Genomic DNA, 229,902 nt, shown 5'->3' on the forward strand with positions numbered 1-229,902 from the left:
CCGCTCAGTTTCCGTTGAAGCGATACACCGCACGTACCTTCGCCCGCTGCGCGGCGTATGCGCTCGCTGCCAGCGTTTTGACAGTCGTTGGCTGCAGTCATTCAGTGTGATCTATTCATGTTTGTTTGTGCGCGCTCACACCACGCTTGTTCATTCAGTTAGTAATAGTCGGGCCACATTTTCCAACGCACGCTACACATGCAATGCTGCCCAGATCGGCAGTGCAGCACTACAGGTGTGTCCCTTCGCACGCGCTGCCCACGGTAAGCGCTTCTCATCAACACCACCGTTTCACACGCGCCTTCTCGTGGTCATCGAGTCTCTCTTCATGTCGGTCTACTTACGCCGCAGCACACCTGCTTACTTAATCAGCTCATGTTTACTACAATTCATATTGCTACCAAGGCCGCTCACCTTACTTCGCATGACATTGCTGTGTTGCTATCGCATTCATTGCTTCGCCCTTAGGGCGAAACTGTGACATCTTTTTTTTTGAGCTAGTTGCTGAGACATACTGGTAAAAGTATCACGGCGTGCAAAAACGAGAATGAACATACATAGAAATAACTTGTTCTTAGATTAGTTGGTTGACACTTGGTGAATCCATTGTAGCGCAAGTAAAACAGACACAAAGAACACAAGACCGTGGTGTCCGGTCTTGTACGTGTTCTTTGTGTCTGTTTTATTTGTGCGACGATGGCTTTACCAAACATACCTAGACTTGACGGACGCCCTAGCTGTCTATGTGTGTTCTTTAGTCATCGTTTTTTTGGGTCATAATACTTCTACCGGTAAGTGCAGCAAACTTATTTGTTTACGTTTGACATCTGAAAACTGTCGTCGGCGTCAGTCACAGTCAGTTTCAGTTTATCGGCGAACTTCATCCCAGCGATAAAGTCTCGCGTGGGGAAATAAAAAAAAAGGTGTTTGTATTCGTTTGTACATGCGTTTCAATCTCTTTGGCGGCGTACGTCATTAAATGCCGTTCTTGCCCCAGGATCTGCGAGTTTATTGCCAGCCATGTGCCGATGATTTGGTTGACCACTGGAACACGAAAACGCGGCTGTTTAGTTGCACTAGCGCGAGAACCTCGGGGATCTCTGTTACCAAGACTCAGTACGGGCATCTTGTAATACAGAGGAGCTTTTCCTTAAAATGTATACATATACTTCTATAGTGGCTGCTTCATTTTGTATGCATCCTTGGTATCCCGCAGCATTGCAAAATAAATCGTGATCCTTTTGCACTGCAGGACGCGAGGGATCCACTTACCGAAAAGTGGAGCGGCTTGACAGAGTGCGTCCGCAACCTACAGCTGGAGCTGGACAAGGCAGGTCAGTGTGAACGGGCTCAAGTTCGAGAGCTCGAGCGTGGATGCAAATAGTGGTTCTTCTAGGTAACCGGGTTCACATGGCTGTTCGCGTGTTCATGGAAGCGATATGTGATTGAACGGGGCCTGGGCTTTGTTCCCTTTGGAGTGCCGGCCAATCGCGATCCGCTGTTTCGTATGTGCGGGTACACGCGGCCAGCGTTAATTGTCAATAACGAGAAAAATCTGATGGCACGCGCGAGCTGAAAGTGAGAACAGTAGACGTTTTCGTTTCCCAGGTAGACCCCGACTACCCGAGACTGTTTTCCTAAGGAATAGAAAGCGAATAAATAAATAAGGGCAGCAGTCCACGGACCGCCCGGGCAGAACGTTTGCGCTAGCTGCTGTGACGCGTTTCTCAGAACGAAGAAAAATGACGCGTCATTCGCGCAACATCGCCAGAGCGTGTCCCAACTAAAGTCCCTATATAAGAAAAGTACCGCCATCCTTTGATAAACGCCGCTTCTCTCTCTCCTGTATCTCCGATTGGACGATGATAGCGCGCGCTTTTCACTTCTTTATATTTTCTTTTTTTCCGCCTCAGAGCCATGTTGAAAGTCCTCTGCGCAGCCGCAGTCGCCGCCGGCGGCGGCGGCGCGCGCCCGGCCTGAAAGCTTCAACGTGGACTTTCTAGGTGCGCCACCGTCGACTTGGCGTTCGCAAGCAAAAAGTAAAAAAAAAAAGCAAGCGCGTTAGGAGAGGAGGCGGCGGAGGAAGATGGCGGTACTTTTCTTATATAAGGATTTTAGTCCCAACGTGTTACTTTCCTTCCTCGTTTCGTTAGTTTTGCTTTCTCCGTGCTTTTCCGTGATTTGTCTGACCTCGAGTGCCCGTTTCCGGCAGCTAGCTCATGTGACCCCGAAGTATGGAGGTCTGTCCCAAAAGTTCGTGTAGTGCGTTAAAAAATAATTTCACAGTGCCAACGTGGGAGCGGCCCGCCTCGGCTTAAAGTCGAGCTTCCGGACCTCTTTAAATAAAGTTTACACACACATTCTTTAGGGTACATCAATGTGGTCACCTTCAAAGCATCGCCCATTCACACTGCACATGGTTCTATACTTCATCTAACATTGCTGGAGTTGAAAGTACCTTTGGAAGTCCTCTTCTGTTAAGCACTTCAGCTGCGATGTCGTTTCCTTTTGAATTATCCTCGCATCCCCGAAATGCCACCCCCGGAGCACCACTTTGTATTTGGGGGGGGGGGGGATGCAGGAGGCTAAATCCGCGGCGAGCAGAGGAGGGGGTGGGGGTCAGCTTAGTGATGGAATTGCACGCCAGAAACTGACGCACTATCAATGCACTGAGTGCCCAAGGGGTCATTATCGTAGTGCAGAATCCAACGCCCCTCTTTCGACAAATTTGGTCGCACGCGGCGCACACGATCCTTCGGGCGATTTAGGACCTCCACGTATTGATACTTTTCGCGGCTATCCCGTGGGCGCTGCCATGTTTGATCACGTGGTGACGCGTCCATTGCTTGCCTCAGCTGCCTCCGTTAATTGTCTCTGCGCACAGGTCGCATGCAACACAGCGATAACAATTACGTGAACTTTATGCAGGTCAAATGCTACGCTTCCGCCCCTTGGTGTACCTGAAGGCTCTTCGCAGTACCATAGGACTATGGCAGTATTGATTTGTCTAAAACCCATGCGATAAGAAAGCAGTGTGTTCATGCTCGCGTGAACGAGCCAAGAGAGAGAGAGAGAGACAAAACTTTATTTTGATGAGGCACGGAGAAGCGTCGATCTCCGTGGTGGGTGGAGCCTTCAGTCCAGGGCCCCAGCGGCGGTGGCAGCACTTTCGGCTCTGGCGATAAGCTTTCGCTGATCCTCCAGTGCCGAGCTGGTCAGCACCATCTCCCACTGCTCGTGCGTTGCGTTTCGATTTGGAGAGTTATTGGGGATATTTTGGCATGCCCATGTGGTGTGGTAGAGGGTAGCTCGCTCTGTACAAAAAGGACAAAGGGGCTGATAAAGGGTGGGGTACATCGCGTGAAGGAGCGTGAGGTGAGGATACGTGTTGGTCTGGAGTTGCCTCCAGGTCGTGGCTTCAGCTCTGGTGAGGGATGGGTGGGGTGGCGGCATCGTTCTTCTCGAAAGGCGGTAGTGCTGCAGTATATCGTAGTAAGTTTGTAGTGTGTCTGGACTTGGGTCTTCTGGCGTCTCTTGCAGTGCCCGGTTGCAGTGACCTCGGGCTATCGTGTGTGCACGATGGTTTCCGCTGACGCCTTCATGTCCCGGTGTCCAAATTATCGTGGTGCGGGGTATTTCGTTGAGGCGATGTAGAATATCGCATGCGATTTTATGTAGATGGCCGTTCGCGTAGGCTCGACATGCTGATTGACAGTCTGTAAGAATATATAGTTCTTCGTTTTGTCTCGATGCCGAGATGGCGAGGGCAATAGCGGCCTCTTCGGCTGCGGCGACGTTCTGCGTACGAACGGAGGCGGATACCAGTTCTTGCTGTCTGTGTCCAGCCACGCTGATTACCATGCCCTCTCCATTCGGGTACATGGCCGCATCTGTCCAGCGAGCAGTGGAGAGAGTGCCGTATCTCCTGTCTATTGTTATCGCTCGTGCTTTTCTCCTGCCCAAGTGATATTCCGGGTGCATGTTACGCGGAACAGGCGCCACCATTATTTGCTCGTGTAGGGACTTGCGGAGTACTTCTTGATTGTTGGTTGTTGCCACGGGGTATTGCAACCTTCGAAGTGTTGCTCTGCCTGTTCTAGTGAGGTTGAGGCGCGTGATTTGCGCATGTCGGTGTGCTTCAATTAGTTCTTCTAAGGTGTTGTGGATGCCTAGGGATAGAAGTTTCGTTGTTCCGGTGCCTGGAGGAAGGCCGAGGGCTTGTTTGTACGCTTTCCGCAGTAACACATTTATTTGGGCTTTTTCTGTTGATGTTAAGTTCAAATAAGGTGTCGCGTACGTGACTCTACTGACGATAAGGGCCTGAGTCAAGCGTAATAAGTCTTCTTCCTTCATGCCATGTCTGCGACTGGCAACTCTATTAATCATGCGAGCTACGCTGTAGGCAGTTTGTTTCAGTGCGTTTACAGTGTGGTTATTGCGACCACTATTTTGCATGGAGACACCTAATATGCGGAGTGTTTGGACTCTGGGTATAGGTTTTTGGTTTAGGTGTATTTCTATGGCCTCTCTCTCTGTGCTTTTTCTTCTTGATTTCTTTTTGAGAACGAGGAGCTCGGATTTTTCTGGGGAGCATTCCAGGTTGCACTCTTTGGCGTATTCGGTGACAGCGTCTGCCGCCGCTTGCAGGGCGTCCTGCTGTTCTCCATCCGAGCCTCGAGTTGTCCAAATGGTAATGTCATCCGCATATATTGCGTGACGAAGGTGCGGAATCTTCTCTAGATGCTCTGGGAGGTTTTTCATGGCGACGTTGAAGAGAAAAGGCGATAAGACTGATCCCTGAGGAGTGCCTCTATTTGGAACCTTTTTCTCTTTTGTTCTGAGGGTATCCACGCCTACCGTTGCCGTGCGGTCCGTTAAGAATGCTCGAATGTAGTTATAGATTCGTTCGCCGCAATTGAGTTGCGATAAGTTTTTTAGGATGGCCTCATGAGCTACGTTATCAAATGCGCCTTTAAGGTCCAGTGCGAGTATGCATTTTACATGTGTGGTGACATGGTCCAGTACTTCTTCCTTCAATTGAAGTAGTATGTCTTGAGTCGACAAATGCGGCCTGAAGCCGTACATCGTGTCAGGTAAGAAACCCGTGTCATCCACGTGAGGCTTCAGGCGATTGAGCACAGCGTTTTCGAAAAGCTTCCCCAGGCACGACGTCAGGGATATGGGTCGCATGTTGGTGAGACCTGGAGGCTTGCCCGGTTTCGGTATTAGTACTATGTGCGCGTGTTTCCATTCATTTGGTAGTGTTCCCGCTTCCCAATGGGTATTAAAGAAAGTCGTTAGGGCTTCTATTGAGTTGTCGTCCAGGTTTCTCAGCATTTTGTTTGTGAGCCCATCTTGTCCGGGTGTTGTGTTTCGAGTTAGGGAGTGAATACGAGCCAAGCCTCTCCTATGTATACGCCTTTCTACAGTCGATTTATCTTATTATTCACCTGCTGCGTTTTAAAACTGATAATAAAATGTGCAAATGTCCACCAATCAAACGTATTTATGGAAAGTGCAGAACCCAGAGGGTTAAGACCCATTAAAATTGCTGTCGCTTTTTTTGGTCGTACAGCAGCGAATGCGAGCTCACGCACTAGGGACCTTTCCTGTGAATTTCAAAGGCGTCGTAGCTTAGTGGTTCTGGCGTTGCGCTGCTGAGCTCGCGGACGCGGGTTCGATCCCGGCCGCATTTCGATGGGGGCGAAATGCAAAAACGCTCGTGCACTTAGATTTACATGCATCTCGAAGAACCCCAGGATGTCAAAAATGATCTGGGGACCCCCACTACGGCGGCGCAAAACCCCATGATATAATTGAACTTTTCTTCGAAGGTGTCCCTAACATATTCAGCTAAGTGATTATTGTATCTACTAACAATGCGTGTTTCATTGAAGGTGGGTTGACACCCGCATGAAGTGCAATGTACGGCCGAATTGCTGCCCGTCCTTGAAGCGAGCAGGTTAGGGTGCTCGCGCTGACGGTTGTTAACACAAAGACCTGTGTGACCTATGCACAAGCGACCACAAGAGAGGGTAACTTCGTAAATAACATTTATTGTACTCCGGCAAAAATACATATAAATATATGCATATATGCTTTGCTGCGGCCTATACCCATCCCAAAAGCGGTACAATGGCGCCTAAAGCTGGTTCGAAACCCATACATATATCTTTGAGAGCGCTTAGGCGCCCGTTCCTGCGCTGAGCGTTGGCTTCCGTCGGCGTCGTACCTCGTAACCGAGCGAACGAGCGCAGCGAAAGATGAAAGTGAACGCGGGGCGCAGCGGGAGATGAAAGAAGAAAGATATGAGGCGGAAAGCGGAGGAGGAGCGAGTGAGGGGCGGAGACGGCCTGCGCGTGCGCTGATTTGCCGGCGGCCAGGGCATCCGCCGCCGCTTGGGCTATCTCATCTGCGCTTCGGAGGGGGGGGGGGGGTGGCAGGGTGGCGTGAGGGTAGGGGGGCTACGCTCGTCTGCTGTGTGTCAACTGCTGAGGTCAGTCCGTGGTACCAGCGTGTGTGCCGGGGATCACTGCTCCTGCAAGGGGCGATGGCGAGCGGCTACGAGTAAGGTTCGATGTGACACTCCTTCGGATGTTGTCGCCGCTGACACTGGTGGCACGATTTCCCCGCGACGAAGAGTCGTTCTCGTCGTTCGTGGAACGAAAGCGCGCGAAGTGTGGTGCCGCGCAACACGGGTTGTACGGCGACGATGGCTACGATATATGGCGCCAGAGTAGATTGCGTCGTCTGTATGGAAACAAAGCGCTGCATTAGCGGAGGTCTGTGTGCGGCGGCTGGCGGGAATCGCACCCACGCGTCACCCATGCGCTGCCTCTCGCGATCTTCCGATTAGCGAGACAGTCGCGCCACACTTCACTCCGTTTGCAATGTGCCGCACGAGACATATTGTCTGCGCCAGCTACGCTACTCACAGCGTTATCTTCCTAATTTAAACGGTGTGCCTATATATAATAATAATACAAAATATTGACACACGAAATGAAAACACGTGTAAAGCTGCGCTCAAATTTCGCATTAGGAAATATCGCAATCGTCGGTGATATTTTTTATTACTGCAACGGCCCGAAATAGTACGCGACAGGAACCTTTACCAACAGCGAAGTACATGGTATATGAGGCATTAAAACAATTCGAGGAGATCTCCGTCGACTCTTCAATGATATACATATCTAAGACAGCGAAGATCCTTCTTGCACGGTCAATTACTGCTGCTGACGATGCTTAGAAACCGCATTGCCAAGAGCTACCATGCAGTACCTTTCAGAAAGGTCAAAATGCTGCGAGAGAGGAGGTTCCGCACATAAATTCGTTTCAGCAATGTTGGCGCAAACAGTGCCATCTGTAGCAGAAGGCGCCTACGGCTATACAAGCCATACGACTATACGACTCTACAGCTCTCCCCCTGCCAGCAGCGTGAGCCGGCTGCTGGCTCCAGACCTGCTGCGGATGCTTTCCAAAGACGGCTCTTCGTGTCTTTGCTATAATGTTAAAAAATATATATATGCAGGTCCAACGCATATGCTGTAGCTTCACATAGCAACAAATCGAGCTTAAATATCTTTTCTGCAAGGAATCTGCGCCTTCAAGCGCACAATTCGAAGCTTTCTTGCCCTTCCTTCACGGGTTGTGGCGCGTCTGCTCGCCGGTGTATCACCAAGTAAGCCGATCCCGGAGACAGTAATCTGTAGTCACGTGGGTCGCGCGGCAGGGTTAGTCACGCGTCTTGCCGTCCTGCCGGACAAGCACATATTCGCTATATGCTGCAAAACGCGGCGCAGAACGCGAACAGCCACATGCGCATTACCGGAAGCAAAATGACCCAAAACTTCTGCGATGGGAAGAAAACGTGAACAGTCTCTTGCACGCACTTGTCGGTTAAATAAAATTGCACGCATCATGCATTATGCGTGTCTTTGAACAGCATTTAATCCAAACGTTTTGATTTCAACATGCGTTGGGTCTGCCGTTATTATGACAGGCGGCAGGTGCGCGCTGCAGCTTCTGGTTCACCTGACCCGACATTGCTTAGCAAGTGTCAGCCATGACATCCCATTCTCGTCGGAAGAGCTCCCCGCTGTCGACGTTGTACTTTTTGAATGTAAAGTTGGTCGCGTGCCCGCAGAGAGCAAGGCCGACGTAGAGCGCATTGCCAGCCGCTGTCGCGAGATCTTGGAGTACCAGTGCAAAGAGCTGCCCGCCAATGACGTCGCCAAGGTGGAGACCCTGCTGCTGGGCTTCCAGTGTGGCACCAGAATGGCCGCGCACGCCGAAGCCATCGGCTTGGCTCTCCAGGCCATGGAGATCATGAGGCGAGTGTCATGCATGGATTCTTCGATGCATCCAGTGCAACGCGGCAGACGTATACACCTTAAAAGGTGTTACAATCTATACCGCTTTGCGATTCCGTTATTACATTTTCGCCCCCACGAATGTAGCACTAGTTTGGAAGCTACAGTTCGCGTCCACAAATCAGAAGCGTGATAATGCGAGTAAATGTTTCGCTGCATGCACCACGTGTAACAAATTTCAGAGCATCGTTTGCTCATTCTTGACATCCTCGAGCGATAGAGCGCACTTTGTGGCTTCCAGTCCAGTGCCGCATCATCATTGAAACAATAACAGAACACTTAGGCTTACCCTCTTCCGAATGAGTAGCGGAGACCATTGTCGGATGGACGGAGGTGCCCGTAACACAGCATGCAGCATAGTATAGTAAAATCTAAGCTCCATCAGATATATCTTTGGTCCTTCTGTTCACTCCATGCCAGCCAGATAAGAAGGTCAAGACAGCTAGGGAGCACGTCATCTGGCAAATGTAATGAATATTGCATGGAAATTTACATGTCTCAGTAAATGTGAAGTCTTATACTGCTTGGAAATGCGGTAAGCCACAGGAATACCAAATTGACGTTATAAAAGTAACACAACTACGAGTACAGACTGTAATCCCTCGCAGTGCACATGTGCTGTGGCTTTAACAATAATTTCATCGTACCATGAACAGAAAACCGCAGTGACCATTCTTGTTTCTGTCAGTGCATGGACACTTATGACTGCTAGACAAAATTTTTAGGCACCAACAAGAGACACGGCACAAAAGGAAGGTCAGACACAGGACACTTATGACTGCTAGGCCCTTCACGCAGAAATTTCATCAGCGATACATGCGCGCAGCGTTACCAAGTTGCTGGCCTCGTTCAATACGATATATGTGAGCATGGTTTAGCAGCTTATATGTGAGAATATCCTAAACAGCATGCCCCCTTGACCATTTAAGGGGCCCTGAACCACCTCTCGGGCTTGGCGAAAAAACTCATTCCGCCAAATTTTGCAGTCGTGCGCGGCGCGTGGAGTTCACAAGTGGAGCGCGAAATTACCTTCTTCTCAAACACCCTCTTTTCAAACGGAGGTCTCCTCACCCGCTTCGAAGCTGCCGGCGACTGGCATGTGTCGTCATATGCAAGATCCCCATAGACGGATCGGCTCCCATTGGCCGAAAGCTGCCAGGGCAGAGCTCATGTTACTCGTGCATCCGGTGAAGATATACGCCTGGGAGGTGCTGTGCTGTCTCCATGGAGCGGCAGTGTCTGGCCAACATCTTCCATGTCAACAGAAAAGGTTGTTGACGCTACGGCTCTCCCGTGACCGCTTCGCTGCCGTTCTCACGCAGTGGCAACGTACAAAACCTGCGACCTCCGTTTCCCGGGGTCAGTTGCAGGAACCCCACGCAATGTTAGGAGGTGGGGTTGTCACTGACAGCTCCAGCAGCTCCGGTACGAAATGTGCAACCTGGAAACCGACGCGGTATCCATCGGCGAGCTGTCGATGTACGCACACGATCGACAACAGGCCGCACACAGACGACATTACAAACCGCGGATCGGGTTATCAGTACGTGTGCGCTGGGCACCGCCATCGGCGCCGCCCCGCTTCGTCGGAACGAAAGACGTTGAGGGGGAATTAAAAAGGTAAATGTGGCGCTCGTAGTATCTACGCCTCCTACTAGGCCTTTCAGAAAAAAAAAAAAAAACTATTTCGGCAATATATTCCTGGGAGGAACAAAACCTGTTACATTGTGTTTTTGAGGCTTTAAAAAAAAGAAAAAGAAAGACGAAGAAGAAAAAAAAACTTGTTTAGTACCCCTATAAATTAAAGCAATAGGAAACTTCGGCTAATTCTTAGCTGCTCCACGTTCGGTACGGCGGCGTCCAACAAAACATCAACAGCGTAATCTGCAAGTAAAAGCGGCTAACTGCTTATCTGTTTTCTTTTTCATGCAGGAGTTGTTATGGAATGTACAGCCCCATTTATGGACATCACCTAGTGAACATCGGAAAACTGTACAATGATTCCGGAGACAATGCCAGTGCAGAGAACTTCCTACAAATGGTATACCCTCAACTTATAGCCTCGCACTGCTGCTGCATGCTTTCCTATGCGAAAATTACCGGTGAAATTAGACTGTGCTTTCCCTGTGTGCAGGGACGGAATTCGAAATAAATAAATAAATAAATAAATAAATAAATAAATAAATAAATAAATAAATAAATAAATAAATAAATAAATAAATAAATAAATAAATAAATAAATAAATAGGTTGCGTCCGAAAACGATTTCACGGGGTGATGAACCGAAGTTACGAATGAACTTATACAGTGGGGAAACCAAGGACAAATTAAAATCATAATTCGTTAAGATTTGGGTACAATAAAATTATTGCATTCTCATAAAGCCCCGCGACAAAGTGCGCACCCGCAAGGCGAGCACGCCAAATAGCATTTCCTGCATTACCCTGGCCTGCCTCACCGTGGCATAATTCCGTAGTTCCTTTATGTGCGACATAAAACAGAGCCGCCAGTCGCCTTTCGTAAGTGTACCGAAAATGGTTTTCCTTTTTAGGACTCATACCCCTGCATACAGTTTTTTTTTCATCTAATTAACTCCCCCGTTCCAAACCTTAAAAAAATCCACGTCTGCGTTACGACAATACTACCGACTTAGTATATTGTTGACTATCCTCTTGAGCAACTCGGAGTACGTTTTACTATGTGCTTAGGTATTTAATTAAGGATAGTTAATTAATCAACATTTAAATTGTTCCTTTAAACGCGACATCTTCAATAGAGAAATTGTAGAGCCTATATTGACAAATATCTCAAGAAATTTTTTTTCCTGATGGTAGCTGCAGTGGTTTTTAATTTTTCGGGGCTGCAAAGAAGGCGCGAGAGATTTTAAAAAGTACCAGGTGACCATAGGTATGTGCGCGGACCGACATTAGGACCCTCAAATATGCGATCAACGAATGGTCGTTGCCGCATGCAGACCGAAGGTATGCCGCATTAAGCAAATATGACAGGCGATGGCCACGCCCGTCGTTTCCGATACATCGCCATCCGCCGCCAAAACTTGCTTGCCCTTTACCCTGTCTGTCTACAGCAAAAACGCTGACAGAGCTCGAAGAATTGCCATGCGTTATTTATCGCTTATCACATGGCTCCATTTGCGTCATTGCTTTAACAGATATCTCGGCAAAAGTGGAAGCCAAGAACATTGTATTCGATGCATCTCCGTAGCTCAAGACCGGTTCATGCCTTTGGTCTGCGCGGATCACCGATCATTCAATCAGGGGTAGCATGATTAAAGGCACTGATGTCGCTGCGCGTGAGTGCCTAGTCACGTGTGGTACTTTTCTAAATCTCGCGCATTATATTAGCAGCCAGGAAAAATTAAAACAACTGCAGATATCAGCATGGAAAGAAATTATTTGAATATTTCTCAACTTCTCCATTGAAGGAGGAGGAGGAGGAGGAGGAGGAGGAGGAATAAACTTTTATTGTGGAACCAGCAGTTTATGATGGCCGGGCCTAAGCCTCCCATGAGGGGGACGTCGAGGGCTTGCCTCGCCGCCGCCTCACGGGCGTGCTGGGTCGCCAAGGTTTGGTACCAACGTCGAGGGCGGAGCTCCGCAGAGCCTCACGCAACCTCGACGAGAGGGTCGTGGTGTTAACTTGTGTGTACTGTGCTGGGCACTCCCACAGCATATGCGGAAGCGTAGCCGGGTGAGTGCCACAGCACCGGCAGTTGGGGGTACTGTAAACTTCAGGGAATATAAGGTGGAGGCGGGCGGGTTAAGGGTACGTATTTGTTTGTAGCAGACGCAGGTGGTAGCCTGCGCCCGGCTGAACTTGGGGTGATCAGGTGGGGGGAAGGTTCGGCGACTAAGGTAAAATGCCTTAACGAGATCGTTATAAGTATTCAGATTGTCCCTGGTGTCCAACTCGTCTCCAGTGTGCGCGGTTGACTAGGCCTCGCGCAATGGAGTGGGTGACCTCGTTGAGCTTGGGGAGGTGTGGGTGGACAGAGCCCGCATGGGCCGGGATCCATGTCAGGAAGATCATGCTGTCTTTAGAGTGTGGTGCCTGGCGGAGGATACGAAGAGCTTGAGGAGAAATACGGCCTTTGCTGAAGTTAGTAATGACTGAGCGAGAGTCACACACGATGGTGTGACAGGTGGGATCTAGAGTGGCCAGGGCGATCTAGAGTGGCCAGGGCACTTCTTCAGCCGTTTCGGCAGTGGGGGTAGTGACGCTGGAGGCGTGGTGTAGGACTCCATCGCGCGTGGCGACGGCCACAAATCGTGTGCCATGGGAATATTGGGCTGCATCAACAAATGGGACGCCAGGTACATGAGCAAGGGCTTTTATGATAGCTCCGGCCCGAGCTTGGCGCCGGGCCCTGTTATATTCAGGGTGCATATTTCTAGGGATAGGGTCTGTGTGGATCCAGCTACGGATGTCAGTCGGGATCGATTGTTTGGGGCCCTGTTGCTGATGGTAAGTGAAGCCAAGCGCGGATAGAATAAAGTGTCCCGTTTCAGTAAGGGTGAGCCGTTCAAGCTGAGAGCGTTGTTGTGCTTCAATGAGTTCGGCAAGGGTGTTGTGAACTCCTAGTTGGTTGAAGAGTTCAGTACTGGTGTAATGCGGGAGGCCAAGTGCTTGCTTGTAGACCCCTCGTATGAGGGTGTCGAGCTTGTTTTGTTCAGCCCGGTACCAGTTGAGGTACGCAGCAACGTAAGTGATGTGGCATATGACAAAGGACTGCACGAGGCGGAGAAGGCTTTCTTCTTTGAGTGCCCCTCGTCGGTTGGAGATGCGTTTAAGAAGGCGTAGGGTGTTTTGAGATTGGGCGCAGATCTTGTTGAGAGCCAAGGCATTGGAGCCGTTGGTAGAGATGGTGAGACCGAGGACCCGGATACTAGGGACATGTGGTATAGGACTGCCATCTTGAAGGCGTAGAGTGATAGAGTCACAGGGTCGGTGATCAGATTGGTGTTTGGGAGGGCGTCCCCGCTGAATGGGCTTGTAGAGAAGAAGCTCTGATTTAGCCGGCGAACAGCGCAGTCCGGTTCCTTGGAGATAGGCTTCAACCGTGTCAATCGCCGTTTGGAGGGCTGATTCCACTTGACCATCGCTGTCTCGGTACGCCCAGATGGTGATGTCATCGGCGTAGATGGTATGATTGATATTGTCGACTCGTTGTAGTTGCTGGGCAAGGCCAACCATGATTAAATTAAAAAGCATGGGTGAGATAACTGAACCTTGCGGGGTGCCTTTGCTGCCAAGGGGAAGCTGGTCTGATCGTAAATCCCCGGCCGAGAGGGTGACCGTGCTATTGCAGAGGAAGTCACGGATATAATTGTAGGATTGAAGATTTTGCGTTTAAATCAATACTTTAAAAAGTTGGTTAAACAATTAATGTTAATTATTTACCCAAGCTCATAGTAAAAAAAAAAATACGTTGAGTTGTTCAAGAGGGCAGTGCCGGAGTATGCAAGCAGGCTGCATACTCGTAATAAACACTTGTATATTTCAAAGCTTGGTCCGAGTTAGCTGAAACACTCTGTATACTCTGTCATCGCAAAGCAGCCCCTCAGTGTAGTGGGATGCTTCCAACATTCAATATTCCACTTCCAAGAGCCTGTAAAACTCAGCCTTCTAATATCATCCAGAAGTTGTCTAAGTAAACTAAACTTTCGAGCTAAACTTTTCTCCTAAGTGGCGGCTTGAAACGGTCTGTGTGCAAGTGTCCGCATCACAGAACTTGTTACAGAAGGTAAAAACTGGCACTAGGAATACCACGAAGTGGGGCACCCGGATACGGGAGTATTTTCTCTTGTAATGCTAGAGGCATCCCGTATGCCACTGTATGTGATCTTGTCAGTCCGAGCCCAGTTATAACGGGGGAATAAAATTGATGAGCTACAAATAGCTCAATATAGCTTGTACTCCGATATACCCGGACTCGCCTATAACGAACTTAAACTAACTTTTTGGATGCGTTCATTATATACGGATATATTAGCTGCAGACTGCAGTGGAGAAAAAAAAAAAGCCAGGGAGCCCTAGAGGAAGACCTCTATAGAGGTATCCCTCTAGGAAGTATTATAGGAAATTTGTGACCTGCACCGATACACTTCGAAAGAGTCATTTAAGTGTACACCAATTTAAGCGTAGTTGTTTAAAGGTCAAGAAAGCGCGGTTTATATTTCCTTCGTTCTTTTTCCTTTCTTTCTTTTTTTCTTTGAACAGGCAAGCTCAAGCATCTCGATCAGCCATGGCACGACCCATGCGACTTATCGTGAACTTCAGCAACTCCGGAAGTTGAACCGCAGAGGCATTCCTGGTGGTTGTAAATGACTGCCTGCGACAGGACAGCGCTCCGCACAGATCGACGTGCATGCACATTAGCAAAACAATTTCTTATTGAGGTAGGTTGATTAAGGAAAAGGGCGGTATACGCCACATGACGTCAGATCTTAGTGTGAAGACGCAGGCTTCACATAAAAATCTCACGTGCGTGGTTTCCACCACGTGTCTACAGCCACTTTGGAAGCCTGGAGGTTCGGTCCCTTTCAATTTTTTTTTTTTTGTGCTACTGAAATAAAAGAAGAAGAAAAGGAGATTTAGACACCTAACAATGGCGACGGCTGCCTATTTTCACACAGCCGTAATAAAAAGAAGTAATTTAAAATTAGAAGAAGCTACCCAAGTTCGTCAAGTCAAGCACAAAGGTGGCTAGTTTGGTCTCTCAGTGTTCTGGTGTGCGATTGTGCGGGGGAGAAGGTGTTTTCGCAATTCTGCTTTGTGTAACCACGAAAATAGAACCAATAAATTCTGAGAATACCCGCTGGGGAACGTCTGCACCAAATAAACCTGTACGTCAGGGACTTATACCTTAGTCCATACATGTGCGACAAGTGCGTCATTGAAGGTGAAACCACGAATGGCAGAGGTTTGCTTGAAATTGAGAACGGAGTAACGTTTATACGGACGCATCGGCAGAAAATATCGGTAAGTTTAGCATGGGTGTGTGCATGATTGACCGCGGACCATGGGCGTTGCCCGTGCTCCACTGCATGGGCCAAATCAACATAATAAGGCCTGAGCGCTCGGAGACAAGCGATGTTGAACTAGTGAGACCCGAGCCCGTTCTACCTCACTCGCCATATCAAGAGGAAAGGATCAAAAAGGAAGGAGAAGAAAGAAGCGGCTTACTTGTGCGGCCTTGCGGAATAACATCCCAAATTCGAGCGAAGCAGAGTTGTCCCCGAAAAAGAGATCGCGGCGCCCATCGCCAGTGTTGCAGCATAAACACTACGAATGAATGAATGAATCATTTCATTCTGGAAGGAATGGCTCGTAGCCTAACTGGATACATTATGGGAGCTGAGTATGAGAGAAGAAGGTATGGGGAACTGGGGATCTGGCAGCAAGAACCTCCTCATCGGAGAATTGGTTTTTCTCTCTTATATATAAGAAATATAATGTCAAGTGATTTAAGAAAATAAAGCTAGAAATAGTACATAAACATATTTAGAGGCACGCCTGTGTCTTCGCGTATGCAGTATTGAATAATCACAAGATAGATCAAGAGAGAGGGTGTTTATTGTGATGGAAAAGCTGAGAAGTCGGCCTGAATCGAAGTTCTAACCAGCTTTACTCTACACTGGGAAAGCGGAATGGTAATAAAAATCACATGCTGATGATGAGGACAAAAAATGGTGGCGTGAATGTGCATGAACAGCAAAGTTTGTTCGAAGTCACAAGACGACTCCCGTACAGGAATTCAACGATGCTCTAAGCAATAAACACGAAAGTTCCAGAGTATAGAATTAAAGCTAGGTATGCTCGAATTGCGAAATATTGTATTCGAGTCGAAGCGGACATTCGAAAAATAAGGACTTGGAATAACGAGTCGAATATTAAACAAGAAACCAGACATTTTTTTTTGTAAACGTAGAAAATAAACATACAGACTAATTACGGTATAGAAATTGCGCTATGTACCTGCCAATATACACGCAATTATATTGGAAGTCGGTCCAAATAGGCAGCTTAATTATGAACGATAAAAATCGAAGAGACACCACATGTGCTATAATTAGTTCACAACGTTTATACAGGATAGCAAGCCGGATATTTACGTCTCAATTAACGTCCCTGGCTTTCGTCTCCCTCAATGGCCGCTTTTCAGAGCAGGAAGGCGCCAACATTATCGCCATCAACCTATTAACTTTCACTGGGGGACCAAGACCACTCATGGCCACTCCTGACCAAGACCACTCCTACCTGTTACCTTGCGTCAGCAGATTTTATGTTGTCGTTTCAAATTTACCAACATCGCCATTCCATGCATCTAATGCTCTGCCGCTCACTATAACATTTTCTGCTTTTTGCATAAACTCTGGTAATTTAATAGATCTGGCTCCAGCTGCACGAGCGAGAAGAGGACTGGCTGGCTCCTTCTCGCTCGTGCAGGTGGAGCCAATCGACGACAGCCGAAATGGACAGTCCACTAGGTGGACTGTTACAGAATACCCCCCTGCTTTACGCACAACGTTACCTGCACAACTCCCGTTCTTCGCAGCGATTCTGTATGTTAAGCCATAATCGAATATTCGAGAAAATAATAATAATAACATTACACTATCGAATCATATGCATCGATTGGAAACAGAGGCGTTCAATTCGTATTCCAAGTTTAAAGTATTCGTACGCCGCTAATTATCATTTCAGCGCAACAGAAAGGCAACATTAATTAAATATAGTGCACCTTCCAAGAACATCCATACCCGCCGCTGTGTCTCAGTGGCTTTGGCGTTATGCTACCAGCCGTGGTTGCTCATGGCTATTGTGTTGGGCTGCAGAGCACGAGGTCGCGGGATCGAATCCCGGCCACGGCGGCCGCATTTCGATGGGAGCGAAATGCGAAAACTTCCGTGTACTTAGATTTAGGTGCACGTTAAAGAACCCCAGGTGGTCCAAATTCCCGGAGTCCCCCACTACGGCGTGCCTCATAATCAGATCGTGGTTTTGGCATGTTAAACCCCATATTTTTTTTTTTTTTTTTTTTTTTTTTTGCGTTATGCTGCTAAACACGAAGTCGGCGGTGCGATTCCCGGCGGTCGCATCTATAGTATATGAGAGGGGGGGGGGGGGGGTTGGAATGAAAAAAAGAAAGTGTCAACCAAGTGTCGACGCTAGAAGACAAAGTCAACTTACATGGTGGTTCAAATGATTCGATGTATAAATGTTGATTATACATCTCTATTCTATCTCTGTCTCATTTTCATGTCCATTATTCACTCAATCCTTATCTTATCCGTATCGTATTTCACGCGCAATTACTTCGAGCATTTCTTTAGCGTCGACACTTGGTTGGTACTTTCTTTTTTTTTTTTTCTTTTTAACCAAGAGGTTGTCAGGTGGGCCGATCCCGGAGAGAGTGCTGTTCATGATACAATGCACGTGGTTAATTTTCGACTATATTAAGCGCTAATTACGCCCGTACCGTTAATTATACCTAGTCTGTGACTGATTCTCGCTTCTTACGGGCATAGGCGAAGCCGCCTACCATACTCTATTGCCTCGTACGTGCGAGCCCTGCTAAGTATAAGCCAACTGGCTTCATTTAGCAAAAATGTGCCGTATGGCGGCTTCGCCTCAACGTGTCTATATACACATACGGCGGCGCAAACGTTACAGGGGTATCGTGCAATGTGGTTAACTTTCGACTATATTGACGCTAATTACCCCCGTACCGTTAATTTTACCCAATCAGTCTGCGACTAATTCTCGCTTCTTGTCTCGTTGCGACCTACATTTTTATAATTTTGCGACTCGCTACGACACTCTGGATGTACGAAAGGGCTGTTTTTTTTTTTTTTTTCCTGGAAATGGTTACAAGATAATGAGATCCCTGATACGCCAACCTATGTCTTCAAAAGAAGAAAAACTGACTCGCAATCCCGGCCCTGCGAAAGTGGATGTCCAGCGAAGCTGTTGAAAACCACCACTATAACGGCTGAGGGGGGTATGCAATGCTTTATTGCTTTAGAGCAGTGGTAGTAATGGCAATTTAGAGTAGTGGGATCGAGTAATGGTAACTTTGGCAGCACGCTGCCGCCATGGTCGTATTGCCATTTTCTTTTCCCTTTGCCGCTCCTCGTATTCACACTGTTCCTCGCAAGTTCTAACTATGCGTTGCCTACCCATAGCGGTGCTGCAACAACAACGAAATCATTTGCTAGGCTGGTTCTTTTTATATATATGAAAGGCTAGTGACGTCACTCCTCGAGTCGCAAGCTGCGGTCGCCGCGGAAGCTCGCACAACAGTAATCTTTACCGGGAAACCTATGCGGGGATCGCTATACGTGCTTCTCATTGTTATCAAGAGCGCCTTATCATCAATGGTGTGGTTTCGATGCTTGTTTCGTTATTGTTCTTTGTTGAAACGAATACTGTGCTGTATGTTGTATGCGTGATACCGTAGAACGTATGCACTTCTCGCTTCAATCGCTGAAGATTTATTTTTAATCTCTGAAGGGGTGTTTTCCCCTCTCTCTCTTTTTACCGTGAGGACGCACCGCGAGAAATCCCGATCAACTATAGAGGCTAACAGCTTTGCTGTAAAATTCTGGTGTATTGTGCTTTCGGTGCGCATTAAAGAACCCTATATGGTCGAATTTAATCCAGAGCCATCCGCTATAGCGCCCCTCATATCTTTGAACGGGGCAGCGCAAAAAAATGGGACAAGGCGAGTGGCAAAGACACATGGAGTGACTCCATCAACGGGACAAGGCACCTTGATCTGTCTTTTGTGCTACTCCGTTAAGAGATGTTGCCTTACCAATTAGCTCGCATTCAGACCTTAGTGCGTCCATCATAGCCCTATTGCAGCTTCCAGACGTTAAACACCGTGGCCGCGATTTTGTAGGGATGCCTTTTTCGTTGCTATTTTTTTTTTTTTTTTTTTTTTTTTTCACGCTTCGTCAGTGGTCAGAGCTACCGCCCACGTACGTTATCAATGGGATCAGCTGGCCGTGAGCGATGGATGAGATCGAGTGGCATAGAATCGATCGAAAAGCATCGCAACAAAATTGCGGTCCATAATTTATTTTAAATCCGGGCAGTTTTCTGAATGGGAGCCGGGTATGTTGCGTGAGAGTGGTGAGGGCTGATCTCCGACTAACGCAAAACTATTTGACTGTCACCAATTTTAAACGCTTACGAGCGTATTACTAACATGTCTACCCCCCGACGCGATACGTCGAAAATCGTACTAATGGTGCTGCTATTTATAAAATCAGAAGAAGGTGGTGTGTATTTACAAATGAGGCAGCATATAGTTGAGCCACATGTGCAGGCAATGCATGAATGAAAAGCTCCAGAAAAGGTGGCCAGCCTGAACCGTAAACCATTATTTTTTATTTTCGGTTTCAATCCACAGCGACAAAAATCGTAACATTCCGGTTCATTTCCGGTTCGAGCGAAAATAACTTTTTTTTTCCGTTTTCCGTTCAGGGTCGACACCCTGATTTGTGCAATGTTAATAAAAGTATGGAGGAAAGTAAAGTTTAAGTAATCAATTACATTTTACTAATCATTCAAATACTTTCGTGGGGTAGTAATTGGCAAATATAATTACAGTTTTTAAAGAAGTAATTGTAATCGGTAATTTTTTTTGTACCGTGTACAAATCGCTTCCGTGCACAAGTAACGTGCATCATCACTTCCCTACCCGGTTATTCTAATATAGCATTAAAGCTGTTTTTCATCCGATTCGTAGCACTTCTTTCTGGAGTTTTACGCGCCAAAACCAGTTCTGATTATGAGGCACGCCGTAGTGGAGGGCTCCGGATTAATTTTGACCACCTGGGGTTCTTTAACGTGAATTACAGCGCAAGTACACGGGCGTTTTTGCATTTCGCCTTCATCGAAATGCGGCCGCCGCAGCCGGGATGCCTGTACAGAAAACATATCCCACGCAGAAGGGGGGCGCAGAGCTGCAAGCCTATTGGCTCTCGCCGCAGGCCACTTCCGCCAGCATGGCGGCGCCCAGCGCAACGTTGGCTTCCGAGACTTGAGGTTTGGTTTACGCGACGCGAGCGTCCGCTCTTGCGCAAGCGGATACTGCTCTCGTTTGCGCCCCGGTGCCGCGGCGGAAGCCGCGGTGCTGAGCGCCGACGCGAAGCGGCGGTCGTTGGAGTGTTGTGGAGCGCAGCGTAGGAACACCCCAAATAAAAAAAATACTGCTCCAGTCAGGTAGACTGCTCCCTCCCTGATAGTGAGATTATATATGGATCATCAAAACAGTGATGCGTTTATTTAGGAATAGCCGAAGGACGGGAAAAGGCAGACCACTGTCACCTGCCAGACTTCTAGGCACAACTGTGGCTGCTGTTAAGGGATCGATGCTATTCCTAAATAAACTCATCGCTGTTTTGATGATCCAAATATAATTTCACTCTCAGGGAAGGAGCAGTCTACCTGACTGGAGCAGTATTTTTTTTTTTTATTTGGGGTGTTCCTACGCTGCGCTCCACAACACTCCAACGCCCGCCGCTTCGCGTCGGCGCCCAGCACCGCGGCACCGGGGCGCAAACGGGAGCAGTATGGTTTTCATAATCTATGAAAACCATATACAGAGGTTGATTGTACTTCGCAGGTTTCTCGATTACCTGATTGATGACGTGGATATGATCCATCGTAGAATATCCCTTCCTGACATAATATCCTATCCCTGACATATGTTAGCGTAAACATATGCGCTATGAAATACATTGGCGTACCATTCAACAGTTTCCCAGAAGCACGTGTCTAACAGTTCGAAAAAGCCTTAACTGGAACACCAAGGCATTTTTGGGGACGGATATCTCGAAAGTGGATTTAGTGTTATTACTGCTAGGCAGGCACAGCTTCAATTTAGCAATTTCATGAGCCCTTAAGTGAATAATTTACTAGTTAATTAGCATATTTTAGGCAATTAGAAAAATATATATCGTCGAATTCTTTTCTTGCTGCTATGATATCCGCTTAGTCACGTAGCGAATTTGCAAAAACGGCAGGGGCCTAGACATGAAGGCTGCTTTTAAAGTAAAGGGTTCCGCATAAAAAGAAACCTGGGCAGCGATTTTATAGCGATGCCTTTTCCGATTAAATTCTTGTTCGCGCTTCGTCAGCGGTCAGAGCGGCGCTCCGCCCGCGCATTATCAAGCGGATTAGCCGGCCGTGCACGGTGGATAACAGTGGCATAGAATCGATCGAGCGGAAGGCATCGCTAAAATCGCGGCCTCGGTATAATATGATGAGATATATCCAAGTTGCGCTGAGCAGTATTTTGCCGCAGTGATAAATGCGGGGCGAGTCACAGCGCCCCTATACCCCCCCCCCCCCCCCCCCCCTGGTTACAGCCCTGCCATGGCCCGTCGCCCCAGAAGGCATCGTCGCGCCATGAAATAATGAAACAAACAGAGAAACTGATCAATCGCCAATGCGCCCCTGTATGTGGCTGTCGCGTACGATAACATATTGCGGTTACATGTAGGCGCAGAGTTGATTAATATTAAGGGTGTTTCTACCTGGTGTTTCTGCGAACACTTTCAAATTATTTTAAAGGTTGCCTGTGGCAGATAGCACAATTCTAGTTCACGACTCGGTCTACTCGAAGAGGCGGACATTACTTGCACCGAATTGAAATGCATAATCGACTAATTAACAAAAAATCACTAATTAAGTTTTTAACTAATTTACCTTATGGCACAAATTGCAATTTACAAATTCCAGCCGTGGAGTTCGCAAGGCGGATCCACTCGGAACGAATTCTCTGGATGACACCAGTTTCAAGATATTAATTCCCGAAATTTGCGGAGAAATGTATTGGCGTTCCAGTTACTTTCCTAACAAAACGTCGTTTTATGCATTCAAGCACAAAAGTAACTGGAAAGCCAATGCATTTCTCCGCCTTCAGTCTATCAGTCCATCAGGTGTAATAAAGTCCATCAGGCGTAATAAAGGCTGTCTTCTCGCGATCCTTCTCATCAACGGCGATCTGCCAGTAGCCCGAGCGGAGGTCAGTCGATGAAAAATATTTCGCCCCATGTTGGCAATCAAGTGCAATATGAACTTACAGCTCACGTAAAATTGTTACAATGTTTACGAGGGTTTCGCAAAAGTCCCACCCACAAATTATTGGTATATATTTAAAATTAAATTATGGGGTGTTACGTGCCAAAACCAGTTCTGATTATGAGGTACGCCGTAGTGGGGGACTACGGAAATTTGGACCACCTGGGGTTCTTTAACGTGCACCTAAATCTAAGTACACGGGTGTTCTCGCATATCGCCCCCATCGAAATGCGACCGCCGTGGCCGGGATTCGATCCCGCGACCTCGTGCTCAGCAGCCCAACACCATAGCCACTGAGCAACCACGGCGGGTAATTGGTATATATTTCAGAGCGGTGTGTATTACATTTATCGTATCCGCTTTAGATGTATTGTTAGTTACAGTTTACAGAAAGATGATTTTATTTTGATTGCCGAGTTAGAGTTGAAAGCTTGGTGCTCAGGTTTGTTAAAATTTTGCAATTTTCAATAATTTGTCTAAAATGTACACGGCATAAGTTAAATATTTACTTCCTGTAGTTACTATAGATTTCAACTTTTCCTTTTAAGTGCAACGAATCTTATTAAAATCAGTGCAGTGGTGGCCGACAAAGATGATTTCTCATTTCACATGCATCTAGATCGGAGGCTCCCGAGCTAATACTATAGCCACGCCGCTTCAAGTTGACCTGGGGGAAATATTCTTCACTTTGTGGTAAGCGAACCAAAAAGTAGTTTGCTCTCACAGCACATGACGATCTCGCCAGTCAGACTTTGTCTGACTGGCGAGATCGCCAGTCAGAAAAAAAAAAAAAAAAAAGCCGGCCGAAGTCATTTCAGGATGACTGTTCACGTTATTGCGATTAGCATTGAAGCAATGTAGTGACGTACCGTACTGCCACCGCCGAAACACGTCATATATGAGGCGAAGGCTGCAGGCGGGCTCCTCTTTCGCGCTTCGGTGATGATTTATCGGCATCATCTTTAAAACGGGGCCGTGACAAGTAGTCACCCAGCCTGCTTGAGCTAATCAAGTAAGCTCTACATGCTTATCGGTAGAGTGCTTATCATGATTATCAGTAGTAGACTACATGCTTGCCTACATCCCCTTAATCTTTTCTCCCTTCCTTAAAACCTATATATCTATACGTTGTATGGTTACCTATGCCTGTAACGAATCCGATCCTATCGATCCCTTCCGTGTTTTTTTCACCACTAAACTCTAAACGTCTCTTGCTTAAATAGACTGCCCTGAAACGCGTCATTTACATCAGCAGCGAAGTAGAACGCACTTGTTTACTGCAATATTAGCTCCGTGTTTGTCTGGTTGAGCTCTGCGCCTGTACCGTGCAGGCCAGGGTGCCTCAATGCGCACCTCCTCCCCCGCTTTGTCCAGAGTGGCTACACTTTATTGCGATAGCAATTATATGGACACTCCAGGCGCATTTCTGCCGTCGCCGTGAGGTTCCGCATAAAGTCCACGGGCGATAAAATCGCCGCCGCGCGCCGTATGCCCTATGTGCGAGCGAATGCGTGCAAGGGTGAGCCGGCGATCGCGGCTCAATCTCGCGCACGCAAGGGCGGGAAGCACGCCGTCTTCCACTCGCGCGCAACGCAATGACTGGGTGCTGCGTCTAGCAGTGCTTTAATAATTCGAGAAATGGCTGGCGATTGTTTTCATTTCCAAGAGATCGAAAAAGAAGGCTTTTATGGACGGTGAAGATTAATCCGGACAAATGGCAGCCTCGTACATACGCCTCGTGTGTGTGCAGTGAGAGCACAGCATGTTCTGCTTTTTTTTTTTTTTTTTTTTTAGTTTTGGATTCACGAACTAAAATTTAGGGAAGCAGTGCATGCACATTAAGGTTTACAATTTGTTAGTGCGAGGGTTGACAGTGTGACAGTGCGAAAAATCGTTGAACTAATAAACATTTCCACAAGCTAGCTGCAGTGAACTTGTGACTTGCAAATTCAACATTAAATAAGCTTAATACATGGTGTCGAGTCACCTCATTAACACCAACAAAACGAAAGCCATTCTATTTAAACCTAAAAATTCCAGGGCTAATATTACTGACTGTATAATTACTGTAAACTCGCCTGTGACTATAGCCTCCTCAGTTAAATGCCTCGGCGTCATTTTTGATCATTTATCTTGTAATAAACATTTCGACATGCTCAGCGGTAAACTTGCAGGCGTCGTGGGTGCCCTTGCAAAGGTACGCTCTTCTCTGCCTACTTCCCCGTCAAATTATTTGTCTATAACTCCCTCTTCCTTTCACACCTGAAATACTTCACCTTGTCTGGGGAAACACTACAGGCTCAAACATTACCAAACTTTCTCTACTACAGAAAAAGGATGTGCGTGCTATTAGCAACTCCACCTATGACGCACACACTGAACTGAAGAATCAATTGGTTCACCGAGTGCAAACATACAAAACAAAAACTTCCTGCTGCCTCCTCCTACATGGGACAATGAGTCTGCATGAAGCCTTAGCTTTCCTTTGAATCAATATCTGTTGACTTCGTGTCTTTGTGTGGTTGCTACTAAAGAATCAAGCTCCTTGCTTCCATATTCTCTTTGCTCAACGCACACAAACTGTAATCAGCTCCACCATAAAGTGGCATGCAATACACAAAGAATCTGGGGCATGCATGCCTTTGCACTGATATTGTTGCCGTATAACGGAGAGATCACCGACAAATTTGGGGTTGAACAAGATATCTTGTAAGGTGAGCTTTGTAGAAAAATTCAACAAAATGTACTTTCCTTAGGATACAACTGTTTTCAAGTTTATAATATAAATGAACACTGTGAATGATAAATGATAACGCTAACAACTTTTAGTCAGTTACACACTTTCTGACGATACTTCACCCACTGTGCCCACCAAGGAACATAAAGCATCTGTACAATTCCAATTTGCATAGCATTTTATATACAGCTAAGAAAAGTTTAACTTGCACAAAATATTAAAGAAAAAATTTTACTTCTAATTTGATATAGTTTCAACTACCATTTATTTGATTTTTTTACACAGGAGCGTTGGTAGCAGGTAAGATTGATTTTCAACAGCATCTGAAAGTAGGACAAATAACTGAGCTTTTTTTGGTAAACATCAACGTGGAAAGGTTGCTAAACAATGTACTATGAACAATATGGTATCAGTTTTCAGAATTATCCTGCAACCAAGTTACATGAGTAACTTTTTTTTTTTAATAAATGCAAAAACAGAAGCATCGGTGCTATAGATAAGAACAGATAAACAAGTCATCAGACTGCACTGAGCTCTCAGAGGCGGACTGTTGTTTACTGGCCAGATCCAACACCTCTCGCTTCAAGCATTCCACGCACATTGGATTCCAAATATAACTAGAAGCCTCAGGTTTCAACGACATATTGCTGCTATCATATCAGTGTACTAGCGCTTAGAGAATAGAAAATGTCAGCTATTTGCTCTTGCAAGATAGTACAGGATACTACGTACAGGAGCAACCTACTTTAGACTAGGTCAGGCTGCACCTTAAGATGCGGGCTTACTGCTTCCAAGCGCTTTATAAGTTCAAAGTAGGCGGGGCTAGGATTGCTTGGGACAGGAAGCAAAAGGTGAACTAAAGCAGGCAGCCAACCGGCTTCGAGGTCGCCTACAATCACTGCAAGGTTGTCCTCCGAGAGTTTGTTCCACGTGAGGTCGAGCGAGCGCAAATTGCTGCCTGAAACCCTCAGCGATTCCCAAAGAACACTAAAGCTGTCGGCTCGCAGTTCGCAGTTGGACAGGTGCATTACTTGCAGGCGTTCTAACACAAACAGTACGTTGATCAGTTCCGCAACCATGTTGAAGAAGTTGTTGTCCGACAGCAACAGGCTGGTCAGGTTGTGAAAGCGGCCAATGACCCTGAGGTCCTGTTGTCGCAGGCCGCAAGCACTCAAGTCCAAGTGAGTGATCTCACGAGAACAGCGCGCTACGAGCGTGTTCAGGTAGCCGCCGATGCGGCAGCTTTTGATGTTGAGTCGCCGTAGGCGTGGCATGACTCGAATGGTGTCCGAAAGGTAGTCGTAGTGCCGTACGTCTCCGCGGCGGACGCCGTTGGACGACAAATCGAGTGCGACGAGTCCACGGAAGCGCCGCAGCTGCTCTGAAATCCGCAACAACCCTTGGTTCTGAAGAGAGTTGTACGCCACACTGAGGCCCGTGAGCGCGTCCGAGTCGAGCATATCGAGGAGCTGCAGCAGCCTCGCTTCACCGACGCCCTCGACTTCCAGGTTGCGAATTTCAAACAGTAGAACTTTCTTGCTCAGCCGGTGTTGCAAAAGGGAAGTGAAGACGTCGAACGAGTGTGGCTCACCAATGAAGAAGTCGCACTGTAGGTAGCGCGGACTGCTCCACGACTCCTTCCTCGAGAACACAGCCATCTTGCGTTCGACAAACTCCAACAGTTCGGGACCCACCTGGAAGCCTGTGACGTTTAGAGAGCACAGGTCATCTTTGTCTCCTTTCAGTGAGAGCTCTACAAACGCCCGCACAATAGCTGTCGTCGCCACAACGCGTTTTGGGTGGTGAATGATAGGGCACGTTCCACCGAGAACGGCAGGCAGATCGAGCGAACTATCAGGCCAAAAAGAGACCAGAAGTTGCGCAGCTCTGTCCCGTCCATCTTCGACGGCTCTCGCAAGAAGATCGGGAATGAAAGTGACTGGCAGGGAGGGCAGGACGCGAAGTAGGACACAGGCGTCTCGAACAAGCGCGTCGCAGCATGCTGTTTTCAAGCTGTGTACTTTGTCGGCGACACTGCGGCACCAGCAGTATCCGTAAAGTGTTTCCTGCGGTGCTCGGTGCGGCGAGTCTCGGTATTCCAGCGTAGACATGGTAATACGTCCCAGCCATAACACTCAGCGGTTGCAAAAGTAATGCTCACGTTGACGCTTCATTCTCCGCTGCTTGGAAGCGCTGCCACACTCGTCGATGGCAATATATAACTGCATTGGACAGTTGGCACTGTCGCTAGGCACAATGCCTTAACAGTTTCTGAACTCAAGATAATAAACGCCTCGAAAATTCATGACGGAGGCGTAGTCACACTGGCGTTAGAAAGGCGCGCTCATGGCGCGCTCCCATGATCGCGGACCGCGGACTTCTTTCGATATCAATGTCTGAAGACTCGCGCCATATTATGCCATGTTTAGCGGTGTACTTATTTTAACTCCTGTGTTTTTATAAGCTTAAAACTGCACGTCTTAAAGATATTATTCAAGTTATTAACCCTGCTCAGACACACAAGAGCAGAGTAATAAGCAAGCGTTCAATTCACGTCCGGGCAATTTTTTTACACGGGCTTCATGTTGCCATGGGTGGTCACGCCCACCCACTTCATTCTTTTCACTAGCTTCGATAAACAAATTTTCCTGGCATTATAGTTGGATCTGTTTTGCGAACGCTCAGCTAGAGTGTACTTAGCTCATCGATGTCAGTCTTCTGCGCTAAATTCCTGCTTTAGATGGCTAACTATCGCTCTAAGCGTACGGCCTTAGCCCTGCCTCAGCCTTTCGGTTTAGCCTTGTGAGCTGTCTAGAGTACCATGTTTCTGCTAATAAAAGTCAATATTATTAAGAGCTTTTAATAGTGGCACTGCGCTTGCTCGCGCGTTTGTCGTCTGCTGCACTAGACCCTAGTCACGCATGGAGCTTAGCCCATCCAGAAGGTGAAGTTGGCGTATTGGTTGTGAGTGACCTAGAATTGGACATGTTCTAGTGCACTCGAGTTGTATTGTAGTTGTATTGTGTCTCATCAACTCTGCGCTACGCAGTTAAACATGCAGGTTGCATCAAGCAACCAGGAATTATAATGATGTACGCCTCAAGGAATGAACGAGGGCTCGGTCACTGTTTGCCACTAATGCATAGAGTAACATACAAGGATGTTACTCTATGAATAATGCTTCACTGATTTTACCATTAAATCGGCACCATGCAGCCATTCTTGTTCCCGATTGGCCGACACACTCATAGCTTTCAAAGCCACTCCAGTTTTTACGTCAGCATTGACACGTGCACACCATTATCATTACGTCCAATGAAGTCCACTGTAGGTCTCTGCCAGAGATCACCATTTGCCCCTCTCTGGCACCAGCTGATGTACCACATGCAACCTAAACCCTAACTTTCCTAACCTTGTATCAATTCATAAAACTATATTTACACAATGAGAAAATTACTGTGCACAGCTGCACAGTCACTCATGCAATTGTTACTCAGTGTCATCCTGAAACTTCATACCACTTTGCAGATCCTTCTGTGGCTGAAAATGTGGACATTTGACGAGCTTCATTCGCCCTGTGCTGTCACCTGGCTATGTGTTGTATTGATGCAGAAGCTCTTGGCAGACATATTGACTAACTTATTTTATATATATGTTGGGTGTTAGTCACTTGGGTACCCATATCGCACAGATTTCACTTAGCGACTTGATGATATATGTGTGCTGATACATAACAAATGTCAGCATTGCCATATTCCTCACTACGGTGTTTGTCTTTCCACAAGTTTTTCCTATATCTCCACTAATATCTACAAGTGACTGTCATAAATTCCAGACTTTGGTGGGTATACTCAAACTCTACAGACCTGTAAGTGGCTCACATATAGCATGGTCCATTCAGAGTGAACACACAAGCTTTATAGCTTGCTCTGCGAGGTGTGCCAGCTGTGGCTGTAGGCAGAAACAGTGCTGCATAATTGTGCAGAGGGGAACCATAACTGCCTCTGGTACGCCCTCTCTTGTGGAGCTAGGCACTTCCAGATCCATAGAGAGAAAGTTACTAATACTGTGTTTATTAGTGTTTTAGTGCAGAATCTACAAAAAGCCACACATAGACACGAATTGGAACAGATGTTAACTTCCAACTAACGTTTAATGCCAGATGTTCTCAATATATACAGCAAAACAGACACAAAGAAAAGAAAGAACATAACTAATCACTTGATTGTACCAACACGTGTGCATTACTAAGCACTTGTTACCAGCTGCCCTCAAGAAAACTTATTTCTTTGGCAGATAACAAAAGAGAGGGTGAACTGACGCACTCATAATCATCACTATTCATTACTGCAGCTTCCACAATCTCGCACGTGCAATGATCTTTGTCTCTGAACAAGACTGCAGTGTTGTCAAGATACGGAGTACACCCACAGTCAAGGCAGTGTAACATCAAGTGTCCCTGTCCTCCCTTTGTCACATTCTTGTTGTGCTTGTTTAGGCATCGTTCAGTCTGCCCTACGTACATTATACCGGACGATAGCGGTATTCGACACACAACACCTTCGGCACATGCAACTAATTTTTTCTTGTGATGATGATTATGAGTGCGTGCGCTCACCGTCTCTTTTGTTATCTGCTAAAAAAAAAAAAAAAAAAAGTTTTCTTGAGGGCAGCTACTAACAAGTGCTTAGTAATGCATAAGTGTTGGTACGATCAAGTGATTAGCTATGTTCTTACTTTTCTTTTTCTCAGTTTTGCTGTATATATTGAGAACATTATGTTATCTGGAAGTGAAAAAAAATTATGGGCCAAAATCGTGCCAAAACCACGATCTGATTATGAGGCACGCCGTAGTGGGGGACTCCGGAAATTTGGACCACCTGGGGTTCTTTAACGTGCACCTAAATCTAAGTACACGGGTGTTTTCGCGTTTCGCCCCCATCGAAATGCGGCCGCTGTGGCCGGGATTCGATCCCGCGACCTCGTGCTTAGCAGCCAAACACCAATCTGGAAGTTAGCACCTGTTCCGTTCCGTGTCTCGGTGTGCCTTTTTGCAGATTCTGAGATAAAACACTAATAAGTATGGATTACCAATTAGCCCGAACTAAAGATTTGCTCATACTGTGTGTTGGCTAAGAATAGCAATGTGGGCAAGTTGGTCAAGTTCATGGCGTGGGTTTTGCAGCGCGAAGCACTGAAGTGCAGAAAGAAAAGAAAAAGGACAAGTTATACAGGTCGAACAGGACGCTGTATAAACAAAATACTGGGGGAACACAAAAACGACTTAGTGAAAGAAAGAACATCTAACTAGTGGTGTACAGCAAAGGCTGCGGTTGTAAGCCTCAGAAGAGGGAAATCTGCTGGATCGCCAGTACAATCCAGGAACGTGGGAAATTTCTGAGGCCTATTATATTAAGAAATATGGTGACACGTGCGTGAGTCAACCAACCATCAGTGGCTTTAGACGATAAGGAGTTTGCGCTTTTGAACCTATGCCAACTCTAATCTTGTTATTGAAAGTTCTTGCCATGTAATGAATTTTTACAAATGTTTAATTACTGCTGGTTTTGACCTACCGATGCAACTAGTGTCTCTGATACAGTGTTTGATAACCCCATCACCTTGTGTATATATATGTGTGTTCTTGACCAATAAATCCAGTTGGTAGTCAGCACTCACGTTTGCCCTTCTTTCGCTAACCCTTTGTTCTTTCTTTTCTTGCCACACTTCAGTGCTTGGCATTGCAACAATTGCGCCATGATCATACTGTGTGAGTGTGTATTCACTCTTAATAATGGAGTGTACTTTACCTGCCATCATAGTGAATGCATCTGGAACCACAAAAAAAACCTCTATCGTGCCTTCACCAAATAAAAATCTTCCAATGCGTTGCTCACTGCTCTTGTTTGGCATACTTTCTATTATAAGGGTGCCACCAACTTGTCAGATTATCTCCCAGATTGCTGTACATGCCAGAAGTGTGCTAAAGCGATAGTTGGGTTGCACAACGTCACTATCTATCTTCCCATATCTGACACACATTGAAGTTGGTCATACACGCAATTCTTAATACAACTTTTTCAGTTTTACACTGAAAAGAGGTTGTACTTTATCAATGTAATCAGAACAAATGTAGATAAGGTTCATTAACTTCCTTTATTGCTTCTACTTTCCGATGTTCACTGCGAGATTCTTGTGTATTGCGTTCTGCTTTTGCTATGCTGCAACATTCACAGCATTCACACATCTGGAAAAAATATATTTCCATAAGCTAACCCACATTTTCCCCAATTAACATAAAGTGAAGTGACCTTTGAATATTTGTACAATATCTGTGAAAATAATTGATAATCTACCACAGCACAAGGTGCACATTTCAGTGATAAATAGTCCTAAAATTTCAGTTTCCTTCGTCTTCTAATTTGCTATCAGCATTACCTCGTGATGGGACATTTCGAGGACGGAGAGTATTCTATAGCAAAATGTGCAAACAGTAGAGGTAATATGTACAAGTGGCACATATTCTAGCATGAAGGCTGGGCCACTGCGATCACCTACAGAGTGAATGCAGACTGCCCAGTTTAACTCTGTGAAAAATCTATTCTAATGCTCAGTGAGTCAATAATTAAATGATGTAAAAGAACATAAAACTGCAGAGCAGCTGCTCGAATACAACAAAGTGTTAGTCCAGTTTGATTTGCACCTTGCTGATGACAATTGGCTCTGTGACATTTTGTTATTAAGCAACTTTTAAATTTATAAAACAAAAGTTATACACCCAAGGGTGCATTGAAATTAAACTCACTGCAAGATTTTAAAAGTGTCTTAGATATAATTCATTTAAAAAAAAATTATTCTGCGCACCATGCGAGGAAGTAAATGCCACACTGTTTGTCTTCTTGCCAAGGTTCAAGAATAGAGACTGGTTTTTAAATGGTGTTGCCAACAATCCTGAACACATTCGGTACTCTGCTATTAATGTACAGTGTAATTAATAGGTACAATGACAACCCTTGCAACAGGCACAAGCTTTCTGGCTGTTAGAAGAAGAAATACTGTCATTACCTATGCTGCATGATCAAAGTTTAGCCTAAATATAAGGTTAAAAAAAGCAATCAAATGTTTTTGTCACTTGCATTGCCATTCATGCACTAAACTTCCTGAGGTTCTACCACTAAGATGATCTTGCAGAAAAAGAAATCATCCGTGCCACATGCAACCTAATCCTATAGCTGTCTGCAATTTTGAAGCCTGCATAACACCAGACCTCGTAATGTAATTCTTTAACTTATGAAATGTTATACAAAATTCACTAAACATAAAGACATGGCCTAACTATGCATTCAAGATACTGTAAACTAGTGCCAAGTTATTCCATAGTTTGTCACCACATGTTTCAGAATCTTAGGTTCAGTGACAATGTAAATTTTTGTACAGGTTATACGTGATCTATGACGATTCACTTGTCTCTCGCAGAATTGAAATAACAATTATGCCCCTTAGGTTCAGCTTTGTTCCAATCCCTTTATGAATCATTCCATACCAACTGGGCTAATGTTGGCGCTAGACCATCTGCGATTTCTTTCTAAAAATTTCAGCCACTTGTGTACAACACAAAAAGTCATTCCTAGAAATATTTTTCCTGAAAAAATTTTTGCACCAGTTCAAGCACCACCGGAACTTTCTCGTAAAGCACGAAAGTACGCGCCATAAAAGGCACTGCCAAAAACTACATTCCAATAATAAATATAAACACTTATTTTTCTCAGGAGACCGATAGGTCTTACACCTAAAATTGCATTCAGTGATTTTTAGCCAATCCTCCATTTTTATACGCCGTTAAAATTGGGAAATTTGGTCTATATTTGGGATTTTTTTCCAATGAACTGGCTTCATATAAAAACCAAAATTTTATACAAGTGTCTAGGAGCTGTACTTTACGCAAAAGATATTTTTAGGCAGATATATGTATCTCTTTTTAAACTGAGAAAGCTTTATCAAATTGCTGTTTGTTTAAGCGAGAACTCTTTTTAAAAAATTGCCTCCCACTGCTTTTAGCCATTTTATTGAAAAAAAATCCCAAATATGGACTAATTTCCCCAAATTTAACGGCTTATAAAAAAATGCAGGAATGGCTGAAAATCGCTTTATATAATTTTAGGTGTCAGATCTATCTTCATTCTCCTGAGAAAATTAAGTGTTTATTATTAGTTTGGAGTTTATGGTAATGCCTTTTATGGTACATACTTTCGTGCCTTACGAGAGAGCTTGAGTGGTGCTCGAGCTGGTGAAAAATGTTGTTCAAGAAAAATATTTTATGAAATGACTTTTCGCGTTATACTTGAAGCACCTAAAATTTTTGTAAAGAAATCACAGATGATCAAGCACCAAGGTTGGTAGAGTTGGTGTGGAATGACCAATATAACGTCAGCCAATAGTCGTAATGCTAACAAGTATTTTAAACAAGATATTTCACCAAGCAATCAGCTAAAACCTTTACGTCCTTAGTAAAGCTAGAATGACAGCATCTGTGACACCCAAGGAGACCTGCACTTTACCATACTTTGTTAGAACAAGGTGCTAATGATGCAATGTATTACAAGGAAAGCACACTTTACACTGAAGTTGCATACTCTGAGATCATTTAAGTAGATTCAGAAAATTTGCACTGTAAATTCACTTTCACTTTTTTTACAGCACTGTTTAACAAAATTTTAAAATTCAACAGCACACTGATGCACGTGCGCACACACTTTTGTTGAGCAGCTAAGATGAAATGTATGAATGCAATGTCTTTTCAAAGTCTTCTGTTGATGCGCGCTATGTGTGCTTTGTTGCCTTTTAGACATATTAACATACAATAGCAAGTCCAGGTCATGAGAATATAATTTCTATGCTACGGACGAATATTTTTGCAGATTTGTGATGATTTGGTTAAGAAGTATAAACAAATGTGTAAAATCTGATGCAAATATTATACCGTGTATAATGGCCTGAACTTTACACAGTGCTATGAGACAGTGTGCTCCTCACAAGACCAAGACCAGAAGAGTACAACCATCATATTAACACAACACAGCAAACTGTAAAAACATGCCTGTCGCTCGTTCCACTGCACCCGTACGTCACGCAATCAGCAGCAAGATTATAATAATTATTTGCTTATGCTGTAGCACAAGTGAATGTAAAGGCGAGCTCTGCCACCGCAGTGTCTTCCGACTTCTAGTGAAATCAGTGTTATTCTGCCCAGTTTGCTTTTAGCAATCAAAAAGTAAAAGTATAAAAAGGAAACATTAAAACACTACACCGTACAATGAAATACACACTTTTTTGGCACTGCAATGCAAATAGCAACACACACAGATAATAGTATGAGACCTCCTCACAACAAAGGCCAGAACTATTCTGACATTGTAAACATGCTGGAAAAAGCATCGCACTAGGAACTGTAGCTGTTTTGAGCCATGACAGAAGCTTAAAAAAAAGGAATAACACTTGCACAGCATATTGCAAAGAAAAACAAATGATTGGAATAACAAGCAAACAGTGAAAACAATACCTACATTGCAGCTAAAGCATTTGCACTGACCCAGCTGAAATGAGATAACATACAGGTTTAACTGTATTCCATGTTAATTGCACAAAATGGAAATGGACAAAAGACACATTGTACATTTCAGAACAAAGGACTGCATCATGTAATCTACAAGCAGTGCAAAAAGTAAACAGCACAGTGATTTGGTGGAACTGCACTTATGAGTAATTCAGTAAAAATCGTAGATATGACATGTTCACATGAGCCCACATGAGTGCTAATGCCACATATGAGCACACCAAATATGTGGTCTGGTTTCCACTGGCTTGAAGGCAAATGCAGTTGGGCAACAAAACTATGCTACTCTAATTTCTGCTCCAGCTGTACATCATGCCAAATAACTTTGATCATTAGAAGTAAAATATACGACAAGAAGGTTGGAAAAAAAGTTCAACTCGGCTTTACTCTGGTCTCACTAAGTGTTCATGCTGAACAGGAAATTGGGAAAGAGTCCCATAATGAATCCTGAAGTCCTTTCTAGATAGGTGATTATAAACAAGCCTGAGCCAGAGCTGAGTGTTGCGCACTAGGCTATAATGCATTGCATACTTGTCACATTAGTGTAGATTGTAAAGATTGTTTCGTCCACATGAATATTAGAGGTAAAAGCTAGGGCCTTGAAAATCATGAGTAAAAAAAGACTTTTTAAATGGTACCTGAAGACAATTGCTGAACAGCCTGAGGTTGCAATGGACTTGAAAAGCATGAACAGTGAGAGTAACATATAGAAAGAAAGAAAGGTTTTCATCATGATGCACTGACAAAAACGGCAAGTTCCTTTTTTCAGGGAAACAAAAGACAGAGAGAATGTTCATTAGTGAACCTTACATTAAAGCACAGTCAACACATATAAATGAAGAGTCCTTTTTCCTTTCCCCTTTTTAAGCCAAGTAAAACAAACTCCAGAGACTTAAATAATGTTATCTCACTAATGCAACACGACCAGGATGGCAGCCAGGTGCTCACTCCAGCAAGAGTAAGGTAAGCCAAAATGATGTTCCTGATTTCAAATGGTGCGCTACACTAATCATAATGAGTGCTCGTAGTTGCAAGAGCACGTGTTAAAGACAATTGCATCATCGCTGTATTCAATGCTGTTGGCTCTGGGCTGCCTGCGCTCGTGATATGGAAGAATGGAAATAGCAGGCAGCATTCTTCGTACTTGATTGTCATATAAGCAAGTTTGCAGAAAGCATGTCAGAACACTTTAGAGCAAGGCTTAAGTACGTATATGTGATGAAAAACCAATACAGAAACAGTAAGCACAATCTCAGTAGAGTAAGTTCATTTCCAAAAAAAAAAAAAAAAAAAAATTAGGTAGGCAGAACCAGTGGTACACATTCACAAGAATTGTATGCCCCCCCCCCCCCCCCCTACAACTTCATGTGCAATGACCCAGCATGAAAGGCAGGTGTACATTAGCATAGCAGTTATCACAGATAGTGACAACAAGTGTTCAAAACAATTCATCAGGAGCTTGATAACCAGCTTGATGTATGCTGTATTTTTCATGCATGGGACAGAGGACACTTGTATTAGCAAAAAAAAATTAAAAAAAATTTCTTGCATCCATTGCTAATTTACTTTGTTTATAGAGACACACTGGACTTGCATAAAAGATTCTTGAAATGGGGAACATCAGATTGGTATACTCAGTATAGGCCAATAGTGCTACAAACCATTCCTCATGGCTCAATCATGAAAATACCAGTTAAATTCGCATAGATTCTAAAGCAGCTTTCATGCACGAGATTGAATTATTGAGCTACAGGGCTAATAAAAGTAAGTGAAAAAAAATATATAATAATTAAATAAATAATAAAAAAATAAAGCGCAAGAATTTGCCGCATTTGCAGTGAAAGATTCCGCTTGCTGACAGCTCTTAGCTTGTTTCCCATGCACTGGTCAAGAATCCGTCCATACCTGATTATCGTGAAGAATGAATGGAATAAGGTTGCAGGGACATCAAATAGGCTACTGCAGGTTAAAGACATGAAAATTTTGGCACCAAACATAGCGTGCAAAACATGGCCAAATATGTTGTGAGGCAACCACTATGCAGTTGTACTTATCTCCCTCTGAAACATTCAGCACAGATGACATTAAGTTCTTGATTACTTATATAACCATTAGAGAAACACGGTGTAATCAAACAAAGTATGCAAAAGCAAAGTTCAATACTTGCGCATGAACTGAGTAATAAAAAAATGATGGCTGGTGAAAGGCCTTTAGGACCTTTCATAAAATAAAGCTTGGTTTTGGAATCTGCCCCAGAAGCTAGTACTACACAGCAGATCACATACAAGTCTAATTAGGGTAAGCTATTGTGAAGTATGCAATTATAAAGTGAGAGGTCGCTGAACACTCAATGCCAGGTAAAATATATATTGAATTAAACTTTTACGACGTTTGTCACTAAAAATTAGAAGAAAATGAATAGATGTGTAAATACATGACATGCATTGTGGCCTGAAGATGCAGGAAGCAATTATAAAACTTAACTAAGATATGGCAAAGAACATGAGCACCTGATTTCTCAAATGCTTGAGGTCAAAGCAGAAGATTGCAGCTGAGGCACTGCTATTGTGACTTTTCATGTCATTGATGAACTGACTAAAATTTTAGATTTGCAACTATGTCTAGTCATGTTTGTTGAGTTAGGCGGACGTATGGTGTGCACGCTACGAGTAAAACATTGTCTTTGTGGCTGGTGAACAGGAACATTTCAAATCTTCAGCAGTGCTGTTGTAGGTGTGCAGTTGATAGTGGCCTTCTAAGACTCGATCCTGCAGATGGGGCCAATAGTACAAAGAAACAAGTGCTAGACTACAAGCCCAAGAGAAAGCACTGCAATTATCTACAGGCAGTCTATGCCCAAAAGCTGCTGCCCCAAATCCAAGATCACCTTTTTAAATACCACTCTCTACAAAAAAGTGTCTTAATAGTCCTCTCAAAGACAAAGCAGGTGTAAGAAAGGGGCTGGCACTGGTCACAACAGCCACAGCACACACTTGAGCTGGATTCAAAGTTCAGGCTGCAACATGGCCTGAACTCACTGCACCACTACTATCCAGCCAAATGAGTTCAGTGCATAACATTCCAATAAAGAACATTACAGCATGTCCAATATCACAAGTTTATGTGGCTTGTCCTCCGTCTCATGGCAGCTCGGATGCCACCTGCTGCACCCCCGCCCCCAGAACGCACAGCCACCAATGCAGAAGCAAGCGCAAGTCGCACTGGCGCACTCAGTCCTCCAGGAAGTTGCACCATTAATGTAGTCACTGCTGCTGCACCATCACCCGTGGGTTCCACAGCAACTGGCCGCACTGATCCACAAGGCGCTGGGACACCCTTAGGGGAGTCCCTGAGGGTGCGACGTTGAGGTTTTTTACGTAATGGTGACCGAAAGCTGTCACCACTCTCCTCTTCATCCAAAATAGACAGGCACACCTTTGCAAATGGCCGCCGTGCCATGTGTTCCATTTGCGCTGCATGCAAACGACGAGCTCGGCGGATGTCAAAAGCACGCTTCACCTTCCACACCACAACACAGGCTGCCAGGAACAGGAAGAAGCAAGAAAAGAATACGGAAAAGAAGACAAAGAGATCAATGCGTGTCTGGTCCTGACGGAAGAAAAGGCTTCCACGTGTGGGTACTTCACTAGCCCCTGAGATAACGAGGTAGAGCCGCGTGCTTCGTAAGTCATACACATTCTGAGGCACAGTAACAACAAGACGGTGCTGAAGATTGTGAACCAACAGGAACTCACGCGGGTCCCTCACTGTGACGTAGGTGGCTAGTCCTGCAGGTGTGGCATGGCGAGGTCGCAAAAGCCAAGGGGCATCGGTACCATTACGGAGCGAAGCTGCAGCTGGAACTGCTGCGTTTGCTGTGAAGTCTCCAGTTAAGCCGACGCCATACTTCCGATCAACTGATACTACATGTGTGCCAGTTGTGCGGTTGACTTCGACGACAAAGGTGTCTTCTTTAGCTGATAGATATAAATCAGCTGCACCTGAGGTAATGTCCATAATGACTCGAATGTCAACATTCATGTAGCGAGGTTGAACAACGAAGAACATGGTGCGACCCTGAGGCAGCAGGTTTGGGTCTGGACTGCACTCTGCAAGAAATAGAGATGCCTGATCTTAACGTAGAGTGGCGGCAACAGCCATGCAAATAAACTAAAGACAAAGGTCAAAGGTCTTAATTTGACCATCACAGAACACTTAGTAGCTCTGGAAACAGCTGTAATTCAATATCTGCCAAATTGTGAAATGTAAGTTGGCTGCAACTCAAACAGTTATCAAGCTGTCAAAAGGTTTATGGGTTTTTCTGATTGAGACCTAATCACTATGAGTCACTATGCACATCTTTTGATGATGAGAAAATACGATATACAGTTAAGCTTCATTAATTTAGATGTTACAGGACAGGATAGAATTTCTGAATAGCATAAAATGTAGAGTAACCAAACAGACAAAGAAACAAGTGACTATTGTTGTAATTCTTGAATGTAGCTTCTTCAGTTATGATTGCTGCTTTAAGAGATAATGTCCTGCATAAAATCTGCACAGCAATAACTATTGCACAAATTCACAAAATGCAGAGCATGCAGCGGTCAGATGAATAACCAAAGTACAGCACAAGAACAGTGAAGGCATTCGTGGCATCCTTCATTACGCTCTCATTTTACTACAGTTGTCATTGCTTGAAGGCTATTGGCAACAGGCAAGGAACATGCAATGAATATGCTGCTGCAAGCATGAGCTCTTTTTTTTCTGCTTGTGTGAATGTTTATAAACGGTTCAGAGTCAGTATAGACATTTTGCAGGCTCACCCTGTGTCTCTGGGTCCAAGCAATAGTCCTGCTCGAGACGCATGTGACGATAGCACTGGTGTCCGTTAGTAGGAACACCTTGAAAATTCTCCTTGCACTTGGAGCACTGCAGCAGAGAGAGCATGGATATCTACATCTAGCAGTGTTTCCTTGTTAGAAACACCATGACACTAGCAAGCATATGCATTCTTGCATAGTAGAATACAAATGAGTTTTGAAAGCTTTTTTGTTTTAAATGTAGAAAAACAGGAAAAGCAGGGCACTAATAACTAATGGTAATCTAGATTCAAGCAGTAAAACAAAATGCATATGTGGGTATGCACGTGAACAGATGGATCAATCTACTATAACATCAGCATGCCAAATGGTTTACGCTTTACACAGTGTTGCGTCCCAAATCGGCAGGGCGCCTTCTTCCATTGTTTCCATCGAGGCAGCCGCTTTCATCAGCGCCGCCCAGCCGGCGACAATGCCCGACACCGAACGAGACGGGCAGACAAGCGCCCCAACTCGGCAGTGCGCATTCCTTTGGGTGCTTCCCCCGATGCGACCCCCTTCATCAGCGGCCACCTACCTGGCGGCACGGCCCGACACCGGCAGTGACTCGAGGACAAAGAGGCTCACGTAGAAGCGACCGACCACCACCGCCACCCCTCGTTCGAAGCGGGGATTAGCGCGAAGGCCATTCTCCCGACCCTGGCAAGAGGACCGTCAGAGGGCAAGGAACTAATTCACTGACTTTCGTGGAAGGAGTGTGAACCCCCTGTTTCCGGATTGCCTCATCCTTGCTTCGGAGGTTGACATCAGAGGCGGAGTTCGATAAACAATACGACTCCTCTGATTGGCCGCACCAAGGTCATCTAATTCCCTGGTGTAGGGAACTAGGGAAGACGAACTGCTTAAAAGAGGCCTCTCCAGCGCGACTGGAAGAGCTCTGACAAGAATCTGACTACTTGTTTCAATATGTAAATAAACGTTTCTCTTTCGCTCCTACTCTCGGATGTACTCATCCCCATGCCTGGCGTATTCCTGACTCCAACTCAACCCCGAGGCGCAACAACAGTATTACAAGCAATCCTTGAACTTAACGTAAAACTAACAACATTTTACAAACAGAAGATGGGTTCTTCCAGAGTCAGGGTCAGAATCTGATACCAATGAAGTTGCTCCTTGCTCGTATTTGGAGTCGGACTGTTGTTGCTGCGTGCATTTTATGCATGCTGCATTGCACTGCATGCATGACATGCTGCAATGCATTTTATGCATTATGCAGCACAAAGCGTGGTGATCACTAACCACGGCAAATGTGCGGCTGTACAAGTAGGGGCGGAATTTGGCTCCTGCCCAAACTAACGCCAGGCACTCCCATTCAGTAATTGAAAAATTCCTCTCGGCAGGTGGCTGGCATATGCAATTGGCAGCGCGCTCTGCGTTACGCTGCCATTGAACGAGTACAGCCCCAATTCCATGGCCACTGGCATCCATGTGAAGTTCAGTGGCGGCAGATGGATCATAATGAGCCAGCAATGGGGAGCCGTTAGCAAGTGTACGAGGGTGGAGAAGGCTTTGGTTTGAGCAAGGCCCCATGTGAAAGTAACGTCCTTCTTAAGTAAGTCGGTGAGTGGACGGGCGGTTTCGATGAAATTCTGGACAAAACGACGGAAATACGAGCATAGTCCGACAAAGCTTCTTACATCTGCGGTGGAAGACGGAACAGGAAAGTTCTGGACAGCGCGAATTTTATCAGGGTTGGGTTGAACGACAGCGGCACTGACGAGATGGCCAAGAACGGTAAGAACGGTAATTTGACGACGTCCAAAGTGGCGCTTGGATGAATTCAACTGCAGGCCGGTGCGTCGGCAAGAATGGCCGACAGATGTGTGAGATGGCTTGCGAGAGTTGGTGAAAAGACTATCACATCGTCTAGATAACGAAGACATGTGGACCATTTATAGCCGCGAAGTAAGGAGTCCATCATTCTTTCAAAGGTTGCTGGGGCATAACAAAGGCCGAACAGCATAACCTTGAATTGGTAGAGGCCGTCAGGTGTTACGAAGGCAGTTTTCTCATGGTCCATGTCATCTACCGAGACTTGCCAATAGCCTGATTGAAGGTCTATGGATGAAAAGTACTTGGCTCCGTGCAAGCAGTCCAAAGCGTTATCAATACACGGCAAGGGGTAGACATCCTTGCGCATGATTTTGTTGAGGTATCTGTAATCGACACAAAAGCTCCAACTGCCGTTCTTCTTGACAAGGACAACACAGGACGCCCATGGACTGCAAGATGGCTCGATAATGCCTTTAGTAAACATCTTATCGACTACTCGTTGTATCACTTGTTGTTCGGCATGTGAAATACAGTGTGGCCTGCGGCGTATCAGATTGGTGTGTCCGGTGTAAATATGGTTCTAGAAATATAGTACAACAAATAGCCAATAGACGGCCAAACCAGTTCAGTGCACATCAGCGTCTCATTCTGTAACGATTCGCGCAATGCTTTCCATTACGTACATGTTAGCTATAGTAGAGCCTGCCAAATTTTTAGTGACTGGATCATACATTTTCCTGGTTAGTATGTTTTTTCTCACGCTTTTTTCTAATACATGTGATTCTGCTACATATTCTCAATTTGCATGAATGCTGTCAGTGCACAACTTCCGTGTTACCGAGCAGGGTTACCAACCACATCTACGACTAAGCCATCAGTAATCTACTCCAACATAAAACTGCCATGAGAAAAGCACCAGTAACTAAGTTTGTGGACAGAGCAACTGCATATAAATTAACATAAGCAACACACCTGGAGGTTCCAGCAGGGGCTGGCACTGTTCTTGCCACTCTTTTGGCTACACTGGCGGTCATTTTCCGTGTTGTTCTTGCAGTTGCAGTTTTCACCTGTACGCCGGTCACAGGTGTCCCCATGCCCATGGCATTCGCACCTAGTGACAGTCAACAACAGCACCTTAGCAAATCAAGCACATTTGTCACAGTAAATTGCTTTGTGTGCAACTAACTGCCTAAAACCATTTGGAAGATGAGAAAGCATGTCAAGTGCCAGTGCAGTGGAAAGAAGCGAATATTTTGTTTATGCATAAGTCTTTGCATAACTTTATGCAAAAGGTGAATATTTTGTTTCCTAGCAAGTTAAATCATACTTGTGCACCTCAGTCATCATTTTTAAGTGACAGATGTGAATGTAGATGCTTATATTTCACACACAAAAGGCTTGTGCACCTGAAAAATTCAATTAGAAAAGCAGGAAATCTGTTGGCTAAAGCACGTGATCTTGTATTTGCCCTCATGTGAACATTTATGTTAAGGCACTGCTATACTAGACCGATAGATACCGATGCAGACACAGGATACCGATGTAGACACAGGATACCGATGTAGACACAATCATGACACTGACGATAGGCAGATTGTCAACTTTTAGGTTAATATCTACAAGTGCAATAAAATGGTAAGGACAGCGTTAATGCTACAAAAATATATATACATATACACAGCCCTGCACACACACAAAACAGGCATGGTAGTACTCACGGTCGACAGCCACGAGCGATGTCCTTGCCCACAACGAAGTAGCCCTCGACGCATTCCTCACACTGAGCACCCATTGTGTTGTTCTGGCAGAAACGACACACAGCTAACTCCAGTGGACCATGCTCAATCTGCTTGAATGACTGTGGAAGGAAAGATGTGCAGAGTTGAACATAACCAATCGAATCATCTTGAGCAGACTGAAAAAGGACAAGAGGCTATGGATAACCATGACATATTATCTTAGTGTGAAGCCTGGTGGTTATCGGCCATTTAAGATTTGTTTACTCATCACTTCCATAATTTAGTGGTACAAGTAACCAATAAATTATGTAATGTGCATCAAGGATGGCAAGCAGGATGTGATGCAACATTTCAGCACCAGATACATTGCACTTAAGGGTGCAGTGCTCGAGTCACATTACCAATAGGTTCAGAAGTAATACTTGTTACTGACTATATTCCCACTGCTGTGACAGCAAATAGTGCCAGCCCAGCATGACTCATTACATGACACCATCTTGCAGGTGTACTTGAAAATATTACAATACCCTAGGACCTTGACAACTATATTGAGATCATCCTCAAAAACTGATAAAAAAAGCTCTCTGCTCAAGAAGAGCTTAACATAGCTGTTTTAACTGAGTGCTGAGAGATCGATGCAATCCAAAAATTTTGAAGAATAAGATTGTTTTACCTGCATTATATCATGTTTTGATATTGCTTAAACATTAAAGTACAGTGCAGTCCACTTGTAACCGATCATTGCTATATTTGGACTGCTGTTTAAAAAAAAAAAAAAAAAACTGCCGAATATGCTTTCGTAGTCCCGAAACCTAATGTGCCACTTGCGATAAAACATCAACGTTGTAGAAAGTAGGCTGTGAAAAATAAAACCTTCATTTATACCTCTAAATAGCGTTTCAATCGTTAGGCACACTGAAATAGAAATCTACACTTGCTTTCGCCGAAGTTTCGGGTTCACAACCGCGGTGTGCATCGCGTCCAGCTGCTGTGCTAACACTGGCGGCTATAATTTAGCGCGCATGAAATCAAAGAGCGACTCGATCGACGACATTACACTTTGGTTGAATATCGGGGTCGGTGTCCAAGATGGGCCGGCCATTGAATCTCGTCGTCACTGCCGCTGCTGTTGTCGCCACCGTCTGTAGCGACAACGATCGCCGCGTCGGAGATGTCTTAGCAGAACGAGGCAGCACTGTCTGCACTCGGAAACTCCTCCGTCGAAGCACTACGTGTTTCATCGTCAGAAGCGACGTACTGTCAGCGGCTTCCACCGTGTTAGTTCACCCATGGGGGTTTCGTCCTAGCGCACAAAGCCCCCCTTTTCCGTTGATCGGCATGGCCACTGCATCTAGTCTTCATGCTCCCGGTTGTCATAATCGTCGATGTCATTGACTCAGCGAGCTCATACTTGGAGTCTGCAAAATTTGCAGCTTCGTCTCAAGAGCACCTCCTGCTGCTTCCGCGACGCATTTCTGCGCTCGCTTAAAGCATAGAGAAAAAAAAAAGTATTTCTTTCTCTATGCTTAGAGAGAGAGAAAGGGAACGCAGGCGCAGCTCGCTTATAGCTTTTTTTTACCCCTCCTCTTCTATGGACGCTCGCATGACCGCCAGCAACAACGTGAAGCAGCTGGTGCCATCTTGTGCATGCTACGCCAACTTGCGATGGTCTCCGTGGCTTTCGCAATCGGCGCGCGAGCGGGATGCGCTGCGCGGTAATGGCAGCAGATACGAACTCGCGTAGGCAAACTTTGCCCCGTCTCGGTTAAAACGCACATTTCACGATTATTCTGCATGAAAAACACCGCCCAGAAGCAAAATTTCGATTGTTATACCCGATACGTGGTGAATAACATATCGTTATATATGGGGTTTTTTTCCATAGCCCTAATACATAAGTTGATACTCTTAAATCGACTCATCGTTATAACCGATATATCGTTATATGTGGTATCGTTATAAGTGGACTGCACTTACAAACTTGACACAACAATGCTGTAATTTGTCATATTTTTTTACATTGCAAATTACAGTGATGTTTCTACATTTTAGCAGGACAAATAACTTTTCATGTTATTAAAATATTGTCACGGAGCGGCATATTTTCGAATGGTTTGGACGCTGATTAACGACACGCCGAATTACGAGCGTCAAAAACGTGGGCTCCTGACTGTGCAGCGTATAATTTACTCGACATCGACACGCCGAATTACGGGCGTCAAAAGCGTCGTGGCCGCTCGGGCTGCCATCTCGATTCCAGACGCGACACGCCGATTACGGACCCAGAAGTGTGCGTGTACATCTGCGTGGTATGCCGGGTTCCACCTTGGCCCTTGACATTGGGAGAGAGGAGAATCTGCGGTTCTTCGTCCATGGTGAAAGGGACGCGGCCAAGATTGTTGGGAGCAAAGAGCCGTGAATTCGGAGAACTCTACATAGCGGCAGTTTCTCTACATAGGAAACTAGGGAAAGGAGAGACTATTTAAGCGCAGGTTTTGGACCCTGCTGATTAGTCTAGAAGCTGAACCTATGCGCTGCTGAGAAGCCATCGGGGGGCTAGTGCCGTCCAGTATCGCCTGGGCCGCCTGGCCACGTCGGAACTCCGAGGAACTTGTTGACGTACGAGACGTCAAACCAGCGTCTGCAACGAAGCTCACGGTAGTTCGCCTCAAGTTAGCTCAACCTGCTTGAGGGAAGTCGTCAGATCTAGACTCCCGGGAAACCCAGCCCAGCAACTCGCATCCAGCTCAACAAGATCGGACCGCCAGCATTCTTCGGGAAAGCTTTGTGCACCGACTTCACGGTTTATGGACTTGCTGCTGCTGCCCGGCCAGACGTATGACATCGTTTGTTTTCTTTTGAACTTTCATTGCTCTTGAGCTTTGTTTTAGTGAAAACTGATGAGTGTATTCTTGTGTATTTGATCCTCGTACTGTTTCATTTTTATATCTACTGTTAATCGCTCGTATTTATTTGTCCTCATCATTGTGTATATTAAGTTCAGGTGTGTTAGTTTGTATTGTGTTTTCTTTATTACAGTAGAACCCCGCTGTTACGTTCCCGGGTGCTGCGTTTTCCCGGCTGTTACGTCGTTTTCGGCCGGTCCCGGCACAGCTCCCATAGAATCCAATGCATTGGTAACCCCGCTGTTACGTCGCAACTGTGGGACCGTTCCCGCATCATACGTTGCGAACTGCCACACCGCGCCGGCCCGAGCGGCCATTTTGACTTTTCATGTCGCTTGGCTTGGTTGCTTGACGATGGCATTGGCCGCCCAAAGTGCTGGGGGCGACATTTATTACGTATTTTCGGTTTCCGCCAGCAAAAGTATGGCCTTTGATATCCGCTTTTGCTATCTAAAGATGATGCCTATGACGCGTTGCGGCCCTAAAATTGGTTTTGGCTCATAGATGTTCCGTATAAAGTTCAAAGGCGATAACGCCGTCGCCGCGCGCCGTATGCTTTCTTTCGCGCGCGAGACGCAGTCGTCGGCTCCCCTCGCACGCTTTCACTCGCACATACAGCATACGTCGCCGCGCGCCGTATGCTGTATGTGCGAGTGAAAGCTTGCGAGGGAAGCCGCGCGGCCGTATGCTGAATGTGCGAGTGAAAGGTTGCGAGGGGAGCCGACGACCGCGTCTCGCGCGCGAAAGAAAAGCAGAGAGGAAGCGCGCCTCCTTCCGTTGCGCTCGAGGCACCAGCGAGGGAGGGGGGGGGGGGGGGGGGGGGAGCGGGCAGCGTTGTGCTCTGGCATCATACTGCGCGGCGGCGCGCGCGCGGTCCCGCGGGCCGTATCTTGAAAGCGATCTGCGTGGGGGCAGATTCTACGCAGTGTAGGTGCGTCGGCGGCTCGTGGCTTTGTGCGTGCGGCGTGTTCTCGGCGCTCAGTTTGGGTTGAAGCGATAGACAACAGCACGAAGGTCACTTCGCTCGCTTCTGCAGCGACGCTTAACTGCGCGTGTCCGCGCTCATCGAGTGTGATGTGTTCATGTTTGCCTGTGGGCGCTAACACCATGTTTGTTAATTAGTTAATAACCGAATGTTTACAAGTTTATACAGACGATAAAACTACTATTCTTTGTATAGCTCATCGCAATCGATACTTCGGCTGTCGGACGAAACTACTTTTTGTCGCACGTAAGAATTAAAATAATATTGTGTGCAGTTCAACACTACTCCCATTTCTCAATTTTTCCTGTTTCCTGGCTCTTGCGTTTCCCGGCTCTTACGTTATTTTTTTACAGTCCCGTGAAAAACGTAACAGCGGGGTTCTACTGTATTTGATTTTATTAATTTGTGTATATTTATCAGCCGATAAATATCTAGTTTTTTTGTTTACTCCCGACTCAGACTCTTTTCACTGTGTTCGCTTGAGTACGGAACGACCAACCAGCTTGTCTACCCCGTCGATCGACTTCGCGCCGACGACAAATCGGGGACAGCTGTGACATAAACTGGCGTCCGCGAACAGGACGTTCCGTACAAAAGCAGCACGGTGAACGGAGAACGATCATCGTGGAGATGGATAGATTAGTTCTATGATCGTGGAGATGGATAGATTAGTGCTACTGACAAATTCTTGTGCAGTGTCGAACACACGTGCATGCGAATTGTGAGCGCTCGGTTTTTGGTGGTGTAGCCGCATTTTGGAGAGAATGGAGTCTGAAACGTGGATAGAAAGAGGCAAACTGTTCGGCCTAGAGGGCGATGAGCTGAGGACATGGGTTGCGGAACAGCTGGAGCGGGCGTTGGCCCGAGAAAAAATGGAGAAAGAGCGAGCGGCGGCGAAGGAAGCTGGAGAGAGCGAAATACGGTTGTTAAAATTAAGGATTCAGCTTCTTCAAAGTAGCAACAAGAGCGGGGCTAGCAACGAGCCCCTAGAAGTACAGGAGGAGCAGCAGAAATGTCAGGCGCCCGTAGAAGTCGTGCACGGAAAGTGCGAAGAAATCGCACGCACGGTTCTGCCGATAGTAGAAAGAGAGGCTAATCTTTGCGAGCCTGAATGCACGTTCGCAGATGATTCCAGATCCATAGACCGTGACGTTGTTGAGGGACCCGTTGATGGGGACCGGATTGAGTGCGACGAGATACTGTGCCAATCGAATGCTAGAGAAGCAGGTAGCTTGTTTTCTCAAAACAGCATTTCTGATGGTGTCGCAGCTTTGGAATGACAATATCTATGGTTCTACTTATCCTATCGCAATAATTATTATTTTTTGACAATAGCATAGACATTAGAGAGTGACGTAGGCCTAAGATATGAACATATGACAAATTCTTAAAAAGTAACCATTTTCCCTACATGTTACGTAAAGTTTATTATTAAAAATGTTGACCTCAAAAAAAAAAAAAAAAAGCTACAACTTCAGCCCCAATCACTTTGGAACAGTCATTCTTGCAGCACTTCATACTCTGATCATTCAACATTATTTTTATATACCAGTCACTTTCATAACGACCACTATTTCAGAAAAAGGTGACTTCCAAACTAGCCCACACAAAAAACATAAATTTGTTATTAAAAACTGCTTCTTGCACAGAAAAATCAATTGCACTTGTGAAATCTGCATGTCAAAGTACATAAGTGATGCAAGTTGATCAAAATGTGCCCATAAATAAAAAAAATTAAGTAGAGTGTCCCCCTTACTGTTATTTTGTATAGTTATACAACGAAAGTACCATAAACACCAGAAAACACATGCACACTTAAGCTACTGAAACGAAGTGACAGAACAGCAGCACTGATATCACATAAGTGCAGTGTGTCAAGGGTAATAGCAAAATGCATGGTCAGTTTTTTTTTTAAAGGTCAATGCAGGCACTCGAGCTGTGTAAACTAACACAAAAAATGTATCAGTCAAACTCCTTTATAACGAAGCGCTTGGGACCTGCAAAATCCTTTGTTATACAGGTCACTTCTATGTAAAATTAGCGTACCATACCGCTCACAATACAGCAGGCTAAGCACTGTCAGCAAAACAAAACATTGCTTCAACATGAATTTTAGAGACTTTGTGAAATAACTCGGTAATTTTTTCTGCACACATAGTCTGACAAGATGTGCAACTGCAGCCAGCCTTATTACGACGAAAATCAAGGCATGTTCTGCGGAAAAACGTGGGAGAGACGCAAGGTAAAGCTGCAGACTGGTGAATGTGGCGATTGTCTCCGTTGCCGCCAAAAGTCAGGTTCATTTACAGCCTCTTTATCAATGTTGCCTTCGTTGAAAATTTTCTCTTTCTTCCCCTTAGATGTGATTGAAGACGTCATTGGTCGTCCATTACAATCACATCATCAAGTTGTCATTATGGTGACGTATTCGTCAGCAAACGTGCTTGCTGCTGTGTTACAACAAGCAGTACAGTGGAATCTCGGTGATACGAATCTCACGGGGTCACGAAAAAATTCGTATTAGCCGAAATTCGTATAATCAAAACACAATTAAAACTAGCTAAATTAATGAGTTGAGAGGTGAACTCACTAGAGCACTGCACGGGCCAATTTTTTCAGCCCCCGCCCGGCCCGGGCCCGTTTTTACGTTGCGCTGCCGGCCCGAGCCCGATCAAAACTTTTATGGTGAGACCATAACCTACGTTACCCGCCCGGCCCGGCCAGCCACCCGCGTTAGGCCCTAACCGCTCGGTTAGGCCACCTTAGGCCCGAGCCCGGCCCGAGCCCGGCCCGAGCACGGCCCGAGCCCGACTCGAAACCGGCCCGAACCTGGCCCGAGACCGAAAAATAATGTTTTTCAGAGTTGGGACGCCCGAGAATAACTCGCTGCACGTTACATGCACACCACCAGAAAGCCCGAGACCGGCCCGGGCCCGCGTCAAAAAAACCCGAGCCCGGCCCGGGCCCGGGTCAAAAAGCAAACGCCGTGCCTGGCCCTGGCCCGAGCTCGTGCAAAAACTGTTCTACCCGGCCCGGCCCGGGCTTTCAGGTAAGCCCGAGCCCGTGCAGTGCTCTAGAACTCACTCAGGCACACGTACGTAAAACGCATTTACAGTATAGACCACTTATAACGTAACCGTTTATAGTACAGAACTGGCTACAACGCGGCCTTTTCTGACTCCCGTTTACCCTCCCATAGAACTCCATGTATACGCATACCGCTTACAGTGCAGCCGCGTGAGACGAAATTGCGGCTTCCGCGGGAAAATCTCGCCGACAAGGGCGGTAGCGAGCACGAGGTGCGCCCACCGATGGGAGAGATCAACGAGGGCGATGCGGAGGAGGAGCATGAGACGTGGAGCACGAGTCCAAGGGCGATAAAGTCGTCACCGCGCGCCGTATGTGCGAGTGAAAGCGCGCCTTCATGGACAGTGAACGCACAGCAGAGAGCAAACGCGACTTCCGTTGCGCGAAAGGCCATGGGGGTATGAAAGGGAGGGGGGGGGGGGCAACGCTGTGCTGCGGCGCCAAATGCGTATCTTGCAACAGAGCGCAAGGGTAACTGGTGACGCAATCTCCCCACGCGAAAGGAGCAAAGCGGGAAGGTAGCGCGGAGGGAGGGGGGGGGGGGGGGGGCGGCTCCTACTCTGCCAACAAATGCGTTCTTGTACTTTGCTCTTGTGCCGGCTGTCGGTGTTGTCGCGCGCACCGTATCTTGAAAGCGATCTCCACACGGCTCTGACCTTTGCATGGGCTGTGCTTACGCTGCTCAGTTGCCGTTGAAGTGATAGACCGCACGAACCTTCGCTTAATGCGGCGGCCGCGGCGCGTGGGGAAGCGCGGCCGCCGCAGCGAGCGAAGAGACAAAAAGAAAAGCACAAAAGCAACAAAAGCGCCACCGCTTCAAAGCTTCAAACTCTTCACGCCCAGTCACGGCTTCCGCGCTGTCCGGCACCGCGTCCGCCCCGCCGCACCAAAAGAGAAAGGGAAAACGCGCGTGACTGCGGGCTGTTCTCTTTCGCGGCTGTCGGTGGGGCGGCGTTTATTCGTATCAACTGACGCGGGTCGAAAATCGATTCGTAACAACCGTTCTCTAGCCCGCTGCAAAGTAATGGGGCTCGGCCGGGACCTCAGAAAACTTCGTATCATCCGGAAGTTCGTATTGGCCGTGATCGTATCATCGAGATTCCACTGTACGAGTTCAGTACTTCGTGTAGCAACGCAGCAGGACTGCGACACTCGCTGACATTGGCACGTTCACCAAGTGTGTCGCCAGCATTGCCTTTAGAGCAGAACACAGGTCAGTGGTGTCATCAAAGGCAGTGGCAGCGCCACCATACGTAAAGTTTGTTGTAAAGCAACAAATCAGCTGCCAGGACGGCTAAATTCCTTCGCTTTGCAGGCTAATTCGTTGGAGAGGTGTTCACGATGCATATGAAAGATAGGAATTTGGCCAGGACATAATCAGTCCTTCGTTATACAGGTCACTTCAATGTAGAGGTGTTCGTTGTAGAGGTTTTCAACTGTAGCTACATTCTGGGGTGTGTGAATATTTTAAACTGTCAAATAATGAATTGAATATTGACTTTTTTCATTTATCCTTTGAACCAAATAGTCACTATTAGAAAATTCACATATTTTTCTAATACTTCAAGGTCGTCGACTGGTACACACTCAAGCATTAAATTGAAGCAAGAATGCGATAGCTTTTATTCCATCCACAAAGGACATAATGTACTAGAGCACACTATGTCGCTCAGTCAGCCAGACTTTTCCAGCTAAACACGATTACTCGCAATAAAATGTCATTTATACACGGCATTCGGCAGTGGGTATTGCTTGGTACTATTTGTAGATGCAGCAACTGTGTCCTCTCATCAAATTAAACCAGAATATGTTTCATTGCATCATACTTTACACAAAAGTGGCACCATCCGTCGCAACCATTCAAACTAGAGAAAAAGTGTTTTGTTATACCCTGCTGTTCCTACAGACGTGTCGACATGCATGTCTGGTTTGGTAGCTAATGTATACATAGATATTAACTGGCCCAGAAGGTTACCTTTGTAAACATAGCATGATAATGCATAACCGAGAATTCTCCTGAAGAGCCTCGAGTTTGTGAAAAATCTGCTTAGTATTTCCTAACGCTCCCTTTGTGCTTTTAATAAAGCATGCTTTATAATGTGCAGTGTAATGGCAGAAAAAATCTATTGTTGTAAATACCACGATGTGAAAAGTGTTCAATAATAATAGTGAGAAGGCTGTATATTATTTGCAAACTATTAAAAAAATATTCAATTTGATTCATTTCTTTCACTATTCGATTAATATGCGATTCGGTCTCAAAAACTCACATTTGCACACCCCACTACATTCAGTTTTTTTATGCTGCTTTTATAAATCAGTTTTGCACTACCTTGCAAGTACCACTTTACTGACTTGGCTGTCACTGTAAATTAACAGAAGCTCACATCTGTTTTTGACCACCCTAGAGACTAGAAATGAAAAAGTCCCATGTACCTGCCTCAACAAAGTGAAGCACTAGGATGATAGTGCTGCAATGCAGTACATTCATTGCCTTTATGTCCCGATCATTTATATCTTTGGAACAAACTACAACATCGATCGGTCATTTGATTACTTTTTAAGTACCTACACAGAAACCTGAAGTCGGTGCACTTCATTAGAAGGACACACCGTCTACTGTGAAGCCATGGTAAACTGGTAAGTTATTCTAGTGGAACTTCTTGGAGCTTAATTCAGCAATGGAAGAAACTGCTGCATAAGATTGAATTTCTCCATTTTACTTGGCCACAAACAGAGCAATAAATGCCACCACAGTGTGCTCCTCTCGGCACAACTTGTTCATCCCATCTCATTTTGCAACCATTGTCACGGTGTTTCTTTCGTTCTTTTCTCAACTCAGCTTCTTTCTTTTTGTACATTTGTTCTGTTCAAGCTGCATGTGCTCTTTCATAGCATGCTGTGATTATAATTTTTTTTGGTCATATTAATATGAACTGTGCACTTGAACTCGAATGGTGGCAACCACACTATCTTGTTAGCGCCTTAAAAATCCAAGCTTGCACTGTGATTTTTGTCTTGTTCTATGTGTTCATGCTCTCAGTAACTATAATCCACTAGCGCTCAACTTAATTTGCAAAGTTCTGTGCTGTTGTGAGCCCCCTCAGGCACTTTGTGAGTACATACTGCATAAATTTGTGAGTGTGCCTACTTTCATATCATGTGAATGCAAACTGCCTTCACACTTACTGTACTCCATGTGTCTATGTGTGACTCACTGCTTGCTGCTAGAAAATGCACATATGCCCACGATAGTTTTCAGAATATATGAACTCAGGGAGCCACGGAAGGGGGGGGGGGGGGGGGAGTTAACTCAAGTAGTACTTGACGACCTATGCTACAGCATAAGATTAGCAGATGCACTGCATTCACAGGCTTTGATCCTGCAATGCAGAATGCACCTCTAAATTGCAGACTGTATGCTCAGGCTGCAGTGCATTTGAACTTTTCTGCAGTTTCCACATTCCAAAAATGTTTGTCAACAGGTTTACATCTAAGAGACCAAGCTCTGGGTTTCAGAGTGGGGACATAAAATTTGTGCTTTAGTCATTTTTTTTACCTACTGAAGCACTGCATGCAATTGTGTGAAAATGATATATTTATTGTTTCACAATGTTAAACTGTCAATTTAGCTTGACTTCTGCTTTGAGAGTGCTGCTGCAACTCAAGATGTTTGAGATGCTTAGGAGGTCAAAGTTTTGGGTAGACCATAAGTTAGCTCCTTTTAGTGATCTTCAAAAAGATGACTTCTGAGGCTATCGTACAGTTGCACCTCAATTGAGTGCTCCATTATGCAGATTCTAAATGTGGGTGCCCTAAAGGGCTTGACAAAAAGGTACAAATAGAAAATAATTTTCATCTCATCGTTTGAATAACTAGTGCCCAGTGTTCTGGTTTCAGACACGAAATGATGAACTTTTGAAATAAATTGGTGGCTTATGTTCCTATATTTTCGTGCTCGGGGTCATATACATACAAGCATGGTGCAACTAAATGAGAAGTATATATGGCCCAACATGTCACTGTTCACTCCATGGCTCAATTTTGCAAACTCGCAAAGTGCTTCCATCAGAGCCAATTCAACAATGACACAGCTCGACTTCAGACTTTTCAAAGAGATTTCCACATGCAAGTGTTTCTGCCTCATGATACAGCCAAGAAACACCATAGAAAACTTACCTCCAGGAATTCAGCAGGTGAAAGGTTGCCAGCAGATTCATTGAAGTCCAATTGCCCTGCCTCAACGCAGATATTTGTATGTTGGTTGCAGTACTCAAGGCATGGCACACAGCGGCCTCCCTTGGCGGGGTTACCCACGTAGAAAGGTTCACAGTGGCTGCACTGGGGGCCCTGTACATAGTGCATGACATGCTCTGAACGTCACTCATGAAATTATACAACAAACTACTAGTATAGATGTTATGCCAACGTCTTGAGCAACCTTGCATCCTGCACAGGCAACCATGAGAGAGATTACAAGGCCTCCATGACTCTTCCCAAAGCAAATGACTTTGGCACCAATGTTTTGCATAACGTGAATTGATAGCTAAACTCTTCAAAAGGCTCTTGAGGCATGCTATGCTGCATTAAGATGCTTAATCCGCTGCGGGAGGAAGATGCTGTGGGAAGAACACACTGCCACATTCAATAGATGGAAATGGCTGTCATAGGATCTGTGATGCGTGGGCACAAGATGATCACAGATATTTTTAAAACAAACTGCACTTATGTTTTGACTGCTGTTAGAGATTTATGATAAGTACACTTAGTATGAACTCCAGGACACGACAAATGGATGTTGTGCGATGCCCAGGTTTGGACTTGATTGTATTGAAGACCTTGAAGTCAATTGATGTGCTTTGTTGGTAAGATCACTTCTTCTAGTTCAAAGAAAATGCTACGTAGCATCTAGTGAGTTTCTCCCAGGTGTCAGTAGTACCTGTTTCTGTGGCCTTGATGACACTTCTTGGTGCATTTGTAGGCATGGCACTCAATTTTCTTTTGAAGTAGGCAACGTTTGGAAACACAAACAAGGGCTTAAATGTGTGCATGGGTGTGGGCAAGAGTGAGTGAACGGATCCCTTACCACTTCCCTTCTTCATTGAAAACTGTCCTACTACATCTCGTTTCCATACCTTCCATGCCTTCCTTGTTCCTTACCACCTGCTTGACCTTTCATGTTTGGTACCACCCAGATGACATGCTAAAAGCAAGCCCATCATACTGGTATGCAATAGTCACCTGCCTCTCTTGTCACCCATTATCATCATGTAATAAGATATTAAGACTGAAGGAACTTGTTTAGCATAGTGGTGATACTTTCTCACCATTGTCTGCCACTATAGAGTTACATGAGGTAAACATCACGGTAAGTGTCTACGTGAACCAGAGGGAATTCAGTGGTCTGACCTTCCTATTAAGTAAAGTTTAAAGACATTTCACTTCGTACAATGCATCTCAACACAAAAGCACATCAGTGGGACCTCAAGAAACTTTGTTCTAATGGGGTTTATTGCAGTTTATCTTCATAGCTTCAAACCTTGAAAACTAATATATGGATGAAGCCTTTGAACAGTGTTTAGAATGTGCACGTTTATAATAAGTGTTTCTGAAATTCAGTTTTATTAAGCTAATAATCACTGTCACATGTTCAAAATATTGGTGAACATTTGTCAACCAAGCATTTCAAAGAGTTGTCTTGTCTCCTTACACAGGATTTGGTCATTTGTAGAATATCAGTTACATAGGCTTTCAACTTTCAAGGGTGAAGATAAAATGACCCAGCTTGTTAACTTCACTGTGAGCTCACCTTTGTGTGGTTGTGGCACTTTGTGCAAACATCAAGGTGGTCAGGGCCGGCACAGTCGCTGTGACCGTTGCAGTGGCAGAGTATGGAGCAGTTGCGCCCAACATAGCCAAAGCTGCACTTGCACTCATTTGGTCGCACACACTGGCCCTGGTCGCATCCTTCAGGACAGACAGGCTCACACATTGGGCTTCCAGCACTGCCACCAGTGACAGCACTGGTGCTGTTGCTGCGGCAAACAATTAAAAAACTTTCAAATAAATATTGCAGTAGCAACTGCTAGAAATAATGTAAGGACTGGAGGCAGCTTTTAGTTTTGCAAACCTCTCGCTGTACATGCAAAATTTTCTAAGGCAGTGTTCCTCTCTCCACACATCCTATGAAAAGTATAGGATGAAAAATTAATGCATTTTATTTGCTATTTATTTCTGTAGAAAAGAAAAGGCAACCTAGAAAATTGCAGAGAAAGGAAACAATAAATTAAGACTTCTCTCTGTAATCTCATTCTGACAACTCTCTGCCCAGAGACCCTACAAGAAGCAGCTTTTTTCTCTCCTGCCATTTTTTTAGAGACTTGCGAAAATATCTTTATTGTTTTCTTCACTCCATTTTAACTTTTGTGGAGCAGTGTACAGGGCTTGTAGCTCAGGAAAAGTTCACCATTTGGACACTGGCGTTTACACTAACATCACTTGGAAACAAGTCACTTCAGCATAGTATGTCAATTCAGCCTTATGACAACAGGTTATGTTTATTAAATGGCTAGCTTCTAAGAAGCCCTGCCTACAAGAAGCTTCCCACATTATTTATTGCAGTAAAATTAGCTCATGATATATGACATACCAACTTTTCCAGCATGAAAACTCTGACTTTACAAAGCAGCTGTTTTAAAGACAACACATTTGACTTCCACTGCACATAAGTGGCGAAAAGCACCACCTGACCCTCAATGTTCATGCATACATTCTGTTAGAATCGCACCTGCTGATGGCATAACCTTGCTTGCAGATGCACTCAAAGCCATCAGGTGTATCAACACACTCCTCCCTCTCGGCATCACAGGTGTGGTGTCCGTTGGTGCACTCATTCTCAGGAGGCCGCACAAAGTAGTACCAGTACACTTCGCTCCCGAGTGTCTGAAGCCAGTGGGATACATTGGCTACAGGAAAAGAGAAGTCAGTTCACATGAGTGCAATACTGCACATACAAAATAAGCTCCAATGACTTTGCTGTTACTGAAGATAAGCATTTCCAATAGTGATTTTATTCCATGCTCACTGCTTGTGCCCATTTTCAAGACAATTTTCCAATCACAACTAGACATTTCAACTAGACATTTCAAGTTTTTTGCAGTTTCGGGTTCCTCAATTATTCAAGAAGGTGACAGCAAAATTTCAGCCACATTTGCACGGGTAATAAAGCAAATATTTGTATTTTTTGATGGGCTACTGGTGTCTCGGATAAAAGAAATGTGCACATGAAGACCATTTTAGAAATGCATTCACGGCAAGAGGAAAAGGTTTAGTATGAAATAGCTACCATTATCACCTTCAGTCATGGTGTACACATTCGTGGACACAACTTATTTTTCCATTTCTGCACAGTGGTGCACAGAAATTAAGCTTAGGGTAAATTAAACCTTTTGCTTACCTCATGTACCTTCATTGTACTTCTGAGTGATATCTATAGCTACCGAAGATCGCTTTAGAGAAGGCACTCCAGTGTTGGGCAGGAGGTGTGACATGGGGCATTTCAGTAGCAATTACGAAATAATATTTTTTCTTTCTAGTAATGCTTGCAACTAATAATTAACTTGTGCACGTAATTGAATTATTTTTTATGAAGAAACATATCATTACTGAGTGAAAAATAATCAGATACTTGATAACTCTGTAATTATGCTGACTCGTCATAAAATGCAGAAAGAGTCATTCTACCACCTTGACTTGCTCTTAATGGAGTCTGCAGCATCTTGGCATAAAATTATGCAAATTTCATACATTTATTGACAGCCGATCATAATTCGTGAATGAAGGGGTTATTATAAAGGCTCTCTTATTTATAAGCTCAAACAGGTGGCATCAAGGGTGCAATAGGATGTGTGCAAAGGCTGATGAATTAGTCAAAAGCAACAAATTTTGGGCAGTAACTGCAAAGGAAGCAAAACTCAAGGCACTGTTGGCACAGACTATAATTACTTGACTATAATTTACCACCACATGAGGCTTTGCGCCACCACCCAATTCTCTTGGAGATGCAGCCTTGCACATTCAAGCATTTTTGACCGCTGTTTTTGGCGCATATTGTGCTTTTAGTCCCTTTGCCATTTCTGGGGTGCACATGTGCATCTGTAAAATGACCCTGAAAATCGAAAGGCACTACACCTTTGAAAACCGGCATAGTTTCACGAAACCAAGTGGCACAGCCTGCGGCAGGCAATGTTTGCATGAAAAAGTGGCTTGTGCTTAGGGCTTTCCAGGCCAACGTGAGAGATAAATGAGGGGTCTTCTTCCCCAACACTAGACATGTCTGTTCAGCAAGCTCTGGTATTTCAAACGGCTACAGCCCTGGTAGTCATAAAATTAAATGCTGGACAGAAGGGATTCAGGGAATGCTTGAGAAGTTGGGCAATGTTTGTGGCACACACATAGCACATTATTTGGAAAAGAGCTTCAAAGAATGCATGGTCAGGGCAACAGCGAATACAGTAGTGTGTGCAAAAGTGGCCAAAAAGTAGTGGAAGATCGAAGCAATGCAGAGTAAAAGAAGGCCCTACATGTGTTCCAGGAGGATTTAGACAAACAAAATCTGAATCATTGAAGGTATTCAATTCATTTTGCTTTTTTTAGCAATGTCATAGTAGCAATTTTTTAGCAAGTTTTTAAGAACTATCGTTTCTACGTCACATTACACACTCTTAGCTTTAGAGAGTTTTCTGGGGTTAAATTTTATACAGAATGCTACTGTGGGCTCAGAATGGTATTTTTTGTGACTATCCAGTCACCTGAACATTTGAAGAGCCATAACTCTTACATTATATTATATACCAATAAAATTTGGCACCCGGCACTATATGCAGCGAGGTCGAGCTACATGTAGCAGCACTGTCCCCGCATTAGTGTGTATAGGTGATCAGCGGCATACACTGAAATGTACAGCTGCAGCAGAAAAAGATTAGCACAAGTGACCGATCACCGGAGCAGATAAATCGCGGCACGTGACACTGTTGTTCCCTAGCATGTCGAAAACGAGAGTGCCAGGCACCCCTCTTTCAAACATGAATCATGTGGCACCTTAGATACCAGTGTGCATGGGAACAAGAGTGCCGCATACTGCAATTTCCCTGCTCCGGTCATCAGCCACTTATGCTTATCTTTTTCCAATGCAGCTGTACACAGCAGCATATCGCTGTGGATGATTTGGCCCAATTTTATGGTAATGAAATGCACCGACTGCAGTGAACTGATTATATGTTGCCCTCCAATGCTGCATTTTTGCATGAAATGAGCTGCAAGTTTCTTTTCACTTGAAAGAAGCGCAAACTACTGTTCAACTGAGTCAACTAGCACTCAGGCAAACAATGTGTTTCAGCACTTCCTTGAGGCTTTTTGTGCCTGTTTTGCTGGCATTCTGCCTGTGCTGCTAAAATTGTTGTGCAATCTAATTATTACCGCATTCTCTGGAAATATTTCAATGCTTATAAAAAAAGTCAGCATCCCTGTACAACGCAGTTAATGTAGTGAGGTAACACACACTTTACAACACCAATTTTAGGCATACATAGCAGTTTTCTCAGTTTATTTTTCTGTTCTAATTCGCTGCAAAGTGCAAACAGTTAATGAGTTTAATTAAACAAGCTAGGCCACTGTGAGTGACAGCACATTAGCAGGCTCACCAGGTTGCTTCAGATGATATTTTTATTGCAATAACACTAAAAATGCATAATCTGCTGTGGTGGCTCAGTTAGCTAAGGCGTTGCGTTGCGCTGCTGAGCACGAGGTCGCAGGATCGAATCCCGGCCGCGGAGGCCGCATTTCGATGGTGGCGAAATGCAAAAACGCCCGTGTACTCACGTTGTAGTGCACATTAAAGAACCCCAGGTGGTCAAAATTAATCTGGAGCCCTCCACTATGGCGTGCCTCATAATTAGAACTGCTTTCGGCATGTAAAACCCCAGAAAGAAGAAGAAGAAAATGAGAAATTTAAAGCACAATGTTTCCTTTGCATGGTTACGCGCAAAGTTGTAATTATTTGAGAGGCTAAAATCATTGGTTTGTTTCATTTCAGCTAACAATGGCCTCCGTTTTCCGTCCAGCTAACAGCTCCCCACTGAAGAGCAAAAGGAATTATACTAACCGTGCCTTTTAACTTAGTGTTATGATTCCCTGTGCCTAGAGACTGCAGTCACACCATCCTCACTAATACCCTATTTTAGCTTTCATTTTATAGCAACGAGTCAAAACATAGAAGGCCACGATTTACTTGTGAGGCAAAATAAGCTCACTCTTGTGGCATCAGATCCATGTATTGAAAAGAGCACCTCAAGCCGCTGCATAACTACTAAGCCAGAGTTGTGTAATTATTGCAATTATCATGATGCAGTTATCGTAATATAAAGTGTACGACCCTATAATGAGTGCTCGCTTAAGATTTTTTGTTTACTACTGAGTGATATCCTAACCACCTCATTCATGTTGCACGGTATCACAGAGTGCGGAGTGATCAAGGCATCGCTACAACCACTTGATTTCTTTAAAACGCGGGAAAATGATGACTTTTCCCATTCCCCCTCAACATCCTTCATTCTGAAGGAGCAGAATGAAGGTGGCGGTAAAGTGGCAGTGACTCGCCTATGGCGTTATGATTAGAGGGCTTGTCACGGCACCCCACGGTGACTGCGGTATTTACGCTATGCAGCAGACGCAGCTACGCACAACTGTTAAGTGCATAGCAGGGCTGGAGTGCATGCTCACGTGCTCCAGTCTGGCCATGCTACATGGTGCAGACCGGCTTTGTCCTGCATGGATAGTAGGCAAATCGAGATTGTGCATTTTGAAGTGCTGTCAATAGCTGAATACAACAGACATACATGTTCCAGCATGTAAGAAAAATTGAAAATTGAAAATTAAATTCTCAGGTTTTACGTGCCAAAACCATGATTTTATTATGAGGCACACAGAAAAATTTTAAATAAGTACAGAGAAAAAAGGACGCCAGAAAAGGTAGAACGTTGGCATTTCTGGAACATTTGGCTTTCTAAGCTGTACACTTAGTCCAGAACAGAGAAGCCGAAAGAAACTGCTCGGAAAGGTGATGTGTCTCGGTGGATGCCACCTTCCTGATGATGTTCAAAGTCTCTTGAACCGCAGTCCAAAGTTTGCGAATGAGCCCAATACCAGTGCTGTTTACATGTTGTCTCTTGACAGAGATGTAGCTGAAAGTGCTATTCCTGAGGAACATGAAAGATGTATTGAAGCAATTGATTATCTGCTATCTCAACAAACTTCCCTCATTTCTAGCAAGTGTGCCAAAGAAAGAGTTGACTACCTCAGGACAAATGACATTGCATTACTAGCTGCTGATAAAGAGGGTGGCCTTGCAGTCTTGCCATTTGCAATGTACCAGGAGAAGGCGCAGCAGGCAATTCTCAAAAATTTCATTCAGGTTGATGTTTTGCTAGCTAAGGTGAAAGAAAAGGATTTACAACTGTGTGAAAAGAAGAGCCTCACCGGACCTCACAAGAACCTGAAGAACGTATGAAAAAATGCTTTGAGCACCTTTTTTACTGCCAAGACGCATAAACAAGAGGTCCTGCATCGAGCAAGCTGATGGGAACAGGTCGCCTGTTTCCCGAGTTGCACACCTTCGAGGTATGTTGCCATCATGGTTGGCGCTCGTTACGTTAGGAATTGTTTCAACGCAAGTCCAGAGTGTGGTGTGGCATCCATCTTAGCTAAGCCAATGTGTGCACTGCCGATGTACTCGCACAAGTGAACATAAAGATGACGTTTCCTTCCAGCCTCAGAAATTGTGTGACTGCAGTAAAGATAAGTGCAAAAGGAATAGTGCTACTCATGCCACTCACAACAAGAAAAAACAGCCGCGAGCATCTATCCAGCACAGTTAACTTCCATTAATTCGACCCTGACGGGACCGTAGAAATTGATCAAATTAAACAAGATGCAGCAAAAAATGCCAAAACAACACAGCTGATTCAATTGGCAGTACTTGACCAATTCTAAGACGCCCCAGAATCAGACGCGTGCCAGCTTTTCCACGAGTTCAAAGTAGAAAACTATCAAAGAAATTACATCAAAGCTTCAAAATGAAGTAGAAATCTAACGTGCACCTGATTTATTAACAAAATGAAAATACTACTACTACTACTACTACTACTAATAATAATAATAATAAAAAAAAACCATGGCTGACTGGAAGTACGTGGTGCCCACAGCACCTGTGAATTTCTGCTGAAAGAAGATATACCCAGGTGATCTGATGCCGTAGGCGGGGCACCACCCAGCTTCTTTGGAACGGAGGACATTGAGGGGGATTGAGGAAGTCACGGAGCAAGAATTTTTCAGGAGGCGAAACAGCGCTTGCTCCGGCGTGTTAATAAAGTCTCGGTGGAGGGAACGGTGGTGACGCGCCCTCTGTCGTTCAAGTCAGCTCGTGGATAACAGTGGGAAGCGCATGGCGCGCTCGCCACAGAGGCGCGCCGGTTCAAGTTCATCTGGGATCGTCCGCCACTAGTTGCTTCTACGCATGAATGGATGTGCTCGTTTCTGATACTGGCACTTACTTCGCCACATTTCCAAGCAGGGGCACAAACAACATTTCTCGAACTCATGCCAAATGTGGGAGGCAGCAAGACACCCCCATTTGAACTTGCTCATCATCGCAGCAGCGTGCACCCTCGTATATTGACCCACCCGCAGAAGCCTCCGTCTTAGCATGCGTCACGTACTTAACATACTTCAGGTCATATTCAGTTGGCCTTCTTTTTTTTTGTGAACGGAAGACAAGTAGCTGGGACAGTCTGCAAATATTGACGGCACGGCGTCTGGGCAACAAAATAGGCCGTTTTAGCTTGTCTCGAAGAACTTGTTCCCCTAGTTCACCATAATACCGCCTCCTCTCTCTGTTGCTCTCCGAGAAGTGCTTCTCACAAATGTAGTCATGACCCATTAGCTCTCAATCTTTTCTTGGGATTGTATGAGCCCACACTTGCAACTGTACCAAATCAACAGGAACCTTGAAGGTTTCCTTATAGGATGCATAGCCACTGCGGCAGTTCAGCAAACACATTTCTGCCTCATCTTCAAATGTCACGAATGGAAAGTGCTCGCCTTTGTAGCAATGTGAAAAGCATGTGCACATGTCTGAGAAACCGGTGCTGCTAGCCGATGCGGAAGCCCTGAAGAACAAGAGAGTCAGAACGCCTGCAAACCGCAAAGAAAACCACGACAGTCGTCAGCGCACATCGCGCAACCACTAATTCGAGTTTTGCCTCCCAAGGTCACCTACACACACACACTGCATGTGAGCTAGTGAATTCGTGGGGCAATCAGACGTTGTCTGCTCAGGGAAACTGTCGGTAGTTCATTTCAAGGGCAGCACAGCATGTAATTTGAGCAGTAATAAGCAATCAACGCTGCAAAAATGTCTGTTGCTTCTGTTTCTTGACATTATTAACTTAAATCTGGAAAAATTTACAAAATATGGGATGATATTGTAATTTTTGAGCATCACGCTCATAGAAGAGCATGTAATCGATGGGAATGTGCCTGCCATGTCATCTGCCATACTGCGACGAAAACTGCATTTCCTCCATGCCAAACCGTGATGCTACCGCACCGCCGACATGCGCTGTCGCAGCTGAAGAGATTCCCCTTCTAAAATACTTCTATTCTGTGAAATGTATACATTTCCCTTGTAGTATCTACGCTTGTATTAGGTCTTTTTCAAAAATTATTTCAATAACATATACTTGGAAGGCACCATACTCTTCCCTAGGCATTTTTGAGGCTTCAAAAAAAAATGTCGCAGTTTCGTCCGAAAGGCGAAGCATCGATTGTGATAGCAAATTAGTAGAGCGCTATTCGGAGTAGGGATAGTAGTTTTATCGGCTGCATAAACTTGGACACATTGGCTTACTAACTGAATTAACAATCGTGGTGTCAGCGCGCACAAGCAAACATGAATAGATCACATTGAATGACCACAGCCAACGACTGTCAAAACGCTGGCAGCAAGCGCAAGTTCGCGCGGTGTATCGCTTCAACGGAAACTGAGCGGCAAATGCACAGCCCATACAAAGGTCACAGCCGTGTGGAGGTAAGAGACGGTGCGGGCGACCACCGGGCAGAGAAGTTGTTGGCAGAGGAGAAGCTGCCCCCCCCCCCCCTCCCTCCCTCTTCCCGTTTCTTGCTTTCGCGTGGGAGATTGAGTGGTAAGATACGCCTTTGGCGCCGGAGCACAGCGCCGCCCCGCCTCCCTCCCTCCCATACCCCAACGGCCTTTCGCGGGACGGTCGCGTTTGCTTTCCGCCGTGCGTTCGCCCTCCGTGATAGCGCGCGTCCCCCGCGCGCTTTCGGTCGCGCATACGGCGCGCGGCGACGATCGCCCTTGGAATCTATACGGAACCTCACGGCGACGGCGACGGCGACGCCAGAAATCCGGTTGAAGTGTCCATATAATTGCTATCGCAATAAAAAGGTGCCTCGGGTTCCTTAAAGGACTTATGTGCCGTAGACACAAGCAAATGGCCTGTTCCAAGGAAAACATCACTGGTTATAGCTTAAAGGGACTGACAACTGATTTTTAAGGACCTAGTTTTTGTGGCACAACGCAAAGCTCACCCCCGGTAGCGTTTACACCTGCAGCGATTACTTCTAAAAGTGCGTGGATATTTTGTAAGCAGAATTTCTCGATCCGAGCAGTCCCTGAAAAAGAAAGAGTCTCTCCTCCAGCAATACTGAAAAGGGAGAGCGATGCTGATAGCCTGCCTTGCAAATTGTGAAAGCCACTCATCGTTCTGTTTTCACAGGAGTGGGTGCAACTGTCGTTAATCACCTATATTTTGACCTGTTCAAGCACTTTTGAAAATAAAAAGATTGTACAATAAGTTTGCGTTGTTGTACACACTTTTCTTATATTTGTACCGCATTTTTCCTTAATTACATGCCTACGTCATAGCTGACTGGCCCTCGTCGTCATTATTCTGTCGATAGATGAGCCAAGCCAACTCATTGTAAACGAAGGCAAAGGCAACGCCACTTTTCTACTCACTACAAAGGAAGGCCTATCTGCACAATGTAAGTGAGAAATCTAATAACAGAAAAAGGTGTACCGCATTTCGATACTAATAAAAAAACCAGGAACTGTGTACACAAATAGAGAGTCACATGATAGGCCGCATATACATTTTCATGTTTTTTCCGCATGGGGGGTAAAATGTCATTTTTTGTGACTTTTTGTGAAGAATTAAAAATATAAATTCATCATTTTTGAGAAAAACATGCCTCATTTTAACCAAAACGATAGGCAATCTTTCTATCAGTGGGGTTGTCTCGATTCATGTTCTGAGCGGTTGTCTGTCCCTTTAAAGGATAGAACTGCTTCATGACAAGAATGCCAAAAACATTAAATGACAGACTACAAGCAAAAATCACAGTTTGCCATGTAGGCTTCTGCCGTGAAACCGTAAACAAAACTTGTATTGCCTATTTTGTTTCAGCATTGCTTCATAAACCGTTGTCGTTGTTTCACTTCTGATAATTTGAAATCCTTTGTTTAGTAAACAGAGAATAGTAACCAGACTTTTAACATTTGGTTGTTGTGAAACATTTGGTTAGTTTCGAATACACTGAATAGCTTCTTTTAAAAAATGGCGATGAATAGTAAGTGTGTAATTCTATTGGCATTTGAAACTTTGAATATTTGCCAATCTCAAATGTAAACACAATATAAATTGTGCTTACAAATGCTAAATTTATGGATCCCTCACCCCTGGATTGACAGGTTCTGCTTACAATTAGTGGGTTTAGGCTTGTTGCACCTGCTGAGTTGCTTGTAAGCTTTTTCTATCCCTTCTGTTTTTTTTAGGGGCCTTGTTGACGTTTGAGCATTTTAATTACAAAACTGTAATTCAACATACGATTCTAGTATTCATGACACCTTTCACATGGTAAAATAACCAGGCAGCCTGGACTTCCAGACTCTTGAACTCTCATTGGGAATGAGAAGAGCAGCGGAAAAAATGCCACCATCAATGGTTAGGAGGGCAAGGTAGCCCTTGCAATCAAAGATGACAACTGATTTTTGACACTTTCCGCAATGTTTGTTACTAATTCAATCATTTCTCAAAGTTTGTATATAGAAATATAATGTGCAAAGTACTATTAGTCACGTACGTGACCGATGGTGGTGCTGCGAACAGCGCTACAATGGCATCAGACAGGGGACTCGTCTTTGTCTGCAATGCTCCAGCTAGAATAGCTTCATTTACATGCGTTTGCTCACGCTGTGAATGTGTGATAGTGGAGCGTGACGGTCTCGAATTACTACGTATCTGCATTTTTTTCCTGGTGTTAGTTTGACGATTGCCAGCATTAGGAGGACAACAGACATTATACAGTGAAATCTCAATATAATGAACTTCAAGGGACTGTGGCAAATTGTTCATTATTCTGAAAGGTTGTTATAGTGGAAGCCCCAAAATTAACCATTCCCCCCATCAACCCATCAGTTCATCAGTTGTCACCGTATAAGCTATCCATGAAAATGTCACTCTTGGCTCTTGGCCCGTGTTGTTGCTATTTTCCATAAATTCTGCTGAGTGGTGCATGCAAAAGGGGCGCTCACGCCGAGATAACCACTGACAAGGAGGAAGCTTCATGTCACCTCCAAAGTGCAAGTTTTGTTTGTTTGTTTGTTTTTCATATTCCTTGCCGTGAACACCGTAACTGTCTCTCTCGAGGCGAACATTTGAATTATTAACAGCGGCGCTGTTTAAGCTGACCGTCAGTCCGTGGAGCGTGTACAAAAACCTCACTGAACGATGACGTCACCGCACGTTGCTTAGCAACCACCTCGCGGAGTGGCATGTGCTTCGCGTCCTCTCCGTGCCGTGCACATGTTGCCTTGACATGGGACGTTAAGGAGAGGGAAGAAGAGCATGCGCGCAGCGCGCGCTATGCTCGGGAGAGAGAGAGAGAAAATAAGAGCAAGACAGAGAGAGAGAGAGAGAGAAAGAAATTGTAGCAGCACCAATGAGGCAACGCGCAGAGCTTCTGCCGACGCCGTCCGCGTTTCCCCGTTTCCCCACATTCGCGCCGAACGCGCGCGCGGTGTCTGTGACTGCAGCAGGTGCCTCCGGCGGCGGCTCGGCAGGTTTCGACCAGCCACACCCCGGCAAGTGTGGAGGCGCAGCTTGGTCGTGATGTCACCGGGGAGGTAAAGCTCGGAGCCGCCATGACGGCGGCAGAACTTTTGTTGACTCTGTGGCGAGTACATGTAGCCTTGACATGGGACGACCAAAGAAGATCCGGACACCCGAAGAAGAAGCCACTTATCTTGAAGCGCGTTGCGTGGCCATGCGAGAATCTGTTCGTCGGCGGCGAGCCGATTCGGAATACCATGGCTAGCAGCACTTAGCATTTCCTAGCAAACTTTAGCGAAGCCTAGTAAAACCTGGAAGAAGCTAGATCGATCACCAGCTCCGCTGTTTACTCCGGCCTTGCACTAGTGCAAGCTGCCCACGTTTTTTTTCCGAAGCACAAACGTATGTAAACTACACCATCTGGAAAGTGTGACATCCCCGCGAGCACAGAGGTTACACTTCTTTGCATACGTAGCTAGTACGGCCGCAGAAAGAAGCGCAAAAGCAAGAAGAGGTGTGTGCAGAAAGAAGAAAGAGATGCGCCTTCGTTGGCGACACTTGTCTGGGCCAGCGCTTGTCTTGGTGGAGCATGCGCTGGCAAAACCTGATGAGTCGTCGCCTTCATCAATACGGGGAGAGGGGGGGAGGAAGAAAATAAGAAAAAAGAAAAAAAAAAAGAAAAAAAAAGAGGTTGGTTGCTACGTTTTTCTCCTCTGCCATCTCAGGTTTTCTGAACCCATGCACGGCAGCGTCCGCGTTTTGCGCGTTGTCGTCTGCTAGCCTACAGTTCCGGCTGCCGTGAAGGATACACAGAAATCTAAGAATCCCCAGATTTCAAAACATTAATTCATAGTACTGAGGCATTAACATGGTACGGAAACTGAATAACGATCATTATTCTGAAATGTTCAGTATTCTGAAGTTCGTAGTACTGAAATAATTTTACATTGAAGCTATAAGCAGTCAGCAAGGGATTTCTGAAAAGTTTGTTAATCTGAAAAAAAGATTGTTAATGCGGTGTTTGTAGTAACGAGCTTTCACTGTATAGTTAATGCATCTTCCATGTAACCACCCAATGTGGTAGCCCTGTGGGTATGGTGTTTCTGCAGAGGAATGCTTGTGTATACTTGGATATAAGTGGACTTTAAGGAATCCCACGTAATTAATTCGGAGTCCTCCACTATGGCACACCTAATACAGTGTAGACCGCTTATAACATAAGTCGCCGGAGCCGCGAATATCCGCACTATGGACGGTACCGCACTATAAACAAAACAACTATTTTATTGCGATAATGGACACTCGAGGCGCATTTCTGCCGTCGCTGTCACCATGCTCTAGGTTCCGTATTCGTTACTAAATAAATTAACAAGCACGGTGTCACGCTGCGCACAAGCAAACATGAACACATCTCGCTCGTTGACCGTGGAAACGAACTGTCAAAACACTCGAGTGACGAAGCGCGGCGAGCGAATTGACCTTCGTGCTATCATGCCTCTCGCTTCAACGCGACCTATAAGCGGCGAAAACACGGCATGTGGCGGACTTTCCCCATTGCAGATTGCTTACAAGATAGGGCCAAGGCGATCGTATCGCCGAAGTGGATCGTCGCAGATTACGTCCTGCTTCGGTCCACTGAAACCGTTTCGCATTGCTTTGTTGGCGAAATTCCTCTTTTTCTGTTTGCGCCAGTCCCGAAGGCAAGTTTTGAATTCTCCGAACGCCCGTGATGCGGCCCAATTTCCGTCCGTCTCCGCACACATGATCACTTTCCTTTTAAATGCGGCATCATGATGAACTCGGTACTTTATGCTGATAGAGCAGACGCAGAGAACGTGAAGACAGACAGTAGACTATTGCCTAAGCACGTGTACTGTAGCACGTGCACTGTAGCACATGGAGGAAGCTACGGTAGCTAGGCTCGAGAGTAGCTAGGCTCGACGTGCGTGTGAGGCGGCCATTTTGAAATGCCGACGGCTATACGGTAACGCAGATTTAAGGTCGTACTCGATTCTAACGTGCACGCAATTTTCGGACCTGTTTTATCGAAAAAAAAAGTGCGCGTTAGATTCGAGTAAATACAGTATTTGTGGCTTGAGGGGAGCGTTTGCCGTCTAGGTTGACTGCAAAACTTTCAGGCAGCCACACTGTAACCGGTATTTCGTGTCCCACAACTGCACTATAAGCGATACGCGTATACATAGAGTTCTATGGGAAAATTAACGGGAGTCTGAAAAGACCGTATTATATCCGGTCCTGCACTATAAGCGGTTACGTTATAGGTGGTCCATACTGTAATCATATGGTGGTTTTGGCACGTAAAATCCGAAAACGTTTTTTGTATATATAAAAAGTTTAATTTTTTTTTCATGTATAATAACCACAGCTCTTGCAGGCAGGGACACCAATCTTGTAACTCAGTCATAAAACATCATGCTGAGCGAGTAAATGGGAGTCTACACAGCTTTGAAAATGAAGCACAATCACAGGGCTCATTCGCAAAATTTCACGTTAACTAAGTGGCATTGTAGTTGAATACAAATTATACATTTCGCTCATAATTCTAGTCACATGGTGTTACGGAGCAAGTGGCGACTTGAACGAAGCTCCAGGGAAACTCGAAGTTCTAGAGGACCAAGAGACCGAGAGCAACCTCCACTACTTGTGAGATAGCTGTTATACCTCGACGCTTTATTCAGCAGGACCAGCGCTGAAGAGAATGATGCTGGCCATGATGATGAATATACACAGATGAAGATGAAGGGTGAATATAATGCTCACAATATATACAAGTTTTTCTGACAAGAAAAATCTCATTATTTCACTGGCAAGTCATTTATCTCAAACATTAGTGGCACCATGTACTATCATGTTGCGCAATCGTCAAGCATGCTTTACACTATTTTCTTGGAAATAAATCTCATTACCACATTCTAAGGCAAAAAAAAAATTATGTTTGTTTAGGATAGCATAAGACTATTTCTGTTCAATTCACTTTTTAGACTACCAGAAACCACTCGGAAAACATCACTTTATCAGCATAAGCATAAAATATCATGTTATTAAAAAAAAATGCAGGAAGCCCTGTTAACATTTTATTGCGCCTTTGTAGTACCTCTCCTTTTTTTTTTTTTTCGTGTATGTTTAGCACTCCAGCTACTTATTCACTCACGTACCAGCAAACCTAAACTTCTAAATTTTCTTGTTTTAGTTTTAAATGCGTATGATACCCTTACAGAACAAAATATATTGAAAGTGGTGATCTAAGCAAAAATTGTCGCCTGTTTTTGTTACACAAAAGAAAGGGTTACGCTGAGCCGACAAACATGCAGGAGCGAGTGGTGTCCCAGTGGAAGTAATCAAGTTTAATTAAAATTATCTTGCGAAGGTCAGTACGACAGCACAAGACATATGTAACTTTGTTTTGTTCAATAATCTTGTTGGCCTTTCTATCAGACATTCCAGACCACATTTGCTGCAATGCCGCTAAAGCAGTGTATGCATTAACACACCACAGCGACCACTTAGTTTCCTGAGAATGGCATCAAATATCTTTCGTGATATGCTTAATGCATTGGGTAGCAACAAAATTGGAATGTCTGTGGCCAACGGGGCGGGCGACCAAATACGCAGCACATGCTCGACAGACAAACAGTACTGCAGTGCAGACACAGTAGCTGAAGGTGAAATGCTGCAGTTCATCGTCAAAAAAAGGGCCGACAAATCATTATGAGTGCGCTACGACAACGGAACAGCAATGGCGAGAAAACAATGCGGTGCATGCACGTGTACACACTGATGACTAGCAGACGACACCAGGAGCAATTTACACTAAGTGTGGCGAGTACGACGACTCTGCTCGATTTCGCAGGGATTAGTGTTCTGGAACATTCAGTTTATAGTACTGTTCTACAAGCCTGCAGATTTTACATTTCAAAAATTTGAGCAGAGCAGGTGGAGCTCCCCCACTGACGTCAAATGCAAGAGGGCGCCACTCAAAGATCTCGGGCTAAGATTTAAATCACCCTTGATGCCTTAAAAAAATTTTTTTTTTTCATAAACAGTTTTGCCATTTTTTTTTTTTTTGCAAAGCTGTGCTACTTATTTACACCTGTTTTTAGAAGGTTACCCTCTTGTTGGCCTTATTTAATCTGGTCTCCCTACACAAACCTAGTTGCATGTTCAGTCTGCTTCACACCGGTTTTCCTTATTTCTTATGCTATGTAGTCACTTCTTTGTATATTTGCTTTTGCTTTGTTTTTTGTGTTATATCTTGCTTCTAAACACTCTCCAGACTAAACACACTTCAGTTACAGTCTACATGTCTACATCAAATAAAAACTGGAAGTTGTGTCTGTCCCGTCACACTCTTCCATCTAGCTTTGTGTACAAAAGAGTAAAGACAAACTACCTCCTATAACTTTACTTTGCACAAATGCTAACAAAATTAGAAACTTTAATGAGAACAGCTCTGACATCCATATAAGGCTGTTGATGCTTGAAAGTCAGCACAGTATGATGATTGTTATCGCTGTCTGATTTCCTCTACTGTCCAAGCGCTTCCTTGGAATGGCAAAAAAATAAAGCTGCACATGGCCACTCACCAGGCAAAGGATGGCCATGCAAGAAGACAGAGGCTGGCCCACAAGAACCACCCGTAGGTCCCCTATGTCCCCCACGCATGCAGAGGCCCCTTCCATTGGCACCTGGGGCACGGAGACCACACCAGCCACACCGTGGATCACGCAGGCAATGGGCCGCCTGGCCGTGTACATGGCACGGCACCCCGCACGCTTCCACAGACCCACCGAGAACCTGTCCGCAGGCCCCTCCTTCACACCGCAGGCCCACGTAGCTAGGAGTCATGCACTGCACGCAACCAAAATGAACAACATGCGAAATGCATGAGTATTTTGCCCTCCTGGGGGATAGACTGCATGTATCAAATTCGATTGATTTAAACAGTACACTGGATATTCTTTCAGCAGCACTGTTCAATGCTGTGCTGAAGGAATAGTAAAAAAAAACATCATTGAGACAAAGATAAGGTGACCCTTCATTACACATTTATAGCCCACTTAGCAAGAAACTTAAGTTGACTCTGGCCTATGCAAAGGGTTGCCATTTCATCCTCAGCACTCCAAAGCTTTGGGAAATGAGAATGACAGCTCTCTCCATTCAGAATTTTGCAGCGAGTCAGACTCTGCTTTACATTACGGATGGGCGAATAGTGAATTTGAGGTTCGAAGCGAACTTGAAGCGAATACTGATTTTGTCGAATAATTTCAAATCGAATAGTTCGAATAGTATATATCACATATTACAGTAAAACCTAGTTAATTTGAATTTCACGGGACCGAAAGAAAATGTCCGAATTAACTGAATGCCAAATTATCAGGGTATCCAGAAAACAATAAGCAAATGCTTACTACGTCAGCACGATTTTATTAGTGTAATGATGAGCAAATCCTTTTAACAATAAGCAAATGCTTACTACGTCAGCACGATTTTATTAGTGTAATGGATGAGGAAATCCTTTAGCTATTTTGCACAAAAGCAGTGCGCAAGCTGCAATTCTCGTCATCTCATGACTGATTGGCTCTCGCAGTGGCGATCGAGGCCTCGCGACTTCCTTCACAGCATGGCCGCGGCGCGCGCCATCATTTGCGACACGCTTTGCACTACCGCACGCACATCCTGATTATTTTTTTGCCAGTAAGCTGACCGCCAACAGATCGCACGTCCATCGCAATGTAAGCCGGTGCTCTTCATCCTCGACAGCTTTGCACCGAGTCAAACCGAAACAACTGTTTGTCGCAACCTGCGGCCGCTCTCGACGCGATTATGAACGCTTGGTGGTTAGGGTATGGCCACACTAGCGGCAAAAACGCGCGCGGCGAGTGGCAACCAATCAAGAGCGACGAGGGTGACGTCATGGAGCCATGGCAACCGGACCTCCGCCACTCCGCGCCGGGTTATCAATCCATGATCGTCGTCTCTCGCGGTTCTATGGAGGGATTTCTGGACGCTGTCCGATCGCACCCTTTTCGCTCACGGTGATTCCACGTTCCGAGGGCGCATGAGATCATATTGCGCTGCCGCACGGGGAGACGCGATTGCCACGGTGGACTTCGCGGCATGACGCGCGCGTTTTGCCGCTAGCGTGGCCGTACCTAAGGCACGCGGCCGATGCACGCACCGAGTCAGAACGAAACTACCGTTCGCTGCAACAATTGCAGACGAAATCGCGGTCGCTATCTATGCGATCATGGATGGCCACTACGCAGCTTTTTAGGCACGCGGCCGACATGCGTATTGAGTCAAAACGAAACTCCTTTTTGCCGCAACCGTTGCGGTCATGGATGGCCACTATGAAATTCCGCGGCCAACGCGTTGTTATGCGCGGCGGTAAACGCAATAAAGGCACAAATAGGCACGAAGTGTTCCGTTGTTGCTGTCATTCACGTACGATTTCCGCTGATGACTATGGTGATGCTGACTCCACCGCTTTGTTTCGGTTGTACGCTAGCGCCGTTGCTGCTCTTTTGCGTCGCACATTTCCGGCTCTTTAATGTAAAAACGTATAGCGTTCGAGATTTATGGTTGATGTATGGCAGCCATGACGTGAAGCATAGCCTCCAAGATGTGTTCCGACCGTCCTTGGCTTTTGGCTGCCTATTCGGGAGCGCCAAATAATTCGAAAATATCGCATACCTGAATTCGAATCGAAGCGAATAACGAATATAGAATTATTCTACCGAATATTCGACAATGCCGAATATTCGCCCATCCCTACTTTACATACAACTATGAACTCTTGACAAAGAGCATCCATGACTAACACACAATACAGTAAAAGCTCGTTAATTCGAATTCTGCGGGGATGCTACGAAATTCAAATTATACAAAATTCGAAATAATGAAAATCGGAGAAATAATCGCTCAGTTAAGGCGCATATATAGTCCGACGTACAGTAAAATCTCGTTACAAGAGACATGGTTACAAGAGACACTTGGTTATTAGAGACATTTGAAAATGGTTTGGTTGGTTTTCCTATGTTCGCCATGTTAACAACATCGCCTACAAGAGACATGATTACAAGAGACGCTCTTACTAAAGACAACTTTTTAGGTCTCTAGAGTAAGTTCTTCAGTATTTAGAAGAGACACAACCCAGACCTCCATACTTCCATACAACCCAGGATGAAAGATCTTCCATACAACCCCAGGATGAAAAATCTTCCATACAACCCAGGATGAAAGATCCTGTGGAAAACTGCCCTGAAGATAAAGCTTGGGCCTGCATCCAAGAGACCGCAGATGTTCCAGAATCTTTCGAGGAGTTTGTGTCTGCAGATGTTAACCTCGTGTGCTCCCAAGAGCTTACAGATCATGCTATCCTCGCGCAAGTAAATGGTGCATGTGCCTTAGAAGATGAACCAGAGGAGGAGGAGGAGGACATTGCAGGGCTGAAAGTGTTGGCAGTTAAGGCTGACGAACATATTAAAGCACTTCAAAGGTATTGCGAGCAACCGGAAGGCTTGTAAAGTGAAGTGCTTTACCTCCAGAAGTTGGGAAGGAAGCTAATACAATCTGCAGTCACTAAAAAACAAACTACAGTGTAGACCGCTTATAACGTAAGTCGCCGGAGTCACGAATATCTGCACTATAAGCGGTACCGCACTATAACCAAAACAACGATTTTCAAGCCCTGCACGTATGCAAAAAATATAGACCAAGCATGTAGACATGCTTTGTAATATCGCGCGCACATCGCGATGTAGTCGGTGCTCTTCAAGCTCGACAGCTTTGCACCGAGTCAAAACGAAACAACTGTTTGCCGCAACCGCTGCGGGAAAAACTGTGACTGCTATCGACGCGATTATGAACGGCGACTTTGCGGTGCTGACGGCATGCGCCCGACGCACGCACCGAGTCGTCGCGATTATGAACGGCGACTTTGCGGTGCTGAAGGCATGCGCCCAACGCACGCACCGAGTCGTCCAGTCGCTGCAACAACTGGCCGTCGAAACCGCGGTCGCTATCCATGCGATCATCGATGGCGACCACGCAGTTTTTTAGGCATGCGGCCGACGCGCGTACTGAGTAAAAACGAAACTACTGTTCGCCGCAACCACTGCAGAGAAAACCGCGGCCGCTATCGACACGATCGTGGATGACGACTACGCAGTTACGGAAGCCCGCGGCCAACGCGGTGTTACGCGTGGCGGTAAACGCAAGAATACAGCCTTTAAAGGCACAAATAGGCTCGAAGCGTTCCCAAGGTAGACCTTGGCGTTCCGGCGTTGCTGTCATTCACGTACGATTTCAACTGATGGCTGGGGCGATGCGGACTCTGCCGCTTCGTTTCGGTTGGACGCTAGCGCCGTTCTTGTTCTTTAGCGTCGCACATTTACGGCGCTCCTCGCTCAGCGAGCTCCGAAAGTAGTCCGAATTGTGGGGTCTCACACGTGTGCTCTTGGGACAAAGGAACGACAACACAGTAGTGCAAACAATCAAAAGGGCATTTATTGCACCTTTCATACCAGCACACTAGCCGAATTACTACCAATTGAACATTCACATGGGCGCGCGACAAATCAAGGAAGTCCGACTCACCGCGACCCGATAGCGAGCGAATACGTTCGCCCCATGCTATGACACCATCGCCTAGTCGTTCACGTGTACGGTCACGCGAACGGTGGCGCGCTCGAACGATCCGTGTTCGTCCATACCGGTGTCCTGCTCTTAGCCTCGCGCGACGGTCGCGCGAAGCGTTCGTGCGTGTTGGCCGCCGATCCCCAGCCAAAGAGGAAGCGCCGTGTACCCCTTTCTCCCAAGTCACCCCGCCACCCGGTGGCGCCAGCATCGCGACACTCGCGCCATCTCTCGCAATGCGCCGCAACCACACCGACCGCCGCCGTTAGCCACGCGGAGAAGCCGGACCACGGGAGCCACGCCGGGAAAACAACATCAGGCGACGCGTGAGAGTCGCGCATCCCCACAGAATTAACCGATGTGCGGCTAAATAAGTCCGAATTAACGAGAGTTTTATTGCATTGAATAATGCATACGCTGGCCGGGAGCACGCACCTTGTTGAGAAGCGTGCTCGCTGCCGCCCTTGTCGGCGAGGTTTTTTCTGTGGAAGCCGCATTATAACCGGTATTTCGTCTCACGCGGCTGCACTGTAAGTGGTATGCGTATACATGGAGTGCTATGGGAAAATTAACGGGAGTCTGAAAAGACCGTACTATATCCGGTCCTGCACTATAAGCGGTCACGTTATCAGTGGTCTATACTGTACTATGAATGACTTCAAGCCATCCTGAGCAATTTCCTGCAGATGTGTTCAAACACACTTTGATGCTGATGTATAATAAAGTGATCTAGTCTGACTACTCAGTGTTTTTAGAATTTTTGGTTACAAGAGACCTTGGTTACAAGAGACATGATTCCCGGATCCCTTGAGCGTCTCTTGTAAAGAGGTTTTACTGTAGTGTGAGCGCGCGGACACACGCTACGTCACGTTGGCGAGAACAACGACTATAGTCCAATGCACCGGCGCAGGCAACGTAACTGGACGTGGCCAACACGGTCCGATGTTCCGACATTGAAATGGCTCTTGCTCCATCTGCACATTCTTTGTGCCAACTGCGACGACCCACAATGCATTGCACGAAGAAATAAAGGTGCCCACAGCTCTTTGCCGACTGTCGCAGACAGCTGTTCAAAGCGGTGCGTGCCAACGCGTACCATCGTGGATGGGGAGAGTGCTAGTGCGCAGGAGCACGTTTGCCTGAAGCCCCTCTACGTTTGTCACGCTCGTGTCGCTGTGTGGGCCGTGCAGCTTTGCAGCGACGTAAACGTGCCCATGGCATGCGGGTTGGGGATCATTTTGCGCATGCTTTGAAGAGAGTAGTCGACAGCGCACGCGTCGAAGTATAGAGGGGACGGTATTTTGGCTGGCGCAGCGCAAGTGGCGTAGCGTGACTGGCCGCAAGCAACGCTCGCCCGCGTGCTGAAAACGTTTATAGTTCGATGTTTTCAGTGCGTGGGCGAGCGTTGCTTGCAACCAGTCACACTACGCCGCTTGCGCTGCACCAGCTGAAATATCGTCCCCTCTATACTTCGACGCGCTCACCGTCGGCTGCTCTCTTTGGAGCATGCTGTTACGATTGGCCAGCGGGGGAAGCGACCTTCGAGCCACTTGTGATTTCCTGAGACGAATCAGCTCGGTGAGGCCCACAATACGTCACATCTGACAGACAAGCGGCGACACCAAGGCGAGACACGTTTGACGGGTAAGGGGCTGATGGATGCCACTTGGTCGCCGACCTCGACGCTAGGACCACAGAATGCCTGGGAAAGTGCGTGCTACGCTGTTTTGTTGCGGCCGCTGCTGGCCGCCAAGGCCGTTCAACAGACGAACACGCTAATGGCTGGACCATCCCAGGAAGCAAGACGTGCCAGATAGGGTCAAGCGTGAAACCTCCCGTCTATGAGTGTCCCTTCTGTTCTCTGTGACAGAGGCTACTTTTCCAAGTGTGTTCAGGGAACAAAGGCGCCGAAGTGATCATGAGTTACCCTCCCCCTCAAGGCGGAACCTTCAGTGACTTTCAACGCTCCGGTTGGAGGAAGGTGTGACCGCAGGTTTCCCTGGCCTAGGGATCTAGGGAGGACAAGGTGCATTTAAGCGGATCTTTTCGGCTCATCTAGAGAGTACTCTCCCATCTGCTCTGACATGTAGCTGGTGCTCTGTGAGAACGATGTAGTCTGCTCAGATGTAGTAGCACTGACATGCTACGATGTACAGTTAAACCTGGATATAACGAAATTGACAAATTCCCGAAAAACTTCATTATAGAAAGGATTTCGTTATATGCAGGTTCGGCATGAAAATTAGAAAAAGAAACGCTTACCGTATGTACTATCGCTCAAGATTTACTCCCAATACACTAAAGTTGCGATGAACAAAAAGTCCCAGTTTCGCCCGAAAGGCGAAGCATCGATTAATATACGAAGTAAGGATAGTACGATCAAACCTCGTTAATACGTAATTGCGGTTTAAACGTAGTCGCGAAGATTCCCCCACCCAGCCGTAGTTGCTCATTGCCCACCAAACGGTTAGTGCGTACTATTTTTCTTGTTCTACATGCACAGGCAGAAATTCGGCAAAATCTCATGAGCGCAGACGTTTGATTCTCGATTTGCGACGCCTGGACGACAGTCACCAGCGATAGTGAACTTACAACATGGCCACCATGACGTATTTCCTGCTTGTACAGCTGTTGCCGATTGCCACGCACAAAAGCATGGCCTTTGAGATAAGTTCCCGGTAATGCGGAGAAGCTGCCGGTAGGGGGTGCGAATTTGCTGTTGCCGTTGGAGTAGTAACTGCACAGAAGCACATTTTATTGCGAAGCGCATTTGTGCCATCACCGTGGATGTCACTTTGAGGTTCCGTGTAAAGTCCAAACACGGCAAAATCGTCGCTGTGCACCGTACGCTGTGTGTGCGAGTGAAAGCTTGCAGGGGTCAGCCGACTCAATCTCGCGCACGCTTCTGCGCTAGGCGCGGCAGGGGAGGCGAGAAAGGGAGGCGTTTACTTCAACGGCAGCTGCCGTATTACTAGCCACTGCAGCCGTATCTTGAAAGCGATCTGCAATGTGGAAAAAGTGTGCGCCCGCGCGGGCTTATCTTCAAAGCAAACTGCAGATAAGGTCAATACGTCACGTTTCTTCGTCGAAGCACTCATCCTTGGAATGTCACACCAGGTACTGGATGCGTGGACGCGTGTCGTTACGCACAAGCGCGAGGCGTTGGAAACGAAGAGTGAGCGACACGATGGCGTCGTAGCGTCGTATAGTGTCACCTAGTGTCAGGTTAGTGACTTGAAGCGCAGAGACTTGTGCAGTAACCAAAGAGTGGCGCTGCCTGCGCATTAAAAAAAACGTGTTTTTTTCCTTCGGCAACATCAACAGGAAAAGGAGAGTGCCGGCTTGGCAGGCTAGGCTACATTGAGGGGCTTTAGGCTAGGCCAGCTGCAGCAAGCGGCGGGATCAGGTTTGAATGAAAGGAGGGGGAAAGGTCATGCCCGCGGCGGCAAGATCGCTGGGTCGAGGGATGCAGGCCCGCCTTGCACATGCTTGATCGCACGCACGCACACGTGCGCTCGCTCTCGCCTCGCAGTTGCCGTGAATTTGAGCACGCCAAGCGCGACGCCGGCACTTCGCATTCCGTCGTGGCGGAGAAGGTGCTACCAGTTGCTGCACGTGCAAAAACGACAAAATTTGGGGCGAAATCTCTAGGTTGTCGGCGGGGAGAATTCGTTATTTCGAGGGGGTCTCCCGCTGCCACTTCGTTACACAGAGGTCTCAAATACATGTGCTTCTATGGAGTAACGGCGGGGAATAGAAAAACTCCGTTATATCCAGGAATTTGTTATATGGAGGTTCGTTATAAGCAGGTTTAACTGTACTGCGCTTCGTACTCCGGCCAGTACGAGTATCCCGATGTCCTGTAAATAAGTTTGCCTCTTCCATGTAAATAAACCCCCTGTTCCATTTCCCCTACCTCTCGACCTCTTACTCTTCACGAAAGAAGCAACCCTCATCAAGTCTGCTCGAACGACGGCGTGGGCCCGCTAAGCCTCCGTGTGACGCCCCAGTAGCGTAGGCCAGCCACCCATTACGAGACGCACCGGTGGCGTAGGCTAGAGAGCGACCCTCAGTTTGACGCCAGACTCAGAGACCACTACTTCCGAATCCTACAATGCACAGAACAATCCCCAACCTGCGTGCCGCTTTGAATGGCTGTCTGCGAGTGTTGGCAAAGTGGCGTGGGCACGTTTACATCACCGCAAAGCTGCACGGCCCATGCAGTGACACTAGCGTGGCAAACGTAGAGGGGCTTTAGGCAAACGTCATGTCAAAGGCACGCATGATGTTCAAATAATCAAACTTGTAAACGTTGAGGACAACTGATGGCACATTTACACTCATATTGCCATATTGCACCATCTTGGCTGCCTCAATTATATTTCCCTTGTTAGTAATCTTTTCTCCATTTTTACCAATACTAGCTGTGCAGCCAACAAAATTAAATTTGCAGCCACACTCTTTACATTGTACGTATTGCCAGATTCCCTTCTCATTATTGTCATGTCCACACCCAACATAGAATTTGTCGCACAAGAATGGGATCTTGTACACGTCAGGATGCCCTCTACACGTTATGACCTTCCATGTCTAGTTTGGCTCATACTAGCTTAAATGTTCACTTTACTAAGAATGAAAACCTACTTCAGCCAGGGCAGAGCTCCAGCGACATTCGTGCCAGCCACCTTCGCCTCCTGCACTGGCAAGGCACTCAGTGCAAGATGTGTGCTGGCTGCAGCGCTTGGGGCAGGGTCGTGGAGGATTTGACTCCACCGGGAAACTCGACGCATCCTTCAGTGTTCTCCCCACACAGGTCCAGTCAAAGATTGGACGAACGTTAACTGTGTGGCCAAGTTCACCTGCACAAAAGCCCAGCAGGACAATTTATTATCTGCGGCTGTACAACAATTCACAGAGAGACACATCCTTCATCACAGGTATGAAATATGCATTAATTTAGAAGATTTCTGGATATGTCAAAAACTGCCACCAGATGACAGGACTAAACCTTTTGGTACAAACAAGCAGCAACATTAAATCTATTCGAGCATGTTTAAAAAAAATTGCCTGCCATCACTGCACATGCCTTCATAAAGATTTTTGAAAACTCCTAAAGACAGTGTAAAAGAGATTAATGAAGTGTCTTTTCTTTATTTGGCAGCAAACTTAAGGCTATACCTGATAAGAAATAATCCCATTACTACTATTCTTATAATTATTATTAACTCTTTTTTGATCAATGCAATAATTCTTTACATGTACATGTCTTGCGCCATATTACAGGACTTCTGTGACAGGTGTAAAATTGTAATTTTAGTAGCAAAATACACAATGCTCTCATACTTAAAGGAAGCTAGAGGCAAAAATATGTTTTCAATGACATCCTCTTGGGAAGCAAAGGGTAAACTTTGTGAAACGCGCTGCAACTGCCGAATAGCCAGACAATGCCCAAGGCTGCAAGATATGCTGGTGTTTGGGTAGCTTTTTCCCTAAAAACCTTTCCTTGAGCACCTTAGGATATTGCTACATGAAGCCACCACAACATTTAGTCCCAGATTTCAAGGACAGAAATCGCGCAACTGATGCCAGTCTCAAGGACCCCTAGTAAATGAACATGCTTTGGGCATTGGCTGGTACCAGTTCCACAGTTGGAACATGTTTCATAATGTTAGTGATGCAAGAGTTAGTGCATTTTAATGAATTAATAAGCTAACCAGCCATTATTTCACACTTTCTGACTTCCAATACCCCAAATCACGAAAAAAAATTGCCCCTTTACCTATAACCGCCTATACAGGATTTGGAATAGGCTAGTGCGAGCTTAAGCATATTTTGGAGACATCTTCAGATACTTACTGATGCATTAAATGCAAACTTATGATTGGTACACTGTCAAGCTGCTGCACTAATTTAGCCTTTTTTTAAATGATGTGTGTACCTGGAAATGATGTCGTGCCTGGAACTACTTTGGTTTACATAAGCTTGTCAACAGGTCATGTGCCATCTATTTTTGTTCTCTTGAATGACCATGCACCGTGCACTTTTGCAGCTTTACAAGATTACAAAGTGGCAGAAACATGCCCATGATGTGGCTATCGCTAAGCTCAGTGCAAATCAATTGTGACAGTTGGGATAGAAATGCTCAGGATGATTATGTTTTAAAACTATACAAAGAAATGAGTCATTTGTTATGTGGACTGTGGCGACAAAAAGAAGTTCAATGAAAAGAAACAACACTCCTACCATTTTACATCGATGGGATAATTTTACTAAAAAGAAATAGGATGAAGAAACAGCGAGAGACAATGCAAAGTAGCCATTTTTAATATAACATACAACCCCTATGCCCCTCAACGTCAAACAAAACAATCAAAAAAGCAATTGTTATAATTTACCCCTGTACAAGCTTCATTCCTAAATTCAAGAGGTGAAAAGTGCCATTTTCCTATGAAGCAAGCAAGAACCAGACTTAGTTGTTTGGAGACATAGGCGTCATAGGATGGAGCATTATATGCTTGCTCATGGATTGATAGGTATCATTGACCACGACCTTCTCCATACATGCATAATTTTCAAAGTAAATGATTCATTTCTCTTGGAAAAAAGCTGAGGATGGCTCTCACTGACTCAGTGGCAGTACCATCTCCCCCAAAATTTACGTTTTCCTGGTCCTGACCTCATCCATACCTCCAATGTTTTTCTTTCAATGTATTTTTGGCTAAAAGTGAAAATTTTGAAGCCTACGTATATTCCAAGGGTGTGACAGCTGGAACGCAAATTGGAGCTCTCTTTCAAGCAGAAAAACTGAAATTTGGAGGAGGTTAATGGGGGTAACGAGTCATTCTTGGAGCAGAACACTCTACATCTCTAAACTAATGAAATAAAGGATTATATATCTTTTTCAGTGCAATTTCCATAGTACAGCAGAACCGCATTAATTCAGACTCCAAGGGGGACTGGAAAATAATAGTTATTGACTGATTTTTCGGATGCCTGATCTTTTTAACATGCCTGATAATTTGGACGTCTTTGCGGCACCGCCACGTACCCCATAGAGCCTATATATAAGGCCGTCTGAAATTTTGAATGCTGAAACCCTTTGCTGCTAATAATTGAAGCCCCCGCCACCATCATTTTGATTATCTCGCAGCATCGAACCAGCGCTCGCATGCCGATCCACTAGCAGCCATAGCCACCGCGGCCATGCTAGGCCTGGCTACTTTGACGTTCGCTGCCAACTTGGTGCAGTTCGGTATGTGTTTTTAACTGAAAAAATTTGCTGCTGTCAACAATTTGAATTTTGGGAACCAGCATAAAGCCGGTTTCCAAAAATCAGCGTCGCCGCAATACAATAGCCTTACGTGGTCAAGCATGTGCAAGCATTGCGGTGAAGCATACCAAGAGTGAAAAGGGGCCACTGTTACGGGACACAGTAATATATGTAGTATTCTTAATTTTAGATGTGCGAGAGAAAAAAAAAAGAAAAACTTGAGTGCTTGCACCCGCCTGTGTTCCATGCATGCAGTAAGTGGGCATCGCCAGTATAGAGCACCACTCTGTTGTCTCCCTGCCATCATTCCAACGTCGGTGCTGCCGGCACAGTTGATTTGTACTTTGAAGGGGTGGAAGAGAGACAGGAGAGAGACGTGCAAGGCTGGCGATGTGGCGAAGGGATGCGGTACTGGGTGCGCAAAACACAGGCAGGTGTGGCACGCAGGCGGATGCAGCGGTTCGAGTTTTTTCTTTTTTTTTTCTTTTCAAGGATTTTGTTTTCCTTTTCCTTTCGACAGAGACATCCCGTAGCCAGATTTAATTGTTATAGCCAAAATAATACTGTCACGAGCAATGGCAAAGACAAAGACATTGTAGTGGGGCTGGGTCAAAGGCTCTCTCTTGTCGGACTGAAAACCTGCTGGAACCTGTGCGCTCTGTGCAGTCTTGACTAGGCAAGCGCTAGCCGTTCACGGTTAATTAAATACTCCCCGTAACATCTTTTTGGTGGAGGTTGCGGGCTCTATTCAACCCTATTTGGCATTTCACTTGAAATGCCAAAGCCTACGACATCTGCCCACAAGCAAATGGAAGTGAACAAACAGTAGCAGGTGTACTCACTTGAACGAACCACCTGCCGAGTCCACATGCAAGACCCAAGATCTCTGCACTTCTCACACTCTGAGGCAAGGCAAGAACGAAGTGGACACTGAGCAGGGTCTGAAACAAGTGGGTGTCTGGGCCCATCACAGCCAATGGGCTTCTCACATGATGACTCCCCTGCCCTGAAGCAGCGGCCCTTACGGCAGCCTGTGCACCATTGGCATGTCTGTGAAAGACGAACAGAGGAAAGAAGTGTACACAAAAAAGATGCATTTGCTCATTAGGCATTCATCAATATATCGATAGATAAGGTTTGAAGATGATTGTCTCATTCCAGACTAGTCTTGACAAGCTGTATGAACCACAACAGACCATTACCCTCAGTGCCACCTAATGCTAGAGGAGCAAACCACTTACATCTCTTATTTCGAACTGGACAGAAAGTGTGCGACAGTATTTAGAAGTGGCTTTTATTCTTCTACGAATGTCAGCTTCCATGGCTTGCTTAGCTTTGCAGCCATCATGTACTAAAGTGAATTCTTAGCACAAGAGCAGGCTTCTCCTTGCAGTTCCGTTGCAACTGTGTCATTGCACATGAGAGCAGAAGCTAGTCAGTACAGTGTAGACCGCTTATAACGTAAGTTGCCGGAGTCGCAAATATCCGCACTATAAGCGGTACCGCACTATAACCAAAGCAACAATTTTCAAGGCCCGCACATATGCAAAACATGTGCACCGAGCCGCCACGCGTATGCAACAGTCGAGGAATGCGGCTAGAACGTTTGCATTCAATTGACAGTCAAATCTCGTTAATTCGAACCAAATCACGCGGCGGCGCCTCTGACCGGCATTGCTCCAGCACCGCCATAGAGTAAAAGCTTAGGAGAGATCCCTCAATGTCGCGCGCGAACAAAACAAAACAAAAAAGAAAAAAAAATGCGGCGGAAATTTCACCCTCTCTCAAATGGCAAGGTCGCCAATTCTGCGTTGCGCCGGAACATGCGTGTACGTGCCGATGACTCAGCCACGCTACCGTAGCCACACGTAGAAAATTGGCAGTCAACCCTTCTTTCTCCTTTATGCTTCCTCTACTTTCAAGTGTTGACCTTGAATGCTGTGGCTACGGCGCAGAGGGAAGCAGTGGCGCTGTCCCAGGCTGGCCAACGAAACTTCGAGGAGCTGGCGCCGGGCCGGCTGGAGTGGCAGCGCGCCTGCACAGCGGCAGGCTCGCATGGTGACAGTCGAAAGTGAGGGAGGTACGAGGGAGGGCGAGGGGAGCCACCGAAGCGGCGCAGTTGGCGAGGCAAAATCCGCTTCCCTGGCGCCCTCCTCCCTCACATTCCACGGTCTCCACGTGCGCCCTTCGCCGTGCCGTGCCGGCGCCGCCCGCTCCCCGAAGTTTCGTTTACTGCCGTTATCGTGAAGCGAGTGTTGGCCGGCGTTGGCAGTTTCGTGGCCCTCGCTCGCTATGCGCGCCGTGATATTTCACGACTCGCACTCAAGATTCTCGTTTCAGCCTCACTGGCTGTTCGCACCATGTGCCCTTCTCCTCAACTTCGTCTCTCTTTCTTCCGGGAGCACTCCTTGGGGCGCCTGTTTGCCGTCTCCGCTCACTTCCGTACTCCCAGGCAGCCGCACTGTAACCGGTATTTCGTTTCCTGCAAGTGCACTATAAGCGATACGTGTATACATGGAGTGCTATGGGAAAATTAACGGGAGTCTGAAAAGACCGCACTATATCCGGTCCTGCACTATAAGCGGTTACGTTATAAGTGGTCTATACTGTATTAAGTAGCAGTGGTAATTTAGTTTATTAAGGCAAAAGCTTTAGATGGCTCATGGGTCGAAAACTTGACTTCCGGAAAATTGTGTGCCACCAAATGGTACTGAAATTGTGTGCCACCAAATGGCACCAAAATTGTGTGCCACCAAAAACTGGAACCAAAACCCATGACCATATGGTGGGAGTCGAACCCACAACCTTTTGTGTTAAGGCAAAGTTAATTAAGATAAAGTTAATTAAGGCACTCGAACCCAGGACCTTTGGTGGGAGACAAACTCTCGACCTTTAATGGGAGTCAGTCCCACGCTTTGGTGTTAAGTAAGGCACAGTTAATTATGGTACAGTTAATTAAGGCAATCAAACTCACAGAATTTGGTGTTAATTAGAGCAAAGTTAATTAAGGCGATTAATTAATATATACTTAATTAAGACACTCAAACCCACAACCTTTAGTGAGAGTCGCACCAATGCCTTTTGGTGTTAATTAGGGCAAAGTTAATCAAGGCACTGCTAATTAAGATAGAGTTCATAAAGGCACTCGAACCCACAGCCTTTGGTGGGAGTAGAAACCGCGACCCTTGGTGTTAATTAAGATGGCTCCAAAATGGATAGTGCCATTATTGATGGTCAAACCCATAATCTTTGGTGGGAGTCGAACCAACGACTTATAGTGTGAATTAACACAACGTTAATTACGGCACAGTTAAGATAGCGTTAATTAGGGCACTCAAACCCACGACCTTTGATGGGAGTCGAACCATCGACCTTTGGTGGGAGTTGAATCCCCAACCTTTGCTGTTAATTAAGACAAAGTGAATGAGGGCACAGTGAATTATTGTAGAGTTAATTAAGGAAACCGAACCCACGACCTTTGGTGGAAGTTATAGGAAGTAACAATGCATTCGAATGAGAATGTCAAAGTAATTCAGTGAATGTCTCGGGAGCGCACAGGCTTTCGCCTTCATCCTCTTTGGTGTATGCTAAGCAACTGTCAACTGTTTCATTAGAGAAAGAGGAAGAGAAAGGAAATGCAGTGGGCATCATATATTACTTTTCAATGGACACCTGAACTGTCCTGTGGCCAAAGAAAAGATAGATTATAATAGAAATGAAAACATGCACTACCAATTCAAAAGAGCAATGCATTCAATTGGGCTACATCAGAGAGGCAAACATGTAAAACTGGTTTATTTGCAAGGGTAAGCAAGGAAAAAAATGTGCAACTTCCTAGAGCCTGATTTGTTGGCACCCACACTGGGCTCCAACAGCCCAGAAAAGTGGATAGAGACATCAAAGGTTCCACTCACGTGCTGTACGCTGGGATGCGCTGGCCATGAGGCCACACAATCCTCACAGTTGTTGTACTGGTAACAGGTGCGGTTCCCAAGCCAATCTGCATCACAGACTTTGCCTTGAGCCACCTCCAACGTTCCTCCTCGATGATGAATGCAGCTGTTTAGATAAATGTTCAAAGCAGTTGGTTGAGAACACTACTGTAGAGTTCTGCAGTTGGCTTGCTTAGTCAAAGACACAACTAAGTGCATACCTACTGCGAAGGACAAATACAGTACTTTTGGGTGGGACTCTTTTAGCCAACAATTACTAATGCTCTTGCTGTGTGCCCATTCGTTATAACAAACATTCTTATTTGGTATCAATCATGTAAGTCCTTATCGAGCCGTGATATTGGTTGCTTCACCCTTGCCCAATGGTGCAATTTAAACAGTCATGTCACCCATGGTATGCTAAGGACGTGACAGATGCACTCTTCGGCCGTTCAGTTTCAGCTTTCATGTGAAATTTGCAGGAATTCATTATGCTGCAGAAATTAGCAGTGTCAGCTTAATGCATACTTAGTACTAATTATAAATTACTTGGATAACGGGCTTGAAGTCTTGCATTGGGATTAATTGTTGGACTTTTCTGGCTAAAAAGATAATTAGTGTAATTTTCATAATCACAGTGATGCTACTGGCCCATCCCCTTTCGGAGCAGCTTTTGGAGCAGCCAAAAATGCGTTTCAGAGCAGTAAAATGGATTTTCAGAGCAGGTTTATGAAAATGAAAAATTAATTAAATTAAATTATGGGGTTTTACGTGCAAAACCACTATCTGATTATGAGGCATGTCGTAGTGGGGGACTCCGGAATAATTTGGGCCACCTGGGGTTTTTTAACGTGCACTTAAATTCAAGTACAGGGATGTTATCGCATTCTGCCCCCATTGAAATGCAGTTGCTGTGGCCGGGATTTCATCCCACGACCTCGTGCTTAGCAGCCCAACACCATAGTCACTAAGCAACCCACGGCGGGTGACGGTTTATGAAAACGATTGCAAACTATATTACATGGGGCTTTTACAGTGGGCCATGAACGTGAAAGCAGCAAGTGGTCACTGGTTCATAAATTCAATCCAAACACTACAAGTGACCACCACCACCACCACGCCCTCCCCCTCCTTCGAATCCCCCTTTCATCGCAGTCCTTACTATGGACTGCAACAAAGCTGTGGCATTCTAATACGTGCTTAAGAAGCACTTCAGTCGTTTAAAAAAGGCAAGGAAGCACTTGGATGTGCTATGTGCAGAATATGAAGCGTTTTGAAAACCTTCAGCCATGATCTTATTTCTCCTATAAATGTATCCTTTAAGATGGGGCACTCTTTTGAATATAAGTTACTGCCAAGGTATGAAAAATTTACTTAATTTTCTCTGTGCTGTGATTCACTGATAAGCATATACAGTTAAACCTGCTTATAATGAACCTCCATATAACGAATTTCTGGATATAACGAAGTTTTTCTATTCCCCGCCATTACTCTATAGAAACACATGTATTTGAGACCTCTACGTAACGAAGTGGCAGCAGGGGACCCCCTCGAAATAACGAATTTTCCCTGCCGACAACCTAGAGATTTCGCCCCAAATTGTCATTTTTGCGCGATCAGCAACCGGAAGCACCTTCTCCGCCGCGATGGAATGCGAAGCGGCGGCATCGTGATTGGCGCGCAAGAATTCACGGCGACTGCGAGGCGAGAGCGAGCGCACGTGTGCGTGCGTGCGAGTGTGCGCAAGGCGGGCCGACATCCCTTGACTCGGCGATCTTGCCGCCGCGAGCGTGACCTTTCCCCCTCCCTATCCTGCCGCTTGCTGCAGCTGGCCTAGCCCGCCAAGCCGGCACTCTCCTTTTCCAGTTGATGTTGCCGAAGAAAAAAAAAAAGTTTTTTTTCAACGCACTGGCAGCGCCACTCTTTGGTTACTGCGCAAGTCTCTGCGCTTCACTGCACTAACCTGACACTTTATAAAGGCCGTTTATAGTCCGACGTAACGCGAGCGCGCGCACGCTACGTCAACACCAGAGCAGCCAACGTAACCGGCGGCTTCCAACGCACCCCGACTCCTAACCCATTCACGCGTTGGTCGCGCCGACTGCGCCGACCCACAATGCCATTTCGCGCGAAGAAATAAAGGCGCCCACGTCGCTTCGTCGATGATCGCAGACAGCCATTCATAGCGGCGATAACGTCGGACTATAAACGGGCCTTATACGACGCTACGACGCCATCGGTAAGCAGCAAGAATCGAGTAAATACGGTAAGCGTTTCTTTTTCGAATTTTCGTGCCGAACCTGCATATAACGAAATCCTCTTTATAACGAAGTTTTTCGGGAATTTATCAATTTCGTTATATGAAGGTTTAACTGTACTTGAAATACTGTGATGGTCGACACTGCCATAGCAGTTCACTTTCGCTGGTCGCGCACCGTCGCCAAGTGCAGATATACGCGTGTGACCTTTAAAAAATTAAATTAATTAAATTATGGGGTTTTATGTGCCATAACCACGATCTGATTATTAGGCACGCCGTAGTGGGGGACTCCGGAAATTTAGACCACCTGAGGTTCTTCAGGTGGTCTAAGTACATGAGTGTTTTCGCATTTCGCCACCATCGAAATGCGGCCGCCGTGGCCGGGATTCGATCCCGCGACCTCGTGCTCAGCAGCCCAACACCATAGCCACTGAGCAACCACGGCGGGCGCGTGTGACCTTTGACTGTGCACATGTAACACTGTCAGATTAGGCTGTAATCAGCGAATTCAGTTTGGAGCTTTCTGCCTACACGAGCTTTCACCATTCCGCCCTGTAAATAAAAAACCAAGTTCGCGAAAGCGTTCGCGGTAGTTGCCGGCATGTCACCCGCGGACCGAATCTCAGCTTCCGGCCACCAGTATAGCCCGTGATTTCACGCCCAATCACCGAAGCGGTTTACTGGTCTGAAGATATTGGAGGCCATCTTACCGCAACGACCTGCCCACCACCGCATCAGCTGGCAGCGAATTTTTGCCACGGTCGTACGATACAGCAAGGCTTAACCAGCGGCGATTCGTCAGTATCCAGCGGCGAAAGTTGCCGTTTGGTGCCGAGTTGACCAAAATCTTGGCTGTATGCCATTCTTAAGTGCCAAGGAAAGTGGGCGTGCCAAATTGAATAGCGAAAAATTGTTTACGGCCGCCATGTTCCCGCCAATGTGCGCGCTATGTTTGAAAAATCGAGCGAGATACCATACAGCATCCGAAACTTCGGTCACTGTTTTACATTGGTCCTATAGGAGTGCGGGGTGTGGCGCCGATTGGTGCCAACGTGATCGCTCGCTGCCGCCTGAAACGCAAGGTTGTCCTGTTGCCTAAGCAACCTGCACATGTCGATGTGGGAGGTGCTGAATATAGACAGCAACCCACAGAAGAAACAGCAGTACGATCTCTTGACTCGGTTCACCGCGGAGCTAATGAAGCCGCTGGTCCATGCTATGCCACTTCAGAGGTGCAATGAAACAGCCCTTGAGGGCATAGTTCTGTTTTTGAAAGCCTGAGCAACCCTTTTGGCCCAGGTGGGCGGAGATTTCTCCTATTTTGTTGAAATGCAGCAGGATGTAGCAGAGCTGGCCTCTCCGCACAGTTCGGCGCCACTGGAGCAGCGGTAGCATCACTGTAATCACTTGCCTAATTACTGCCTCCAGTCATCCTTAAATGCGTGTCTCTGTGGTAAAAGCAACTTTGAAAATAATTGCTTAATTATTGTATCTACCACATCTAAAAAGAAATTTGAACAGATTTTGTGAAGCACCCTGTATATACAGTATAGACCACTTATAACGTAACCGCTTATCGTGCAGGACCGGATATAGTGCGGCCTTTTCAGACTCCCGTTAATTTTCCCATAGCACTCTATGTATACACATATCGCTTATAGTGCAGTTGCGGGAAACGAAATACCGGTTACAGTGCGGCTGCCTGGGAGTACAGAAGTCAGCGGAGACGGTGAAAGCTCCTCGCAAACGGGCGCCTCAAGGAGTGCTCGAGGAAGAAAGAGAGACGAAGTGGAGGAGAAGGGCACGTGGTGCGAACGAACAGCCAGTGAGGCTGAAACCAGAATCTTCAGTGCGAGTCGTGAAATATCACGGCGCGCATAGCGATCTAGGGCCACGAAACTACCAAGGCCGGCCTAGCTCGCTTCACGATAACGGCAGTAAACGAAACTTCAGGGAGCGGGCGGCGCCGGCAATGCACGTGGAAGGGCGCACACGCAGAGATCGTGGAATGTGAGGGAGGAGGGTGGCAGGGAAGCGGATTTCGCCTCGGCAACTCCGCCGCTTCGGTGGCTCCCCTCGCCCTCCCTCGTACCTCCCTCACTTTCGACTGTCACCATGCGCGCCCGCCATCGTGCAGGCGCCGCCGCTACAGCCGGCCCGGCGGCAGCTCTCCGAAGTTTCGTTTTCTGCCGTTATCGGGAGGGAAGCTGCTTCCCTCTGCGCCGTAGCCACAGCGTGCCAGGTCAACACTTGAAAGTAGAAAAAGCATAAAGGAGAAAGAAGGGTTCACTGCCATTTTCTACGCGTGGCGACAGTAGCGTGGCTGAGACGTCGGCACGTACACGCATGTTCCAGCGCAACGCAGAATCGGCGACCTTGCTATTTGAGAGAGGGTGAAATTTCCGCCGCGTTTTTTTTTTCTTCCTTTTTTTTTTGTTCGCGCGCGACATTGAGGGGTCTCTCCTAAGCTTTTACTCTATGGCAGTGCCGGCGCAATGCCGGTCGGAGGCGCCGCCGCGTGATTTGGTTCGAATTAACGAGATTTGACTGTAAATTGAATGCAAACGTTCTAGCCGCATTCCTCGACTGTCGCATACGTGTGACGGCTCGGTGCACATGTTTTGCATGTGTGCAGGCCTTGAAAATTGTTGCTTTGGTTATAGTGCGGTACCGCTTATAGTGCGGATATTCACGACTCCGGGGACTTACGTTATAAGCGGTCTACACTGTATATATATATATATATACATCAACGACATCATACACATATTACTAACACCAGACATTATTTTGCATTGCTGATGACACAAATCTATTTCTTTGGTATTTCCCACCAATGTGCTTTGAGGTGAAGTCGAAGCGCAAACCAAAATATTGCAATGATGGGACTCAAGTTCAATTTTTTTTTTTTCTCAGTGAAAACGTAAACTACTTCGATTAAAATTTTCGTGGGGAAAGTTGTTATGCTTCTCAATTATATCTGCTATTCAGCACTTTTTTTCATGGACCACCTTAGTGTGTTACCAATGTCTAAACATAGGCCTTAGTAGAGTTTTGGACAAATTCAAGTTTTTATTTTAGAGCCTGTACGCACCATAGAGGTGAAAATAAAATTTTAGAATATAGTACGTTTTAGGGACAGTTCTATGAAAATATACTCAGGTTTTCTTCCGTGACCGTTTTTTTTTTTTTTTTTTTTAATTTCACAATGCTATAATTTGCACATTTTGACCTCAGTGTTAAGGGCTAAAAAACATAAAGGTTTTTTGTGAAACTGTTTTCTAATGAAAGCAAAATGCTCATACAATGAAAAAAGGCAAATTTTGAAGGAATGCACGAAACAGTCGATTTGTGGCAAATCCTTTTTCGCACCTGGTTTTCCACCAATTCGTGAAATTCAACTGGCCCTCACGTGGCTAAAATTTTTTCTCTGCTCGAAACATTCTCGGAAAATAATGTGCAACTAATGATTATATGTGTGTCATTTTTTTTTTGTCATCTTTTTAGAGAAATGGATGTTAGTCAAGTGCCATGGCTAGGACAATTGGTGTGTAATGACCCATAGATCTTGTTTTATTTCTAGTTTCTAGCTGCAATGCATGTTTTCTGACCTATACAAATTTTGGCTCAATTCGGTCAAGCTGTGTGTAGACAGAAAATGGGCGTCCAGTATGGCCGGTATGTCAGGCTATCTCTGCCCTTATGCCAGTCCCCTAGGCAGCTATGTACTGGTTGTCTGAATAAAATGAAATGAAAATGACAGTCAACAAACCATCGGCTACATAAACTTGGAAGCTTTCTCTGGACTTTTCATCACAGCATAGTAGTCCTACAAATCATCGTTATGAACACAAAGGGGGCAGGCCATTATGATTTGGCCTATGGGGCTGTAGTGCCAACCAGCCCCGATTTCGAGGAGTAGTCTCACCAAAGCAAAGTAGAATTGGTGCTACCGTCAGAGTATAGATTATGACCCTTAGGACTGCCCTTGACTCTCAGATACTCTAGGTAGCTGGATCAAAGAGTGTACAAATGAACAAGCGGCACCACTCCCATCCCCACTTGGCGACAAAAGGCCAAGAGGTAAGTTGCAGGAAGAATAGGTGAACCGAACAGCTCAATATTAAGCAACATTTTGCAACAATTTTGTTACAAGAAACAGGTTGCAGTTTATAACAAAGATGATAAACATTTAAATCACTCATTACTAACCTGGCTGGGACTGCCCTGGCACTGGAGTAGCAGTGAGTGATGTTTCCCTGGGCATCTTGGACAGAGCAGTACGAACAACCAACAGAGCGCAGACATCCAAGCCGGCTGTGCGAGAAGAGGGCACACAAATCCCGGGGAAGGGTCACACGCTGCAGCCGCACTGATGTTCCACCTAGTATGTACAGTTTGCCTTGGAGAAGGGTTGCTGAGGCACCCACCAGGGCCGCAGGCTGCTCACCAACTAATTGTACATCTGTAATAAACGAGATCCCCACCACACATATATGACAGAAAATTCAGAACAGCCCTACTTTGCAGTTCTTGTAGCAAGAAGGTGCACGTGCACACAGACGCCATAAAAGCACCAAGCTCTGCTATGAGCATAAAACAGTTTTCCTTGCACAATGTTTATGAAAGAAAACAACCAACTGCTCCTGGCCTTGTTTGAGATGTCCCACAATTTTTTGAAATGAATACAACAGATTAGAGTTAAACGCCTATCACGATAAGCAAATTCACTACAAACTTTGGTATTCAAAACTTGACAAACTAAAAGTTTCCCTTGCAGTAAAAAAATTTGTTAATTGCAAAATTCAAGAAGTTGTGGTTACTGTCTCAGCAGTAAAAGAGTTCATAGGTTTCAAGGTCATTTTTGATGGATGGCATTTCCTCAGGAAGCATATATCAGTGGTCTAAAACTCATCTCAGACACCGGGCCACATCCAGTCCATTTAAGTAGGATACAAGCTGACTACAGACTGCTGCACTTATACAGTGTGTTTCAGTTAACTTGGGCCAAAGTTTAAAATGCAAATGCTACGTAGCTGGACAGAACCAAGGTAATATTGTTTGCCGTCGCTTGGAGATACTCAGACTATTTTGTCCATGCCACCTAATTAGACAATAAGCGATAATTAATTAATCAACTTCACAAATGTTATAATTAGATGAAAAGTGTCAATGAGAAATTTGTAGAGCGACGTGAGAAACTCTTGATACATCTTTCTGTTGCTCAATACGTGCTACATAAAAGTGTTTTTCCAACCGTGAAAGATGCCCGTGAATACACGCCAAGTGCCTCGAGCAGCCAGTCGTCAGGCAATTTTGCATGTATTCGCGGGCTTCTTTCACGCTCGAAAAAACACTTTTATGTAGCACGTATTGAGCAACAGAAAGCTGTATCGGGAGTTTCTCACGTCGCTCTGCAAATTGCTCATTCACACTTTTAATATAATTATAATATTTGTGAAGTTGATTAATTGATTATGGCTAATTATCTAATTAGGCGGCATGGAAAATAAAGTCTTGAGTATCTCCAAGCGATGGCAAACAATATTACCTTGGTTCTGGCCAGCTACGTAGCATTTGCATGTTTTAAAACTTTGGCCCAAGTTAACTGAAACACCCTGTGTGAGGCAGGCCTGCATACTCTTATTTAATTTCTCTGACTTTTTATAAGATAACTAGGAGTGTACAAATATTAGAAATGTTGGATATGTATCGAATAATCCCTGCCATTTGATTCGAGAATTCACTATTTGAAGTTGTCAAATATTGGTTCCTTTTAAACATATAAGGGATAAAAATACTTATTGGAGTCTCAAGGGACACACAACAATAAATGAGATGGCTATTCCAAATGATTCTGCTGTTGAGCAGGGACACACCAGGTCTTGAGCAAACGCACTTGGCAGGCAACATTTGCTCAATGATTTCCAGACATTAATTCTCTTTTAACTTGATTTTAGGAAGATTATATACAAATTTGCTCAGATTTATTATTTGTCCAGTCACAATATTTGCATCCTTTTAAGACAATGTGTGGTGCTGTATTATCACACTTATCTTCTGCAGTGAACGCAACACTGTATGTGCATCTGGTAACATACTGTTCTCTTGTTTATCTTGTTACATTAGACAGTTTTAGTTTAGCGTGTTTAGCGTAATGGCGGGCTTTGTGGAATAGCGGTATCGAAATGTACATGCGCAGTACACTAAACGACCCATAGCATTTAGCGTACGCATGCTATTTCTCAGATTTAATGTTACTGTCCCTTGCATGGTTTACGTAGTTTAAGTAAAACATGGCAGTGGTCCTGGCCGCCCGCTTCGAACTGAATTCAGCGTTGCTTTTGTAGAATTCACTTCGTCCGTAGCAAATGACTGTGTAAATGGCTTTCACTTAGTCTCAGGCCGCTTCGACGACAGAGTATTATGGATAACGTTGTGGAGTTTTCGAGACTGCTTTTTATTTCGAACGCATCGAGGCCTAATGAGAGAAACCTTCGAGATGCCAGCGCCACTTAATGGTGAAGTCTGGAGATAGGCGTGACAACATCATATGGCCTCCGAGATTGAAAGATCTCGGAGGTCATATGCCTTCGTTGTAGTGCACATTAAAGAACCCCAGGTGGTAAAAATTAATCTGGAGTGCGCCACTACGGCGTGCCTCATATTTAGAACTGGTTTTCACACGTAAAACCCCAAAAAGAAGAAGTTCGGAGGCTATGGTAGACAGCTTGTACTGATTGTACTGGTTTCACCGCAGATCAGCGGACATGGAAAGTACGAATACAATGCATTCCTGTCTTTCATTGCGCTGCCTCTCGCACTTTCCGGACGCACACACAGATAGAACCACTTAGGTGTACTATGTATACGAAATTCAATGCTTAATGGAATAGCATCCAGCATGTAAATTACACTATCACACTATGCTAAGCTTAGCTTTCTGCGGTAACTCTATTTTACTTAACCCCGCTATTACGCTAACGTTAAACTAAAACTGTCTAATACTGTCAGTGCTCCAAATAATTAAAATCAGTTGTTTGTCATTTGTCAAGCTCCTCAGTTTACTGACCCATAATTTGTAATGAACATGCACGTGTCAAAAATTACATGCATGTGTCAATGCGTGTAGGCCCAATTTCTTTTTTCTTTTTTTTTTCTTGTTGTTTTTTATAAATGGACTTTAAGAAAAATTCCTATTTCATGCTGCATTAGAAATGAGAAAATATTCTATATTCAATTTGATATTTGATGGTCATTTTAATATTCGAACACCCCTAAGATAACTATGAAAAAAAAAAAAAAAAAAGAAATTCACCAAAGTATATTACACTGCATAAATGCACTTACATGGTCCATCAAGTGGGATCCAGTGGTTGCAACTGAAGTCATAGGCAAATGGCTCCAAGATTGCCTCTCCAGAACCATTGCGGCCACCCAGGATAAACAAAGAGTTTTCAGTGGAGGCTGAAGCATGGAAGTAGCGAGGAGATATCTAGGCAGGAGCAAATAAAAAGAAGTTCCAAAACAGATTTTCAATACAGAAAGCAGGCAAATTTCGGTGTGTAAGATGCCATTTTCGTTGTTTTCGTCACTTTAATTTGAATATACTGTCACAATCAATCTGCAAGAATTTAAAAAAAAATTTTTGCCACTATTCAGCACTGCTATTTTGAATTTAAATGAGCAACAATTTCACTCACTGCACACTCATGAGGGCTGTTAAGGTACTTTACGGCCCCAAAATCAGTCCCTTTTAGCAAAGTCAGCCAAATGCTGCAGGCTTACCCTAGAGTATGCTGGGTTGGCACGATCGTCAGGTGGCAGGCGAGACCAGCGGCGGCTTGGCATGTGCAGCACGTACAGGTGGTCCGATACCAGTGGGCGGTCTACTGAGTACACAATGCCTCCAAATACATAGATGCTCTGCGTTGGTCGATGGTAGTTGCTGGTATGTCCGTATACACCTGCATCCAACAGGCACAACACAATGTTTACAGTGAAAAAAGACAAAAAACATTTTTCTTCTTTTCCCAGTGTAATTTTCTAATAAACACTGTTAAATGCCTGACACTTTTTCAAATGGAAAGATGGCACTTCTACCAAAGGTTACTCTTAGTACACTTTTTACCTGACAGCTTAATTTTGATAGCATGTACTTGCTCTGCTGTGACCAACAAAGCTAAATCCTTCTTTCACAATTTTTGGTAATGCTCGAGATATCTGTTTTTCAATGTAAAGTAGCCCCCCCCCCCCCCCCCCACCCTCCCATTTTTTATACAACTAAAACCAGGCAAGAAGTACTGTTGGACTCATTGGAAATCTTCAAATCAAATGACGTGCACTTGAATAGAAGAATTATTAGTAGTGTCCAGAATAGAAAATATGACAACCCTTTGGTTCATCTGATAAAGCTGGGACACTCAAATGATAACTGGGACAATCAAATGGTATCAAAACTTTCAGTTAAGTCCCAATAGAGAGGAAGTTAAAACCAACAGATCCAACATCGTGCACCAGTAAACCAAAATGTTGTGATTATTTTAAGTATGCAATGTTTGGATCAGTTCATTTATAGGATGCAAAATTACAATAAAAGTGGCTGCTGAAACCTTAATCTGAGCCTTTTTTGATAGTTCATCTATTCGCTCACTGGCCATGTTAATTTATTTAAATGAAATGGACACACTATCCTCATATTCCAGAATGTTGCTCAATTCAACATTCCTTCTTCACTAAAAAAAAGTCAATCTCTCCAGTTATCATTAAACTTTCTCTCTCCCTCTAAGTAGAGCTATGCTCCACAAGCAACCATCTTTTCTTGTATGCAGAACATAGGCATCACAAAAGCGGCCTCATCCACTGTCAGCACAAGAAGGTGGTGCGCTTCCTCCAACCAGATTCCCCCCCCCCCCCTCCACCCTCCCATCCTTTCTGCTACCCCTACTTGGCCTATGCGGCCATTGCATTTCAATGAAATTCTATGGCGATTCCTGAGTGAAAATTTCAAAACCATGCACTTTTAGCATCTTCTCCGAATGCACTTCTGTGGAGGCATGCTTCTCAAATAACCCTTCGCTACAGGAATCATCAATGACCGTTACTTAAGAGCCGTGTCTTCTTCAGTAGAGACAAGGAAGAGCTTAAAGTCAAGGCCTGTTTGCAAATACGACGATAAAGGGTGAATACGAGGGTAAAGGGTAAAAACAAGGGTAAACACGATGAGCCCACAGCTAATCGTGTCCGTGCGTTTCGTGGATAACTTGGCCATCACTCAAGAGCTGCTTTTGTGCAGACAGCTCGAAATGACAGCGAAAGGTATAGACTTCTTCAATGCTTAACAGTTTTTTGTACTGCATGGACTTGGGATATTTGTGTAGGAGTGTGCACTGATGGTGTCCGTGCAATGGTTGGCAGATTGTAAGGTTTGCTAGGCCATGCTAAGCAAGTTAACAGTTCAGTCATATTTATACATTGCACACTTCACAGAGAGGCTTTGGCATCAAAGGAACTGAGCCAAGAGTTGGTGAGTGTGATGAAGCATGTTGTCAAAGTTGAGAACAGCATCAAAGCAAGGCCTAAGACCAGTCACCTTTTCAAAGTCGTTTGTGAAGAGATGGGTTTAGACCACCAGCACCTGCTCAAACACAAGGAGGTGTGTTGGCTGTCACGCGGAAAAGTGCTGGCCAGGGTTTTTGAGCTCTGGGAGAGCCTTTTAAAGACCATTCATTGCCCACTAAGCTTGCTCATCTGTGTGTGAGCAGCTCAATCACCCAAATTTCGGCATGCATTACTCCCATGGGTTGGGAGTAATGTATCATCTGGTGACAAAGTGAGGGGCTTCAGTGGAAACTTCAAAGTTGGCTGAGTCGGGTGGGAAGAGGTGATTATTCTCCGTTTAAGTTGCTGAGTGACTTTGGAACATCTGGGACCGTATCTGCAGCTGACAAAGAGACAGTAATGACACATTTGAGCCCACCCAGGTGCCACCTAATGAGTTAGTACTTCTCAGAGTCTGCACCAGAGACATGGCTTGTGGCCCCGTTCCAGGCAGATGTAACTTGATTCACTTATGAAAGTGTTGATGCTGAAAATGAGCTGATCGAGCTTCTAGAAAAAGCTGTAATGAAGGCAAAGTTTGCCACCATGAACCTTGAAACATTTTGGTTCGGGACAGCTAAAGTGTTTCCCCTGCTCTATGAAAAGGCTGCAAGATTGTTGTTACAGTTCTCGACAACATATGCATGTGAACATGGATTTTAAAGACTTGCTTACTTGAAAAGCAAGTATCGCAACCGGCTGAAACGTCAGTGCTGACGTGCAGCTACGTTTAACTGCAACCATGCCACAGATTGAGGAGCTAGCAAAAGCGAAGTAAAGAGGGTCTTTTAATGTGCTCCTTGTGCATGCCATTGAATAGCACACATTTCAGATTTATGAATACAGTCGACTTCTGTTACACCCTGACTAAACTGACAAAATTGATCGATTGATGTAGGGGGTTGAATTAAACAAGATGCAGAAAAAAATGCCAAAACACACCGCTGTTTCATTTGGCAGTATTTGCTTGATTCTAACACGCCCCTGAATCAAACGCAAGCCTATTTTTTATTAGTCCAAACTATAAAACCAATGTAGAAATGTCATTAAAACTCCTAAACAAAGCAGAAATCTAATGCACAGCCGATTTTTTAGCAAGAAAAATGGGCAAGGTTATATGTGCTGCACAATGGCGGCCGGTTTTTTAGAGTCAGCTTCACTACATGGTATTTTAACGTCAGCTTTGCTGTAATACATTCGTTTTATGTGGCAAAGCACACAAACGCCGCAATGGCGGTTTTCGTTTCGTATCCAATTACACCGTGCAGGCAATTTTCAGCCCAATTTTTGTGAAAAAATAAAAGTGCAAGCGTTAGAATTGGGTAAATACCGCAATCAGACAATGTGAGCTACGGTTATTGCTTGAATATCTTTCTAGGACACGCTGAAAATCAGCGTTTTATACAAAGTTGATGTGTGTTCAATGCATTCACTGTCCCCTAAGCTCTGCCGAGACAGTCACTGCCACTAAAGGGGTCGCTACTAGAGTCACCATAGGGGTCAGGCAAGTGCGTGCTGACTGGTCAAGTTCGTGTGCAATCAATAAACAGTGTCCATTTCACATTCCAAATACTTACATTCTTTGTCGCAACCATCGTACACAAGCTACCTTCCTTCCCCCCTCCCCAGGTCCCCCGCTGCTCGGGTCAGTCCACAAAATGTCCCCAACACACCTATGGTTGAGAACCACTGAGCTAGAACATTGAAACTTTCTTGGGATGCAGGAAATTGAAGTGCGGACATTTTGTATATTTCAGAATATTGTTTAATTTTTTTATGTTAGCAGTGCAACACTGCAAACATTTGCTATACTCCTTCAGTAAAGTTCATTTTTCACAAATTATATTAGTTATAACATCCTAGGATGTGTTTTCCAAATGTATATCTTTGGAAAGTACATTTGTTAAGCTTTCTATTGATATATAGCATGTAACTGTAACCCTGATGGTATATTCAACAAAAATCCTTAATGGAGCCATCCAAGAAGGCCAGTTTTTTCCATCATAAGGAAAGAGTGACCAATTTCCCTTTACCAAGATTTTTACTGTAGTTTCCTGGCATAGGTCTACACATGTTTGCAAAGATGAAAGACATTCTTTGGACCACACAAGCTAGTTTCCAGAAGTGAATGCAGTTGAACCTCAATATAATGAGCCTGGATATAATAAATTATTGGATATAATGAACTAAATCTAAAATCATGTACACTGTAGCGCAAAAGTCACACAGACAGCAATAGAAAGGACAGGGCCTCCATCTTTTCTGTCGTCGTCTGTGTGCCTTTTGCACTACAGTGCACATGATGCCATAGCAACTAGCCCACTCTGTTCTTTTAAATCTAAAATGTTTCTCGCCAATGTTATTGTAACAAAAATATGCATTTAACAAATATCGGATATAATGAAGGTATTTGTGTGTCGATGCAACTTTGTTATAATGAAGTTCTACTGCACTTGCTGGCATTGAAAGAAAAAAAAAAAAAGAAATGAGGTGGGAGCCGGGTGTTCTTCCAGGGTATCCCTCCAAATTCAAGAGCTTACCAAAGATGCATGCTTGACAAGAGATGCCAAAGTTTGCTAAATGATTCAACTTCATCCATACAAACAAGGTAAAACAAGTTACTTACCAATGGGGACAGTGCCTGTAGTATTGAGGACCCGCCAGTCCATAGCGTCAATGCTGTAGGCAAGTGTTTTGTCCTGAAATCCATACTCAGGCGAAAACCCTCCTATGAGCACCAGTTGCTGGTTGTCCACGTTGGTCAGTGTTAGGCCTGCTAAAGCTGGCACATCTGGAGTCGTCTGGCAGAAATGTAATTACCAGCTGTTACAATTTATGCAACTAAACATAAAATGGTAGTCTACATTTAGGCAGGAATGCTCAACAACACACACCATGGGAACATAGCACATGGTGGATGGAACCCAGTGCATAGGATATGTGTACGTGGAAAGAGGAAATTAAAATGAAAGTTCAGATCTTAACAATTCAATGGTGATTTTCAGGTGTAATTTTTTTTTTGCAATAACAAAATTGGCGAAGCTTTTGCAAGAAATCTGTTGTTACGAAATAGACAGCACAGACAGGAAATGCACTAAAAAACGAAAGTTTGCAGTCAAAATTTCGTTAGCCTACTTTGGCGAGCTTTGCTTGAGTCTATTCAGAATCTCATTGCCAACAGCACAAAGAGTGCCCCATGCGTCGGTCAGTGATGAGGGCACTGGCATGGAGTGGTATTCTCGATCACTTTTGAGGATAAGATCACTTTTGCAAGAGTTTGTGTTGCTTGGCATTGGACGCATTGGCATCCACAAGCAACAGCATTCCTGCAGTGCTAAGCATGTTGTCTCGGCACGGTGCCAAGAACACTGTTGCACGTGTGCGTGGGACACTGGGCCTCTTCGATTATCAGTCCCTGACAGTACCGGACAGCTTGGGACTGCTGTCCCGCATTCAATTTTCTTGTAGAGCTTCAGGAGCTCCACCCACCAGTACAGGAGCTGCCAGAATCAAAAGTAGCAGACTTCCAATTCTGGAAGTCTGCTACTTCCGATTCTGGCAGCTGGAAGTCTGCCTGCCATGTTGTGAAAGATTCCGTGTGCTTCTGCGTACTTTGCACGTTCCAGGCGGCAAATATTGTGCACTCAGCTATTGCAAGTCCGTTATATTGGTAGTCTCTGTGCCATCATGCCAGCTTTCCATGAGCTGTGTAATTACTGCCGCTTTAGTTTTTGTGTTTCTTAAAGAGACAAGCACTGCAATCAGACACACATGCTTGCTTTTTCTTGATGTGTTTCGTGAAATCTACCTATGCTCGTTGCTGTGTGTAGTAAACATAGATTTAGCTTTTCAGTTGAGTGAAGCTGGCGTGTGTGGCTGTTTCTTGCCGGTTGCTGGAGCGGTATACAATCAGAACTTCAGAAAGTGTTGTTCACTGTGTTGATCCCTTTTGTTGCAAAGTTCTAGCATTTACTTTCATGCACGATTAGTAGACGGTGATATTTCGCGATAGAACACATGTAGAACCACCAAGCACAGTTACGAACACTGGGGCTTTATTTGTACACGTCCCTTCACTTGATCTACTCCATCGTTTCACCTCCTCTTTTGCACTTCACTGAGCCGTCACCCACTACTCGCTCATGTCTAAAGTGGCGATGCGCCAAAAGAATAAGAAAAGTTAGCCACAGGTGGGCCCCTCTGCGGACAAGTGGCCATGGTCACTTGGTCAGATGGAGGTGTTGATAGTGGGAGCTGGTTTGATCCTTGCGATAGCTGCTGTGTCTTCACGTCCATTGCGCAGGATTGTGAAATGGTGTTCAGAACGTTTGATGACTGGGAAAGGACAGTCATAGCGGGGCTGAAGAGAACGAAAAGGCATGTCAACACGAACAAAAACGTGTGAGGATGTTTGCATGTTTGAGGGTAGGAAAACTTCGTGCTTATTCGTGTGAGCAGAGGCTGGCGATGGACGCAAGTTTTGCATGAAAATCCGTAGATGCTGGACGAAAGATGGATTCGGCGTAGATACTGGATTGACGAGGTCACCTGGCAAGTGGAGCGTGCAGCCGTAAACCATCTCAGCTACAGAGCAGGCGAGTTCTGGTTGGAGTGTTGATCGAAGGCCGAGCAGCACAATTGGAAGGTGCGATAACCAATCCTCAGCGTGAGGCTGAGCGGCGAGTGCTGCTTTCAAGTGATGATGTAGTCTCGCTACGATGCAGTTGGAGGCAGGATGGTAAGCAGTTGTGCGAATGCGTGCCCAACCCAGAAGGGATGTTACAGATGTGAAAAGTGCTGACTCAAACTGTTTGCCTTGATCAGTGGTCACCGTTGATGGAACACCAAAACGGCCAATCCATGTAGACAGAAAAGTATAAGCAACTGTCTCCAACACTATGTCACGTATTGGAGCTGCTTCAGGACACTGTGTGTACCTATCAATACACGTAAGCAAATATGTATAACCACGGTATGGTGGCAAAGGTCCAACGATGTCCAAATGAATGGTGTCGAAACGTGCATCGGGGAGAGGGAATTTTCCCAATGGAGACTTAGTGTGTCATTGCACCTTGACACGTTGAAACGCTGTACAAGTGCGGACCCAGTCGCGTATATCAGCGCGTATGCTCACCCAGACGTAACGTTCAGTGATAAGATGTTGCATGGCACGTACACCTGGATGGCAGATTGAGTGCAGTGTATCAAAAACAGCACGATGAAGAAGAGAAGGAACATAAATGTGGGTACAGTTAGGTGAAACATCACACCCTGGTGTGACCTCATCAGAGTGTGACGTCGTGGTCTGGACAGTTGACTTGCTCCCAGTGGAGGGATGTAGAAGATCGAAGTCGTGTAAGTTCATTGTCAGATGCTTGTGCCGCCGTGAGTGAAGAAAAGGAAAGGTGGATAGGACTTGTTGTGGCGTTGATGCTCATACGACTGAGACCGTCCGCTGTCCTGTTAAGGCTGCCTTTGACGTAGCGTGTGTCTGTCGTGAATTCGGCAATGAAAGCAATATGCCGAAGCTCTCTAGAAGTATGGGTGGCACTGCAGGAACGTAAAGCCAAAACAAGTGGTTTGTGGTCGGTAAGAATGATAAATTGTTGCTCTTCAAGCAAGTTCTTGAAACGCTTTACAGCAAGGTAGGCCGCGAGGAGCTCCCATCCGAAAGTACTGTATCGGCGCTCAGTGTCACGTAACTTGCGGAAAAGAAGGAGATGGGGGCCCATGCACCATTAATCCACTGATGAAAAGCGGCTCCCACGGCTTCCGAAGAAGCGTCCACCATAAGGCTAGGGAGAGCGGTCTGTGAAGGGTTGTACAGGAGGGCGGCTCGGGCAAGTTTGGTCTTAACAGCATCGAAAGCTTGAACAACAACTGTGTCTCAAGGAAGTGCGGTACACTCAGTTTTCGAAGTGGAAAGGAGTGCTTCAAGAGGCTGCAACAACTTAGAGCATGCAGGGATGAAGCGGCGATAAAAATTGACGAGTCTGAGAAAACGTTGCAAGCTACGTGTGGACTTTGGTGGCGGGTAGTCGATGATGGCCTGAACCTTGCCAGAAAGCGGAGTGATGTCATGTTTGGTGATGTGATGTCCGAGAAAATCGATCTCCAGAGCCCCAAACTGACATTTATCAACATTGACGACGAGATCGAAACCACAAAGTCGAGTGAAAAGTTGACGTAAAAGTTCTTTGCGGGTTTCAGCATCCTTGCTGGCGACGAGAAGATCATCTATGTAGGCAAAACAAAACTGTAAGCCTCTCGTGACTTCGTCTAAAATGCTGAAAAGTTTGAGCTGCGTTGTGCAAACCGAAAGGCATGCGTAAATACTCAAAAAGGCCAATAGAGTAGTTATAGCAGTTTTTGGGATGTCAGATGGCTCAACGGGGATCTGGTGATAAGCTTTCACGAGATCGATTTTCGAATATGTTGTTGTGCCGGTTAAAAAGGCAGTAGAATCCTGAATATTGGGTAACGGGTAACGGTCTGGAACAGTGATCGCATTCAGTGCACGATAATCACCACAGGGCCGCCAATCATTGTTCGTCTTAGGTACCATGCGTAGTGCCAATGACCATGAGCTTGATGACGGATGAATGATTTTCAGTAGCAACATATGCTCGAATTCATTGTGAGCAACTGGAAGTTTATCAGGACCGAGTCGGCGAGGGCATCAGTGAACGGGGCCGCCTGTGGTAACAATACGATGGGTCACAGTGTGTTTAGGGGTTTTATCCATCAGAGACTGTGTAGTAATCTCCGGAAACTCCTTGAGTAGAGCTGTATATAGTGAAGTAGGTAGTTTGATGAAAGTAGGGTTGAGGGCTGTAGCGTGCGACAGAAAACCGTTCACTGACAGACCCGTGATGTTACCCACCAGGCGACAGCGGCTAATGTCCACGAGCGGATGAAAATGTCTAAAGAAATCAGCCTCTAAGATGGCATAGCAGATGTCTGCTATCCAAAATAGTCATTGCAACCTTCTCTTAAGACCGAGATCGAGGGTAAGAGATTTCTGTCTGTAAGTTGCGATGACGGAAGAGTTGACAGCTTATAGGGGGGTGGACTATGCGCAGCGGCGCCGGTCAACTTTGGACGCAGGAATTACGCTGACCTCCAGTGTCTACCTACAAACACAGTCCTGTGGTTCGGTCAGATGTATAAAAAAGGCGGCTTGACGTATGGCCATGATCGCTCACTGCTGTTATTGACGACCGGCCTGAGCGTTTCCCGTGCGCCACGAACAGGGTGACACACATCGACGAGCCCTGGCGCGAAAACATCGGTGGTAGTAGCACAGGCTCTGTGATGAAAAACTGTGCTCAGGTTGTTGAAACGGCCATTGCATAGAAGGTGGCGTGAGAGGCTGACGAGCTAGACAGGGTCGGTCATTTAAGTTGTGAGTGTTGCGTAATTCCTGACGCAAGTTGGCTACTTGAGATGCGAGCTCTTTTCCTGTTTCCCTAAGGGAATACATTTCAGGAAGTGGAGATCTACGGACAGCATTTATGACTGCCGGAGTGATGTCCATCATCTCGTCAGCCAGTTCGGTGAGTTCCGACAAGGACTTACTCTGAGCTGTGACGAGAGCCATTCGTATGTTGGCTGGAAGACACTGTAGAAACAACTCACGTAATACGGCCGTGTCCAAGGAGTCTAGTTGGTCACCAATTAGGTGTTGCAGGTGACATAGAAACTAGGTTGGACGTCTGTCACCGAGCTCTTCGTTGTTCAGGAGCTGCTGAATACACCGATGCGCAGGCGGGACGAGACGGTCTCTTTGATTGTCATATAAGGAGTTTCGTCACGTGGCTGTACGAGGATGTCTCATATCTCGGCCATGGCTTGCAGCGGCAATGCTTCAAGCAGGAGTTCATACTTGTGAACTTCCGACGTGACACGATGACTACGGAACTTGTTCTCAGCTCGTATGAACCATAATGCGGGATTGGCAAGCCATAGCTGCGGTAGTGTAATGGTGGCTGTAGCTCTTATAAAACCTGTAGAAGGTACCTGACTGGTTGCAGAGGTAATAGGAGTGGGGTTGAGATCATCTGGAGTCTCACTCTCACGTTGATCCACTGAAGGTCACGTTCATAGTCCGGGTCACCAGTAACTGTGGAACCACCAAGCACAGTTAAGAACACTGGGGTTTTATTTGTACGTCCCTTCACTTGATCCACTCCATCGTTTCACCTCCTCTTTTTCACTTCACTCAGCCGTCCCTCGCTAATCGCTCATGTCTAGACCGGTGATGTGCCAGAAGAAGAAGAAAAGTTTGCCACACACAAGTGCCCTCTATCCGAGATGCGTTTCGCATATAGTGGTGCGATCGGCCCTTTTGCAGACGGGTCTGTCATGAGTTTGCGTGTGGATTTAGGATAAAGAAGAGTGAGACACAGAAGTGAAGTGGTCCTCAAGACATGAAAAAGTAGAACTGCAAGCAGGTGGTGCGAGACTGCAACGAGAAGGAAGAGGAAAAGGATGCACGAATGAGGTAGCAGGTCAGTCGGTGATTAGCCTTGGGGGTAGTGCGGACGTGTCTCCAGCCGCGCTCTGGAGATGGCAGCGGGTGGCGTAGAAGGCCTGGCCCAGAGGGGGGACCCACCGGCAACACATCGGCCTGCTGTCTCCCTAGAGTGCTGCGACGGCGCATCGCAGTGCCCGGGCAGGTTTCCGCTGCAGTTCCGACCCCCGTATTGTGCCACTGAGGCCAGCCCAGGCTTAACTACGTCGCCATGCGCAAGCCCCGTCCTGTGCAATGGCGGCCACCCCCATGCACCAAGCCCCGTCCTTTGCTATGGCAGCTACCCATTTGTCAGGACCCGTCCCATGCAATGGAGTACCTACCACCGCAGGTTCGAGCTTAGCGAGCCACAGGGCCGCGTCAGCTGGCGCCTTCAGTGCCGCTGCGCATGAGCTCAGGCTGCAAAGGGCTACCGAGCGACGCACGCAAGAACACAGTCTTGCCTTGAGTTAACGGAAACCATTTACTGTCTCCAGCTGCACCCAACACTGCACAAATGCCCGATCCTGGGGAGGCGCGGGAACCAAAGGGGTCTCGCACCAAGGGCAAAAATACAGACAGGGGCGCCTATAGCACGTTGCTGCGAGAGCATAGGCTCAAGCGGGGACACGCCGCTAGGAAAAGTCCTGGTGGCTATGCTACTTGCCCTCGTGATAACCAATGGGCCAACTTGTGAGAGCTCTGGCAATCTCCTTCGGCTTGGGCCTTCGGCAAGTGCAACTCAGCGTGGTACGACCTCGCGTGAGCACTAGGCACCGCTCTTCGGCTTAGCGTCCGAAAAGGATCAGCACAAAATACGTGCTTACCGCATGGGCAAAGGCACCGTGCGCGAGCTGCTCAAGTCCTACTCGCAAAAGTGTCGGCGGATCAGAGGAAAGCATGTACGTACCATGGGAAAGCATGTACGTACCACGGAAAGGCGTAGGGACGGCAGAACAGGTGAGGCTGGCACATTCCTCAATCCCCACAAGCTGACCACTCCGTAGCTATGTAATTAAACATCTTTGTTACTCATTACGTCGATCATCTCGTGTCTCTGCCTGGGCCCCTCCCTGCTGGTCAAGCTTGAGACTGCCAGTTGTAAAACCATGCAGTGACCAGCATCAAGTACCATAAACAAGTCCATGTCAATGGAATGTGGATTTTCTTGTTTTCGCAGCACTTTGTTTTCTTTGCACACCTCAGGTCAACTTCAATGCACACAGAGCCTCATCGTATGCACGCATGGTACGCAAATTGTCATCACCTATCAGTACAGGTCAATGGTGATGTAGATGTACCACATGGAACAAGCAATCAACAAACAAGATGGTGGGCACGACAAGTTTCCAGCGCCTACAATCACTTTCGGTGCTCTGCTGCTTTTTTAAACAAAAATGGTGGCCATGCAAACATGCTGTGTCTGTATGTTACACAATTTAAATAGGCAGAAAATGCATTTGAGCACTTTTTAGACTCTGTTATAGCGTTACATGGGTAGATAATATGGGGATTAACATTCCTACAAGTTTTGTTAATGCGGGATTGTAGTTTAGTGACGTTTCATTGCCGAGATGGAAAATGCATTGAAATCTTTGGGTGTTCGCAGTGGATATGAAAATATTTTGTTGTGGTTCATTGCCTCTGACTTTTCTTATAGCGGGATTCGACTGTACAGTAGACTCTCATTAACTGAACTCCAATTAATTAGACTTTTCGGTTAATTCGACCCCGACTGGAGGTCTCCGCTAACACTCATGCATTTCTGTGGGCCCATGTGTTTCTTTGGGCCCAAACATTCGTTATTTATTTCAATCCTAAAATTGGCCTTCGCCGGATAATTTAAATGTGACCAGTCAGCATTAGGGTGCCTCAATGCTCAGCACCTGCTTTCAGGGTGGGGACACCCACGCTTTTCGGCGCCATCTTGGTTCTTTCCAATACGGAGACGCTGGGTGTGTGGCGGCTGCAGATTAACCATCGGGCAGAAAGAAAGGGCGGCGGGCGTGCTGAGGGTGATACCAACGCGATTTAAATGCAGATTTTCGGCTTTACCATCTGAATAAAGAGTTTCCTTGCATAGAGTGCTCGTTTCAAAAGAGGTTGTCCGACACTTTTCGCGTGTGTTGCAACCTGAAGGTGGCACGATATGTTTTCGAGGTTACCCCCCTTTTCTATTTACTCATTTCACTGGTAAATGTCCCACAAATATTACTGGAATCGTACACTTGGATGAAATTTTAAGTTTGAAACTCTTTTAATAGTAATCATGCTTCTTATGGTTGTCCCATCATATTTATGAAACTAGGAGAAAAATTAGGAGACGTCGCCTGAGTAGGTCTGCAGCAATTTATGTGCCTACTGAAGAAGAAAAATGCACAGAGAACAGTTTTCAACACCCAGACAGAATTTATTTACAAAAGTAAGCACTAAATAATTCCCTTTATAAGCTCTCAGCGAGGTTATCTGGTTAAAATGTGGTTGCTCTACTGCACGCTCATACCTGCTACAGTCTTGCTAGCATAACACTCAGCTGCCTTTTCAGGAGTGTTAAGCCATCGCAGATAGATGCGGAGATGTGTGGACACTAATCGCTCAAGAAGTTTTCCAGTCACATGTTTGTGCGGATAACATGGGTTTTCTGGCAAGGTTAGATTATTTCTAATAATTTCCTTCGGTGCTTTCAATAGTGTTCTCAGACAGCTCAGATCTTGAGTTTCAGCAAAAGACATCAAAGCACTGTCACATTAAAAAACAAAGTGCAGAATTTTATACTTCCATAAATTAGAATTTTCCACCTTGGACATATTAATTTAGTTGAGTAAGGTGGTGTTCCTGTCCAGGTTCTTCAGCCACTAGCATGCACATGCACACAGAGCAGTGCTCCACAGTGCGGATAATCGGCTTTAACAAAAAGCCTGCCAAGTGGGCGAGCACATCTTTCTTAAGAGAAGAAACTTCCTCTAAGTCGAGAATGAAGTCGCTTCTCTCATCACTCTCTTCCGACTGAGTGATGCTTTGTGCTTGTTTAATTTATGCTGAGAAAAAATCGACCAGGTAGGTACTGTCATCGATCGCGTATCCAGGAAACGAGTTTACAAGTGCCCCAATACTTCCAGCTACAAAAAAAAAAGGCCAATTCACAAACGTATAGAATAAACCTATGCCATTGCAACAAGTCAAACACAGCGATCACACCATACTGCAGCTTTATAATCACTAGAAAACGCACGCCAATATATACAAGCAACTTCTCTGTGAAAATGAAAACAATTGCAAAGGGACATTATTCTTAACAAAATCATGATCCTCACTAGCATATATCTTCGTTTTGTCCGTCAGTACCCAGTTGTCACGTTTTACTCGCGCTGCCCATTTCTTCCTTCGTTCAACGTCGCGGGGGGTAACAAAATAGCCCGCGGCTCTTTTGCGGTCAATCCAGTGAACAGAGCGACACAACAGCCTGTCATGTTTCGTTAACAAACACGAATATCACAAGGGACTACACAAAACACGAGCTCTCGCACCACAACTGCCACAAAGAAAGCTTATAGAGTGCGCGTCCGTTCAGCTCAACAGCTGCCGCGAAAGAACCAACATGGCACCGAAAAGCCTGAGTGGTGGCGCCGGGCGGATCAAAGGCTGTCTCCACCCTGGAAAGCGGCGCTGGCATCAAGGCACCCTAGTCAGCACGCACGCGCATGACCTCTATGGGTACCTCAATAGTGACCCCTTCAGTGGCAGTGTTTGTCTCGGTGGAGCTTGGGGACAGTGAATGCGTTGAACACACATCATCACCAGTGGAAAATGCCTATTTTCGGTCTGCCCTAGGAAGCTTTTCAAGCAATAACCGTAGCTCACAATGTCTGATTACGATATTTACCCGATTGTAATGCATGCCTGTTTTATTTCTAGAAAAGTGGGCCAAAAATTACCTGCGCAGTGCAATCGAACATAAAACCAAAACCACCTTCACAGTGTTCATATGCTTTACCACATAACACAAATGTACTGCGGCGAAGCTGACTTCAGGAACCCAGCTGTTATGGTGCAACACATTAGACTGTGGCCCATTTTCCTTGCTAAAAAATTGGGCGTGTGTTAGATGTCTACTTTGTTTCGGAGCTTTATAGACATTTATCCATTAGTTTTCTACTTTGGATGCATAAAAAGCGCCACAGTTGATTCGAGGGCATATTAGAATCGAGAGAATACTGCCAAATGAATCAACGGTATGTTTTGGCATTTTTTCTAAATCTTGTTTAATTCAAACCGCCGGATAATTCGATTAATTTCGTCGGTCTCGTCAGGGTCAAATTAACGGAAGTCGACTGTATTACCAAGTATGGTGCATTACAAAGAGATTAAGAAAAATGCCGAACATAGTGATGATAAAAGGTGATGAAAAAAAAGTTAGCGTCTGGCAATGCCTCACTTTTGCTTACAATGTCTGTAATCTCCGCATTAAAATGCACAAAGAATAACATAAACTAATTCGTGGTATTTTAGTGGAAATGGCAGTGAACCTTCGGCCAACACAATTTTGTTTACTACATTAAAATCTTGTGTGCATAGTTGCAAACTCAAGAGTGGCACATTAGCATGGTAGTATAAGTGCAGGCCACAAACCATGAAGACATAAAGAGAAGCTATATTGCAATGCCTTGGTAGTGATGAGAGCGAGTTAGCTGACATTACACATCTGCCCCATTCGTGTGTGTGTATGTGTGGATGTGTGTGTGTGTCGAAATTTTGCATTTGTCCAGTTGCAAATTCTTGTTCCCTCCAATAAAAGTGGTGAATAAGAAAGGAATACAGTAAAACCTCGTTACAATGAAGTTGAAGGGGGAGCCCAAATTACTTCGTTATATTCATTTTGCATGTATTGCAGTATGAATATCTAGGGGAATTTCACTTGCTTCATTATATCTATTATTTCGTTATATCCCATTTTTTATAACGAGGTTTGACTGTAATTACAAACTGATAACTGAGAAATCATGCAATTTTAAGCAGATAGAAAGTAATTAAGCCTTGCAAATGTGCCCTTACAATAATATAAAAGGGCTCTGCTGCCACTTACCGGAACACGAGTCCATGTGTAGAAGTCTGTCGCAAATTTCCAGAAGTCACCCAGTACACCAGTGGCATTGAGCCCACCGAATATGTACATGCTGCCAGCCACCATAGCAGCTCCGTGGAACCGACGGGCCGTTGGAGCTTGGCCCATGTCACGTGACACGTTAAGCTGAAAGGAGCGAAAGCCAAGCCAAAGCAACTTGCTAGATGTTCTGGCTGATGAACAACTCTCTCCTGTGTTTTATACAAAGTGTTTCATATGAGTACTTGAACCAACCTTCATTTAAAGTGACACATAACCGCATAACATAAAGGCTTCTTCTTTCTGGGGTTTTACGTGCCAAAACCAGTTCTGATTAGGAGGCACGCCGTAGTGGAGGGCTCCGGATAAATTTTGACCACCTGGGGTTCTTTAACGTGCACATCACAAATCCATGGGTGTTTTTGCACCCTACGCCGTTGGCGCGGGAGGAGGCGAGTTTGCAATAGAGACTCGGCTATGGTGTTGACGACCATCATAGGGAAACCAGCTGCCAAAAGTTTTTAATTTGAGAGCACCATCTGATGACGGCTGCAGGCACTAAGCACGGGCAGCCATGCATTTAAGATTTACGGCACCACACGACGCAAAATGCTAATCTCGGGTGCCCTGAGCCTGAGAGCCAACGCTGAGAGCAATGCACCAGCGTTGGTGCACCGCTCTCAGCGTGATTTGCACCGTGTACGCTGGCACTCATAACCATGCTATTATGGCCCAACCTTCTTGCAATTTGTCTATAAGTGATTACTGACTAGATAATCAAACAAAGAATTCTATTATTGTAGACCCTTTTTCAAGTAACGTCCACCCACAGCACAATAAAGGTCGAAGGTTGGCAAGGGCTATGGCTTTCCTAAAGAACTTATCCGGAACAGAGACCTTTGTTGACGCAGCGCGACACGCCAGCGCCAACAAGTTTTCCGTAGCAATAGTCAATGACAGGGGAGAACTCCTCTTGGCAGCTTCGCTGAAGACCTCGTTGGTCGAGGTGGCAGAACAGACTGCTATAGCTCTAACATTACTTGACACAAAATGCACTACGGTGTACACGGACTCCCAAGCGGCAATTAGAGCGTTCACATCAGGATTGATAACCAAACAGGCAGCCAGGATTCTCAACGGCAAACCCCTCTCAGACATTATTCATCACAAAGTCTGGTTCCCAGCTAACATGGGACCAGACGTATTACCAGGTCACCTGAACCTCAATGAGATAGCCCACGACCGTGTGCGAGGTTTCATATGCCGCGACGGGACAGTGTCTCGGGTGAGTTCGGGAGAGCTTGTGCACAGTGATCCTCTAGTTAACTTTCACGAAATCACGTCACATTACAGAGGGGATAGGCATAGTTTTCCCTACCCCCATCATAATCTCAACAGATCACAATCTAGCAGGCTCCGCATGCTCCAGACGGGGTCCTACCCCTCTAGGGGCTTTCTGAACATGCTCCACCCCAACATTGATCTATTCTGCCCAGATTGTGGCACTGAATTTTGCTCATAAAATCACATGCGCTGGCAGTGCCCTGTGTTACAGGATTTTAACCAAGAAGAGGACTGGATGAAGGCCATCACAGACCCCAGACAAGACGTCCAGCTCCTGGCTGTCCAGAGGGCCCGTGAACGAGCAGAGAGGCACAGCCTCTCTGCTCCGACATGGGACTAGCCAACGGCTAGCAGGCCCCCCTGCCTAGCTTCTCAGGACCTCAATAAAGTTGTTTACTACTACTACCACTACTACTGACTAGATACTATCCACCAGGAATGTTCTGGGAAATTGTGAAATTATTTTTACTGCTGAAACTCTAAAACCTCAAATTAACGAAATTCACAATTTAGCAATGTTTTTCGCTGCAATTACAACTTCGTTATATTGAGGTTTGAGGGTATTAGTTTAATGTGGAAGAAATTGCTGTCGCCGTTATACACTGATTCTATGGAGTGGGTAGCAGTGCTGCGGGTGGTTCCAAATAATCAAGTGGGTGCAGAAAATCACGCTCTACCATTTTGGTTGGCAACTGTATTTGTGTGTTATTAAAATCAGTTTCATGCTAAGCTAGACACAAATCTAAAATTGTTAAATTATAGGGGTCATTATAAAAATCATAAGCTCTAAAAATCCGACATTTAATGATAAAACTTCAAATATTGGAAGTATATAGTATACTAACTAGCTCAAAGTGGGCAAACAGCTTAGCCAGCCTGCGAGAAAGAGTGCACATTTGCTGGACTTGATGGCAGGTGTCAGCCACAAATAGTATGGGAGGGAACATTAGCCTAAAGCTTCTCTGGGACCGTGCTAAAAGTGCAATGTTACTCGCAATGCAAATGCACACTTCTGTGCAGGTATGGTGCCTAGTTCAAGCAATTCATGTAAGGTTTGAGCTTGACAGAATTTTTCATGTAAATGGCTGCCCCATCAGCTGCCCCCCCAACTTCTCACTGCACACACAGTCAATGTTTCCAGCAACAAAAACAAATTCTTGGTTCGCACTAGCTCTCTCAAAATTGTGTTCTTGTTTGCTTGTTTCTAAAGCACTGGCTGGTACATTTTATAATTTTTGCTTGCAAATTAGTTCACAAGAAAATTGCCCTTTCAGCTAAAGTTAGAAGTAACAGCAATAGCAAGCACAGTATTACGTGTAGTAAAACTTACTATACTAATGTTTCACTCAGTATCAGCTGCAGTAAACATCTGCAGTAACGTGTAAACTCTGTCTGCACATGGCCATCCATCTAATGTGGAGTACTTTTTTTTATCTTATTTTCATTTAACCATACTGCAGGCCAATTCTTTGGCCCAAGCAGGAGGGGCATTACAACAATAAGTTTGAATAGTGACGAGGCTGTACAACAATAAAAAAGATTACAACAAATTCAACTCTAGTCCTGCTAGCAATAAAAAAAAAAAAGAAAAAGGACAGACAACCGGAACACGAAAGTAGAAAGTCGAAAACAGAAAAAAGTGCAAAAGTACAAAGAGGCCATACAACAAAAAGACGAAGATCGAGACTACAAATTCAACTATCATCTATCATCAAATCTAGAAAACATGGCAACTCAAGCCACATTTGCTTGTAAAAAAATACATTCCAATTCAGTTGAGAAGTCGTTCGATTCAAAAAACAGTTGATGGCAATTCATTCCACTCTTTCAATGTTTTAGGGAAAAAACTGTTCTTATAGGAGTTTGTTCTTGCAAAAATGGGAGCCAGTAAGTGTTCTGTTGTATGCCTTGTTTGTCTAGTAGTAGCTTGCCGAATACAATTCGGAAGGATTAACGGGATTTTTCCTAAAAAAAAGTTTATGAAGGAAGAGAAGTCTACTTATTTTCCGGTGTATTAGTAACGTTGGAACCTGGTGTTCTTGCATGAGCAAGGAAGGAGGATCTAGTCTTCTATATTTACCGTATATAAACCTTACCGCTTTTCTTTGAATGCACTCCAATCTTTCAGTGTCCTTTTTGTGTAGGGATCCCACAGTACCGATGCATACTCTAACTTGGACCTTATACATGCATTATTTGCTAAAAGCTTTGTATTTACGGGAGCATTTGAAAGCACTCGTTTGAGAAAACATAACTTTTAAAAGGCGGAAGTACAAGTGTCGGGTGACTCCTAGGTACTTATATCTATCAACTTCACAAATCGCACTCCTGCCAAGGTTACACGTGAATACGCTGCGACTTTTCTTTCTAGTGACGCGTAGAAGAACAGTCTTTTCCCTGTTTAGCTCCATGCTCCAATCTTTACACCAGTCATAAATTGCCTGGAGAGCCGCCTGTAGGCAATCATGGTCTTCCGTGCACAATATTTTTTTAAAAACAACACAATCATCTGCAAATAATTTGATGAAAACATCATCTGGTAACACATCATTAAATCATTCATATAAATTAAAAACAACAACGGTCTCAGTATACTTCCCTGGGGAACTCTGGAGGTAACTGATAGCATATAGGATGAATAATTTTGCACTTAAACAAATTGTTGTCTCTGTTTAAGATACGCAGCAATCCATCCCACAATATTGGACGGTAGACCAATGCACTGTAACTTAAACAATAATTTGCCATGGGGTACCTTGTCAAAGGCCTTACAAAAATCTAAAAACAAAACATCCACCTGGCCAGATGTGTCAAGCACATTAAAAAATTCATGAACTGTTGAGACTAACTGTGTGACTGTAGACAGACCTTTTCTAAAACCATGCTGGTAAATGAAGATTAATTTATGATCAACAAGGAATTTCTGCAGGTAACTTACAATAACGTGCTCCAACAGCTTACAACATTGACTGGTGATAGAAACTGGGCGATAGTTAGTAACCAGCAGGTGACTCCCTTTTTTATGTAATGGCACAATGTATGTAGCCCATCTGTCTGATATTACACATGGGCAGGCATTGTTTTGTACTGATAGTCGAGTTCATTGCTTCAAGATTGTCCAGAGGCAGACACAAAACAGAATGGGGTCCCACTTATGCAGAGGAATGCAAGAGAGACAACTGAATGCTACGAAATGTCGTCTCGTACTCTGGAGCCCCTCCCATGCCTCAAGCTCTCATTCACTGTGTGCTGATGAAACTGTCCTGTTTTCTGCACCTTTATATACCAGCTTTTGATTCCTATTTTGTCCATGCCACTGGCATCCCTTAAATTCTTTTGCCTCAGTGCTGCTTGCCGAATGTACAGTGCACCATAGCGTGCATAGAAATGGCAGCCTCATGAGGCTGCCATTTCATGACATGACAGACATGAGCGCCATGTCTTGGAGCTTCACTGATGTGCTTGTGACATAGCGCATTCCCAAATCATTTTATTTAGGTCAGGTACCAGGTTTTAGGGCAGGTACCAGGTTCTAAACCAGCTAAGGTGCATCTTCTCATCAACCTTTTAGAGGTACAGTAAACCCTCATTATAACGAAACTGCTATTCTAATTACCACCTTTATTCTAAATTTCTCCCAGTCCTGACCCAAACGCATGCATTTTAAACCGGATTACTCGAAACATACCGATAAGCTGCTCCACTTAGACTGAACTGTCAGAGGCGCGTGTGCACTCACGGTACGGTGCCTTTTGCGCCGAGCGAAACGTTCCAACGCTGGCCGAGCGAGTGACCCTCTACGTCGCCAGCTACGCCATCGTGCCGCCTGCACAGCGTTTTCCTCCATGCTGTGCCCGCATGTTATCAGCAGCAAGTGGGTGCACACTCATGGCAGCACTCAGCACCTTTCGCGCCTAAGCCCCGTGAATGAACTAAAGGTAATGACATTCCTCCTCTCCTGGCCTCTCTTCGCCGCACGCGCCTTCCCTCACCAGTTTGTTCTTTTTGATTGTGGCAATGGCACTGCGCAGCTCGCTGATTATCGCTATCACCGGATTCATGATAACTGCAATCGCGGGAAGGGGGTTTGCGCACCGTGATCAAAAGCAACTGTCATGGCGCCAGCGCAAGCCAAACAAAAAAAAACAAGAAAACAAAAGGCGTGGTCAGCAACACGTGGACGCTCGCGCGCTTGTTTACGCGGAAACAGTGTGAGTGCAACCACGTGACTCCGCCTCACCAATAGGGAGATGCAGACAAGCCCCGGACCTCCTCACCTGCCCTAGCTCGCTGGCTTGGGCACACAAGATAAAAGAATGTTGCTACCTTTAGTTTTAATCGGGGGGTTTAATCGAGCTGAGCGAGTGAGCGAACCTCTCCGTCAGCACATTCTTTTTCTCCATGCTGCGCCCGCGTGTTATTAGCGGCAAGAAGCGCTGTGGAAGTAGTATGCAACAGGACAAACAAATGTTACTTCGTGCCGTCTTTCCTGTGCCCGGCATGCCCATAGTCACCCAAACCAAGACCCTATTGGCTCCTTCCCACAGCTTGCACAAAGGAGCCAATCACGACCGAGAAATTCGTTCCTGATCAGGCTTGATCCCGATCGAAAATGCGCTGTGTGACACCCATATTAGACTTCCGTGGAGTTTTGCTATTCAGCTCTACTTTTTTTTTAGCATTTATGGAGTTGTCGCTTTTATCGAATTTGGGCTTATATCGTTCGCCATCCCGTTCACTTCATTATAAAAAGGGTTTACTGTATTTTATGGTTGGCATGACACGATTATGACTTTTACTAAAGTGCTAATACATAAATTTCCAATGGGTCTTAAAGTTACTCAGTTTTACGGCAACAGGCCATAAAAATGCAGAAGCAAACAAAGAGAAGACCGATATGCTTCTATGTAGTACATCGATAGCGCACAGAGACAGTGCAGTGTGTGCTGTGGGGCTGCAGCTGACCAGACGCGTGCTTAAAAAAAGGAAGGTGCAGCCAATGTACAAATAATTTCCTATACATATTCTTCTAAACTACTGAACCCCAAATTTAGGGGTGTGATTCTTACAGAAGAATACAGTGGAATCTCATTAAATCGATCTTCACGGGAACTGGAAAATAAAACGTATCATTCAAAAATATTGCTGAAAATATTGAAAATATTGAAAAACGTATTATGCAGAATCTTATCAACGAGATTTCATTGTATAGGGTATTTCAATGTAACAAAACTTCGATGTAATGAAGTAGAGTGCTGATTTGTATTACACTGTCATATTGAGGTTTAGCTGTATGGTGACAATCTATGGCAACACTGTGAATGCTGCTGGAGAGTACAACAGCTATAGCTTTTGCTTTATCAAAGCTGTACAGTGAAAAAAAATAATGACTTGTTATGCCTCGTTATTCTGGGATACTTGGATACAGAGTTCTGTGGTCTACTGAACAGGGATTGAGAAGGTGCTTCTACTCTGGTAAATGATGAGAGATGCCAGCCTCACAGCACAGGGTACACATAAACAAGCTGTGTGTTATTTTGTATGCAGTTCTCAGGACCAAGAATGTGATACCTTGAGCCCAACTATGTAGTGCATATTGTCAAGTTGGCACGCAAAACTAAACGTCATGGTCTCCAGCAGAATGTGGATTTGTACCAATCATTAAACAGAAGGGGGGAAAAGATGAAAGAAAAGCAGCTGCCCACCTTTTTCCAACGATCAAAGTCGAGGTCATATACATAAAGTTCATCACTGTCACCCCGTGCAGGGTCCATGCCGCCAAACAGCCACAATTGGTTGGGCTCAAGAGAGAGGAGTGAGTGGCCCAGGCGTGAGTGGGGCAGCTCAGTGGCACCGCCTATACTGCCCCCTTGAACCTGCCCAGTGAGTCGTTCCAGCTCAAACAGAAGGCTCCACGACACTTGTCCTGGCACCAGAGCGTGGCCACAGTCAGCACCCCCATACTGGTCTCCACAGTGGCAGAGCCGATAACCCTGCAATGACAGGATTGTGATGTATCATGATGTATGGCTCAGTGTTCTGATACAAGAACACATTAAAAAAAAATACTTTGGATATGTGGTTTGAGCCAGAATGCAAATGCATAAATGACAAAAGTGAATAACAAAAGAGAAAGGCATAATGCAAGTCAAAGGAAATACTAGTATAAATGGTAAGGTTACTACAGTGTAGACCGCTTATAATGTAAGTCGCCGGAGTCGCGAATATCCGCACTATAAGCGGTACAGCACTATAACCAAAGCAACAATTTTCAAGGCCCGCACATATGCAAAACATGTGCACCGAGCCGCCACGTGTATGCGACAGTCGAGGAATGCAGCTTGAACGTTTGCATTCAATTTACAGTCGAATCTCGTTAATTTGAACCAAATCACGCGGCGGCACCTCCGACCGGCATTGCTCCGGCACCGCCATAGAGTAAAAGCTTAGGAGAGACCCCTCAATGTCGCGCGCGAACAAAAAAAAAAAAAAAAAATGCGGCGGAAATTTCACCCTCTCTTAAATGGCAAGGTCGCCGATTCTGCGTTGCGCCGGAACATGCGTGTACGTGCCGACGTCTCAGCCACGCTACCTTAGCCACGCATAGAAAATGGCAGTGAACCCTTCTTTCTCCTTTATGCTTTCTCTGCTTTCTAGTCACGTGTTGACCTTGCACGCTGCGGCTACGACGCAGAGGGAAGCAGCGGCGCTGTCCCAGGCCGGCCAACGAAACTGCCCACGCCGGCAAACGCCTGCTTCCCGATAACGGCAGAAAACGAAACTTCGGGGAGCTGGCGCCTGCACGGCGGTGGGCGCGCACGGTGACAGTCGAAAGTAAGGGAGCTACGAGGGAGGGGGAGGGGAGCCACCGAAGCGGCGGAGTTGCCGAGGCAAAATCCGCTTCGCTGCCGCCCTCCTCCCTCACATTCCACGGTCTCCGCGTGCGCCCTTCGCCGTGCTGTGCCGGTGCCGCCCGCTCCCTGAAGTTTTGTTTACTGCCGTTATCGTGAAGCTAGCGTTGGCCGGCGTTGGCAGTTTCGTGGCCCTTGCTCGCTATGCGCGCCGTGATATTTCACGACTCACACTCAAGATTCTGGTTTCAGCCTCACTGGCTGTTCGTTCGCAGCACGTGCCCTTCTCCACCACTTCGTCTCTCTTTCTTCCTCGAGCACTCCTTGGGGCACCTATTTGAGGGGAGCGTTCGCCGTCTCCGCTGACTTCTGTACTCCCAGGCAGCCGCACTGTAACCGGTATTTCGTTTCCCACAACTGCACTATAAGCGATACCTGTATACATGGAGTTTTATGGGGAAATTAACGGGAGTCTGAAAAGACCGCACTATATCCGGTCCTGCACTATAAGCGGTTACGTTATAAGTGGTCTATACTGTATACAGAAAGCCATGCATGCCTGGACAACACGGGAGATTTGATTTACACGAACAAACAGTGCATCTTGAAAGGCAGAAGTTAAAAAAAATATGGTGCAGTACTCTGGAAAAGTACTAAATGCCTTTGCATTAATAGGCACTGTCTGTTACCCCAATACGATAATTTTTCATGGTACACAGCTTTGCAACATTAACCCCTTCACCGTTTCAGCTGAGCTCAGCTCGTCTGTGCCGAACTGTCCCAAAACCGTTAACACTCGTCCACTCGAGATAATATCTCCTTTTGAGCGTTTTGAACGAGACACGCTCGTTTGCAGGCTAATTGGTGTGTCACTTTGCAGATGGCAGCACTGGGCAGGTAATTTCTGTTTTTTAAACTGCTGTTTCACATTTATTTGGGGGGAACTCATGTTTAAAAAAATGGCACCCGGTGGAGGTGACGCATGTGTTTCTGGTCCGTCGTCATGGTAAAGAAGCATTTCGCCGTCGTCCAGCTCTTTGGACGATAACGATTCAGAAACCGAAGTTTACTTCGTGTCTCGAAGCGAAACAATAGCGATGACTTCGAAATTAGCAGTTCATCAGATGAAGAAGACTGCTCAGAAGACACTACTGCGAGTGCGTATCAATGGCGGCGCATCGATGTGAAGGACATCCCCACGAAGGCTCCTCGGTTTCCGTTTTTGGGCGTCCCTGGTAAGGCGTTCAATATAAAATTGCCTGATGACTTGATAAAAGATTCCGAACAGCGCTCTTGCTCTGTTTTTTTATTGTTGATTACCAGCAGGTAGCTGGCCTCCTTTATCATGAGCAATAATAAATTTGATATGCTAATTTGACTTAGTATGTGCTTGATTTTTTTTTCAATGCCGAAAACTTGCTTTTTAGAAGGAAAATATTGAATATGAAATTTTTTTTTTAAATAAGCAGTTTGGGCACAGATATTGTCAAAATAATAAAACGGTTAAGGCGTTAAAGGGGCCCTGAACCACTTTTCATCGTAGTGGAGAAAGGCATTTGAAGTTAAAATAGGTTATTTCAGAAATACTTTGCCACAAAAAGTACTTCTATGCATTCAGTAGAAGCAGAGTTATTGGCAATCAAACATGGCCGACGCGGTGCTTCCACTCCTTCTTCAATGCCTTGTGCTGCAAAGGCTATGGCGGAGAGGGGCATGTCCACAACAGTCCACCTTCCAGATGTCACTGTGGTGCGCAATTCAAATTTGATTTTCGATGTTAACGTAGATGTCACTACTTCTGATTTTGGCGCCTACGGCACACGAAACGTAAGCCAAATGCGGTTGTCCTCAGCAAGCTGCAGTGCGCTCAGCCAGTGGACGCGTCATGGCACCCCGCGGCAGCCGCGGTATCTACGGTACGTAGCAGACCGCAGCTACATGCAGTATGCGCAGCATTTTTTTTGTGCGCGACAAGGCTTGAGTGCGTGCTCGCGCTAAAATGTTCCAGTCTAACTATCCTATGTGGTGCGGACTGGCTTTGTCCTTAACCAGCTTGAACGACGGATAGTAGCCGCATCCAACTTGTGCATTTTTTAAGTGCTATCAATTAGTCTGCCAAGGCGTCTCCAGGAGCAGCCAGGAGTGAGCGCGCACTGGCAAGCGTGCGTGAGGTCTCACCTTATGTTTCGCATGGTTCGAGGCTAGTTGAGCGTTCAAAACTAGTTGAAATTAGTGAGACCCGACGGCTACGACACCGATAAGCAGGGTGGCCAAAGTTCAATTCCTATGCAGGCGGCCGCGGCCAAGCGTAAGCAGACGATAGTTGGCTTCTTCCGGAAATACATAATTATTATCAAAATTCAAAAGCACATTTTCGCTTACTTTAGCCTATTTATTGAACTTCGTCAATAAATATACACAGTAATAGTAGGAGGATGCCCACTGATCCAAACATCCTTCTTGATTGACGTCAGCTATTGGCCAAAGCAGCCGCGTATAGGAATCCGCTTTATTACAAAATAAAGCATCCAAAAGAGAGTAAAGAGCAGGTTTCTGTTGTAAAGAGAGTATTTGAGAGAAAGGTGACTTCACGCTCCGCTTGCGAGCTCCACGCATCGCGTGCGATTGCAAGACTTGGCTGAGATGTTCACAGCAGCGTATGCTATTCGCGGACCATGCTTTTTCACCAAGCCCGAGGGGTGGTTCAGGACCCCTTTAAAGTAAATGCTGCAGAATAAAAACTAGTTTTAGCAAACAGTTATGAGGCCATATTTAAGGTTAATGCCCATTTTATTTTCCTATCTATGCAATACACTACTGACCAGATAACATGAATAGTTAATGATAAATAATAGCTTAATTCTGATCCATGCGATGAGGAAAGTCTAGAAGAAAAGTTGAATTAACAGCTTGACCAGTCCCGTGCTTGTCAAAAGAAATATACAATATGTTCACATAGGCGGTTTCAACATAACAGATGCCCTTGAACACATTATCTCTGTATCCAAGACGACTAAAACCACAAGAAAACATACCCCCCCCCCCCCCCCCCTGTAGAAGCTTTACAATACAAAAACTCTTGAATACACTTATGCAAGCGAAAATAAAACAATGCACTCTGTATAGTAATTACAGTAACAATTAGGAGTGCACAAATACCAAATAGTAAATTTCGAATTGAATATTGAGTAAAATCAAGAAAAAAAAAAAGCCGAATATCAAATATCAGAAAATTTTTCCCAATTTCATGCTTACAAATTTTGGGCAAGAAATTATTATGGTGCTGCATATGCTTTGAAGTTTCCTAGCATTGTATAACAAGAATGTAGCAAGCTATCGGCAAACAGTGTGGACCGCTTATAACGTAAGTCGCCGCAGTCGCAAATATCTGCACTATAAGCGGTACCGCACATAACCAAAACAACGATTTTCAAGCCCTGCACGTATGCAAAACATGTAGACCAAGCATGTAGACACGCTTTGTACTATCGCGCGCACATCGCGATGTAGTCGGTGCTCTTCAAGCTCGACAGCTTTGCACCGAGTCAAAACGAAACAACTGTTTGCCGCAACCGCTGCGGGAAAAACTGTGACTGCTATCGACGCGATTATGAACGGCGACGTTGCGGCGCTGAAGGCACGTGCCCAACGCACGCACCAAGTCTGGAAGAATTCACTACCAATCTCTGCAACACCTGCGGTCGAAATCGCGGTCGCTATCTATGCGATCACTGATGGCGACTACGCAGTTTTTTTGGCACGCGGCAGACGCACGTACCGAGTAAAAACGAAACTACCGCAACCACTGTGGAGAAAACCGCGGCCGCTATCGACGCGATCGTGGATGACGACTACGGAGTTACGAAAGCCCGCGGACAACGCGGTGTTGTACGCGGCGGTAAACGCAAGAATACAGGCTTTAAAGACACAAATAGGCTCGAAGCGTTCCGGCGTTGCTGTCATTCACGTACGATTTCAACTGATGGCTGTGGCGATGCGGACTCTGCTGCTTCGTTTCGGTTGGATGCTAGCGCCGTTCTTGCTCTTTTGCGTCGCACATTTGCGGCGCTCCTCGAGCTCCGAAAGTAGTCCGAATTAACCGATGTGCGGCCAAATAAGTCCGAATTAACAAGAGTTTGATTGCATTGAATAATGAACACGCTCGCCGAGAGCAAGGACCTTGTTGAGAAGCAAGCTCGCTGCCGCCCTTGTCGGTGAGATTTTCCCGCGGAAGCCGCATTATAACTAGCATTTCGTCTCACGTGGCTGCACTGTAAGCGGTATGCGTATACATGGAGTGCTATGGGAAAATTAACGGGAGTCTGAAAAGATCGTACTATATCCGGTCCTGCACTATAAACGGTTACGTTATAAGTGGTCTATACTGTAGATAGAAATTAAGATACAGTATGGCCTACTCTTATTAAAGAGAGCAAACACCAAATTAATATGACAGCATTCATTACAGCTGGAAATGTTTTTTTATCAGTAAATTTATGTTGAATAGAATCTTTGTTCCCCTCTGAAAATAATGAATTAGTGACGTTCTGCTGTACTGAATACTAATGAGATTCTCAGTTTAATAGTGGACTAGTGTTTTGCGGTAACCTGTTATTTATTGCATAGAAAGTTTTGCTTTACAGTTTTTTCTCCCAACGACAGAAAGGATATCTCAACTTTACGGCGGCTGGATTATCGTAAGGCCATTATGCGCGACAGATGAAAAGACCGTGCATCATGTGACTCAATCACCGCTCCATGTATAGCTAGCTCCGACGGCAAAGAACAGGCACCTTCTGCTCCGTTTCATTGCCAGGTTCGGCGTGATTTGCCACCTGTCAATCATTAAATATCTGGAGGGTCACGGCAAGTTTGAGGAAAGTTTATGATGCAATTAGGAAAGCTTGATAAGTTGATACATTGTCTGCCCTGCCACTGTGCTCCGAGCCCTACTGTAGTTTCAATGTGCTGCTAGGTATATTGCCCGTGCTTGATTGAACAGTTGTGCAAAAATGCCCTAATTGTTTTTCCCTGCTTTGCAAAAAAGAAAAAAAAAAAAACACTGTGCGTATTTAAGGTAACATTTACAGTGGTGTCACATTTCGTTCTTTTTTGACAGCGACACAGGTAAACAGATGCAAATTTGTACTTGCTGGTTAGCACCAACTACCGTTTTTTCCGGTCTATAAGTTGCACCTTTGTATAAGACGCACCCCCCTCGGAACGGCAGTTTTCCCCCCTAAAAAACGTATATAAGTCGCACCGGTGTATAAGACACACCTGTTCGTTCGGTAAGCGATTAAAAAAAATTACAGTGATGTTTCACTCCGTGAACGTGGGTCACGCGCAAGCGTATGGGTGCCATATAGCAATGATACGGACACTCCAGGTGCATTTCTGCCATCGTGGTTGCCGCAATGTTCCATATAAAGTCCAAGGGCAATAACATCCCCCCCACGGGCCGTATGCTGTACGAGTGAGTGAAAGCGTCCAACAGTGAGCTGAATCGCGCACAAGGGAGGAAAACGGGAAGGCAGCGTGGGAGGGAGGGGGGGTGGCTTGCACTCTGGTAGCAACGCGTAGTTTGCGCAGTGACGCGCGCCGTATCTTGACAGCTATCTGCAGATCGACGACTTCGGGGTCGGTCGACTCACAGTCGGCCTGGAGCCGCTTGCGTTGCTGCTCCATCCTTCTTGCACGGCGCTCGGGAACACAATCACGAGAACCTGGCACCTCGATAGCGCGCACAGAACCTGTAGCAATTAAGTCAACCAGCACGCTTCGTGTGGCCATAACATCGAATCCAATTTTGACAGCAGTTTTTCCGGAAAAAAAAAAAAAACGTACGTAAGTCACACCGTTCTATAGTACGCACTGACGAAAAATTCAGAAAAAATACCACGTCTTATACACCGGAAAATACGGTAGTACTATTTAGTGCGTAGTTAAACTGCATTCCCGCCAGGTACATATAAACAAGGCTCCACTGTAAAAGGTAAAGGAGTCATTAGCCATATGACACGTGGAATCTTTTGATCTCTGTCCAGTCTTAACGTAACACAAACAACAACGCATCTATGCATTAAGAGTAGCAAGCCACCTTTATGGAGTAGGTCAAGTTCCAGTTTTAGATTTTGCGTGATATACATGTTATCTGTGCCAGCTAGACACAGCAGCATGCATACTACAAAATCGTGGCACCTTTTCGCAGAGGCCATGGTGCTGGCTGGCTGAGCACTCGTTGGGGCAGCTGGCCACCTGGCAGTGGCTGCCAACATAGCCACGGCCACACACGCACTCTCCACTGTGGCTGCAGTGGTGTTGCTGTTCAAACATGCATGCACTGGGGCAGTCCAGGCGACGAAAACTAGCGCTGAACCCTTGGGGCAAGCGGCCACGCCGAAAGTACACCGACAGCCAGCCCGTTGGTGACACCAGTGTGATGTTTGCTGCACATAGGAAAGCCCAACAGGTTTGCAGGCAAAAAGCCCAATGGCTGTGCACCCATGTGGGAAGGTGGCACAAACACGAGATCTAGCTTCAAATGCTGTCTTGCCCCGCAAGCAGAGACACGGAGAAAGAAAGCACACATCAGCATAAAAAGGTTATACCAGCAGTTTAGACAAAGATTATCTCATCTTCTAGGAGACAGTACAATAGAGATGATGAATTCTTCTTTGGAAACACATAATAATGGCGGCACACATAAGTAAATGTGTGATAATCTCTTCTAAATTATGCAAATGCTTTAAATTAATTTCAGAAAGAGTTTCAATAGTAGAACTGAGGCCGGTCAGTGTTCAGGCACACACATAGCCAAGAGACACATGCAGAGATACACAGAGCAAAATACATATCACAAAATAGTACTTGCATAAATCACCAATACACATCACTAGACAGCATACACAACATCACATTCATGTTCCATGCAAGTTATGTCCTACAGTGCACAAATCCAATGCATTTCGTCACAACTTTACAAAGAGATATCTCAAAACTTGTGCTAGTCTTCAGATACCAACTAAGTAGTCATGCCTTAAGCACAGACTGACTTCAATTCCACAACCGGAACATGTGCCCCGATGTAATTATTTAAGAGTAGTTTTCATTAACTATCACACTTAGTGAAGTCGATCACTGTTAATAATGTTTTGCCAATTTACAAGAGTTACAAAAATCAACACCCCAATTCTATACTTCAAATGCACACTCTGTGCAGAGCAGTAAAGGAATCAGAAACACACAGAACAACATTAGAGCAAGATTGTTTATCCCGTCTTAACAGCTGTCGAGCATGGAAGAGCGCTAAAAGAACAGACAGAATGCTTTCACAAAGCACAGAACGGCAATACTGTAACTCTTTTGCCACAGGAAAGCAGATCCTGTAGAATGTGGTCCTAGAAAATAGGCAATACTGTCTGCAAGTGAGCAAATTCCTACCTGTCAGGTTGGTACCACAAAATGCTCCCAGCAGCACACTTTCTTCACTGCCACGTACAGCAGAAAGCACAAAAGGTGGAACCCCCGAGTAAACATAGATATGATTTTCAGGGCATGGAACCCTCAGGTTTGGAAGCAGTGTTAACTCCAAGGTAGCTCCTGGTTGCCTAGGAGGGCAAAAAGAAGAAAAAGGAGAGGCACTCAATTCACATGCAACACCACTCTCATCATTCAAATTTTATGCTTGCGAGTTCTTCACTGGGTACAAGACATGAGCTCCCCCCCCCCCCCCCCCTATATACTACGGTAAGATTTTTTTTAATACAAACCAAATACGAATACAAAGCTTCACATATCGAACAATAAAATGCAGATGCATTTACTTATCTTTACATATTTACACATGGTTGAAGCATCACAACTATCTTGAAAACAGAAATGGACAGGTGAGTCATTATAGCATAAGCTAATTTGACCCTTGTTAATTCAGAAAATTTAACAGTCACCATTCACAATCTGGTTTTATTACCACACGCATTATGCCGCAGCATTATTTTTTTATTCAGAGGCATTCAGCTGCTTGCCACTCATCATGTGATGCACTTGCCCTGGAATGCGCAACCACCGGAAATGTGGTGACAAATGAATGAGGCAAAAGCGGCATTAGCTTCTAAGCAAACCAGAATGCTAGAATGTGTATCACTGCGACCATCACTCAGAAAGGCACGACGGGAGCACCTAGTTATTCCCCCCTTCCCCCCCCCCCCCCCCGGTTTTGCATGCACACAGCTTCTCAGGCATGGCAGGTAGGGCACACTGTTTGACTTTCATTCAATGCAAGGCAGCCAGGTAGCTCAACAGCTATTAAATATAGTTAGAAGATGTGTTCAGTTGTTAAATCATGCTTTGTTGGGCAAAGATGCCTTTGCCAATGCGCCAAACAACAGTTATGAAAAGAGAGCGAAGACCTTTGGTCCTCGATTTTCCATCACCCGTTCTCAGAATTTGTTGTCAGGGGATGTGGAGGGCCACGGCCAGGCACAGTGCATGAACAGTCTCTAGCGTGGCTATGGAAGGGACGAAGCTCATAGCTGCCCAGTTAGTTGTGCTACCTGCTATCGCACCCTGTTATGTACACACTTGCCATTATATGACCTTTCTGTTCAAGAGTGCATCCGTTGTGTCAGTCCTCCCATGAAGATCTTACCCTAATCATCCCATCCACTATGCCATGAGTGAGCAAAGTAGGTAGCACAAAATCAGGCATACAATGGTGTGTTAGATATAAACAAACACAAAAAAACAGCAATTTGAATAAACAATGCCTGAAGTCACTATGCTGCTACAGTCGAATCACGATAATTCGAACTCGAAGGGGCCCAAAAATTTGTTCGAATTAAAAGAAGGACTTATTTGCAAGTATTCGTACACAATGTACGAACGGTGCAAGTTGTGAAATGCGGCGCGCAAGTACGTAGCGAGTGAGGGCTATGAAACTGCCCATGCGAGCCAATGCTCCCTTTCCGATAACCACAGAAAATGAAACTTCAGGGAGCGAGCGGCGCCGGCACGGCGACGGGCACGCGCGGAGACTGTCGTAGGTGAGGGAGGAGGGCGGCAGAGAACCGCATTTGGCCTTGGCTATGCCGTCGCTTCGGTGGTAGTGGCTTCGGTGGCTCCCCTCGCCCTTCCTCTCAACTCCCTCGTAGCTCCTCCACCTTCGACTGTCTCCGTGCGCGCCCGCCGCCTTGCCGGCACCAGCTTAGCCTGCTCCCTTAAGTTTCGTTTCTGCCGTTATCGGGAAGTTGGCGGACTGGGCCTCCGCCATTGCTTCTCTCTGCGCCGCAGCCGCAGCGTTGGCTGAGACGTCGGCTTGTACACGTGTGTTCCGGCGCAACGTTTCACCGTCGAGAGTGAAATTTCTGCCTCATTTTTTTCTGTTTTCTTTTTCTCTGCATGGCATTGAGGGCTCTCTCCTAAGCTTTTGCTCTATGGCAGTGTCGGAGCAATGCCGGTCGGAGGTGCCGCCGCGTGATTTAGCGCCCTACTGAGGGCATTGTCGGTGCACCGTATGTTCGAATTAACCGTCGCAAATGCTTTCGCGTTCGAATTATCGGGCGTTTTCGCCCATAGGAATAGACATAACCTTGACGGAACCACAGCGTCAGTTCGAATAAACCGGAAGTTCGAATTAAGCGTGTTCGAATTAACGAGATTTGACTGTATTACGATGAGTCTTGTTACGAAAAAATGGAAGCTTGTGCTTGCAAATGCACTCTCAAATATTCGGAAGTTCCAAACATTCCAGTCATGTCAACTAACCTAAAACTATTGTATACGTGGTTTTTGAACCAAATACGAATACAGTAAACTTCTGTTATTTTGACTGTGTTTAATTCGATTTTTCAGTTCATTCGATCACGACCGAAGGTCCTGGCAGGTGCCCATACATTTCTATGGGCCCAAACTTCTGTTACTTTTATCATCTCAAAATTGGCCTCCGCCGAATACTGTATTTACTCGCGTAATGAACGCACTCGCATAATGAACGCAGCCCAAACTTTAGTGATCAAAATTTGGATTTTTTTTTCTCCCGCGTAATAAACGCACCCTGAACTTTCTGCCGTGAAGTAGGAGAGACACAGTACGATTTGGCGTCCGATATGGCGTCCGGCGGGTACGATTGTATCAGATGCCGTATCGGATGCTGACTCGTTCCGTGTGGCTCCTACTTTTATTGTGACAGCAATCGTATGGACACTCTAGGCGCATTTTTGCTGTCGGCGCCGATGCTCGTGGCTCTATCTCCCGTGTTCGAGGGAGCAAAGCAGGGAGGAAACGCGCCGTATTTCGCCGCATGCATGGCGCTGGTAGGAGGGGAGGGAGGCGGCGCAGCAACTGCACATTGCGCGGCCACGCGCGCCCTATCTTGAAAGCAATCTGCGTCGGGTGGCTGAGTCTAGGTGCGGCGGCGGCTTATACCTTTGTGCGTGCTCCGTTATCGCCGTTCAGTTTGCGTTGAAGCGATACACGGCACAAAGGTCACTTTGCTCGCTGTTGCTGCCGCGCTTCCTCACGCCAGCGTTTTAACAGCGAGTGTCCGCGGTCATCGAGTGTGATTAGTTCATGTTTGCCTGTGCGCGCTGACACCATCGGGCTAAATTACTTTGCATGTTTATTCGACCGGATAAAACTACTATCGTTACTTCGTATAGCTATCTACGCATTTGCTATCGCAATCGATGGTTCGCCTTTCGGGCGAAACTGTGACTTTTTTAGAGGTGGCCAAGGAAAAAAAATTGCTCGAAAGTTTACCTCGCATAATAAACGCACCCCCCAACTTAGCGCATATTTTCCGGGAAAAAAAAGTGCGTTCATTATGCGAGTAAATACGGTAATTCGAACTTGACTGGTCAGCTTCGTCGCAATACAGCCATATTATGTAGTGAAGCATACCAAGAATGAAAAGGGGCTACTGTCATGGGACATAGTACGCATTCCTTAATTAAACACACGTGCACGTGCCGTCTCCGGTCACAGTACGAGCACCTAGACGCTTAATAAGCAAACTGGCAGCCATTTAGAGCTGTTTCTGATGTTTCTGTGATGATTTGAGCCCTCCTTTTGACCACCATGTGTGCCTTGTATGAGACCGTTAACGGGGACTAGTACGCATTTCTTAATTATATGCGCGCGCACGCGCCATGCACCGAGAAGCGGAGAAAAAAGATCTGCGTTTTGGGTAAGCTAGTGAAAAGGAAGGCGGGAAAATGAAAAAACTCCGAAATTCGAGGGGATGTTAAGGGCGGGGTCTATCTGAATAACTGAGTGCACGGTAACGTGATCAAGTGTGCGGCAGGGGGCTCTTTCCTGCTCCCTTTAAGCCGGATGGAAATGGAGGGCGCACGCTCTCTGTTTGCTCTGGTTCGGTCTCGGCTCTTCCCTCGTCATTTTTACAGCATGCGACATTACAGTAGCTAGTGACGCATCTAACCTTCTCCTTTGGCTCGGGTTTTCCACAAAGTGGTCCATTGGAACGAGAAATTTTGTTCAAAATAACCATTGCGCCGTTTTTGGAGTTGGAATTCACGGGAGCTTTTCTCTAGTCAAATACATACGACTTTGCCGGGACTAACAGAGCAGTTCAAATTATCGGTCAATTCGAATAAAGAGATTTGTAATTATCGGGATTTCACTGTATTGAGAAAAGGCAGAATACTACAGTGAAATAGCAGTATAATGAACTTCAGGACACAGTGGAAATTTGTTTATTATTTTGAAACATAGTTATCAGGCTTATGTGAATATAAATTTTTTGGTTCGAAGCAAAGTCGAAGCGAATAGTAATTAGTGTCGAACAAGTTTAAAGCAGTGATGTGTTTGGGGATTTTTTTTTTATCCAGATAATCCAATCAATTTCGTCAATTCTATCAAGGTCAAATCAACGGAAGTCGACTGTATTCTGAAATTTGTAGTACTGGGCCGCGATTTTGTAGCGATGCCTTATGACTTATTTTGGAATAGTCTTATCATCCACCACTCACGGCCAGCTGATCCCGTTGATAACGCGAGTGGACCGTCGCTCTGGCCACTGACAAAGCGCGATAAGCGCGAAAAGGCATTATTACTTCAAAGGCATCGCTACAAAATACCGGCCCTGAAAATATTTTTACATTGAAACTCTAGGCAGTTGGCGCAAGGTTTCAGAAAACTTTGTCAATCTGAAATGTTTGTATATGTTGTGTTCATAATAATGCAGATTTACTGTAATTGCATGTATTTGCCATCAGTGACCATGGTGGTGATTATTACACATAAGGAGGCTCACATAGAGAGAGTATTGCTTCGGTTGGTTGGAGTACTGGTGAGGATCCATAGACAGTGGCGGGCCTCCACTGGACCCTCCATTTCTGGCACACCCAGTCCACCTCCATCTGGCTCCACGTACACAACACGCTTGGGACTGCAGTCTATGTAGCAGCGGCCTCCATTCCTGTGCGCACCAGTAGAAAGAAGCATGAGAATCCCAAAGCAAGAAAGAGGCATGTACAACTGTTTCTCTCAGAAAGCTGCACAGGATTTTGTTGCACAGCAAGTGGCACACTAATACTATTTAATACTAGTACATAAATACTATTAAACAGAATGGTGATTTGGACGAGTTGGAACAGTTGGAACAGTTTAGTCATGATGGCGGTCAGCGCACTACGCAAAACAAGGGACAGACAAGAAAGAATGTAATGAGGACACAATCCACGTTACATTCTTGGTTTTTTGTCTCTTATTTTGCGTAGTGCGCTGACTGCCATTGTGACTAATACTATTCGTTTTCTTGTATAACTGAGCTCTCATCAGTTATTTCCTCTGACTATAAGCTGTGGGGATGGTGGCACGCCCTATTGACTTTGAGTGGGTGTTTGCCTATTTTTCCACTGCTGCTCCTCCTCCCTTTCCACCCACGGCCAAGCTGTCACTCAACTGTTACTCTGCCCTGAAAGGTCCAGCAGGCAGTTTCCACTGAACCTACTTTGCCAGGAATTGAGCCTTCACTCTTCTGGCCATGCGTTGAGAGCAAGCGCAGTGATCACTCTGGGACAGTGCAAGGTGCATGCACATTTTTCTTTCGTCCGACTGCCGGTTTGGGTATCGTTTGGACTTGAGCTCATCTATGCTGCCTTCCACCTATGATGAGCATGCACATTGCACTGCACCTTTCTCAACACTAAGCCAAAGAGGTGTGTCTAGTGCTCGTGCGTGTTCCTACTATACTGGGCTGCACACATCAAAGGCAAACACTTGAAGGAGATTGCCCTATGCTATCATGACCAGGCCCTTTAATGCAAAAGTGCAGTCACCAAATCATAACCCTGGCAAGCAGTCTCCCTATTGTAGCATTTCACGAAGAGCTTTCCTCCCGTAACAGTAGTGTACAGAGAACACTACAACCAGCACCCAACGCGTTCTTCTTATTTAATGAGACTAAATGAATATTTGCGTCAAACCAGCTTTTAAAAAAATTAATTTTTTCCCCGATCCATTCACGAATGGAACACTTTGACAGAAAGTGCTGCAAAGAGTCCGACGCTATTTTTGTTTATGCACACACTCACAAAACTGTAATTGTAAGCATTCTTTTTGTCCCATCTATGAGCCTTGCAGATATTTTGTTTGATTAAAGATAGGCAGCGGCATGTTTGCACCCGTCCATTTTACAACCGTGCACCCACTTGCGTGGCTTTCTGGCTTCCTTTTTATATTTATTTCATTCTGTGCAGTGTACTGGCAGCACTTCTGTTCTTTGTGCTATATTATTCTGATATTGTAGTGTTATTTCCTTTATTTATTTCTTTTTTTTTTCTTTGTTTTTATCTCATTTGCAATGTTACAATGCTACTACAGTGTATGTATTAAATGGTCCTTGCAAAAGCTCTTCATTTTCTCGGCGACATGCAACTCACTATCTGTAACACCCACTACTACCAAAGGCCTGGTAGTCAGGCTGGCAGTAATAAATAAATGATAAATAATAAACATGCTAGTGGCATCTATTCTGTGTATTCAAACTTCGCCCTAGGGGCTTTTGCATCTTGTATGGCCTGGGGCCAAGCGTTTGTACAATGAAACATGTTACCGGAGCTTAGGTGCAAATAAACCTTTCCTTCGTCAACTTGTGCACTACTGAGTTTCTTGCAGCATGGTGCTCAGTGCCTTTTGGAGGCAGAGTTCAAGCTCACTGCAGTGCCCCAGTTCAGGTGAGGTGACAGCTGACATGGCCCTGCTGCTTACAAAGCTCGAACACACAGTGGTCAGTACTGCTTCGAGTACTGTAGCAATATAACAAAGCACACTATAAAGTATAAACTGCATGCAAGTGATCTTGAGCGCGACAGCGACAAGCGACGCGATGGAGATGGCTGTCACATTCGTTCATCGCCTACAAGTCGTACTGCATACGAGCGACGACTTTGAGCGACCTCTGCCCGGTGTTGCCGGTATGAGGGCAGCAAATACACGCCGAAAGTGGCATGACGCGTGCTTTATTAATTTAAGTTGATGTGTTTTACTGTGACAAGCAACATAAATATTTCTAAAGGTCTTGCACTAGGTTCTTATCCTTGCACGTATCAAAATTAAGTTGTTTGCTCGCTCTGTGCGACAATCGGTAGTACAGTCGAATTTCGATAATTCGAACTCGAAGGGGCCCGAAATTTTGTTCGAATAAAAAGAAGTTTGAATTAAAAGAAGGACTTATTTTTGAAGTATTCATGCACAATGTACGAACGGTGCGAGTCGTGAGAATGGATGCACAAGCACATCGTGAGCGAGGGCCACGAAACTGCCCACACCGGCCAACGCTCGCTTCCCGATAACGGCAGAAAAGGAAACTTCAGGGAGCGGGCGGCAGGGCGACGGGCGCGTGGGGAGACCGTCGAAGGTGAGGAAGGAGGGCGGCAGAGAAGCAGATTTGGCCTTTGCAACGCCGCCGCTTCGGTGGCTCCCCTCGACCTCCCTCTCAACTTCCTCGTAGCTCCCCCCCCTCCCTCGACTGTCTCCGTGCGCGCCCGCCACCGCCACCGCTCCCGCCGGCCTGGCACCAGCTTAGCCCGCTGCCTGAAGCTTCGTTTTCTGCCGTTATCGGGAAGTTAGCTGGACTGGGCCTCTGCCACAGCTTCCCTCTGTGCCGCAGACGCTGCGTTGGCTGAGACGTCGGCAAGTACACGCGTGTTCCGGCGTGACAGTGAAACAGCGACCTTGCCATTTGAGAGTGAAATTTTCGCTGCGTTTTTATTTTTATTTTTTTCATTTTCTTTTTCTCCGCGCGGTGTTGAGGGGTCTCTCCTAAGATTTTGCTCTATGGCGGTGTCGGAGCAATGCCGGTCGGAGGCGCTGCGTGATTTGACGCGCTGCTGAGAGCATTGTTGGTGCGTCGTATGTTCGAATTAACCGTCGCAAATGCTTTCGCGTTCGAATTACCGGGCGTTTCGCCCATAGGAATAGACATAACCTTGATGGGACCACAGCGTCAGTTCGAATAAACTGGAAGTTCGAATTAAGCGTGTTCGAATTAACGAGATTCGACTACTTGATTGATGTACATTCTGTTCCGGCCTTGCGCTATTGGCTAGTCGCTCATAGCACTTTCGTGCGACGAGCAACGAATTCTAGATTTCCAGAACCGAACGATCGAGCAACAAGAATGAGCGATCTGCTCGCGCGACAGCCCGTTTCGTCACTCGTCGCCGTGGCGCACAAAATCGCTCTCATGCGATTTGCACTTAAAACAGATGTATTTTATGGCCCATTTATTTTCAGGAACCTTACAATGTGAAATTTAATGAAAATTCAGGGTGCAAAAACATTACGAGCAAGGAATCATAATAAACTATGCTAAAGTCAGAAGACATCTCTGTTAAAGTTCTAACTAACTTTGCAGTACAAGCTTCTGTATTTGTTTAATTCATATACACAGGCACACAAGCAGTGACTCACGCTCTGCAGTTAACAGACTGATATGCTATAACTAGGGTTCAGCATTTTTGGAGTAAATCTAAAAAAATGTAAAAAAAAATAACATTAAAAAGGTATGCTAAATTTTTTTCTAGGAACCTTTATTTTATTTATCTATGAATACTGCTATCTCCTTGCCAAGATCTTTGTACAGTGGATAGATGTGTTTGCTTCTAATTTTGGTTTTAATCAAAAACAGTCAGACCAAGAAAATTTTTCGAGAGGGCTAAGATGATGATATCCACCCAGCTGCAAGCCTACATTGTGCTACAATGCAAGGAACCTGGCAAGGTCAATGTCGTGCTTCTGCTTGCGGATCAAGTATCTTTACTTTCTTTTAATGAAAAACCATAACATGCCCAATTACGCGAACATCCATTGACGTGACCGAAAGATGGTACCAAAAATGGCCAATGGCGCAAAGAGCAAGAACACGTCAAAAAATGCTCAGTTTGACGTCCAATTTCTCGGGGACATTCCTGTAAACAAAGTAAATTAATGGCTTTGAAAAGAACATTTCATACATTTCAGTCTAGGTATGAATCGAACACGGGCCACCGGGGTGCGAGGCGAGCACACTTCCCCAACGTCGCGGCAGCTCCACGGTTCTGGCTTACTAAAGGTATGCCTAGTGCGTGCGTGACTGCACACGTCACGTCACAGCCATCTCGCTGACTAAAGGTGTGGCCTAGAGCGTGCGTCATTGGGCACGTGATGGGGCAGACAATGCGGAGGAGGTGACGCCACGTCATGGGGGTATATATTGAGCGCATTCATGACGTTCCGAGGTCTACAAACAGTATAATGCTTTCGCATTCCCACACGTAAGCAGTCTTAAGTGTGTCTACAAATTTTTTCTCTCATTTGCTTCCGTTTTGCCTGCCACTGTGACAAAAATGTGAAGCTGAGAGGGAGTAAAGGTAAAGCGCCTCAATAAACTAAAAGTGCCACCATCTTCTCTCTCCTCCTCCTGCGCTGGCATTCACTCTCTCTTCTGTCGACCGTGGCTCCCCCTACGCGGTGATGAACTAGGAGATGCTCTCCGGATCAAACGCTGTCGCTACGTATCGCTCGTGCTTTTGAGCTCATATTTCGATCGAAATTTTATGGCTTTACATTATGACTGGCTGCTGAAACATCAAGAGGGGACGTCTAAATTTTGTTGTGCTTGGGTGGCTCTACTATCAGCAGTGAGACACTGAGCCATGCTGCGCATGACCTCGGCATTGGTTTATCTACCGCCAGTCGCCTCTGCGCCTCAGCAGCTTCTGTCCCTCGTCGGCCAGCGGCCAACGTGCACAGCGGGCCTTTAACATTACGACTAGGCTGCGAGAGCAAATAATCGACCAGCAGTATATGCGTAGTTGTCTTACAGGTTTAACTGACCAGTGAGCCATACTGATCAATCAGCAGAAATGTTCCGTCGATAAAGAGGCTCAAGTGGCTTCGCTCGCTTGCAGGGCATCTTGCACAACACACTTTTCTTTTTTCATTTTGTGGACTTGAGAAGTGTGCCAGCAGTCATCTCACAAGTGTGTGCAAGGCTGCTACTGCGAATCATATCACCACTTGCTTGTGTTCCGCATGAGTGGGAGAAATTCTGCACTGCGTATTTTATCCACTATCTTATCAAAATGAATGCAGAGTAAATACTATGAGTTAACCTCCAGATTTGTCCTGGCCACTGACAAAGCCACGCAGGAATTAGTTTACTCTAGAATCGAGGGCCTTGCGTTGTGGATAGCGTTACTAGCAGTCTTTATGAAGGATTGTTCGTTTTCGAATGTCGGATAACTGAATGAATGCACCTGGCAACATGTGATCTGTCATATAAAGTGAAGGAGCAAGCTGTCACAATAAAGATCCCCGGTTATATCAAATGTGGAATGAATGAATGAATGTTAACTTTATTTATAATCCGGCGAGTTATTCGGGGATTTGGGCGAATACCCCTGCCTAGGTGTCGGCCAGGAGCCCTTGAGCTCTGGCGGCTTCCTCGGCCCGCTGGACGGCCCAGAGTTGGTCTTCGAGGGCGGAGCTGAGCAGCGTAGTCTCCCAGCGCGTTCGGCTCGAGGCTGCGTCCCCGTCTGGAACCCCCCCTTGTTTGCACTCCCATAACATGTGTTCCAGGGTTGCCTTGGCCTCACAAAACTTGCATTGGTTGGACGAATAAAGCTCTGGGTAACAGAGATTCAAGATCACCGGGTTTACAAACATTCTTGTCTGCAGCTGTCGCCATGCGACCGCCTGTCTCTTGTTCAGTTTCTGGTGTGGTGGCGGAAATTTGCACCTCGCCAGTCTGTAGTGTTGCGTTATATCTCTAAAACTTGTCAGGCGATCCTCCCACTCCCACCCCTCACCAGACGTCGTGGCCGAGGCGGTGGTAGTGTGGTTGGCAGCTCGGTCCGTAAGCCCTCGAGCCGCCCCGTGCGCCGCCTCGTTGCCGGCGAGTGATGTGGTGTGGGCGGGTGCCCATACGATGTAAACTTCTTTATTCTCGGTTTTGCCCGCGAGTAGTATTCGTAACGCCTCGGGGGAGATGCGGCCGTTGGCGTAGTTGCGAATCGCCGTCTGGGAGTCGCTGATGATCACTTCGGCCTCGGTGGTGGCCACCGCTAGCGCGATGGCTACCTCCTCCGCTGTTTCCGCGTGCACCGTGCGTACCGTGACACTAGTTTTGCAAGTGTTCTCGTGATCTACCACCGCGGCCGTGAAGGCGCGCCTGCGCGCGTACCTGGAGGCGTCCACGAACACCGCGTCTTCACATTTGGCGTACTTCCTCTGTACGTCCTGCGCTCTCTTTTCTCTTCTACCCCTGTGGTATTCCGGGTGCATGTGGGTGTTTATCAAATGTGGAGCAAATATTTTTTTCTTATCCATGCGTATGAGCGTTTGGTGGAAGACGTGACATTACTCAGATGCCCTTACGTCATGTGCACCACTTCTCCTATGCTTTTTCTACATTTACAGTCACATACAACTCAAAAACACAGCAACAAATGCATCTCAAAGGAGGCCAATGGCTTCCTTTGTCGACATGTCATGACGTCGCAGTTAATCCCCTTGCACCTGCTAGTGCGACATTGCAGGGAACTGATAGTGGCAGAGGGATTAACCATGACGTCATGACATGCCGACAAAGGAAGACATTGGCCTCTTTTGAGGGGCATTTCTGATTCTTTGACGCCAAACTTTCCTCAGCGGCAGGTCTTGCTTCACAGATGAAACCTGAAAGAATCGCTTGCCATCAGTTTCACGTGTGCTGCACCCGAAGGCACAGCAACACGGCATCGTGAACACGGAACTACACTACAAAAGTACAAAGGAACAAAGGAGGTGCGAAACGTGGTGCCTGCATACGCCACTCACAATGTTTGTCACCGCGATGGTGGCGGAAGCAAAACACAAGCAAGAATAAAGTGCACGCGAGCACGTGACAACGTTTGGCCAATGGGAGGGCCAAGTGTCAATGGAAAGCGCAGGAAGGAGGACGGTGCCAACCTTCAAAACATGCACTACTTTTAGTTTTATCTAGGGCTTTAGGTAGGGATACACAGAGGGGTCAGGGGAGCCCAGGGCTGGTCCTTGTACTCTTTATGGTGCGGCCACTGCGGTGGATTAACTTGGCATGTTCAATGATGGAAACAAAGGGTCGTGCCTATATCTTGTAACTTTTTTGTATTATTTGTTAGATCTCTGTATCCACATGATGTTACAAATAAAGCCTCATTCCATTTGTGCTCGAATGTCAGATTCACTCTATAAAATCTTGCATAGTCACATCACCATATGGCATTGTGCACTTCCTACAAACAGTGCTCAAACAATTTGTTAATCTGTGCTTTGAACGTAACTATAGTGGTGACAGGGTTCGCCCCATGGTGGGCAGAGAGGAAAATGCCACCTACTGCTCCTGTATACCGCCCACCACTCGGTTGACTCGGCAATTAGAATAATCAATTCCATCAAAGTTTAACTTCTTTCCTTGCAATTTCCAGGTGTTTTTTTTTAATCTTGCAGGGAAATATTAGAAAGAAATCTCAAGTAGAAGTTGAGAAAATTGCACATTTACAGTGTGCTTCCGATAAAACTGGGCTTCAGAAAGTGTCATTGCACCTCGGATCTAGCGACTTTCCGTTAACGCAACGCCACCATCTTGATACCATCATAAAGACGGGAGATCGAAGCAACAGATAGCTGCAGCACCGTATCTTGTCATGCAAAACTAAAAGCAAAAGAAGCAAGCGCGGAAAGAGAAAAAAACTAGCGTCGCAATTCGTTACAGCTGCCACGTGCACGCAGGAAGCTGTCCTATTGGCTGACACAGATTTTAATTGCTGGCGCACATTTTGACAGCAGCGAACAGTGCATTTCTTTATCTAAGAGTATTGGCAATCTTGGCAGGCTGTGTCGTTGGCTCAAGTTTCTTTTGTTGATGCATTCAAAATGCACAATTATTGACTGTAACATTCAAAATGGTGGAATGGTTATTAAAAAAAAAAACGATGCAAAAAAAAAAGGCTTATTTGTGTTTATACGTTCCCCCACCTCCTGCCCAGGCTGCGTCACGGCTCGTGCTTATTTTGTTAATGTGGCCAAAATGTGAAATTGATGAATGTACCATTCCAAATGACAGAATGAACCTAAAAAAAGAAAAAAAAATGGCTTATAACCCACCAACTCCTGTTGGTAGCTTATTTTGCAACTTGTTTATTTGCAGTCCTTGAAGAATCAGTGAAAAGTAAAGGCAGAACATCAGTGTGACGTAATGGATTTCACATTATTATTTTTTCTCATTAGCAAAATTTCTAGAAACTTGTCAATTTCTAGAAACATTGGTCAATCTCTGGCTCCTATAGAATAAAGTGTAGTCCATTTTTACTGATAATAAAATTAACTAGGCCCGAGGAAATGATGTCAAAATCCATGATGTCACCGCAAGCTGGTACCAGAATTTCAAGGTGCCCGTCATTCATTGATCTTTTTTGCTTATCAAGTTTCCCCCATGGTAAGAGTAGCTTTTTTAGCATTGAACAAGTGTAATTACTAAAACCACTATCCTGGTCCCAGTTCCCTCTGGCTTCCGCTGAGTTTCTACAATGATGTGTAATGATAGGTTCTTCCAATTAAGTTATTGTGAAGGAAGTGAACAATTTCGGACAATATGATGTGCGTAAGATGCCATTTTTGGATGTGTGATTATAAAGCCTAAAAAGCATGCTACAACCTAGAAACTTCTCAGTACCGTGGCCAAGTTTACATAAAGAAACAAAAAATTCCGGCAGAACCCATCTCACCATGACTGCCGATGTTGACGCGATTAGCATTCAAGAAATGTAGGAGTCATGTATGAGCCGTGAATGGCGTCGTGTATGAGCTGGGCCCCTCTCCTAGCACGCTGTCTCTTTCGGCTCACTGTTCAACTTCGTGAAATACACCACCACCCCCGCATGGACTGGCATGCAAGCTCTGGGTTAACGTACCTGGGATCACCGAAGTACCCTGGCTGGCAAGACTCGCAATGTTTCCCATGGGTGTTGTGTAGGCAGTAGCAATCCCCTGTGCTTGAGTCGCATGTGCCTCGTGTCGCATCGCCATGTTTATTGCAGGCACACTTACGGCAGCCGAAAGGACTGGTGGCATTCCCAAAGCTCCCTTTCCTGGTTGGTAGGAAACAGGGCAGAAGGCACATGTGAGTTGCTGATTAGACATGCAACACTTGTGATATCAATGTGTCACTGAAATAAGTGAACTACAGTTAACATTAATGAGAGAAAACTGTAACCATGGTGCACAGTTAAAATTATGGAGTGCCACAGGTGACCACTGTGACCAAGGTGATGTGGAAGCATGATACCAAAGGCTAGTTCAAGCTGCAAAAAAATTCCATGTGAAACTCAAGTATACAAGCATTGTGTGAAAGCTGTTGCACGCATCTGTACGTGCATGAGATCGCAAGTCGACGACAATGCTTACAAAGGAACTAAAGCAAAAACCTGCTTTTGATCCCCGATATTTAGTGAAGCAGTGCAACCAGTGAACAATGCACTGTTTCACCGCCCAGCCACAGCCAACACTGCCCTTTATTCCGGTCGCTATGAGCAAAACAGCGAGTTTAGAAAACAGTGAACATAGTAATTAAATGTTGGTGCTTAGATAATGCTTCATTATAAGTGCATTCGGAATGTAACCAGAGCAAAATAGTGCAAATTGCTCCTTGGTCCCCTACCATTACATGCAGAGACTGTGGATGCTTGGTGAGGTGTGCATTATGGTGCAAATGTAAGGCACTACACGGGCACTTGTGAGAGCAGCACTGCAGAGGAATGCAGGCAGGTTTGCATGGCCGACTTTTTTTTTTCCCTTTTAATATTGTGAGGTCACATTTAATCATGGAAAGTAACTGTGCAATAGATAGTTCACTACAAATAATTCAATCCAAAATTTTCAAGGATGATCTAAAATTCAATTAAAGTGTAGCGTGCAAGAAGGGGGAGAGAGGAAAATGAAGAAAGGTGAAACAGAAAGACCAAGGATAATGTTACTGGTGAAAGCTACTCTAGGATAACACATTATAGGATAACACGGGATAACACAAGCCAAGCCACCAAAAAAAATCCATGCCATCTCCATGAAGTGAATGCTGATGAGTGGGGCGAAGCTCCAATGCTCATCGGTAAAACTGTGAAACATTCGCCCACACATCATATAAAGACGTGACACGTTGTTATAGGGTGAATGTATATACACTTATATACACAATGTCTATTATTTACATATCAATGCAATTATATACACTTATATACACAAGATGTAATCACTTACATATCGAAGCAATTATATACATAATGTACATGTGTTGGATACATAATGATATTTTACTTTACGGACCACAAAGAAGGGTTGTTCCCAATGAGCTCTGGGACCCGTTTCCCTTTGAAAATTACAGCTTTGTGGTCAGTGAAGTACGTGGCGAGGGGATCTTGAATTATAGGATGCAATGCAAAGTTGGAGAAGGCAATGTCGATACAGGTCCCTCTGATGGTGGTGGGACGCTTACAAAAGCCCGAGATACTGCTGCATTGTGAGCCCGCCGCGCAGCTGCTTTTGCCTCTGGGCTGTTCATGATGAGTAGCTGCGTGGAGATGTTCGCTAACTAGCGCGCGCGCCATCTAGCGGGCGTCCTTTGAATTATAGCACAGCTGCGCCTCTAGCGGGAGCAATGAGAACTAGCGTACACGGCCCGAGGGACCGAGCCCCGGCTAGAGGAGCTTCGCCCCTAAAAAATATGACCAGTGGCATAAGAACAAGCTGTGTGTGCAAACATATACAGTGTAGACCGCTTATAACATAAGTCGCCAGAGTCGCGAATATCTGCACTATAGGCGGTACCGCACTATAACCAAAATAACGATTTTCAAGCACTGCACGTATGCAAAACATGTAGACCAAGCATGTAGACACGCTTTGTACTATCGCGCGCACATCGTGATTACATTTTCGCCAGTGAGCTGGCGAAAACATAATCGCGATGTAGCCGGTGCTCTTCAAGCTCGACAGCTTTGCACTGAGTCAAAACTAAACAACTGTTTGCCGCAACTGCTATGGAAAAAAACTGTGACCGCTATCGGCACGATTATGAATGACGACTTTGCGGTGCTGAAGGCACGCGCCCGACGCACGCACCGAGTCTAGACAAATTAACTACCATTCGCTGAAACAACTGCAGTCGAAACCACGGTCACTATCTATGCGATCATCGATGGCGACTACGCAGTTCTTTAAGCACGCGGCCGACGCGCGTACTGAGTAAAAACGAAACTACTGTTCGCTGCAACCGCTGCGGAGAAAACCGCGGCAGCTATCGATGCGATCGTGGATGACGACTACGCAGTTACGAAAGCCCGCGGCCAACGCGGTGTTGTACGCGGCGGTAAACGCTAGAATACAGGCTTTAAAGACACAAATAGGCTCGAAGCGTTCCGGCGTTGCTGTCATTCACGTACGATTTCAACTGATGGCTGTGGCGATGCGGACTCCGCTGCTTCGTTTCGGTTGGACGCTAGCGCCGTTCTTGCTCTTTTGCGTCGCACATTTGCGGCGCTCCTCGCTCACCGAGCTCCGAAAGTAGTCCGGATTAACCGATGTGCGGCCAAATAAATCCGAATTAATGAGAGTTTGATTGTATTTAATAATGCAAACGCCAGCCGGCAGCATGCACCTTGTTGAGAAGCGTGCTCGCTGCCGCCCTTTTCGGCGAGATTTTCCCGCGAAAGCCGCATTATAATCGGTATTTCGTCTCACGCGGCTGCACTATAAGCGGTATGCGTATACATGGAGTTCTACGGAAGGGTAAACGGGAGTCGGAAAAGGCCGCGTTGTAGCCAGTTCTGCACTATAAACGGTTACGTTATAAGTGATCTATACTGTATTAGTAACCATTCTTGAGGTTTATACCTTTGAGGTTACACAACTGGCTATGAGGAATGCTGAAGTAATGAAGGGCTCCAGATCAATTTTGACAATCCAGGGTTCTTTGACATGCGAAAGCTGAAAAACCTTTAAAATGTTTCTTTCATCTCCTTTTAGAAATTTCCCGTACTAGTATGACTTGATGTATTACTTGCCATAGGCAGGTGATGAAACTTAGGGAGGTAAAAACCGTAAAAAAAAAGAGAAATTCAAATTGTGAGCAGGCGCTTACTGGCGATATTAAGGAACCTTGAAATGGCAAAATGCTTTCAATCTTTAACAATTGTGAATTTTAAAATATGGGCTTTGACTGCAGTAGTACTTCCTTTCTTTTTGCTTGGTCCAGTGGTGTTCCAGTGGTGGTTCAGCCAATTTAGGATTTGGAGAAATTTTTGGAGCAGGAAAAATGTAGTTCTGGAGCAGTTCAGGAGCAGCCCCACCAGCATTTTGGAGCAGTTGTGGAGCAGAAACATTGGTCTTTTTTGAACACTTGGAGTAGTATAGCAGTAATCTGTAGCCATTTGCCAAAGCTTGTTATTACTGTATAATCAATAAGTGCTGCCCAACAGTGAAGCAAGACACAAAGCCAACAGTGACCAATTAGGTTTTCCTTCCCACGGACGCTATACCATGCATGGTATGTTGCAAACATTTTTATTTGGGTAGGCAAGGAACTTAATTTTCTAAAGAATTAAAAATTTTGTAGGCTAACGAGAACAAAGATTTGCACCTGGGCGCAAGACACACATAAAATTACAAATGTGCTAGAACAATTGGCACCATCATGCACAAGACAGAAAGTGATGGCAAATGTCTTATGTGCATTCCAAATGACAAATTATCGCACTAGACGAAATGTGTATTACACCCAATAACAATGCTAGAAGCCCGCCAAGAGACTATGCACTTATGAACGGCACCAAGATGAGATGCCTCCATACGATGTGTCGCGAAGATGGTGATGGTGGTGGAGAACAATGTTCGTACCATCCCATACACTCGCTTTCGTTGTGAGTTGGTTTGTCGGCTTCCCATGTGTCGTGTGGCCTCTGCGAACAGATATGAGGCGATTCGGTGTAAAACCGTAACTTTTGTCACCAATACCCGACCGACCTTTCGAAGCACTACTGATTAGGCCTTAAGGCCAAGGAACTGTGCCATGGCGAAAATTGGCAGTTGGCCGATATGATCAGCAAGCCTTCCACAAGTCGTTGCAGAAAGCTTGCCATTAATATGTTTGTATGAGTGGCTAACAGGCGACCAGTTCCGATATCAAGCATACGTGTTTTTGACAACCGTAGAAGCCGGCAACTACTGTGATCGCACATAGAAGTTCACAGATTAACAGAAATTTCCTAACTGCATTTGCAAACGCGTGAATCTGCATGCATTAACACGCATATGCGATACAATCTGCATACCCTCCAGTGGCTAATTGCTCCTGTATTTTTGCACATAGGCGCTCTTTTCGTCGCCGTTCCCTTTGTTGGCGTCGGGTATAGGAATTGTTTCGATTGGAGCTGATGACCCGGACGACCCTTGTACCAAGACAGGCATGCTTCATAATCAGATGGTGGTTTTGCCCCGTAACAACTCCAGAATTAAACTTTCTTTTGTTCCGAAACCAACTGAGCGCCCTTGGTAAGGCTGCGTGCAATGCATCGACCTCCACCGAATATTTCACCAAATAAGTGAAAAATAGAGTAATAGATAAACGAGTCACGAAATAATTATTTGAATGTTCACAAATCGATTCGTATAGTTGAATACAGTCAACGTCCGATCTTTCGGACTCCCTAGGGTGCGAGAAAATGTAAAAAAAAAACGAATGCATGCCTTTTACTGCCCCCCCAAGAGCTCAAATCGCCACGGGCACTTCCAAAATAGCTCTGAAGCCAGTACACTTATTAGGCGTATGGTCCTCGTACTGTGACAGGAGACGGCGGGTGCACACGTGTATAGTTAAGGAATACATACTAGAGAGTTTTAGAAATGGGGCCTCAATCACCCTGAGGCTCCAAGAAGATAGCGGGCCACAACTGAGCATGTGCAGAATGCAAGGCAGCCCTTGGGTCATTGCGTTCGAGACAACCCAAAGACCCTAAGCTCGAGAAGTAGCGTGGGTTCCCAAGCCTCCTTGGGTGGCTCGCGCAGCTGATGAGCAGTCGCGTGATAGCTAAGAGAGACATACGAGCTGCAGCAATCCAAATCTCCTATCGCTAGCTCAAGTTGGTTGCAGAGCAAACTTGCCGTGTTCCGGGTGATTTTTGGCATTTTTAGAGGCAAGAGACTCAAGGCAACGCAAGAAGACGCTAGCTGCGCTCGGGTCAGCGTTCCTTGACCCCCTCCCCCCTGCCCCATTCTAGCTTAACTCTTTCCGTACCACACCCATTGGGCACCGTTAGCCTCTATCGATGGTTTGAAACGACGCTTTCAAGACCTTCCGCGCCGCTCACGGACATACTGCGCTATCGGACGTGAAGGAGGAGAACTATATTTTAGTTTTCTAAGCAGTTCGATTTTTTCCTGCGAGGCAGTGATTTTTAAACGCGCTTAGAAGTTTCGCGATCGTCAAAGGTGAACAAAAAAATGGCCACCCGCTATCGATTGTTTGAAACGCCGCTTTCGAGACCTTCCGCGCCGCTCATGGACACACTGTGCCATCAGACGTGAAAGAGGAGAAACTATATTTTTGTTTTCTAAGCAGTTCGCTTTTTTCCCACCAGGCAGTGATTTTTAAACGCTCTCCGAAATTTCGCGATCGTCAAAGCAGAACGCAAAAATGTCCGGCTCCAGAAACGGCAGGCGTGCTTCGGGAGATCGCAGATATTGCGATCCCGCTGCCTCTGCGGCTGATCTTATCAATACATCGAATAGCAGCAAGTCAGAGGACGCTGACTTTTCGTCGAACTTTAAGTCTGAAAGTGACGACGACGCAAACCAGCCCGGAACATAGGCGGCCGCAGCCCGGCACGCCCAACTGTAGTGCTTGCAGTTAAGTTTTTGTAGCGGAATACCTGTTCAATGAAAAATTTTGATTTTTTCGGAGATAGTGCCTAATAGACGGCAATACATTTTGTATATCTCATCATTTTCGTAACACTTTTTTCTTAGTAGATACAAGCGCGTCTTTACAAACTTTGTTCAATTTTATCAGACAATCTTGATTTCAACAATTTATATCTTTTTTTATGACATACATCTCGTTAATAAAACTTTATGCATGAAAAGTGCATTCATTTTGCTTTTTCTTTATGTATTACATTAAATATTAAGTGCAGTAGTTCCTTCAGAAAAAAAAAAATCTGCCGTAACATACAAAAAACACCTATTTTCCGCATGGTAGGGAAAGAGTTAAAAAGTGCAGAAACAAGTCGTACAAATGATAAAATGGTCATTTTTTTCTATTATAAACATTTCCAAGGCTTTTTTAAATTAAAAATGCATTCCTTTAGGTTTCACTTGTATATTCTTCTTGTTTTTTCGCTTTCAAGCGCCTTCTATTCTCACCACTGAGGCGTCCAGAGCGCGCAACCCAACGCTGCTCTTGTCCCAATTCTAAAGCTCTAATGCTCCACCGAACCCAAGAGCAACCAATGCAACACGGCTTGGGGCCCCAACGTCTTGGGGCCCCAGTTCTAAAGCTCTCTACTGTGTTCCGTGACAATTTCCTCTCCCCACTCTTTGTATGCTTCACCGCAACACAGTATTATGCAACACGTCGTGCTTTCCAAGCTTCGAAGCCATTGGTGGGGACTACAAAGGCTGCATCAGCACCATTGATAACGGCAGGGAATTGTTTTAATGAAAACACCGCACCGAACAGCGAGAAGCTTGGTAGCGAACGTCGAAGTAGCTAGGCCTGTTGCGTTGCCACGGTGGTGGCTACGGCTGCCAGCGGACCTGTGTGCGAGAGCGCTTGTTAGAGGTGGCGGTGGTGGCTTCGATCAATGCCGTTTCGGACTTGCGGTCATGGAAAAACGTCTGGAAAATCAAACGGCGAAGGGTTTTTGCATCTGAAACTTCCGACGTTCTTATATATTGACTCTAGGGGTACCGTGGCAGTGTCGCAAAGGCATCCGAATTATCGGGCGTCCGGAAAATTGGTCGCTGTCAAACCCTACTGAAAACATTGCACTGCCTTGAAAACGCGAAAATACTGCACTTTTGCGCAGTTGGCGCAAATGGCACTTGAGTGGGCGCAGCTAGGAGCAGGCAAGTCGAACTGTAGCAAAATGGCGTAAATGGCGCACTTGGACCACCCCTGTTGGTCTGAATAACCTAATACCGGTGTAAACATGGGGAATGCGGGAGATGGAAATTCAAGATGATAAGCAACACGAGAACAAGGTGAGAGCTGGAAGCCAACATTTCGACAAGTGGACTTGTCGAAACAAGACAAGTCCATTTGTCGAAACGTTGGCTCCAGCTCTCACCTTGTTCTCGTGTTGCTCACCGTCTAATACCGGTGTCACATGGGTACTTTTGATTGCAATTGAGCCCAATCAAGATGAAATTCCTCAACTGCAATTGCCTTCCTTCCACAGCTTGCCCAAAGGAGTCAACTGCGATCAAGAGATTCAATCCAGATCAAGCTCAACTTGCTATCAAAAGTGCACTGTGTGACCCCCGTATAAAATTCACTCGAGTAATCAGAACCTTGAAACAGAGTCAAACAGAATATCTAATCAGCTGCAGTCATGATCCCCATGATCAAGGAAAGGTGGCAACCTTTGCTAAGCGTCTGTGTGAGAGCAAGGGCATAAAACACACATACAAACGCACACACACATGAACGCACACAATAAAAAAGACAAAAGAACAGAAAACAATAAAAATGTACTTGTACCTAAAATAGGGCACTCAGAAAAAAAGGAAGGGTTAATGATCGAGGGTGTCAAATGGCCCCACAAGGCCGTCGCACCTGCAGAGGTGGCAATGGTCTCCCTCAGTGAGGTTGTGGCAACTATCACAAAGCCCCACTCCACGCTCACAGCTGCTGTGGTTGTGGCAGCCACAGTCAACATCACATCTTGGTCCTGTCCAGCCCAAGTGGCAGATACACCGAAAATCAGGCGCCTCCGAACAATGACCATGAGCACAATGCTCAGCACACCTGGAGAGTTGAAAGATGAGTAGAGAGACAAGTTAAGAGATTAGAGAGATCACTTGGAGATGATCAAAGGATGCACTTATTAAGGTTAGCAATAATAGAAACATGTAGGGATGTGCGACTCTCACGCGTCCCCTGATGGTGTTTTCCCCACATGGCTCTCGTCTCCTGTAATCCGGCGTCGCCGCGTGGCGTTACGGCGGCAGGTTATTGCGAGAGATGGCGCAAGTGTCGCGCTGCTGATGCCACCTAACGGTGGGGTGACTTGGGCGCAAAAGGAAGAAGGCGCTTTTCTCTTGGAAGTGAGGTTGGTGAATGATGCGGACGTACCGTGCGTGCGCCGATCCATGCTTCGTGAGACTGTCTCGCGAGGCTAGGAGCAGGGCATCGGTATGGACGAACTCGGATCATTCGAATGCGCCACCGTTCGCGTGGCCGTACACGTGAATGATTAGGCGTTGGTGTCTAGCATAGGGCGAACATATTCGCTCGCTATCCAGTCGAGGTGAGTCGGACTTCCTTGATTTGTCGCGCGCCCATGTGAATGTTCTATGCGTAGTAATTCGGCTAGCGTACATTAGTGTATGAAAGGTGCAATAATGCCCTTCGGATTATTTGCACTACTGTGTTGTCGTTCCTTTGTCCCAAGAGCACGTGTGAGAACCCACAAACACAAACACAGATAACCGAGATTCACTTAACCTCTTGGGAGCCATACATAGTACTTTATCAAAATTTCTGAGAACATAAGAAATTATTCATGACATTTTTACACACATCTATATGTGAATAGAAAAGCCCGTAATGCAGATTTTTATGTTTTTGTCTCCACAGCCCCAGTATGACAAAGTGATAACAGATGCTTCAAAACTAAGATATTTGTTCGCAGCTCGAAGTCACCACATTTGCTCAAGTAAGCTGTGCACTGCAATTGTGCATCAGTGCACAACGAGGAGCAACATGGGCACGAAAAGACAGACACTCAACCGAAAACATACAGAAGACCTACCATAGAAGGACAGTGCGTGCTTAGTAGGTGACGCACTGCACACAATTAGTAATGGGACAGGATGATCAGTACCACGCAACAGCAGATACCACATGTTTCAAAGGAGTGCCACTGGTTCTCCCACAGCAGATCGTTGTAGTACAAGCATTGGGGAAAGTCTGATGAGTCGATACATTGTCCACTCTGCTGCTGTGCTCCTGTGACTAACTTCATTTTGTGAGTCATGAGCAGGCAGCTGTCCTGTCCTTCCTTATGTGTGCCAAGTTTGCACCCAACATTTTTTATATTTTATTCCATGAAAATTAACAATGATTGACTAGCCCATCAGTAAGCAGTGTAATGTTTATTTGCATACAAAACCAACTTTTCTACCACTGTGTCTCAGTGGTTATGGCAAGCTGCTGTGGCCACATTCTGATGGCGGCAGAAAAAAAAAAAGCTCATGAACTTAGATTTAGGTACTATTGCACTCAATATGAGTTACAACACGGGCATACACCTGTCAGTTCTTTCGATAGTAAAATGACAAGTGCCATTTTTATTGTAAACAGGGTGCTACTAGTAATCGGAAGGTGTTCAGCAATTTCTTTGTGTAGGCACTGCCATGCAGCAAATTTGCAATGAGGCCTTTGCTAGCATGCTCCAGGCATGTTTAACGCATTTGCGATACAATAACTCATTGTGGTTTGCATTGTAGGTTTACATCAAAGGAATTCCCATTAGCTAAAACTTTATGCTTCAATTCAATCACTGTATGAACCCTCTGATCCTAGTACTCACTAGGTGAGAAAAAATATGTATTTGACAAAAGCGGTAACATCCTTTCCACATAGGAGTTCAGATGACTTTGAAACAGACAACCTTAGACTCAAACATGACTTGAGCACTGCTGCGGTGTTCCTTGCAAGCAAAGCGCAACCCATTTGAAGCTTTCATATCTACATTTTAAAACGTGTACTCACAACACTGTAAGCAAAACAATCACGCATAAATAAAATAAACAGATTGAATTAATTAAATGGGTATGAACTATTAACAGTTCCCATGTGAGAAGTTTTTTAAAAGAACTAAGGTGTCTCCCGAAGTCGAGGGACCATGCAAAGACAACTCGTTTGGTCTAATGGCCCTACTGGCGAGAATGATCCCACACCTAAACTGTTACATGCGCATTTACCTCTCACGGGATAAGCATGAATATATATGGATAGGTGCTCAATAAAACACAAACATGGTTTTGTGGGAGTTCTAATATGATTGCGCATTACTTGCACATGAATACACCGGAACGCAGGCTGTAACGGCGCAAGACTGACTAGACTATGGTGACTCCAGATATCCTGAGGCCGAAGTTGACGAAAGCCAGGCTGCCACACTCCTCTATAATATGTTTCAGTAGTTCCTCTCAGCACTGTGAAAGCTATGGTACTAATCAAGAAATTAAGAGGGCGAACACATTTTAAAGGTGCCCTTCCACGTTAGCAGCGACCGCTGCAGAGCAGGCGGCGGCAACATCTATCGGCCTTAACGAGCTGACGATAAGCCACAGAAAGCACCTGCCATAAAGATGAAAAACCCTTCTGTTGTCTGGAAGGAAACTGGAAAGCAAAACTCTCTAAGCAATTAATAGAAGATTGCCCTTAAGCAAAGTATGGCCCTGAACACGTCATTGGTATTCAGGAAAACATAACTTCACTATTTCTTCTGCTTCAGAGTAAAAAAAGCATTTGATTCTATTCAACAAATATTCTATCGATAAAAAGTATTTTCCAGACCTTCGTATTTGAACTGCATTGTTATCAATGCTGGCATGCTAACTTGGTGTTCCCTTTAAAAAGACTAGGCCATACTATACATTTCGATTCCTAGGCACCTAAGTTACTGATAACTAGCAACATTCTTGTTACGTAATGTGAGTGGACTCCTGAGCATGTGCAGCACTACGTTTCTTTGACAAAATTTGTAAGCATAAAACTTTGTGTTAAATTTTCTGATATTCAATATTCGACTTGGTATTCAGCATCTTTTTCTAGATTCTATTTGATATTAGATTTGAAATCTACTATTTCGTATTTGCACACCCCTAGTAATAAGTTGTCTGAGCTGTATTATGTACAGTTAAACCTGGATATAACGAAATTGACAAATTCCCTAAAAACTTCGTTATAAAGAGGATTTCGTTATATGGCACAAAAATTTAAAAAAAAAGCTGATCACTTTGCCGACAATCATGCACCTGCGTTTAAAACCTTCGAGTCACCCATTACTGCCTTTTAAATCATCGCTGCCCAGGATACAAGCATACCTTGCGTTTTGCTGCAAAACAGCGCCGCTGATGGGTACGTTTCGTGCTCGCATGTCCATAAACCATGTGAACACAGCTTTGTCGACGTCGGCGAATGTTGATGACTTCAACTTCTTGCCATCCGTGCCACGCTCCGCAGCGCTGCGAATTGCATCTTTCGCGTTTAAAATTGTGGACGAAGAGCTAGCTGGGATGCCAAATTTGGCAGCTACGTCTTTCTTTCTTTTTTTTTTTGGCCTCCAGAAACGGCGCCCAAGATGGCCATTTTGTCCTCAAGAGTCAATATCTTGCGTTTCTTCGTCGAAGCACTCATCTTTGGAATATCACACCAGGTACATAATGCGTGGACGCGTGTCGTTTCGCACAAGCGCGAGGCGTCGGAAATGAAGAGCGAGTGACACGATGGCGTCGTAGCATCGTATAGTGTCACCTAGTGTCAGTTTAGTGAAGTGAAGCGCATAGATTTGCACAGTAACCAAAGAGTGGTGCTGCCGGCGCTTTAAAAAAAAAATGTTTTTTTTTTCGGCAACATCAACTGGAAAAGGAGAGTGCCGGCTTGGCGGGCTAGGCCAGCTGCAGCAAGCAGTGGGATCAGGTTTGAATGAAGGGAGGGGGAAAGGTCGCGCCCGCGGGGGCAAGATCGCCGGGTTGAGGGATGCAGGCCCGCCTTGCACACGCTCGCACGCATGCACACGTGCGCTCGATCTCGCCTTGCAGTCGCCGTCAATTCGAGCGCGCCAAGCGCGCCACCGCCGCTTCGCATTCTGTCGCGGCGGAGAAGGTGCTTCCGGTTGCTGCTCGCGCAAAAATGACAAAATTTGGGACGAAGTCTCTAGGTTGTCGGCGGGCAAAATTTGCTATTTCGAGGGGGTCTCCCGCTGCCACTTCGTTATGTAGAGGTCTCAAATACATGTGCTTCTATAGAGTAACGGCGGGTAATAGAAAAACTTCGTTATATCCAGGAATTCGTTATATGGAGGTTCGTTATAAGCAGGTTTAACTGTAGTTTCAATATTGACACGTACACATGTTTATCTTTCACCGGTGGCCGCTTTCCACCGGCTAACAAATGTTAAACGTTATCGCTCCGCACAGGACGCGCCTGTATCGGAAGTTTCTAGAACATTATCGATGCTTCTTTCCGTTGCCTGTTTTCACCAACGCTTATGTTATCTGATTGTATGACCGACGCGAATTGTCTAGAACTTTCTGGAAGACACGCGGGCATCAGGGATTAATCTGGAACCTTCGATGACTCAGGTATAAAAGCCGACGCACTTCGCCGCTGATCAGATTTCGACGACCGCCGACTGTGTTCGCCGCTTTCGTTGTGCTTCGAGTGTACCTTGCTTTTGTGGGCACAGGTTCGCCCAATAAAGAATCAGTCTCGTCATACACAGTTTTACGACTGTTTACTTCAGCGCCACTACTACGTGACAATATCGTATTCGCACATAAATAACGCAACCACGGCCGGGATAACGTAACACTATTCCACTGCTTTTATTCTAAATCTGCCATTAGCCCTCCGTGATAGCTCTAAATGCCCTCTAGCTGCCATGCCACACCCATGGGCGAGTCTCGTCCATAATCATACACCACAATCAAGGTGGTGTTCAATTGCGAGTTTTGAACGCAGCTCCACACGTGGTAGCGATCGCAGTGGATCCTAGTGGTTTAGCTCACTGCAGTTTGAAGTGACAGAAAAAATTAAGAAAAAAAATGCATTATACTCATGTCAAAACGCCAAATATAACACAAAGCACGTTATGAGGCAGGAAACTTTAAAAAGTAAGAACATTGTGTCATATTTGTGCAAATAAGGTAATTCAACTTACGTTTTATGTCTAGGCCATTTGGGAAAGCGTTTCACATTGTAGTGTCATAGAAGCGTTAAACGTGTCCAAGAAGCGTTAAACGATGCGGAATAGTTTTTGTTGCTTATAACAGACCGCTAGCACAGATTTCTGCATGCAGCATAACTGCAGACATGTCGCTTGCTCTGTCTTGCTGTTGTAATATAAGTGGCTTTTGCATTCTTTTGTGCCCACGCAAGGATCATAGATAAAGTAAATACAGTGTAATTTCGTTGATACGATTCTGCATAATACGTTTTTCGGGGATGTCTTTTTTATATATATATATATATATATATATATATATATATATACGATTTTTTTCCTTACATACGATTACTTTCACATAATACGATTTTTGGATGATACGTTTTATTTTCCGGTTCCCGTGAAGATCGTATCAACAAGATTCCACTGTAGTCAATTGATTGTAACTCAGTATAGAGACTTCTATCCACGATCAACTGGTTATCACAAAAGCAGAGCACTCCCAAGTTGCAAGAAATAACAGCAGGGTTCTATAAAAAATTTTGGGTCGTTCCATTCGATGACCTTAATGTTTATCGCAGTTGTTTACATGGGCAACCTGCAATAAGAGTTCTACCTTATCGCTGCTGCACATGTTAATCGCGCATATCAATTATTTTTCAAAGAAAAATGTCAAGTCACGGGGAATGGTCTATTCCCAAGCATGTGACTGCAAAGATTAATCACTCAATGGACAAGGTAAAATATGTAACAAAGTTAGCTTAAACCTCCAATAAACGTGCCGCGGCTACGACTGCAACGCACGGCTTCGCTTTCAGCACGTTTCTTGCTATTTCTTTTCTTAACAAATAGCAATATTGGAACAGTTGGTGAAGAACAGTGGAGAAGAGCGCTTTATCGTACTTGCTGAGAGTGGTCAGCTGAGAGTCTGAAGGTGCCACTCTGTTAAGACTGCGTTCTAGACACTCATGTCACCTGCTGTTGCTGGTATTTCGTTGGTGCTTTGGTGATTACGCTTGAAAGAGTGTAAAGGGCATGTTCGTAGAGTGCATATGGAAAGGTAGCATCCGAATGCATCTGGCCCTGGCTCAACAATAACAAAACGAAGTGCTGGTGGCCGTGCAGCCAAACAATTTGCTTGCAGCTCTTAAGCAACTTTGTCCATAACTACAATACTGTGCACAATGATGCATAAGCTAACTATAATATCTTCATACTGCACTCTTACGTGTAGAAAATTTCTGGCTGCCAGAAATACAGACACGCATCGCTTACGATCGGCAACATGTGTCAGCCGTGCCACCCACCTGTGCCTACCGTCTTTTTCGCACATAACCCGCCACTGTGTATAACCCACATCTCCAATTACAACTGCCTAAAAAAAAAATAAAGAAAGTATAGCTTGCGGACATAACTGCATACAACAACGCTCATATCTTTGCATAAACAGTCTTCATTCGTGGATGCACGACTCGTCCACGTTCCACATCGCATCTTCACCCAGCGGCTTTTTCCCCCCCTCTTTGGCGATGCTGATAACCTTCAGCTTCTGCTGCACTGTAAAAGACGGCCACTGAGCGCAGCTCATCATGATCTGAGTTCTAGTTTGCCGGTGCCGGTGTACTATCGCTATTGCCGCCTATGCTTTGCTAACTACTAAACGCAAAATAGCGACCCGTAAAGAGGAGGAAAATGAGGGACCATAAAGGAGAGGAGAAGGTTCAATACATAGGGATGGAGAGAGAGGGTGGGGTTCCCCTGGGGATAATGAAACGTTAAATGGCGAAGTACCTTGCCTTGAGGTCTGGCTTCACTGGCAGCTTGGTGCGTGCTGCCGTGAAGCCGCACCTCAAGGCGAAATTTGGATATAACCCGCACTCCGACTTCACTGTTAAATGTTTAGAATTTTTGTTGTGGGTTATACGTGAAAAAATACAGTGTTAACAATTTCTAAGCTTTATACGGCCTAGAATACACATATTTTTGTGTGCAAGGCCAGCTAAAAGCTACATGCTATAAAGAACGTAAATAATCTCCTATTACAAGAAAAATTGTAACACCGTGCTTTTAGAGTGCAGCAAAAGCCTGCAAAGTGCTTCTCAAAGCCCAAAAGACCGCATCACCACCTGGCAACTTCAAGAGAAGCTCGAAAGCTGTGGAGACACGTGCACAGTCCTCGTTTAGCCCCATCTCTTATTCAACCATCGTGGTCTGGTGTACGCAGAATGCCAGTTCTTTTAACACTTTAGGTGCCCGCAACAGCCTGCATGGCCATGCAAGCACTGTCACACCCGAGACAGCATGATGGAAGTGGCCACAGCGACCCAAACATGCCTGGAGCATCTGTATAATTGCTATCACAATAAAAAGAACAGAAGAGATATGGCGGATATAGATTTGCAGACTCTGCAGATAGCAGCAAGGATGAAAGAAAAAAAGAAACTTACGTCTTAACACATGTCATGGTGCCATCGCCTTTGAAGCCCCGGTTGCATTGGCATCGATAGCTATGGGCAGTGTCGTAACAGGTAGCATCTGGGTGGCAGCGTGCCAGCTTGAGCTTGCACTCGTTCACATTAGGGCACTGGGCGTAAGACCATGATGCTTCCCGGGGGCCCCCCAGCGAAGGAAACTGCTTGCGTACACGCTCTGAGCAAGTGCCTGCGCCAATGTAAAAAAAATTTCAGCACCCATTTTACAGGGGGCAAACACACCACAGCTGTCTATATAATATAAAGAAGCAACACTGAAGCCATCCCAAGTGGGGCGTAACAGCTACATGCAGACAGGCCTCACTGCAAAGTTCATTTCTAAACAAAACGACGCAAAACTTCCAAAGTCAACAACCAGCCACACTGCACAAAACAAGGAATAAAGGCACTGAGACCACAGCCAGAGTGGAAGAATTAAGGGACAACAAGCTAAGCGAAAAAAGCCGGCGGCGTTTGTAGCAGCGAAACTTCCCAGCGTCACGTCTCGCGTACAACAAAAATCAGGTTAGGTGATAACCTCTGATCTGTACGGTGCTATTCAATGAAGCTAAAATAATTGCTTCATGTAACGTACATGCAATGGCTACAGCAACAGCTGAACACTACACAGCAAGTGCTGGGCTGGGCATAGGCAAGTTCTTCGAATCACAAGTAAAATTTTTACATGTTGCAGTCTTTTGTCACATTTTTTAAAGTACAGTCCAAGGTGGTTCCGAAGTTTAAAATAAAAGGTGTGCTTCAGATCCAGTCAAAGAATTTGCCACTAATTAAACTCAAGAAGATGATGCCAAGATCAACTTCTAACTGCCTTCTTTGCAAGCACTCAATGAACCACAATGTTGGGAGCACATACATATTCATCCTCTAGAGATGATAATGCTCTGATAGTAGAAATATGAACGTGCATAGGGTTAAACAAAAGGTTTAATTCTGGTGTTTTATGTGCCAAAACCACAATCTGATTATAAGGCACCCAGTAGTGGGGAACTTCGGATTAATTTTGACCACCTGGGATTATTTAATGAGCACCTAAATCTAATAAGCAAATGAGCATTTTTTGCATTTTGCTCCCATCGAAATGTGGCCACAGCGGCCAGGATTGAAACTGTGACCTCAAGCTTAGCAGCACAATGCCTTAGCCACTAAGCTACTGCAGTGGGTAGAACACACATAGGGTCTCAAGAAAATTGTGTAATGGCAATAAACCTGTCAGGAGCTGAATGCTACCCTCACCAACCAACGCTCACATTATGTTTCTGGTTTATTCAGCACACTTCACTGTCAATGCTGAAATCTAACAAATGGCCATCATCTTAAGGTTCAATGCTGCCGTTTATGTGCAAAGAGTTATGTGCGGATGCATCAGAATGACATGAAAACCAATGTTTTCAGAAAGACAGTGCCACGCTATGAAGCTGCCGTGCTACGAAGATGCTATGAAATTGAATACAGTTGAGTCTCGCTGCAACGAAATTCCCGGGACATGCAAAAAATTTCGTTGTGGAGGAACTTCGTTGACGCGAAATTAGTATGTATATATGTATGCCAAACGGCAAAGCTGTGAACGAAACCGAAACCATCGTCCAGGAAATCTTTGCGATGGCGTGGGGGAAAAGGTTGATACGTACCGAAGGCGGTCAATAAAGTGTCATCTTCACGAGAGAATGCATTTCGCGCTGCTGTTACAGCATTTCTCATACGTTGCGGCCGACGCCTAACTCAACGCGCGTGCCCAGCCGATCGCGATTGAAACATTCATTTTGCGGCACATGCGCCGTCGCAATGAAGCGGTTTGAATTATCACAATTTCATTGCATATTTATAACAAAGTCGGCTACCTTCCGGTAACCGACAAAGTCGGTTACCGGAAGTTTTATTTCCAGAAGTCGATCAGCCTGGATTTCTTACGCTTCACGGCAAGCAAAGGCGTTACGCGAGCCTCACAGTCCGTTAAAGGGCAACTCCGGCGATTTTTTGACCATGTCGAGCTAATAAAATATTTAGGTTCCCGAGACCCTCCTGTGACGCACCTGATAGCAGAATTGTTCCGCAACTTCGAAAATAATTTTAAATAAGCAAAAAAGCGCAAAAACGAAACCGAAACCTGAGCAAGCAGCCGAGCGAACCTCTGCCTGTGACGTCACGAATGTATCCCCGGCGGGGAAGGCGCGCAATGCATGCCGGTCTCGCCCGCGGGGTGAACGAAACCGGCGAAGAGCAGACGCTCAGCTTATTCGTGACCGCGCCGGACCTTCGGGTGACATTGCATGTAAGCTGCACCACCTATTCGGATCTGTCAAACAGTGGCAGTTATGATTCAGAAGAATTCAATAGCCACGAATCGCCGTCCTCCACCACTAGAGCCAGCACCCATGCCCAACATATCGCGCTGCGACATGAAGACCACGGGGTAGCCCTAACCACTGATATACGTGCTGCTTGCTATTTTAGGTGTTTTACCCCTCTCAGGGAACCGCTTCGCATGCTCACTGTAAGATGTGGAGCACGACTTTCCGCATTTGTATCCCACAAGAACGCCGCTGACAGTCCAAAGCACCGACCTGTGCATTTGTTTACATCGGCAGGTACAGCGACCACTCGTACGTCGTTCGCTTGAGATAGCCGCTCATAGGTGACATCAGTTAATGTCAGAACATATCAAAACACGTCGATTTTGTGCATGTAAGCACCGTTACATCACTCTGGGTCGCGCTGATACCACGCACCTTCGAAACAGCGAGCGGGAGACCGTATAGTAGGGAAGCGTTGTGCAGCCTGCTTATTTATTCTTCGTATTCTCTTCATGCACACAATTAGTGTTCCGTAAAGTAGATATAGATTGGGACATTGCGCGTATGATCGTTCATTTAGAGAATGTATAGTTTTCTCGCGGAAACGCCGATGTCATGAAGTATGACATCGTTGGCAGCTGAACGACACGGTTGTTTACGCATGCTGTATCGAAGGGGCCTCCGCTTGCTGCCCATTTGGGATACGAGGCAAACAGTGCACCTCGTAAGGTAAATAATGTCAGCATAACAATAGGTAATAATACACCCATGAATTTGCGTAGTCACATTTCATTTAGGGAAGCGCCGGCGAGTGCGACTGGCCGCATTCGAGAACGGCAACGTATACGGATGTTGATTGCGCGTCGTGTTGTCGCTTTTTGCGTGTGCACTGTACGAAATGAGGAATGGTTTATTTCAAATCCGTATAGTCAAAACTGAACTACAGAAGCAGCTTTCCTCATCCTAATAGCTTAATTACCTTCATATCAGTGGGTCTGGTCCGCCAGCAGCAGACGCACGAACTTGGCCACTGTGATAGGCTTAACCTCGGTTGAACGCGATCGGCATCGGCTCAAACTGTGTTTGCGGATGGCGAGGGCTGAAGTTCGTGCAGCCAACAACGCAACACCGCTTGCCATCCCGCATCACTTGCCCGTCCACAGGGAATGCAACTTCTCGCGACAGCAACATCTCACGCCAAGCGCTAGCTAACGATCGTCGACTCCTGCACGCTCTCGTCGCTGTCGTCTGCATGCTCTGCGTGGACCATTCCTGACGTCATACACAATGTGGCCTATAACTGAGGAGGGGGTAAGGTAGGGTGCTCGAGGCAATAAACTAAATTCATTTGTAAAAAATCTGTGCAACTCTCAAGCCTGCTTTTTTTAGGACATGACGGAGGTATTCAGAGGAACAGACCCAGCGAATTTCATCGACATACGTTGACATCGAAAAATCGCCGGAGTTGCCCTTTAAAAGAGCCATTGCGATGTCATTGTCGTGGGCTCTGATAACTTTTAAGATGAGGTCAAAAAGATCCATTACTTTCAAAGCAGTTGCCGGAGTCAGAGTGTCTAGCGGGTTGTCATTTTCCCCAGACGACAAGACGGCGTCATGTTGACAACAGCGGCTGCGGCGCGGCCATCGTATCTTGAAAGCAATCTGCATCGTGCACAATGTGCGCATCCATGCGGTCCTCATCTTCAAAGTGATCTGCGATGTGGGCAAAGTGCAACTAGTGCCGGTAGAGTCTTGTGCACTGTGCTTTCGACGTTTAGTTCACATTGAAGCGAGAGACGGCACGAGGTCAATTTGCTCGCTGCTATTGCCGCATCTCCTCTCACTCCAGCGTGTTGACACCGAGTTTCCGTGGTCATCGAGCGAGATGTGTTTATGTTTACCTGTGGGCGCGTGACACCGTGCTAGGTAATTTAGTTAGTAAGCGAACGTTTACAAGTTTATACAGCCGATAAAACTACGATCCTTAGTTCGTATAGCTGTCTACTATAATCTGCTATCGCAATCGATGCTTCGCATTTCGGGCGAAACTGCAAAATTTTTTCCTTCCGCTTTCTGCCTCGGCGATCATATGTGCCTTCTCCTCGAGAGAGAGAAATTTATGCTTCTTCGTTGACGTAGCCATTTCGACCGGACACACACCACAGAAAACAGCAGCGATTGTGGTGATCCCGTGCAGTTTCGCGCAGGCGCGTGATGACCACGCATGGCTATGAATTGCAGTGGCATAAATCGGTACTCTGAATTTGATTTTGTTCGTGAAAACCTTGTTCAAGCGGACATACATCATCACAGCTTTGGAAGGGCCTTCTAATTTGACTACTCGGCAGTTCTAATTTCAATTCAGTCCCGGTTTTGTTCTCGAAAAGTTCGTTGAAACGGAAATACCGAATAAAACGCCTTCGTTATGGAGAGACTTTTTTGTATTACTTTCTATGGGCAGCTGACGGGGAATCGGAAAATCTTCGTTGTGGCGGAAATTTCGTTGTAGCAGCATTCGTTGTAGGGGGATTCGACTGTACTGCTCAAATGAACTAAGACACCATACTCTTAAACTATGATCACAGGCGAAATGAAATGTATGACTGACTTCTCTGAGAGACTATCAGATGCAGAAACCACATATTGAAGAGGAGTCTGACATTCCACACTGTTACTGTGTGGATATAACACAGCACAGGCTGAGTTGGTACAGATGACAAGGTGTGCACTTAAGAAAGGCAGATACAGCCAATGCATGTACCTTTTCTTAAATATTTAAACTCAAATGCAGGAGTGGAGCACTAAAAAAAAAATATATGCTATTCAATGCAAAGCACAAAGTTGAAACCAGAAGCATCACAATGTGGTCACAAATTTTTTTGGAATATACTTCTTGCCCATATGCTTCTCTTCAACTCTTGAACCTTTGGTTCACAACTTAGAACTGCTCCACCTAGTTATGTGATGCCCAAACCAAATTTGGTGCTATTTATTTACCAGTGTACAATTGCCAATACCGAATAATGCTCTGGATACCAAAACGTTGAACTTGAAACTGTCATGAATGAACAGACACCACACCTCACAAGTGACTGGATACTGCTTTTTTAGTGAATACAATAGGTGCATTCAGGGACACAGCCAGCTTTAATTCACCAACTCAACTTCCAAAACAAAGTCACCAGCTCACCCAGGTAAGGTCCAGAGAAGTCTCCCTCCACACAGACCCCATTGTTTGGGTTGTAGTCATTGCCACACCAACCGCAGCCCAGCTTCTGCAGGCAACCAGCACAGTCCTTAAATGCTGAGCAATTGGGACACTGTGCTCCTGGGAATGTTGCTCCTCTGTAAAGTGAATGCAATGAAGATAGAACTCATTAGCGAATATAGAAAAAAAATGCATGTAATTAAACTAAGAAATGATGTCTACAGATGCTATATGCCATACAACCAGATCCAGTAGATCTAGTAGATCCAGTAGCATATGTGAAAGGAAGTATAGTCGGCTCATATTGATATTAACCTCTTTTAGCCAGTTGTCATGGTTTCATGACATGCTGATTGCAAATCCTGAATGAGTCCAGGATGCTTAAGTACACAAAGTGGATAAACAACACACAGGCTTATATTTGATGCAACCATCTCAACACTTTATTCTACTTTCATGGTACGTAACACCAGCTGTAGAAAACAACATGAAAAGCACCCTCTGTGCTGCAGGCCAGGCAAAGTTTGTTTGAATGATGCTTTCATCAGCATCACTGGTAACATCCTTTAACCTCTTATCACCAGAATTTTTTTTGCGAGGAAAGATACCACATGTAAAAGCCGCACCCTGGACTTTGTGAAAAAAAATCCCCCAAACAACATATTTAAAAATTACCCGTGTATAAGTTGCACCCTTGATTTTTAAGAACGTTGGCAGTGTTATCTGTTGTGTGGCACGAAAATTCCGAAGATTTTTTTTTTTTTTTACTGTAGCAAGACAAGGCAGCCGTGCTGAGTTTTCGGCGCCTCCTGGTAGCAAAAGCACAGCCTCCAAGGTTTAGCGGCTGCCTCCAAGGCGCTGCCGTCGCTGGTCTGTAGGGCATCACCATTTATTCCAGCTGGCAGGTGACACGCTACGGGAATAGCCATGAACAGCCAGAGCCAGTACAAGTGAGTACTGTAGTAAAATAAAGGCAAGTAACACCAAAAATATTTATAAAAAAGAAAATTTTGTGTCTTTTTCTCCGTGTAATGGCTGCACCCCTGATTTTCACTACAAATCTCAGAAAAAAACCTGCCGCCATTACACGAGTATATACGGTACTTCAATAGCAACTGCCAGCGTTTTTACATTGCAGTGGTGTCCGTAAACTTTTTCAGGCCATCTACTGATATTTGTAGGCTTATTAAGAAATAAAGTGGCAACAAACCTGACCTGCAAACAATTTCTCTCTATCGCCACATTAACTCATTATGTCTTTCAACTTTTAAAGCAAAACCTCTTATATCTTATGAATCATACAAAAAGGTCTGCACTGGAAAGGTGAACCTTAGAACTCGCGCCCCTGAATGGACACAGCTGTGTAGCTTTCTTGCTGTATTCATTCTGATTGGGACTCACTGTGTAGACCTGTGTTTCATATTCCAAACAAGAGCCAGTGGTAAGCTGATATGTTCTTGTCCTAAGACTCAACGTAACATGAGAATCCAGCTTTAACTTAAGCATCCTGGACTGATTTGGCATTTGCAATCGGCATGTCATGAAACCATGACTGGCTAACAGAGGCTAATATAAATGTGAGCCAACTATACTCCCTTTCACATAAGATAATTTTGTGTACTCAGCAACAGTTTTAACACACTAGTGAAAAACATGAGCTACACTGTAATATTAATAACTTACACCAAGTTGAATGAAAGTTAAACTCACTGGCAACATTTTTCATTATATACATATAACCATTATTTTGTTTTGTCAACGGACAAAAAAAAAAAAAAAAAAAAAGCCATTACGAAAGAGTATGGAAACCTGGGCCGCAATCTTGTACGCGTTTGAAAAGCCGACGTTCAGTTTCGCCTCACGCGTAGGCCTACATTGGCCTAGGCCGCGATATCAGCGTGGCCTAGGCCAAGCGCATGAGACCAAAACCAGACGTAGGTTTTTCAAACGCGTACAAAATAGCAGCCCTGATGTATAGAGCAGTCAGTTGTTCATGTGACAAGTCATGTTTTGCAATACTATAGTCAAACCCGATTATATGGAACCCAGTTAAATCAAATGATTTTCTATACAGAACAAATTCTGACCATTGTGAAGCTGTGGCAAGAACATACCGTATTTTTCCGCATATAGCCGACCACTGCGTATAACCCACACCCCCATTTACAACAGCCAGGAAACAACAAAAATTTAAAAAAAAACACGCTTAAATCCCAGGAATTAACTGCATATAACAACGCTCAAATCTTTGCAAAAACAGTCTCCATTCGTGGATGCACTACCTGTCCACGTCGTATCTTCAGCCAGCGGCTCTGTCCCCCCCTTTTCGTCGATGCTGATACAGTATAGACCACTTATAACGTAACTGCTTATAGTGCAGGACCGGATATAGTGCGGTCTTTTCAGACTCCCGTTAATTTTCCCATAGCACTCCATGTATACACGTATCGCTTATAGTGCAGTTGCGGGAAACGAAATACCGGTTACAGTGCGGCTGCCTGGGAGTACGGAAGTCAGCGGAGACGGCGAACGCTCCCCTCAAACGGGCGCCCCAAGGAGTGTTCGAGGAAGAAAGAGAGACGAAGTGGAGGAGAAGGGCACGTGGTACGAATGAACAGCCAGTGAGGCTGAAACCAGAATCTTGAGTGCGAGTCGTGAAATATCACGGCGCGCATAGCGAGCGAGGGCCACGAAACTGCCAACGCCGGCCAACACGCGCTTCACGATAACGGCAGTAAACAAAACTTCAGGGAGCGGGCGGCGCCGGCACGGCACGGCAAAGGGCGCACGTGGAGACCATGGAATGAGAGGGCGGAGGGCGGCAGGGAAGCAGATTTCGCCTCGGCAACTCCGCCGTTTCGGTGGCTCCCCTCGCGCTCCCTCACTTTCTATTGTCACCGTGCGCGCCCGCCGCCGTGCAGGCGCCGTCGCTCCAGTCAGCCCGGCGCCAGCTCCCCAAAGTTTCGTTTTCTGCCGTTATTGGGAAGCGGGCATTTGCCGGCGTGGGCAGTTTCGTTGGCCGGCCTGGGACAGTGTGGCTGCTTCCCTCTGTGCCGTAGCAGCAGCGTGCAAGGTCAACATGTGACTAGAAAGTAGAGGAAGCATAAAGGAGAAAGAAGGGTTCACTGCCATTGTCTACGCGTGGCTACGGTAGCGTGGCTGAGACGTCGGCACGTACACGCATGTTCCGACGCAACGCATAATCGGCGACCTTGCCATTTGAGAGAGGGTGAAATTTCCGCCGCATTTTTTTTTTTTTTCGCGCGCGACATTGAGGGGTCTCTCCTAAGCTTTTACTCTATGGCGGTGCTGGAACAATGCCGGTCGGTCGGAGGCGCCGCCGCGTGATTTGGTTCAAATTAACGATATTCGACTGTAAATTGAATGCAAACGCTCAAGCCGAATTCCTCGACTGTCGCATAAGCGTGGCGGCTCGGTGCACATGTTTTGCATATGTGCGGGCCTTGAAAATTGTTGCTTTGGTTATAGTGCGGTACCGCTTATAGTGCGGATATTCACGACTCCGGCGACTTACGTTATAAGCGGTCTACACTGTAATGTTTAGCTTCTGCTGTGCTGTAAAGCTGTATTCACACAATGGAGCAAATTGCAATTTTAGCTTGCAGATTCAGTATTACATGATCATACGTCACCCGCGTCTGTGGCACTCCCTCAGTCTGTGCGAAGTGCTTCACAATACGATGGACAGCCAAATCACTGTTGGAATTTTTGCCTCGGTCACGTTTGCTTTATCACCATCGCCCATGCAAGGACTGCTCCGTCTGCACTTTTATCCTGGCTGTGAAGTCATCCGATTCACGTCACGTGCCACGTGACTGATTCGTCCGCGATCACGCGCTTCTTGTGAACCCTTTGGTCATTCAGCGCAGCTCATAGTGATCTGAGTTCTAGTTTGCCGGCGCCCCGTGCACTATTTGCTAACTACTAAATGCAAAATGGCGCCCCACATAGAGGAGGGGAATGGACAGAGGGGAGAAGGGACCTTGAACACGCAAGGGTGGGGAGAAAATGGACTTCCCTAGGAGATAATGAAACTTTAGATGGTGGAGAACCTTACCTTGAATAGTGGCTTCACGGTAGCATGCAGCGCTGCTGTGAAGCCACAGCTCAAGGCGAAAATAGCATACAACCTGCACCCCGAGATTACTGTTGATTTTTGTAATTTCGATGTGGGTTATGTGCGCAAAAATACGGTATAACAAAACGTACAGTTGGATTGATTGAAAATTGTATTCCCACCCAATGGGTTGAACTCAATGTAGCAACAAACAGTTCCATAGGTTGGTTTTCTCACACAGAAGAATAAAAAAACAAAGTAACAACTTTTCCTTCAGCCATGGTGTATGCCATGCGAATTTTCAATGTCATGGCTGCACATAAAGACAAGTCAAATCAACAACAACCACTCATGGGCACTATTGCAAGATTGATATGAACAAGTTTGACTGTAGCACAAAGAAATGTGTACATGCCCATTATGCACAGGAAAATGGTACTAGACTAATGCTGGCATGTTTCCTGCAGGAGAGCATATTTGGTGCATCCAAAATGGCCAAAGTTCTTTGTCAAGATTCTGATGAATTTGCTGGTATCACAAATAGCAAATGAAGTCAAGCCCTCAGCACTCACTTGGGACTTCCGTGGTCCTCATCAACCCACTCACGACAGCCACCGTACATGAAGGAGGTAGTGTATGTGGAGAAGAGGAAGCAGCTCTGCGTCTCTCGACACCAAGCACACCGCCCAGGGTCCCCTAGACATGAAATGCATCCTCTTCGCCTGCAAGGATGAAGGGCCCAACCATTGTGGACAAGTTTCTCAGAGTGCATCCAGTGCTAGAGCAGTAGGGTAATCAGACTGGCTCATGTTATCACATTTGATAAACACTTTCAGTTTCCAATAAGAACTTGCTCACTAATTTTCACAAACTTTGAATGAAAGATGATGCCCTCATGAAGACAAGTCCCCTTAATAGAAACACTGGCTCAAGGCTGACGTTTCCCTTGTTTGGGCACTGTTGAATCAGGATTGCAGAGACAAATACCACACCGTGATATTGCAGGTTGACTGTTTTAGAACAGGGTCAACTCCACCTGGTTTGTTGCACTAATGGGCGTTTTACATGTAACTAAAGCTTTGGTTAAAGTAGCGGGCCATGATCACACTGCAGGGTGATCTAATCAGAAGCACTTCCATTAGACTTGGAATGCATACCTCAAAAGCATTTGTGAAAACCAAGAGTCCACTGTTCCCTCATTTTCTCCTAGCCCAGCTCAGAAGGCATGTTCACAAAAGGCACAGTAAGAAAGCATCCTCAACTCACAGGTGACATGGAGTTGGGCACAGATCTGGATGCCTAACAGCCGAACTGTGGCGGCCCCGACGTACACAGAAGGCTCCTTCCACAATCCACTCACAGAATGGATCCTGTAAGCAAGGAATAACTGCCATGAGCAGCACACGAAGTTCACGGCACTGCATAGCTATCATATTTGACAGGAAAGTTTAGCTTGGACCTGATTCAGATTTGCCTATTATGAAGCACAGATACGCCTCCTGAGTAGGCCATTACCGAAAAACTTTAACAAAATTTGTTGCACTGAAAAAAAAATAGCAATTTTTGGATAAAGCATTTTGGTTTAGGCCCTGAAATATTTCACAAATGTTGCCAAAATCACAGTTAAAAAAAATTGACATGGCAAGTTTACAACCCCGTAACTCTACGACAAAAACATACCTTGCAATTAACTGCAACAGACAAATAAGCAAGGTGAAAAAAAAGTCTAAATTATTAAGCTTTGCTTTAAACTGCACAAGTCATTTGTGAATGCTAGCTTCAAAAAATGCTTGCAGCCAAGATTAAAAACACAAAGAAACTTTGTGTCTACTTTTGGTATTAAACTATTCAGTATACATATTTAATAAGGCAGGCAAAAACATAAATTAGGATAAACTAAGGTAAAATACACACAGTAAAAGGAAGTTACAAAGCAACTTTTATTATTTATTCTTGGAGAAAAGTCCCTTTTGTAGATCTCAAACAGCTCCTAAGAAACCTTCAATTACACCAGCTGTGGCTTTTTATTTTTCAGTGTGAATTGCACTGTTCTCACAAGAGAGGACTTCTGCCTATGTTCATAAGAAACTGCCTACAACCTTCACAATGCTGATTAATAAGGCATGTTTACAGAGCACAATGTGCCTCACTACACATCATGTACACCCGTGAGCTTAAGTATACAGACCATTCAATCCTGAATATTCAATCCTGAATATATGAGTGGCCATTCCACAACAAAGCGCCGATTTTCTTCTCTGCCTATGAATGTAACAGGAAAGTGAGGACTGGAGTCCAAACTTGGCATTGCAATCTTTGCAGTGCACTAGTCAATTTCAGTTTGTGCATCTGAATTATGAAGAAATTCACATTTTTTGGTGACCCTGTGGTTCGTATACGTTTGCTCACGGGTGTACATATCCTCCCATGATTTACCATTACTCATGTCAGGCTGGAGCATGTACATCTGAATGTAAAAGCCCGTGTAAGTATGCTCTCAAGGTTTCTTGATGTTTTTGCTCCCTTCATCACACGGTCTTACCTCAAGAGAAGTAATGCAGTGACCTAAAATAATCAGTTACTACTGCAAAATGTTAGATCCATGTGGCATTGTAAGAGCTTGCATTATCCAACCCATGAGTCAAATGGTTTATGTTACCCAGACTTCCTTTTGTAATTCACCTACCAGGAACTAAATAAATGCCCTCAAGTGTAGTTTATAAGGATATTCAGCTGAACAGCTTGTTCTAAGGGGGTCTACAGTAAATGTGAATGTAAAGGTCTTCCGATTGTGACCCCAGGGAATTTTGCTGGATATGGTATATAGTTCAATGTAAGTCATAGACAACAGCAAATGGACAAAACCATTTCTTGGACAAAATGTAGGGACTTTTGTCATGATTGACACAAAACAACTCGGCAAATAATTTAATAAGAAGTTTACCCAATGAATGCGAGTATGAAGAGAAGCAGGCAAGGCAAATGAGTGACTGTTAACTCTAAGTAGTTCAACAGGCAAAATGGTATGGTGAGCTCACGGAGTAAGATAAACAGGAGCGCCGACTCCGCCACCGCGCAACGCATTTGCTCGGGACAAACCGTGCAACGCAAATTATACATCGCGTAGCGCCATCTGTCGAGGCGCGTGGAAAGCACTCAACAGCTTGATTCCATGTGCGCATGCGCTGAGTGGCGGAGACCGCCGGCGACGGCGGCGCAGAACGAGCAGCGCAGCACCCGCAGAGCGTGTCGTCTGCTACAAACGTGGACCCTCGGCCGTCTGAATTTGACAGCAATCAAACACAAAAAATAATGCGCACAAATAATAAAAGCGCAAATAAACACGCGGTAGCACTTTTATGCACACATACGAAACATTTTTAGATGTCTTTAGAGGAAACAGACGATAAATGATGCCGTACAAAAAGACACAACAGAAGTACTTGTTTTTCACTCCTCTACGTCTGCGCGGAAGCAAAGGTGCGAAATTTTCATCTTCCTCGCTTTGTTTACCATGTCTGCAGTATGTTTATTCATGCCTGACGGAACAAGGTATCTTGATACTTGTGCGTGAGGAGACTGAGCAACAGGACAGTGTTTTGTTCCCAGCTGTAAATCTGGGTATGGCAAAGGACGCGAGAAGTTTTCGCTCTTCGCGGTGCCATCTGATCTTCAACTACTGCACCAGTGGCGTGAAATTCCTGAAAGTAAGCGAGCGCTTAAAGCAATCGACAAAATATGTGCGCGACACTTCGAGAAGCTGCTTATTTTTGATAGTTACTTCAGCAAAGACAAAGGCGATGTCCTACTAGATGTAAAGAAAGTGCCTCGACTTCGAAGCGGAGCCGCTCCTTCAATTTGTTTAGGGAAGCCTGGCATAGCTCAATGATGCTGAATGCCAGGAGGAACCAGAAGACACCAATGCGGAAGGACGAGAGGAGCTCAATTTAAATTTGTCTACAACTACACACAGTGCAGGTGCCTTTCCTTGTCCAGAGGCATGCCGTAATTTAGAGAGAAAGGGAAAGAAGGACAAGGAGGCCAGTGTAAATACCGGCTGGCTACCCTGTAAATTCTCAGCCTTGCCTTCGAGATGGTTCTTCCAGTTATGCAGACACATAATCAGAGCTTCTCTTGTGAAATAATAAGCAGGAAACACTGGCAGGAATTCCCAATTATTATGTTTAATGAGAATGTGGCGATTCTGCTCGCAAGAGAACCGGGCAACACGAAAAGCACTGCGAGAAACAAAGAAGCAAGCGAAGCATCTTAGCACTTGATGCATGCTCAGATAAAAAAGAGTGATAAACGTCAGCTTTTCCATAAAAACTTCTTTTCGTTGTCTGTCATTGTTTGAGACCACCCGAACTGCCGTTATATCGCCTTACCATTTGCTATACTTTTTCTTTCAGTCTTAGTTTCAGTAATTTGTTTATTTTCTATTCCTGTGCCTTGTAAAGTTCCATGTAGGCCACCTGACAAATGCCCTGCATTTGGCCTGTATAAAATAAATTAAATAAAATGATACATGACTTGTTTCTCCGGCTAACGTCACTCAGTGAACCGCAAGAGCTATGTGCACTACAGACGTCAGGGCGTGCGCAGAGCAGACGACAAAACGGATAGGCAAGCAGGCACCGCAAGAGAGTCCCCGCGCCTTTGCTCCTTCGGTTTGTTGGGCCCGCCTCTCCGCTGCAGAGTTTTTCATCATTCGTAGCGCCGTCTGGCGAACACGCCGTGAAGCAGGAGCCGGTGTTTCAGAATGTGTCCCTTCCAGACGAGCAGAGTCGGCGCTCCTGTCTTATCTTACTCCGTGGGTGAGCTACATAACTAATAGCAATGTCATTCAATGAAGAAAAAACAACTTTGTAGCACAGACTTCCTTTGCACATCAGTGCGAAGAATATATGAGTGGCTTACCTGGACACAGTCGTGACAATAGATGAACCCTGAGCAGGTGGGGCAGTGGTGTGGTTCCAAGACCAAGAGCTGTGTGCTCCCCGGGGCACACGGTGCTGCTCCCTTGGCCGTAGGTGGTGACGTTGGCTGCCGTGGCACGCAAGCCGGAGCTGATGGGCACCAGCCGCAGCCAGCATCACTCAGGCATGCCAGGCATGTGCCACGTGAAGGGCACTGGGTCCCATTGCGATACGGTTCCAGGTGCTTGCTGGATATTACCTGATGAGAGTCACGAGCATTCCATCGTAGATCTAAGTTGCGATCGCAGTGTTTGGTGCAGTACTTGGCTGGTGCATGTAAAGAGAGATCGAGAAGGTAACGTAGCTCCCGCGCTGCTGTTGATGGTAGCAGGAGTGGCTGGCCACTCGGGCGTTTTGCCTCTGTTCGATTGTAGCTGTGTGCACTCAGCTGTGCCACCAGCTCAGTGTCTTCGAGGCGGGTGCTTCCAGCTTGGCCCAAGCGCAGTGCAGCACGTCCTCCATTGATGTCAAGGAAGAGGCGCAGCGGCTCCCCCGATGGGGGCAGGGCTCCCCGAGGGTGCAGAAAGCCCAGTAGGCGTGCCACGTGCTCTCCGCCTCCTTCCTGTTCATCTTGGTACTCGGAGGTGAACATCAGATGCTGGCTACTGTTGTTCACGTACGACACCTGATCTGGTTGAGAGAGGTTGACTGGATTCCTGTACTGCAGGAGAAAAAGGCCTGGCCGAAAGTCAAATGTGCGGCATTCATGCAAGGAGGCCACAATTTGGCCATGCGGACCCCAGAAGCCTGCTTGCTCTGCTGAGAGGCGACCATCATGGGGAGGACGACATACTCCAGGAGGCTCTGGAAACAGGCAGCAGAGAAATAAAATGAACGTCAAATTAATGTACCATGTAGGCATCGATGCAGTAAATAGCAACATCTAAATGTTAACATAAACCCAATGGAAAGTAATTAATAGCATAAAAATAGGTGGCTCAAGCACCAGTAACATGAAGGTTAGATGCACCTCATGAGAGCCACAGTAAGTCCCGTTTCTCTTGCATGCACATGGGCAGACTTAGCTGCCTGGTGGCAGCCCTTTTGGCCAGTGCACAGGTGGCAAGGCATGGCTCATCAACATGGCCACTGAAGGCCACCACCTCAGCTAGTGACATCTTGCAATGACCTTTGTTGTCTTGCCTTATTCACTTTTCCCTGTTTCCAGTGCCCTGCATGACAATGGTGCCAAAGGAGCTGGCAACTCTTTTGTCACTTCCCGCATTCCCTCTCCATAAAAAAAAGAGATCATCTCTGACAAAGGACAGAATGCAGTGCATGTCTTTGCCGATGTCTCTCTTACCTTAAAGGGGCCCTGAAACACTTTTTATATCTAAACATAGAATGTCCTCACTAATAAAGAATGCTGCCTCATGAATCTCCTGCCACAAAAATTTTTTAAACCCTTCAAGTATAAGTGGAGTTAGACGTAATTACTGCCCCAATGAGCAGCTTTCTCTCTCCTTTTGTCTACACTAGTGCGCTGGAAGCTACGCAGGGGAGGTGGCTAGGCTCTGCCTAAATGTTGAGCATCTCATTGACGGGAGAGGTATCCTACGGCGAGAGGGCTCATCGCGGCACCCCGTGGCGGCCGTGGCATCTACTCTACAGAGCAGGCTGCTGCTATCTTGGAGGCCACGCAGCTATGTGCAACTGTCATGTTTACACCGGCAGTGCAAATATGAAACGCTGATTTATTTATCTTCTTTTGAGATCGCAGACACACACACACACATACCATATATATATATATATATATATATATATATATATATCTTTCAGTTATTTGTAGCAATAATAGTATTACTGATAATGTTCAAGCGATCACAAAATCGGCCAATAGGTGTTGGTGAGCTTCGCTGCTTGCAATGACGGCATTGTAAAGGTGAGAGAAAGCGATTTTGAACTGTTTTTGACAAGAGATTGTAAATTCCCTGCTGCATGCAGTGCAATAATATTGGCTCCCATATTCACAGGAGCCTCTTCTACAGATCGTCAACGTTTCCTTAGATGTTCAAAAAGTGCTTCAGGGGCCTTTTAAGCTAAGTTGGACACTGGTAGTTTGTGCCATGTTTACCTCAGCAGAACTTTTTTTTTACCAACCCTTTACCAACGATTATGTGTGGTGCAGTAGCCTTCCCTGGGGCCTTCAACAACAGGCTGCATCTGCTACACAAGTGTACCATCAGCATGAATTGAAACATGAACGCAAAAAGTTATAACACCTTACACATAATTACTTTAGAGTGTAATATGCAATACATGCGCAGCCAGCTTCTTCTATACAAGGTGTATTCAGAAATATAGGTATATCAGATTCTGAACCATGAACCAGTCACATATGCAGGACAAACCTAAAAATGCAAATATGGATCCTACTCGATTTCAACTTATACAGTAGATTTCCATTAATTCGACTCTGGCTAATTCGACTGTTTGGTTAATTTGATCCTTACCGAAGGTCTCGTCTGGCCCCCATTCATTTCTGTGGGCCCAAACTTCCATTATTTCAATCTAAAGTTGGCCTTCACCGGATAATTAGAACTGGACCAGTCAGCCTGCATGTGCCTGACCCCTATGGCAACCACAATAGCGACCCTCTTAGTGGCAGCGTCTGTCTCTGCAGAGCTTAGGGGACAGTGAATGTGTTGAACACACATCCTCACCTGCCAAAAACGCCTATTGTCGGCTTGCTCTAGGAAGATTTCCAAGCAATAACGGTAGCTCACAATGTCTGATTATGGTATTTACCGAATTCTAATGCATGCCATTTTTTTTCCCAGGAAAATAGGACCGAAAATCGCATTCGCGGCATTTGTACGCTGTGCCATGTAACACAGCTGTGTTGCGGCAAAGCTGACTTTAGAAAACCGGCTGCCATTACGCAACACATATTACACCCTTGCCCATTTTTCCTGCTAAATAAAATTGGGTGCAGATCAGATTTCTACTTTGTTTAGGAGCTTTGTCATTTCTACGTTAATTTTCCACTTTGGACTCATAGAAAGTGGGTGCGCATTTGAATTGGGGGCATGTTAACATGCACCTGGAAAATACTGCGAAATAAATCAGCGGTGAGTCGTAAAGGCTTTTTTTTTTCATTTTTCTTTAAATCTTTTTTTTAATATTGTTTCATTCGACCCGCTAGATAATTCGATCAATTTCATCGGTCCCATCAGGGTTGAATTAATGTAAGTTGACTGTATTCACATTTGTCCGCTGATAATACATTTTGTACACAGTGCATTCCCAAGAAAAAAACACTTTTTGTTGACCCCAATACTATCAGCCAATCTACACTGTGTTAGAGGTTGGAGAACCTACCACGGTATCCTTTGTATGCCACAGAGTGGGGCTCAGTCCTCTAGAACCTAACTTGACAGATGAGGGCTATGGCGTAGTCAAGAAGGCAACCCACACTTTATGTATAAAAACACCCTCTCTCAAACTGTGCTAACCATTTTCTCCCCAGTTCGAACCTCACCATCACTGACCACAGCATCTAAACCCATTGGACTCCACAAAGAAAGCTTTGCTTTAAAAATAAAAAAACAATTATCGCTAGGCTGTATCAGGGGTAAAGCCACAGTGTGGTCTTGTTCGCTCTGCTGAGGACGTATGGGTACTGGGGTAAAGAAATGGCGTAACCAAATACAAAAGTGGCATTTATTCCCACATCAGAAAGCTTATAAGTTATATGCTTAACTTATGATACAGCTAATAGGAGTCCTACGGTCTAATCTTGCAATCATGCTCATTCCCTATTTGTAATGGGCCCACCGTGATCAAAGGCAGTGGGCACTAATTGGCAACCCTCCCACTTGCTGCCCGAGTCTCTTAACAGCATTTCTGGATCCTAGGTGTCAAACGTGAGGGTGCCATAAACGAGCAAGCATGAAATTTTCGAAAAAAGATTGCACACTTGTAGGCCTTATAACTCCTGATGAGCACAGGTTTGAGTTTGATGGATTATACCTACAATGGCTGAGCGAGCTCTCTAAAACGCAACCCCTCCATCTTGTGGGAATGCGCGACTCTCACGCGTCCCCTGATGTCGTTTTCCCCGCATGGCTCGTGTCTCCTGTGGTCCGGCTTCTCTGCGTGGCTAAGCACCGGCGGCGGTCATGGTGGTTGTGGCGCATTGCGAGAGATGGCGCGAGTGTCGCGATGCTAGCACCACCGAACAGTGAGGTGGCTTGGGAGCAAGGGGTCGAAGGAGCTTCCTCTTCGGGTTGGGGACGGTGAGCGATGCGGACGTTCCACGCGTGCGCCGATCCACGCTTCGCGAGACCGTCTCGCGTGGCTAGGAGGAGGGCACCGGTATGGACGAACACGGATCATTCGAACATGCCACCATTCGCGTGACTGTACACGTGAATGACTAGGCAAGGGTGTCATAGCATGGGGCGAACATGGGGCGCTATCCGGTCGCGGTGAGTCGGACTTCTTTGATTTGTCGCGCGCCCATGTGAATGTTCTATTGGTAGTAATTTGGCTAGCATGTATTAGTGTATGAAAGGTGCAATAAATGCCCTTTTGATTGTTTGCACAACTGTGTTGTCGTTCCTTTGTCCCAAGAGCATGTGTGAGACCCCACAATCTCAGATCGACAAATGTACTGCCAAGCCATGCCTCTCTGCACACCGAGCAAGAGGCTAACTTTAGCTCCAATTACGTCATGCATGGCGCGACAACGGCACCATCTGTGCACACGACACGTGCACAATTGAGTAATGGCCTTTTTCCTCTGGTCAATTGATGATACCAAAGTAAGGTGTGCGGATAGTACTGTTGTAAAGATATAAGCGATATTAATATTACATGTTTTCATTACATACATGTAATGTTACATGCAGTTCTAGCAAGAAAGTCTCCCTATGCTAACCAAAATGAAAGACATTTCCCATCAAAAGGAAAGAAATTGTAACTTGAAGTGGCCTGCGCTCAACCCACCAATGGCTAGAAAATTGTAGAAATATCTTCCGAAAAAGGAGCTCTTACCATGAATGGGATGGCAGGCTGATGCCTCAACACACCACCCACAGGCCTGTGGAAAAGTAGCCTTGGCAGTGAGACCCCGGAGTTCATTGCTTCCCACAGGCATGCTGTTATGGCCACCCCAGATCATGCAGCTTTGACAATCACCCAGAGCTGCACATAAGCCAGGGCAGCTACCCGGGCGGAAGTTACCAGAACGGCAATCCTGCACAGGCCAATGGCAAGGAAACATGATGATCCTCTTGTACAATGGCATATATAATAGCAAATATGTGTGCGACAGCACTAAATGTATGGTGTTCAAACTTTGTGAATTCACCTAGCACATCTGACATACAGTTTCACATCAGAAATTTTGGTTAATAGTTCAATGAATCAGATCTCAGCAAAGGTTCTCAAACTTAGCATATAAAAAAATTGAGTTTGACAGAGGAGTCTTAAGGTGAGTATATTGTATTTCAGACCTGCCAACCTTACAATTTGAAAGATGCTATAGTTGAAGCCCAAAAATACTAAAATTTCGTGAAAATGCTAATAATTGCTTGATTACTCAAGATGTTGACTGTTTATTAAATATTTACAGACTTGGTTCAGTATAGAGGCTGTGAGCAGACCCTCTGCTCTATAGACACAGCAATTATGATCTGTGCTAGAGACAAACTGGATTCTTCATGAAGTTTATTCATGAAATATTCATGTAATTGTGGCCAAAATATTGCCTGATGCTTTACACTGATTCTATGGGTTGGTGCCGCTGTTCCAGGGGGTAGATCCGTATAACTGATGGGCCCGAAACATTGCTCAGCAACTGTAATTGCATTTTTTCAAAATTGGATTTGCTCAAAACTAATGCAAATAAAAATAGATAAATACTAAATATTATAACAAACATAACAAACAAAAATAATTAAGTAATAAAAATAAGATTAAGAAATTATTGGTGTCAATATGACAACATAAACAGTCTAAAAATCAGACATTTTAGGATAAAAATTGTAAATGTTGACTGTTATGTACAATTTCATCGGGTCAGCACAGTCACTTTTGGAGGATGTGCACTTTGCTTTGAATTGTAGCATGTTTTCGTTCTGCAACAATGTATCCAAATATGTCCGATCACGTGAACTTTATTTTTGGGACGTAGCTCTTAGCTGTAGGAACTATTTAGGGATCTGGAAGTAAGTTCTTCCTCAAACCCTAACTTCCCATCTATGAGGCCTAGTACGCTGCAGAGTTTGTGAGTTTTGCTAGAAAGCATACCTTGACTTTTCTTCGGTCGAGACAGACACCAGAGCCGCCACACCAGGCACAGGCAGGGTTGGCCTGGCAAGCAGTCTCAAATCTATGGCTGCATTATTAAAGGTAAAAAATGCAAAGGCAAGAAATATTTCAAAACAATAAACTGACACATGGCAGAGGCAAGTAATTTAGTTTTTTAAATAACACAGGACAATGAATTCTTCTATATGTCAGAAATTTAGCTAATTACTTCAAGGTACAGTATAGACCACTTATAACGTAACTGCTTATAGTGCAGGACCGGATATAGTACAGACTTTCAGACTTTCAGATCTTTTCAGACTCCCGTTAATTTTCCCATAGCACTCCAATATACACGTATCGCTTATAGTGCAGCTGCGGGAGACGAAATACCGGTTACAGTGCGGCTGCCTGGAAGTTTGGCAGTCAACCGAGACGGCGAATGCTCCCCTCAAGCCGCAGATATACTGCAACGTTAACGCGAGCGTGCACGTCAAGCGGAGTCACGGTGGTGAACAACCGGCGCGTCTCGCGCCATTGAGCATGCTCCAGCGTTGCTGGTGCGTTCATATTTCTCGCCCGGCCCACCAAGGTGCGCCGGCCACGCATCCCAGCATTCCTCACAAGGTGCGGGTAGAATGACGTAATGGCGGGAGCGCTCGAAAGCACGTTCGTGCCGCGGCTCTCTGCGCATTAACAAGCATGGTGTCATGTAGACACAAGCACAGTGCATGCAGTGCAACACAGTGCACGGGGGAATGTGCCCCAATCGCAGATGGCTTTCAAGATACAGCGGCCCCTGTGGGCGTGCACGCATGGAGCATACGCAATCCCCCCCCCCCCTCCGAGCCTTGCGCGCGACAGAAGACAGCGCGCTTCCTTCCCGCTTTCCTCCCTTGTGTGTGCAAGATTGAAATTGAGACGCGATCACCGGCTCACCCTCTCACGCTTTCAATCGCACATACAGCAAACGGCGACGATTTTATCACCCTTGGACTTTATACGGAACCTCGCGGTGACAGCTACAGCAGCTAGAAATGCGCCTGGAGTGTCCATATAATTGCCATTGCAATAAAATTGTTGTTTTGGTTATATAGTGCGATACCGCTTATAATGCGGATATACGCTACTCCGGTGACTTGCGTTATAAGCGGTCTACACTGTAGTAATTCCCCCCCCCCATGAAATAATTACTCAGTTTTTTTCAAAGCAAAGAACTGCTGTGTTTTTTTTCTGTAAGGTGACACTGCAAATCAAGAGGTTCTGGATGAGTTGAAATTGCACATTAAAGTGTATGCACTAAACTACTTGAACTTGATAGGGACAAACAAACACACTCTGTGAGTGTGTATAACCCTTCTCTTGGTATCACTTAACACTTACATAAAGACATTCTCAGTAAAGCTCACTTAAACCATAAAGTTTCGTCAAGACGTTAAAACACCCTTGATGTGCAAACCCTCATACAATCTACATCTGTTCATTAGCCATTGGCTAATTTGTTCTTTCTTCTAATTTTAACTTATTCAAAAGTCCCAAAAGGTGTCTGTTTGTTAAACAATTCATTCATTCTGAACTTTGATAATCTTGACTACAGATAACAAACTAATTCAGCATGCACCTCAGAAGTCAATGTGATGCAAGTTGAGTGTATATGGATGTAAACATGAAATGTGAAGCTGTTTCAAAGTAATTTGATTATTTTTTGGAAGTACTTGTAATGTAATGCTGTCACTGTAATTTAGTCACTTTTACCTTCTGGTAATTAGTAATATATTTCGTCAATTTTTGCAAAATACTTAGTTCTTTAATTATTCATGTTTAAGAAGTAGCTGTGTCCATATGCCAATGAGTCTGAAATTCAAAACATTCACTATTCTCCTGGAATGAAATGTGTCAATTTAGGCTTAACTAATAAGCATACTTTTGTTTCCGCCCCCTTCAGATCGTGTTACACTGGCATAATTTTGGCTCTTATGCTTAGATCAGAATTCTTGCCATCTTTAGCGACCAGATGCATAGCGGTGTGACATTGCACACTCAAATATTGCACTTATTGGGTGTTCTATTTTAATATTTCCCTGTTGCATCTCATTCCATGAGTATAGTATACCAAATTTTGTAGCCAAAGCATGACACACACATTTATATTTGAGTGCATCCAGTTATCTTCTTTTAAGTAGGAGAGCTAGATAATTTCAATTCTAGAGACATTTACATTAAAGATACTGACTGGTAATTTGAAAACTGCAAAATTAACACAAGGCAATGTACCCATCTGAACAGGTTATCTCGTATTTGTTGGCACTGCAGCATTAAAATGACCTCCCTAGATGAGCAGGCAATCAAATGCCATGTGATTCAACAATGGGCCCTCTCTATGCAATGAGCAATAAGAATAATGGGATCCAAAGTGCTCGATACCCAAGTAAATTGCACAAGAGGATGGCGCCATGGTAGCGTAATTGGTAAAACAATGCACACATAACGTGGAAGATGTGGGTTTGGCTCCCATTTGTGGCAAGTTATCTTTTTGCCCACTTTCACTTCCCTTTACATTACTATTTCTACATTTCTATTAACCATCGCAATTAATTTCCCCTATGCTTTCTCTGGCTTCATTGTCTGCTTTTTTTTTTTGTACGGTTGTGACTAGCAAAAAAGCGAGCCCCTTTGATCCTTTTATTCTTCTTGCTCATTGTCAATGACAAGCTGTATGTGACCTAGCTCACAAACAGCAAGCGTGTCACCGGAAGTATATAATTACAGAGTTTCAGTACATTGCAGTTCAAGCCCATATAATTTCTGACTCATGTGGTGTACTGTTTTTTGACCCGACATGCATGCAGCTTTTGCTTCCAACAGTTAAAAAGTCAAAAAATAAATCATAGTAATAAAGTTACATTAATATGCCACCCACACTGGCTAATCTTGTGTACTGTGGTTACTGAAACGTCTTGTACTACCTGCATGCAAGAAAAAGAGAATGAAAGAATCGTGCTTCCACCCATTTTTGTTTTATAGGGCAGAGCTGCCAGAAGTAGGACAGCTTTCCATATGTTGTCACATGCGATACGAGGCATGAGATGCACACAAAAAGGATACCGTGATATCTTGAAAAAATAACAAACGAACACTCACCGAATGCAGGCTCCAGAGGCTGAATCTGAATAAGCATGTGTAATAGTTGTCGGTAAGAGAAAAGCCCAGAGGTCAGAGGACATGACTCCTCGGTAGCCTCCCAATACCAGGAGAGTGTGACCACGACGGAGAGCCATCACATGAGAGTACACACCAGGACATCGATCACCGTGGCCATGACCTTAAACATTGTAAAATGAAAACAAGTTGTGTGTAGGGGCTTACAGGTTTAATGCAAGCTCCTATTGCCTTCAACATGGGGAGAGACAACAAAATTTGCCCAATGAAGAAATAATTTCAAGTATGTACTGCCTCTTTTTAAAGCCACTTCGTAGTCACTGGTAGTATTCTACGAAAATGTTTAGGTAGGCCTAAAGGAATTTTTGTTTTCCTTTTTACAAACATCATATCACAATGTTCCTCTAGCAAAGTGTAGTATTTAGTTACAACAGTGAAATATCATGCTCTATGTGTGCAAGTGCTCAAACCATCTGCCTTGTTAGAAGTACTGCCCATTGTGAGAAGAATGCAATTCAGTATTTTAGGCAAAACCAATAAAAAATTATAGTAAGTGTGGCAGAGCACTGTCAGGCACATGAGTTTCGACACTCACTACATTGATTTGCTGAACTATCTGTAACATTGCTCAGGCTTTCTCAACAAATTATAAAATACTACTGATACACAGCACAGCCTTCCCCACAACAGCCCTACCTGCAGTTAAAAAAAAAATAATTGATTCTTCGTAAGGTAACGTTGCCAGATGAAGCTGGGGGTAGAGTTAAACAGTGAAAATTTTATGGTAACTGATGACCTATCTTGTCCTTCCAAGAAGGGTAAGTGTAGGCAAGGAACTTTTCTTGGCTTCAGGAGAGCACCAAGTGGCTGGTTTTCCACTGCTTTGGAACTGTACTGGAAACCCACATGGGGTTGTAATACGACAGCAGGAGCTTCCAACCTTCCACACTGAGGTGGCACAGAGCGGTATATAAAGTACCATCAGGTCCAGGTTTAGATGAGCGCTTTGAAGCAACAAGTGCAGCATACAATTCCAGCATCATGAAAGGAAAATCAAGTTGACCGAGCACCTCTATAATGCAGTGCAAGTCTGTCTGATGGGAAACAGTTGAATTATATGAACTCGTAACTCTCATAGAGAAGTCTTCGGTGACCTGCACTCACTTCCGTCCAAGACTGGTGAAAAGCTAAAGCACAGAAAGGATGTTCTTGTTGAGGAACAAGAGGACCTCATAATATTTGCCAAATCCTAGCAAGTAGCTTTTGTGAATCCAGTGATAAACAGAAAGTCCTCAGCCATTCCTTTTCCACTTTTGAAGGTGATGCAGTTATTTCTGTTGTGCTCACAACATAAGACAAGGTCTGATGAAGACTTAGTCCTCCTACATTTGATTTTCGCTCAAGAAAGAAATACATGGGGGCGTTCGTGCTCAACATTGTCGTTATTGAAGTAGGTGCACTGATCAACTTTGTTGTCCCCTGCATTCACGATACGATAAGGCCTTCTATTTCGGATGGTGAAGTGATGTCACCACAATGCTGCTCAACATATGTATGAAAAGTGGACCAATTGGTGCAGTGCATGGCAGATGCAGCAGATAGTACAAAGCACTTCATCTGACCAACTACTAGTGTATGGTCAAACCGCACACCATCAAACAGCACACCACCAATTTCATCTTTCAGGATACACTAACCTATGGCCTTAAGAAGATGACCACAAGAGCAAAGTGTTGTGTACACTATGACATAACTACGTCCGGCATACGCTCAACCTACATGACAGCAACGAATACATTTATGTGACACTGAAACTCAGTTGACATGTGTTTTCGATTATCAGCACCTACACACCTCCTAGACAAAGACTTGACCTGCACTACCTATCACCTGCCTTGCAAAGTTCCACAGCACCTCATATTTGTATTGGAGATTTCAATATTCAACCATCCTCAGTGGGTAAGTGCTGCAATGAACAGCCATAATGGGAGCTTGAGAGATTTTAGGGATAATGAGGGTTTGACCATTATCAAGGACGGGTCTCCCACCTACATCCACAGCACTTCTTACAGCAGCTTCTTTGGACCTCACGTTTGTATCTCAAAGCTCCGTGCCCTGTGATAGCTGGTGCTCAGACATGGAAACACAAAGAATCGGATACATGTATTACTGTGTACATACACTTTACTACTACATGCCCTATTTCAGAGGCCCACTTCACATGCAATCACATCCAGATTTATTTGAGCACCATATGTCATCCTCACCACTTTTGCCATTACTAATATCAGTCTTCATACTTACCCTTTTTGGTATTCTTTACACTTTTTCAAAAAAATTGCAAACTTAAAGGGGCCCTCAACCACCCCTCGGGCTTGGTGAAATGACAGTCCGCAGCTAGCATACGCTGCTGTGAACATCTGAGCCAAGTTTTGCTGTCATACGCAGTGTGTGGAGCTCGCAAGCGGAGCACCCCAAAGTCACCTTTCTCTCAAACACTCTCATTTCAACAGAAGCCATGATCCTTACTCTTTTCTGTGTGCTTTATTTTGTAATAAAGCACATTCCAAAACACGGCTGCTATTGGTCGCTGCAGTCAGCTACACCGCAGCCACCGTGGGGTGCCGCCACGAGTCCACTGGCTAAGCACAATGCGGCTCACTGAGGACAACTGTGTTTGGCTTATGTTTAGCGCGTCATAGGCACCAAAATCGGAAGTCGTGGCGTCTACATTAACATCCAAAATGAAATTTGAACTGCATGCCGCGGTGACATTTCGAAGGCAGAATGTTGTGGCCACGCCCCACCTCACCATAGCCTTAGCAGTGCAAGGCATTGAAGAAGGAATGGGAGCACAGCGGAGGCCGTGTTTGATTGCCAATAACTCTGCTTCTGCTGAACGCATTGAAGTACTTTTTGTGGCAAAGTATTTCTGAAATAGCCTATTTTCATTTCAAATGTCTTTCTGCAGCAGAGATCTTTTATTCAAGGCTCTTTTTCATGGTATAAACATTGCTGTATGCAATATTTATGCTGTTATGTGGAAGGTTTAAAAATCTAATTCACTCCCTTTACAGCTTGGTAAACTTATACCCCTAGAAGCTGCCTTCGTTAAAACCATTCAATATTTTTCAACATGGTTTACAACTTTAGCATTGAAGGTGTTGTGTTTAAATTATTACTTAACAGGTTAAATAGTTTCTCTACACTAACTAGACAATTCCCCGCTCAAAAGAACAGTGAATACTTCACAGGTTTTATTCACAAGCAAGCTTAAAAGGTTGCTCCAAGGAAGCATTGTCCAATTTGTATTTTCTTTCGTTCATTCATCCTGAATTCTGAACGCAGCTATTTGAATTTGTGGTATTTCTGAATACACATTACTTGAGCACAGCAGCCACTTAACATGTGCAACAAAGTAAAAGCTGCATATTTCTAATGTGAGGTAGCATGTAATCATCTGATACTCTCAAATTAGTGGAGGATAGCTATTAACTTGGCACTGTAAGTTTACTTTCCTCTAGCCAACTATAGCCTAATTGTTTTAATACAGTTAATACTGGAAGCCTTCCAATAGTTTACTGCAGCTTGACGTTGCCGAGGTTATAATATGTAGCAGCTGAAATTTACTATTTTGAATTTTTCTTTACACTTCTAAAAGGGACCAAAGCACATTCATGAGCAAGACCTTGATTTGCAGATTCCAGAGCCTTCCTAATTCATTAGAAAGCTACATTTTCTGAAGGCAGCTTTTCATAGCAGAATCACCTTTAACCATTTATAAATATGTAACAAGCGAGCAAAAATTGTGTAAAACGGCTGTACTAAAAAACAAAGGGCCCATGTGTGTTGCCAGAATGGAAGTACAAATGCAACTGGCAAAGGAACTACATAATATATGAATATATGTAAGAGTAAGGGCATCACATGATGGTGAATGACCATTTTCTTGTTGATTTTTCACTAAGAAACTTCTAGGAGAATTACGCAACGACCTCATGCCAAGAAGCACCCCAAAAGAAAGATACGAAGTCAAGCTAGATTATTAGTAGTGTTTCTAAAATGGCAAACATGTATGCCAGAAAATAAATTAAAAGTAAATATAAAAGGCAGGTCAAGCACTGTGATGAATAACCAACAATAATTATTTGCTGATTGAATTAGTGAACTCTGGGACACCACATGATGATCATATCATCACTGCTACAGTTTTAACAGAAGAGAAACTGAAAATTAATGAGTGAACTTCAATTAAAATTTTTGCCACTAATAGATAATCTTTTTGTGCTTAATGAATGCTGCAAGAGCTCCAAAAGCATAATGTGCCAGCACAACCCGGTAAAGTGTCTTGCCTACAGTGTCCTAAAAACAAAGCAAAGATGCCAAGAAAGCAAGTATAAAGAGTCAGCCAGTCCCAACAGCCGATCAATACCTATTTCCAACCTGCAATCACACCTTACAATCTATAGCAGATCCACTGGTAATGGAGATGCAAGTAGCTGACTAAATTATTACACCCTTGACTATTGTTTATTATTCCGCAACTTCACAAGCACATCCACCCACAGAGAACTCCATTTCTTCAACAAAAGAGGGGATGTGGAGCTAAAATCTAGATATTCACCAAAAGTATACATTTTTAAATTTATGTTGTTTTGGATTTCTCAACTAATAAGAAGCTTCTCATCAAGCTTGGTGGCTATCGTGCTGTAGAACAGAAGAAGATTATAATTTTGCACATGATGATGGCATGCACTTGCCAACGAAAATGCCTGTGAATACTGTCATCAAAGCACAGCCACGAAGCGCAAGAGAAACTGAGCGTGGAATGAATATCCTCGTTCAAAAAATAATTCTTTGCACTTTTTGGCTACAGAAGACCTATTGAGGCTGCAACATAACTTGCAGAAAAAAGTGCTCGAAAAAAAAGTAATATTTTCAGCTGTGGCGAGTTGGGATTAAACATCAAACTGAAACTTGGTTTGATAGGAAGGAAAACAAAAGAAAAAGAGGTATATAAAAACTGTGGCAAGTCCGGATTAACTGGCAAGTCGATAATGACACTCAGATTGGTGGATTACACTTGGAAAAGACTCTGCAATTGGTCCTGATTGATGCTGGCAAGTCCTCACAGCCAGGACCCATCGTCCAGGCTTTAGCAGAGACATTGTCAAAAAGCTTGTGCCTCTTTACAAAGAAGCTTAGTAAGCCAGAGCTTCTTGCACAATGTTCCAGGGTGCAGATGCAAAATGCAAACAAATCATCTAATGCTTTAGTGTGAAAAAGGTGCCTGTAAACTGAGTTTGTGTCCCTGGGAATGGTGAAGCCAGCAGCAGCCTTGCGTGTGCTTTAGTTCAATGAGGGTACAAGTAGCATAGAGAGAATTTTTGAGAAGCTGGAGCTGGAATATGAAGTGCAGATAAGGAAGCATATTGAGCAAGTTACTAAGACAAGCATCTCACAAGCAGAGATAAGGGCTCTTGACAGCTCTAAGATTGAAGGAAACAGGAGAAAGCTTAAAGCAGTTGGCGCTAAGCAATGTTGAGCACAAGAGGAGGGCCCAACATATGCAGCAGAAGCTTTTGATTGATAACAATGGCCCGGGAAATTAAGTAGCATGCTTTGAAATCTTTTAACTCTTTTTTTTTTCTTTTAGTTTGCACTTTTTCACCCAAACTCAGCATCCAGGAAAACTACGCTTTCCGAACCGCACTGCCAATACATGCTTTAAAGGTGGTTTCTACACTGAAATTTAGCGAGGAACAAGACTATGTACTTCTTGAATTTCTAAGTTGCTTTGAACAGAAAGAAAAATCTGATTTCTAACATACACTGAAAACAAGAAAGCAAAACTTTGTTTTCAAATAATTCAATATTTAAAAAAAATGCAGCTACCTGCGGCACGGCACGCTGATAAATCACAGAAGCGGCATGCTGGGACACGTCATAGCGACAACCACCAGGTGCACACATTGTCTGCTCAGGTGCTGTTTAAAAGTTGCTAACAAAAAAACTAATCAATTACCAGCACTGCGGCTTTGCCAAGATTGATTCAATGGTAGTACATATTACACATTTATAATAAATTTGGCCGAAGTGAAATTTCGCTGCATTTGGGTTTTAAGCACCTCCATTCCTGAAACATTTCAAGAACAAAGTGAAATGAGAGGAAGCAGATAACTTGAAACAATCCGCATACTTACCAAGAAGGTCCCCCGCGACAAGCTTGAACGAGACCCACTTGTGGCAGCGCAAGTGGTACAAGTAGATGCCGTCATCAAAGCACTTTTCCTCAAATGAGTGCTTGTGCATATAACCCCCGAAGAGGACCATGTAGCCACCTACAAGGGCTGCTGCATGAAATGCCCGCTCTGTGGGTGCTTCACCACCAAGAGGTGTTCGTTGAAGACGTGTCCATCGATTGGCATCCACATGAAAGGCCCACAGTGCTGAGCTCAGCTTGCTGAAGCGTGCATAGTCCACCACCACACCACCGTGCACCAGCAGAGATCTTGACTCGGCATGAAACACTGCAGCATGGCCAACTGAAGGAGGCACAGAACCTACATAACTCACACGCTCCCACTGGGTACCATTTCGTGGATTCACTCGATACAGTGCATCTGAGAACACACCCCCAGCTGTCCTACCACCAAAGACATATAGGTGATTGCCATCACCAGGAGTCAATGTGTGCAGTGCAACAGCAGGTGGGTATTGGCCAGCAGGTGAAGGCAACTCAAGTGTCCACTCCCTTTTGGCAACATTGTAGAGCCACAGCTCAGATGAAAGGCTCCCATTGGCAAGCTCACCACCATGAAGAGCAATGGTGTGCGCGTAAGGAGCCATGGCATGGCCCCAGCGGGCTGCAGGTCGTGGCTTCACAATGGTCAAGTCGTGCCACGTGCTCTCGTTGAAGTTGTACACGAGAAAGTCCCCCAGCACGCGACCAAACGCCCGGCCCCCAAATACAAAGAACTGATCTGTGAAAGGCAAATAGACACCCGCGTGTCCTGCACGAGCAACAAATGGGACATTGCCCCTTGAGAGGAGGTGCCAACCAGCAGCAGAGTCATTCGGGTTTTCAGGCAGGCTGCAAGAGATCCCAGCAAAACCATGGGAGCAGCGGCAGCATTGTGGAGTCTCGGTTGACCCTGGGGAGCTTGTTGTGGCACAAGGAAAGCTGCAATTGCCCTGGCTTTGGTCAGCATGGCAGGAGCTAGGGCAGACAGGTGTGCCACAGTCAGGTCCTGCCCATGTGAGGTCACAAACGCATGATTCACGACCACAACTGCCATGGCCACTGCAGTTGGATGGACACTGAGTGATAGAGTACTCAGCCACAAAACCCTTGAGGACGTAGTTAGTGTCACTGTAGAGAAGAATCAGCATCTGCAGAAAGAAGGTCAAAAACAGCCTACTGAGAAAAAGTGCTTGAGAAAAAGAGCTAGCTACCGAAAGCTGAATGCACAATCAGGATATATAAATTGCGCATGAACATTGACTTCAAAGCAGAAGGAAATGAACAATTAAAAGAAGTGCATCAGCTCTACTATGAAGTATATGAAAGAGTGGCATAAATGATGGTAAATCTGAGTTCACCAAAGACTGTATTTGTGTCTCACACCAAACACACCTGCACAAAGGGCTGCTAAACAGACTTACCTATTATGGCTGCTTCAGAAGCTTTGTACAGTGGAACACCATTGTTACGTTGCTAGCTGTTGCGTTTTACCGCCAGTTATGTCATATTTTTCGCGGCCCCGACCTAAAGCCCATTGACTCCTATGTATTATGTTCCCATTCGATATGTCGCCATTCTGTAATGTTCCCACATCTTACGGTGCATTTTAATGCGGTGGTCACATAAATTTAGCAGTGCAGAGGCAAATTCAGTCACACATGTTGCTACGAAGATGATAAAGGTATACTTGCCAGTCAAGCCTTGGCCAGTGAACGCACCTTCAACATGGCGGAAGCATGCAATCGCCAGCCCTGATATGCGTGTTTCGAAGCGACTGTGGTTTTGCCAGTTCCTAAAGTCTGCTTCGCCGCAATACAGATGTGCTATACGGGGAAGCATGCGCAAAATATTGCGGTGAAGCATATTAAGAATGGAAAGGGGCCACTGTCACGGAACATGGTATGTGTCCCTTAATCATACACGCGCGCATGCGCCATCTCTGATAAGAGCACGACCGCCGAGACGTCTAATAACTGCACTGGCAGCCATTCAGAGCTGTTTCAGATATTGCTAAGGCGATTTGGGGCCTTCCGCACTGTTGCGTTTCTTTTTTCTCGCAGTCCCTCAACATATCGACGGGGTTCTACTGTAGTCATCGTTAACAGTTGGGGAACAAGCAATCTTTTCAGCCAGAGCAATTAAAATGCTAATGAGTGACTTTTCAGTCTGTGCTAAAGGTTGCTAATGGCACCTTAATGGGGAATCATTAACATTTGAGCACTACCACCAATGTTCAAATAAATAACATGCTTCTGCAAAGGATTTCACAAGTGGCTTCTATAATCTGAAAGCCACAGTCCAATAAACCCCAGCTGCTCCAATGTCCTTTTTTTATGGCTTTAAAAACAGAACACATGTACACAAATTTATACCTGCACAGCAAATGTTCCAGGAAAAGAAAGATGGTTTGCAAATAAAGGAAGAAATATAAACTCCAGCTACAGCACTGCATCTGTAAAGAGAAAAACTTACAGAACCAGATGTTGCCGTCACAGGTGGGGGTATAGACTCTCCACTGAAGGTTCCCAACAGCGGGCTAGTATAGGAGTCGCCGTCGTAGACAAACACATGATCATAGGCACATTCTGTAGCCATTTCATGAAAACGCAATGTGATGTAAAGCTTGCTGGAGTTAGCTGCAACAGAGGTAATCACTCAATTAGGGCACAAAGAATAATGTGGAAAAAGCATAATGTGCTCCCTGCCCAGCAAAATAGGCTGACTAGCATGCAAGTATGGCACATTGGGAAAAACCATGGCTGCCTAATTTGTCTGCTGGGCTACACTTCTACATCATACAACATTTGTGCAAATACTATAATTTCTAACCTCCTTGTTCTCACATAATCACACTTTAACTACCAGTAGTACAAAATGTCACCAAGACATTTACAAAGAATTTTACAGCAAACAGCTGTTAATGCCAAAGACTGCACTACAGTTATTCAGATGTGCCCCGTCTGCAACCAGGTGCACACAACAAGAAATTATCATCATCATGTTGTCTTGATAACAATAAGACAATGTAGAAGTTCAAGGAAAACAAAACACCACAACTAGTACTGAACAAGGAACCTCTCCTCAAAACTGGCGCTCCATCCAACTAAACCATGAAAAATGTGAGCACTAAAAGCCACGATGGCTCATAGGGCACCCAATGTGTTTCGTGCCACAGTGCATGAGACAAGCTTAAACTAGTAATGGGGTGATAGAAGGCAAGTGAAAGATGTGCAGGGTAGCTGCTGTAGCCACAGAAGTGCAGTAAAGTGTCAACCTCAAAAACCCAACCAGCAATAGCAGTCCAGGTGTGTGGTGTTGTTGTCAGCCCAGAAAGCCTCAGTATCAAGGTAATCACCAATGTGTGATCCTGCAGCCAGCGGCATAAGCACTGTTTGTTGTCGATGAAGTGCAGGTGCTGAAAGTTGCACTGATCTCCCCAAATTTCATTCATATCTTTTCTACAGCCTTTTTCTTGCTTTACAATTGCCCACATATTGTCATCTAAAGTGCTACTTACAAAGCTGCTAGAAAATGTGACAGGCAGATTCTATACCTGCAGCTCCCCGGGGAATAAAATAGCAGGATGCCTGTGTGTTCTTTCAAAGTGCCATTTAACATATTCATGAACAGTGCTGTCAGACAACATTCATTTTATGCTGCAAGGCAAGAGTTAACACTATGACAAACTTTGGCTAGGTTATAGCAAAAAAATCAGGTTCTCTATGGCTGAAGCTGACTATAACGTAAAGTCGCTCATGTCAGAACTATGCATAAATGGGAGACAATGAAAAGCAGGCTCCCAACAGTGGCAAAAAGTTTACTGTTTGGTAAACGCTCCGCACATATGAGACAAGCACAATCCTATAACAAGGGACACTAGTACAACACTTTCTTGTTTCTACTGCAGTGTTGTCATAATTGCCAAAGGCATTACTGCCATGATTTGCAACAATTGTTATCCTTTAAACAAACTAAAACCTGTGCTCACTTCCTGCATTTTTAAATATATTTAAAGCTACTGAAATATAAACACCAAGGCTAGACCTGCAATTTCAGAACCAAACCAAAAGTGGAATACTTAAGAACTTACTTCAACATCACCTCTGCTAAAAGGACCCTCCTTGTGAAATAAGCTGTTTTACTATCTATAGGTGTAGTGTTTAGGGGTGTGCAAATAGTGATTTTTAAGACTGAACCGAATACGAATCGAATGGTGCCAGAAGCACATCAAATCGATTCGAATATTGAATACATTTTGGATAATGAATAGCCGTTATCACAATTAATTAAAAACGATGTTCACATGCCAATATTCTTAAAGTTAGCAAGTTTCTGTCATTACATAGTACGTTATGAAGCGTTGTTTATTAAAAGTACAAATGGAGCATTGGAGCCAAACAAGCAGTTTCTTTGCATGCACAGGGCTCTTCAGAGAGCGTGAATGATCGCTGTACAGCCTGTAAAGTATGGCTACCTAAAGCCTGTTTCACATACAAGCGATTTCGGGTCAGAAATGGCACAACGGCCGTCACGTGAGCAAACCAGTTTTTCAAGCAGTGCGCGCCACTGCGTTCACGAAACATTTGGGAAAATTCGTGAGCAGCAAGAGCGGTATCCTATGGCAGAGTGCCCGTGAGCAGTGACATTAAGATCACGAGACAAGGGCATGGCTGAATCGCGGGCGGCACAGAGAACTCGCCCACTCGAGCAGACGGTTCTAGCAGATGACATTTGTAGCAGACGACATCCGCTGCCAGTTTGCAATGTCTCGCAATATCTTCAATGAGCTGTTCATCACTCAAGTTGTGCAGTGCCCACTTGTTTTGGAAGCTAAAATGAAGGATTTTGCAACAAAGATATGAGGAGGATTCTTTGGGAAGAAATTGCAGACTGAAGCTGAAGGTACTCGTCATCGCAAGTGACGCATACTTCCATGAAGTAAAAGTTGGCATCGCTCGAATTGGCCATGTCTGTTGGTGCCTCAGAAGTGCTGCTTGTTTCCATGTGCTGTTTTCGAGTTCCATTTATGGTGCCAAATTGTCTGCACGTGCTGTTTTCTTCTTTTTGCCTCTTGTTTTCCCAGATGGTGACCCTATATGGGTCCGGAGAGACGGGATGAAACAGCACTCCATACTTTTCGTTCGCAGCGCATGTAGGATTTTTTTTGTTCTTTACAACTGCGAGATAGTGTGGTTGTAGTTTTGTTTGGTCTTGTTTCTTCAGTTAAAAGGTCTCGTACCCCAAGCTCTACAAGGGCTGCTGCCTTTCTACTCAAGTGCATAGAGGCGAAAAGGGATGCAAGCTTCTTTGAAAGCCGTCCGTAGGCCTTTTGTATCCGGGTGGTGGAGACAGCACCCCGCTTTTCAGCATTCGAAAACAAGAGCAGGTGGCAGACATGCACGTGCTTCAAGCCCAAATCGCCGAAATACAAACCAACTCATCCCTTTGCTTCCATATGGCTAATTCTGTGTGCGTGTACTTAGCAAGACTTTTAAGCTGCCACCTATAAAGAGCTAAAATAGACATAAATGTGAATAAAAAAGTTGTATTAGTAGTTCGACACACAGTATTTTTACAATTTTCTGAAAGGTTTACAAGCGCGAAAGTGGAGCACTAACTTAATACACTGATGAAACCCGCAGCTGAAGTGCGCCAACACATGGAAATTTGGAGCAACGCACAGCTCTTGAAAACCGCTGAAACACGCGACTCATAGGTGCTTTCCACAAGCAACACTCTGCATCACAGCGGCACGTACATGTCGCACCAAAACGGAGCATGTGAAACGAAGCTGCGTCTGCTTGCTGCGGTGCCGCTCAGCCGCTGCGACCACTGTAGTGCCATCGCTTGCATGTGAAACAAGCTAACTGACGTAGCCTGCTCCGCTACACAAGTTGCCATGTTTTATGTCTATACTATGCCCGTGGGGGTTAACATTTACCATATTTTTGCTCAAAATTTTATGTATATTAGGACGCAGTTGACGTTTTGAAATATTCTAAAAGTATCAAAAAATATTTGCATTTACGAATAGCAACTATTAATTCGAAGCCCGAATCCAATAGGGCACTATTCGATTCGTTACTCGAAAGTTTAAAATATTTGCACACCCCTAGTAGTGTTGGCTATACAGCCATAGAGGGAGGGTCAAAGCAGGAACATAGGAAATACAACCTAAAAAGTGTGGGTAACATTAAGAAATGCAATAACCATAATGCAAGCTTACAGGACAGGTACAGGAAAGAGAAGTGTGCAAATTTATGAAAGTTTCTTTGACACTGCTACACTAAAAAACAAGAATAAAAAATGTGTGCTAATGGTCCTCAGGAGACATGAACATGCAGAAGTGTTGAAGTATACTTGTAGAAGTAGAAAAAGCACCATTTTTGTTTCTAGCTGGCTTCTGCCTTTTATAAAATTAAACACTGCATATCATCAACGTTAAAAATTTTATTGTAGAAAGTGGCAAAGTATGCAGACAGAAACAGCTACTGGTTGCCTGCCACCCACCTCTAATGAGCCACTCGCAGTGCGAGTCATTACGGTAGCTGTCATTGCCATCAGTGATGATGCCCCAGGGAGCAGTGAGGATCTTGCGATGGCGGTTGCAAGTGTCCGATGGCTTGGCAGCCACTGGGCCCGGCAAGCAACATGCCAGCAGAAGTGGCACCAGCAGCGACCCGGCCCCGCTGGGCAGCAGCAGCCAGATGGCCATGGCCTAGCTCATTTTGGCCACCAGACGGCTGCGCCCGGCTCAGACCAGCAGTAGCCACAAGGGTGCTCCAACCGAGGCCATGCAGCTCCTTGTTCACTGCCCCCATCAAATAACTGCCACACCTGTGTGAAGTCCAGTTTACAACATTTAACCATTGCTAAAGATTCAGAATGCATATACAAATAAACAAATTCCACATTCCTACAACTGTAGGTAGCTCAAGAAATAAGAGTAAAAGAGATCCATGAAGCACCATTCCTAAAATCCACATAACGACATGCAAATGGCATGTCACCTATCTGATGCTATGATCATGGTTACTAATAACAGCAGGACAGAGCAAGACCATCACACAAAAAGTTTGGTCGTGAAGCTTTCCCAGGCGTTATCAAAGTCTCACGGCATTTTTTGCGATTTCTTTTTTATTTCCTTTCCTGCTTGTACATAAGTGCATGTGCCTTGCTCTAGAGAAATTAGTTGTTTGTTTACACTGTAGGGTTTGTGTGCTTTAGCGTGTTAACAAAGTTCCAATTCACAAAGGAACAATGAGCATGCAGCTCTGTTTAAAAGAGAACTGACACAATACCTTTAGACTCACCTTCTTTTTCTATGCTATATTATACAGTTGCCGGCTCTGTAAGCATGACACGAAACCTGAATTTCTGAAATGCGCAACAAATCATTACATATACCATCTTATAATGCAACAAATTCAAATTGTTTGCCAAATGGAGCGTGGTTTCCTGGCATAGTGTGTTGTTAGAAGGGTTCCTCTACACGTCACGAAAATCAAGAAGTGGTGGCCACGTGATATCGCTGATGCACAGGTCTGTGCAGTGGTCGAAGTCACATTCTCATCATCTTAGTAAAACCTCTAGATGACGGGATGATGGGGAAAGTGAGAATGGCGCTGTGCATTCTGTGAGAAACAACAGCAGAAGACCAGGTTTATTCTGCGTCAAATGCCGAGAAGCACAAAAGGAAAGAAGAAAAAACCAATGCGGTGCGTGCCAAGCTGTTGGCGACATGGTCACTGTGTGGTTTGCGACCACTGTCGCAGCCTGGCTGACGTGTGCATCAGCAGAATGTGATACCACTTTACCACTACTTACAGTTTTCATGATGTAAAGAGGAATCTTTGTAAAAACACCCTACACCAAGAAGCTGCACTGCATTTGGCATGTGTTATAAGAGAATCTAATCAATGATTTGTTGTGCTGAATGAATTCTGGCATCATACTGCCGTGACAGGGTCAGCAGCTATCTAATAAAGCAAAAAGGAAAAAAAAAAACATCACAATACAAAATTTTTCTGTCAGCACTACTTTAAATTTGAATACACTAGAGAGATTTACTTTATCCCAGGACATGCAGAAATGAAAAGCCAAGAACACAGTTGCAGAGTGCCTGCGCCACTCTGGCTAAGCAAGTGTGAACAGGGCTGTCGGATCTTTGCCAAGAAGTAAACCAATCACTTTGACACCCCCAAAAAATTATGCAACAAATAAGGTACAAACACTGCCCAAGGGTCATAGGATACTACGCTTTCACTTCACAATGGGCAAGATGGTCAGCTGATCCTCAAGTAGGGCGATGATGGAACGAACAGTGACAATGGCAACACCTAACATTGAGGAGCATTATACAGGTACAGTGTGTGTGAGTGTTTGTCAGTGTGTTAGCGTAAACAATGTCCGAATTATCTGTATGGCACACCACTTATAATTTGCCAAGCATTTTCCAGCAAAAATACAAGATGTCAGAAAAATGCTTATGCCTATGCTTAGACAAGTTACAACAGTGCAGCTAGGTGAACCTTGGGGTGGTATTTTTGAGCGATCACTTTCGGATACTTCCACTTTCAAGAGATTTTGCATAACTAGCACTGTATGCATCAGCATCTATGGGTGACAGCACTCCTGGCACTGTACTGAGACACTGCGCTCAGCATTGTGCAAGGAATGCGACCTTCAGCAGGTGCTGATGCATCTGGCGCTAGTCACGCGAAATCTCTTGAAAGTGAAAGTATCTCCGAAATTGATTGCTTAAGAGTAATGTCCTTGGTCAAGAATGTGCTAAACTAATTCTGCAAAATCATCTCATGTTTGGTTCTGCTTTTAATTAGAAGTTTTGTTGTCTTCAGAATCACATGAATTTATCAGCCAACCATGACAACCAATGCTTGAGAATGATGCCATACACAACCATGATGAAAATTCAATTATGATATATTAACAGTACATACATCTGGAGGCAAATATGTGTGTGCCATAATGTTTTTAACAGTGGTACACCATGCACAGTACAATTACTGTATCTACAGTGCACTAAACCTTCTTCACATCATCATGCTTGGTGCTGGCAGTGCCTGCAGTCTAAAAAAATTACATATTTTAAAGTAGGTGTAGCTATAAAATGCATCTTCATTGCATCAGCACAAACACATTTTTGCTCATATTATAGTAAATTGCTGTTAACAGTTCACTACGTGGTTTTTGAGTACTCCGTAGATGCACAAGTGATATCACGACCTTCAGGATTGGCTCAGTGCATTGTCTGCGGAAGTGCACAGGATAGAAAGACATCAGGCTCATCAAAAAGAGCGTCTGCTAACAGACGTAGGTGCTTCCAAAGAGGGAGGCCAGTTTTAAGGCATTTTGTTAGCTGTGTTTCAGAATTTGTTTTTATAAGGTTCTTACAAAACCAAAGGAAGGGCTGCTCCTGTTGTGGGCTGTTTCGCTTTCACGAACACTGCAGGTCAACACATTCCAGCTACATTGTGTAGTTGCAGTATTCCAGCATAACAAAAAAATGATCCCAAAATAGGCGGTTGTTCTGTTTCTCATCTTCAAATGTCTTCAAACCCTGTTGGAACTCTGCCCATTCGGTGTTGCGTCTTCCTTTCCACTGAATGAATGTTTATCTTCGAATTGTAAAGCCTTATCAGATGCTAAGAATTATTGAAAGAGAGACCAGTTCTTTTGCAGATTTTAAATATGAAAGAAAACATTGCATCTTTCACCATTAAAAAGGATGACAAGTGGCTATATCTGCATTTGAATACCTTCAGGTTAGCATCATGTCAAGAAATCAGTCTGTCAAGCCTTCATCACTTTCTTACGAGCTCCTTAATGTGTGTTGGTGAAGAGAGACATGCCCTTTGTATCCTCCTATGCATAAAAATTTGAACTATATCGAGAGTACCAATGTTAACAGATCGAAATAACCTAGATTAAAGCTTACTCACAATGCGTTGCCGAGGAAACAAACATTTGAGAACATTGAAAAAACAGGCAAAGACACAAAAGCAAAAGTACCAATTTGCAGGTACCTGTGATCATTCAGACAAAGCATACTGGGAAAACATGTGTTCAATTCAATTATGGACGTTGCGCCAATAATGCAGTCTTGCTGTTGTTAACCTGACAAATACACCCATCGATCGCATACGTTCTTAACCATTTGTAACAAAAGAGCCCACACTCCTACATACTTTTCTTTATTTTTAATATTCTTGATGACACCATCGGTTCATGTCGTGTTGCATATTTGGTGGCAACAGCGCTGCTTTCTTATATATATATATATGGGCATGTGCTAATTGCTTCACCAAGCACACCATACAGTGTGACAACGACCACAGGCTGCTAAAGGTTTGCTCAAGGACAGTATGCAGCCCGCGAGTCATATGCTGCACAGCCCGGCTTAATTAAAATGTTTACGAGTAATGAATAACTTGCGCAGGTTTTAGGGACAAAACAGCTATTAGATGTGTTGAACTTTAAGTATTGACATGTGCACAGATTTGCTTTTTTTTTTTTTTTTCTGAAATCTCTCATAGCTTTGTTGCCCCCTTGCAACAGATGAAATTTCCCCACTGGCACTTTCCTCATGCGAGAGAATAGCATATTCACGAGGGAATAGGAAGCTGGGATATTGCAATAGCATGAGCATGACTATGTAGTGGGCTGTGAGAGCTTTACACATGTGGCACCAGGCACACCTCTGCAATACCCAGAATGCTAGCAATACCAATGTGAGCTGGAAAGCCTCAAATGCAAGGAAAATGCCACTTTGATCAGAGGTATTTTAAGTTCCCTCTAAAAGCAAGAAATGGCAGTTTCCAAGTAGAACTAAAAGAAAAATGGTAACACAGATCTCAAAGGCAAGTGCACTGCAGGGTAAATTCATATTCTGGAGACTACTGTAAATTGCTAAGATTGACGACATTTATGTCTACTATGCTACATGCATACTATGCACAAAGGTAAGCTGAAAGTATATTAGGTTTTCTGAAGTTCACATTTCTTTATGTGACAGTTTCAGTGAAGCACGATAACTGCAGCAGAAATTAGATTTTTTTTACAATAACTGTTAAAACAGGCTCAAGAAAGAAACATAAGTGTAAGAAGCAAACAACTTTTTCTCTTTTTCTTTAGAGTTCAACGTTAAATTTTTTTTAACTGCCTGCTTAAAGGAAATTCTTTGGAATATCTGCTGAAATTGGTAGGGCATCAACAAAAAGATGACAGAAGCAAGACATAGAAGGCACAAAGTGGCTGGCAGAGCTAACTTTCAAGCTTGAAAAAATCCTCTACATAAAAAAAAAAAAAAAAGGCAAGGCATCATTGTGACGTCTAGTAAACTGGCAGCACTTAATAATACATGGAACCTGCGTGAACTTGCACCACTACAACACACTGCTGTGGTGCAAGTTTACGAGACAGGCATTGCAAATTGTTATGCTGCCTTACTCAGGACTCTAATATGTAGCAACAGTGTCACACTGCTTATTTCGCACATTACTATGTGCGCCACTGGTAGGGGTACTCTCAGATTAAATTACTGCGGTTACTTAATTAACAAAATGGGTGGCGTGACGTTAGTTACATGGAAATATTTAGTAAAATGCTTGGAGTAGGCATCTTATGCGCACTCCGATCAGGAAATTTTCTTGGCAGAGTAAAGATGGTTCCAGCTTCTCTGTCAACTACACCTACATGCGTCGGCGCATTCACAAATGTTTATCTGCGAGTTTAACTATACGGAATTTCGTATATCCCCAAGTAGATCGCTCAAGTTTTCTTGTCTTGTTCAGCATGTGGAATTTTGCTGCTTCTACTCGATTAAGAGCCTCGGCCGGAAGTAAGTTTTGGAACTTTTCCTTCGTCGCTTTCCTTTCGCGCGAAAGTAAACCTCCCACGACAGCAGGAATGTGAACAGGGTATTTGCATTCAGGCATAAATGCATTAAACACCTGTTTTTTTTCAGAGCAACTGTAAAATCTGCCAACTTATTTCAGGACGCCCTTACGCACCAGATGACAACGACCCATATTGTGACGCCCTGCTGTGATGCTGCGCTGCTTCCAACCCTTCCAGTGCAAATCAGTACAAATCACAATCACAGAAAAACGGCATCACGGAAACTTTCTGATCGTTGCGCACTGTGCAAGGTCACAGTGTTCCGATGCAGCACAGCTGACAAAAAAAAAGGGGCATCCGCCGGAGGCTCCGGAGGTGCCCACTTTAGAGCGCGAGACAGACGCGATCACTTTGCGATCACCATTCACACGCGCATGCACGAGCGCACGAGCTTGATCCCTCTGCTTGCTTTTCTTGTCACACAGCACGCGAATGGGATGGCTCGGCAAAACTTGGAACAACAAAGCGAATGTCAGTACGGCCCGTACGGCTTCCTACAAAACACGGACACCCACAGAGCAAAACGCGAAATATCAAGCAAAACAACGAACTGACAGCCATGATATTGGTGGTGATGGGAAATCCTGGTATTTGTTCTGAGGGCAATGAGCTTTCCCGTAAGTTTGCTATATTGAAATATTTTACATATAACTTACAAGCTAATTTATTTGTGCAAAGTAGGACGTTTAGAATGTGTAAGTACTTTGGCAAACAAAAATGCTACGCAAATGGCGCCTGCGGCCAAGCTGGCTGAAAATGTCAGCAGCAGCAGAAAGCCAGCGCGCCGTCACCGCCGCGGCCACGACAACGACGCCGTGCTTGAAATGGCCCGCTTCTACGTGTTGCTTCAGCTGTTCGTAGCACCGCTAACCGTAAGTCTCAAGTGAAATTTCATGTTACAAGACTTCCGGACGAATACTGTACTCTCGTAGCAAAACCCTGTTCTTAACCGGTAAAATATACTTGCTTTGCCGTGAATCTTGACTTGGAGTTACGACATTCTGATGAATCGCTAACGCGTCTTTTAATCGTGTAGCAGTGATTATGTGATGTTCGAAGTTTCACGCACTAGTTTCTCATAGGCAGTACTGACTCTTCTGTGTGCTCTTTATTTCTCGGCGTTGGGCGCACGCTCTCCTTATGTTCGCTCTGTGTCTGGTTTCAGGTGCTGGCATTGGATCTAACCGGCGGTCTTTCGGCAGAGGAGTGCCTCGCGCGTGGATTTAGGAAACCCGACCTGATATGCTCGTCGTGTAGGAGTTTGCCAAATTTTGACCTCGACTTTCTTAAAGAAGACTGCAACAAATGCTGTGTGCAAACCGAGGAGCGGGTCACTGCAAAGGTAAATGAATAACATGATAATTAACGCATATTACGAGAATTGTTCGCGGCGCTCGTTTTAACGGTGTTCGTCTTTTCTCATTTTACTCTCTGAATGCAAAACCAGGCATTTGAAAGAAAGGTAGGGACTTGTCTGCTTGTTTCCATTTTCTGAGGTTGCTTTATGACAAATTACATGATTCTGTAATGTTTGTGTGCCTTATCGTGGTAATACTTTAGTGCATACGTGTACTTTACTTGACCTGAAAGCTTTAGCCACCGGAGCGTTAAAATCGGCGGCACTGCCCGTTACAGCGGCATTTGTTGAAGAAAAAAAAAAATTCCGGCAGAACCCTTGTCACGATGAATGTCGACGTTAATGCGGTTAGCATTGAAGCAATCTAGCGACACACTGCATTGCCACCGCCGAAACGCGTCATGTATGAGGTGTGTATGCAGCCAGGCTCCTGTCTCGCGCTCTGTGATGATGATGATTTATTGGCATCCCCTTTGAAACGGGGCAGTGACAAGTAGTCGCCTAGCCTGCTTGAGTTAATCAGGTATGCTATACATGCTTTTCATTGTAGCATTCTTCCATATCACGCCATCTAGCGGTGCCGCCGCGAAGTCCGCGCGTGGGACGTATGTGAATATTTATTCACACAAGATTGTCTGGATATATATGGCAAGGGTTTCATTCTGCCTAGCACTGGAGAAATTTTAAAGGATTCTTTATTGGGTCACTGAAGAGCAGCACATACCCAGTGATCTAGGTTGGTCTGACAGTTTGTTTCGAACTTGGTTCCTTCAGCACAACAGCTCGATGCTCTACTCAGTGACCCAAGTTGGTGTGAAACAGGTTAGACGTGGACAGGCACATATCGCAAACATTTGTGAAGAATGCTAATCACATTAAAAGATTTCGTGGTTGCAGGAGTTAAAGTTATTGCTCAAGGTATGTTTGGCAGAAAGCTGAAGACTAAAAACCAAAAAGGAGGCTGCTGCAGTCTAGAACCAGTGTCACAGGGCCGCTTTTGATAGAGTTCGAGCCCAATCCGGATCAAAATTCTTGACTGCAATTAGCTCCCTCCCGCAGCTGGCGCAAAGGAGCCAATCGCGACCAAGAAATTCGATCTGGATTGAGCCCGATCATGATCGAAAGTGCACCGTGTGACACCTGTATAATGTCCTTATTTTCACATGCTATCATCAATCAAGACATGCGAAGCTTCAGTGTGTATGTGTACTTAGCTCACAATGGTTACGATTGTGGCAGCTGTGATATATGCCCTTGTGGTGATTATATCTAGTTACCGCTTCCAAGTTTAGTTTAAATTCATTGGCACATATTTGTATATTTGCTTCACGATATACTGAACCGCATTTTTCTTCATTAAATATTATTGCTTATTGCATTCTTGCACATCTGTTTTCTTCAAACTGCAGAAGTATGCCCGTGCTGTGCTGGAAGTATGCGCATGCAAGTTTGGACATATGCCTCAGATTGAAGGTAATGGGATTTTAACCTCATCATAAAATATCTAATTTAAAAGTGTTTGTTGATTGTTTCAATGTGTTCCCAGTCAGAGGTGCTTCATGCTGTTTGAGACTGCCTCATAGTTCAGAAATATATTACTCTACTTCATAAGGACTGACATAGTGCTGCATGTATTGTTTTAATTTGTTGTTGTTTTAACAGGATGTAAAAATCTCTGGGGGAACTAACGAGAAAAAAAGAACACTCAACATTTTTACATTCTACTAGCAGCCCGAGACGACTTGTATATTCACAGAGTAGTGACCACCGAGGCTAGCAAACCAGCCATGATAGTTCTGTGGATAATGGTGTTCTGCTGCTGTGCATGCTGCTGTCCCATCCACGGCAGCAGCATTTCGACAAGGGTGAAATGCAAAACTGCTTGTACTTAGATTTAGGTGTACATGAGAAAACCGCAGGTGGTCAAAGTTAATCCACAGCCCTCCATTATGGGTCCTTTGTAGCTCCAGAGTTGCATTGCGACATTAAACCCCATGAATCAATCAAGCCTAGAAAGTCACAGGGCCTCATCAGCTGTCACTTACTGTAATCTGGTGCACTGCAGCACGTTCATGCTCGGCCTCAAAAGGGCACCAAGTGCTGTGCCTAAGGAATACAATATTGCTCAAGTCAACGGAGGACAGGTTTATTGCCTCCGGCGACACCCAACACAGTACAAACACCCCGTCCCAGGTGGAATGGGAAGTAAAGCTTCCGTGCAAAGTGAGAAAACACAGAATGGGCACCACTAGCACATGGTTGCAGGGGGAGCATCATAATCCCTACAGACTTATTTGAATTCAAATGAAGAGGCAAATGAAATTCAGTGTCATGACCAAAGCTGAGCAAAGGACCTCATACGATTCTTTAACCCCCTGTCTAATTTGATGACCTCACTCAACCTCGGCCGATAAGGTTGATATGCTTTCAGAAGACCTCACTTAGTTTCCGCAGTTGGCAAGTGGCCTCATCTCAACCTTACTATGGAGGTAGAGTCCTCAAGTTCATCTTCATTTCCTGAGTTTGAGGTCAGGTACTCTATGTTGAATGTTGTTGTTTGTGTTTTTCATGCTTGAACCTATGTAAACATGCTCTGATGTCTCCAACACAGGCGGCTTAAAGCCATAATAATACACGGAATCAAACTTAATGCTTCATGGAAAAGCTTGTTCCGTGGGAGATTTTATGTCCAGGCATCCTATGACTTCGGTAAACTATACCAGCATGTATATAAATTTTTAAAGATGTAAAATTTGACATAAGGAAGAAAGTGAACTGAATACTATTGGCTCATTTGTTCAGGAGGAGGAGATATGCACATTACTAGCTGCAGAAACGCTTGACCTCAAGTTTCCACCTCACTGAACATGTGGCCTCAGCCTCAAACTCATATGTGAGCTTGAGGTCAGAATTCTTGACCTCACTCACACAGTTTCTAAATGTTGCTAACCTCACTTCAGTATCTGCTCGATTAAAGTTGAGGTTAGAAACTTGTGAAGTTGCCTGCCTTTGGTTGTGACATTAGGCTGTGGATTATGGTGCGAGCTCTCTGCATAGCTAACTTGCATTGAGTACTGACTTTACCGAAAATTGTAGTTGTAGAGTGCCGTCCTGAGAGAATGTTATGCGGAAAAACTTGTGTTGAGGGAAGAGCCAAATGGTTGTGCACTGTGACCTTTGTATTTACAGAGAACCTTGGTACACTTTCAGCATGACTTGCATAGTTTACTGTTATGCTGAGTACAGTAAAACCTCGGTAATATGTACGCGCTTAATAAGTCGTGATGAATGCCCCACCCTGTCGCCATTGAACCTAATCTATTGGCTGACCGCTTAAGCCATAGTCGCTTAACACATGCCAAATGATTAGTGCATAGTATTTACTTCATTTTTCGGCACGTACAAGCATGGAATCGGCGAAATGTCATGCGCGCAGACCATAGATAGTAAAATTGCGGTGCACGGACCTTTCCCGAACTGCTGTCACCACCAATAGTAATGTCAAAACGTGGTAGCCATGATATGTTTCTTGCTCCCATAGCTTCTAGCTATGGGAGCAGCAAACATCGTCATCATGGATGATGGCCCTTCCGTATCTGACGTGACTTGGACCGTCATGAGGCCGTTCACAGAAAAGTGGGGCCTGATGGAGTAACTGGCTCACGGCCTTCCTGAGTTTCAGGATGCCGTTGTCGGTGCTGCCTGCTCGCAAATAAAACTTGTCTGCGTGTGTGTTTGAGTAAGAATTAACATGTTTTTTGGCCACTAAATCTATAGCTGCTTATCTGCCATTGTCGTTTAATCAGTGAATTGCTTAGTGCATACCTGACCCACGTTTCCCGCCAACTACCTATTTACAGTATAGACCACTTATAATGTAACCGCTTATAGTGCAGGACCGGATATAGTGCGGTCTTTTCAGACTCCCGTTAATTTTCCCATAGCACTCCATGTATACACGTATCGCTTATAGTGCAGTTGGGGGAAACGAAATACCGGTTACAGTGCGGCTGCCTGGGAGTACGGAAGTCAGCGGAGACGGCGAACGCTCCCCTCAAACGGGCGCCCGAGGAAGAAAGAGAGACGAAGTGGAGGTGAAGGGCACGTGGTGCGAACGAACAGCCAGTGAGGCTGAAACCAGAATCTTGAGTGCGAGTCCTGAAATACCACGGCGCGCATAGCAAGCGAGGGCCACGAAACTGCCAACGCCAGCCAACGCTCGCTTCACGATAGCGGCAGTAAATGAAACTTCAGGGAACGGGCGGCGCCGGCACGGCGAAGGCCGCACGCGGAGACCGTGGAATGTGAGGGAGGAGGGCAGCAGGGAAGCAGATTTTGCCTCGGCAACTCCGCCGCTTCATTGGCTCCCCTCGCCCTCCCTCGTAGCTCCCTCACTTTCGACTGTCACCGTGCGCGTGCGTCGCCGTGTAGGCGCCGCCGCTCCAGCCGGCCCGGCGCCAGCTCCACGAAGTTTCGTTTTCTGCCGTTATCTGGAAGCGGGCGGTTGCCGGCGGGGGGGGGCAGTTTCGGGACAGCGCAGCTGCTTCCCTCTGAGCCGTAGCCGCAGCGTGCAAGGTCAACACGTGACTAGGCAGTAGAGGAAGCATAAAGGAGAAAGAAGGGTTCACTGCCATTTTCTAGCATGGCTGCGGTAGCGTCGCTGAGACTTCGGCACGTACACGCATTTTCCGGCGCAACGCAGAATCGGCGACCTTACCATTTGAGAGAGGGTGAAATTTCTGCCGCGTTTTTCTTTCTTTTTTTTTTTTGTTCGTGCGCGACATTGAGGGGTCTCTCCTAAGCTTTTAACTCTATGGCGGTGCCGGAGCAATGCCGGTCGGAGGCGCCGCCGCGTGAATTGTTTTGAATTGAGATTCGACTGTAAATTGAATGCAAACGTTCTAGCCGCATTTCTCGACTGTCGCATACGTGTGGCGGCTCGGTGCACATGTTTTGCATATGTGCGGGCCTTGAAAATTGTTGCTTTGGTTATAGTGCGGATATTCGCGACTCCAGCGACTTACGTTATAAGCGGTCTACACTGTACAAGGTTTTACTGTAGCATATTATTCCAATCGCAGTGCTAAGAAACTTGGTACAATCCTTGCATGGGCGAGTTGTCAAGCACTGGCAATAAGACGTGACTGTCCAAGAGAGAACTTCGCCGATTGTGCATGCATGCAGCCAAAGGCATAGCCAGGGGTGGGGAGGGAGGCACACTGAGTATGTGTGCCTCGCTGTGAAGGAGACACTGCTCACTTCCAGCGTGCAGGAGACCGAAAGGCGTTGGAAACGCTAATAAAATATGCGAAAAGCAAATGGAGCAACCAAGTACACAAAGTGAGTGTGATAATGAATGCTGGCCACATGCTACCAGCGGCTTGTGTAACCAACATAAAGCAACTTTCCATAAATCCTTGGTACTCTGGTGGCACGGCCTCGCGTTGGCGATGCCTATGCATGCAAATATCTTGAGCTTGCTGATTTGTTTCAAAGTCTTTGGTCTTAGCAGATTCCCCACATGAATTATTAAAGCATAGTTTTTGTGATTGAAATTCCTGCAAGCACTGATGCCACCCACCAAGTCTCGATCACCTGTTGCGAGCATAGTGTTCATTTTATTCTAAGAACTGTGTCCCAAGCCAGCTCTTAAAGGGGTACTCACATGATACTTTCGACTATTTATATATATGTTTTTTTGTGGTAAATGAATGTCCTAGACCTCTAAATTTTAGAAAAAATAGTGACAAGCCTCAGAACACCGTAAATTTAGCATACCGTAATTGGTTTCGTTTCCTAAGCGGATACTATGTCGTGACGTCACCACACAGTATGTGGTCATATGGGAGCAGGACATTGCAACATTATAGTCCGGCTCGCTCGGTCGCCTCGTATGCTGCTCATTGTGAAGACTTATGTAGCAGCATAGCGGACGACGGAGCGAGCTGGAGCAAGTGTGAAAATGTTCCAACGTCCTGCTCCCTCATACTGTGTTGTGACGTCATGACACAGTATCCTCCTGGCAAGTGAAACCGAAACTGACTGTAGAAAAGTTATTATATTAAATTATTAACGATGCTGTGGGGCTTGTCACAATTTTTTCTATGGTTTAGAGTTCTAGGACCTTCATTTAGCACAAAATATTCAAAGTCGAAAATATCAAGTCAGTACCACTTTAAAGGGCCCCTCACCAGGCCACATAGCAAATTTTGGTTATATACTGGAAGTTGTTACGTGCCCTCTAGGGAGCATTCTACCGCAAGAATTTTTCAAATTGGTTCATTAATAGCCGAGGTAGAAATATTTCAGTGTCATGAACCCATGATTACAGGAGGCAAGCATCACTGCCAACATAGACACTCTCTACTAGCCCCCGTCTAGCCTCTCCAAGCGGAATTCCTTCCCTGCTTTCTCCAATACCGGAGCTGAGGGATCGTGTGACACATAGGACATGGGCCCTGCCTGCTTTTTTAAAATTATTTTTTCCCTCACTTTTTTGCTGCGTGGCGCACTTCCGCTGATGGTCTCACGTGCGAGCTGTTGCATTTGTCTCGTTTTGTGCAGCCCACGATTTTGCGCGCTGTGCACAAGAACACCTGACTAGCTGTATGAGAAAGACGCAAGTGGATCACAGAGCATGATCGTGCGATGGAACACGGTAGAAAATGACATATTCATTCTCTGCGTGTGAGGCTACACAACATGGGAATAAGCAGACGAAACAGAAGTACATCTCTTTTGCTGCGGTATGAAGCAAAACATAAGCACGCAGACATTTAGTTTTTATGTTCTATTATTTATCATAACTTTAATTTGTCTATTGAAGCAACAGATTAAACAAATAACCGATGTTGCCTCGAATAATTCTTGAAGCCATGTGTCAGTGAGAGTGACGTCACAGCACGGTAATGTACAGTCGAGTGCAAAATATTAGAGACCACGGGAGCGGCGACCAAACTGCATGGCTGCGCCTTCTGACGGCTGCGCACCGAAGTTCGAGAGCGCGTACTGCGCACGCGCGTCCTTTCTTACCTTTCAGCCTGCTCGTTCGCTCGCTTCAACCGCTCGCGCACCGGAACGCGTTAGAGAGCGCAAGGTGTCACTTCTGCAGTCACCGTCGAATCGGCCGAGTGATGATATCGTCATATCGTGACATAAACACTTCATTTGCACTGGCAGCGCTCGGAGCACGCTACTCTCTGCGCCTTACTTGTTGACGCTCCGCGGCGCTAAAAACATACTTCGCGTCATTTTTCCTGACATCGAGTTTTGTGATAAGGTTAGAAAGCAGCGATGTCTTTTGCGCTCCACTCCCTAAAACTTAAGCATGATGCAATTATTTGTGGCACTCAGTCCAAATATCATGTGCCCAGACACATGCGTGAAATCACCGAATATCGAGCAGCTGGAGAGAAGAGCCCCGGAGAAGAACGGGGAATAATCGTAGGTTTTATTTTCTGCTTCCGAGAAAAAAAAAAACTGTGACGGAGATGCATGGTGGGTGACCGCTTTCAATACTTGGTCATATTCCCATCAGCGGCAATCACTTGCGCCACAAGGAGTGGCATGGATTCGTACAGTGCAGCCACGAGCTCTGGGCGTGCACGAAGCGCATCCCACTCCTCACGCACTGCAGTCCACAGGGTGTCTTTTGTCACACTTCCTAGGTTCCGCGACGCAAGTCGGCGTTTGACGAGATCCCAGATATTTTCCATGGGATTAAGGTCCGCTCCAACAGGTGGCCACTTCAGCGTGCGAACTCCATAGTCATCAAGCAAGGATTTCACACTGCGAGCAGTATGGATAGAGCGCCTGTCATGCTGAAACAGGCAGAATCCATCCTTGAACGGGCCATCCAGAAGATATGGAAGCAATTCCCGCTCAATAAGTGAACAGTATGCCGAAGCCGTGAACTTGCCGTCGATGAGGATCAGTGGACCGAGTCCTTCTCTGCTCATGGCGGCCCACACACTCACGGCGCATCGTCCGCTGGCAAAGTTCCTCTACGTGAACAACGCTGAAAACCTGATGAGGGAAGAAAATGACAAAAAGAACAAAGATAGCTTTATTAAAGGAACAATGGCATGGTGGTCAATTTCTGCCTAGGCGTTGCTGTTTAACTTGCAGCTATAACAATGTTTGAGTGAGGTCACCACGGACGGCCTGAAAAGTTTAAAATCTAGGTAACGTGCCTTCGATTCATTCTGTAAGAAACCTCTCGAAAACAACTGCTACTCCTGTATAATAATGGGGCACTATATACGAAAACAACATGCACACAGAGGTTTGAGTGCTAATGTTTTGACGAGAGGCGCTCACGAAGAAGCGTCTCACAAAAGTAAAGGAGGTGTAGGTAATCGTCATTCTATGAACCAATTAAAATAATTAAGTTCTGGGGTTTTGCGTACTAAAACGACAATGTTGTTATCAGTCACGTGGTAGTGGGCGACTCAGGATAAAGTTTACCGCCTGGGGTTCTTCAACGTGCAACTAAATCTAAGTACGAGTTCTATAGCAAAAACTGCAATAGTAATAGCACTGTATAAAATGGAAACAAACTGCAAATTTTCTTACCTGCAGTTTAGTGGGCGCTAAACTCGCCGTTTTTGGTCCCCGCGGCTTGAAAATGTAGATTCATCGCTGAACACGACTTCTTCCCATTCAGCTGACGTCCATGTTTGCACAGCCCGCACAAACTAGTCGCAGGGTCCTTTGCCTATCCTTGAGGTGGGGCTTCTGGGCCGCGACGCAATTCATAAGCCCTGCTTCAACCAATCTTCTGCGGATGGTCCAAACGGAGATGTTCAGCTGCAGGGCGTCTCTTATGCCTTTTGCTGATAGAAATGGATCAGCTACTAGAGTGGCAATAATTAATCTGTCGACCTCATCTTCCGTACATCTAGGCCTTCCGCTACGCTGACTGTCTACGATTCGCCTTTCTTTTTCTTATATGCTTGGATGACACGGCTCACCGCATTTCTTGACCTTTCAAGGAGCCGGCAGATGACCCGTTGCGAAAAGCCTTGGATGCTTAAATCAACTATGCGCCTCCTCTCATCGAGTGGAATCCGTGGCGACATTCTTGAAGAAGAGAAAACAGCGTCTTTAAGCACTCATTCTTATAGTCTTTCGACCAACGAGATTTTCCAATAGCTATAGGTAGCCTGTGTAGGTGATAAGCTCTGTCATGGTCACATCTATTCCGAGCTATCGCTTTTCATTACTGCACACAAAAGACTACGAAGCCAAACATAAAATTACAAATCGAATGCTACTGCAGCTGCGTCGAAGGCACGCGGGCAATTAACGAGTGTCCAATCTGTCGGGTTGACTTCACTGTAATGCATAGTTTATTGGGAAGAATAAAGATCACCATCCCGCTCAGCTACGGGGCTATGAAACGCCAGACATGCTTTGTACCGCAACACGGAATGTCTCAATGTATTGAGTCTAACTAAGGAGTTTTTAAAATTTGTTTTGTTTTTACATGGGACTTAAATTTAATCGAGCACTTCGAATTGAATTGTGTTCACATGGAGTTTGGTACGCTATGTTACAGAATAAGGCAAGCGAAAAATACAATGATGCTTGTAAACCTCCCTTAATGGTTCCACGAAACAGGTCTCAACGATTCAATGCGGTAAATTAAGCTGCTCCGTGTGAAGCAAGTCATGGCCGCCGATGGACATCTGACCTTTTATTGAAAGCGCTAAACGGCCTTGCATCTCCATCTTCCACTTTTTTCAGAGCACAGCTCTTAAGCGCCCTTTGCTGCTGCCAACGTTAGCGTCGGCGTTTGCCGGCGGCGTAACCGAGCGAACTATGAAAGAGCCAACGTGGTTCACTGCGGGGTAATGAAAAACGCGAAGAGGAAAACGCCGGAGGCTACGGTGAAGTAGGTATGGGCAGAGTAGCGCGCGTCGTCTGGGATGTCACTCGGCGGCAGCAGGTCTGAATCGCACCCACGTGTCACCCACGCGTTGGCCCTCGCGATCTCCAAATTATGCGAGGCAGTCGCGCCACACTTCGATCGTTTGCAACGCGCCGCATGAGGCAGAATGTCCGGGACATCCAATATATCGGGAAATGAAAACACGTATAGCGGTGCGCTCAAATTTCGCATTAGGGATTATCGTAATCGCCGGTGATTTTTTTTTTCGTTTGCTGATTCTGAGAACAAATCTGCGATGATTCCCTGTTCTTCTCCATGGCTCTTCTCTCCAGCTGCTCGGGCCACGGCGGCCGCATTTCGATGGGGGCGAAATGCGAAAACACCCGTGTACTTTGATTTAGGTGCACGTTAAAGAACCCCAGGTGGTCCAAATTTCCGGAGTCCCCCACTACGGCGTGCCTCATAATCAGAACTGGTTTTGGCACGTAAAACCCCATAATTTATTTTTTCTCCAGCTGCTCGATATTCGGTCATTTCACGCATGTGTCTGGGCACATGATACTTGTACTGAGTACCACAAACAATTGCATCCTGCTTAAGTTTTAGGAAGTGGAGCGCAAAAGACATCGCCGCTTTCTGACCTATCTCAAAACTCGATGTCAGAAAAAGTGACGCGAAACATGTTTTTCGCGCCGCGGAGCGTCAACAAGCAAGGCGCTGAGAGTGGCGCGCTCCGAGCGCTGCCAGTGCAAATGAAGTGCTTTCGTCACGATATGACGATATCAACACTCGGCCGATTCGACGGCGACTGCAGAAGGGACACCTTGCGTTCTCTCATGCGTTCCGGTGCGTGCGCGGTTGAAGCGAGCGAACGAGCAGGCTGGCAGGTAAGAAAGGACGCGCGTGCGCAGTACGCGCTCTTGAACTTCGGCGCGCAGCCGTCAGAAGGCGCAGCCATGCAGTTTGGTCGCCGCTCCCGTGGTCTCTAATATTTTGCACTCGACTGTACATAGCGCACTTGCGTGATTGACATCACCTTCGGCTGGGAGTGCGGCGCCCGCGAAAAGGGCAAACGACGTTTCGTTTCAAATTTCAGCTCTTTCTGCGGCGTGTAGTGAGGTAATACTTAGCAGACACAATCGTTAGCGAGCATTGTATGCTTTGCGCTTGTCAGCTCAAAATGGGCAGACCTGGTGAGGGGCCCTGTAAGAAAGCTGTGCCTAAAGGTAAAAAATATGAGTGCATATGTATCGGTAACATCGTTTACATGTGCTGACAAGGGATGAAAATCTTAAGTATTGCATTATATGCATAAGCACGCCATCAAATGCATGGATGCTGCCTCATAGCAGCATCATTAGACCTGCTGTGTAATGTTACTGTAGCCTCTGTTCTTATACCAATCGGAGCTGAAACTGATCACTGCAGACAGTGTCATATTGACAGTGTCATATAACGAGGAGACCTGCAGCACCTTTTCTTCAGAACTGAGAACACACTGGAGTGAGTGCAATGCCTTTAAGTGAACATATTCTCGCAGATATTTTTGAAAAGGACGATGTAATAATAAATATATAAAGCACAATATTTTTCCTATTCTTGCAGCATCGTCTACAAATTGTGAACACTTTCTTATCGTGTTCAAAAAGTGTTGTCGTGCCTCTTTAAGCATTACATGAGTATAGTTGCAGTGGCATTGGTACTTAATTTACAAATGCCCAAAGAAAAAAACACCTGCAAAGTTAATATTGAACCCTTGTATGGCTGTGCTTAACTCAAGCTTGTAAATCATGACAACTTTGGTTTTGCAGCATTTTGCCGTGGACCCAAGCCAAAGCAGTTTCCCAACCTGACCATCAAGTACCTTAGAGGTGCCGATCCAATCATCAAGCTCTATGATGAGAGTGGAGAAGTGCAAGAAGAGCTCAGCATTAAGAAGTGGGACACGGACACAATCGAGGAATTTCTGTTTGAGCACTTAGCTCCGTGACATGGCTTGGGAGGCTCCGAGAGATTTTTCTGTAGATAGTCACGAGGGGTGTTCAAATGGCGCTAACAGTTGAACCATGAATTCCTTTTGTAGGATACCTTTTTAATGCTGCTTTTGCAGTAAGTGCCGACAGGTTTTTAGGGCACATGTTGCTTCAAAATTTTTCTGAACTGTTTTTATGGCTTGTGCTTGCAGTCTTGTGTTTAGCTCCTTCATATGCAAGAAAGTCTATGGGCATATTTGAAGGAATGGAGAAAAAAAAAAGCCCTAGAGGCTCAGTTATTAGATATATACAAACATGTACAGTTTTGGATGGCAAGTTTTAACTTCTGTGTTAATACAACTTTTGAAAATCCTTTTTTTGAACATTAACTTGCTATTGCATTGTGTTAGGACTGGGACTGTTTTTTATGAGCAATGTATTTAACGATGTTGAGAGTAAGCTTTATACATTGTAATTGTTTCATTTACCAATGCTTCATTGTTGAAAACATTGCTTTTTCTTCACCGGTAAATAAACCGTTCTGCGCAAAGTACAAATGTTGTACATGGAGTTGAAAGTCATTGAAATGGTGAAACTTTTTATTGTCATCCTTTCCACCCACATACTGACCTCGTAGCAGTTAGCAGCAGTGCATGAGCAGCAATACTTAACTGCACCGTTACAAGGTAGCCACTGCATTACTGGCGAGTGCACATTCTGTGGATGTCGGGCAAATGTTTGCGGCCAATTGCTCTATAATTTCTTGGAGGTGCCATGGTACACAAAGACCGTTTCTGTTGCAATATTACATTGTAGCTGTGTTGTAGGGCTAATTTTAACCTGCTTTTGGCTTTCAATATTAGCTTGTCACATTATGGGTGACTGCAATTTACTCTGTAAAGCATAGAAAGACACTTTAATGCAGTATGGCCTTGTGCACAGCCTTACCAACAGCTACATTGGTTGCTATGGTAAGATTGCCATAGCAGGTATCGCTGATCAAGCATTTGAAATGTTACCATTAATCATCTAGAAGCCTGTTCTCATGCCCTAGACTTTTTCTGAAAATGTGACATTCTGTCAGAATATGCAAGAAGTCGGAACAACTGACAGATTACTGGCCTGCAGATCGTGTGTATGCTAGCATCCAAAGCGGGAATGGAAGGAGTGCAGGAACAGATCTAAGCCTAAAATACGATGCCTTCTAGTGCTTTTTAACAAAATTATTAATGAACTCGCAATAATGTGGTAATAAATTGGTTCTTGAAGGGGCCTCGCAACACCTTTTAAGACAAGGTATGAAATATGTCTTGTACCAGAGGGCATCATCTTGCCAATCTTCCCCATAAATTTTTTATGCGAGAGCAGTAATGAGCTGACGAATGAATGGATTTGCTAGTGTATGTTATGTAGCTAGGCCAGGGTACTACCTCTCTAGTGGATTGAGATTAACTATGCAGATCTAAGCAATTTCATAAATAGACTGCTTACAAGGGCACAGTAATTTGTTTTTCTCTACAAAGAACATGTATTGCAGGACAAGCATTTCTATGCAGAACATATAAATTCATAAAGAACTACAGCTTAAACTACATCCCTGTTTGAAATAGGCTGTGGAATGATGTGCAGTCTTCGGAACAGGTAGCATTTACAAAGCAACTAGCATTTTGCTTGGCACTGCTAGAACTTCAGATACATTGTAGCTGAATAAGTAGTTAATGCTTGTTGAGACTGGCAAAAAATGCACTCACAATAAATGTTAAATAGAACACCAATCCAATATATACTGCATATTTTCAGGGTGCATTTCTCAAAAGGAGTGCAAGGCAGATTGCTAGCTAATGGCTATGATTTGTGTACTGAATAGCTTCAGTTTTGCATTACAACATGTTCAGAAATTGCTCTTGCAAGCTTAGTAATTAAGTTTTAGTTAATAACGGGGGGGTGTGTCATGAATGGAATTGTTCACGCACGCAGTATCTACCGCAGGGAGCATAAAACAAGCCGTATAACTCGCATAGGCTTAAGTGACGATGTTTTCATTACTGATAAATGTAAATAATTAAACAGTCACTTCGTGAGCCATTAATCCTGCCAACTTGGAAGAGAAGCAATAATGTTACAGTACGTGTAATTCACTTCTATTTCGCATGTTGCTAAAAATGACTCCGCCATAGGAACCATTCTGAAGTTTTCCACAAGTAAAAAAGACAGCAGACTTGTGCGACCTTGTGGAAACGCGGCCCAATTACCAGTGAAGCTGTTTCTTTCAAGCAGCCGCATTACAAATTTCAATTGTTTGTAATTAAGCCTCATCTTAAAATGTTGCTCACATATGACTCACACATTGGCACTGTTCCCTGCATACTAACGCTTTCAAGCACTCTATTGCTATTTATTTCTGCATTTCTCATTCGTGTTTAGAGCTGTTTCATCATGTTACTGCACCAACTTGCCAAGTTCTTCTTGCTTTGGTTGAAGGAATTTTCATCCAAGGCTCTATTTCACCCACATGCTTTTAACTTCGCATGCATATCAGCCATAATGTTCCCCCATCTACCAAATTTGATATCGGTTCGGTAGCTTATAGTTCCCACAGGCTCTAGAAATCAGCAACGTGGGCAGTACCTTGTGATGAATGTGCACAGAGAACAAGCGCAACCGAATCTGTGAACGGATAATCATGCGCCAGAGCCAACATCTGTTGAACCGGAAACACTGAGCAGACGACACGTCCCATGAGCCTTTGCGGGTTTGCGCCTCAACTAATATATATATATATATATATATACACACACACAGTGTAGACCGCTTATAACGTAAGTCGCCAGAGTCGCGAATATCCGCACTATAAGCGGTACCGCTCTATAACCAAAGCAACAGTTTTCAAGGCCCGCACATATGCAAAACATGTGCACCGAGCCGCCACGTGTATGCGACAGTCGAGGAATGTGGCTAGAACATTTGCATTCAATTTACAGTCGAATCTCTTTAATTCTAACCAAATCATGCGGCGGCGCCTCCGACCGGCATTGCTCCGGCACCGCCATAGAGTAAAAGCTTAGGAGAGACCCCTCAATGTCGCGCGCAAACAAAAAAAAAAATGCGGCGAAAATTTCACCCTCTCTCAAATGGCAAGGTCGCCGATTCTGCGTTGCTCCGGAACATGCATGTACGTGCCGACGTCTCAGCCACGCCACCGTAGCCACCACCGTGGTAGCCACGCGTAGAAAATGACAGTCAACCCTTCTTTCTCCTTTATGCTTCCTCTACTTTCTAGTCACGTGTTGACCTTCTACGCTGCGGCTACGGCGCAGAGGGAAGCAGCGGCGCTGTCCCAGGCCGGCCAACGAAACTGCCCACGCCGGCAAACGCCCGCTTCCCGATAACGGCAGAAAACGAAACTTCGGGGAGCTGGCGCCGGGCCGGCTGGAGCAGCGGCGCGCTGCCTGCATGGCGGCGGGCGCACACGGTGGCAGTCGAAAGTGAGGGAGCTATGAGGGAGGGCGAGGGGAGCCACCGAAGCGGCGGAGTTACCGAGGCAAAATCCGCTTCCCTGCCGCCCTCCTCCCTCACATTTCACGGTCTCCGCATGTGCCCTTCGCCGTGCTGTGCCGGCACCGCCCGCTTCCTTAAGTTTCGTTTACTGCCTTTATCTTGAAGCGAGTGTTGGCCGGCATTGGCAGTTTCGTGGCCCTCGCTCGCTATGTGTGCCGTGATATTTCACGACTCGCACTCAAGATTCTGGTTTAGCCTATATGGCTGTTCGTTTGCACCACGTGCCCTTCTCCTCCACTTCGTCTCTCTTTCTTCCTCGAGCACTCCTTGGGGCGCCCGTATGAGGGGAGCGTTCGCCGTCTCCGCTGACTTCCGTACTCCCAGGCAGCCGCACTGTAACGAGTATTTCGTTTCCCGCAACTGCACTATAAGCGATACGTGTATACATGGAGTGCTATGGGAAAATTAACGGGAATCTGAAAAGATCGCACTATATCCGGTCTTGCACTATAAGCGGTTACGTTACAAGTGGTCTATACTGTATATATATTGGAAATTACTGTTGCACTAAGAGAACGAGCCTGGAAATGCGACTGTCAGTCAACTTTATAATTACCAGCCGTATACGTACGTGATTATCAATGGCACATGGAGAACCTTGGTGGACTAAAAATTTATTTTAATATATTCCCTGAAGTTACGTAAAATTTCAAGGTAGGGGGGACACAGTGACGAAAGGCAATGGGTGCCTGACATAAGTCCCTGACCCCGCACAGCAGCAGCAGTACAGCATATATAAAAACAGACATTTGCTACAATTTTAATAATTCAACAAATAATATTATTTGGCGTATGTCTACAGCACAGATTCATCGCTAGTCAAGACAGTAGTATTGTTGAGCCTCAAGGTTATACACAACAATTAGTCAATATAAAACGCTTGCAATATTCACAAGGAAAAAAAAAAAAAGCAGATGTTTGTGACCTTGCAGGATTGAAAGCAAATTTCCAGCGAAGCTGTTTCTTTCAAGCAGTTGAACTTTGTTTTCCTGTAATTGCACTTTATAAATTTGCCCGTATATGATGGTACTGTTTGAAACCTTGCTCGCATGTACCACTTTCGAGCACTTATTGTTGGGAACTTTTAAAACCCAGTAATTCATCAACACATATTTTACTTCTCCTCATTAACCATAAACACCCTTCCTAGTCTTGCTAGACTTATTTACTTAACAATACTGCTAATCTCACATGAGATCATAGCAGGTAGGGCACATATATGAGCACAGTGTAAAAGATTCATAAGAGAGGTATTTATTTATTTATTTATTTATTTATTTATTTATTTATTTATTTAGAATACTGTAGCCTGTATGGGCTGTTACAGGGTGGGATATGCATATACAACAGAGTAAAATCTGTCATAGATAAAAATACAAACATCACTAGAAAAATTTATAAATGCAACTCAAAAAATACAACTGCAAATTTCATTCAAAGGAGTCAAGCTGTCAGCGCCACTGAAAACTTACGGGCCAAGGCTATTCCACTCAGCTATAGTGCGAACAAGAAATGAATAATTGTACAGATCAACTCGTGAGTTATAGGGCTAGGAAAGCATCACAATTATTGGTGCGAGGAGAAATTCTTACGGTGGGAGCAGGTATGACGACGAGTCCAAGTTTACCGTTTGATAACTGATAAAGAAACTTAAGGCGAGCTATTTTTCTCCGTACATTTAGCAATTGTAGGCCTACTCTTGTTAGCAGGGCTCTTGCGTATTGCATTCATTGATAGGAGGAGTAAATAAATCTTGCTGCCAATTTCTGAGCACGTTCAAGTTTATTGATTTAGTATTGCTGATGAAGATCCCAAATTACACTGGCATTTTCCAAGGCGGGCGTATGTAGGGGCTCCGGAACCTGGGGGGGGGCATGTATGTACACTATTACATGCTAGCCGAATTACTACCAATAGAACATTCACGTCGGCACGCGACAAATCAAAGAAGTTCGACTCACCGCGACCGGATAGCGAGCGAATATGTTCGCCCCATGCTATGACACCATCGCCTAGTCGTTCACATGTACGGTCACGTGAACGGTGGCACGCGTTCGAACGATCCGTGTTCGTCCATACCGGTGTCATGCTCTTAGCCTCGCGAGACGGTCCCGCGAAGCGGGCCGGCACACGCGCGAAGCGTTCGTGCGTGTTGATCACTGATCCCAAGCCAAAGAGCAAGTCACCCCGCCATTTGATGGCATTAGCATCGCGACACTTGCGCCATCTCTTGCAATGCGCCGCAACCACTACGACCACGTCGGCGCTTAGCCACACGGAGAAGCCGGATTACGGGAGACACGAGCTATGCAGGGAAAACAACATCAGGGGACGCGTGAGAGTCGCGCATCCCCACAATAGATAGATTTTATTGATAGGAAAGACAGAGAGGTCGACCTGAGCTAGTGTGCTCTAGGGAGGAGGAAAGGGGAGTGAAAGTACTGTGGTGGATGATGATGACAAGAGGAGTGGTGAGTGCTGTACATTAGACGGTGGCTCTACTAGAGCCGCTCGTATAGCTTTGTGTCCTGCAGAAACTTAAACAGCGCTTTAGTTGCCCGCATTGAAGTTGCAGTGTCAGGCCATGGGCCGAGAATAGCGTCCTCGGATAGTAGTTGCCTGCTAACGCTGGCTAGGGAACCTTCCAACATCCTTCTCTCCAGCACATATACTAGGCAATCGCACAATATGTGTTCCAGCTTTTCAGGCGTCTGGCAGTGTTCACAATCAGGGCTGGTCGATTGGCCAATGAGGTGTGCGTAGCGACGAGGGAAAGCAACGCCCAGCCGAATTTTGTGTAGCAATGACGCTTTGCTCCGTGTAACCTTCGGGGGCAAACAGAATTTACCGCCTGGGTCGATCATATTTAGGCGTCCGTGGATGTTGTCAGCATGGGCTCTGTATGCCTTTGTAAGGTCTTGCATGAGTGCTTTGATGAAGTGCCTTGATGAGTGCACAGATGAAGATCCTATTAATAATTCCTTAATACTCCCGCAGCTAACCATCCCATTTCGCTTTCCACCTATTATCATCAGTGCTCATGGCGTAAAATGCGCTATTGATCGTTTGCTTTCAAGACCAGCCCAGGGCCCGATGGCATCAGTGCTAAACTTTTAAAACTAAGCAGTCATTTCTCATCAGTTGTACTTACCTTAATATTCCAACAATCACTTGATTCTGGATGTGTACCGGAAGACTGGAAGATAGCTCATGTTCTGCCAATGCCTAAAGGTGGTGATAACTCTGTGTTCAGTAACTGCCGGCCTATTTCGTTAACCTCAATTAGTTGCAAACTGCTTGATCATATTCTCTACTCACACATTATGGCGCATCTCAATCAAAACAATTTACTAGTTAACAACCAGCACGGTTTTCGCCCCAAGCTTTCATGCCAAACGCAGCTTTACGAGTTGGTAACAGACCTTTATAATTCACTGCACCTGTCTCATTCTGTCGATGGTATATTTATTGATTTTTCGAAGGCCTTCGACCGTGTACCTCTTAAACGACTAACACCAAAAATACGAAACCTCGAACTTGATAGAAAAACAACACGATGGCTTGAAGAATTTCTAACCAATCGCTTTCAGGTGGTCAAATTGAATGACAATATCTCCAGTTCAACCCCTGTCAAGTCGGGTGTCCCTCAAGGTACAGTAATAGGTCCGGTTTTATTTTTGATATATATTAATGACATCGCATTAAATATTAATTCAACAGTTCGCCTTTTTGCCGATGACTGTGTGATTTACAGAGAGATAGCTAGCCCTAATGACGTTATAACACTGCAATCTGACCTTAATAAACTAACGGAATGGTGCTGCAAATGGCAGATGCAAATTAACATAGATAAGACCAATCACTTGAACTTCGCTTCCGTACCAAAGTCTCAAACAAATACTTACATATTAAACAATAGCATAGTAAACTTGGTTACTTCGGTTAAATACCTCGGTGTCTACATAAATTCTAGCTTAACATGGACTGACCATATAGAATATATCACAACTAAAGCGCAAAAGAAACTTGGCTTTCTGAAGCGACGCTTGTATCTGGCCGACAGGGACACCAGGCTTCAAGCATACACTTTCCTCGTGCGTCCCTCCCTGGAATATGCATCAGTCATTTGGCATTCCTACCAGATCACCCTTACCAATCTACTCGAAGCCGTCCAGAATAAAGCAGCGCGATTCATCATGTCATCCTACTCCCGATTTCAAAGCGTTTCATCTTTGAAGCAAACACTAAACATGCCGCCACTCGCAATGCGCAGAAAATTCGCCAGATTATGCTTTTTTCACACACTGTATCACAGCAACACATCATTTGCCCGGTCACACATTTTACCGCCACCTCATACTTCACATCGCATCGATCATGCCTATAAAGTTAACCCTATCTTCGCCCAGACGGAAAAGTACAAGAACTCACCGTTAACCTTATCAATAAAAGAATGGAATGAGTTACCCTCCAGAATTGCCACGATAACACAGTCTTCTTTATTTCATTCAGCATTACTAACGTATTTACAATCCTAGCACTTTTAGTAACATTTTTCTCTCCCAGAGCACTTATTCACTTTCGCTATTTTGTTCTTGCTTCGTTGAGTGTGAATTTTGTAAGAATATTTACCTTGTTAATATGTTTCACAACTTGCTGTACCCCAAAGTGCTGTATTTACCACCTGCGATGCTTCTTCATTTGTAAAAATTGTGTTCTGCTTTATGTTCCCCCCCTATGTAATGCCCCTGTGGGCCCTTAGGGTATCTAAATAAATAAATAAATAAAAAAATAAAGATCCGTATGGCTTGCGCATGCATAATTTACTGCGAATGTCGCAATTTGCCCCCTCACTTTGAACTTAGCCTCCACATTACTCGTAACGTGCCCCTTATTTTCCCCAAATATAACCAAGGTGCCTTGATAATAGTTAAATGAGGACCTCGGAGAAACCGACTACGAACGTTTAGCTTATGACGCATGAAAATAAAAAAAAAAATTAAAACGAGGGCTCAGTATAATAACTTGCAACGCGAATCTAACTGGACCAGGAATGTAAAACATTTGTCAGACATGGCACTTACCATGACCACTCCTCCCATTTGATTAAGATTTAGAAAGCTTGATTAAGACATTTTTCTTTGCAAAAGCTGTGTTTGATCCAACTCATTTAACTTCGCACAGAAATTTTTCATAGTGTACTTACTCCACACATATTCGCTAAATTTGCATCACGGTGGGCTGGTGCAGTATCGGCAGTGCAGCGTCGCCACATGCCTCGTCTCTGCGTCTTTTCTGGTGAACTATGGTTTTTTGTGTTGACATAGTCGCTATTATTTTCATTTATTTATTATCTTTACCATGTTGCACATTCTCGGTGGTGTTTGTAGTTCTGCGAGGGCAACGGGCAAAATTCTGCCCCGTTCGTTAGATACATTCATAATGCTCTAGAGCGCTTGGGTGCGTAATTTATCACCACAGCCCCAATTACCCACCCATTCGAACTTTGCTTAAGCATCACCCATTACCTCATCCTTACTGCAACCAAACATAAATAAGCTACCTCGCTTTGTTCACTAAGGACACTGGGAAAAGCAATATACATATCATGCATAAATAAAAACTCCAAAAACGACGGTTCAATATTTATTCGTAACGCCTCTAAATAATCCAGAAACGTTAAAACTTTGTGACACATTGCACTTATAAGCTGCACCCATTCCTTCTAAGCATAAACTTTGTGAAATGCATAGTTTTCTTTGAAATTTGAGAAACGTAGCTGCTAACGGCAGCTTGACACCTTCGAACGCTTGCTTAAGAAAGTTTTCAATTTTTAAATTTTTTTTTTTGCAAAAGCTGTATCTGAGCAACGTGCATTTAACATTGCGCGCAAACTTGGCATAGCGTTCCCCCGATGTTCGCAAAACTTGACCTTGGTTGTAACTGTAATTGTGCCAGGGCAGCGGTATAAGTTTTACGCCGCTCGTAAAACACACTAGTAACGCTCCGGACCACTTGTATACATATTCTATTGTAAAAAGGCGCATTTAAATAACCCACCTATGGTATAGTCTACAGATTTCTCTTCAACGTATTATGTAAGGGTATGTCTAAGGCTGTGCATGTCTCGCACATATGTCTAGAAGACAGCAGCATTTGAGTTTCATTTAGTGCGTGGAAGTACTTATAAATAAGCGTGAATCTTCTTGTAGTCTTGAACGCTTAATTTGCGCAAGTTTTTTGTTTTTGTTTCTTTAATGCGTGAGTCGCACGCAAGAGTTTTCACCGCAAAATTAGAGCGAGTCTGATAATACATCCGTGAAGTCAACGAGGCTCTCGGTGGCACTATTACGTGCAATAATAAGATTTAAATTATCAATTATCTAGGGTCATTCTGCAGTTGGAGGATTTTGGTGTTGTATGCATAGACGTGTAGTGTTCTGTCCGATTAATTTTTTTTTTGCCTGAAAATGCCACTCGTGCTAGTGAATATTATGTTATAGTATTCTAAAAGTGGGGGGCAGCGTCACGGAGCGGCATAGTTTCGACTCATCGACGTGTCGATTAACGGGCACCAAAAACGTCGTGGTCTCACGGTGCGGCATATAGTTTCAAAATAGCGACACGCCGATTAACGGGCGCCAAAAACGTCGTGCTCTCACGGTGCGGCTTAATTTCGAGACAGCGACACGCCAATTAACGGGAGCCGTATGCCCGGCAGCCGCTGTTGCTACTGTGCTGATCAACAGCATATATAGTTTGGAAGGTCAAGCGCAAGTTGCACCAGCTGATGAGCGACGCTTCTGCGCGAGTTCGTGACAAGTCGTGTTTTGTTTGACAGCAGTGATTTTCTTTCAAGGCACGTGTGGTAAGTTGCATTCATTATTATTCATTTCCCTGAGGATACTTTGAACAACTTGGAGTTTTAGGAACGTTCTGTTAGGCAGAGGGCAGTGTTGGTCTCTTCTGGTCGTGGTAGAGGCAGATAAATTTTCGAGTTAATTTGATGTTTGCCTTCAGGAAAACGTGACAGCTGAACGCTCGAGGAAGGATAGCGTCAGTGGTTTTTTTGCAGAGATATGTAGATAGTTCGCATTAGTTTCCGTTAAACTAAGACTTTCTTTTTGGGATTTCGCAAGTTCTGAAAATAACGCTGTTTCAGGTTAGATACTGGTTATTCTGCAGACTACTTCAGCTGATTTTAGAAATCACCAGATGGTTGTTCCCGCACGCACGTAGAGAGTGTCGTGCCTTAGAAACGAGCTGCGCGGATCGCTTTTAGTAATGGTATACTCTACAGATTTCTTTTCTTTTCAAAGTATTATGTAAGGGTATGTCTAAGGCTGTGCGTGTCTCGCACGTGTATGTAGACGACGGCAGCATTTGTGTTTCATTTAGTGCATGGAAGTACTTATAAATAAGCGCGAATCTTCTTGTAGTCTTGAATGCGTAATTTGCGGAAGATTTTTTGTTTTTGCTTCTTTAATGCGTGAGTCGCATGCAAGAGTTTTGACCGCAAAGTGAAAGCGAGTCTGATAGTACATCCGTGAAGTCAACGAGGCTCTCAGTGGCACTATTACGTGCGTTAATAACGGATGTAGAGTACAGACATATGACATTTCAATTCTCAATGATTTAGGGTCATTCTGCAGTTAAGTTGGAGGATTTTGGTGTTGTATGCATAGACGTGTAGTGTTCTGTTCGATTTTTTTTTCCAGTCTACTACATTTTCAGGCATGGAGTGGTGCCTGAACCGACAAAAAAAAAATATCGCCGAGAGCTAGTAGGGCTATACTAGTCAAGGTGCAACCAAATTAGGAAGGCCCACTAAGCTTCAAAAAGTCACTCCCTCACCAGAACAGGAATTGGCCTCCCTGGTGCAGTATTCGGCCACTACCTCCCTCATGACTCTTACAATTTGCCCATGGCCCTCAGTCCCCAGTGGCTGCGGAGCACCTGACCAAGGTGGCGGCCAGACCTGCGACGCAGCAGAGGGTGCTAAGAATCTCTGGGTCCAGACAGGCCGCCACTGGAAACTGAACCTGGCAACGTTCTACACTCGCACCCTATCGAGTGAGGCTAGTTTAGCAGGGCTATTTGAAGAATTATCAGGTATTGCCTGGGATATTATTGGCCTTAGTGAGGTTAGAAGAACTGGTGAGGCTTATACAGGACTAACGGCCACGTCCTCTGCTACAGAGGTCTTCCAGATAAGAGAGAATTCGGGGTAGGATTTCTAGTCCATAAGGACATAGCGGGCAACATTGATGAATTCTACAGCATTAATGAGAGGGTAGCAGTCGTCGTAATAAAGCTTAATGGGAGGTATAGAATGAAGGTAGTACAAGCCTACGCCCCAACCTCCAGTCACGATGATGAAGAAATAGAACAGTTTTATGAAGATGTTGAATTAGCGTTGAGGAAGGTGCAAACTCAGTATACTGTAGTAATGGCCGACTTCAATGCAAAAGTGGCGAAAAAGCAGGCTGGTGAGCAAGCAATTGGCAACTATGGCATCGATTCTAGGAACACCTGAGGAGAGATGTTGGTAGAATTCGCGGAAAGGAATAGGTTCCGAATAATGAATACCTTCTTCAGCAAGCGCAGCCACAGGAAGTGGACATGGAAAAGCCCTAATGGAGAGACAAGGAATGAAATAGATTTCATACTCTCTGCCTATCCCAGCATAGTGCAGGATGTACAAGTGTTAGGTAGGGTAAAGTGCAGTGACCACTAGTGAATCCTAGTGAGCTCTAGGATTTCTCTCAATTTGAAGAGAGAAAGAATAAAATTAGTCAAGGAGGAAACACGCCAACCTGGAGGCAGTAAGGGTAAAAGCAGACCAATCCAGGCTGGTGCTCGCAAACAAATATGCAGCTTTAGAACAGAAAGATGAAGAAAACATAGAGGTAACGAATGAAACCGTAACTAGGCTGATCTCGGAAGCAGCAATTGAAGTGGGAGGTAAGACACCAAGGCAACCAGTAGGTAAGCTCTCCCAAGTAACAAAGGACCTAATAAAGAAACGGCAAAACATGAAAGTGTCAAACTCAAGAATCAGACAGAATTCACTGAACTGTCGAAACTGATCAACTAGAAGAAAGTAAGGGATATCCGAAATTATAACATAGAAAAGATTGAGGAAGCAGTAAAATATGGAGGCAGCATGAAATCAGTGAGAAGAAAACTTGGCATAGGACAAGGCAAAATGTATGCACTGAAAGATAAGCAGGGTAATATCAACAATTTTGATGACATAGTAAAATCAGCGGAAGAATTCTATACTGACCTGTACAGTTCCCCAGAGCAGCCAAGCTACTTTCATTCAAAGTACTGTGATGAACAGGATACAGAGGCTCCTTCTATAACTAGCGATGAAGTTAGAAGGGCCTTGAAAGACATGACCAGGGGAAAAGCTGCCAGCGAAGATGCAGTAACAGTCGATTTAATCAAATATGGAGGAGATATCATTCTTGAACAGCTTGCAGCCCTTTATACACAATGCCTCACGACTTCAAGTGTACTAGAAAGCTGGAAGAACGCCAACATTATACTCATCCATAAGAAGGGAAACGTTAAAGAATTGAATAATTATAGACCCATTAGCTTGCTTTTAGTATTGTATAAAATATTCAAGATATTTTCGAACAGAATCAGGGACAACACTTGACTTCAGCCAACCAAGAGAAGAGGCTGGCTTCAGGAAGGGATATTCTACGATGGATCACATCCATGTCATCAATCAGGTAATCGAGAAATCTGCGGTGTACAATGAACCTCTGTATACGACTTTCATGGATTATGAAAAGGCATTTGATTCAGTAGAGATACTATCAGTCATAGAGGCATTGCGTAATCAAGGTGTACAGGAGGCATACGTGAATATCTTGGCAAATACCTACAAAGATTCCACAGCTATCTTGGTTCTCCACAAGAAAAGTAGAAAGTTACCTATGAAGAAAGGGGTCAGGCAAGGTAACACAATGTCTCCAATGCTATTCACCGCATGTTTAGAAGTATTCAAGCCATTAGACTGGGAAGGCTTAGGAGTGAGGATCAACGGCGAATATCTCGGCAACCTTTGGTTTGCAGATGACATTGTCCTATTCAGCAACAATGGGGACGAATTGCAACAAATGATTGAGGACCTTAACCGAGAAAGTGTAAGACTGGGGTTGAAGATTAATATGCAGAAGACAAAGATAATGTTAAATAGCCTGGCAAGAGAACAAGAATTCAGGATCGCGAGTCAGCCTCTAGAGTCTGTAAAGGAGTACGTTTATCTAGGTCAATTACTCACAGGGGACCCTGATCATGAGAAAGAAAATTACATAAGAATAAAATTGGGTTGAAGTACATACGGCAGGCATTGACAAAGCCTGACTGGGAGCTTACCATTGTCGTTGAAAAGAAAAGTGTACAATCATTGCATTCTACCGGTACTAACATATGGGGCAGAAACTTGGAGGTTAACAAAGAAGCTCGAGAACAAGTTAGGGACTGCACGAAGAGCGATGGAACGAAAAATGTTAGGCCTAACCACGACCGCCGCCTGCGCCAGTTCTCGTTCCAGACTGCCGCTAAGGGGGCGCTCGAGTTACCCCTCCTGTTTACCCTCCTGAGCATCAACGTGCAATGGTTACAGCACACGCGGGCACTCTGTACAAGGGCTTATTCGTGCAACGTGCTCAAATTTAGGCATATTTTTATTTATTGTAATGCTTGTGACAGTGAGAATGTTTATGTACACTTCAGCCAACATTTCAAAGCGTTTATTTACAAAAGAAGCAACTGCACCAAAAACTGGTGCACTGTTCGGTTCTTCAGCAAATAACTGATGTTGTGCACGTTTCTTTTTTTGTTTTGTTGATCGTGCAAGTGAGAAATGGGCTTATTTGTCGTGCACGATCTTAGCGAACCTTATTATGCGCTCTTCAGTAGAGCTCTCCTGTGTAAATACTATTTCCAGCGGTCGCTTGAGGGCAGTTGAAATGTTTTTTTTTTCTTTTTTTGGTTTTCTTAATCCGGCAATAGCGCATAAGCTTTAGCATCTACCTCATGCTCGTGTACAGAGAAGAACTCCTGCCTCGGGTACGGCAACCCACCTTTCCATGTCATAATGATCCCCACAGTCGTAGGTAAACTTGCATATGTGTATTCGCGGGCTTCTTTCACGCTCAGAAAAACGATTTTATGTGGCATGTATTGAGCAACAGAAAGCTGTATTGGGAGTTTTTCATGTTGCACTACAACTTTCTCATTGACACTTTGATAATTATAGGACAGTACTTTTTTATTTTTTATTTATTTTCATACCATAAGGGCCCCTAGGGGCATTACATAGGGGGGAATTTACACAAACCAAATTTGCATCACATACAACGTACAGAAAAGAGAAAGGCACGCACAAAAAATCAGCACATCGTACAGTTGCAAAAGAAAAAAAAAAGGGTGGAAAAACATCACCGCAATGCCACATGCGGCTTGGTATAACACAATTCGATAATTATGTACTCTGCTAACAAGAAATCTTGCATGAATCGTGTCATAGACCTTACATTCAAATTACTCCAACTTTGTAGATTCAAGATGGGCAAGTAGGGCTGTCTGGAAAGAAGCAGTTTCCTTTATTGTCACAACGCTTTCTGGTAACGTGTTCCATTCTTTAATTGATAATAAAAGGGGGGAAGTTTGATACTTCACTGTTTTTGAAGAAATATGTGATACCTTGTGTATGTGATCGGTACGTGTGGAAATATGATGCGCAGGAACAATGCGTGTAGCCGCAAATCCAGAGTCACCAAAATATAAAGAGTGGAAAAATACAAACGTAACAACTTGCGTCTAGTGTCAAGGTTCAAAAGATTAAGTGTGCGCTTTAAAAGGGAAACGCTGGTGTATGTTGAGTACGAAGATAAAATAAACCTAGCAGCCTTATTTTGAACCAATTCCAGGTGTTTTGCAAGACTAGCGTTATTTGGATGCCATGTGATTGATGCATACTCTAAAGAAGACCTTATTAGGGATGTGTACGCGTGCATTTTCGTTTCCGAGTTTGCGAGTGATAGTCGGTGCTTAAGCAAGCCCAGCTTTTTAAAGGCTTTTTTCGTGACATAATCTACGTGTTTGTCCCAAGTTAAGTCAGCTGTGAAAAATACTCCCAAATATTTAAAACACTCAACCTGTTCGATCAGAGTATTGTCAATCGTATAAAGATTACGGGGCGTGTTAGTGAGTGTGGAAAAAGAAACGTGTTTCATTTTTCCTGTATTAATTTCCATCTGCCATATATGGCACCATTCGCTCAACTTAACTAGGTTGGCCTGCAAGGAGTTTACATCATCTTGAGAAGCTATTTGCTTATAAATTACACAATCGTCTGCAAAGAGTCTTATAGTTGAGCTAATATTTAATGCTGATATCATTAATATAAATTAAAAAAAGAAGGGGACCCAGCACAGATCCCTGCGGTACCCCGGACAAGACAGACGTGGTACTTGACCGCCATTCGTTAATTATGACACGTTAGTAACGGTTAGATAAAAGATTTTGAATCCACGTAGTGATTTTTGGTTTAACTGAAGTTTGCAAACTTTGGTTATTAATCGTTTGTGGGGTACCCTATCGAAGGCTTTCGCTAGATCAATAAAAATGGCATCGGTGTACTGTAAGGCATGAATAGAAGAATGGAGGTCCGATACCAATTCGAAAAGCTGCGTTTGACAGGACTGTTTGTATCTAAAGCCATGCTGATTTTCAAAGAATAGTTTATTCATATTAATGTGGGACATTATTTGAGTGAAAATTATATGTTCCAATAACTTGCTGCGTACAGAGGTTAATGAAATCGGTCGATAATTATTTGGTTTGGTG

General features: G+C 45.0%; 4 protein-coding genes across 4 annotated transcripts in view; 2 read left to right on the forward strand and 2 right to left on the reverse strand.

The window, feature by feature from the left end:
* Positions 1-15,218, forward strand: part of LOC119438084 (histone-lysine N-methyltransferase SMYD3) — a 58,625-nt gene extending 43,407 nt beyond the window's left edge. Inside the window, exons 10-13 of the mRNA XM_037704762.2 lie at positions 1,253-1,334; positions 8,147-8,333; positions 10,305-10,413; positions 14,613-15,218. Coding sequence (XP_037560690.1) covers positions 1,253-1,334; positions 8,147-8,333; positions 10,305-10,413; positions 14,613-14,720 — 486 coding nt within the window. The 3' untranslated portion in view covers positions 14,721-15,218. The remainder of the gene's footprint in view (positions 1-1,252; positions 1,335-8,146; positions 8,334-10,304; positions 10,414-14,612) is intronic.
* A 10,169-nt stretch (positions 15,219-25,387) lies between these two features.
* LOC119436982 (uncharacterized) lies at positions 25,388-27,614 on the reverse strand. The gene has a single exon (XM_037704033.2). The coding sequence runs from the start codon at positions 27,336-27,338 to the stop codon at positions 25,974-25,976; it is 1,365 nt and encodes a 454-aa protein (XP_037559961.1). The 5' UTR covers positions 27,339-27,614; the 3' UTR covers positions 25,388-25,973.
* Positions 27,615-31,364: 3,750 nt separating this feature from the next.
* On the reverse strand, positions 31,365-200,767 carry LOC119436983 (multiple epidermal growth factor-like domains protein 8). The gene is made up of 34 exons (XM_037704034.2): positions 200,363-200,767; positions 194,841-195,167; positions 190,803-190,966; positions 188,290-189,478; positions 182,069-182,249; positions 178,928-179,015; positions 177,671-177,872; positions 172,611-173,473; positions 168,957-169,060; positions 168,263-168,412; positions 163,595-163,749; positions 158,069-158,282; positions 150,278-150,469; positions 142,365-142,541; positions 133,202-133,366; positions 128,374-128,540; positions 127,132-127,379; positions 119,785-120,072; positions 112,718-112,882; positions 101,749-101,923; positions 97,311-97,489; positions 96,873-97,017; positions 93,735-93,987; positions 87,245-87,389; positions 84,173-84,380; positions 80,705-80,919; positions 72,007-72,271; positions 57,001-57,178; positions 56,023-56,248; positions 54,393-54,563; positions 43,215-43,354; positions 42,469-42,607; positions 39,667-39,772; positions 31,365-38,949 (listed from the first exon to the last, which is right to left on the reverse strand). Exons 2-34 carry the CDS (start codon positions 195,043-195,045, stop codon positions 37,952-37,954), a joined length of 8,460 nt encoding a protein of 2,819 aa, XP_037559962.1. The 5' UTR covers positions 195,046-195,167; positions 200,363-200,767; the 3' UTR covers positions 31,365-37,951.
* A 195-nt stretch (positions 200,768-200,962) lies between these two features.
* Positions 200,963-214,028, forward strand: LOC119436984 (selenoprotein F). The gene is made up of 4 exons (XM_037704036.2): positions 200,963-201,121; positions 201,415-201,591; positions 203,016-203,079; positions 213,310-214,028. The coding sequence occupies exons 1-4, from the start codon at positions 200,978-200,980 to the stop codon at positions 213,486-213,488; spliced, it is 564 nt and encodes a 187-aa protein (XP_037559964.1). The 5' UTR covers positions 200,963-200,977; the 3' UTR covers positions 213,489-214,028.
* Positions 214,029-229,902: the final 15,874 nt, after the last annotated feature.

The sequence above is a fragment of the Dermacentor silvarum genome, chromosome 1 (genome assembly GCF_013339745.2).
Source record: "Dermacentor silvarum isolate Dsil-2018 chromosome 1, BIME_Dsil_1.4, whole genome shotgun sequence".
Classification (NCBI taxonomy): Eukaryota; Metazoa; Arthropoda; class Arachnida; order Ixodida; family Ixodidae; genus Dermacentor; species Dermacentor silvarum.

Bases quoted from the DNA above. Each gene is read 5' to 3' on its own strand.
- LOC119436982 (XM_037704033.2), bottom strand. From the start codon at position 27,338: ATGTCTACGCTGGAATACCGAGACTCGCCGCACCGAGCACCGCAGGAA.
- LOC119436983 (XM_037704034.2), bottom strand. From the start codon at position 195,045: ATGGCCATCTGGCTGCTGCTGCCCAGCGGGGCCGGGTCGCTGCTGGTG. The intron at 173,474-177,670 runs GTAAGAGCTCCT...GCCTGTTTCCAG, and splicing joins AGCCTGCCATCCCATTCATG to AGCCTCCTGGAGTATGTCGT. The intron at 101,924-112,717 runs GTAAGTGGCAGC...CATTTCTGCCAG, and splicing joins ACACATGGACTCGTGTTCCG to ACGACTCCAGATGTGCCAGC.
- LOC119436984 (XM_037704036.2), top strand. From the start codon at position 200,978: ATGGCGCCTGCGGCCAAGCTGGCTGAAAATGTCAGCAGCAGCAGAAAG. The intron at 201,122-201,414 runs GTAAGTCTCAAG...GTCTGGTTTCAG, and splicing joins TGTTCGTAGCACCGCTAACC to GTGCTGGCATTGGATCTAAC. The intron at 203,080-213,309 runs GTAATGGGATTT...TTGGTTTTGCAG, and splicing joins ACATATGCCTCAGATTGAAG to CATTTTGCCGTGGACCCAAG.